Below are 264,517 nucleotides of genomic sequence, written 5' to 3' on the forward strand. Positions count from 1 at the left end.
TAATGGGACAGTTTTATAGGGCGGGACTCGGCGATACTAAATATATGTACTTTTATTGTTTTTCTTTTATTTCCAAAAAATGAATTTATTAGGGAATATTTTTTTTTTTTTAATTTGTTTAGCGATTTTTTATAAATCATTTTTACACTTTTTTTTAACTTTATTACATTGTCCCAGGGGGGACATCACTGAAGCATGTCATATCGCTGATCTGACACATCACATAGCGCTGTGACAGATCAGCGCTCTGCAGGCAGTGAGGAAGCCGCCTCCCTGCAGGCTCCCGAAGGTCCCCACCGCCATATTGGATCCAGGGACCTGCAGGGAAGGAGGCCCCCGCAGCAGCGCTGCACATCGCGCTGCTGCGGGGTCTCAGGGAAGCACGGAGGGAGCGCCCTCCCTGCCGATGCTTCTCTATACCCCCGGTACACTGCGATCGTGTTTGATCGCAGTATGCCAGTGGTTAACGTGCCGGGGGCGGTCCGTCACACCCCTGACACATAGTGCTGGGTGTCAGCTGTGATAATCAGCTGACACCCGCCTGCGATCAGCGGCGCTCCCCCTGTGAGCGCCGCTGATCATTATGATGTACTCTCCTGTCCATGGGCATAGGGGCCCGGGTCCCATGGACGGGATAGTATGTCAGATGTCAGGAAGGGGTTAACATACACAGAAAGAAGCCTGTTTGTTCAGTTCATCTCTTATGAATATTTCCTTCAAGGATTTAAGATCCACAAGAGGTGCAAGCACAATGGAATTCTGGGCAGACACTGGATTCTCAAAAAAATAATATAACAATTGAGGGGCAAAGGGCATTCATCATTCAGATTTCCAAAATATAGTGAAAAACAGAGGTGTTTTATTAGGTCTATTAAAAAATACACACAATTAAAAACAGGACATCATGGCAAAACAGAATAGAAATGGCAATTTCTATACACTTTTGCCAGGATATCCTGTTTTAATTGTCTGTATTTCTTAATGGACCTGATAAATTAACACTATTTTTTATAATAATTTAAAAGTCAAAGTGTTGGATGCCCCCTACTTTCTTTATTATGGAACCATTTTTGGGAGAAGTTAATAACATGTACATGACAAAATTGTATAACTTTATGCTTTACAAACAAATAATCAAAAAGAAAAATTAGAATTCCCCTTAAAAGAATTCAAAATAACGTGTAATGAACATTAAAGTAAATGGTTCTTATTAGATTACGAAGGAAATAAAAATCTGACTCCCAGGGAATTGTAAAATTGAGAAACGTGTTCAATTCTGAACTTCATTTTACCATTTTCATCTTATAGTGTTTCAAAATTACTTAATATTTTTATTTCACTCACGTGGATTAAATACGCACAGATTTCTGTATATTTTGGCCCACTTAGTAGCAGAAATATCATGTGTTTGGCCCTATAGTTAATCCACATTCTTTCTATCGTCTATCACATAAAAAAAATATTGGCTGAGGGAATGTTAATGATTTTATTCCAAGAATAGTACTGTGCAATTAATTTTTTTCCACAGTAAATCAAAAGTGATCATTATGTAGTGTGTTTATTTACATTTAGAAAGTCTTTTTCCACGGCCAAATGAATTTAGCACACCCAAGTCTACAATTCATTTGACATATATTAAGCATGCTCTCCTTTTTTTCTGTCAGCAAATACTGGGCCGAGAAACCTGTCATGTGAGACATTTGCGAATTAGTAAATATATTCTCAAAGTTGTAGTTCTCCAAATCCTATAACTGAGGTTATAAAACAGAATTACTGAAAAACCCCGTAATATTCAAATGCACTTGTGGACTGTAAATCACAGCATTGAAGGGTTACCACTTTTTACATTTATGGTACCTCCTTCTAACAGTAAAGATGAGCAGATTAACCCATTGTGAATTGACTTCAAATCGAATAACCTGAAATTCACACCTGGCGGCAAATTTGAACAATTTGCGATTCAGTTTGACAGGATAGTAAAAAATAATGTCTGAAACCATTTCACACAGTCCTGAAGACCCCATCGGCTTTAGAGAGCGGGTTCATGACGTCAGTCGTGACCACTCAGGCTTCTTCACAAAAGCATATCACCTATCACATGATACGGTCTAGTGCAGCTAATCAAGTGAACTATCACAGGGACAATAAAAAGAGAGGGCAGGGAAAGCAAATGGCCATTATAGGATTTTACAGCCTAGGGATAGTAGGCCATAGCGCACAACTCATTATTACCGATAGGGAATATAAAGGCCAAAATCTGATTGTGGTGTAGGAAGTAAAAAAACATTAAAAATGGGACTAACAGTCTCAGTCTGTAAATAATAATACATAGATTTCACTGACAGGGAGGTGCAGGACCTGCAGAGTTGGTGTATATGTGAATTGATTAATCTCTGATATACTTCAGTACAGCACCTTAATAGCACAATTTCTTATCGTTGATGCACTGCAAACAAGGAGGGCAGTTTAATACCAATGTGTTTTAATTTTGTGTTTGTGTAAAAGAGCTCAAAAAGGGTTTATTTCAGTACTGGGGAGACCTCAGAGTGTTACACACGTCACTTCCGGGGCAATTAGATGCCACAAATCTGATTTTTAGGGAAAATTCAGTAAAGGTGGCAATTTGGAATTTCAGAAGATTTGCTCATCTCTATCAGACTTGGGTGCTACCTCTTGGGGCCTCATCTATTTGTAGAATAAGAAATCTAATTACTCCTATTTACTGATCCAAAATATAATTAGTTTTGAGGGAGCAAGCCTTGCTCATGCCTATCACCACTGAAGTCTGAAAAAGAAAGAGACAAGCAATAGGATGGATTTCTATTCTCCCAATAGTGAAGTGTCCCAGAAGTCAGGCCAAATTAGGCATTTCTGGCATAAGATGTGAAAAATTCTTTAATTCCTAGGGTGAAGATATGCCTTTAAATAAAACACAGAATAGTTTGAACTGTATGCTTCAAATTGTAATAAGCATGTTAAATTTTCGTGAGCTTGCAAAACTTCAGTTCAAATCAAGAGCTAGGTGAATTCATAACTGGCTCAGATAGGTGGATTCATAGATGCGCAGTGGCCATGCTCAAGGAGTGGTGATAAATGATTGTGTAATGCTCGCACCCTGACTGGTTGATGCAAGCGAGGGGAGTGTGGCCCTACTGGACCACAAACCAGACTACCCTGGAAGAGGCGTAGCTAAGCAGCTACCTTGGTGTTCACTGGAGCCTCTGATGGTGAGGTCTGGCTTGTGCAGCAGGTAGCTGCCAAGTGCCACTCCAGGGTGGTGTCTGGCTGTGGCTGCTAATCCCACTGATTGACTGGAAACTGTGAGCAGGTGCAGGCTAGTATAAACTGACACAATGGGTACTCTAGTGGGCACGGTTTGAGACACTAGTAGGCAGGCGAGCACGGCTGAGACACTGGCAGGCAGGTGGGCACAGCTGAGGCACTGGCAAGCAGGAACTGACTCGGTAGTGACAGGATAGAGACACAGACGATGCAGGAACTGGTTCAGGAACCAGTACAGACAGGTAGGACAAGGATCCACAGGATAAGGAATGGAAACGGAGCAGAACTGCAGGATTGTGGTGCTGAGAAGAACTACAAGGATTGGAGCAGGATAGAACCACAAGACTGTGGAGAGGAGCTGCAGTTTGCAGCAAGAGGTTCTGCAGCAGCAGGTGCCACAGAGAAGGAGAGCAAAGCAGAACTACAGGTATGTGGAGAGAAGCTGCAGCAAGAGGTTCTGCAGCAGTAAGAGCGAAGCAAGGTGGAACCGCAAGGTACGTGGAGAGAAGCTGCAACAAGACGTTCTGCAGCAGCAAGAGCGGAGCGCAGGCAGAGCAAGGAACCAGAGCAGGCAGACTGAGAGGACTTAAGGATAGACACAGCAGGGAAAGGAGCCACAGACAAGGAGACAAACAGACAGAGGTTTAGGACAGAGTTCAAACTAGGCAACGTACAGGGCAAGGCACAGAGACAGGGATAAGATGGACACAGGTATAGGACAGAGTTCAGACAAGGCAAGGTACGAGTCAGTGGACGGAACAAGGACACAGACCAGGATATTCTGCCTCCTGGTGGGCTGAACAAGAAATGCACAAGGCACAGAGACAGGGGTACAGAAACCAGGATATTCTGCCTCCTGGTAGGCGGAAAACATGACACAAAGCACATGGAAACAGATCTGGGTATGATGCCCCCAGAGCAGGCAGAGACAGGACAGGACCTGGCAACTTAGCAGCAAGACACTGACTGAGTAAAGGCGTTGCTCAGGCAGCTTCCACCGGGTGGAGCTGCCCTAAATACTAGAGGCCTCTTGGTAATTGGCTGGGAACACCATAGGCAGGTGCACACTGATTACATAAGAACCAGAGAGTGCCGGTGCTGCCCCCTATACAAACAGCCAGGAAGTATGCAGAGAGCAGGCATGAGGCAAGAGGCATATAGCATAGAGCCGGCAGCAGACAGAACTCACAGCTTGGCCTGGAGTAGTGAGTAAGGTAGGTGGGGGATGGGAGGCCATGCAGTGATGCTGGCAGGGTTGTTACAGGTTGCACATACAAATGGATGAGTATTTACAGTGGGGTACCACAAGGCTCTGTCCTGGCCCTAGTGTTGTTCAACATTTTTAGAAATGATCTAGAAAAGGGAAATGAAAGTAAATTATTCTAATTTGCAAATGATGCAAAGCTATGAGGGATATCTAACACTAGAGAAAGCAGAGAAAGAATTCAGAATGATCTAGATAAGTTGAACAATGGACAGCTACTAATAGAATGGTATTTAACTGGGAGAAATTCAAGATTCTATATCTGGGCAAAAAAATACATCTACAGAATGAGAGGAACAGAACTAAGCAACCACCCGAGTGAAAAAGACTTGGGTATACTAATAGATCACAGACTGCACATGAGTCAACAGTGACAGCAAAAAGGGCAAACACAGTTCTTGAATGTATTAAGAGTAGCATAGAGTCTAGATCACATGAAGTAATTATCCCCCCTCTACTCTTCCTTAGTCAGGTCTCATCTGGATTACTGTGTTTAGTTCTGGGCATCACATTTTAAAAAAGACATTGAAAAACTGGAAGTTCAGAGAAGAGCTGCCAGGATGGTGAGCAGAGTGCAAAGCCTGTCCTACGAGGAACGGTTAAAGGATCTGGAAATATTTAGCTTGCAAAAAAGAAGGCTAAGAGGAGACTTAATAGCTGTCTACAAATATCTGAACAAATAAAGCACAATACATACAATATAAAAAAAACTGACCGTCACATCAAAACATAGATTGAGTCTGTACAGGTGCTTACCTAGAGTCGCCAACTCATATTTAATACTCTACTCAAATATAATCTATTCTAATATATTCTAGGTAAGAACCTGTTCAGACCCAATCTATGTTTGGATGTGATGGTCAGTTTTTCGATATTGTATGTATTGGCCTTCTGACTGAGCACTATGCCTCTTACCCTTAGGCATTTTTAATTGCAACAGGATCCTACCCCTCCACAGAGATAAAGACTTTAGTCTAAGTGAGGATTCACATTAGGTTCCCTGAGAGATGTAGACTGTCTAAGAGAGAATTGGCATTAGGTACTGGCAACGAGAATCGCCTTAACGTGGCTGCCAGATACACATGAATTGGCCAATTTATGCGCTAAGGGTTTTCAATTTTTCATATTTCTAGTGGAGAAATGCAATTCAATTTTTGTATTTCATGTTTGCATGCTATAGTGCTACAGAGTGCTGCTTTATTTGTTTGATTGTATATAAGCTGACGACTCTAGGTAAGCACCTGTTCAGACCCAATCTATGTTTGAATGTGATGGTCAGTTTTTTGATATTGTACAAATATCTGAAGGGATGTCGCCTTGTAGAGGTATCATCATTATTCTCATTTGCACATAGAAGCATGACAAGCAAAGAAATTAAACTGAAAGAGAGAAGATACAGATTCGATGTTAGAAAAAACTTTTTGACAGTGAGTGCGATCAATAAGTGAATCAGGCTGCCATGAGAGAAGATGAGTTCTCCTTCAATGGAAGTTTTCAAACAGAGGCTGGACAGATATCTGTCTGAGATGGTTTAGTGAATCCTGTATTGAGCAGGGTGTTGAACATGATGACTCTGGAAGTCCCTTCCAACTCTGACATTCTATTATTCTCTGCTGTGTGGTCTTTGCTACAGCTTATAAAGAGAGAAATCTCCATTGAGAGACCCCATAAATTATTCATATTCTGACAGGGAATATGAATGTGGGTTTATCCACTCAGACAACCCCTTAACCCCTTACCTACAATGGACGTAATATTCCATCCATGTGACCCTGGACCTAATTACCATGGACGGAATATTACGTCCCAGCGATCAGCGGCGCCCACGTGGTGAGCGCCGCTGATCGCGGCCGGGTGTCAGCTGATTATCACAGCTGACACCCGGCACAATGTGTCAGGGGCGGTCACGGACCGCCCCCGACACATTAACCCCTTGTACACCGCAATCAAACGTGATCGCGGTGTACCGGGGGTTAAAGGGAAGCATCGGCAGGGAGGGGGCTCCCTCCTTGCTTCCCTGAGCCCCCCACAGCAGCGCAATGTGCAGCGCTGCTGCGGGGGTCTCTTTCCCTACAGGCCCCCGGATCCAAGATGGCGACGGGGGCCTTCGGGGGCCTGTAGGGAGCTGACTTCCTCACTGCCTGCAAAGCGCAGGCATGAGGAAGTCTGCAGAACTGCCTGTGACAGATTGCTGATCTGTCACAGTGATCTGTGATGTGACAGATCAGCGATCTGTCACAGGACAGTGATGTCCCACCTGGGACAAGGTAATAAAGTAAAAAAAAAGTGTTAAAAATAATTTTAAAAAAATCGCTAAATAAATTAGTAAAAAAAAAAAAAAAATATTCCCCAATAAATCCATTTTTTCAAAATAAAAAAAACAATAAAAGTACACATATTTGGTATTGCCGTGTCCGTAGCGACCCGCCCTATAAAACTGTCCCATTAGTTAACCCCTTTAGCGAACCCCTTAAAAAATAAAAATAAAAAACAAAGCAAAAAATAATGATTTATTATCATACCACCGAACAAAAAGTGCAATAACACGCAATCAAAAAGATGCATATAAATATCCATGGTACCGCTTAAAACATCATCTTGTCCCGCAAAAAACGAGCCACCATACAGCATCATCCGCAAAAAAATAAAAAAGTTATAGCTCGCAGAATAAAGCGATGCAAAAATAATTATTTTTTATATAAAATTGTTTTCATTGCAAAAAACCGACAAAACATAAAAAAACAACCTAAATGAGGTATTGCTGTAACCGTACTGACCCGAAGAATAAAAACGCTTTATCAATTTTACCGCACGCGGAACGGTGTAAACGCACCCCCCAAAAGAAATTCATGAAACGCTGGGTTTTGTTCATTCTGCGTCCCAAATATCGGAATAAAAAGCGATCAAAAAATGTCAAGTGCCCGAAAATGGTACCAATGAAAACGTCAACTCGTCCCGCAAAAAATAAGACCTCACATGACTCGGTGGGTCAAAATACGGAAAAATTATAGCTCACAATATGTGGTGATGCAAAAACTATTTTTACAATAAAAAGCGTCTTTTAGCGTCTGACAGCCGCCAAACATAAAAACCGCCATAAATAGTAAATCAAACCCCCCGTTATCACCCCCTTAGTTAGGGAAAAATAATAAAACTAAAAGAAAATGTATTTATTTCCTTTTTTCCATTAGGGTTAGGGTTAGGGCTAGGGTTAGGGTTAGGGCTAGGGCTAGGGTTAGGGCTAGGGTTAGGGCTAGGGCTCAGATTAGGGTTAGGGGGTGTGTTGGGGTTAGGGTTGGAGTTATAATTGGGGGGTTTCCACTGTTTGGGCACATCAGGTGCTCTCCAAAGGCAACATGGCGTCTGATCTCAATTCCAGCCAATTCTGCGTTGAAAAAGTCAAATGGTGCTCCTCCCCTTCCAAGCTCTGCCATGCGCCCAAACAGTGTTTTACCCCCACATATGGGGTATCAGCCTACTCAGGACAAATTACAAAACAACTTTTGGGGTCCAATTTCTCCTGTTACCCTTAGGAAAATAAAAAATTGGGGGTAAAAATATCATTTTTGCGGAAAAAAATGATTTTTTTATTTTCACACCCAGGCGTTATAAACTTCTGTGAAGCACTTGGGGGTTCAAAGTGCTCACCACACATCTAGATAAGTTCCGTGGGGGGTCTAGTTTCCAAAATGGGGTCACTTGTGGGGAGTTTCAATAGTTTAGGTACATCAGGGGCTCTCCAAACGCACATGACACCCGCAGACCAATCCATCAAAGTCTGCATTCCAAAACGTCACTACTTCCCTTCCGAGCCCCGACGTGTGCCCATACAGTAGTTTTCTCCCACATATGAGGTATCATCGTACTCAGGACAAATTGGACAACAACTTTTGGGGTCCAATTTCTCCTGTTACCCTTGGGAAAATAAAAAAATGGGGACTACAATTTGATGTTTGTTGAAAAAATACGATATTTTTATTTTCACGCCCGGTCGTTATAAACTTCTGTGAAGCACTGGGGGGTTCAAAGTGCTCACCACACATCTAGATAAGTTCATTAGGGGGTCTAGTTTCCAAAATGGGGTCACTTGTGGGGGCTTTCCACTGTTTAGGTACATCAGGGGCTCTCCAAAAGCAACATGACACCTGCAGACCATGCCATCAAAGTCTGCATTCTAAAACGTCACTACTTCCCTTCCGAGCCCCGACGTGTGCCCATACAGTAGTTTTCTCCCACATATGAGGTATCAGCGTACTCAGGACAAATTGGACAACAACTATTGGCATCCAATTTCTCCTGTTACCCTTGGGAAAATAAAAAAATTGGAGACTAATTGATCATGTTTGTGGAAAAAATATGATTTTTTTATTTTCATGCCTGGGCATTATAAACTTGTGTGAAGCCCTTGGGGGTTCAAAGTGCTCACCACACATCTAGATAAGTTCCTCAGGGGGTCTAGTTTCCAAAATGGGGTCATTTGTGGGGGTTTCCACTGTTTAGGTACATTAGGGGCTCTTCAAAGGCAACATGACACCCGCAGACCAATCCATCAAAGTCTGCATTCCAAAACGTCACTACTTCCCTTCCGAGCCCCGACGTGTGCCCATACAGTAGTTTTCTCCCACATATGAGGTATCATCGTACTCAGGACAAATTGGACAACAACTTTTGGGGTCCAATTTCTCCTGTTACCCTTGGGAAAATAAAAAAAATGGGGACTACATTTTGATGTTTGTTGAAAAAATACGATATTTTTATTTTCACGCCCGGTCGTTATAAACTTCTGTGAAGCACTGGGGGTTCAAAGTGCTCACCACACATCTAGATAAGTTCATTAGGGGGTCTAGTTTCCAAAATGGGGTCACTTGTGGGGGCTTTCCACTGTTTAGGTACATCAGGGGCTCTCCAAAAGCAACATGACACCCGCAGACCATGCCATCAAAGTCTGCATTCTAAAACGTCACTACTTCCCTTCCGAGCCCCGACGTGTGCCCATACAGTAGTTTTCTCCCATATATGAGGCATCAGTGTACTCAGGACAAATTGGACAACAACTATTGGCATCCAATTTCTCCTGTTACCCTTGGGAAAATAAAAAAATTGGAGACTAATTGATCATGTTTGTGGAAAAAATATGATTTTTTTATTTTCATGCCTGGGCATTATAAACTTGTGTGAAGCCCTTGGGGGTTCAAAGTGCTCACCACACATCTAGATAAGTTCCTCAGGGGGTCTAGTTTCCAAAATGGGGTCATTTGTGGGGGGTTTCCACTGTTTAGGTACATTAGGGGCTCTCCAAAGGCAACATGACACCCGCAGACCATTCCATCAAAGTCTGCATTCCAAAACATCACTGCTTCCCTTCCGAGCCCCGACGTGTCCCCATACAGTAGTTTTCTCCCACATATGGGGTGGCAGCGTACTCAGGACAAATTGGACAACAACTTTTGGGGTCCAATTTCACCTGTTACCCTTGGGAAAATAAAAAAATGGGGACTAAAAGATGATGTTTGTGGAAAAAATACGATTTTTTTATTTTCACGCCCAGGCGTTATAAACTTCTGTGAAGCACTGGGGGGTTAAAAGTGCTCACCACACATCTAGATAAGTTCCTTGGGGGGTCTAGTTTCCAAAATGGTGTCATTTGTGGGGGGTTTCTACTGTTTTGGTACATCAGGGGCTTTCCAAACGCGACATGGTGTCCGATCTCAGTTTCAGCCAAAAACGTCAAATGGCGCTGCTTCCCTTCCGAGCTCTGCCATGCGCCCAAATAGTGGTTTACCCCCACATGTGGGGTATCAGCGCACTCAGGATAAATTGCACAATATCTTTTAGGGTCCTGTTACTCTTGGAAAAATAAGAATTGAGGGTGAAAAGATCATTTTTGTGGAAAAAATATGATTTTTTAATTGTACCGCTGTACGTTATAAACTTCTGTGAAGCCCTTGTGGGTTCAAAGTTCTCACCACATATCTAGATAAGTTCCTTGGGGGGTCTAGATTCCAAAATGGTGTTATTTGTGGGGGATTTCCACTGTTTTGGTACATCAGGGGTTTTCCAATCGCGACATGGTGTCCGATCTCAATTCTAGCCAAAAAGTCAAATGGAGCTGCTTCCCTTCCAAGCTCTGCTATGCGCCCAAATAGTTATTTACATCCACATATGGGGTATCAGCGTACTCAGGACAAATTGCACAATAACTTTTAGGGTCCTGTTACCCTTGGAAAATAAAAATTGGGGGTGAAAAGATCATTTTTGTGGAAAAAATATGATTTTTTAATTGTACTGCTGTACGTTATAAACTTCTGTGAAGCCCTTGTGGGTTCAAAGTTCTCACCACATATCTAGATAAGTTCCTTGGGGGGTCTAGTTTCAAAAATGGGGTCACTTGGGGGGGTTTCCACTGTTTAGGTACATCAGGGGCTCTCCAAACGCGACATGGCGTCCGATCTGAATTCCAGCCAATTTTGCATTGAAAAAGTCAAACGGCGCTCCTTCCCTACTGAGGTCTGCCATGCGCCGAAACAGTGGTTCCCCCCCACATATCAGGTATCAGCGTACTCAGGACAAATTGCAAAATAACTTTTGCAGTCCAATATCTCCTGTTACCCTTGGTAAAATAAAGAAAATTGAACCTGAAGTATTTTTTTTGTGAAAAAAAGTTAAATGTTCATTTTTTTTTTAAATATTCAAAAAATTCCTGTGACGCACCTAAAGGGTTAATAAACTTCTTGAATGTGGTTTTAAGCACCTTAAGGGGTGCAGTTTTTAGAATGTTGTCACTTTTGGGTATTTTCTATCATATAGACCCCTCAAAGTGGCTTCAAATGTGATGTGGTCCCTAAAAATAAAATGGTGCTGCAAAAATGAGAAATCGCTGGTCAACTTTTAACCCTTATAACTTCCTAAGAAAAAAAAATTTTGGTTCCAAAATTGTGCTGATGTAAAGTAAACATGTGGGAAATGTTATTTATTAAGTTTTTTGTGTGCCGTATCGCTGTGATTTAAGGGCATAAAAATTCAAAGTTGGAAAATTGCGAAATTTTCAAAATTTTCGCCAAATTTCTGTTTTTTTTCACCAATAAACGCAAGTTATTTGAATGCAATTTTACCACTAACATGAAGTACAATATGTCATGAGAAAACAGTGTCAGAATCACCGGGATCCATGGAAACATTTCAGAGTTATGACCTCATAAAGGGACAGTGGTCAGAATTGTAAAAATTGGCCCGGGAGTTAACGTGCAAACCACCCTTGGTAGTGAAGGGGTTAATGCAGTTGCCAACATGTGTAGTGTATGCATTCACATAGATGATATATTGAGAGAGGTGTTTTGAGGCAAGTTGAGGCAAGACATGTGAGCTTCAAAATGCTGTGTCTTCCATTGGCAGATTGTGATAAAGCAGAAGGCACTGGACAGATTGATTTAAAGAGAAACTGTCAGGTGATAATCCACTTGTGTGTATTTAAGGCAGCCAGGGTGGAAGTTGTGGCAATGAACTATAGTGTTCCCACCCCCTGGCACCCCACAGATGATTGTGTGTTGTGTGTGCGATGTGTGCAGCAGAGTACTCACTTCAGTTGCTGGAGTCCCCTCTGTCTCTGTCACTCCATCTTCAGGTTTCCAGGTTCCATAAAACATTGCAGAGTCACAGTCCTTTCCAAACATTTCAACTTTACTGATAATGTTGGCACTCATCACTTTGGCAGCACAATTCACACAGAGCCGAATATCCTGCACTTTCCCTGCCTTCTGGGCAGACTCCATTACTTCTATATTCTCTCCTTCTGTTCTCCCGGTAATCCTGGCCATCTCAGTGGACAATCCGTGTCCCATCTGCACTTCCAATTGGGAAAGGTGCCAGAAGTGCCATCCTAATGACTCCTTCCCTGGTCATAGACCCCGGATCCTTCCTGGGGATGGGCCTACTTAGCTGGTGCCCATCTGCACTATTGTCCAGCCTGGGGCCCCTTACTGCCATCTGTAGACTTATCCCCACAGCTTGCATCTGTCTCCTATACAGCATGCGTCCTGCCCTTGGGCAGGCTGCCCGGGCTTCTGCCTCTAATCAGGAAGTATCCAGACTATACTTCTCTGCTCTGTGCTATTCCTCCCATTTAATTAACCCCTGTGCTGCCTGTATTCTACTCTATGCTATTCTATCCCTTAACTCTATAATGCCCCCCTCTACTCTATCCCCTATGGCTCTATGCTATCTAAGATCCTATCTTAACCCTAATTCTATGCAGTACACATTACAGCATCATATAGTACATTTGCATTACAGTACATGTCATGACAATATATAACATTAATAAATCAGGAGGTGCTGCATGCGATCATGCTCACAGCGACCAAGACAGAGAAGGCACGTGAGGTTCCCCGCCACCTCCTTACATGTACATCGGGAAAGACCTGTCAATCACCTGGAATAGTGCAAGGAGAAGCTATCTGGGGGCAGAGTCAGTATAGTCTTGTCTCTGCCTGTGGTCTGCAGCTGGATCTTTAAACTATATTTTTTTCTGAAATTCCAGAGTGTTTCAGAGAAAAAAATGTATCTGGCTCCAATTGTGCAGACAGGCTGTTATTCATTTTGCCTGTTGTTTGGGCAGCATATATCAGCCGACAGGTTCTATTGAAAGATATGTGGGGAAATATTCAAATATTCAATATCACTTATTGTATTCATTGAAATTCCTGCTCATTCTGGGCTTAACACGAGACTATAATCAGTGATTGACAGCAATGTTTGCATCTACACCTATACAAAAAAAGGTTGTCATAAAAAGGGCATAATATTTATAAATATTTTGTACACTCAGAGCACTTTGTCCATCAGAAATACTAAAGTTATTTATTCATTAGTTTGGAATATAAGAAGCAAAACTTTAGACAACTTTACACTTTTTGTTTTACATGCATCAGATGTGCTGCACTGTCTTTGTTAATTTCATACTTGCTTTCTAACATGTCTGACTCTTCCACAGCCTATTTCACTATGTTACATTTTCACAATAATTTATTAGTCTAGACACAGCGGACACATGTGATATCGTATCCTGTCTGGTATAATTTTAAGAGCTTTGATACAATTATTTACATATTGGACTGGTGCTCATCCACTTATACTCTGGACAGCACATTCGTTCTCCATAACACTGTATCTGAGCACAATTTTGTGCCAAGTCCTTTCCTCCGATTCAGTTTCTAACACCATTAGCAGGTGTTTGGATACTTGCCTAGATTTTACAATCTACTGAGCACAGATACCTTGTTATTCCTACAAAAGGGTTTTTTTTGTTCCTTAAATGAAAGCCCATTGAAACTAAGTCATTACTTGTGTTAGTCCCAATGTGCTCTAGAGTTTTAGTAATTAAGTATTCCAACGGCAGGAAAATTGATTCGTTTTTTGGGGGGGAATTTTAGAAGTATTGGCAACAAACCTCCAGATCTTGTTTCTGCATCTTGAAACACTTTCTGGTAAAATAATGAAATATTGAAATATTGCTATTTAGCAGTGAATTACCATCATTTCCTAAAAAAAGTTAGAAAAAATTAGACCCTATGTATAATGAAAAGCAAAACTGATCATTGGATATTTTTTTTTGTAAATTCTTTATTTTGGAATATTTAAACTTCACCATTAAACACAACCCAATTCTCAGGTACAGTTGGCGAAATGTTAAGTAATGGTTGGTTTAGGGCGAGAAGGAAGGAAAAAATGAGGGAAAAATAGGTAGGGGAGAAAAGGGAAAAAGAAAGGGAAGGGGAAAAAGGGTACATATTCCTATACAGTATCAACAACATTAACATTAACATCATGTGGTTGACAACATGAGCACAATCATTGAATGGGTGCACTTCGGAAAATAACACATCACACTACATTACATTTGGGCTATCTAGTTTGGGGCAGTGAGGCTAGGAGCCCCAGAGCAGAAGCCATCTGATTCAGTTAAACTTAAGAAACTCTAAAATGCCCTTAAAGAGGATTTTCTTCTAAATACCTATTCCAAGGGGCCCATGTCAACACGTAAGCTCTATGATTATAAATTTCCCAGCTAGACAGCTCCTCTAAGCGATAGATCTGATTTATTTTAGCATACCATTCTCCCAACGTGGGAGGAGCTACATCCTTCCAATGGGCAGCTATCAACTGTCTCGCCGCACTCAACATCAGTGGAAGAAGCCCATGTTTTTTTGGTAAAAAATCTTTTGACGGGCATGAAAGGAGAGCTTCCGTGGCTCTGAGATCAACCTTTATTAGTCGTAATTTCTTGAGAACTAGTTCAACTCCCTCCCAAAAAACTCGCAATCTAGGGCAGTCCCAGAATATATGTGAATGATGTCCTCTAGAATTGAGGCATCGCCAACAATCGTCATTATCCGCGAGGCCCAACTGGAATAATTTAGCTGGAGTTAAATGCCACCTAGTTAATATTTTATAAGAATTCTCCTGCAGAAGTACACATCTGGAAAAACCCCGAGCATTTGACAGCATTTTAGATATTTGGTCCTCTGTAAACGTGGTATTAAGTTCCATTTCCCAAGAGTGTATAAACGAGGGTTTAGAATGTACAGTCGGAGAGATGAGATGTGAGTAAATGCGAGATATAATTTTTAGCCGTGGGGATGGAAGTTTAATCATAATATCTAACCAGGACCAATTAAATTTAAACCGGAATCTCCGTCCAAACTGTAAAAGCGTACGTCTGATGTGTTGTTTTTGGAGAAAATTTGTTGGTTGAGTCGACGCACCCTGTGGCCAAGACCCCTCCCGCAAGATGCTATTATCATAAAAACTATTCAACGTTTCTCTAGGGAGGTTGGACCATAAATTGTATGGGTCTTGAAAATCTAACTCTAACAAATAGGGAATTGAGCCGATCGGTGTCAATGTTGAGGGGAAGGTATCTTCCGGGAACTCTCCCATTACCAATCTTTTAATACGCAACGTAGTTGTAGTTACGTCATCCAACCTAAGAGAGGCCGGCGGCTTAGCCTTAGTCCAAAGATACGGCAAACCTCTCGGACCCAATAAAGCCCAGTCAACACTATCCCCCTCCTCCCTTCCAGCACAGGACACCACCTTTAACCATCTACTGAGATGAATAGCCTTATAGTATAAAAGAAGGTCGGGGACCCCCAATCCTCCAGAAGAGATAGGGCGAGAAAGAAACTTATATGGCAACCTAGCCCTTTTACATTTCCAAATAAATTTTCCAATAAGGGATTTTAACGTTCCAAAAAATGTCAGGGGAATCCGAATCAGAACCATGTTCATGGTATATAGTATAATAGGCATTATATATGCCTTAAACACATTAATACGACCCATCCAGGGTAAAGTAGGTAGGCTATACTTCTGCATCAGGCTTTTGACCTTTTTAATTAAAGGAATGTAGTTTGTATGGAATAGGTTGGCGGGATCTCTAGTTATCATTATTCCCAAATATCTAATAGAATTAGTGGCCCAAGAGAATGGAATCTGCGTACGAATAGTGGAGGTCTGAGAGTGAGGGAGACCAACGCTTAGCACTTCAGATTTTGACAAATTAATTTTGAAATTAGAAAGGAGACCAAAGTAATGAAAGGCCTGGAGGATAATTGGGAATGCTTGGGATGGATTGGAGATAAGGAAAAGCAGATCATCTGCGAAAGCTAGAGTTTTAAGTGACCTTCGACCCACCGACAACCCCTCTATACGTTGGTCTTGTCTGATGCTTTGTATCAAAGTTTCTATAACTAAAATGAACAAAGATGGCGACAAGGGACAACCCTGTCTAGTCCCGTTATTAATCCCAAAACTATCTGACAGGGTGCCGTTGACTCTGACTTTGGCCGTCGTTTGAGAATAAAGCGAGAGGACTGCTGTTATATATTGAGGAGGGAAGCCAAACCTAATCATTACTTGTTCCATGAACCTCCAGCTCACTCTGTCGAAAGCCTTCTCAGCATCCGTCGACAGGAGCATCAAGGGTATACCCCGAGTCTTAGCAAACATTATAGACTGAATGACTTTAGTAGAATTATCCTTCCCTTCCCTGCCTCTTACAAAGCCTACTTGATCTGCATGAATTAGCTTAGGTAAGAAATTGCTTAATCTGCCCGCTAATATTTTAGCCCACATCTTAATATCTGCATTAAGCAGTGATATTGGTCTGTAGCTAGCGCACAGGTTGGGGTCTTTACCTTCCTTAGGGAGGACTGTGATGTATGCCTCTAAGGATTGTCTAGGGGGGAGCTGGCCTTCTAAATAGGAATTAAGCAAAGACACTAGGTGAGGTAAGGCTAGTTTCACACTTGCTTTTTTTTGCAGCGCGTTTTTCCCGCAAAAAAACGCATTGAAAAAACGCATACAAAAGCATACAACTGCTGCGATTTTTTCAAGCATTTTTATGAGCATGCATGAAAAAAACGCAGCGTTTTTAAGCGTTTGTATGCGTTTTTAGTGCGTTTTTACCGCGTTTGCGTTTTTTTCCAACATTTTTAGGTGGCCCCTCACACTACCCAAACCATGACTTTACTAACCCTAACCCTGACCCTAACCCTAACCCTAACCCTGACCCTAACCCTAACCCTAACCCTGACCCTAACCCTTAACCAAATCATACTTAACCCTAACCCAAACCCTAAACCCTAACTAACCCTAACCCTAACCCTGACCCTAACCCTAACCCTGACCCTAACCCTAACCCTAACCCTAACCCTGACCCTAACCCTAACCCTGACCCTAACCCTTAACAAAACCATACTTAACCCTAACCCTGACCCTAACCCTAACCCTAACCCTGACCCTAACCCTTAACCAAACCATACTTAACCCTAATCCTGACCCTAACCCTGACCCTAACCCTAACCCTAACCCTAACCCTGACCCTAACCCTTAACAAAACCATACTTAACCCTAATCCTGACCCTAACCCTGACCCTAACCCTTAACAAAACCATACTTAACCCTAACCCTGACCCTAACCCTAACCCTGACCCTAACCCTAACCCTAACCCTGACCCTAACCCTAACCCTAACCCTAACCCTTAACCAAACCATACTTAACCCTAATCCTGACCCTAACCCTGACCCTAATCCTTAACAAAACCATACTTAACCCTAACCCTGACCCTAACCCTAACCCTGACCCTAACCCTAACCCTAACCCTGACCCTAACCCTAACCCTAACCCTAACCCTGACCCTAACCCTTAACAAAACCATACTTAACCCTAATCCTGACCCTAACCCTGACCCTAACCCTTAACCAAACCATACTTAACCCTAACCCTGACCCAAAACCCAACCCTAACCCTGACCCTGACCCTAACCCTAACCCTAAACCCCCTTAACTAACCCTAACTCTAACCCAAACCCCTAAATTCCATGGTTAAAAAAAAAAAACGCATATGCAAAAAAACGCTTACATGAGCATGCCAGTGCGCACATATGCGCATCCATAGGCTATAATGGCCATTTTTAGCGCAAAACGTGCGCATATGTGCGCATGCGCTTTTTTGCAGGGCCAAAAAATGCAACATGATGCGTCTGGAAAATCCAATCGCACACCCCAAAAAAACGCAGCGCATGAAAATCGCATACATGCGCTTACAAGCGCGCAGGTATGCGCACCCATGTTAAATATAGGGGAAAAAACGCATGCGCAGGTTAGCGTTTTTTTCCAGCGCTAAAAAACGCAAATGTGAAACCAGCCTAACAGTGGTTTTATACATTTTTTATAATAGATAATGGGAAGACCATCTGGACCCGGTGCCTTTCCGTTCGGAATAGTAGAAAGAGTGTCTAAAATTTCTTTGGGGGTAACTGGGGCAGTTAACAAGGACTGGCCTTCAAGAGTTATTTTAGGGAGATGTAGTGAGGTCAAGAATTCTTTTATTTTTGCCAAGGCTGTGACTGGCTCCTGCATGCTATCCGGTGTATTTAAATTGTATAAATTTTCATAGAAGGTTTTAAACTCCCTGGCAATATCTGCAGTCCCGAGAATTGAAGAGCCATCTAAAGCTCTGAGTTGTCTAATAAACGTCTTTTCTTTTTGTTTCTTAAGTAGGGATGTCATAAGCTTACTACTTTTATTACCATGAAGATAGAACTTCTGCTTACTTCTCATGTAAATTTTTGCTGATTGAATGTTTAAAAGGTTTTTTAATGAGGTTCTCAGATCTGTCAGTTCAGATAATGTTTTATTTACTTGAGATCTCTTATGTAGTCTCTCGAAGGAACTAATTTGATGTAGAATAGACACAACCTTTTTTGTTCGCTCTTTTTTCAAATAGGAGCCTAGGGCTATAAATTCCCCTCTCATTACTGCTTTATGTGATTCCCATACCATAGGCAAGGGTGGGCCTGAGTGCAAATTATTTTGAAAAAAGAAGTCAAGAGTGTTTGTCAGTTTTTCAATGTGGGAATCCGAGTCCAATAGTGTCTCATTCAGTGACCATGACCCAGCCGGCCGTGGTAGAGTTTTTATCTCTATGTCAAGAAAAATGGGAGCGTGGTCTGAGAGAGAGATGATATCTATATTAGCTTTTTTAACTAATTGGAGATTAGCTGTTTGTATCAATAGGTAATCAATTCTGTGATAGCTATTATTCGGATGGGAATAAAAAGTGTAATCTCTGCCCGAAGGAAAAAGTGTTCTCGAAGGGTCTATCAGATGCAATTTTTGTAATGAAAGGTGTAATCTTCTCAGCGCCCTTTGAGAAAGAGCCGACCGGCCCGTCGAAGTATCTAAGGCTGGGTTCAAAGATACATTAAAATCTCCTCCCACCAACAACAGACCCTCAGTAAAAAGTTCTAGAACATTCATTGTTTTACACAGCCAACCTATCTGGTTCCTGTTTGGGGCATATAAGTTACACAGGGTAATCTTAGTGTTGGCCAAAAAGCCCTTAATTATAATGTACCTGCCTTCTGAATCTGATAAGCAATCACTCAAAATAAAGGGAACATTTTTCTTTATAGCAATACTCACTCCACTTGATGCTGAACCGCCCGCACTGTGATACCAGGTCGGGTAGCGAGATCTAGACATATATGGGACTCTCCCTTTTTTAAAATGTGTCTCCTGCAGGAAAACTATACTAGACTTCTTTGAATGCAAAAGATTCATTACTTGGCTTCTCTTACTCGGGGAGCGTAAGCCCTTTACATTATACGAAGCCACTGTCATAGTGGCGAAGTTCACCTTATCACCCATAGTTTGGTAAAGGAAGTAACAATAAAGATTCCTCTGTCATCAAACCACCGAAATTAAAAAAATACGAAGAAATGAAAAAAAGAACAAAAAACCTAAAAATTACTAAGATAAAACAAGAGAAATATAACAAGAACCAACTACCTGTCTGTAGCAGAGGTAGGGGGTCAAACATACCTCCCATAACAGAGCAGGAAATAACATTTTTGACACACGAGTGGCACATGTTAACTTATACGGCAATTGAATGATATCAACATCTGAGTAAATGTCAAACTTAGCAAGCTAAAATAAGATAGAACATGTCCAAGTGGACCGAGGGGTCCGGCTCCAGTATTGGAAAAATGCAACCGAGAGAAGCACACGAAAGCTCAGGGGGGTATCTCCTTTTCCATTCCAGATTTCCCTCTTTTAGGAGTCGAGCGTTTCTTTCCTAAGACCCAGTCACCCTGTCCTCCAGTAAAAGCATGGACAGGGGGAGGTGTGCGATGATCCATGTCCAGAGGTAGCCAGGAAGGAATATCCAAAGGGGCAATGCCAAAAGCGTCCCATATTTTGGTTAAATCTTCAGGGGTCCGAACCATTATTTGTCTACCATCTCCTTGTATAGATATACCAAACGGAAACAGCCATTTATATAAGATTTTACGTGAGCGTAACACCTCCAGGAGGGGCCTTAGGACTCTTCTTTTTGCAAGGGTTGACGGCGCAACGTCCTGATAAAGATGAATAGCAGATCCCTCATAAGAAAGATTTTTAATGTCTCTTGAGGCAGACAAAATAGCATTGGTATCCAAATAGCTCAATAGGCCGCAAATCACATCCCTCGGAGGTTCCGCTGGCTTCGGCTTTGGTCTAAGTGATCTATGCACCCTTTCTATTACAATTCGATCACATGTTTCTTGTGGGATTAAGAGGGCGAAGATCTCCTTCGTAGATTTTTCTAATATTTCTGTGGAAACACTTTCAGGCAAGCCTTTTATCCGAATGTTCTTCCTACGACTCTGATTTTCCTGATCCTCGAGAGCCAGAAGAGAGTTGTTAAGCTGTGCTCTGTGGTAGTCCAGATGCTCTCTCATGGCATTGGAGTGGCTAATGATAGAGGACTGAGAGGACTCCAAAGACTCCACTCTATTACCAATGTGTAGCTAGTCCGCTCTCATACCAGATATCTCATTAACTAATGGTTTTATATCTTGTGCTAATAATTTTTTAAAAAATGATCTAGAAAGTTTCCCAGAGTCTGATTGAGTGACATCGCTGCCTGAAGCATCATCACTGGAGTCTGAGTCCTCGACATGCTCCTCCTCCACAACCTCTGCAGGGAGCCTTTTAGCATTAGGCTTAGACGAAGCAGATTTATTTTTCAAAAATTTATCCATTTCACCCTGTTTGCTTCGATACGCCTCTGCAGCCAACGGTTTTGCACGCTCTTTGTTAGTTTTGACCATTTTGCTTGATTAAAGCGTGCCTTTAATTTACCACCCGTGCATCAAGAAAAGTCTAGTAGAGCATTTTTCTATATGAAAATAACCCCATGTAACTTGGAAGGTGAGGGGTTAATATATGGAAACATCCGTGGGGATCTGCTTGGAGTCGGTAGGGACAGGGTGACGCCAACTCCCCACCACGGCGCTTCAGAAAAGAGACAATGTCCTCCTCACCAATATCGCATAAATCTGCAGACAACAGCACCTCTATGTGGGGAGAGCGATATCCCCCGTTCCAAAAACAACTCAGTCCCTGGGAAATGTCTCAGCAAAAAAACAGGGGGCCGTCAACAACCTGTCTGGCCCAGAGCCAGCACCTTCCTCCACCGCACGTAGCGATAGTAATCCCCGCAGGCCCCACAGACAGCTCACCGGGGGCTCTCTCTCACCGCCTTTTGCTCCACCTGGCGAGACCGCTCCTTATTCCGCGGTCTCACGCCTCTATCGAGGGCCTCCTGCGGTCCGGTTTCCAGGCCTTATGCTCAGGGGGATGTAAAGATGGCGCCCGTCTCCCTCCAGCGCCGCAGCACCCTCCACGAGGCCGCTCTGCGCTCCGGTATCACGGCGGAGAGCAGCAGCCCCTCTCTTCTCCCCACCGCCCCTCACCTTCTTCTCCAAGCCCGGGGCACTCTAAAATTCATTTTTGCCACTTTTGTCCTGGCCAAATAAGGCAATTTTGTGGCTGGAAGCGGGAGCTGCCATAAGACACATCCTCCCTGTGTGAGATCCAGGCCACGCCCCGATCATTGGATATTTTAGTTTGCGTGTGTCTACATAATAATCAGTAATGAGCGAGCGTGAATCTGGGTCACCGTATTGGGGTGTGATACTGGTTGATTTGCCAGCATAGTTCACCAATATGATTTAAAAAGAGGTTTTGTTTTTTTTTTAATTTTAAAAATGATGATCTTTTAGGATCTGACTTCTGTAATAATGAGCTCTGCTTTCCATTACCAAGTGTAGAACTATACATTTTGTAATGAATGTTCCTGGTATTGCAGCTGTTTGCGGCTTAAGTTCATGCAAGTAAATGGGACTAGAGATGATGAAATTGATTTGATGAGAATCAAATATGAGTCAAAGTGTAATAAATTTGCAGGACGTGGCAAATTTCAGTAGTTTGCGATATGATTTGCACAGATTGCCAAAAAATGCCCACCACCTTTTTACACATTGTAGAAGATTGTATCAGTCAAGGAAGGTTGACATGACATCAGTTATGAACACATGGGCTTGCCTATATATTGCCTCAAAGCTATCACATCACATGGTTTAATGCAGCCAATCAGGAGGGACTATAATAGCCTGTATAAAAGCCTAGGCAGGGAAACCATAAGTAATTTTAGAATGAATTTAGAATTGTGAGAGTACATCAGCGCTCACAACTGAGCAATAGAGATAGGAAGAGAAAGCCCTAAAATAATGAGAAAAATACTCCAGTTGGTAGGTAGCACTGAGGAAGATGAGAGTATTAGGCCCCCGTCACACATAGCGACGCACCAGCGATCCCGACAATGATATGACCTTGTCAGGATCGCTGGTGTGTCGCTAAATGATCGCTGGTGAGCTGCCAAACAGGCAGATCTCACCAGTGATCAGGACCAGCGACAACACGGGTAACAAGCGCTCACGTCGCTTAGTTACCCGCTGTGTACCTTAGATACCAGCGTGCTGGTGCTGGGAGCTGGTATCCAAGGTAAACAGCGGGTTTCTAAGTGCCGTGCAGCGCTCAGAAACCCGCTGTTTACCTTGGATACCTGCTCCCAGCGCCAGCACGCTGGTATCTAAGGTACACAGCAGGTAACAAAGTGATGCGCGCACTTAGATACCCGCGGTTTACCTTGGATATCAACTCCAGCTCGCTGATCGTTGGTCTCCCGCCTGCCTCACGCAGCGATGTGTACTGGCCAGCGGGAGACTAACAATCAAAAAAATGTCCAGGGCTTTCGAGCACGATCAGCGATAACCGGCGGGGGGGCCGGTCGCTGATAAGTGTCACACACAGCGAGATCACTGCTGAGATCGCTGTTGCGTCACAAAATTTGTGACTCAGCAGCGTTCTCTCTAGTGATCTCGCTGTGTGTAATGGGGGCTTAAGTCTGGGAATACAATAGAGATTCAACTGATAATGAGGAGAGAAAGATAGAAGAGGCATCAACAACAGTGCCAGACTCAGTGTCATTGATCAATGATATTGTATAACTGGCATCTCCTGCATTTGATTTACAATTATGCATTTTTTTCATTATTTGTAAAAGGAATATGTCAGCAGGTTTTTGATACCCCATCTGCTAGGCAGGGACAAAGACTACTGCAATGTATCACTTACTGGGCTGCTTTACACAAGTTTTTTAAGTACTTGCAAATTATTTTGCTGCAAGTCTATTTTTTGGGAAAAATTCACTAAATTTGAATTTTCAAAAGATTTGATCTCTTAACAAGTCTTCATCAGGTATTTGAGTCTCTGCAACAAAGATTCTCTTGCTAATCATCCCTTTACTGCTGTGAGACAGATATTGTCCTGCTGTATCTTAAACATTTTCCTTTTTTTACCCCATTGTGCTGTACATTTTTATATTCTTCTTATTGTTTTGAATTTTACGCTCACTGTAACTTCTAAGCAGATTTTTCCCATTGTACATCTGAAAAGTTCTCGGAACACAAATAAGACTATTTACAGTTCAAATAAACTTCTGCCAAGATTACATTGATTTTTGGAATTGGGAACAGAAAGAATACATCTATTAGCCTATTTCTGTTCCAGTGTTTCCAGTATCCTCAGAACTATTTAAGCAAATCAATTTTTGGGGGATTTTTGAACATATTATAATGTTCTTTGTTGTTAGAAACATATTTCTTATCCATGTGTCAGGAAAAATGCAAAAGATGTCCAATTTTATCAAGATATAAAAATGTATTCAATCACAAAGTGTTCAGCTTCCCAGAAAACACAATATGACATATTTCATGGATATGACTGGATTTCAACAATCTGCTAAGAGAGTTGACATCCTGGCAAAATATCGGAGTAAACAAGTCGCCTCATCCCAAGTTCTATCAGTTCTGGCACGACAAACACGACAATGGATGTAGCTTGTATGCTTCACAATAGTGAGATCACAGACGTTGATGCAAGCACCGTGCAACACACATTACACAAGTCTGGAATAGTGTCCTGAAAAATGGTGAAAAAGTCTCAATTTCAAAATTGTCATAAGAAGTGGCGGTTCCAGTTTACAAAAAAAATGTGAAAAGTGGACATTAAAATGGTTGGAAATGGGTGACTTGGAGCGATGAGATGAAAGTCAATAAACTTAGCTCTGATGGGTGCAAATAGGTTTGAAACAAACAAGAGAAAAGGGGGCTAATGGATCCAGAAATTAAAGGAGCTGTCAAGTTTGGTAGAGGAAGCCTGATGATATGGGGTTGTTTCACCGTCAAAGGCATTGTATACTTGACCAGGATTGATCATGAAGATCTCAATGCTGAGTTATATGTGAAGATCCTACAAGATGAGTTACTTCGTACACTTGAGTACTATGGGTATGAAAAGGACGACATTGTGTTCCAACAGGACAACAACACGAAGCATAAGTCAAAATTGGTGAAGAAATGGCTCAGCGACAATTAAGTAGAGGAGCTGAATTAGTCCATACACTCCTCAGACCTCAACCCAAACACTTGGGAATCTATACTGCTTAATTTTCAATTCTACCCACAAGTGAGTCGACCTGTATGCATCACCTTTGGGAGCGTGTAAAAGAGCCCTAGGGTCAAAACACATGTTTGAATCTGATCAAGAGCATGCTCAGAAGGATTCACATAGTGTTGAAAGCCAAAGGTGGATTTACTAAATAATAAAAATTAAAATGTAGATCTTTAGGAGCAAAACAGTAACAATGCAGTGAAATGACAAGAATCTGCATAACTAATCATATGCTAAATAGTTACAAGTCAAATTTATGTATGAGATAGCCAAGAAGATTGTACATAAAATTGCAGAAGAGTGTAGGAGCTTCTACGGGATCCAGAATTAAACCACATAGGTTTGAGCCAAATCAGCAGAGCAGATGGGTGCACACAAAGGCTGGAAAGCACAGCATTGCATAAGAGCAAAAAGGAGGATGTGGCACACCAAAATGAAGATAAAAAAAAACTTCAATCGGCACTCAAGCCATAATTAAAAACCATGCAAAACCTGACGCGTTTCCGGTGCAAAAAACGCAACCCTTAGCCATAGGATACACAGATAACACAATGGTCACATTAAATAGAGAGAAGCAACCAATCACAGCCACTTAACAATTACTAGGGTATGCATGAACATGTGAGAAACACAACACTTAGAGAAACAGCTTCAATAGATGTAAAGCAAATCGTTTCTTGAGTTCATTCCTTTTGGAAAACGTGTGTCCAATTTCAGGATCCAATATGTCTCTCTTGTAGTTATCATTTTCTGTTTATTACCTCCCCGTAGAGGATTGCGGATCTTTTCAAAAGCATAAAAAGAAAAATTAGTGAGATCTCCATGGTGCACATTGACAAAATGCTTTGATGCGCCAAAATAAGACGCATTTTTATTATGAATGTTGGTAATGTGCTCAGCAATACGGTTCTTGATTTTTCTTGTAGTGCATCCAATGTATTGCCTCTGAAATGGCACACAGCAGATGCAATATATCACATATTTTGTATCACAATTCAAAAAAGAAGTGATGGTAGAAGAAAAACCTGAAAAAGAATTAACAAATTTAGTTCTATCAATGGCAAAAGCGCAAATATTGCATCGATTATTAGCGCACTTAAAAAAAACCTTTCCCAATAACCACATTTCAGAAGAAGACTGGCGTTTTAGGAGACTCGGTGACAACGCATTTCCCAAACTGTATCCTCTCCTAGCAGCAAAATTACAGCCGACAGATACAATTTTACGCAATTTTTCGTAAAATTGGATGACAATAGTAAAGAGTTGTCAGCCACATCCTTTCTGTTAACTGAAGTATGAATTTTATGTGTAATCGTATCACCAGTCAACAGAATATCCAAAAAGGAGATTTCAGAACCAAAACTACTAATTGTAAAGGATAGATTTAAATCATTACAATTCAAAAAATTATAAAAATCCTGCATCTTAGATGGAGGACCTTGCCAAATGAAGATCAGGTCGTCCACGTATCTACCAAACCAAAAAATGTCACATGAAAAAGGATTTTTATCTAAAAAAATAAATAAGTCTTCCCTCCATGCATGTAAAGGATGGTGAGAGACGGAGAAAAATTAGCACCCTCTGGCGCACCAAGCACCTGCAAAAAATAGCAATTATCAAACATAAAAAAATTATGTTTCAGTAGATACGTGAGCGACCTGACAATCAACCATTTCAGTTCTTCAGAATAATTACTATAGCAATTAAGGTGATGATGATTAATGGGATTAATGGCTTTGATAGCCAAAGAATGTGCTATAGAGGAGGATAGGTTAACTAGGTCACATGTAAAAAAAAATTGAAATTATTATCCCAGTAAACACTTTCCAAAGACGTCAAACAGAAGAAGAATCCTTTAAATATCTGGGAATCCTAGAAATTAAAGGATGTAGATGTCATTGACCCAGGAGCTAAGGTTCCCATTTAGCGATTCTATACTAGAAATTATGGACTGTAGGGGAGGGGGAAAAACATTTTTGTGGGTCTTAGGCCTCTTTCACACATCAGGTTTTCGCCGTCAGGCGCGATCCGGCGCTTTTGACAGAAACCGGATCCGACGAAATGCAATGCCGGATCCGGTTTCCCCCCCATTGACTTGCATTTGCGCCGGATCGCGCCGGATGGCCATGCGTTTCATCCGGTTTTCGCCGGATCCGGCAATGTGTCGCGATCCGGCGTCTGGAAAAAACGGTGACTGTAACGTTTTTTGTCTCCGGCGAAAAAGCCGGACACGCCGGATCCGGCGCGTCCGGCTTTTTCACACAATGAAAGCCTATGAGCGCCGCAATGCGCCGTATCCGGCGAAAGCCGGATCCGGCGGCCGGATCCGGTTTTTTGGTCTGAGCATGCTCAGTAGCTCTGCCCACAAGACATATATAAAAGCAAGACAGTGGGACCCACAGCCACACCCAACATGCCACCCAAGACAGCAACCAGGCGCAGGAGAAGGCAGGAGACCACTGCAGCACCATCCGCACCACCACCACCCCAAATGGAGCAGCAAATAGAACATGCTGAGGAGGGGAGGCCAGCAGCAGATGAGAGACGGTAATTATCAAATAACCCATTCCTCCAAACTAGGGCTATTGAATATCAAGATATTCATTGGCCCTTTGTTTCTCTTTATTCAACAGCCGCCCAATAGATGCAGCAGCAGCAGCAATGGCAGCAGCTGGAACACCACCCACAGGCATGGAGTGTGGCCACCAGGAAGACAGCACATCATCTTCTGGGAGCCCTCCCTCGCATCGTCAGCGTTTGACGGTAAGTTTTTATTTCCAAAATCCATCTTCTCTGTAATATATGTCTATTCATTGCCTTTTATTTCAAAACAGGAATCACAAGATGAAGAGGAGCTCCCAGAAGAAGAAGGAAGGGGTGGACAGACACCTGGAGTGGGCTCACAATTGGTAAGTTTTTTGCATCAAACGCAGAAACACAACATCACACTACACACAACACATAGAAAACAATGTTCTGCAGACCACACACAGCAAACAAATGCCTACATCCAAAGACATAACATTTTTTGTTTTCTTCTCTAGTCTTCCCAATCTGGTGCTTGGCCAAGAGGTCCTCGCAGTGCCTCCCAGGGTCGTCGGCGACAGCAACGCGGCGGTCACCAGCGTGTAAGTATAAATATTTTTGCTTTGTTTTTTTGCACTTTTTATTTCATTTCTTTTGTGGAGGCTAATTATGTTATTTTTGTCTTTTTCTTTAACAGCCTTCACAGCGTGCTCCCGACTCTGACGGTGAGGATGGAGGGATTGATGTGGACCGCGTCATCGATCTCGTCAGAGAAAGGGAGCCGCTCTGGAATATGGCTGACCGCCGCCACGCTGACCTGATCGTTACCCGACGACTCTGGGAGGAAATCTGTTCGCTCCTTGTGGGCCGCTGGGAGGACCTCGAAGCTCGGGCCCAGATTAAAGAGCGTAAGTATATACAGTACCGGTTGCTTGATGTAAACCAGTGTTTCCCGAACTCCAGTCCTCGTGGTCCCCACGGATCATGTGTTCAGGATTTCTATTTACTATGGAAATCCTGAAAACATGACCCCTGGGGACCATGAGGACTGGAGTTTGGGAAACACTGATGTTGTATACTAACCACTCCTTTCTCATTTCAGGGAACAGAATTGTGAATCGGTGGCGGTCTGTGAGAGATCGTTTCAAGAAGGAGTTCAATAAAGAGATGCGGGCCCCGAGTGGATCTGGAGGACGCAGGAGCAAGTACAAGTACGCAGAAGCCCTGTCGTTCCTCCGGGAAACAATGGTCACCAGAAGGTAAATATTACACACCACATGTGAAAAAAAATGTTATATGTAAATTTTTTTTTCAGCCAGGGCCATACCATGTCAGTATTTTAATTGTTTTTTTTTTCTCTTTATTCCACAGCACGGTGAGCAGCACTCGGGAGCCGGCACGATTGGACCCTTCTGAGGCGATCCCTGAGGAGACCGGCACCGAGGGACACTTCGACCGCCCCGGTACATCTGCACCTTCCCAGCCTTCCCACACATTCGACCCATCTGTCCCATCCACCAGCACAGGAGCATCGTGGCCGCCTACATTACATGAAGCTGCTGGTGAGGAGATTGCATTCCCTTTACCCCACCCTTCTGCCCCTGCCACTTCTAGTACACCTGCGGGTACTGGGCGGCAGCGGCAGAGGGGTCAGGAAAAGACTTATGCGCCAGAGTTCTTGCATCTGAATGCATCTTTCCAGAACTGTCTAAAAGTCTTGTCAGAGCAAATCTCCGCAGGCTGTCAGCAGATCAACTCCAGCATTCTGGAGGTGAAGACACTTCTGCAAACCATGCATTCAGAAGCAAGATCTTCGCCAAACCACACCTTTTTCAGGTCTGTTGTGGAGCACATGGAAACGCTCTCTCCTGCCCAGCAGATGCATGTAATGCATTCATGCCACGCTGCTCTCCAGCAAGTTACCTCCCAACCTCCTCCTCCTCCCACCACAGTAGTTCCTCCACCTGCACCCCCTCCAGCCACTTTCCATCCTCCCCCTCCTATTACATCTACACCCCCTCCAGCCACTTTCCATCCTCCCCCTCCTATTACATCTACACCCCCTCCAGCCACTTTCCATCCTCCCCCTCCTATTACATACCATCCACCTCCAGCCACTTTCCATCCTCCCCCTCCTATTACATACCATCCACCTCCCCAGCACCATCCACCTCCCCAGCACCATCCACCTCCCCAGCACCATCCACCTCCCCAGCACCAGCAACCTCCCCAGCACCAGCAACCTCACCAGTACCAGCAACCTCCACAGTACCTGCAAACTCCCCAGTACCAGCAACCTCCCCAGTACCAGACATCTCCCCACTTCCAGCAACCTGCCCCGTACCAGACATCTCCCCACTTCCAGCAACCTGCCCCGTACCAGACATCTCCCCACTTCCAGCAACCTGCCCCGTACCAGACATCTCCCCACTTCCAGCAACCTGCCCCGTACCAAACTCCTTCCCCATACAACTTGCCATCAACATCATCTGCTCCTACAGTCCCTGCCCAACCCTCCACTCCACCACCCACCACCTCTTCTGCTTCCCACATGTCCACCCATTCTGTAGTTTTTTCCACACCTTCACCTCTAACTGTTCCTTCCCCACCACGATCCCAGTCCTCTCTCCACACTCCCAGTGTCGAAGTGTCCCGCAGCCCCTACAGCAGTATTTCCACCACACACTACACAGAATTATAATGTGTGTATTTAAATAAAAATGACCAGTTTTATGGTTTCAGTTTTATAGTTTCAAAGTTTTATTAAACAAGTTTATTAAAATTTTAAAAAAGTTTACTAAAAAAAACATTTTTCAATAAAAGTTAAATTATTTTACACTGGTTGTCTGTCATTTCTTTCTGCGGCGAAAAAGGTTAAATACAGGGTATTTAAAAGGTGAAATGGTATTCAAAACTAGGTATATAACTGTGGGTAAATTTTAGCTTTTTGCCACAGTTGTGTTCCTGGTTGTGTTTGAAGCAAAGTATTTCACCTAAAAAGTTGTGTTTATTGTTGGTGATTTCCTAACAATGTACACAACTTTTGTTAAAAGGTGAAATACTTTGCATAAAACACAACCAGGTACACACCTGTGGCCTAAAGCTAAAAATAGAGACCATGACAAGATAGCCAACTTTGGTTGGCAAAGGTATATACTGTTGGTACAGAAGGTACACAAGTTTGGTTAGGGCACAAATCTTTCACACTCTGTCATCCTGCCAGTGTACTCTGCCTTGAGGTGACATAAAGTATAGTGCAAAATTGTCCCTCATTACTGAAACCGTCACAGAACTTCTAGTGGTAATGTCATGGTAATCTTGCAAGGTGGTTTCTTCAGAGGTGTCCTCAATGGAAATGGGTTCCTTGCAGATAACAAAATTGTGGAGTACCACGCACGCTTTGATCACCTCGTCCACAGTTTCTGTCTTGAGGTTGATCGCAGTCAATAGGACCCGCCATTTGGCTGTCAGAATACCAAAGGTACATTCAACCATTCTTCTTGCTCTTGTGAGGCGGTAATTAAAAATGCGTTTTGGTCTTGTCAATCCTCTGCTAGAGTACGGTTTCAAAAGGTGTTCTGACAGCTGGAAGGCTTCATCCCCTACACAGACAAATGGCATAGGTGGACCAGATGTTTGCGGCAGCGGTCTAGGTGGTGGGAACTGGAAGGTGTTTCCATACAGTTTACGCCCCATGGCAGACAGTTTGAAAACTTGAGAGTCATTGGAGCGGCCATAGGCCCCAATATCAACCGCAATAAATTTGTATTCCGCGTCAGCGATGGCCATGAGGACAATTGAAAAATATTTCTTGTAATTGAAATATTCCGATCCCGATCCAGCTGGCTTTACAATGCGGATATGTTTCCCGTCCACAGCGCCCAAGCAGTTTGGAAACTGACATATCTGTTGAAACTTGTCAGCAATTTCAATCCACCTCTCTGTTGTGGGCTCTGGTAAAAACTCTTCAGCTAAGGAGTCCCACAGTGCACGGCATGTGTACTTCACAATTCCAGATATGGTGGAAATCCCGAGTCTGTACTGGAAATGCAGTGACGAAAGGGATTCTCCAGTTGCAAGAAATCTGTGGGGAATTAAAAAACAATAAATTAGTTTTAAATCACAGCATTACATACCAAAACTGACCTATAACACTTGGAGATACAAATTACCACCAACAAGATTGCAGTGAAAGTGTGCTCTGATGCGATCATATCCAATAAATGTGGCTTACCTTAAAGTCACCATCAGACGCTCTGCGGGTGAAACAGAGAAGCGGCAATAGGTGTCCGCTTTTCTTATGAGGTGTGCAATGCGCTCCACCAAGTAATCAAAATTCTCCATTTTCATCCTAACATATCCAAAAAATTTATCCGGGTTTCGTCGAAGGTCCATGCATAGTGTAGAATAGACCCCACGCGTCATTCTCTTGGCTGTGATGGGGTGGATCCACAAACGTCGTCTACAATGCCTGATGCGCTGCTGTCTCGCTCTCTCCTTCTCCAGAACAATCACCCTCAAACGATTTGCCTCCGCTGTAAAATCCGCCAAATTCTTCAAAATATTTCCAATGACAACATCCATCTTCGCCAGTAACTTGCTCTTCTCTCCAACCTGCACTTTCTCCTCTACAACCTGTCGAAGAAGGGCTGTAGGAACATGCTATATATAGTTTTCCAGTAGCCAATCCCGTTCGGAAGGCCACAAGGGTCAATTTTAAAAACCGGATCCGGCGTAATCCGTCGAAAAACGGATAGAAAAACGGATGAACCGGATGAGACGGATCCGGTTTTGTCTGTCCAGAAAAAGACGGATCCGCCAGAAAACCGGATCCGTCACATCCGGTTTTACGAAACATTTGCCGGATCCGGCGTTCCGGCACGACGCCGGATCGCGCCTGACGCCGAATACCTGATGTGTGAAAGTAGCCTTAGGGAGACCATGAAGAATAGAGACTATAGGATTAGAGTTGAGCGAAACGGGTCAGCCAAATTCAGAATCCGCTGACTTTTGCTAAAGTCGGGTTTCGCCGATCGAAACCCGACCATAGCGTGAGGTCGGTCATGAGGTCGCCGACTTGAGTGCCAAAGTCGCGTTTCAAATAATGCTTCCAGCGCCTTTTCTCTGCCAATCATCAAGGACGCACACTGTGAGCAACGCGATTACATCGGCAGCGGCCCCCACCATGTTAGAGAAGAGCATGCAAGTGATTGGCTGGCTTTGTGTGGCGTCACAGTGCCTATAAAAGGCCGTGACCGCCGACCGCCATCTTACTTCTGCCGATCTTAGAATAGGGAGAGGTGCTTCTGCTGATTGTGAATAGGGAGAGCGTTAGACAGGGAATAAGAAAAAAATAGCTTCTGCTGATAGCGCTTTTCACTGTACAGTTAGTGTGCAATGAAAGGGGAGGATTTTTCTTGTGTGCAACAGCGCTGGTGGTGATTAGGCTGCCTTTTAGGGCTACCTGATAGCTGCATTGCTGTGTGCACACTGCTGTTCAAACTGATTTTTTCAAAGCACTCCAACTTTTATTATTTTGCTCTGCTCAGTTACCGAGCGTTCATTTTTTCACACACCGTATAGCGGTGTACGCTCCTCACACACTACCGTGTACCGGCTGGTATCACGAACAAATACAAGCTATCTGTGTGTGACTCTGGAAAAAAAGAGGAGATTTTCCATTTTTCCAGACCTACGCCGTGAGCTGTCCGCTTTCAAACAGTATCGTATATCTGCTGTTTGATTACAGTCAAATCTATACAGAGACAGCATGTGTGTGACTCTGGAAAAAAAAAGAGGAGATTTTCCATTTTTCCAGACCTACACCATATAGAGCTGTCCGCTTTTCAAACAGTATCGTATATCTGCTGTTTGATTACGGTCAAATCTATACAGAGACAGCGCGTGTCACTTCGTATAAAAATAGACAGAGATTTACAATTTTCCATACAGACACCGTATAGAGCTGTCCGATTCTCTAAAAGTATTGTATATCTGCCGTTGGCATTACGGTCACATCTATACAGTGTCAGCGTGTGTGTGTACTCCGTAAATACATATACGGACATTTCAATTTCTCCATACACCGTATTGAGCTGTCCGATTCTCAAACAGTATTGTATATCTGCTGTTCGCATTACAGTCACATCTATACAGAGTCAGCGTGTGTGTGTGACACTCTGTAAATACATATATGGACATTTTCATTTCTCCATACACCGTATTGAGCTGTCTGATTCTCAAACAGTATTGTATATCTGCTGTTCGCATTACAGTCACATCTATACAGAGTCAGCGTGTGTGTGTGATACTCCGTAAATACATATACAGAGATTGTTAGTTTAGCCAAAAACATATACAGCTGTACACTTCTGATACAGTACCGTATATCTGCTTGTTGGATTAAGGTCAAATACATACTGGGAGAATGTCTGTGACTAACAAAATATATACGGAAATTTAATTTTTTTAATACACCTTACACAGCTGTGCGCTCCTCATACAATACCATCTCTCTTCTGGTATTTTTGGTACATTTTCCCAAACATGAGAAAGTATGGTGAAAGAGGCCGCGGACGTGGGCCGGGGGGCGCAGCTGGTACTGATGGTGGTGGTGCATCAGTTGGTTCTGGCAAAAGCACAATAGCAGCTAAGGCAGGAGGTGTTGAGCCTGCATCATCGTCTGGCACATGAAGGCCTTTAAGGTTCCCTTTTCTGGGAGTAGGTAAACAGCTTTTAAAGCCGGAGCATCAGGAACAGGTTTTGGCTTGCATTGCCAAAACAGCCTCCAGCTCTATTGCCTCCTCTTCTGAAGTTACAAAAACTGCAAGCACAGAGTCATCAGTGCAGGCTTCTGGTCAGGAAGAACACCTTTCCTTGTGTCCTTCACCCACACCAAAAGTGAAGGATGTGGCACCTCACACTTCAGATTACTCCATGGAGCTCTTTTCACATACCATGCCTGGGTTATCCAGTCAAATCCTGAATTCCCCAGTCCAAGATGAATCTGACATGGAGTGCACTGATGCACAGCCACTGCTAGATGATTCTGCCGGTACATTGACCCAGAGCACTTCATTGCCCTTGCAGTCTACTGAGCCAGAATCTGACCCTGATGAAACTCAGGTGCCCCTTCCCGCATACTATACCACCTTACACGGTGACACAGAGGAAGGTACAGGGGAAGGTGCAGATGACATTGAAGAGGAGGTGATGGATGACCAGTTCTTGACCCAGATTGGCATCCATTGGGGAAAGAGGGTGTCGCTGGCATTAGTTCATATAAGGAGAAGGATCCGCAGCAGGCATTGACATCGCAGCAGCGGTTATCTGGCAGGCCCGTAGCTGTCCAAAATGTGGACCAAAAACCAAAAGAGTTGCAGGACAGCTTGGCCAGACGGTCAACTTAGCACAGCGTGCAAGCCCAGAAAATGTATACCATAGTAGGAAGAGTGAAGTGTGGCACTTTTTTGTCCAAAATCCTACTGATGAGGCAAAGGTTACCTGTAAGAAGTGCGGAAGGACCTTTAGCCGAGGTAAATAACTCAGAAATTTGAATACCAGTTGCATGCTTAGACATTTAACCAACATGCACTTGCAAGCGTGGACGGACTACAAAACCTCAGGTAGCACATGTGCACCTGCTCCGACTGAACATAGCCAGCAACGCTCCATCGTTTCCATCACAGTAAGATCAGCGCTAACGTTAAGCACACCACCAGCACTAAATGTTGAGGTGTCATCGCAAGGCCAAAGCACTCAGGGAATCACAATAGTTTTGCAACGAAACACAGAATCTAGGCCATCACCACCAATACCATCACCAACCCCCCTCAATCCGTCCAGTCCACCGCTAGTTCCCCCATATGCAGCTCTCCACTCCAGCTCACCCTACCAGATACTCTGAGTATGACAAGAAAGTACTCATCCTCTCATCCGCAAACACTGTGTTTGAACGCCTACATTGCCCAACTGATCTCATTAGAGATGATGCCCTACCGTTTGGTTGAAAGCGAAGCTTTCCGCGAGCTCATGTTCTACGCAGTCCCACGCTATGACCTACGCAGTCGGCACTTCTTTTCTCGAACAGCCATCCCAGCCCTCCATGTTGTGAGCTCATTTTCTCGTTCACCTTTGATGTCCGATGAACTCCTTCTGCTGGTGAAAGGAGGTGGTGAAACTGATTTGGATGGGAGAAACCTGTCACCTGAACAGGTGGATTGCGATTGGACATCTGGAATCTCTGCGTGGATATAAGGCAGCTGACGCCCTGTAGGGTTGCTGGTGATTTCTCTGCTCTGAGCTCTGGCCTCCAGTTCAGTTCCTGTCTTCTAAAGCTAAGTTTTGCTCTGTTATTGTTCCATGAGATTTTGTCTGATTTGCTTAGTTTTGTGTTCTGCCAGCCCCGGCTGGGGCTCTGCTGAATTTCCATTTTTGTCCCTGACCGGTTAAATCTCTTTTGCTCTGTCTTCAGAAAATATTGGAGTGCTGATATAGGGATTTTGAAGTCTAGTGACTTCAGGGCCGTTTTTCCTATCAGACGTGTTGGGACATTTTTGGTAGGGTTTTTGCGGATTGCAGCCAGCATATTTTCTGTCCTTTCCTATCTAGTTAGTTGGGCCCCATCATTTGCTCTGCCTGTCTTTCTGTCTGTGTTTGTGTTTTCATCTGTTTTCACAGACAACACATGTTGGGGGCTGTCTATTGCTTTGGGGTCTGCTCTGGGGCAGTTTAGATTTCCCCTTTCTTTCTTTAGGCTTATTTAGTTCTCCAGCTGTGAAGAGGCATCTAGGACCACCGTAGGAACGCTCCACGGCTACTGTTAGTTGTTGTGAATAGGATCAGGGGTCTGCAATCCGCTCGCTACCAACCTCTCCGGTTTTCTGGACTTAGCTTGCATTTTTGCTTTTTCCTCCTCCGGTGACTCATTCATAACAGAATCACCAGCCATACCGCAGATTCTAGGGTACTCAATAGCAGGAAGGAATTGTTAAAAAAAAAAAAAAAAGTGTCAGAATATTTTTTTTTTTTTAGTGTATATTTTTTCCTCTTTTTCTCTGGGGCCGTAGGAGGAATTTTTTCTTAATGGAGATTAAGCAATTGTCTTATCGTGTGGAGTTGCTGAAGTGCGGGGAATTTCTGCCTATCTTGCTCATTCACATGCTGCTGAACCAAAGATCCCTACTCCTGATGTGTTTTTTGGGGATCGGTCTAAATTTTTGAATTTTAAGAATAATTGTAAATTATTTCTTGCATTGAAGCCTAGCTCATTGGGGAGCTCTGCACAGCAGGTTAAAATTGTCATATCTTTGCTGCACGGCGATCCCCAGGATTGGGCGTTTTCTTTGACACCTGATTATCCTATTCTAACTAATGTGGACGCATTTTTTCAAGCCTTGGGGTTGTTATATGATGAACCTAATGCTATTGATCAAGCTGAAAAAGCCCTGTTGGCATTGAGCCAGGGTCAGGATTCTGCAGAGTTGTACTGTCAAAAATTCCAAAATTGTCGGTCCTTACTACCTGGAATGATGGTGCCTTGGCAGCTCTCTTTCGGAAAGGTTTGTCAGAAACCGTAAAAGATACTATGGTGGGATTTCCTGTTCCCTCTGGTCTTGATGATTCTATGTCATTAGCCATTCAGGTTGATCGGCGTTTACGTGAATGTAAAATTACACGAGAAATGTTGCCACTTGTTGAACAAATGTCTGAACCTATGCAATGTGATAGAGTTTTGTCTAGGGCGCAACGTCAGGAGTTCATAAGGCGTAATAAGCTGTGTTTTTTCTGTGGAGATGCCTCTCATAATATTTCTGTCTGCCCTAAACGAGAGAAACGTTTTGCACACACATTTGCTGTGGGTGGTGTACAACCTAAGTTTCTTTTGGCAATTACACTGATCTGTTACTTATCCACATTTTCCATCAAGAAAATTACAGATTTTTGGTGTTGCATAATTTGCATGATACCATTGTTCTGGAGTTTCCCTGGTTGCAAATCCATAATCCAGTTTTGGATTGGAAATCTGTGTCTGTGGTGAGTTGGGGTTGTCAGTGTGCTCTTAGTGACACTCCTGTTTTCTCCACCTCTCCCCAGTCGCATGATGTTCCTGACTATTTGGCTGATTTTTATGATGTATTTAGTGAGAATAAGTCTCCTCATAGGAGTTATGACTGTGCAATTGAGCTGAGCCCTGGGTGTAAATTTCCCAAGGGTCGACTTTTCAATTTATCTGTACCCGAGCATGAGGCTATGCGATCGTATATTAAGGAGTCATTGGAGAAGGGTCATATTAGACCATCCTCTTCACCCTTGGGTGCTGGGTTTTTTTTCGTGGCCAAGAAAGATGGTTCATTAAAGCCTTGTATTGACTTTCGCTCCCTCAACAAAATTACTGTTAAATATCAGTATCCGTTACCCCTGATTTCTGATCTATTCTCCAGAGTTAAAGGTGCTTGCTGGTTTACCAAGCTTGACCTCAGGGTGGGGTATAATCTTATTCGCATTAAGCATGGGGATGAATGGAAGACGGCATTTAATACTCCGGAGGGACATTTTGAGTACCTGGTGATGCCTTTTGGGCTTACTAATGCCCCTTCTGTCTTCCAGTGCTTCATGAATGATATTTTCCGGGACTTTGTGGATACATTTTTGATCATCTATCTGGATGATATTTTGATCTTTTCCAGGGATTGGGACTCTCATGTGGAACATGTTCGGACTGTGTTCCGGATTTTGAGGAAGAATTCCCTGTATCTTAAGGGGTCGAAATGCCTTTTTGGTGTACAGAGGATTTCATTTTTGGGATTTATTTTGTCTCCGTCAACTACTGAAATGGACCCGACCAAGGTACAGGCCATTTGTGATTGGGTTCAGCCCACTTCTTTGAAGGCCCTCCAGAAGTTTTTGGGTTTTGCTAATTTTTATCATAAATTTATAGCTAATTTTTCTGGTATTGCCAAACCATTGACTGATTTGACTAAGAAGAGTGCTGATGTGCTGAATTGGTCTCCAGAGGCTGTTTCTTCCTTTCAGGAGCTGAAGCAGAGGTTCACTTCTGCTCCGGTTTTGCGGCAACCTGATGTCTCACTCCCGTTTCAGGTAGAGGTGGACGCTTCTGAGATTGGTGCAGGAGCTGTTTTGTCCCAAAAAGATCCGGTAACATCTAAAATGAATCCCTGTGCTTTCTTTTCCCGAAATTTCTCCTCATCTGAACGCAACTATGATGTGGGGAATCGGGAACTGTTAGCCATGAAATGGGCATTTGAGGAGTGGAGACATTGGCTGGAGGGAGCTAGACATCAAGTCGTGGTTCTCACTGACCACAAGAATTTGATTTACCTTGAGTCGGCCAAACGCTTGAATCCTAGACAGGCTAGGTGGGCCTTGTTTTTCATACGTTTTGATTTTGTGGTCTCTTTTCTTCCGGGCACTAAGAATGTCAAGGCAGACGCCCTCTATAGGAGTTTCTTTGCTGATTCTCCTATTGTGACCAAGCCTGCTACCATCTTAGGTGAGGGGGTAGTTCTTTCTGCTATCTCGCCCGATTTGAGACGTGCTCTGGAAGAATTTCAGGAGGACAAACCTGAGCGTTGTCCCATTGGAAAATTGTATGTTCCTGACCAGTGGAGGAAGAGAGTAATGTCTGAAGTTCATTGCTCCGCATTGGCTGGTCATCCAGGTATTTTTGGTACTAGAGATTTGGTGAGTTGGTCTTTTTGGTGGACCGCCTTATCTCGTGATGTCAGGAATTTTGTGCAGTCCTGTGGGACTTGCTCCCGGTCTAAACCTTGTTCTCGCTCTAGTGGGTTGTTGATGCCTTTGCCGGTGCCCAGGAGGCCATGGACCCATATTTCAATGGATTTTATTTCTGATCTGCCTGTCTCTCAGAGAATGATTGTTAGCTGGGTGATTTGTGATTCTCTAAGATGGTCCATCTTGTACCACTCCCTAAGTTGCCATCTTCCTCAGAGTTGGTGCCCTTGTTTTTGCAACAGGTGGTTCGCTTGCATGGGATTCCTGAGAACATTGTATCTGACAGAAGAGTTCAGTTTGTCTCTAGATTTTGGAGGACTTCTTTTTCCAAGCTGGGAATTCAGTTGTCCTTCTCCTCTGCGTTTCACCCTCAGACCAATGAGCAGACGGAGAGAACAAACCAGACTTTGGACTCTTATTTGAGATGTTTTATCTCTGCTGATCAGGATGATTGGGTCTCATTTTTGCCCTTGGCTGAATTTGCTTTAAATAATAGAGCTAGTTCTGACACTTTGATGTCACCTTTTTTTTGTAACTTTGGGTTTCATCCTCGATTCTCTTCAGGGCAGGTGGAGTCTTCTGCCTGCCCAGGTGTTGACACTGTGGTGGAGAGAATGCACCAGATTTGGGACCAAGTGGTGGATAAGTTGTCTCTCTCCCAGGAAAAGGCCCAGCGGTTTTCCAACCGGCATAGGACCATTGGTCCCCGGTTTAAGGTGGGTGATATGGTTTGGTTGTCATCAAAGAATATCTCTATGAAGGTGGCTTCTCCAAAGTTTAAACCTAGATTTATTGGACCTTACAAGATTTTGGAGATTCTTAATCCGGTCTCTTTTCGATTGGCTCTTCCTGTTACATTTAAGATCCATAACGTGTTTCATAAGTCTCTGTCGAAGAGGTTTGTTGAGCCAGTAGTTCCTGTTGTGGCACCTCCTGACCTTGTATTGGTTGAAGGTAATGTGGAATATGAGATTGAGAAGATACTGGATTCTCGTCTGGCTAGACGGAGACTCCAGTATTTGTTTAAGTGGAAGGGTTATGGCCAGGAGGATAATTCTTGGGTCTCTGCATCTGATAATCATGCCTAAGATTGGCTTGTGCTTTTCATCGGGCCCATCCTGATCGGCCTGGTGGTGTGGATGAGGGTTCGGTGACCCCTCCTCAAGGGGGAGGTACTGTTGTGAGCTCTTTTTCTCGTTCACCTTTGATGTCCGATGAACTCCCTCTGCTGGTGAAAGGAGGTGGTGAAACTGATTTGGATGGGAGAAAACTGTCACCTGAACAGTTGGATTGCGATTGGACATCCGGAATCTCTGAGTGGATATAAGGCAGCCGATGCCCTGTAGGGTTGCTGGTGATTTCTCTGCTCTGAGCTCTGGCCTCCAGTTCAGTTCCTGTCTTCTAAAGCTAAGTTTTGCTCTGCTATTGTTCCATGAGATTTTGTCTGATTTGCTTAGTTTTGTGTTCTGCCAGCCCCGGCTGGGGCTCTGCTGAATTTCCATTTTTGTCCCTGATCAGTTAAATCTCTTTTGCTCTGTCTTCAGAATATATCGGAGTGCTGATATAGGGATTTTGAAGTCTAGTGACTTCAGGGCCGTTTTTCCTATCAGACGTGTTGGGACATTTTTGGTAGGGTTTTTGCGGATTGCAGCCAGCATCTTTTCTGTCCTTTCCTATCTAGTTAATTGGGCCCCATCGTTTGCTCTGCCTGTCTTTCTGTCTGTGTTTGTGTTTTCATCTGTTTTCACCGACAATATATGTTGGGGGCTGTCTATTGCTTTGGGGTCTGCTCTGGGGCAGTTTAGATTTCCCCTTTCTTTCTATAGGCTTATTTAGTTCTCAGGCTGTGAAGAGGCGTCTAGGACCACCGTAGGAATGCTCCAAGGCTACTGTTAGTTGTTGTGAATAGGATCAGGGGTCTGCAATCCGCTAGCTACCAACCTCTCCAGTTTTCTGGACTTAGCTTGCATTTTTGTTTTTTCCTCCTCCGGTAACTCATTCATAACACCTCCACCTGCATGTGAAAGACCGCATTGTCCATGCACTCAAGCAATCAGTGAGTGGAAAGGTGCACCTCACAACAGATGCATGGTCCAGTAGGCATGGCCAGGGCCATTACGTGTCCATCACTGCGCACTGGGTTAATGTGGTGGATGCAGGCTCCACAGGGGACAGCGGCGGTGGAACAGTGCTGCCTAGCCCACGGTATAGGAAACAGTTGGTTGTAGGCATTCGACCCTCCTCCTCCTCCATAAGCGAAAGCTCATCCGCAGAGCGCAGTCGCATGAGCACTCCATCCGCAGCTGCCAGTGTTGCACACGAAGTGTCCCACTATTGATCAGCTAGTGGTAAGCATTATCAGGCTGTGTTAAAGATGATGTCTTTGGGTGACAACAGACACACTGCGGAGGTACTGGCAGACTACTTGCAGCGATAAACTGAGTCATGGCTGGGCAGTTTACATCTTGAGGCAGGCAAGGTAGCCAGTGATAACGGTTGTAATTTTGTGGCAGCCATAGGCCTTGCTAAACTCACACACATACCTTGCCTGGCTCACACTTTGAACCTGGTGGTGCAGTGCTTCCTAAATAATTATCCAGAGTTAACAGCCCTGATCCATAAGGTGCGAGGACTGTGCTCGCACATCCGTCGCTCGCCTGTACACTCCAGTCGTATGCAGAAGCTGCAGCGATTGCTCCACCTCCCCAAGCACCGCCTAATCATAGACGTTGCAACAAGGTGGAACTCCACCCTGCACATGGTTGAGAGGCTGTGCGAACAGAGGCAGGCTGTGATGCATTTGTGGGAGGATACACGGGCGGGCAGTTTGAGGGAAGACATGGAATTGTCGGGTGTGCAGTGGTCAAAGCTAAAAGACCTCTGTAAAGTTCTTCAGTGTTTTGAGGAATGCACATGGCTGGTAAGCGCAAACGACGCAATCATAAGCATGAGCATCCCACTTATGCATCTGCTCATGCAAAGTTTGATGCACATTAAGGATCAGGCGTCTGCAGTGGAGGAGGAACAGGAGGAGGAGGAGGGAAGCCTTCATGACAGTCAGCCATTGTCTGGTCACGGAACTGTCCTGGACGAGGTGGAGGAAGAAGAGGAAGAGGAGGAGGAGGATGAGGGGGATGATTATTTTGGGGAGGAGGATGCTTCTCATTGGCCAAGAGAAAATGTTGGCGTTCCTAGGTCAGGTACAGGGTTTGTGCATGACTGTATGGATGTGGATTTGCCAGAAAGTGCTCCTCCACCCAGCAGTGGCAGTGCATTATTGACACCTGGAACATTGGTCCACATGTGTGATTATGCATTGAGGATCCTAAAAAGGGACCCCCATATTGCTAAAATGATGAAGGATGACGACTACTGGTTGACCAGCATCCTCGATCCACGCTACAAAGGCAAATTACACAACATCATGCCACAGGAGAACCTAGAGATAATATTGGCTAACAAACAAGCAACTCTGGTAAACCATTTGTTTGAGGCTTTCCCAGCACACAGCAGCAGTGCTGTTTCTCCCACGAACCATAGTGGGCACAATGGAAGAGGTGTTCATGGTGCACACAGCCGATGCAGCGTTGGAGACAGGGGTTTCATGACCATGTTGTGGACTGATTTCTCAAGTACCGCTTACATGACTGGTAATAGTGCATCGATTGCAAGTGACAGGAGACAGCAGTTGTCAACTATGGTTACAAACTACTTCTCTTCCCATATCGATCTTCTCCCTCACAGGTCATTCCCTTTTGAGTATTGGGCCTGTAAACTGGACACCTGGCCTGAATTGGCACAATATGCCTTACAGGAGCTCTCTTGCCCTGCTGCTAGTGTGTTATCTGAAAGAGTCTTCAGTGCTGCTGGATCAATCCTGACAGAAAAAAAGGACCCATCTGTTGACCCAAAATGTTGATGATCTAGCCTTCATTAAAATGAACCGTGCATGGGTTTCAATGGATTTTGTCCCACCTTCCCCTGATGACACATAGGTTGCCAGAAAAATGCCTCGCTTTTGCCCTCCTCTTCCTCGGACTTGCCCAATTCCGCCATTTGCAGCTGCTGAATGTCCAGCCTACACATCAATATATGCCAATTTTTAAACCTCCCTAACTGGGCTGCCCAAACCCCCAAGGGCTGGTGTCAACACCTGGCGCACCCGGGCAAGTGCCGTTGCTCTGAACAGGTGGATGGGCCCACTGATGGCCGACGGCACTGGCACAGGGCCCCTCATAGTACAATACAGTGTCTCTGATGGTGGGGGGCCCACTCGCTGTCAGACTCACCAGCGAACTATGAGGGGCCATGTGCCAGTACCATCGTCCACAAGTGTGCCCCCCCACTTGGTCATGGCCACAGCACTTGCAAGTTGCAATACTTACCTCTCCGTGCTCCACCGCTGTGTAGTCTGGGCAGTTAAATCCTTCACAGGGACGGCCACTCCAAATTTGGTGTACTGATCGATGATGGTTAAGATGTAGCTATGGACTGTCCTGCTGGCCTCTACCTTCAGATGATCAATGGCTACCATTTGTAATGGACGTCAACTCACAAGCAGATGCAGTGGTGCTTTATGATCACCTTTCACAGTTTTGATAGTCACAGATGTGTGACATTCCTGCCACCATTTTTCAATGTCTCCTCTCATGCCAATCCAATAGAATCACCTACGGCCTGTGGCTTCTGTCTTTTGCACTCCAAAATTACCAGACACATCATGATAGGCAGTGAGGACCATGTCTACATCTCTCCCTGTGATCACAATTTGATGGAGACGAGTAACAGTGATGGGATCCACGCTACTGTGATACAGCAATCTTCTCTTCACAAAGAACCATTTTGGCTGTCTCCACAGACACAGTTACTGAGGGTCTGCATTGCCTCTGCAACATCTACTAGGAGGTTTTCCCGCGATGAGTAATTCCCAAATTTCTGCAAACACTCGACTTTCCATCTGTACTTGTTTCCAGTAGCAGAGAGTCGGGACTGGCTTACTGAGATTGAAATATATATGTGAAGATTTAAAAGTACCACAACACTGTATACTGGTGTACGCTTTGAATAAATTTCACTTTTTCTTCTTTTTAAATTCTGGTGCAATACATACTGAGCCTGTGAGTGTCTGACTCCGTAAGTATAGACGGAAATTTGCAATTACCCCTAGACTGAATACACCTGGTATCTGCTGATACAGTACCTTTGTTCAAAATTTTTCATTACGGTATCATCCATACTGAGTGAGCGTGTGTGGTTTACTCATTTTATATATACAGAGAATCGGAGATACCAATTTTTACCCTATACTAGATACAGCTTGTATCTTGTTATACAGTACCTTTGTTCGACATTTAGTATTACAGTCAAATCCATACTGAGTTAGCGTCTGAGAGTGACTATGGGACTATCTATACAGAGATTTAAATTGTACCCTTTAATATATATACTTGCTACCCTGTTTCCCCAAAAATAAGACACCTTCTAATATTAATTTTTGCACCGAAAGTTGCACCATGTCTTATTTTCGGGGGGTGTCTTATTTTCTCAAGAAAAAGTATTGGCAATTTTTTTTTTTAACAAAAAATTAACATTTATTAACATACCAGCATATGCTGAACAGTAGCCATCACAAAACAGTAGAATCAAATAAACTGAATCGTATCAAGAATTTCTTGTTACTACCGTATAATTATGGTATTTCCATATACAACATGTAAAACAACGAACAATGGTTCATTTACTGATCTCAATATTTAATAACACAAAACAAGATTTATTCAATGACAACCATGTCATCATCTTCTGGAACATCATCATAACAATCCAAACTCTGAAGTTCCTGTGGAATTTCTTGTGACTCCATTTCTTTCAGAATCATTGGCCCATATCTCTCATGTCTAGCAATCGCATTGTCCTTAAATGAGCACTTCTTGTCAAGGTAGCCTGCTCGTAGTGCATTTGCAATGCAAGTGTCAGTGATTTTCTCCCATGAATTCTTCACCCAAGTCACAATCTCTGGCAGTTTAGGTTTCACAAAGTTTCCACGTTGATTTCTCTCCATTCTATTTTCAATGTAGTCATTGATTTCCACACGCAAATTGTCCTTGAATGGCTTGTTAATGGCGATATCAAGAGACTGGAGATAAGCCGTCATTCCTGCAGGAATCATTATTTGATCTATTTTTCTCTCATGAAGGAAGTTCTTCATGTCTTTGGCGCGGCGTGTGCTGGCTGCATCCCAGATCAGCATTCCTCTTTGGCTCCCTCGCATAACAAGCGGCAGCATTAAATCGACCCACTTCCTTATAACTGCTTGTGTGGCCCAGGCTTTTTCAATTTCAAGAATATAAATGCCTGAAACACGTTCAATCTTGTCTTTCTTGCCCTTTGAAATGAGTAAAGGTGGGACTTTAGTGCCATCCAGACGCATCGCCAAAATACAGGTAACACGTGCACTTTCATAAGCAGTGGAGGGAACGCACACTGAGGAGGCACCTCATTGTTCAACTGTTGTTTGAGATGCTTGGCCCATAAACACTGCAGTTTCATCCATGGCAATCATGTTGGAAAGATTGTAATTAGAGAAGTCAGCGTCATCAACAAAGGTCTTGAATGCAAATGCGCGTTTAATAATTTCAGCATCTTCCAGCCTAAAGAGTGTTGTGGATCTTCTCAAAGACAGTTCACTTCGTTGAAGGAAGTTATCCAGCCAGTGTTGTGATGCCTTGAATTCTTCAGGGGCAATTTCAAACTGTGGTGCCATTGCAAGGGCACATTCTTGAATCTGAGCCCTAGTCACAACCAATGTCTTTGCTCTCCTGTCAGCATCCCACTCACAGATCAGGTCTTCCAGCTCGGAATTCAATGGTTGCTGACCTGATCCAACCTTGCGCTTTTTAGCATTTCCACTGACCACTTGTTGATTGAGGTTACCGTAATCTGCTCGCCATTTTTGGACCAATCGGACACTCAACATTTTTTCTTTGCAGAATTCAGTAAGATTTTTGCCCCAAGATTCTTCCACGATTCCTTTTTTGTACTCAACGGAATAGCTCTTTCTTTTAGCGCTCATGTCTAGGGGTAAAAATATACCATATCACCATTGTTTACAGTATTTCTTTTACAGTACGGAACTTTACGGTAGACCGTTCAGCAGAAAAGCAGACAACAAATCAAAGTAACACACTACGGTATGGTACTGTAATTGCCTGACTCCCACACAGGACCACAAAACATAAGGGCTCTAAAACGGCTCCCACACACTTTCTGGACACTGTACCGCTACCGTAACAATCACCCACAGCAGTTCCTTTACTGTAGCAGCCCCATCATCATTTTGCAGCCCCAAATATTCCCATCATCCCATTGCAGCCCTCATCATCCCTTTACAGTCCCCAATACAGCACCCCCATCATTCCATTACAGCCCCCATCATTCTATAGTACAGTATTGCAGTTTCCCATTATCCCACATCATCCCACTGCAGCCTCCCATCATCCCGGTATCCCACTGCAGCCTCCCATTATCACAGTATCCCACTGCAGCCTCCCATGTGTCTACCGTACACACACCCTTACACAGACAGACACACACACACACACCCTTACACAGACACACACACACACCTATACACAGACACACACACACTTTCACTTTCTTACTGGTTTCCTCCGCGGTGCTGCTTTCAGTGCTTTGGTGGTGCAGGAGCCCTGGGCCAATCAGAGCGCAGGAGCCCTGGGCCAATCAGAGCGCAGGAGCCCTGGGCCAACCAGAGCACAGGAGCCCTGGGCCAATCAGAGCGCAGGAGCCCTGGGCCAATCACAGCCCAGGAACAATCAGAGGCTATGGATGACATCAGCTGGCCCATGGTTCCTGTGCTGTGATTGGCGCAGGGCTCATAGGCAGAGATCGGCACACAGCTCCGAGGCTGTGATTAACTCCTGCGAACAGCGCAGCTGCAGTGGCAGGCACTGGAGGGCACCGGACAGCAGGGACAGCGGGAGCGAGACACAACTGCATGCCCCATGCACAGAACAAGGTATGCCTTATTTTCAGGGGGTGCCTTATATTAGCAGGCACAGTGCTCCCCCTAGCATGCCTTACTTTCGGAGGGTGCCCTATTTTCGGGGAAACAGGGTATCTTGTTACCAGTACCTTTTTTACAATATATTTTATTATGGTCAAACCCAGACTGAGTGAGCGTCTGCGGGTGACTTCGGAAATATATACCGAGATTTCATATTTTGCTAACACTGTATACAGCTGTACGCTTCTGATACAGTACCCTTTTTTGCTATTTAGATTCTGGTAAAATCCTTAATGAGCCTGTGAACATCTGTCTGTTACTCCGTAAATATATTTGGAGATTTAAGATTACCCCAACACTGTATACAGCTGTACGCTTGTGTTACCCATTTACAGCTTTTCATATTCTTGTGTAATCCATACTGGGCCAGAGAGCATTTGTGTCTGCCTCCTGAAATATATATGGAGATTCAGAATGTTTACACTATACTATATATACAGTGGGGAAAAAAAGTATTTAGTCAGTCAGCAATAGTGCAAGTTCCACCACTTAAAAAGATGAGAGGCGTCTGTAATTTACATCATAGGTAGACCTCAACTATGGGAGACAAACTGAGAAAAAAAAATCCAGAAAATCACATTGTCTGTTTTTTTTTTCATTTTATTTGCATATTATGGTGGAAAATAAGTATTTGGTCAGAAACAAAATTTCATCTCAATACTTTGTGATATATCCTTTGTTGGCAAGGACAGAGGTCAAACGTTTTCTGTAAGTCTTCACAAGGTTGCCACACAATGTTGTTGGTATGTTGGCCCATTCCTCCATGCAGATCTCCTCTAGAGCAGTGATGTTTTTGGCTTTTCGCTTGGCAACACGGACTTTCAACTCCCTCCAAAGGTTTTCTATAGGGTTGAGATCTGGAGACTGGCTAGGCCACTCCAGGACCTTGAAATGCTTCTTACGAAGCCACTCCTTCGTTGCCCTGGCGGTGTGCTTTGGATCATTGTCATGTTGAAAGACCCAGCCACGTTTCATCTTCAATGCCCTTGCTGATGGAAGGAGGTTTGCACTCAAAATCTCACGATACATGGCCCCATTCATTCTTTCATGTACCCGGATCAGTCGTCCTGGCCCCTTTGCAGAGAAACAGCCCCAAAGCATGATGTTTCCACCACCATGCTTTACAGTAGGTATAATAATAATAATAATAATAATAATCTTTATTTTTACATAGCGCTAACATATTCCGCAACGCTTTACAATTTGCACACATTTTTCATCACTGTCCCCGATGGGGCGCACAATCTAAATTCCCTATCAGTATGTCTTTGGAGTGTGGGAGGAAACCGGAGTGCCCGGAGGAAACCCACGCAAACACGGGGAGAAGATACAAACTCCTTGCAGATGTTGTCCTTGGTGGGATTCGAACCCAGGACCCCAGCGCTGCAGCGCTAACCACTGAGCCACCGTGCTGCCCCCTAGGTATGGTGTTTGATGGATGCAACTCAGTATTCTTTTTCCTCCAAACACGACAAGTTGTGTTTCTACCAAACAGTTCCAGTTTGGTTTCATCAGACCATAGGACATTCTCCCAAAACTCCTCTGGATCATCCAAATGCTCTCTAGCAAACTTCAGACGGGCCCGGACATGTACAGGCTTAAGCAGTGGGACACGTCTGGCACTGCAGGATCTGAGTCCATGGTGGTGTAGTGTGTTACTTATGGTAGGCCTTGTTACATTGGTCCCAGCTCTCTGCAGTTCATTCACTAGGTCCCCCCGCGTGGTTCTGGGATTTTTGCTCACCGTTCTTGTGATCATTCTGACCCCACGGGGTGGGATTTTGCGTGGAGCACCAGATCGAGGGAGATTATCAGTGGTCTTGTATGTCTTCCATTTTCTAATTATTGCTCCCACAGTTGATTTCTTCACTCCAAGCTGGTTGGCTATTGCAGATTCAGTCTTCCCAGCCTGGTGCAGGGCTACAATTTTGTTTCTGGTGTCCTTTGACAGCTCTTTGGTCTTCACCATAGTGGAGTTTGGAGTCAGACTGTTTGAGGGTGTGCACAGGTGTCTTTTTATACTGATAACAAGTTTAAACAGGTGCCATTACTACAGGTAATGAGTGGAGGAAAGAGGAGACTCTTAAAGAAGAAGTTACAGGTCTGTGAGAGCCAGAAATCTTGATTGCTTGTTTCTGACCAAATACTTATTTTCCACCATAATATGCAAATAAAATGAAAAAAATACAGACAATGTGATTTTCTGGATTTTTTTTTCTCAGTTTGTCTCCCATAGTTGAGGTCTACCTATGATGTAAATTACAGACGCCTCTCATCTTTTTAAGTGGTGGAACTTGCACTATTGCTGACTGACTAAATACTTTTTTTCCCCACTGTACCTTGTATCTGGTGATACTGTACCCATTTTCAACTTTTTATTTTATTGTGTAATCCATACTGAACCTGTGAGCGTCTGTATATGACTCATGAAATATATACGGAGATTTACTATTATTCCTAGACTGTCTAGAGCTGTACGCTTCTGATACAGTACCATATATCTGCTGGTATTTTGGGTCCATTTTCCAAAACATGAGGAAGTATGGTGGAAGAGGCCGTGGACATGGGCGTGGGGGGCCACCTAGTACTGATGGTGGTGGTGCATCTGCTGGTAGTGCCAAAAGCACAATAGCAGCTAAGGCAGGAGGTGTTGAGCCTGCATCATGATCTAGCTCTGGAAGGCCTGTAAGGCTCCCTTTTCTGGGAGTAGGTAGACTGATTTTAAAGCCAGAGCATCAGGAACTGTTTTTGGCTTACATTGCTGAAACAGCCTCCAGCTCTATCGCCTCCTCTTCTGAAGTTTAAAAAAAGCAAGCACTGAGTCATCAGTGCAGGCTTCTGGTCAGGAGCAACCCCTTTCCTTGGGTCCTACACCCACACCAAAAGTGAAGTATGCAGCAGCACACACTTCAGATTACTCCATGGAGCTCTTTTCACATACCATGCCTGGGTTCATTCAAAATGGGGCCCATTATATACTGGAGCATTCTAAATGGGGCAGATCAGACACTGGAGCAGCAACTATGGGGCACATTATGCACTGGAGCATTAGAAAAGGGGCCCATCATATATGGAGCATTATTTTGGCCCATAAGACACTGGAGCATCATCCATGGTGCCCATCATATACTGGAGCATTCTAAATGGGGCAGATCAGACACTGGAGCAGCATCTATGGGGCACATTATACACTGGAGCATTAGAAATGGGGCCCATTATATATGGAGCATTATTTTGGCCCATAACACACTAGAGCATCGTCCATGGGGACCATCATATACTGTAGCATTATGTGGAGCTCATCATATACTGTATGGAACATTATATGTGACCAATTATTCTGTATGGAAAAATATATGGGTCTCATTATTCTGTATGGCGCACAATGTGGTGGCCATAATACTGTATGGAGTAATATACTGTCCTTTTTTTGAGCTATTGTAGAATTTAAAATAGATATCAGTCATGTCATGTAAGCAGTGAAGTATTTTTCATTGTACTATACCTATATTTCTGTGTCGTATCGGAGCATCATGAATTGTGGTATGTGTTAAAGGGGCGCGCTGACACTCTTTGACCCAGGGCACACGAAAACCTGGAGCCAGCCCTACCCCCCCACAACTTTAGCCAAATAACCCCCAGTTTTCAATGCGTAAATATTATTATGAAGTAAATTAAGGTTGACAAGCTGCAGTAATAAGAATTGATGTTGTTGGCATTGAAATGGGCACTGTTGGTGTGTTTACTGTCCTCCACTCCCTGTCGACTTTGCTTCCCCATTGACTTGCATTGGGTTTCGTGCTTCAGTCGGACCCTGACTTTTCCCTATAGTCGGCAGATTTCGTTCAACCCGACTTTTGAGAAAGTCGGGTTTCATGAAACCCGACTCGACCCTAAAAAAGGCAAAGTCGCTCATCTCTATATAGGATGGTCAGGAATTAGCCACTTGCCAATTTTTGAATCTAAAACACTCGATGATATGCCCTCCTGAATAACTGAAAAAAGCTCCAATATATAAGACAGAGTGGGGTCAGACTTCAATCACAGATAGATGGTTGAATCATGCAAAATGGTATGAACAAGACTGACATATAACTGAGTATCCATTACTATGGTGCAACCACCTTTGTCTGACTGCCTAATTACAATGTTTGAGGTTTTTTTTGCAGCTGAAAAGAATCAACAGGTTGTGTTCCAATCATGATTCTTTTATGAGGGAGAGCAAAATTGCTTGTCAGCGTCTTTTGGATAGAGGGTATAACCAACATGATGTTAATTCTGCCTTTATCAAAGTTTTGAATTAACCTCGTTAATAAATTGTCTTTGTCTAACAGGCATCCTCCGTTAGTTTTTTCAACTCCTTACAGCCCTCAATTTAATAGCATTAAAAACATTGTTAAAAATATTTACCTATTGTCAACCAGGACGAAAAATTGCGTATAATTGTATCTGTCGGCTGTAATTTTGTTGCTAGGAAAGGATACAGTTTGGGCAATGCGTTGTCACCGAGTCTCCTAAAACGCCAGTCTTCTTCTGAAATGTGGTTGTCGGCAAAGGGTTTTTTTAAGTGAGTTAATAAACGATGCAATGTTTGTGCTTTTGCCATTGATAGAACTAAATCTGTTAATTCTTTTTCAGGTTTTTCTTCTACCATTACTTCTTTTTTGAATTGTGATACAAAATATGTGATATATTGCATCTGCTGTGTGCCATGTCAGATGCAATACATTGTATGTACTACGAGAAAAATCACAAACGCATTGCTGATCACATTACCAACATTCATAATAAAAATGCGACTTATTCTGGCGCATCAAAGCATTTTGTCAATGTGCACCATGGAGATCTCACTAATTTTTCTTTTTGTGCTTTTGAAAAGATCCGCAATCCTCTACGGGGAGGTAATAAACAGAAAATATTAACTACAAGAGAGGCATATTGGATCCTGAAATTGGACACACGTTTTCCAAAAGGAATGAACTCAAGAAACGATTTGTTTTACATCTATTGAAGCTTTTTCTCTAAGTGTTGTGTTTCTCACATGTTCATGCATACCCTAGTAATTGTTAAGTGGTTGTGATTGGTTGCTTCTCTCTATTTAATGTGACCATTGTGTTATCTGTGTATCTTATGGCTAAGGGTTGCGTTTTTGCACTGGAAACCCATCAGGTTTTGCATGGTTTTTAATTATGGCTTGAGTGCCGAATGAAGTTTTTTTTATCTTCATTTTGGTGTGCCACATCCTCCTTTTTGCTCCTATGCAATGCTGTGCTTTCCAGCCTTTGTGTGCACCCACCTGCTCTGCTGATTTGGCTCAAACCTATGTGGTTTCATTCTGGATCCCGTGGAAGCTCCTACACTCTTCTCTCCTGCACTCCTTGTGAAAGCGGTGAGCTCCATGATCAATGGATGATATTTATTTATTTAATTTGGATTTGCTATTTTGGATGCTGTATATCTGGCGCAAGTGTTTAAAGATCCTGTGAATGATGTCTCTGATTAATTTTCTAATGCCAAAGATTTATTTAAGAAACTTGATAAAGTTTTGGGACAAGAATTACGCACATGGTGGGATCATAATTCGTTGAAAAAATATTTGTAAAAAGAAATGATTCCACGTGGCTTACGTCTAAAAAAGGTGCCAACATATATTTTTTCTGACAAATTTTTTACCAAATGGAATTTCATTCTATCCCAATGTTCCTTCAAATTTAATGAAACTTATTATTTCATAAGAAGAAACCCGCCTTGGTGAATTAAAAAATGAAATAGATGGCATTAATCCTGAGCTGAATGGTTTTAAGTCCTGGTCTGAATTTGATCAGAATATGAAAAAAATCCAGGAAAATGTCAAAACCTTGGAAGAATTTATAATTAAGACAAAAAAAAATCTAAAAATGGGAGAGAGACTCTTGATTATAAAAACAACAAAATATAAAATTGGAATAAGGCACCTTTGTATAAATCTATTTTGAAAGAAAAATCTTTTGACCGTCAAAATGCACAAAGACACAATAAATCTGTGTCATTTTCCTCTTCTGACTTCCACCGTTCGGGAATAGATTCTGATAATTCAGTAGGTGGACAAGGAAATCGCCCTAATAAATCCAGACATTTGTCTTCAACACCGGCAAAAAATGCAAGAGATGCAGGAGAGGAGGTAGAAGGAAGAAATCAGTTCACATGGAAACGTTATCCTGTCAGGAACAGACGCATGAGGAACTAGACTCTCCTTCCAGTGTGATTATTTTGTCCCCTGTTATCCTGTCTCAAGACCAGCTGACAGTTTTACAAAAAGGCTTAAATTTTGTGCCCACCAGAAGATTTGACCATTTTCAAACAATAAAAGATGTGAACAAATTTATCCGGTTATTGACTGTAAAAAGACATTTTATTTTCTGAGGATCTTGTTTCACCATCTGTGAATCCGCTTTATTTAGATGTCTCGAATGACTCAATGTCATCATTTTTTTCTTTCAGTGAACAAAAAGCTATATCGATATTATCATCCTTAGAAGATCATAGGAATGATGCACTTGCTATTTCTGATAAAGATATATCTGTTACCCTAAAAAATTCATCTTATTATCCTCTCCAATCCAGAGTTACATCTTTGGATTTGTTTCAATCTTTGGTTGAGAAGGATTTGAAATTGTTAGATCAGGAAACAAAACATGCTAATTTTTCTTGTAACTTGTCTGCCAGTCAATCTTTGGCTGTCAGCCAGCAGCAAAAAAACTCAAACATTGTAATTAGGTAGTCAGACAAAGGTGGTTGCACCATAGTAATGAATACTCAGTTATATGTCAGTCTTGCTCATACCATTTTGCATGATTCAACCACCTATCTGTCATTGAAGTCTGACCCCACTCTGTCTTATAAATTGGAGCTTTTCTCAGTTATTCAGGAGGACATATCATCGGATGTTTTAGATTCAAAAATTGGCAAGTGGCTAATTCCTGACCATCCTATAGTCTCTATTTTTCATGGTCTCCCTAAGACCCACAAAAATGTTTTCCCCCTCTCCCCTACAGCCCATAATTTCTTGTATAGGATCGCTAAATGGGAACCTTAGCTCCTGGGTCAATGTCCATCTACATCCTTTAATTTCTAGGATTCCCGGATATTTAAAGGATTCTTCTTCTGTTTTGACGTCTTTGGAAAGTGTTTATTGAGATAATTTCAATTTTTTTCACATGTGACATAGTTAACCTATATTCCTCTATACCACATTCTTTGGCTATCAAAGCCATTAATCATCACCTTAATTGCTATAGTAATTATTCTGAAGAACTGAAACGGCTCATTATCAGGTCGCTCACGTATCTACTGAAACATAATTTTTTTATGTTTGATAATTGTTATTTTTTGCAGGTGCTTGGTGCGCCAGTGGGTGCTAATTTTTCTCCGTCTCTCGCCATCCTTTACGTGGCATGGTGGGAAGAGTTATTTATTTTTTCGGATAAAAATCCTTTTTCATGTGACATTTTTTGGTTTGGTAGATACGTGGACGACCTGATATTCATTTGACTAGGTCCTCCATCTAAGGTGCAGGATTTTTATAATTTTTTGAAATGTAATGATTTAAATCTATCCTTTACAATTAGTGGTTTTGGTTCTGAAATCTCCTTTTTGGATATTCTGTTGACTGGTGAAACGATTACACATAAAATTCATACTTCAGTTTACCGAAAGGATGTTGCTGGCAACTCTTTACTATTGTCATCCTCCTCTCATGTCAAACACACTATTAACCCTTTCGCGCCAGAGCCTGTTTTTGCCTTCGTGACCGGGCCAATTTTTTCAATTCTGACCAGTGTCACTTTGTGAGGTCATAACTCTAGAACGCTTCAATGGATCCTGCTGATTCTGACAATGTTTTCTCATGACATATTGTACTTCATGATAGTGGTAAAATTTCTTAGATATGACTGGCACTTATTTGTTAAAAAAATCAAAACTTGGAGAAAAATTAGAAAATGTAGCAATTTTCAAACTTTTAATTTTTATGCCCTTAAATCAGAGAGTCATATCTCACAAAATAGTTAATAAATAACATTTCCCACATGTCTACTTTACATCTGCACAATTTTGGAACCATAATTTTTTTTGTTAGGAAGTTATAAGGGCTAAAAGTTGACCAGCGATCTCTCATTTTTACAACAAAATATACAAAACCATTTTTTTTAGGGACCACCTCACATTTGAAGTGAGTTTGGGGGGTCATTATGACAGAAAATACCCAAAAGTGACACCATTATAAAAATTGCACCCCTCAATATACTCAAAACCACATTCAAGAAGTTTATTAACCCTTCAGGTGCTTCACATGAATGATGGAATGTGGAAGGAAAAAATAAACATTTAACTTTTTTTCACAAACATTTTACTTCAGAACCAATTTTTTTTTATTTTCACAAGTGTAAAAAGAGAACATGAACCACAAAATTTTTTGCACAATTTCGTCCCAATACGCCGATACCCCGTATGTGAGGCTAAACCACTGTTTGGGCACACGGCAGATCTCAGAAAGGAAGGAGTGCCTTTTGACTTTTTCAATGCAGAATTGGCTGGAATTGACATCGGACGCCATGTCGCATTTGGAGAGCCCCTGATGTGCCTAAACAGTGAAAAAACCCCACAAGTTACCCCATTTTGGAAACTAGACCCCCCAAGGAACTTATCTAGATGTGTGGTGAGCACTTTGAACCCCCCAGTGCTTCACAGAAGTTTATAATGCCTGGGTGTGAAAATAAAAAAATTGTATTTTTTCCAAAACATTATTTTTTAGTCCCCAATTTTTTTATTTTCCCAAGGGTACCAGGAGAATTTGGACCCCAAAAGTTGTTGTCCAATTTGTCCTGAGTATGCTGGTACCCCATATGTGGGAGAAAACTACTGTTTGGGCACACGGTGGGGTTCAGAAGGGAAGTAGTGACATTCTGGAATGCAGACTTTCATGGAATGGTCTGCGAGCATCATGTTGTGTTTGCAGAGCCCCTGATGTGCCTAAACAGAAGAAACCCCCCACAAGTGACCCCATTTTGGAAAATAGACCCCCCCAAGGAACTTATCTAGATGTGTGGTGAGCACTTTGAACCCCCAAGTGTTTCACTATAGTTTATATTGTAGAGCCGTGAAAATAAAAAAATCATTTTTTTTCCACAAGAATGATCTTTCAGCCCCCAACTTTTTATTTTCACAAGGGTAATAGGAGAAATTGCACCTCAACAGTTGTTGTCCAATTTGTCCTGAGTATGCTGGTACCCCATTTGTGGGAGAAAACTACTGTTTGGGCGCACGGTGGGGCTCGGAAGGGAAGTAGTGACGTTCTGGAATGCAGACTTTGATGGAATGGTCTGAGGCCATCATGTTGCGTTTGCAGAGCTCCTAATATGCCTAAACAGTGGAAACCCCCCATTCTAATTGCAACCCTAACATCAACACACCCCTAACCAACCCTAACCATAACAATAACCACAAACCTAGCACCAACACACTCCTAACCCTAATCCGAACCATAACCCTAACCCCAACCCTAACCCCAACACACCCCTAACCCTAATTCCCAACCCTAACCCTAACCCTAGCCCTAACCCTAGCCCTAAGCCTAGCCCTAACCCTAGCCATAACCCGAACCCTAGCCCTAACCCTAGCCCTAGCCCTAACCCTAGCCCTAACCCTAGCCCTAACCTGCGTACCTGTTTTTTTTCTTTACTTTTTTTGTGACAAGATCGCTGCCTGGCACAGCTGTTGCCAGCAGCACTTGTCACACTGTTTCTCCTCTGAACCCTGCGATCTGACTCATAGTAATGCCACTTCTCCTCTGATCTCGCACTGACAGGAGATCAGAGGAGAAGCAGCGTTACTGTGTGACAAGATCGCTGCCTGGCACATAGTAACGCCACTTCTACTCTGATCTCGCACTGACGGGAGATCAGAGGAGAAGCAGCGTTACTGTGTGACAAGATCGCTGCCTGGCAGTTCTTGTTCTGTAAAGTTCACCTTTTATTAGTCATCTCTTTATCATCACGGGCAGATTAATGCTAAAAGTAAAACCTACAGTATAGCTAACACAAAATACACAACTTACAATAAATGATGATCATAGCTTGCCTCTTGTCCCTCTCTGCTTGGTGACTTCTGCGCAGGTCACAGAGCAGGTCATATAGCATGCATAAAACACTTTCCCATAGAAGTCAATAAAAAATTTCAGTCTATTGTTTGGGGGAGGTTACTTCATGACCTGTGGAGGCATTTTTCAGCTTATCACATTGGAGGTTACATTTGAGAAGGGAGTATAAGGTGTATAACATTTTTGCAAAAATCAGTGACATGTGACCTTTTCACTTATGTAACTAGCATAAATTCTTGTATTCCTAAAGCTAACCATACAACATCCTATAATTTTCTTCTCTTTGCCTGAAGGCTGTCTGCAATGGCTCCAAACTTCAGTCATCAGTTTGATGTAAAACAATTAAAAGTAGATATGAAGGAGCGGAAAGGAGGGAAGAGATACCACTATAGTCAGTGTGTAGGTAAGAGACTATTTTGAGATGGGACAAAGAGCAGCAGGGGAACACATTTGATTGGCTGATGGCACACAAAAACCATGAAGAACAAAAAATTTACCGAATTGGCAATAGGGAGAAAGTGAAAAAATTTCACAAAGTATGAAAATTAGCAGGTAGACACAATATGTAAAGAGGGATTGAGTTTGTTGGGAAAAAAGTGATATTTTGTAGTGTGTTTAAAAATAATGATAATATCATACATGACAATGTGGCAATATTCTTATTGAGAAGTGTGCTACTCTCCATGGTCCTGAAATGGCTGGCATTCCTGGGTGAAGAACAGATAAGCAGTGCTACACTCATTTTGACAGCAATTTTTTTCTTTAGGACCAGGGCTGGCATTAGGGGCAGGCAGACCAGGCAGCTGCAGGGGGGCTCGCCTGCCCCCAGCGCCGACTCCCGCCGCCGCTGCATTGAAAGAGGCAATGATGGAGGAGAGAGCGTCAGCTGACGCTCCCTCTTCCATCATTCCCCTCTGCCTCTGACACAGTGGGTGCGCGATGACGTCAATGCACTCTCACTGTTTGCCAGGCAGAGCAGGAGACAGGAGCAGCCAGCAGCGTGGGTACGAGGAGAAGGTGAGGAGTGTTTTTTTATAAATCAGTGTGAGTGCTGGACTGTGGAGCCACTCTGGGGGGGCTATATACCATGATGGGCTATATTATACCATGCTGGGGAGGCTATATACCATGCTGGGCTGTATTATACCTTGCTGGGCTGTATTATACCATTCTGGGGGGGGCTATATACCATGATGGGCTATATTATACCATGCTGGGGAGGCTATATACCATGCTGGGCCGTATTACACCATTCTGGGGGGCTATATACCATGCTGGGCTGTATTATACCTTGCTGGGCTGTATTATACCATTCTGGGGGGGCTATATACCATGCTGGGCTGTATTATACCATGCAGGGCTGTATTATACTATTCTGGGGGGGGCTATATACCATGCTGGGCTGTAGTATACCATGCTGGGCTGTATTTTGTATTCTAGGGGGGCTATATACCATGCTGGGCTGTATTATACCATGCTGGGCTTTATTATACCATTCTGAAGGGGCTATATTCCATGCTGGGCTGTATTATACCATTCTGGGGGGCTATATACCATTCTGGGCTGTATTATACCATTCTGAGGGGCTATATACCATGCTGGGCTGTATTATATCATTCTAGGGGGCTATATACCATGCTGGGCTTTATTATACCATGCTGGGCTGTATTATACCATTCTGGGGGGGCTATATATCATGCTGGGCTGTATTATATCATTCTGGGGGGCTATATACCATGCTGGGCTGTATTATACCATGCTGGGCTGTATTATACCATTCTGGGGGCTATATACCATGCTAGGCTGTATTATGCCATGCTGGGTTGTATTATACCATGGTGGGCTGTATACCATGCTGGGCTGTATTATACCATGCTGGGCTGTATTATACCATGGTGGGCTATATACCATGCTGTGCTGTACACCATGGTGGGCTGGGCTATATACCATGTGGTGCTGGGCTATATGCAGCTGTGTTATATACCATGGGGGGTACATTTTACATTATATGCTATAGGGGAGGCTGTGTTATATAATATGGGGGGCTACATTATATTCTATGGGAAGGTTGGCTGTGTTATATTCTATTTGAGGCTACATTATATTCTATGGGTAGGCATTATACTATATGAGGGTGGGGCTGCATTATATTCTATGGGGGGTTACATTATATTCTGTGGAGTGGCTGCATTATACTCTGGGGTAGCTGCATTATTCTCTAAGGGGTGGCTGCATTATACTATAAGAGGGGGGATGCATTATATTCTATGGGGGTTAAAATATATTGTATGGCGGGTGCTGCATTATACTCTGGGGTGGCTGCATTATGCTCTATGAGGTGGCTGCATTATACTATATGTGGGCTGCATTATACTGTATCAAGGACTATGGGGAATACATTATATGAAGAACTATGGGGTGCATTATGCTATGGGAAGTGAATTGTACTACATGGGTGACTATGGCAGAGCATTATACTATATGGAGAACTATGAGGAGTGCATTATACTATATGGAGGACTGAGCACTGTATTTTAATATATGGAGGGCTATGAGGAGTGTATTATACTATATGGAGGTCTGAGGAGTGTATTATACTATATGGAGGACTATGGGGCAGATTATATTATATGGAGGACTATGGGGTGTAAACTGTAGGTGTGCTGCTGATAACATGATACTGTATGGTGATCTGTTAGTGATTCATTAGTGATCGTTCTGTTCCCATCATTCTTTCTCAGATGGTGGAAAGAGGCCGGGAAACAAGTGTTGAACGACTTCTTCAATTTTGTCGATCACACTCATTTAGCGACCTGAACTCAGCGCATGTAAATACAACCGAAATACTTCTGTGATGTGCAATATGTTAGCATTTGGAGCCCCATTTTAAATTTTGCCTAGGGCCCCACTTTGCCTAAAACCGGCCCTGTTTGGGACAAAGATCTTTTGACAAATCTCCCACAATATAGTTCTTAAATATCAATGTACACTTATGTGCCCACCTGGATTCATAGCTGAGAAGCTCAACCATCAATCTGCTCTGACCCAGCACTTCCTATGCTGTGTGATTGCCATGCTCTATTTTACTATGCGAAGCAAAAACAGCATGTACATCTGTAAGGGGTGGACACAGACTGCAGAAGGCCCCTGTGCAAGAAATCTCCCCCCGCCCCCATACCACAACAAAGCTTTGTAAATGTGTTGATTGTACTATTTATTATTAGTTTAGAGCACAACTATCAAATCTAGACAATAAATGCAACATCCACATTTGACAACTGAATATAAGACAAAACAGTTATGCAGCTGAGATGTCATATTCAGATGTGCTTACCGTGGCCTCGTTGTCAAGCAGTACAGAATGCCATTACTTTATATATTGGTGCTGAGCTGAAGTTTTTATTGATACCATTCTGAGTTTTATATGATGTCTTGCAAATTGACCCAGTGATAGCCAGTGTACCAGGGTACATGAGTGATTTTTCATATGGACTTATGTTCTATGTGAAAGAGATTGCAGCCTGTACTTGCTGGGCACATACCAGGCTAGTACATGTCACTTTCAGGCTGCTGTGAACACAATTTGTTGATATGTGTCAGACACTTTCTTCTGGTGACCCCTATTGCCAACATATAAATTCATTTTTAGTTTTGAAAACAATATTTCTATAAAATTTCTGCAAGTAAGGATGCACTTCTCCCCATCCTGTCACTCTGGTCCAGTCCTTTCTGCTGCAGCTTCCTGCTACAGTCTGCGAATCCAGGGCACAAAAGACACTTGTATATTGAGACACCCAAGTGATGGGTGTCTCAATATGGAGATTGTTGGCGGTACCACTAGCAGAACATCGTCGCACCACACACACACACACACACACTGTATACGCTGTACGCACCACACACACACAAACACACACTGTATATGACGTATACACCACACACACACACACTGTATACATCGTACGCACCACACACAGACACATACACACTCTGTATATGCCGTACGCACCACAGACACACCCACACTGTATGCCGTACGCAGCCTCATGCGAAGTATCACCAGCGGAAGAACGTCGCGGACACGCCGCCAGCGGGATCAGCAGAATGATTCACTGACCGCTGCCATCTTTGTACAGGAGAAGCACATGCACAGTTTTAATGTGACCACTGCTATCTGTTTGCACAAAGATGGTGGCGGTCTGATTTACTGCACCTGCGCAAATTTTGCTCAGGCGCAGTGAATCATTCGGATGATCCCGGTGGCAGATGTGCAACGTGTCTACAGGCAGAGGAAGCCGGTCACATTAAAGAGGTTTTCCCACGAACGAAAGTTCATTTTAAAAATTGACTGTGTCTGACTGTGTACGGAGCATACCACATCTCCTGGGCAGGGGAGGAAGCAAAAGACAATACTGACATTGCAGCAGGGGATCACAGGGGGAGAGATCCTCAACGCTGCAAAGCCTGCCCTCATCATGACACTACTCGAGCCTCCATCTAGTAACTTTATAAGACTGTACAAGGGGGTATGCTGGGCACACCCCTCTTCCCTTATAGTGGTTATGACATGGTTAATGTCCTACTTCAGAAATTTCCATCTCCCTACCAGAATCCCCATCTTCTCATACTCTCCTACAGATTAAGAGCAGTAGGCAGTAATCAGCAGCACACCGAGCAGGGGGAATCACACGCTGTGATGCTCAGAATGAGTGACTCACCCGTTCCCCACAGTGTCTCCACATACATACGACCAGCGGCAGCATCAACATTAACAGATGAAGAAAGTAGAGTGCAGCAGAGCGGGCCTTGCTTCATCTTTTAGTGCTGATGCAACCAATGGCTCTGTGATGGATTATGCTTTCCCATTAGTTCTTCAGGCCTCCTCCCTCTGCTCTGGCCGGTGGTATGTCCACCCCTGACACCTGTCATTATTAAAACATTTTTATTATCTTTTGTTGTTTTACAGCATCCAGCAAACATGTCCTACCCAATCTCCTATTTGTCACAGCTACATATCAGTAAATTTGTACAAAAAAATCCAGAAAACTCATACAAAAAAATTATTTTTTTCTGTCTTAACTCTGTGATCGTTTTAACTTGCAGTATTACTCTTTTCCATGTTTGTGGTGTTCTTTGTATTCCACATTTTTTTTGCACTGACAACTGTTTTTTTCTCTCATTTCAACAGATATTCAATATTCGCTAGAATCGGAGGGACAGGACTGACACTAATTTTGGCAGTGCTGTGGTAAAAGTTCAAGGTAAAGACAAGAGGAGCCTGAGGAGAATCTTCTGGGCTCATTGATCAAGCAGAAGGTATGTGTTCCTACTTCCCGGTGATTTCTCTAAATATCTGAAAGACCATCACAAGCAGCATTCACATAATTACCGTGTATACTTGTGAATAAGTGGAGATTTTCAGCCCATTTTTTGGGGCTGAAAGTCACCCTCTCGGCTTATAGACGAGTCATATACCTGGGGGTCAGCGGGGGAGGGGGAGCGAAGGTGTTAGAGATCACACTTACCCCCCCTGGCACGGTTTCTGCAGTCCCCCCGCTTCTCCCATGGTCTCCCTTCCTGCCTTCAGTGGTCACTTGGTACCGCTCATTAAACTCATGAATATGTGCATATTCATGAGTGTAATGAGCGGTGTCATGTGACCGCTGAAGGCAGGAAGGGAGACCGTGGAGAAGCGGGGCTGCAGAGACCGTGCCAGGAGGGTGTAAGTATAGCAATATTCACCTGTTCTGGGTCCATCGCTCCTCACGGCTGTCTGCTGTGTCCTGTGTCGGTGATGTTTAGGCAGCAAAGGGTGTGGTGATGTGGTTAGTGCGCGATGTGCCCTCTACTGGCTGAACAGTCACTGACACAGGAAGCAGCAGACAGCGGTGAGCAGCGTGGACCCTGGACAGGTGAATATCTCAGGTGCAGGGTCCTGAGCAGAAGTGAGTATGGCATTTTTTTGCAGCAGCAGCATATGAGGGCATAATATATGAAGCATCTTATGGGGGCAGCATATGGGGGCATATTCTACAGAGCAGCATATAGGAGCATATTCTATGGGTCAGCATATGGGGCATATTCTATGGGTCAGCATATGGGGGCATAGTCTATGGAGCAGCATATGGGGCATATTCTATGGGGCAGCATATGGGGGCATATTCAATGGAGCAGCATATGGGGGCATATTCTATAGGCCAGCATATGGGGGCATAGTCTATGGGGCAGCATATGGGGGCATAGCCTATGGAGCAGCATATGGGGGCATAGTCTATGGAGCAGCATATGGGGGCATGTTCTATGGAGCAGTATATGGGGCATATTCTATGGGGCAGCATATGGGGGCATAATCTATGGAACAGCATATGAGGGCATAATCTATGGAGCATTTTATGGGGGCATAATCTATGGAGCATCTTATTGGGACATAATCTAGGGAGCATTTTATGGGGGCATAATCTATGGAGCGCCTTATTGGGGCATAATCTATGGAGCATCTTATGGGGGCATAATCTATGGAGCATTTTATGGGGCATCTCATGGGGCATAATCTATGGAGCATCTTATGGGGGAATAATCTATGGAGCATCTTATGAGGGCATAATCTATGGAGCATCTTATGGGGCCATAACCTTTATTAAGCATTGTATGGGGCATACTATTCTATGGAGCATCTTATGGGGGCATTATTAACCTTTGTGCAGCATTATACGGGGTGTATTTTGTATGGAGCATCTTATGGGGCCCATCATGAACTGTATGGAGCATTATATGGGGCTCCTGATTCAATATGGATATCAAAAACATTTAGCCTACTGATGTCTCAATTAATTTTATGTTTATTGGTATCTATTTTTATTTTTGAAATTTACCGGTAGCTGCTGCATTTTCTACCCTAGGCTTATACACGAGTCAATAAGTTTTCCCAGTTTTTTGTGGCAAAGTTAGGGGGGGTCTGCTTATACACGGGTCGGCTTATACACGAGTATATACGGTAACTTATACATTTTTTTCATAAATCAACAGCTTTCATGGTTTTGTTCACAATTATACTGTATATTTTTATGTTTCCAAATTTTATAGTTTTATGGTAGAGAACAGATACAAGTCTATTGAGTCCAGCCTATAACCAAAGGAAGGCAAAAACCCTATGAAGCAGACCCTGATTGCCCCATATAGGAGAAAAATTCCTTCCTGACTCTACATACGGCAATCAAACTAGTACCCTGGAGCAAAGTCCCATCACAGAATCTAGTGCCCATAACCTGTAATCTTATATTTTTCAAGGAAGGCTAGTCAATCTTTCCAGTATTTTGATGGCAAGAATAACATATTTACAAAGAAAAGATCCATCATGGTTGACACAGCTCAGTACTCAATGGAATCCTTGATGCTAGTGTGAACAAAGACTAATACTACATAGTATGAAATAATAACATCTGGGAATTTTATTTGGTTACTTATTTAAGTACAATGTTTCTCACTTTCTCCTTAAATGTGCACATTCTTCTATTGCAGAATCCAAAAATCACTATTTGAAGCAATGTTTTCATAAATCAGACTTCAAGCTCTTGGATCAGAGATAGTCACTGACCTATATTCTTGTATGTATAACAACTTCTTTTTCACTCATGCTATGGGAACCAAAATAGTTCTTAATTCTTGCCAAAATATTTCCACTGCAATAATCACTTCTCTCCCTCCATTACTTTTAGCAATTAAAAATAATAACCAAGTAACAATGCTTTTATTGTTGTCAGAACTTTGTTTTTTATAATACAAACCAAGCCCCCATAGCGAAAGGATTAAAAGGTAACATTCTGGTTTATACAGCTTCCAATAAAGTGGGCTTGCTGTACAATTTTGCTATACAAGCTACTGTTTACATTTATTTGTCTTTTTTTTTATTAATTTTTATGTGTTATGTTAAGCTGACATTTCTCTTGCTTACTACACATTTTTATCTTTAGAGATGTTCAATAGCTACATTGTGGTGCTTTGAAAATGAGATTTGTGTTCGGATTACTTTTGCTGGTTATCCAGCTGGACCCGTCATCTACTCAGGTTACCGGTAAGCTTAATAATGCAGAATACTTGTTCCTAAACTTTGCCCTTGATCTATTTTTTTTTTGTAATTTGTTCTTTGTGATTACAGTCCCGGAATACGCAGATCTTGTATTTCTGGTGGACAATTCAAATAATATGGGAAAAACGATCTTCAACCAAGTGAAATCCTTTTTATCAAGGACAGTCTCTCAAATGCAAATAGGCGCTAACCAGTATCGAATTGGTTTAGCACGTTACAATGATGATCTACAGGTTGATTTTTCTTTATCTACATTCAAAGCGAAAAACCCAATAGTAAATTATATAAAAAATAAGTTTGATTTTCAAGGTGGGTCTTTGAAGATGGGTAATGCCCTTGACAAAGTAAAGGAATCATTATTTAATGAAATAAATATAAGAGACAAATCAAAGTACCCGCCGGTTCTTGTTGTGATCACCTCTGGGCCTTCACTCGATGATGTCCAATTATCAGCCGATGCTCTAAAACAGGAGAATGTCAGGATTATTGCAATGGGCCTAAAGAATGCCTCTAAAAGCCAGCTGGAAGCAATGGCAACATCACCCAGGCTTGCTTTTATGATAAATAATGTCCGAGACCTAAATACATTTTCAAAGGATTTGGTCTCTGCTATCCAAGATGTGGTTAAAAACAGTTATTATTTGCCAAGCACACAAGGTGAGAGCATGTCAGCTATTCTCCTTTATTTGTCCCTTCCTCTTTGCTGGATTGGCATCCTACTGGAAAGGACACCAACAGGAATGTAATTAAAGCAAACTGTGATAGTTGCCAAGACTATTAACAAATGCGTTTAAACTAGAGCATGTACTTTCAAGGTACAACATGCTAACCATAACTTAATAACTATAACTTAACATTAGTAATCTCACAAATAGAATTCAAATTATTAACCCTTCTTTAATTAGTGTGGTCATCAATATAACTAAACCCAAAAAGATCCTTTCCGTTTTTCACTGCATGTAAGTAGCAACAAAGTAATAAAATAATATCTCAAGAAATAATAAAGTAATATCCAAAAAAGTAACTAACATTTACTGATTGGCACTAATAGATTGTAATAATGATGTCAAATGATTTTTATACTTTATATCATAATCATATTTAAAGCAAATACTATTATTACTATTATTATTATTATTATTATTATTATTATTATTATTATTAATAATAAAAGTTGTCAACTTGTAGAGCTTTTTAGGCTGGGTTTATATGTAGTAAAAATTTTGATTCAGAATTAACTGTAAACTGGACTGTGAACTATGGACCATTGTTTTATCCACCAGTTAGGCCTTGTATCAATATTACAATGGCTAGTTTCACATAGGAAAAGTTTTTTTTAAAACCTTAACTGCAACAGTTTTGACTTTGAGCTATTTAATATTTCATTTTAATATTTCCATAGGAACTTTAATATTTCCTACTGCACCTTCTCCAACAGTTTACAGCATGGTAACTAACCAAACTGCAGGTAATGTTCTCTGGTGGCCTAAATATTGTATAATTCCTGAGTCATTTTCAGCATAACTGTTCTTAAAATTGTTAATGTTTCTAAAGTCAGTCTGCATTTTTTTTAATTAATTAAGATTTCCTTCAAAAACACAATTTTTTTCAGTGTTTTTATATAAACTTGTAAAAATCAGCATGTTATTTTTTTCTGCCATTTTAAAGTCTAATAGAGAAACTTATGGGGAAAAAACAGATGAAACATTACATTTATATAATACTGCATTTCAATAATTTGCTATAAAGTTCATAGGAACATCTGGCTATAGCATTTATGACAGAAAAAACATTTTTCTTGATAGCAATTAAACTACCATGAAAAACACTGAAAAACAATAACTGTGTTTTCAGCCTTAGGCTGAATTCAGGCGTTCGTTCAGACCATGATGTACAGATTCACCCTGAGACTCTCAACCCAAATTCGCATATATGAGGCCGCAGAGGTCAAGTCAGGATACTCGTGACCAATCTTTACATCATGGTCTAAAATCAGCCATAGAGAATTTGTACCAAGATAGAAATTTAGCACAGATTCATAAGATAAATGATGACTTGTTGATTACTGGGGTTCCCCTAGTCCAATACAGAGGGACTTACCACTGAAGCCCAGTTGTATTGTTCTGCCGAACATAGCCAATAACCGCGGTGCTTCATTCAGATAAGGCACTGCAGAGTCTGGGAGTCCCAACAGAATGAATCCCTCCAATCAGCATATTATCCTCTGAGAGTTGATAACTTGCTATCCTGGTACAAACCCTTTAATGTATGTGATAAGTAGGGAAAAGCAGTACTCACCAGACCGTTAAAAACATAGTCCTTTATTCCAAAATCCAGGACATAGACAAGGTATGAAGGGAGTGTGGGGAGTGAGGACAATGGACGTTGCGTGGTGTTACAATGCTTCTACAGGTCAGGTCTCATGAAAACGCATGCCTATATGATAGATGTCATACAGGTGATCCTGTCCTTGTGACTCCCTTTTATAAATTAGAATAGAGAAGTGCACAATCTCAGGTTGCTTATTTAAACATTTAGGTGCTTCTAAATTTCCAGCGCAGCAGCCATTACAGAGGATATGTCTGGATGGCCTCAACTTTTCCTCACAAAATCAGCTGGTTTTTGGTATAACTGGTATAACTCGTGCCAGCATCACATTGCAATGCATGGACTCTGCTCTCATGGAGTCTGCTCTCCTGACCTGAGCGTGACAGCATGGATTTCTATGCAGCTGTCATGCTCAGGTCATTAGAGCAGACGGCTAGTCAGAGGATTGCAACGCGAACCTCGGGTGTGTAATATGGCAGTCTGTCAAGCTCAGGTCGGGAGACCAGATGTTCAGTTTGAGGCTTGCGATGAGATCCTTGCATGAGTCACAACACCATCTGTCTGTGCCCTTAGAAAAGGGTCTACTGTGAAAGAACACCTAAAATGCGAATCAATTAGGTATCCCTCTAATAAAAAGTTTACCTTTTGAAAGAAATAAATAGCAAATTAGAAAGCTACAAATTAAAAGTACCCATGAGCTTTTTCTGCACCCAGAAAGACGTTGTTTATGTTTTATGTTTGGAAATATTGTAACCAGAGGACACAATCTCGAAGTTCTTTAACAATAGTAATAATCTAAAAACTTACAAAATAGTGATGAGCAAATCGATCAGTGGAGGACTGAGTTGGAGTCAAATTTACTAAAATTTGCATTTCCATTTCTTTTTCTCTCTCTTCTCTTTTCTCTCAATCCGTTCCTCTCTCTCCTCTGTCTGTCATGATTCGCTCCTCCTCTCTCTCATGATGCGTTCATCTCTCTCCTCTGTCTTATAATCTGCTCGCCTCTCTTCTTCCACTCTCATAAACTGCTCATCTCTACTATTACATGTACATATTTCATTTTATTTGAAAAGTTTTAAATTCTAAATGTCCTGGTCCAATGAGAGCTTTGTGATGTTGTATGTGTGTACACAAAGGATGGTGCATCCTCAAAGATAAAATTCCCAAGATTTCCTTGAATAGTTATAAGGTCTGAGTCTTGAAAGCAAGATATTTAAAAGATTTCAGTGTTTTTAACCTATGTTATAATTTAAAATATGATTCTCCAAAAAAGCAATCCTTCAAATAACTCTGTTGGCAAAAAACAAAAAAGTTATAGTTCTCAAAAAGAAAACAAAATATATATGATACTCAATGGAGGATCTAAAAATTTCTACTATGCAAATATCCAGTGTTCATATTTTGGTGTTTTATGTTTGAAATGGCTAAATTGACATAAAAGTTGACTTTTTATAATAAAAAAAAAAAATATATTCACAAATTTTTTATTACTTTAGTTTGTGACAAAGGAATAGCGACAGATCTAGTGTTAATTGTGGACACTTCAAAACACACAAGCAAAGAAAGTGAAGACTTGAAGAATTTTTTAACTAACGTCTTAAGCAATTTGGAGATAAATGATTATTGCGTTCATGTGGGCCTGGTGTCATTCAACAGCCAAGCAAAAGTTATCGCTTCCCTCAATACCGGAATCAGTGACTCTGTTGTTAAAGAATTTATAGGAAAACTGTCTGCATCAAGTGAAAAGATTGCAAATATTGGAGGCGCAATTAATTATACAAGAAGTGAAGTGTTTGGTGATACTGTGGCAAGCAGAAAGAGCCAGGGAATAAAACAGATAGCCATCCTGGTCTCTCATAAGTCCTCTTCAGACAGTGTATCTGAGGCTGCTAATCTACTTCAGCAAGAAAATGTCAGAATTTTTACTGTGGGCATTTCTCAAGTGAATGAAACCCAAATGAACCAAATTGCTTCATATTCAACTTTCAACAATTATCAAGTTAAGGTGAAGACGTTTTCTGATCTTTCAATAAATGCAGACATTTTACTGAAGAAAATCTGGAATATCATTGATCAAGATGTCGTTGCCTTATCAGAACAAACTGATCTGATCAAACAAGGTAAGATTGTTTTTGAAATGCTGTATAGTAGTACATTAAAGTTTAATAGTACTATACATGGTGCACTTGCTTATGCTTCGGCTTTAATATGGAGACTAGATACTCCAATACTCCGTCGCTTGCTGCTTTTTTTCCTTAGGAACATTGCTTATAGGAAATAACACCTTCATAGAACAGTGCCATATTGAAACACTGTTAATCATATGGACTGTGAACAATAATTTTAGCTGACCAATGACACTTTTATATAAAAGGTAACCACATATGAAATAGTCAGACAAAAAGATGGTTCATTCTTATGATCTTTCCTGTAAAAAATCCCATTCCCAGAAAGATTGTTCATCCTGATTGAATATGTACAAATGTAGCAGAAGCCATTTTGGCAAATTACAACCTACTCTTTATAAAAATGATACAGTGGTGCCTACACTATATGCATTGACTGGTCAATCATCATGCAACGTAAATGAATGCCAGATATGCAAATTGCAAAGGTTACTTTATTGGCGTAGTGGAGCGCCCCGCGGGGCCTGGGGGTACTCGGTACTGGGCCCGTCGACTTCCATGGGGGATGGTGTCACGGCGGTGGCGACCCGGTCCGTGGCCCAGAGACGTCCAGTAATAAAATAGGGGAAAGTTGTGTGGTATTTATGTGGTAAAAATGAAAATAAAGTTATTAGATGGTGAAATATGTGACGCCACCTGTGGTATTCTAGTCAGAGGTGACCAGAGCTTCGGTGTTGCTTCTCTGGGATGGATGTTAGGCGCAGCTATGATGTTGTAGCCCTCCACAGGTAGGGCTGTAGTCCCAGGGCAAAGATGTTAAATAAATAGTAAAAATGGCTGTAAACGTTGGGGTGCGGATAAATGAGAGAAAGACACAGAGAGGTGCAGTTTCTTTACCTTTTACTGGTAATAGGTTGCAGTCTGGAGTACCATATACAGGTGATGGAATGAGCCCGGCTCGCCTGGAGGCATTCAGGGGATCCACCTTGCCAGGTGGGGATTTAGGACCTTCCTTTCTGAGCTTTGTGTGTGGGTCTCCGCTGTATATAACTATGCTGCAACCCTCTATTCGTGATGGTTTTACTAACCTGTACGGCTGTCAGCGTGAGCCTATTCCACGGGGACCGTTCTCTTCACCGTCGGCCCCTGGCTCCTTATCCGCTGCCGTGCCCTCAGGTGTTCAATGTGCACAGGAATTTACAATCCCCTGTACTTTCAGATTCGGCTATCAGGACCTACAGCTCCTGTCAGCCTAGGACTCTGATGTCCCTTTTCTCTTTATTAGCGCTTTATTCAGGGGTCTGCTATATGCAGTATTTCAGCTTCCCTGGAGTCTCTTAGTCTCTGCTCTTGTCCTTTCCCTCTTCACAGATGCTCCTGGCATCTAACAAACCCAGATTTGTTCATCAGAGTACTCTATAGATAAGCATGATTTCATCCCCCACAAAATACTCTGCAAAAGCCATTTAGAGTTCTCCAAAGTCCAGTGGCTGTGTGCTTTACACATCTACATCTGGTGATTGACATTGTATTGGTGATGTAAAGCTTGCCTGTAGCTTTTCTGCGCTGAGAACAAAAGCACCAAAGTTAAAGAGAACCTGTCGGCACAATTTTGCAGTGTAAAGTAAAAACATAGCTTTAATGATGCTGTAATACAGATTACATTGATACCTCTGGAGAAGAAATCCACTTTGTTGTTCATCTTTAATCGCCATTTGAAGTTTTCCGCCAATTAGGTTTCGGTGCTCAGTGGCCAGTCTGAGCATGGGGTCTTGTCCTCCCTGTCTGTGATTCTCCGGCCCCTCCGCCTTCTTTCAGCCTGAGAATGACCTACCTCCTCGCTTTGAAATCTCAACACTGACCACATTCAAAGATTGGAGGCATCCGAGGGGACGGGGAATCACAGACAGGGAGGAGAAGATCCTGTGCACAGTCCGGCCCCTGTGCACCGAAATCTAATTAGCAGAAAACTACAAATGGTAATTAACGAAGAACAACAAAGCATATTTCTTCTCCAAAAGTATTTATCACCTCAGCTCTTTGCGACCTCACACAGTAAATTTACGTGGTCTCTACTTCATGGCTGTGTTGCTGTATTTTGTAAGCGCTTCCATTTTTCAACAGTATCGCTCAGAGTTGATCATGAAATATTTAGGAGGGATAGATTTTCAAGTACTGATCAGGTGGGATATCCAGTACTAGATCAGAACACCCCACAGGTACAAACATCCTAGTTTCCATCACCATTACAGGGCCTGGTTGCATCCCACACAAATGAAAAAAATTAAGATATTCGTCAATATTTTTGCAAAAATACACAACTCGCTCATTGTCTCGTGAGTCCCTACAATTTCTTGAAAAGGACATAAAATGTAAAAAAAATTACAGAAAAAGAGGCCATACTTACCCATACCTGCCTTCAATACCATTGTAATAAATGCCAGTACCACTATGGCCTGTCTGCACCATGCAGAAAGGCACATACTTTCACAAATGTTAGTAAAGGCAGATGTCATGGTCAGGGGCTGGATTTCATATACCTGTGGCAATGGGATAAAATGAAAAACCTGAAGTCAATGATTAAGAGGTGTGTCTCAATACCTTTGTCCATGGATGTGTTTTGTGTGTCAATGTTTTTTAAAGTATATTCATTTTCTTGTATTTTTCATTATAAATGTGTTTTTCCATAGGTTGTCTTAACACAGAGCTTGCTGATATTCATCTGCTCATAGATGGTTCTGGAAGTATTCAACGTACGGATTTTCTAGCCATGCAGGAATTTCTGGTGGAGCTGGTAGAAATGTATGACATAGGGCCTCAGAAGGTTCGAGTAGGGGCTGTGCAGTACTCAGAAGGCAGTCAACTGGAGTTTGGTATAGGTACTGATTACAGAAAAACAGACTTAAAACTGGCCATTCAGAATATCAGACAGCGAGGCGGAGGGACCCAAACCGGAGCTGCAATAAATTACACACATGACTTAATAGTAAATCCCAACAATATCAGGCCTGGGAATGTGCCTGTGTATTTTATTGTTCTTACAGATGGAGAATCTCAAGATAGTGTGAAAGAAGCTGCAATGATTCTGAGAAAAAGCAAAGTTAATGTGTATGCAATTGGAGTTAAAGAAGCCAACCAGACACAATTGCTGGAAATCACTGACGATCCCAAAAGGGTCTACTTTGTGCACAACTTTGATTCTTTGAAAGACATAAAAAATCTGATAGCTCAGCAAATTTGTACTTCCAAAGGTAAAATCAAATTTTATAAATTGGATGTTTTTTTTTTAGAAAAAAAAAATAACATAAATGCATATGAAAATATGTAAAGTTGTTTTCTGAATGCTTAGTCCAGTAGCTCGATAATTTAGATCAGGAGGGAAAGATTAGCTCTTATAGGGCAAACTGGGTCGTGCAATATGGATGTGAATATACCCTATTTCCTTATCGTTTCTCATCTGTTGCATGTACTTGATGGACATGTGTCTTGTCTTTTTTGAACCATATTAACTGTGTAAATATATACTATACATATATATATATTTATATATATATATATACAGTATATATATATATACTGATACTGAAAACTGAACATACCAAGAATTTAAAAAAGAGTATGACACCAGTTTTTTGCTACTCCAAGAGCAGCATAATGTGGGGCAGAGACACTGATTCCAATGATGTGTCACTGGGCTGCTTGCTGTTATTTTTTTTTTTTTTAAATCCCTGTTATATCTGATGAAGATCTAGCAGTTCTCTGAATGATAAGCTCTGTGTAACCCCACCCACATCACAGATTGGCAGCTTTCTAACCATGTAAAGTGAGAAAGCTGCCAATCAGTAAAGGGGGTGGGGTTATACAGAGTTCATGAATATACGTGACTATCTGGCAGAAGGTTTACCAGTCCTCTTGTGATAATCTCTCCAAACAAACACACTACACTAAACAGCCCAGTAAGTGACACATTGCTGTAAACAGGATCTCTGTCTCTACGTTATGCTGCTCTCAGATTAGGTGTCAAAAACCTGGTGATATATATAAGTAGGTATATATACACACATTCACACACTTTGCCCAATATTGTTTAATTTAAACATATGTCATTTTCTAGCATACTAAAAAATATCAAGATTGATTGACATGTTCTCAAATTACTATATATGATCAGTCCAATAGGGTCAAGTCTGAACCATGTGAGGGGATACTTGTATATCTGTAATTTTGAGTGCTGTCTTTTGGGTGTTGTTCTACTTTCAGGTGAAAGGGCAAAACTTTTTTCTCCTCCACAAAAGCTGATTCCCAAACACAGAGTGGCAGTGTATCTGGTATTGCCACGGAGGATCATGGCCCCTTCTTTTTGCTGATCACAGTGCAACCAGATATCAGTACTGTCACGGCACCGCCAGACTCAGGGCCTGCTGTCCCGGCCTCGGCCAGTAGGAGGCGCCGGACTGTCACATCACCGTCAGACTCAGGGCCTGCTGTTCCGGCCTCGGCCAGTAGGAGGCGCCGGACTATCACATCACCGTCAGACTCAGGGCCTGCTGTTCCGGCCTCGACCACTAGGAGGCGCCGGACTGTCCTATCACCGTCTGACCCGTGGCCTGCAGTCTCGGCCTTGGTCTCTGGGAGGCGTTGTGCTTCAACCCCGAGTGGTGGCGGCGATAGTCATGAGGCTCCTGCGCAGGCGTCCGCTGGACGCAGGCTTTGCTCCTCGGTCAGTCATGAAGGGGCTGGTGCATTACCATCCAGCCTGGTCCTGGGGGCGGTCCGGATGACATCATCAGGCCACGGGCCTGTAAGGGATGACCTGATCCCTCAAATACCTTGGGACTGCTCTTGCAGGCCGCCGGATATATTCTTGGTTCCCCTGCGTGTTACTGTGTGAATTACTGTTGACTGACTCTGACTTTTGCCTGGACTTCTGACCCTTCTTCTGCCTAACGATTCTGTACCTCTGCGACTCTCCTGGTTTATGACACTGACTTCGGCCTGGATTCTGACTCTTCTTCTGCCTAACGATTCTGTACCTCTGCGACTCTCCTGGTTTATGACTCTGGCTTCGACCTGGTATCTGTCTTTGCTTCTGTCTACCGTGCTTATACCATTTCTGCCTGACTGGTTTAGTCTCAGATATCATTACCTTTGTGTCCTGTGTTGGAACACCTTTCTGGCGACCGTCCTGCTCTGGTCTTTGCTCCTATTCAGACAGCACCTCCTGGGTTCTGCTATAAATCCAGATCCCTGTATAGGGGTAAAGGGTATCAGTGTTTCTCGGGGTGTTGTCCGGCTGCAGCCCAGACCGCAGGCAGACGTCACATTATATCCGGCCCAAAAAATAAAACGGCTTTTTGTGTCTATACTTAACACAGATAAAAGCAGTTTTCCTCACCTTTTTTTTTCCTTCCTCCTGACTGAGCTGATTCTTGGCCCAAACACCTGTTACATTGCACAGCCTGGGAAGTCACTCTCAGGCTCAAGCATGCTGCAGCCTGGAAGCTTCAAGGAAAATGCTGGCTGTTGGAAATCCACATTCCTGGACCATCACCCCCTGAACAGCGCTGGGGGTCAGGTATTGCCCACAAATGCGGCCAACCTGGTGTTGATTCAACCAAACTTGGACCACCCGTTTATTGTGGAAGTAGATGCCTCCGAAGTCGGAGTGGGAGCAGTGCTCTCACAAGGCTCTGCATCCCTCACTCAGCTTCGTCCATATGCCTTTTTCTCCCGCAAATTCTCTGCCACAGAGAGAAACTATGACATCGGCAACCGAGAATTATTGGCAATTAAGTGGGCCTTCGAGGAATGGCGCCACTTCCTCGAAGGCGCCAAACACAAAGTTACTGTTATTACCGATCACAAAAACCTAACCTACCTAGAGTCGGCTAAAAGACTAAACCCTAGGCAGGCCAGGTGGGCCTTGTTTTTCTCCAGGATCGATTTTTTAATCACCTTTCGCCCCGGAACCAAAAATGTGAGGGCAGATGCCCTCTCCCGCAGCTTTTGTCACACACACACACCGAGGACTATGAACCAGCTCCCATATTGGCTAATGGCATTTTCGTGTCGGCAGTATCTCTGGACCTTCTGGAGGAGATCCGTAGGTCATCAGAACAAGTTCCTGACACTACGCCCCCCAAAAAATTATTTGTCCCAGCTACCTTTCGCTTACGAGTGTTAAAAGAATCTCACGACTCCGTCCTGGCAGGCCACCCTGGTCTCAATAATACCACTAGGCTGGTAACCAGGAACTTTTGGTGGCCAACGGTGGCCAAGGACTGTAAGGAGTACGTCTCAGCGTGTGAAGTCTGTGCCCGCGCCAAGTCCCCCCATAACCGTCCTGCCGGCTGGCTTCAGCCCTTGCCCACCCCTGAAAGTCCATGGACCCACATCTCCATGGACTTCATTACAGACCTGCCACCCTCCGAGGGGAAAACTTGTATTTGGGTGGTGGTGGACAGGTTCAGTAAACAGTCTCACTTTGTTCCCCTGTCCGGCTTACCCAACTCTGAAACCTTAAGTAAGTTGTTTGTTCTTCACGTTGTACGTTTGCACGGTGTTCCGGCAAATATCGTATCCGACAGGGGTACCCAGTTCGTCTCGAAGTTCTGGAGGGCGTTCTGTAGACGTATTGGTGTTGAGTTGTCTTTTTCCTCGGCATACCATCCCGAGACGAATGGTCAAACTGAGCGTGCCAACCAAACGCTGGAGCAATACCTCCGCTGTTATGTCTCAGCACATCAGTCAGATTGGGTGGAACATTTGCCATTGGCAGAGTTCGCTCTCAATAATAGATACCAAGACTCCATCAAAACCACCCCCTTCTTCTGTAACCTCGGACTACATCCGCGCTTTGGATCATTTTCGGCCAAGATGTCGGAAATCCCAGGGGTTGAGCAAAATATACATCGTCTAAAGACTATTTGGTCCGAAGTAAACTCTAATTTAAAAGGGGCTCAAATTAGACAGACTTCGGCAGCCAATAGACGACGATCCCAGGGGCCGCACCTGGGAGTTGGTGACAAGGTTTGGCTCTCTACAAGAAACATCAAACTTAAGGTACCGTCGGCCAAACTGGGTCCCAGGTTCATCGGCCCATATGAAATATTAGAGGTAATTAACCCAGTAGCGTTTCGGTTAAAGCTCCCGCAGTCTTTTAAAATTCCTAACGTTTTTCATAAGTCCCTCCTCAAGGTATACCGCTCCCCAATTCATCCCATCCGGTCCCCTCCTCCTCCAGTTTTGGTCAAGGGTGCCTTGGAGTACGAGGTCCAGGGCATATTTGATTCCCGTCTAGTGAGAAACTCGGTACAATATTTGGTGCATTGGAAGGGCTACGGCCCAGAGGAGAGGTCCTGGGTCCCCGCTAGTGACATTCGTGCAAAGCGGTTGATTAGCAGGTTTCACCTCCTCCACCCTGACAAACCGGGTTTTGAGGGTCCGGAGGCCCCTCTTAGAGGGGGGGGTACTGTCACGGCACCGCCAGACTCAGGGCCTGCTGTCCCGGCCTCGGCCAGTAGGAGCCGCCGGACTATCACATCACCGTCAGACTCAGGGCCTGCTGTTCTGGCCTCGGCCAGTAGGAGGCGCCGGACTATCACATCACCGTCAGACTCAGGGCCTGCTGTTCCGGCCTCGACCACTAGGAGGCGCCGGACTGTCCTATCACCGTCTGACCCGTGGCCTGCAGTCTCGGCCTTGGTCTCTGGGAGGCGTTGTGCTTCAACCCCGAGTGGTGGCGGCGATAGTCATGAGGCTCCTGCGCAGGCGTCCGCTGGACGCAGGCTTCGCTCCTCGGTCAGTCATGAAGGGGCTGGTGCATTACCATCCAGCCTGGTCCTGGGGGCGGTCCGGATGACATCATCAGGCCACGGGCCTGTAAGGGATGACCTGATCCCTCAAATACCTTGGGACTGCTCTTGCAGGCCGCCGGATATATTCTTGGTTCCCCTGCGTGTTACTGTGTGAATTACTGTTGACTGACTCTGACTTTTGCCTGGACTTCTGACCCTTCTTCTGCCTAACGATTCTGTACCTCTGCGACTCTCCTGGTTTATGACACTGACTTCGGCCTGGATTCTGACTCTTCTTCTGCCTAACGATTCTGTACCTCTGCGACTCTCCTGGTTTATGACTCTGGCTTCGACCTGGTATCTGTCTTTGCTTCTGTCTACCGTGCTTATACCATTTCTGCCTGACTGGTTTAATCTCAGATATCATTGCCTCTGTGACCTGTATTGGAACACCTTTCTGGCGACCGTCCTGCTCTGGTCTTTGCTCCTATTCAGACAGCACCTCCTGGGCTCTGCTATAAATCCAGATCCCTGTATAGGGGTAAAGGGTATCAGTGTTTCTCGGGGTGTTGTCCGGCTGCAGCCCAGACCGCAGGCAGACGTCACAAGTACCTCATACTTTGATACCCTATGCCAAAGAGATATGACAACGATTTAAGTATGATTTTCCTTTTCACAAATGTTTCAAAATTTGGTCCAGGACATGTTTTTACAATAGTTTTTGGCCAGGCTGTCAGTATGAGTAGTGGGATTACATGTTAAGCCATAACAAATTTTGGTATATATCTGAAAGGGTCCAACACAATCTTTTTATTAAGGCATGACTATAATGTAAGCAAAAATCTTTGTGCTAATTTTGACTAAATTATTTGATGTTTTTAGTGACTCTGGAAAATGGCTTTACCATGACAGGTTTAGGGCCATTATAGTCTAAAAATTATATTTTTGTCTTTACAGCTTGTCAAAATGTAGAGGCTGATATCATGTTCCTGGTTGACAGTTCCGGAAGCATTGGCCCAGATAACTTTATTAAAATGAAGGACTTTATGAAAAGCCTGGTTAACAAAACGAAGGTTGGGCCGAATGACTTTCAGTTTGGTGTTGTCCAATTTAGTGGTGACAGCATGGAGGTGCTACGGCTAAACAAGAATGGAACCAAAGCTAGTATCTGGGATGCCATTGAAAATATGGCATACATGGAAAAGGGTACATACACCGGGAAAGCCTTGGACTATGTCTCCCAGTTTTTCACAGAAAAAAAAGGTGCAAGACCTAAGGTGAAAAAGTTCCTGATACTTATAACAGACGGAAAAGCACAAGATGATGTTAAAACTCAGTCGGCCTCCCTGAGGAACAGTAGTGTGAACATTATTTCGGTGGGCATTTTTAATGCAAATAAAACTCAACTACTAGAAATTAGTGGGAAGCTAGAAAGAGTGCATTATCTGGAATCTTTTGAAACATTGAAGACTATAGAAGATGAATTAATTTTTGGAATCTGCAATCCTCCTGAAGGTAAGTAAACAGTAAATCTAAATGTCCCATAGAATTAACATTCACAACAGAAAAGAAATAGTTCAACACGTAGTTCTATATTTTGATATTTCTTTTCTTACATTGAACAGCATTATAACAGTACTTACTACAATAAAAGTGTAGTGTACTAAGTCTACTAAGTCAAAATATTCACATGCATGAGGATCTTCAGCTAATTAAAAATGTATCACAATTAAATGCAATCATGATCTACAACAGAGGTCCCCAGCTTTTCTGACCTTGAGAGCCACATTCATTTATGAATGAGGTCGCAAGCCTCACTTACAATAGTGACACCCAGAGCCCCGATTACCAGTATGATGACAGCCAAAGCTTTCCCACTGAAGTCACACCAAGGCAGTATGCCAAGCGCAAGGGTTTCCTATCTTACCCCCATTCAGATCTGCAGTTCTGTGCAGAGCTACTCACAAAAGCCATCATCAAGAGATCTACTCATAATAGATGTTTGCTACACCTGGTGCTAATGCACCAAGCTGGCAGATAGTCGCGAGCCACACATCACGGGCCGTGAGCCACATGTGGCTCTTGATTTATAGGTTGGGGACCCTTAATCTACAGCATTTACATGATAACATGTCAATAAAGTAAAAATAACCAGCACAAAAGCATTCGTTCTTCAAGGAATGGGGCACAAAACCTCCAAAAGTTCAAATTACAGCTCTAACCAGATGAAGTAAAGAAATACACCACTCTGAAATACAGAGGCGGACACTAGCAGTAAAGTGTCCCTGTGGAGAATATGTGTCTAGATCCTTGCTCCATAATTCCCCACCCACACATTCACACGTAGATTAACATAAACATTCTCATTTGGCATACCTATACACTCGCAGTAAAGCAGTAACAATTGAAATGAGCAAATCGATCAACGGAAGACTGAATTCAAGTCAAATTTCCTGGAATTCGCGGTTCCATTTGAGCAATTTATGATTCAATTCGCAATCGGGAAAAAATGCCTAGAGTCATTTCACACATACTTCACAAAAAGTACCCATCAAGCCAAACCAACTTGTGGGAGGGGTTTCTGGAATCATGGGGTGAAATTTCTCCAGATTACCTCAACAAATTAACTGCTAGAATGCCAAAGGTCTGCAATTCTGTAATTGCTGCAAAGGGAGCATTCTTTGACGAAAGCAAAGTTTGAAGGAGAAAATTATTATTAGAAATAAAAATCTTTTTTTCGAGCCATGTCAATGTCTGGACTAGATTTTAAATTCATTTGGCAACTCATTTGATTAATAATAGTATGAGTTTTCATGAAAAACACAAGATTGTCTGGGTGACCCCAAAATTTTGAACGGTAGTGTATGTATGGATAGGATCACTGAGAGCATCAGAGCACCCAGCATAGGGATAGAAAAAGGCCTAATGTGATTGTGGTATACTACTTCAGTACTGGTATACAAGATGAAAAATGGGAGTCATAGTTTCAGTCTGTGAATAGAAAACCAACATTTAAGTGATATACAGTGAACTGGTGTAAGGGGAGGCCAGGACTGTAGTCATGGCCAGAGTCACTGCAGCATCTGTGTCCCAACCTTCCCTCACAGAAAACTGGATTCTACTTCCCAGTGTACCTGCGCCTCCAGTTTCAGGTCCCCCCGGGCACTTCCCAGGCGGCGACGGCCTTCCAGGCGACCCCCAGTAACAGAGACACAGTCCAGGATAACATTCTCTTTACTTAATACTTCACACGTTACATCCACAATTGGCACATCATGGAATTCACTTGTTTCCTCACCTTTCCCTACTTCTGACGCCTCTGTTTGGCAGACGTCCGGACCATCTTAGACTGATCCCCAGATCCTTCCTGGCCTAATCTCACCATGATGACAATTCCTTCTGCCTGTTTCACCCCAGACACGAAATCATCAGCCACCTGGTTTGGTTGCCTCTGGAAAAGCATCCGGCCCGCCCGTACTGTTCCCGTCGAAGCTCTAACTTCCTTCAACTCCTCACTCCAACAGACTCCTACCCTAAAGGCTTCTGCCCAGGCTATGAGTCGCCACATCTTTCTTCTCCTGTACTGGCCCACTGCAATGATGCCCAGTGGCTGTGGATAACGTTGGCTGCAGCTATTCAACGTTGTGTGGCTGCCAAGCCGTCCGGGCCTATCTGTCTAAACTTCCCTAAGACTTGCAGCTTACCACCTGGCAGCCCCTCCTATATTAATCCCCTAAAACCTTACTAAAAACTACACCAACAGTGCACACTAGTATGCCCCCATCTAGTGGTTCCCGCAAGTACTACAGTTACCCTTAGTTATAAAGAACCGCAAACACTATAATGCCCCCTCATTGTCCGAAGAGTGCAATAGACTTTCCTTACCTAATGAACATGAAAAAAATCCATAACAGGACATACAATGATAACAGGTACAGGAATGCAACATCATTTACAAAGTTATACAAGGAATGGTAACACATATATGAATATGGCAGTACCATAAATGTGGGCGGTAATACATACTGCTATGTAGCAGTACCACCCGATATCAATAAAGGACATAATAACTAATAACTCATTTAAGAACAACGGGAGGGAGGGTGGGGAGGGGACCAAGGCGGTAATTGTGTCTCACCCCCTTACACTGGTGTAACAGTCTCATCATCAGGACTCAGTATGCGACTGGAAATAAATATACGGTATCTTTGATATACAGCTGCAAAAGAGCCTTAATAGCTGTTTTTTCACACTATGCCAGCAAGCCAGTGAAGTATTAAACCACTCATTGTAGATTTTGCAACTAAATCCAAAGTCGGCATTCAAGGCTTGCTTCTATTTGTAAATAAAAGTGTGATCTCTGTGTTTTGAGCCATGCTTTTTTAAGAGAAATCTCCCATATTCAAAAATGTAAATACAAGTGTTTACCTACCAAAATGTGGGTGTAATCTAAAATAATTTTTTTGAACGTGCTTCCTTGCTCCAATAATATAATATTAGACACTTACACACACCATCTAAATACAGCAGCCATTTGCAGGTGCTTCATTGTGGGAACTGAATCTACCTACATATATTTCCTGGTGCCATCCTATTTTGTAAATGCATGTGGGGTTTTTTTTCTTCACCTTTTATACTAAAGGTTTCCTTTTATTTTTGGAATACCTGTTTTAGTTGTCTACACTAGATACCGCACAACTCACGACCATACTACTATTGTTGTCATTTATTTATTACCAGTTGTAAACATGTAGAAACTTTGAAGCCTAGCATTTTAGGTTTCATTAAGTTACTTTTCATTTCAGTTGAACGTTTTGCAACTCTATGACTAGTTGCATTTAACAAACATAGATGCCACAACAATACTGTTGGTTGTTGCTGCAAATTTCTTTCTGAGTGCTAAAGGGCTGAAAATCCACCCAAAGTATTAGGGGTACTCCTACACCTTTATTGAGGTCCGATATTTATTAATGGCAGCTTTGACTAGTAATTAATATACAACTTAGTGATGCCTTTAAGGGAATCTGTCACCTACCCTTTGGCGGGCGATGAAAACGTGGTCGGTCCAGTGCGATGGGCGGTGTTCCCGATGTGTGCCGCCTCCCCATCCTTGCCCGCCGTCCGCAAGTTATTGCTGAATTGAAGTAGGTGTACGCCATTTTTTGCACTTGCGCTAAGCTTTCATAGCTAGCGCAGTATGCTTTGCCCAACTGCAGGCAAAGCCGGACTGCGCATGCGCCGGTTAACTAAGCCCCGGAAGTATTTTGCACCCTATAGTCCATACAGTATAATGCACCACATAGTCCATACAGTATGATGCACCCTTCATAGTCCATACAGCATAATGCACCCTACAGTCCATATAGTATAATTCACTTCATTGTCCAAACAGCATAATGCACCCCATAGTCCATATAGTATAAAGCACCCCATTGTCCTCCATACAGTATAATGCACCCCATAGTCCATACAGTATAATGCATCACATAGTCCTCAATCATGCCTGCTACCAGGAATTTCAGGGCCCCATACTGGCAAAATTTTGGACCCCCTTGACACTCCGCTCAGGCTCTTCCCCATCTCCTCTTCCACCCCTCGAACCTTCCACAGTCTCACTGCCCAATCTTGGAAAAACTTCACTTCTACACCATGTTTTCACCAATCACAACTTAACAGTTTCCAGCAAACACTATATCACATACATAGCCAACAGCTTTTGCTTTGGCCAAAAGATTTTTAAGCCTGCAACCACAACAATGTAGACTCTTTTAGCAGTGCTGTACTCTAACATATCAAAAATACTGCAACACACCATGGCCAAATCACATATTCCCACCACACAGTAACTTAATAATATCACATACAAGGAACAAATAACACCACACACCTTGACCAAACCACTTATTGTCACCACATAGTGCCTGAGAAATACCACATATCAGGAACAAATACAGCCACACCATGACTTACCACATATTACCATCACATAGTGACCAAATAATATCACATACAAGGAAAAAATAAAGCCACACCATGACAAGACTACATATTACTACCACATAGTGACCGAATAATACCACATAGTGACCGAAAACTACAATACCGATCATTAATAAAAAAACACAATAATAATATTACCATAATTGCCATTACACAGAGCAGCTCTGTACATAGTATACAGTGTATAGTCTGAGTGTACATGTAATACAGTTATCACCAGTGACATTATACATGTCACGGGGACCCGTCCTGTGTGACACAACCCGCTATGCCGGTAACTGAAGCAACAAGACATGGCACGTGAAACTGTCCTGTGTGACACAACCCGCATGCCGATAACTAAAACAACAAGACATGGGGAAAGGGGAAACAGTTATAATGGTGGGCCCTGCGATAGGGAACGGGGATGTGAAGGCCTCCTGCACTCCCCTGAGTCAGTGTCCCTCACACTCCTAACATTCCCTAGGCCGGTTCCGCACCGGGCGCCGATCAGGATACCTGTCACCCTAGCACACCGTACACCTATCCCTTGCTAGGGAGTTGGGTGGTGCAGGCACTGGCCCCACCGCTGTACTAATACACACCAGGGAAAATTACAAACAGGGAAACACCACTTAGCTTTGCTCTGTTGCTCTTGCTCCCAGCAACAGAGTCCACCACCAGAATGCAGCTTTCCTCCTGAATAGCTGCCACCAAGCTCTGTCAGAGCTGCAAGGAAATCCCCTCTGACTCCTTCCACACCAGGGCTCTGACTGAGCTGCCAGGACCTCTCTCTAGATCCTTCCTCCACCAAGGATGGTTGAAATGAACACTTTCACCAACAGTGATTGCAACACCTGACACGCTTTTATAGCAGAGCCAGAGCAATCACACCTGCTTTATAATCATGTGCAATAATGCTCACCACCACCGGGGGCAAACTAGAACAAAAGACACCACTGTGTAGTAATCCTAATGGCCACCAGAGGCAAAACCAAACTTAAGCACACAGCTTAAGGAAAAAAAAAAGGTTACCTGTGCTTTTTATCTGTCATGATCCAGCATGGATCATGACAATACACAGGAGCACTGTGCATAGTATACAGTGGCTAGTGTCAGTGTACAGATAACACAATGATCAAAAGTGACATTATACACAGGAGCTCTGTATATAGTATCAGTGTACAGGTAATACAGGGATCACCGGTGACATTATACGCAGGAGTTCTGTATATAGTTTATAGTGTACAGGTAATAAAATTATCACCAGTGCCATTAAATGCAGGAGCTCTGTTTATAGTGTATAGTGTACAGGTAATACAGGTATCACCAGTGTTATTATACATAGGAGTAGAGATGGGCAAACCCGAACAGTAGAGTTCAGCATCCGTACCAAACACCTGCTGTTCAGGCATGGACACCGAACACAGACTTCATCAGGAAGTCCGTGTTGCTGTTCGGGTGCGGCTGCCCAAACACGAGGTGTTTGTCATGCTGTCATGTGCATGACAGTGCAGCAAACACCGTTTCTGATCAGCGGTGAAATCATCCCCACCGGTCAGAGAGCCGCGTTTCCCATGCTGTCAAAAGACAGCGTGAGCTGTCAGCTGTGATCGGAGGTATAAAGTTTACCTCTGGTCCCTGGTGTCAACTGATGGGACTACTGATCCCATCATCTGAAAGCTCTTATGCTGCTAGCAGGGATCTCACCGAGGTCACCTCAGTTCAGTCTGGCTGGGAACGGAGCCGGTCTCTGAAGCTGCGTTTGCAGCCGCTCATTCATCAGTGGTTCTCAGTCTGGACGGTCGCATCTTATTCGGCCGAACAGTTACTTTTTGTAACTGTTCGGCCGAACCCACCGGACCCGAACATCCAGGTGTCCGCCTATCTCTACATAGGAGCTCTGTATAAAGTGTAAAGGTAATACAGTGATCACCAGTACCATTATACACAGAGAAGCTCTGTGCATAGTAGAGTGTATAGTGTCAGTGTCCAGGTAATACACTGACTCACCTGTGATGTGTCTAGTTGAAGTTCTTCATCTTCACTTTTTCTCTTCATCCAGCAGGGACCGCCATCACATCTTCTAGCCAGGACTCATTTCTGCAGAAAATAGCACACAGATATAGTACACCTTCGAGAGCACATTCATAACTTTTTCCACAATTTCTACACTATTCAGTTGAATACAGACGTGCACCCACTAATAATATATAATTAGTTGTGAAACCCACCATTCCAAATATCAATTGTAATCCATCAATGTGCCCTCCAGTAATTATAGTCACTTTCACCACCCAATAAATATATAAATTAATTAGCACCTGTACTCTTTCCCCAACTCCATAGCAGTCACACTCCTGCTTCCTCAACACCCCCCACTGATTCAATATATTTACATGCCCACCTCCGCCCCAATTCATTATGTCCTCTCTCTCCCACCCCCACTCTCAATTCATTATAAACTGCTCTCCCTCACCCTCAATACAGCATCATTTGCTCTCCCCCCACACTCAATACATCATTTACTGCCCCCCACCCTCAATTTATCATCATTTGTCTCCCTTACCCTCAATTTATCATTATTTGCTGCCACACCCTTAAATCATCTTCATTTGTTGTCCCCCATCCCCCAGTCTCAATTAATCATCATTTACTTCCCCACCCTCAATTCATCATTATTTGCTCTCCCATCACCCTAAATATATCATCATTTACTCCTCCCACCTTCAATGCATCATTATTGTTTCCTCTCCCCACCCTCAATTCATTATTATTTGCTGTCCCCCACCCTCAAGTCTCAATACATGATGCATCTTTTACTCCTCCCAATTTGCTCTCCCCACCTCCCATCTTCAATTAATCATTTGCTGTTCCCACCTTCAATTCATGATCATCCACTGTCCCCATCCCTCATTCTCAATTCCCCATCATTCATTGTCCCTCATCATTCATCCTCAATTTATCATCATTTATTGTCCCCTGCCACCCACCCTCAATTCATCATCATTTATTGTCCCCAGTCCCACACTGTGAACTCATCATCACTTGCTCCTCCCCACACCCATTTAATTCATTTTATTAAAAAAGAAAGTTTTTCATACTTACCTCCCGTATGATCTCCTGCAGGTGCAACTACACTTCTGCTACTTTGGCGAGTGTCGCGTGTACATGCCAACGCGTATGAGATTATGTCATCGCATAAGATCCATCATCAGCAAATTACAGGAGCGGTGGAGGGAGCTCGCCTGGAGCTGCGCTGCCGTTCTGTCTTGACAGCTGTGCAGCACCAGGAAAGCTCCCTGTGCCGAGTCATGCGCTATCAATGGCATTGCGCTGACGCACAGTATATTATTATACCCTTGGACCCAGTGAGCAGAAGCAAAAGAGGAGATGACTTGACTGGGTCTGAGGGCCCCATCACTTTGCTTCTGTTCACCGGGCCCCATACACCAGTAAGGGCAGTAGTGGACATTCTGTTGTATAAGATAAATCCTCCCCCAGCAGCAAACGCGCTATGATCATGTCAGATGATGGGGAGGGGGGCTTCTTATATATACTGTATATACTTGCATCTATCTGCATTCATACATATATCCAAAATTATGGGCCCTCCACCCACTGTATGTCGGAGACACCAATGGGGGCTATATATATATATATATATATATATATATATCCCCTTCTCAATCACTATGCTTACCCTTCATAAAAATGGACAACCCCTTTAAGGTTAAGCTTTTTGTCAGGAATGGGAGAGATTTAACTAAAAATTGGATAAATATGATCACAAAGTTTATAAATAAATTAAGAGTTATAATTTTGCTTTTGTCCAAACTAGCTGCTAAACCCTAGCATGGCACAGCCAATGGTCATGGCAGGGGTGGTAGAAAACTGTAATATCATGACCACTAATATATTTGATGATAGCAGCAGCTCTAACACCACCAGTAGTGTTGGCAGCTACTGTCCCGGCAGTAGTAATACAAAACACAAGTCACATTTAGCCTCCTTTGCCTCTGGCAAGCACATTAGCTGGGAGGAAGAGGAAGGCATAATGGATATCCCTCATCTCAATCACAGGAGAATAATGTAGCCTCAGCAACACCATCAATGGGAGTCAACATTTTGTCAAGTATTTCCTTGACTGCCTCATTTTAACTCTTTACCCTGCTTCTGCCACAGCCATTTCACTGTGATGCCAGCACAGATCTCCTGACTTTTCTACTGTGTTTCATAGTGCTAGACTTTCAGAATGAGCTTCCCTCGCAGACTGACCAGCACTTCTGTGCATACAATGGCTGATGGTGAAGGAGCAGTGACCAGTCCTGTCCATCAGCCCCCTGCAATAGAAAAGCAGCTTTCCCATGTGAGTTTTTTTCTATTGGAGGATCCTGATGGACAGTTCAGGTCATTGCTCCTCCACCGGCAGCCATTGTATGCCTCTTTATGTGAAGAATCCATCATTGAGCTCGTTTCAACAGTTTAGTAGTTAGGTTTGCAACTTTTTTCTGTCTTTTTCTAACAGCTGATTTATGACCACCGATCACATTAAAGTTGAATGTGCAGATAAAAAGCACGTAAAAGCCAAATGGTGAAAAATTTGTAATGAAAGAGCAAAAAATATTTGTACACCAAAATTCAAGTAAAATAAAATATTTATTTATTTTTAAAAGTATATTGGAAACACATTTTTTCAGCTCTCTGAGCTCTGCTGTATTGCAACAATATTGCAATAAAGGAAGAGGAACCTGCAGATGCGTCAGTTATAATCACACAGCTCTGCATTGAGATGAGGAGAGCAGAAAGACACCATTACATATCATGCTGGTAATTACACTTATATTTATGATAAGTCCTGGGGGCAGATGCTCCTGCGCATCATTGTCCAGCCCATAGCGCTGAACAGCTCATTTACATAAAAGAAAAATGTAGATTTCTTTGGAAAAAGATATCAGATTGCAAATATCAAAGTATTAAGGTCCTCACTTCTCATGGTATCTGTTGAATTATGTGTAACTTTGTAATGTCTTTATTGTCTGTACAAGTCCCCTCTGACATGTAAAGTGCTGAAAAATATGTTTTAGCTCTATAAATAAAAATTATTATGTAGGAGATAGCACTTTCTGTATGCACTCTATTATATTTTTACATGATATTAAAAAAATGTATATTTACATTGCCTTTCTTTTTATATTTACAGAATGTGCAAAAATACAAGTTGCAGATATTGTTTTTGTTATGGATTCATCCGGGAGCATAAGTATAGATCAATATAATACAATGAAAAAATTTATAACATCATTTGTGGATAAATCAGTTGTGGGGCCAAATAATGTTCAATTTGGAGCTCTTAAATATTCAAATGACCCTCATAAGTTATTTTACCTTAATGACCACCACAGTAAACAAGAAATCATCAAGCATATTCAGGATGATCCACTGATAACAGGAGAAACTTATACCGCTAAGGCCTTGGAATTTTCAAAAGCATTCTTTAGAGAAAAGCAAGGCAGCCGCCAACAGAAAGGAGTCCCTCAGTATCTGATCGTTATAACTGATGGCGAATCTCATGATCGTGATAAACTTAATGAAAGCTCGAAATACCTACAAGATGCTGGGATAATTATATATGCCATTGGAGTAGCTAAGGCCCAAACTGAAGAGCTAAAGACAATGGCAGGAACTAAGGGAAAATGGTTCTTTGTTGAGGACTTTGATGGATTAAGCGATATTTTTAAGAATGTATCAGATGCTGCATGTGAAAGAACAGGTGAGTCATATTCCTAGATACCTCTCACATTGCTATAAATTCTGTAATAAAATAATAGTAATCAAGTTGGTAGAAGCAGGTCACAATCTTTATCACAATTTACGGTAGTCCTAATTTGTGTCGTATCTCCTGTCACTTTAATTATTTTTAACGGTGTATATTCATAATTTGCAAAGCATGTTGGCTCAGTGGTTAGCACTGTTACTTTGCAGAGTTGGGGGTCCTTGGTTCAAAGACATCATCTGCAAGTAGTTTGTATGTTTTCAGGGGTTATTATATCATTGATTGGCTATTTTGAGGATATGCCATCAATATCTGATTGGGGGGAAGGCTTTGTTCTCTGGCACCCCCGACTATTAGCTGAATGAATGGGTTGTGAACTTGTGATGTACTGTTTACCTGGCAAAATGCCATACATTTAGTTGTTGAAGTTCTCCTTAGTGGAGCACACAACAGCTCTGCTCCACTCAATTTATTAGAACCTCAATAAAAGGCAAGTCCTTAACAAAATGTGTGGTGCTGTGCTTGATTGGAGAATGTTTTTTCATTTACAGTGGGGAAAAAAAGTATTTAGTCAGTCAGCAATAGTGCAAGTTCCACCACTTAAAAAGATGAGAGGCGTCTGTAATTTACATCATAGGTAGACCTCAACTATGGGAGACAAACTGAGAAAAAAAAATCCAGAAAATCACATTGTCTGTTTTGTTTTCATTTTATTTGCATATTATGGTGGAAAATAAGTATTTGGTCAGAAACAAAATTTCATCTCAATACTTTGTGATATATCCTTTGTTGGCAATGACAGAGGTCAAATGTTTTCTGTAAGTCTTCACAAGGTTACCACACACTGTTGTTGATATGTTGGCCCATTCCTCCATGCAGATCTCCTCTAGAGCAGTGATGTTTTTGGCTTTTCGCTTGGCAACACGGACTTTCAACTCCCTCCAAAGGTTTTCTATAGGGTTGAGATCTGGAGACTGGCTAGGCCACTCCAGGACCTTGAAATGCTTCTTACGAAGCCACTCCTTCGTTGCCCTGGCGGTGTGCTTTGGATCATTGTCATGTTGAAAGACCCAGCCACGTTTCATCTTCAATGCCCTTGCTGATGGATGGAGGTTTGCACTCAAAATCTCACGATACATGGCCCCATTCATTCTTTCATGTACCCGGATCAGTCGTCCTGGCCCCTTTGCAGAGAAACAGCTCCAAAGCATGATGTTTCCACCACCATGCTTTACAGTAGGTATGGTGTTTGATGGATGCAACTCAGTATTCTTTTTCCTCCAAACACGACAAGTTGTGTTTCTACCAAACAGTTCCAGTTTGGTTTCATCAGACCATAGGACATTCTCCCAAAACTCCTCTGGATCATCCAAATGCTCTCTAGCAAACTTTAGACGGGCCCGGACATGTACAGGCTTAAGCAGTGGGACACGTCTGGCACTGCAGGATCTGAGTCCATGGTGGCGTAGTGTGTTACTTATGGTAGGCCTTGTTACATTGGTCCCAGCTCTCTGCAGTTCATTCACTAGGTCCCCCCGCGTGGTTCTGGGATTTTTGCTCACCGTTCTTGTGATCATTCTGACCCCACGGGGTGGGATTTTGCGTGGAGCACCAGATCGAGGGAGACTATCAGTGGTCTTGTATGTCTTCCATTTTCTAATTATTGCTCCCACACTTGATTTCTTCACTCCAAGCTGGTTGGCTATTGCAGATTCAGTCTTCCCAGCCTGGTGCAGGGCTACAATTTTGTTTCTGGTGTCCTTTGACAGCTCTTTGGTCTTCACCATAGTGGAGTTTGGAGTCAGACTGTTTGAGGGTGTGCACAGGTGTATTTTTATACTGATAACAAGTTTAAACAGGTGCCATTACTACAGGTAATGAGTGGAGGAAAGAGGAGACTCTTAAAGAAGAAGTTACAGGTCTGTGAGAGCCAGAAATCTTGATTGCTTGTTTCTGACCAAATACTTATTTTCCACCATAATATGCAAATAAAATGAAAACAAAACAGACAATGTGATTTTCTGGATTTTTTTTTCTCAGTTTGTCTCCCATAGTTGAGGTCTACCTATGATGTAAATTACAGACGCCTCTCATCTTTTTAAGTGGTGGAACTTGCACTATTGCTGACTGACTAAATACTTTTTTTCCCCACTGTATCTGACGGGCAATGGTGCTGGAAGTCAGACCACCACAATTAAGCTATTGGTGATCTATTTTATGGATTTATCACTAGTATTATAGTTTTTGGAAAGCATCTAGAATGCTAGAAATATATTTACTTTCATCTAAGGCTAATTGAAGAAATGTATCATTTTACTACATAATTATTAGTTTAAATTTTTTTAAAAAAATTCGCTATACTTTTTTTAACAATATTAAATTAATTTTATTTAAAAAATAAAAGAAATTACTCCCTGACTGGTCTCTAAATAATTAGGCCAATCTCAGACAGCCATATTTCACAGCTCATATATGGACCACAAAGCATGGACTGGCAGTGGGTCACCTAAACTGAACTCATATACCACCTGTGCACTTGACCCCATCCTTTCCCACCTGATCCCCAACCTCACTAACATGATCATTCCAGCCCTAACCCATCTCTTCAACCTATCCCTAACTTCTGGTACCTTCCTCTCTGCTCTCAAGCATGCCACCATAACACCCATCCTCAAAAAAATCAAACCTTGACCCAACTGCTATGCCCAGCTATCGCCACATATCACTGCTCCCGTTTGCTTCGAAACTCCTCGAACAGCATGTCCATGCTCAACTTTCCTACCACCTCTCATCTAACTCCCTCCTTGACATCCTGCAATCTGGCTTCCGCCCCCACCACTCCACTGAAACTGCCCTGACCAAAATTACTAATGACTTACTCACAGCCAAAGCTAACAGACAGTTCTCCATCCTCCTCCTTCTTGACCTGTCCTCTGCCTTTGACACAGTGGACCACTGCCTACTGCTACAGATTCTTTCTTCCCTTGGGATAAAAGACCTTGCCCTGTCCTGGATTTCCTCATACCTTTCTGACCGCACATTCAGCATTTCCCACTCCCACACTACCTCCTCATCCCGCCCCCTCTCTGTTGGAGTCCCCCAAGGCTCTGTCCTGGGGCCCCTACTTTTTTCCATCTATACTCTTGGCCTAGGACAACTCATAAAGTCACATGGCTTCCAGTACCACCTGTATGCAGATGACACTCAGATCTACCTCTCTGGCCCAGATGTCACCGCTCTGCTGTCCAGAATCCCGGAGTGTCTATCAGCCATATCCTCCTTTTTCACCACTCTCTTCCTAAAACTCAACGTAGACAAAACTGAACTCATTATCTTTGCTCCATCTCATGTATCTTCCCTACCCGATCTATCTATTATGGTAAATGGCATCATGCTCTCTCCCGCACCTGAAATCCACTGCCTCGGAGTAACTCTCGACTCTGCCCTGTCCTTCAAACCACACGTCCAAACTCTTGCCACCTCCTGTCGCCTCCAACTCAAAAATATTTCCAGAATCCATCCCTTCCTCAGTCCTCAAACTACTAAAACTCTTGTACATGCCCTCATCATCTTCCGCCTTGACTACTGCAACACTCCCCTCTGTGGCCTCCCTGCCAACTCTCTTGCACCATTCCAGTCTGTCCTCAATTCTGCTGCCCGACTTATCCATCTCTCTCCTCGCTACTCCCCTGTCTCTCCTCTCTGCAAATCCCTCCATTGGCTCCCAATTCCCCAATGAATCCAATTCAAACTACTAACACTGACCTAAAAAGCCATACACAACCTTTCCCCTCCCTATATCTTTAAACTAATCTCCCAATATCTTCCCTCACGTAATCTTCGATCCTCCCAAGACCTCCTACTCTCCTCCACACTTATTCGTTCCTCACACAACCGCCTCCAAGATTTCTCATGAATATCCCCTATCCTCTGGAATACCATGCCTCAACGCGTCCGATTATCCACCACCCTTGGATCCTTCAAACGGAACCTGAAAACCCATCTTTTCAGGAAAGCTTATAGCCTGCAATAACCATTCTGCCGCCTCACCACTGCCTGAGCTGCTGCACCCCCGACCTTCTGTCTCTTCCCCATTATCCCGTAGAATGTAAGTCCGCAAGAACAGGGTCCTCACCCCTCTGTACCAGTCCGTCATTGTAAATTTGTTTACTGATAACGATATCTATAACTTTGTATGTAACGATATCTATAACTTTGTATGTAACCCCCCTTCCCATGTACAGCACCACGGAATTAATGGCACTATATAAATAAATAATAATATATGAGTCTACAAGTTTGGATCGGGAAGCAATCTATGTAGTGCGGTCTATATAACAATTAGTATGAAAACATTTCTATAGTTTCACACATTGATGCTAAACCTTTTCATAAATTGAACCTTATCATGAAGATGAAGGGGTAATTAGAAGAAGACAATTAATGGTCAAATAAAAGTCTTTTTAGATATGAAAAGGGTCTTGAAATTTGAAGTCTGAAAAAAAATCCTAATACTCATGGACTCTAACCAAAATGAGGGCCATTTTATATAATTGTTGAACTCGTGTTAAAATAGTAGACCTTTCTATCAATAAAATACTTAAAATGTCTTATATGCTCATTGGAGATTACACTAAAATTGTTCCTTATTTTAGGAGCTAGGCTAGACACAAATATGATCTATGAGAGGAAAGAATAGAAACTTACTACAATGCAAGTGTCACATTAATATTTTTTACAGTAGCAAAAAGTTAAAAAAAAATGCCGTATAAATATTGTGTGTAAATTCTCTCAATGGAAGCATCATGCTAACAATTTTATGTGGTTAAATTGTAGAAACATTCAGCGTCACGCTAAGAAAATGCCCCTTTTTTAAGTAATCGTGAACAGAAATTGTCCAGTAATCTGTGACCAGAGGCCTGAATGTACTTAGTTTATTGCAAAAAAAGCTAAAATATAAAATAGTAACAAAAAATGATTGAGTAGGCAGAAATTTACATTTTAGCAGCCTGCCAATTGTATTCGATATGATTAATGCAAGGCAAGTCAAGTTATGCCTGTTCTACAAAAAGCAGTAGGCTGAAATATGTCAACAGTAAAGCCAAAAACTGATATGAAAATAAAGAGATCATTTGGTTTCAATTATTACTTCTGAAGGTTTTCTAAATAGTCATGACGCCTATAAGGCCAGTTTCTTTATTAAAATGTTTGATATGCGTATTGTATTTACGCCTTAATTGTTTTATTTAGCATTCATTCATTTTTCTATCATAATGACATTTTTGCAGAATGTGAAAGAACAGAAGCAGACATAACTTTTCTAATCGATGGATCCGGTAGTATTTCAGACACAGATTTTATAGAAATGAAAAAATTCATGGTTTCTGTAATCGAGGATTTTGACATCGGTCCTGGCAAAGTTCATGTAGGTGTTGCTCAATACAGTGATTTGTTCAGAACAGAATTTCAACTGAAAACATATTTGGACAAGGAACTTTTGAAAGAAAAAGTTAACGAGATTGACAAACTTGGTGGATCCACCCTCATTGGAGAGGCTCTGACGAAAACAGATTCAGCGTTACTGAGTCAAGCAGCGAATAGTCGTATTAATGAAGGTGTACAGCAGATATTACTAGTGGTAACAGATGGAGTCTCATACGATAAAGTTGCAGGACCTGCAGAAGCTCTCAGAAAGAAAGGTGTTTACACCTATGCTGTGGGAGTGGGACAGGTGTCTGAAACGCAGCTTCTTCAGATTGCTGGATCTGCAAGCGCAAGATTTTCTGTTGACAATTTTGATGAATTAAAAAAAATTAAAAAGAGATTTGTAAGAGATATATGCAAAGAGCGAACATCTAACAGTGAGTACTGTCTAAACTCTTCTATAGCTTTACAGTTTTCCATTTGAAATGATTAGATGCATCATTATATTGTTATTTGATATCTACAATGTACATACTTATCTTGAAATGGACTTGTGTAGAAAAAGAAGCAACATTAATGGTTGTAAGGCCTACAGGGCTTAAACTTGACATCCCAAAAAATGACATTTTGCTATAGATAGACAATCTACTGAAATCCAAATATTCTAGCACATCTTCTTACTTAAAAATAGAAACTTTATTGAGAAATCCTCATTAAAAATCCAAAAGCAGGATACAGGTTGAAAAACCATGGTGAAGACAAGCATTTACGCGTTTCGACTCAACAGAGTCTTACTTTTTATGAGTAAGACTCTGTTGAGTCGAAATGCGTAAATGCTTGTCTTCACCATGGTTTTTTAACCTGTATCCTGCTTTTGGATTTTTAATGAAGATTTCTCAATAAAGTTTCTATTTTTTAGTAAGAAGATGTGCTGGAATATTAGTTAAGCTTATGTTAATGTCAAATTTACATTCCCCTTTCCTCTGTCCATAATCCCCTCCACCCCTTTACATCAGCATCACTGATTGGATGCAGTCAGACTGCCATATTACACACCTGAGGATTACAATGCAATCATAGAATCATAGAATCGTAGAGTTGGAAGGGACCTCCTGGGCCATCTGGTCCAACCCCCTGCTCAAAGCAGGATTCGCTAAATCATCCCAGTCAGATGTCTGTCCAGCCTCTGTTTGAAGACTTCCATTGAAGGAGAACTCACCACTTCTCGTGGCAGCCTGTTCCACTCATTGATCACTCTAACTGTCAAAAAGTTTTTTCTAATATCTAATCTGTGTCTCCTCCCATTCAGTTTCATCCCATTGCTTCTAGTCTTTCCTTGTGCAAATGAGAATAAAGTTGATCCTTCTACAATGTGACAGCCCTTTAGATATTTGTAGACAGCTATTAAGTCTCCTCTCAGTCTTCTCTTTTGCAAACTAAACATTCCCAAATCCTGCAACCTTTCCTCATAAGACAGGGTTTGCAGACCGGTCACCATTCTGGTCGCTCTTTTCTGAACTTGCTCCAGTTTGTTGATGTCTTTTTTAAAATGTGGTGCCCAAAACTGGACACAATATTCCAGATGAGGTCTGACCAAAGAGGAGTAGAGGGAAATAATGACTTCACGTGATCTAGACTGTATGCTTCTGTTAATACATCCTAGAATTGCATTTGCCTTTTTTGCTGCTGCATCACACTGTTGACTCATATTCAGTCTGTGATCTATTAGTATACCCAAGTCTTTTTCACATGTGCTGTCACTTAGCCCTATTCCTCCCATTCTATATATGCTTTTTCCATTTTTATTGCCCAGATGTAGTACTTTGCATTTCTCCCTGTTAAAAACCATTCTGTTAGTTGCTGCCCACTTCTCCAGTTTATTTAAATCTTTTTGAATCCTCTCTCTCTCTTCTCTAGTATTAGCTATCCCTCCTAGCTTTGTGTCATCAGCAAATTTAATCAGTTTACCCTCAATTCCTTCATCTAAATCGTTGATAAAGATGTTGAACAATACAGGGCCCAGGACAGAGCCCTGTGGTACCCCACTTGAGACATTCTTCCAACTGGATGTGCAGCCATTTACGACCACTCTTTGGGTCCGATCACTAAGCCAGTTATGAATCCACCTAACAGTTGCCTTGTCCATTCCATACTTAATCATTTTTTCAATAAGGATTGTATGAGAGACTTTGTCAAATGCTTTGCTGAAGTCAAGATATACTATATCTACAGCATTTCCTTGATCCACCCAATCAGTGATACCGTCATAGAAGGAAATTAAGTTAGTCTGACATGACTTATTAGTTACAAACCCATGCTGACTCTGTTTAATCACTTCATTCTTATCCAGGTATTGACATACATGTTGTTTAATAATTTGTTCAAAGATCTTTCCTGGTATAGAAGTCAGACTCACTGGCCTATAGTTACCTGGGTCCACTTTCTTCCCCTTTTTGAAGATAGGAACAACATTTGCTCTTCTCCAGTCTTCTGGCACTTCTCCTGTTCTCCAAGAATTTTCAAAGATTATAGAGAGGGGTTCAAAAATTTCTTCTGCTATCTCCTTCAGCACTCTGGGGTGTAATTCATCTGGACCTGGAGACTTGAATTCATTTAGGCTAGCTAAGTGTTTCCTCACTATCTTTCTGTTTATAGATATCCTGGATTCTTCTATTCCCTTAATAGGACAGTGAATAACAGTTGATGTTACATTTCCTTTCTGAGAGAAAACAGATGCAAAATAGGAATTTAAAAGTTCAGCCTTCTCAACATCCTGTCTTACCATTTCATCATTTTCATCCTGTAAAAATCCTATAGCATCTTTGACTTTTCTTTTACTTTTGACATATCCCCAAAATCCTTTATTATTGCTTTTGACATCTCTTGCAAGCCTCAATTCATTTTCAGCTTTAGCTAATCTGATTTGTGCCCTGCAGGTTCTGCAGACAGCATTATATTCTTCTTTAGATATGCCTCCCTCTTTCCATTTTATAAACATTTTTTTCTTCCTTTTTAGCATGTGCTTAAGTTCTGTGTTCATCCATCCTGGTTTCCTTAACTGCTTCCTATTCTTCCCTCTTTTCGGAATTGTTAACAACTGTGCTTTGAGAATTTCATTTTTCAAGATTTCCCATCCTTCCTGGACATTTTTGTCTTTAAGGATATCCAGCCATTGGATCCCTCCAATTCTCTTTCTGAATCCCTTAAAATCTGCCTTTCTGAAATCTAACCTTGACGTCTGAGTCTTCACAGGTCTTCCGCCTCTAGTTATCCAAAATTCTAAAATAGCATGGTCGCTACCTCCTAGGGTCCCAGCCACTTTTACCTCCTCAACCATTTCCTCCCTGTTTATAAGGATTAGATCCAAGGTAGCAGTTCCCCTTGTTTTCTCCCTTACCTTTTGGAAGATAAAGTTGTCAGCAAGAGAGGATAAGAATTTCCTTGACCTGTTAGTTTTGCCTGAGAGAGATTCCCAACAAATGTCTGGATAGTTGAAATCTCCCATGACAACTATGTCATATTTTTTGGAGAACTTGGCCATTTGATGCATAAAGAGTTCATCCATAGCTTCAGCTTGCACAGGCGGCCTGTAGTAAATGCCTACAATGGTGTCCTTTCCATTGTTCTGTCCTTGTATTCTTACCCAAACAGTTTCCACAGAACTCCCAGTCTCTGAAGCTTCAATCTCTGTGCAGATATACGCGTTTCTAACATACAATGCGACACCCCCTCCTCGTTTATCAAGTCTGTTTCTTGCAAATAAGTTGTATCCTTCTAGTCTTGTATTCCAATCATGTGTATTGTCCCACCAAGTTTCAGTGATTCCAATGACATCATATTTCTTTTCCTGTGTTAGTAGTTCCAATTCTCCTTGTTTGTTGCCCATGCTTTGTGCATTAGTATAGAAACATTTTAGTTTGTGATTGGTTTCTCTTTCTCCAATATTTTTATTAATTAGATTCTTTCGTCTTTGTTCTTCCTTTCCACTTCTAATAGCAGAGTTCTCAATAGCATTTGTCAGGTGTATGGCTTTTTCTGGTCTTTTGCTTCCCTTCCCATGTTGTTCTAGTTTAAAGCTCTCCTTACAAGTGTAGCAAGGCGACTTCCAAATACATGCTTACCAGTCTTCGTAAGGTGCACCCCATCTCTAGCAAGTAGTCCATCGTATAAGTAGTTCACTCCGTGATCCAGGAATCCAAATCGTTGCTGACGGCACCATCGACGTAGCCAGTTGTTCACCTGCAGAATCTTATTCCACCTCCTTGTTCCATGGCCATCCACTGGGAGGATGGAAGAGAAGACCACCTGCGCTCCCAGTTCTTTCACTTTCTTGCCTAAGTCTTCAAAGTCTCTGCAGATGGTTTCCAGGTCGTTTCTTGCAGTGTCATTTGTCCCCACATGTAGTAGCAGGAATGGGTAGTCATCTGTAGGTCTGAAGAGTCCTGATATCCTGTCAGACACATCTTTAATTTTTGCACCTGGAAGACAACACATTTCTCTTGAAGTTATATCCGGTCTGCAGATAGCGGCCTCAGTTCCTCTCAACAGGGAATCCCCCATGACCACCACTCTCCGTTTCTTCTTCACAACATTTTTCTTTCTCCATCCAGGAGGACTCTGAAGGCGTACAAGGTTGCTGCTTGTTGGCAAAGTCTTATCCTGATGTATTTCTTCATTGTTTTCCTGCGTGAGAGCCTGGTACTGGTTTCTGAGCAGTATGGGTGCTGACTGCCTCCTGATCCTCCTGCTTCTCTGGGTCACATGTCTCCATTCCTCTGTTTCTTCAGGTGCACTTCGAATTTCTTCTCTTTCTGTAACATGAAGAGATAATTCTGCTCTGTCCAAGAACTCTTCACCTTCCTTAATGATCTTCAACGTAGCTAACCTCTCTTCGAGATTTTGCAACTTTTCCTCCAACAGGGACACAAGCTTGCATTTGTGGCATGTGAAGTTTGGCTTTTCCACTGGTAAGTCTGTGAACATGTAGCAAGAAATGCAGCTCACCAAATGGCTCCTGGCCTCTTCCATCTTGAGATTTCTTAAAAACGATGAAAGATGAGCCCACAGAGACTCTTCACTTATCCCAGAAGGCACTGGGAATATGCAAATGATCTCCTCAAGACTCTTCCCCTGGTTTTCCGATTTCCTCTTTTCAGCTGCAACGGCCAAAACCCAGTGATCGTTGAGCTCGCGGAGACTCTTCACTTATCCCAGAAGGCACTGGGAATATGCAAATGATCTCCTCAAGACTCTTCCCCTGGTTTTCCGATTTCCTCTTTTCAGCTGCAACGGCCAAAACCCAGTGATCGTTGAGCTCGCGGAGACTCTTCACTTATCCCAGAAGGCACTGGGAATATGCAAATGATCTCCTCAAGACTCTTCTCCTCAGACTAGCCATCTGCTATAATCACCTGAGCATGATTACTGCATAGAAATACATGCTGTCACGCTCAGGTCAGGAGAGCAGACAGCCAGTCCTAGCATTGCAATATGATCCTTGGGCATACCGCAGTCTGATTGAATCACTGACACCGGCAGAGGAGTGGACGGGGTTAAGGATGGAGGAAGGGGTGAATACTTATTTACCATTAACATACGCTTGATCTGTCAGCATAAGATAATACATTTTCCTGGGCTAACAGCAAGACAACGGGGTAACATATAACAATAAAAGTTACATATCCTGAAAGGGCTGCAAAAGCTCTATTTCAGGATACTCTTAGCAGCATACGCAAAAATGACCTGACACATTCTCTTTAAAAATGAGCAAACTGATTCAGTGTGAATCAAATTTGTGTTGAAGTTTTGGAAATTAGGCAGACCTGACAAATTTGACAATTTGCATTTTGATTTGATTCACTAAAAATTCCAATGCCATTTTATACAATAATTGTAAAGGTGCTTTAACACTGCGCCTTGCTCTATGTTCATTGGTCCCTTCCTTGGCTAATGTCCTAATCCGCCACAAAACAAGATTCGGGCATATGCACCAAGAGGGCCATTGACTTTAATAGTGCAGACTGATTCACCATCTGCTCTGTTGTACATCATTCCTCCAATAGGCGTATACATCCGATAATGTTGCACCACAGAGCACACATTGACTCTGTTAGCACATATATAGTCAAAATCCCCGCTGGTGCATATTGTGCAAATTCCATTTTGCAGGGGGTTTGGACATAAGCCCCAACAGTACCAACAAACGTGGCAAAGAACACAATGTGAAAGGGAATCTTATAGCAAGAGAAGGCTCACGTAACCTCTGGTGCACTTTCCCCCCATTGCCTTGTAGCAATCACATTACATGGTATTGTTACAGATGTCCGGTCCAAATTGATAAGTCTGCAGTCACTCCGTGTGACTGAAAACTTATAAATCCACCCCCCTGTGCAAACACTGTGTGCTGCAGGCATTGGCCAGTTTCTGAGCCAGGATTGGTGGTTATTTATTCGTTATGCATACTCCCAGCCAGTGGGCACAGCCTTGCTCCATATACTTGCATACAGCGAAGCCAAGCGCTCTAGCCTGCCGCATCCACTGGATGGCTGCATCACTAATCATGGTGTATCCTCGCTCAATACAAGTGTATGGAACAAGGCCATGCCCACTTGACGGGCTCTGGCTATTAGTATATATAACCCTTATAAACCCTCTTGTCCTGGCTCAGATACCAGTGAATGCCCACAGCGCACAGTGCATGTGCTGGGAGATTCATAAGTCTGCAGTCACACAGAGTGACTGTAGACGTATCAATTTGTACCAGACAACCCCTTAATACTAGTATGATGGGACTATCGTAGCAGAGGCAGTGAATAAAGCAGCCATTTTTATAATAAATTTGATTAGTAAGAGGACGTTAAAGGTCATAGCTTAGTTGTAGAGATAGGGAGAAAAAGCCCTAAGACACTAAATACACATCACAGATGTACAATATGTTACAACAAAACAGTGAAAAATATTTACCATCTTATTACCTATAGTCATATATATTGAAATCACTTTGATATTACTAAGAATGTGTTTGCCTTCAAGGGATTGGATCTTGGAATAATAATGGTTAGCACATGCCACATCTCTTGGCAGGGGAGGAATCATAAAAGAGTATGAACTGTAGATGACAGCAGGGGGTCACAGCTGCTGCTTTCAGAGATGACACATTTTCCTACCTGTTTTATCACAGGAGTCAGTGTTATTACTGTGTCACCAGCCCTCTGAGCTCATCACAAATCAAGTCAATGACATATGAGCTCAGCTGCCACTGGAACTGCATCACTGACTTGATTTATAATGAGCTCAGAGGGCTGGTAACAAGGTAGAAACACTGACTCCTGTGATAAAACAAGTGAAATGTTTTACCTTAGAAAGCAGCAGCTGTGAGCCCTGTAATGCCATCGGTATGTTTTCTTATCATAAGTGAGTTTTGCTTTCTCCCCCGGTATGTGCCCCCCATAACATGGAGCAGCTCTCCATGGTTGGACACAGCAAATTATTTCAGCACAGGAACATTTTTTTTAATACACCCACTTGTACAACATTTTTCTAAGATCAAATACTTAATATGTACTTTGTTCTTGTGACAACCCCTTTAAAGAGCCTGTAGTTGAGTTGGATGTATGAGACCTCAAAATGTGGTACATGTCTTTTCACAGTAATTGAAGTACGTGTAAATCAAATAATTTGGAAAAAATTATTGAAGCTGGCAAATTTGAATTTCAAAAGATTTGCTCATCTTTAGCTATAATGTATCATTGATCAATATTCTAATTCCTGTAATTTCTCAAACTACTCCTTACTATAAATCAACCAGTAAATCTGAAGGACAGCTAATAAAACTAAAACTATCACTGTTGAGAAGAGAACCATATACCTTTAAAAATTAATTATTTATTCAAACATTAATAAAATCCATAAAATGCTACTTATACATAATCACCGTGATCATACCAAAAAGGGGACACCAACCACTAGAAAGGTCCAAATAACCTATGGGGAACCCAAAAATTCTTGCTGCACATATGGTATATCCAAGAGAAAGGAAAATATTAAACAATCACAAATAGGGAGTACATAATCAATGTGCAGAATGGTAACAATTTCAGTATATAATTATTGCCCAAGGCATATCCAATATACTCCACATATACCCATATATATAGTCTCCCTAAAACAAATATCAATAAAATTCCCACTTAGTAATGTCAAGCGGATAGTTTAAGGCAAGAGATACCCAGTCCCCATTTAAATCCATATATCAAGTACCAGCTGAACTTACTGGAATGAAGAAGGGTGAAGTGTAAGAGCATGGTGGTGATGATCCCCTGTGCCCCGACGCGCGTTTTGCCCCCTTGCTTCTTCCAGGGGCAGAGACTTTTGCCCTTTTTTAAATCATTTTAACCTTGCAATTTGTTTTTATAATTTGGAGTAAACAAAAATACTTTGTTCTATTCAAGTTGTTTAGAATCGCTTCTTATCAAATGGTGCTATCCCCCATTTAACTTAGTTGATACATGGATTTTTAAGTGCCTCATAGCTATTGTTTTTTTGTACATATAAGATAGACTACTCCTTACTATGTAATGTTATGCAACTTTTATTTTCTGTTTCTTTCCTTATAGATTGTTCTGTTGATGTTGTAGTGGGTTTTGACATTTCATCCAATCCCAGTAATTCCAAATTATTCAGTCAACAAAACCATCTAGAAGTCCATATTGCTGATATCTTAAACAACATGATGAACTTGAGAAGTCCAAGCTGCAACCCTGGTGTTAAACCTCAAATTAGCGTTGCTTTTTATTTGCCAAATGCTAATACATCAATTTCTCCTCTATTTCACACCTATAGTCCAGATTTAGCTCAGAGCCTCAAAGAGAGTAATGTCAATGGCACTTCCAATTTAACATCGACTTTTCTTACTTCAATGTGGAAGACATTTCAAAACACAAATACAGGAAAAGCAAAGGCATGTGCAGTCATTGTTATATTATTTTCCATCCATATAACCTGAATTTCTGTTCCTCAAATCATTCATTGTGTTTGTGCTTTGTAGATGATGCTGGTCTTTACAGATGGATTAGATGAAAATGTTAAAGATCTTGAGCAAACAGTAGAGGATCTTCGAAGAGAAGGTACAATTCAATTCATTCATTTTTTTGTTTCAAAGAAGGGTAAAGAGGGCAAGTGTGGGAATTTGTATTTCTGATCTTGGTAAAGAATGGTGCGTACTTTCAGCTCTGCATCATGGGTCACATATTATGATGCAACATTATACATTTTGCAACTTGATGCTGCAAAATATGAAAATGTTTTATTTACCAAACCTCCAAAGCAGCCTTATTTAATGGCAAATCATGGACCCAATTAAAGTTTTTACACCTATGTCAGCTAAAACATTCCTGAAGGCTAAAGGTTCGGTACCATGTACAGGGCCAATTCTAGCTTTTCTAAATTAAATTTAAAAATGTCTTTTTTTTTCATCAACACAGCGATATGGGGGTTTATTTTTTGCAGGACATGTTGTAATTTTGAATGACGTCATTCAGTTTACAAGAAAAGAAACTCTTGGGAGTTTGCTTATACAGTAATGTGCTGTAAAAATGACCTGGTAACATAATTTTCCAGGTTAGTATGATTACTGTGTTATCAAATTTTTTTTTACTTAAGTGATAATAAAATTTGGGAAATTTATAAAAAAAAAATAAAAAATTTGTGTTGCCATTTTCCATGACATGTAACGTTTTGATTTATCTATCGATGCACCTATTTGAGGGTTTGTATTTTGTGTGATGTGCTAATTTTTCTGTTTACATAATTTTGTGGTAAATGTTCTGTTTGCTTCTTATTGCAGTATTCGCAGAATTACAGAAACTGAAAAAATTCAATTTCTGGCATTTCACTTTTTCTTTTCATTTATTGTGTTTATAGATCAGGTTAATTCATTTTATATTTTGATTGTAATGTCTTTTATGAATGCAGCCATGCCAGATATGTTTATTTGTCACATTTTTTTATTTCTTTATTTTTTCATATTTTATTTTTTAAATGTACATTACCTTTTAGTACCATTAGGGAACTTGAACCTATGATCATTTAATCTCTTATACTTTATACGGGTTATACAACAATATTGAAGTATACAATGAAACTTACATTCTCGTATGAAGTCCAGCCAGATGTTGTGCTTCTCGCTTCACAAGAAATCAAAGATGGCAGCTGTGGGGGCTTCAGGAGGCTGTCAGCTGCCATGACAACCCATCGGTTCTCCTCGATCATGTCGCACACGAGCAATGAAAGATGGTGCAAGAACATGTGAATAATTTCCGAAAATGCAACAGCGCCATAAGAGCGACTCAGGCAGATCGATACACAGTCAATAATATACGAAGTATACAGGCAATATTCCAGCGCTCAGCTACTTAGGACACTATTTAAAGGGAATTATCTAACATTTTTTAACCTTGGTCTTTCTGTCAGGGAACAACAGTATTACCCTAACCGGTCATTACTACTTTTCATAGGAACAATTCAATGTACAAGTAGATGATTCCACAAAATCAGCATACAAGGCCTATCGGGCCTATGGCACAGTCCACTTCGGCCCAAGTCAATTCAAGTTAGCACCTTGTCCCAAGTAATACCATACGTTTGCACAGGAAGCAATGGCCCTGTTCACTCAGAACATTTTTCAGGATCGAAGGCATTCCTCTCTGTACAGTGATCAGCTTTGGCTTTTGGGGCTTGACCTGCGAAGTCTTCGGTATTTCACCTATGAAGTTGGGTCTGATCAAGGACCAAATTGCTCTCAGGTACTTCTACTGCAGTCTTAACCACAAGCCCGTTCTGCTGCTCCTTTCACTTCCTGACATCAATTACATTCCTGCTTCATCTTCCTGGCCTTTTATATTTTGCAACTGCGCTACAGCTGTCACCTGATAAAGTGCACTCTTCAAACTCTTTACTCAGGGAACACATTCTCCACCCTTTAGTTCCTGTCTGTCTGTCTAGTCCAACCACCGATAGCAGCATTTACTTGCGAGTGCTGTGTGATGTTGACTACTGTAGATGCATCTACTGCTCACCACCCCTTACAGACACACAGGTGATTGTGCTATTTTAACACTGTGAAAGATTGACAGCTCCATTTAAATAGATAAGCAGTAGTTGGCAGAGTTTGCTTCAATCACTGCTTTTATAGGCAAATTCTGGCTGTGTAACACTGCCGTCATTAGCTGAGTATGGTTACTAACCCTGCTTCATATGCTCACTGCCACCACATGATGTAATTTTATGTTAGTTGGTCGCAAAGTAGTTAAAGCGAGTCATTCAACTTCGAAATGCATATCAAGGTATCATTGATACTTGTAGGGATTGAGAATCTGGCACTGGTAGGAGACATACTTTAGTTTCAAAATCTGATGGATAGTTTTGGAGAAAAGATTGTTTATGTTTATAAACATGGGGAGGGCCACAAGGTTTATGGTGCAGTAAGCACCTTATATGCATATAAACATAAACAATCTTTTTCCAAAACTTACGGTAAATTAAGTCTATTGTCTCGTTATTGCACAAGAACCTCTACAAGGATTTATGATTACTGAAATGTGCATTTTGACGCTAATCATGAGTGGGCCCACCCAATTCCTAGAGGATGATGGGTGTGAAATTCTAAATGCCCATCAGCCCATCCAGGGACAAGATCACAGCACCATAGCACTCAGGGTTCTAATAAAGACCCCTATGACTGTCATGAAGATGCTCTTAAGATAAACAGCCTGTGGTTGCACTTATAGAAGACCATGATTTTTACTATAAACTGCAATACATTTATATTGGGTTAATGTTGTATAAGTCATCATTATTGTATTGCAGACAGGAGCAGCACAAAGCAAATATTGCCTCCGAACAGACACACAGAATACTGGCCTATGAAATGCATTACATTATATAGAGTAATAGCTGAAGAGCCCAGCGCTGCCCGGGCATAGTAACTAACTATGGTTAGTGATAACAAATTATAATGATTATATCTATATATATAAAGATGAGTGCAGAGCCCCACCCACTCCACATAGCCACATTCACTATAATATCCCACATCATTCCGTCAGCCAGAGCTACCGGACTACTACCCCTAATATCCCACATCATCCCGTCAAAGCCATCGGACTACTACCCCAATATCCCACATCATCCCATCAGCCAGAGCCACTGGACAACTACCACTAATATCCCACATCATCCCGTCACAGCTGCTGGACTACTACCCTTAATATCCCATATCATCCCGTCTGTTAGGAATGGCGGAACGCACTAAATAAAAATAATAATAAAGTGTGTTCGCCGCTCGGGGTCCACCGTGCAGTAGGTGATATAACCGCTGCTAAGTGGTGGCAGGAGCAATATGGCAGTAATGCGCACAGAGTTAAACTTCACAGAGGTGCGCAGAGCATTCTCAGTTAACTTACAGAGATGCCAAAAAGTACAAACACAAATGACTGAGCCTGTTGTAGTCACAGTACGTAACAAACACACACGGTATACGGTCACAGGAGTAGCCCAAGATGGCGGCACTACGTCCGTCTAGACCTACCGTGTGTGCGGCGTTGCAACTGCGAACGCAAAGGAGGCTGCTACTGCAGCGTGGTGTGGACACTGCCGCTAAAAGACAAAGGCAAGGCGCAAGCGCAATGTCGGACGTTAGCAGTGTGGATGTTGCAGCAGAGGAGAATAATGCATCCGTCCTCATACACACAGCAGCAAGTAAGTCTATAATAGCGCATGGCGGAACAGCCATGCGCGCCTTTTATAGCAGCCGGGAACTTCTGCACGCTTCCAGATCTCTGAGATGGACCAATGAGAACTGGAGCGGGACCTGAGCACATGACTCCCGATCTCCAATGGGAAATCGTCCCATGTGCATGCCCAGTAAGAGGACAGAAGGACTTAGCCTCAGGAGAGATTTGCTGCAAGGCAATCTCCTCTGCAATCTCCTCTGCAGTGGAAAAATAGGAGGAGATTGCAGAATGTGAGGATCTGGATCCCTGCTGAGTAAACGCAGAAATCCGACTCCTAACATTACCCCCCTCCTAGGGCCCCCCTCCTTGAGCCTTAGAATCCACCAACTTGTTCCCGTAAGAGGTATAGGCCTCAGACTCATCCGCAGGCAAGTCTGATGTCCCAGTAGATGACAGAGAGACCCGGGACATGTGGAAGGCCTCAGGGGTGGCAAGATCGCCAGGTCTGAGAAGGGACCCATGGGAGACAGTGGGAGCGGAAGTTAAAGTGGAACGCCGCCATGTGTCGGCAGGCGTCTCTGCTCTTCGCTTAAGGAGGCTATTCCGAGCACAAAAGGCGCAGGCCCGAATATATTTTTTAACATCCCGAGCCCTGTGCGGCCACCAGTAAGACCCTGCCAGGAGTTTTGTGGTCTGCATATAGCCACAGTGACCACCCCTCCTGGACGTGTGTGCCCAGGCAAGAACCTTCGGCCGAAGGTGGGGGGGAACAAGGGTCTTACCCGGCGGTACAGAATTTGGCCGTTGCGGGGCACTGTTGTTCTGAGACACCGCGTGTTGACAAATAAGACCGCGACTGGAGTCTTGTGCCGGACACGCCTGTAGAACGGTGCGAGACACCTCAATGGGCTCTGGGGGTGGAACCTCTGGCTCGGGTAGTTCCAGAGGCTCAAAAAAATTGGGAGTCGGAGTAACCTTCCGTTTGGATTGAGCACGCTCCCTAACGTGCTCTGAAAAACGGAGGTCAATGCGGGTGGAAATGGCAATCAGCTCTTCCAAACTGGCAGGACCCTCTTTAGTGGAGAGAGCATCCTTAACGTGCTCCGCCAAACCTCTCCAAAACACAGGGATGGGGGCTTTATCGGACCACTCCAACTCGGAAGCCAGTGTCCGAAAACGGACGGAATACTGACTAACCGAGAGAGCACCCTGAGTCAAAGCTAGAAGCTGAAGAGAGGTATCGTGCGTGACCCGTGGACCGAGGAAGACCTGCTTAATAGCTGTTAGAAAGTGAGCAGCGGTCCGGACCTCTGGGTCACCACGCTCCCATAGAGGCGTAGCCCACTCGAACGCTTTGCCCGACAGCAGGGAAACAATAAACCCCACCTTGGCCCGTTCCGTAGGGAATCGCGTAGCCAGTAACTCCATCTGCATGGAGCACTGGCTGATGAAACCCCTACAGGAGGCGCCATCGCCAGAAAATTTATCGGGCAATGGGAGGCTGGTAACTGTCGGCACGGGGGAGGATGTGGACATACGGGAAACCGCGTCTGTGATTGCCTTTACAGCAGCTTCTGTGGATTGTGCAGCTGAGAGAGCCTTCTCAAGAGTGGCCAGCCGGCCATCAAGCTGCCGAATACACTGTAAGAGTTGCTGCTGTTCTGCCATCACTAGCCAGACCCTGGCGCTAGTATAATGTTAGGAACGGCGGAACGCACTAAATAAAAATAATAATAAAGTGCGTTCGCCGCTCGGGGTCCACCGTGCAGTAGTAGTAACCACTGCTAAGCGGTGGCAGGAGCAATATGGCAGTAATGCACACAGGGTTAAACTTCACCCAGGTGCGCAGAGCAATCTCAGTTAACTTACAGAGATGCCAAAAAGTACAAACACAAATGACTGAGCCTGTTGTAGTCACAGTACTCAGTAACAAACGCACACACGGTATACGGTCACAGGAGTAGCCCAAGACGGCGGCACTACGTCCGTCTGGACGGCGTTGCAACTGCGAAAGCAAAGGTGGCTGCTACTGCAACGCGGCGTGGACACTGCCGCTGTCAGGAACACCACACTGCACTTGCTCACTGAGCCAGAGCGTGTGTCCTGAGTACAAAGACTGTGCACAAAGATACCTGCGGAGCGGGCAGCAGTGGTGACAATGCATGCTCCAGGACCTGAATCACGTGACTGCTGGGGGCATGGCCTATGCTCCACGGAGCTAGGGGCTGCAGGGAAACTCCTAGAAAGGTAACTACAGGACAATGTTACCAAGGGGCATAGACAGAGACAAAAAAAGAGATCAAGCCGAGGTCAAAGCACAAGATAGCAATACAGTACCATAGGATTAGACAGAATGGATAGTCAGGACGTAGCAATAGATCAGAAAACCAGAACGGGCGTTAGACGGTACAATAGGGGTAAACTGTAACGGAGCAACGATAGCTAAACCAGGAGGTCAGAACAAGAAAAGACAATGGTACCAAAACGAGAGACAGAGTACAGAGTGAAGGAACAAGCCGGGTCATACATGGGAAGCAAACAAACAACACAGAGTACACACACACACACCAGGGGTCAGACACACCAGAACAGCAATATAACTGACAGAGAATGCTAGTTTGGAGTGAGTATAAATACCCCTCCCAGATCCCAAGAGAGGCCGGCAAAAGTTAACCCTGTGAGAACAGGACATTAACCATGTCATAACCATGACAGTACCCCCCTCTTAATGGGGGGCCACTGGACCCCCAGGTTTCTCAGGGTACCTGGCATGAAAAGCCCGCACCAGTCGATCAGCGTGCACCGAACTGGCCAGAACCCACGATCGATCCTCAACGGAATATCCCTTCCAATGGATAAGGTACTGAAGTCTCCGGCGCACCCACCGCGAATCAACAATGCGCCCTACCTCGTACTCCAGTTGACCCTCTACCAACACTGGTGGAGTCAAAGATGAGGGATCTTCTCTAACTGCCCCCACAGGTTTTAATAGGGAACTGGGGAAGACGTTAGAGATTTTGAAGGAGGTGGGCAACTGTAATCTGTATGCCACAAGGTTGATCACCTCTACAATCTTGTATGGGCCAATAAATTTGGGGTCCAACTTCATATGGGATATTTTAAGTTTGATGTTACGGGTGGACAACCGACTTTTTCCCCCACTGTCAACGCAGGAACCACCCCCCTCCTCCTGTCTGCAAAATGTTTGAACTTCTTCTGGGCTTTGGAGATGTTCCCCTGTACCTCCTTCCAGAGGATCTTTAATTGTTGTTCCATCCCCTCGGCACCAGGGCAATCCGAATCCATACGGGAAAATTCCCCAAACTGCGGAACAAACCCATAATTGACCAGAAAGGGAGACTTTCCGGTAGACTTATTAATCCGACAGTTGAATGCAAATTCTGCCATGGGTAATACCTCACACCAGTCTTCCTGTCTGGAGGAGGCCAGGCATCTCAGAATCTGCTCCAATGACTGGTTGGTACGTTCCGTTTGTCCGATGGATTCCGGATGATAGGCAGAGGAGAATGACAACGTGACCCCCAACTTCATACAAAACGCTCTCCAAAACCTGGCCACAAATTGCACACCCCTGTCTGACACCACGTTCACAGGCACTCCATGCAGTCGAACAATGTGCTGTATAAACAAGCGGGCCAAGGTTTCAGCGGATGGTAATGCAGGTAATGGCACAAAGTGGGCTTGCTTAGAAAATCTATCAACCACTACCCATACCACTGAATTGCCCTTGGAAGGTGGAAGGTTAGTGATAAAGTCCATGGACAGGTGTGTCCATGTTTTATCCGGAATTGGCAAAGGCACCAATTCCCCGTCCGGCCGGACCTGAGAGCTTTTAGAGCATGCGCACACCCCACAAGTATTCACAAACCTTTTTATATCAGTACCCATAGAGGGCCACCAAAAACCCCTAGCTACTGCCCCCCACCGGGTAGCTGCAATACCAGGGTGTGCACTTAACACAGAGTCATGAAATTCTTGAAGGAGTGTGGGACGGGATTGTTCGGGTACAAACAATTTACCTAGGGGTTTATTCCTTGGAGCTTGTGCTTGTGCTTCCAGAATCTCTCTCTGTAACTCAGAGGAGATTTCAGCTGCAACCACTCCCGATTGACGAAAGGAGGAAGGAGGTTCTGGAGGGGACACAGAATCAAAACTTCGGGATAAGGCATCTGCCTTTACATTTTTAGACCCTGGTCGGAACGTGATGGTAAAATGAAATCAAGAAAAAAAAAGTGCCAACCGAGCCTGTCTGGGGGTCAATCTCTTAGCAGACTCGATATAGGCCAGGTTTTTATGATCAGTGATGACCGTAATGGGATGAGCGGCCCCCTCCAAAAAATGCCTCCATTCTACAAAGGCCAATTTAACTGCTAACAATTCCCTGTTACCGACATCATAGTTTCTCTCGGCCGAAGAGAACTTTTTAGAGAAAAAGGCACAGGGTTTGAGGTTAGTCAGGGTAGAGGGGCCCTGTGACAATACTGCCCCCACCCCCACCTCCGAAGCGTCGACCTCGACGATAAAAGGTCTTGACGAATCGGGTTGTACCAACACAGGGGCTGTAGTAAAACACTTCTTTAATGCCAGGAATGAATTTTTTGCGGCCACGGACAAATTTTTTACATCTGCCCCTTTAAGAGTGAGGTCCGTCAAGGGTTTTACCACCTGTGAGAACCCTTTAATGAACTTCCTATAATAATTAGCGAAGCCCAGAAATCACTGCAACCCCCTTCAGGTCATGAGGCTGCACCCAATCTGTAATGGCCTGAACCTTCCCTGGATCCATGCGGAATCCCTCCCCGGATACAATTACACCCAGAAAAGACAGTTCTTGCATAATAAATGAGCACTTCTCCAGCTTAGCATACAAATGGTTCTCCCGGAGTCTCATAAGCACCGTACGCAGATGATGCAAGTGTGACTGACTGTCCTCAGAGTAAATCAAGATGTAATCCAGGTAAATGACTACATAACGTCCAATCAAGTCAGAAAAAACAACATTAACAAAGTTCTGAAAAACTGCAGGAGTGGTAGTGAGTCCAAAGGGCATAACCAGGTTTTCAAACAGCCCATCATTTGTCAGGAACGCTGTTTTCCATTCGTCCCCCTCCCGGATCCTTATAAGGTTATAAGCCCCTCGTAGATCGAGCTTAGAAAACCATTTGGCCCCCGTGAGTTGATTGCATAGATCAGAAATCAACGGGAGAGGGTACGTGTTCTTAACAGTAATTTTGTTCAGTTCTCGAAAGTCAAGGCACGGTCGCAACCCACCATCTTTTTTCTTTACAAAGAAAAACCCCGCTGCCACGGGTGAGACTGAGGGCCAAATATGCCCCTTGCGAAGGCTTTCTTTAACAAATTAAACAAAACGAGCCTTGGGTAATTTGGCTCCAGGTACTAAATCGATAGCACAATCATATGGTCTATGTGGTGGGAGCGCCTCAGCCTCGCTTTCGGAAAACACATCTTTAAAGTCTCTCAGGTACTCCGGAATACCCTCCAGACCGACAGATGACACAGATACGGATTTTATCAGATTGACAAAAGGAACCGGGTTACAACACAGACCATTATCATTACATCCCCATCGGGTGATCTCCCCCTTCACCCAATCAATAAGAGGATTGTGACGTTGCAACCAGGGCATTCCCAATACCAGTCCTGCAGGCAGATTATTCATAATGAAACAATTTAAATTTTCCACATGAGTGGAACCCACTTTCATAGAAAAAACTTCAGACATAAAACAAATTCCATCTCGGGTAAGAGGGGATGAATCCACAGCCACAATTTTAACAGGGTCTTTTAACCTGACTGTCCCTATCTTATTAAGAGTCACAACTTGGGCATCAATCAGATTAATGGAGGAACCACAGTCAACAAAGGCGGTGGTCATAACAGGACCGCCAGCAATTTCCAATTCAACCTGGAGCACCATTTTTGTACATGAGTAAAAATGTACCTGGGAGTCTGGACAACCTCCTCGATTGTTGCCCAGACTCAGTCGTTTCTCTGATGGTTTCTCTGAAGAAGGGCAGTAGGGGCAATTCCTTTTCCAATGTCCAGAGGCTCCACAGTAAAAGCATAGTAGGTTGTCTCTATGGTGCTGTCATGATCCAGTGTTGGATCTGGCGGTATTAAATGCATTAAGTGAACTTTTTTTCCTTTGGTTCCAAAGTGTGTCGTGATTGCCCCCGGTGGCCATTAGAATTATCACGTGGTGTCGTTCATTCTAAGTTGCCCGGTGGTGGGGAATGGTATCGCACTTTAGGTTAATGTTCACTTAATTATGGATCAGGTGTGACACCCTATAAAGGTGTGCTCAGGGTGTTCACTCACTGCCTGTGATATTGTGAGATTGCTTTCACTTTGAAGTGGAGAGCCTGGAGGAAGGATGGAGCTGGTGAGGAGTCCTGCGCAGCTTAGCCAGGGGGGACTTGTTGCAGCTATGGTGTCTGGACGAAGGGCTGACATGGCGTGGTGGGGTCACAGTGATGGAGTCAGCGGGAAGTGTCTGCATGGTCTGGTGGAGTGGCTACTATGGAGAGTGGCACTCACCATGTGGGACTTGGCCGCTGAGCTGGACTCAAGCATGCTTGACTTCGTGGCAGAAGCTGAACACTTCCTTGGGACTCTGGTTCTAAGCAGCTGCAACTGGTGTTGGACTCTGCTCCAAGGCTGCACTAAGGTGAAGGATCCTGTTATGGTGATGGATCCAGGTGGAGGAGAAGATGCACTCAGGTGCAGGGCTCTGTTGCTAGGAGCGCACGCAACAGAGCAAAGCTAAGTGGTGTTTCCCCTGTATTGTCTCTTTCCTCATGTTTGTTATTAGTGCAGTGGTGGGATTAGTCTCCGCACTGACCCATTCCCTAGTGAGGGTTTAGGGTCAGGGTGAGCAAGGGCGTTAAGGTACGCGTGCGGCGACAGGTGCGGAGCCTGTTTAGGGAATGTAAGGAGTGCAGGGACACTGGCTCAGGGGAGCTTAGGAGGTCTCCATGTCCCCATTCCCTATCGCAGGGCCCACCATTGTTAAAGTTTCCCAGGTTCCCCCTTTATTATTTGATTATTGTATGTATAACGTGTAATACCTAAATTCGCCAGGTGGAGGCGGCGTATCCACCTGCACGTTTTATTATTTAAATTCGCCCCACTGGAGGCGGTGTATCCAGGGTCACGTGTGCTATGGGTCCGCCTTGCGGTAACATCTGCGACCCGACACACGTGACCATGACATTATCACAGGCCCTACAGTTTTTTTTTCTGGTGAGCTTTGGCCATGTGGAGACCGCTGAGTAATTGCTGCCGGGCCTCACTGATGTGAGTGGGGAGCGGCAAGGTGTTTAGAGCCGCTGCAGCAGCAGTTATCATGGTCTGGGGCCTCTGCTCAGATAACCAGAGGAAAAAAAAAATGGCGGCTGCGGTCTGGCAAAAGTCCCTAGAGTCGCTGCTGGGGAGCGGGACTTGCTCATGCACGGGGAGGTACCCAGGCAGGTGGGAGGAATGGTGCCCCACGGAGCTGCCTGGTATTCCCCGAGGTGAAGGGGTACATCCCTGTGTTGAGCAGACTAGGTGTGTAGTCGCTGCTGGGGAGCGGGACTTGCTCTTACAGGGGACGCACCCAGGCAGGTGGGAGGAATGGTGCCCCACGGAGCTGCCTGGTATTCCCCGAGGTGAAGGGGTACATCCCTGTAGTGAGCAGATTGGTGAATAGTCCGCGGGGCTCATGCCAAATCTTCGATGCCACCCCTCCTGGTCGTGTGGAGGCGACCAGCGAGTATATATATATTTTCCTCCATATTCCTGCGGCTATGGTACTAACACCCCCTAGAGTCGCTGCTGGGGAGCAGGACTGGTTCATGCAGGCGGGCGCACCCAGGCAGGTGGGAGGAATGGTGCCCCATGGAGCTGCCTGGTATTCCCCGAGGTGAAGGGGTACACCCCTGTGGTGAGCTGACTGGTGTGATAGTCCACGGGGTTTTACGCCAAATCTTCATACCATCGAAGAAGCCGCCCTCCTGGTCGTGTGGAGGCGACCAGCGAGAGTATATTTCCTCCATTTCCCGGTCCCCTTCTCCTCCTGGTGTGTGCAGCAGGTGTGCTGCGGGGGAGTAGGGACAAATCTCTACCCTCGCCATTAACCAACCCTAGGAGGCGCAGTCCTCATGGTGAAAGGGTTGGAGGGTGGTGTCCCTTGGTGAATAGTGGGGGTGTGAGTGTGGTGACACAGGGGGACGCCTCTGTTGAGTCCAGAGTGAGTTCACCAAGTTATGAAAAATGTATGTGTGCAATAAACGTTCAGGTCCGGACCTGTGTGTGAACGAGCATGTATGGGTGCCACCAAAATACATCTTGTGGAATTGTGTTGTGGAGTCTGATCAGCTCTGAGCAAACCTACACATACATAAACTCGTTCCCCAGGTCGGCGCTGTGGAGATGAGTGGTGCCTCCAAAATGAACTTTATTGCCAATACCAGCGGTGCGTTTGTCATAAACCTGAAGTGTCAGGTAATGGTGGGGTGAACTCAGGGTCTGGGTGTCCCTGCTGTGGGTGTTTCCCTAATGAGGGGTGGTCTTGAGGGTCCAGAGGCCCCTCATTAAGGAGGGGGTACTGTCATGATCCAGTGTTGGATCTGGCGGTATTAAATGCATTAAGTGAACTTTTTTTCCTTTGGTTCCAAAGTGTGTCGTGATTGCCCCCGGTGGCCATTAGAATTATCACATGGTGTCATTCATTCTAAGTTGCCCGGTGGTGGGGAATGGTATCGCACTTTAGGTTAATGTTCACTTAATTATGGATCAGGTGTGACACCCTATAAAGGTGTGCTCAGGGTGTTCACTCACTGCCTGTGATATTGTGAGATTGCTTTCACTTTGAAGTGGAGAGCCTGGAGGAAGGATGGAGCTGGTGAGGAGTCCTGCGCAGCTTAGCCAGGGGGGACTTGTTGCAGCTATGGTGTCTGGACGAAGGGCTGGCATGGCGTGGTGGGGTCACAGTGATGGAGTCAGCGGGAAGTGTCTGCATGGTCTGGTGGAGTGGCTACTATGGAGAGTGGCACTCACCATGTGGGACTTGGCCGCTGAGCTGGACTCAAGCATGCTTGACTTCGTGGCAGAAGCTGAACACTTCCTTGGGACTCTGGTTCTAAGCAGCTGCAACTGGTGTTGGACTCTGCTCCAAGGCTGCACTAAGGTGAAGGATCCTGTTATGGTGATGGATCCAGGTGGAGGAGAAGATGCACTCAGGTGCAGGGCTCTGTTGCTAGGAGCGCACGCAACAGAGCAAAGCTAAGTGGTGTTTCCCCTGTATTGTCTCTTTCCTCATGTGTGTTATTAGTGCAGTGGTGGGATTAGTCTCCGCACCGACCCATTCCCTAGTGATGGTTTAGGGTCAGGGTGAGCAAGGGCGTTAAGGTACGCGTGCGGCGACAGGTGCGGAGCCTGTTTAGGGAATGTAAGGAGTGCAGGGACACTGGCTCAGGGGAGCTTAGGAGGTCTCCATGTCCCCATTCCCTATCGCAGGGCCCACCATTGTTAAAGTTTCCCAGGTTCCCCCTTTATTATTTGATTATTGTATGTATAACGTGTAATACCTAAATTCGCCAGGTGGAGGCGGCGTATCCACCTGCACGTTTTATTATTTAAATTCGCCCCACTGGAGGCGGTGTATCCAGGGTCACGTGTGTTATGGGTCCGCCTTGCGGTAACATCTGCGACCCGACACACGTGACCATGACAGGTGCCTTCTCTCTTTCTCCTTAACCGAGACTGACCTAACCTTCATGGGCTCAGATACAGGTGCAGTGTCACACAATCTGGGGTACAAGGGAGACTCTTGTTGCATCATTCCCCTAGCATGGAGTCTCTAGTCCCTACGGACCGCCTGCATCATGGCGTCCTCCAGGGTATCAGGAGGCGGATGTAATGTCAGAGAGTCCTGCAGATGGTCAGAAAGGCTCCTGCGAAACAACCCTCTCAGGGCAGCGTCGTTCCAGGATACTTCGGCGGTCCAACGTCTAAACTCTGAGCAGAACCATTCAGCAGAGTGCCTCCCCTGTGTCACACTCATCACCATATCCTCAGCCAGATGCACTCTATCAGGCTCGTCATAGATGTGCCCCAGAGCCTCAAAGAACAAGTTCACTGACATACGTTAAGGAGCAGAGGAAGACAGAGAGAAAGCCCATGCTTGTGGAGCCCCCCGAAGTAGGGAAATAATGACCCCCAACCTCTGGAACTCATCCCCGGAGGAGCGGGGCCTTAGAGAAAAAAAAAGCTTGCATCCTTCTCTGAAAGACCTGAACTCCTTTTTATCCCCTGAGAAAGGGTCGGGCAATTTGACCAGAGATTAAGGGGACGCTAATGACACATCCCTACCCCCAGAACTAGAAGCCCCTGCATCGACAGCCCCCTTCACAGTAACCACCAACTGTTGCTGGGTATGGGCCATCGTGCGCTGTTCCACATTGAGTTTATGGAACATTTGGGTCAAGTGCTTGACCTGATAAGCCAAGGCTTGTATGAGGTCCATGAATATAACACACACATTTTTTTTTCTCTTCAGAGGAAAAAAACCCTGAAACGGTCAGTTATAATGTCAGGAATGTCAGGCCTGGGGTCAGTACCAATGCGCAGAGTGAATTTGCCCTAACTTCCATACCAATGATCCCTTTAAGAGACTGTGGGGTCAGAACCACAGAGCTGAGTGGAACGGTCCTAACTTCCATACTGAGGATCCCTTTAAGAGAGGCCTGGGATCAAAACCAAAGCGCTGGATGGATTTGCTCTGACTTCCATACCAATGATCCCTTTAAGAGGGAAGATGTGCCTATAGGATGGAGGATGTGTGATGTGTATATGGGCACGGGAGGGGGGATTCATTTCTGTCATGTGATCTCTACTCCTTTCTGGGGGGGCAGACAATGGCTGGGAGCTTATGTTCCCGGGGATGCTAGATTTCTCCCACCATGTCAGTGTCTACTGAAGTGCTGTCAAGTGGCAAAACTTGCTCATAGCAACCAATCATAGCTCAGCTACTTTTAACCAGCTCTGGTGAAATGAGAGATGCTTAGTGATTGGTTGCAAGGAAAACTGTTGCTCATAGCAACCAATCACAGCTCAGGTTCTTTTGAACAGCTCTGGTGAAATGAAAGATGCTTCGTGATTGGTTGGTGATACACACACACACATTCAGTTTTATATATAGAGATATAATAAATAAACAATGCATGATTATTTAAAAGGAACTCTGTCATCTTAAAAACTCTATTTACTTCAATGTTAATCTATAGGTAAACACCATTTTAAATATGTTTGTCAGTCTACTTGAACAAGTAGCTACAGGGATAAAAATAAATTGTATTCTCCCTGCACCCACTTGCTTCCAGAAACTGGATGCGTGTAGGGATTGTGAACAATCACCACTCACTACAGAATAAGTACTTCACCTGCACCAGAACTGTCATCCTGCTCAGCACTGTGTGTGCAGTGTGTGAAGATCTGGCTATCAGTCAAGGTGCAAGGGAGTGATTACAGCTGCAGGGAGTATATAAGTTTATTTTCACTCTGCAACTGCCTGTCCACTTTGACTATTGAGCATGTTTAAAATGGTATTTACATGCAAATTATCACAATGACTGCAAATTTATAGCCTTTTTAGCTGACAGTTTCCCTTGAATAATTATTCACAAATATGACATACTGTAACTTTAACTGTATACATAAAGCAGTCTTTGACTGCTGCAGCCAGTAAGTGGCCTCTGATCAGCTGCAGTATTCACATAGCATCCCAACAGTTTCTTCCTGCTCAGACAAAATGTAAACATTGCATATTGCCATTAACTTACCCTGTAGTCATTGACAATAACTTAAAGGGAATCTGTCAGTAGGATCAATCTTCATTTACATGGGCATGTAAGTTATAGAAAATTGAATAAAATTATACTTTGATATCTATGATCTGATGTAGTATTCCAGATAAATCCACATTTTTTCTATGCAAATATGTAAATTAACTGTTAAGATCTCTGGGCTGGATACTGATCTCCCTGAGAATCAACATCCAGAGCAAATTTTAAATCAAAGGGGGTGATACAAATAAGAGACATGTAATGACTGACAGTTAAAATCATACTCAGCAGAACTGAACTTTGTCTCTTTATAAGCACAGCTAAACCTGTAGTTTTCCTATCATACTGCTGGGAGCCCTGCTGCAGAGCTGTGCTTGACTTCAACTAACACTTCTTCTGCTTCCATCTCAGGCAGCGAGTGTGACGGGAGGAACAGTGCAGCAGATATGAGCTTCATCTTATTAGAAACGCATCTACCATTATAGTTCCCTTTGCATAGCACCGCCAGCTCTGCAATATCACTCTACCCCTACACTGTCTGTGTGAGATGAAAACTGAATTAATTCACTATGCTTGACAATGTGACCAACCTGTCAATCAGTTTTCCAAGCGATGCTACAGATCGCTTGGAAAACGCTAGCATTCTGCAAGCTAATTACGCTTGCAAAACGCTAGTTTTTCATGGGATTCCGCATGCGTATTTCCCGCATTTTTCCTGCGGCAGGGAGTTGCCGAATTGCTGCAGAAATTTCCGTGGCAATTCCGCACGAGTGCACATAGCCTTAAACAGACAAAATGTGAGATAGAAACAAAATGAACAAACACCCTGCTGTAACTAAAAACCAATAGTGCATATAAATAACATGTGGTACTTTGTAAACACTGTTTTTGATCGAAAAAGCGTAAGAGACATCCCAGCAACGCCAAGGTGTACCCAAGATGCAAATGCAGCAGATGTCGCCAAAGTGGGGTATTCATCTTACTTCATGGCAGATGTGGCCCTGACCATGTATTGCTACTATAGAGAAACTGAAACCCTCACTGTCCCATAATTAACCCCTTACTTCCCAATCTTCTATTTTCTTTGTCTTTATTATTTATATTCCTAATCTCATGAGTTGCTTATTTTTCGTTTTGATTCCCAATACGTTATTGAAAAGCTTTGTCCAAGCCTAGTGATAAAGTTACAGTAATGTAAATAAATTGCATTGTTTGCAAATATGTAATATTCCCAACTTTATGTATTTTAGGGCTAACTGCGTTAGTAACTGTCGCTTTGGAAGGAGCAACAGGATATGATATTATCAAATATATAGAATTTGGCAGAGGTTTTGAATACAGCTATCAGATGCATATCGGAATGCCAGATATTGGAATTAGACTAGCTAGACAAACGGTGAGTTTATATCATTGTTCAATGCTGTAATAAGTAGTCAACTTTAACTCTTAGTGTCTTGATTCCACAGCAAAATTGCTAGATATATAGATGATAGATAGATAGATTGTTAGGAACGGCGAAACGCACTAAATAAAAATATAAATAAAGTGCGTTCGCCGCTCGGGGTCCACCATGCAGTAGGTGAAATAACTGCTGCTAAGTGGTGGCAGGAGCAATATGGCGGAATTGCACACAGGGTTAAACTCCACCCAGGTGCGCAGAGCAATCTCAGTTAAACTCATGGAGATGCCAAAAGTACAAACACAAATAACTGAGCCTGTTGTAGTCACAGTACTCAGTAAAAAACGCACACACGGAATACGTCACAGGAGTAGCCCAAGACGGCGGCATTACTTCCGTCTAGACCTACCGTGTGCGCGGCGTTGCAACTGCGAACACAAAGGAGGCTGCTACTGCAGCGCGGCGTGGACACTGCCACTAAACGACAAAGGCAAGGCGCAAGCGCAATGTCGGACGCTAGCAGCTGTGCAAATTGAAGCAGAGGAGCGCTGGCGCTGAAACTAACTCAGTCCCTATTCACATGCGTAATATCAAATGGAAGGGGTTTCAAATGAGTCAGTCACCGGAATCATGCATCCATACTCATACACACAGCAGCAAGTATGACTATACTAACCCATGGCGGAACAGCCATGCGCGCCTTTTATAGCAGCCGGGACCTTCTGCACGCTTCCAGATTTCTGAGATGGACCAATGAGAACTGGAGCGGGACCTGAGTGTTAGGGTCGGCGGAACGCACCAAATATAAATAATAGTAGGTGCGTTCGCCGCCCGGGGTCCACCGTGTGGTAGGTGACAAGACCGCTGCGGAACAATGGCAGATGCACCTAGTAGGTGCGGTACTGCGCTCGGGTTAACGTCACCCGAACGCTAAGGGCGGCTCCGTACAAACACAGAGTCGCTTGGCGAACACTAAAGCAAAGGCGCGGGCCCTGTTAGCGTCACAGAGGCCTGCGTGTGGCGTCGCAGCCGCGAACACCAATAGCTGCTGTTACTACAGCGCAGCGGCAGAGAAAGCCGCAAGCATCAGCGCCGAGGACCGGGCGCCGATGGACGCTAATGTAGGCGTGGAGCAAGTGGCGTGTAGCTTGCCACAACCCTGGAGCTGACTATACACACTCGGTCACCACTCGTAATATCAGAGGGTAGGGGTTTCATAATGAGTCAGACACCAGTCCATGCTTCCATCACCATACACACACAGAATAATATGCTACACTATCGCCTGGCCGAGCCGCCATGCGGGGCTTTTATAGCCATGCGCTTCCGAGACCTTCCAATACTTTGGGAAGGACCAATCAGATCCAACACAGGACCTGCACATGTGACCACTGCTCTCCACTGAGAGGGCACGTTGCGGGCATGCCCAGTAGCACGGCACGAGGACTTAGCCTCTGGAGCGGTTTCCTGCAAAGCAGGTTGCGCTACCATTGCTGCACCAGAGGTGGCAGCAACATCCAGGCTCACAGAACGAGTCTGAGGAGAATGCCTGGCTCGCCGTGATTGCTGAGCAGGAGTCTAAGCTGTCGGAGGAGAATGGGAGACCGCAGGATGTCTGGCTCTGGATTCCCGCTGTGCAGTGCCAGGAATCCGACGCCTAACATGGGCCCCCCCTCTGAGCCTCACTGCGCTCAAAGGCTGTGATCAGGAGCGGTGCATGAATGTTTTCCACCGGCTCCCAGGTCCGAGCCTCGGGACCATGACCCCTCCAGTCCACCAAATAAAATTTTTTGCCACGGACAAACCTGCGCCCCACGATGGTGTTAACCTCAAACTCATCAGACGATAAGTCTGATGACCCAGCAGATGACTCAGAAAACAGGATCATGTGAACTGGTTTGAGGGTGGACACATGGAACACGTCCGAAATGGCCAAATGTTGAGGAAGAGCCAGGCGGTAGACCACCGAGCTAAGTCGCTTGAGGACCTTGAATGGTCCAATGTATCGCGGTGTGAACTTGGGAGACTCGACCCGCAGTTTAATATTTCGGGTAGAGAGCCATACCATGTCGCCAGGGGAGAAGCTTGGCGCTGGCCGCCGATGCGTGTCGGCGGATGCCCTCATCCTTTCTTTAGATGCCCGGATAGCATCCTGAGTGCGATCCCAAATGTCCTGGGCCTCCACTGCCCAGTCTGCCACCCTGGAGTCAGTGGAGGACAGTGGCATCGGGACAGGGACGCGTGGATGTTGACCATAGTTTAGGAGAAAGGGCGTCTGACCAGTGGAATCAGTCACCGCATTGTTTAGGGCAAATTCAGCCCAAGGTAGCAAGGATGCCCAGTCATCCTGCCTGGCAGAGACAAAATGCCGTAAATAGGTGACCAAGGTCTGATTGGCTCTCTCGACCAAACCATTCGTCTCGGGATGATAGGCGGAGGATAGATTTAGATCGATGTTAAGTAAACTGCAGAGCTCCCTCCAAAACCGAGATGCAAACTGAGGACCTCGGTCACTCACGATTTTGTCTGGCATGCCATGTAAACGGAATACGTGCTTAATGAACAAGGTGGCCAGACCTCGAGTGGAAGGCAGGTGTGCGAGTGGCACCAGATGCACCATTTTGGAAAAATGGTCGGTGACCACCCAGATGACCGTACTGCCACCAGACTTGGGCAGGCCAACTATGAAATCCATGCCAACCATCTCCCATGGTCTATCCGCCACTGGCAGGGGAAACAACAACCCCGCCGGCCTCTGTCTAGAGGGTCTGTTCCAAGCACACGAGATGCATCCTTGCACATATTCCTTGACATCTCGAGCCATATGTGGCCACCAATATGACCTTGCCAGGAGTTCGGTGGTCCGTTTATTGCCAAAATGGCCACCCACCCTGGAGGCATGTGCCCAGGTGAGGACCTCCGGCCGTAGCTGAGGAGGCACCAAGGTCTTGCCCGGTGGTACTGACTCGAGAGCGACTGGGGCCACGGTCGTAAAACTCTCCGGCGGGAGAATTAACCGAGGCTCGGCTTCTCCTTCTTCCGCTGAGACCACCGAGCGTGAGAGAGCATCCGCACGGACGTTCTTCTTTCCACAGAGGTAGTGCAGGGTGAAGCAGAATCGGGAAAAGAAGAGCGACCACCTGGCCTGACAGGAATTCAGGCGTTGGGCCGTCTGTAGGTAGACCAGGTTTTTATGGTCTGCATATACCTGAAAGGGGAACCGGGCTCCTTCCAGGAGATGTCTCCACTCGGAAAAAGCCAACTTCATGGCTAGCAGCTCCCTGTCGCCGATGGAGTAATTTTTCTCCACCGGTGAGAAGGTCTTGGAATAGAAGAAGCAGGGATGCTTTCGACCTTGAGCATCCTTTTGATAAAGGACTGCTCCTGCACCGACGGAAGAAGCGTCTACCTCAAGGATAAACGGCTTATCCACATCGGGACGATGTAATATGGGAGCGCCAACAAAATGCAATTTTATAGCCGAGAAGGCTTTGGAGACCTGTTCCGACCAAGCATTGGGGTTAGCTCCTTTCTTGGTGAGAGCAACCAAAGGAGCCACCAGTGTGGAAAAGTGTGGTATGAACTGACGGTAGTAATTCACGAACCCCAAAAAGCGCTGCACTGCTTTGAGGGAATGGGGTTCTTGCCAGTCCATTACCACTTGTAGTTTGGCAGGATCCATGGCCAGCCCCTGGGCCGAGATGATATAGCCCAGGAACTGCAAGGACTCCTGCTCAAACTGGCACTTCTCCAGCTTGGCGAATAGCGAGTTCGCCCGCAGATGGTCGAAGACCCTGAAGACGTCTCTCCGGTGGGTGGTCAAATCTGGCGAAAAGATGAGTATGTCATCCAGATAGACCACCACCGAGGTAGAGAGCATGTCGCGGAAGACGTCGTTGACAAAATCTTGGAAGACAGCTGGCGCATTACAAAGGCCAAAGGGCATAATCAGGTTTTCGTAATGGCCATCCCTGGTATTAAAAGCTGTCTTCCATTCGTCTCCTTCGCGAATGCGGATCAGGTTGTATGCCCCCCGCAGATCTAATTTAGTAAAGATCCGGGCCCCCCGCAACCTGTCAAATAACTCCGCGATCAACGGTAGGGGGTATTTGTTTTTAACCGTGATAGCATTGAGACCTCTGTAGTCAATGCAGGGACGTAACTCTCCATTCTTCTTCTGTACGAAGAAGAACCCTGCACCAGCCGGTGACACAGATTTCCTGATAAAACCCCTAGCCAGGTTCTCCCGGATATATTGAGACATAGCCTCCATTTCAGGGAGTGATAACGGATAAACACAGCCTCGGAGAGGCTTTGTACCTGGCAGGAGATCGATCGGGCAATCATAGGAACGGTGTGGCGGGAGCGTCTCCGCAGACTTCTTTGAGAAGACGTCCGTGTACTGGTGGTAGGGCCTGGGGAGCGCGGAGAGTTCCGCAGGCACTTCAGTGGAAGCCACCTGAACACTGCCCCTCAGACACCTTCCCTCACAGTCCTTGCCCCAGCCCAGTATCCTCCCGGAAACCCAGTCAACGTGAGGGGAGTGGCAACGAAGCCAGGGAACTCCGAGGAGCACCTGATCGATGCCATTGGGCATGATAAGCAGAGTCTCCTGATGTGAGGGTGAAATAGAGAGTCCGAGTGGGACTGTTTGATGGGTCACCTGAGACGATAACGGTGCCCCATTTACCACCCTAATGGACAGAGGTTGCGAGAGTAACACCAGAGGGATAGCGTGACTCTGGGCAAAAGTCGAGGACATAAAGTTCCCCTCGGCCCCAGAATCCAGGGTGACCTCTGCATCCCAGGTGGAGGACCCACTATCTAAAGTACCCCGGAACACCGGTTTGGGTGAAAAGGGTCCCATTTTGGATTGACCACCACCTACGACCACTGGACGTGGTCGTCTTTTCGGTCGCTGAGGACATGAGCCAGCCGAATGGCCAAACTGTCGGCACTGATAACAGCGCACAGAGCTTCGCATCGGAGCGGACGTGGCTTAGTGCCGGTGCGAGATACCTCCATATGCTCAGAGGAAGAGAGCTCTTGTGCGGGTTTCTCCAGTGGCACGGTAAAGGTGGGGGCCAAATTAACCCTACGTCTGGATTGCGCTCGTTCCAACCCGCGCTCCGTGTAGTGGAGATCAATACGGGTGGAAACGGTGATCAATTCCTCCAGACTTGTGGGAATCTCCCTAGTGGCTAGAGCATCCTTGACGTGCTCAGCCAGGCCTCTCCAAAACACCGGGACTAAGACTTTGTCCGGCCACTCTAACTCGGAAGCCAGTGTCCGAAACCGGACAGCATAATGGCTAACCGAGAGTGAGCCCTGTGATAGGGATAACAGTTGGAGAGCCGTATCGTGTGTGACCCGTGGTCCCAAGAAGACTTGCTTCAGAGCCGCGAGGAACTGAGCAGGTCCCTGAACCACGGGATCATCACGTTTCCACAATGGCGTGACCCACTGTAATGCCTGGCCAGACAACAAGGAGACAATAAACCCCACCTTAGCCCGCTCTGTAGGAAACCGTGCAGCCAGCAACTCCAGCTGAATGGAGCACTGGCTAACGAATCCCCTACAGGTGGCGCTGTCACCCGAAAACTTATCGAGGAGCGGGAGGCGAGAAATTGTCAGCAAGGCAAAAGTGTGGGCGCACGTGAGACAGCCTCGGCGACTGTCTGAGCAGCAGCTAGCGCAGCATTCGCAGCTGAGTTGGTGCTCTCAATAGCCGCCAACCTGCTCTCCAGCTGCCGAATGTAGCGCTGCAGCTGCTGCACGTCTGCCATTGCCAGCCAGACCCTGGCGCTAGTGTAATGTTAGGGTCAGCGGAACGCACCAAATATAAATAATAGTAGGTGCGTTCGCCGCCCGGGGTCCACCGTGCGGTAGGTGACAAGACCGCTGCTGAACAATGGCAGATGCACCTAGTAGGTGTGGTACTGCGCTCGGGTTAACGTCACCCGAACGCTAAGGGCGGCTCCGTACAAACACAGAGTCGCTTGGCGAACACTAAAGCAAAGGCGCGGGCCCTGTTAGCGTCACAGAGGCCTGCGTGTGGCGTCGCAGCCGCGAACCCCAATAGCTGCTGTTACTACAGCGCAGCGGCAGAGAAAGCCGCAAGCATCGGCGCCGAGGACCGGGTGCCGACGGACGCTAATGTAGGCGTGGAGCAAGTGGCGTGTAGCTTGCCACCACCCTGGACCTGACTATACACACTCGGTCACCACTCGTAATATCAGAGGGTAGGGGTTTCATGATGAGTCAGACACCAGTCCATGCACCCATCACCATACACACACAGAATAATATGCTACACTATCGCCTGGCCGAGCCGCCATGCAGGGCTTTTATAGCCATGCGCTTCCGGGACCTTCCAATACTTTGGGAAGGACCAATCAGATCCGACACAGGACCTGCACATGTGACCCCTGCTCTCCACTGAGAGGGCACGTTGCGGGCATGCCTAGTAGCACGGCACGAGGACTTAGCCTCTGGAGCGGTTCCCTGCAAAGCTGGTTGCGCTACCATTGCTGCACCGGAGGTGGCAGCAACACCCAGGCTCACAGAACGAGTCTGAGGAGAATGCCTGGCTCACCGTGATTGCTGAGCAGAAGTCCGAGCGGTCGGAGGAGAATGGGAGACCGCAGGATGTCTGGCTTTGGATTCCCGCTGTGCAGTGCCAGGAATCTGACGCCTAACACTGAGCACATGACTCCCTATCTCCAGTGGGAGATCGTCACATGAGCATGCCCAGTCCGAGGACAGAAGGACTTGGCCTCAGGAGAGATTTGCTGCAAGGCAATCTCCTCTGCAGTGGAAAAATAGGAGGAGAGTGCAGAATGTGAGGATCTGGATCCCTGCTGAGTAAACGCAGGAATTCGACTCCTAACGTGGCCCTCCCTCCCTGAGCCTTACGATCCACCAACTTGTGCCCGTAAGAGGTATAGGCCTCAGACTTGTCCGCAGGCAAGTCTGATGTTCTGGTAGATGACCCGGAACACGTGGAAGGCCTCAGGGGTGGCAAGATCACCAGGTCTGAGAAGGGACCTGTGGGAGACAGCGGGAGCAGAAGTTAAAGTGGAATGCCACTGTGTGTCGTCAGGCGTCTCCGCTTAAGGAGGCTATTCCGAGCACAAAAGGCGCAGGCTCGAATATATTTTTTAACATCCCGAGCCCTGTGCGGCCACCAGTAAGACCAGGAGTTTTGTGGTCTGCATATAGCTGCAGTGACCACCCCTCCTGTACGTGTGTGCCCAGGCAAGAACCTTCGGCCGAAGGTGGGGAGGAACAAGAGTCTTACCCGGTGTTACAGAATCTGGCTGTTGCGGGGCACTGTTATTCTGAGACCCCGCGTGTTGACAAATAACAATGTCGGACGCTAGCAGCTGTGCAAGTTGAAGCAGAGGAGCGCTGGCACTGAAACTAGCTCAGTCCCTATTCACATGCATAATATCAAAGGGAAGGGGTTTCAAATGAGTCGGTCAGCAGAATCATGCATCCGTCCTCATACACACAGCAGCAAGTATGACTATACTAGCGCATGGCGGAACAGCCATGCGTGCCTTTTATAGCAGCCGGGACCTTCTGCACGCTTCCAGATCTCTGAGATGGACCAATGAGAACTGGAGCGGGACCTGAGCACATGACTCCCGATCTCCAATGGGAGATCGCCCCATGAGCATGCCCAGTCCGAGGACAGAAGGACTTAGCCTCAGGAGAGATTTGCTGCAAGGCAATCTCCTCTGCAATCTCCTCTGCAGTGGAAAAATAGGAGGAGAGTGCAGAATGTGAGGATTTGGATCACTGCTGAGTAAACGCAGGAATCCGACGCCTAACATAGTTACTATAGATAGATAGAATCAAAGTGGTAAAAATAATTTTAAATATGAATTACTGTATATTAGCTCTTCAACATTGAAATTGCAAAACCTAGAAGGAAAAGTCATGAAATTATGGAAATCACAGGATCAATAGACATGTTAATTACCGTATATGCAAATCATAAAAAAACGGAAACAAAAATTTCAAAATATCTCAATTTTTTCAGTATTCAATATGAGCATTATCCCCAGAAATACATGCACTTACAAGTTTTGGCATGCTATCAATAATATCATTAATGGATGTTTAAGGAATTTTTTGCAACACTGAATGCACTTGGACATGCAAATTATCAAGATCCGCTGCTGGAAGCTCCCTTTGCAATTGCTGACCAATGACATCCCATATGTGGTTGATAGAAGACCGGAAATGCTGTCGGCCATGGTAGTACATTTACTCCAAGCAGGCTGCACGCAGTAGCACAAGTAACATGCTGCCTGGTGTTGTAACGCAAATCGTCTCCTAGAAAATTGTAGAAATAACCATATCACTGGATCCAAGACCAAACCAATGTAATACCGAGCTGTTAGTGTATCTGGTATGAAGACTAATGGGTTCCAGCCAGTAGACATTGTGCCACCACACACTTCCCACACCATAATCACGAGAATAGGACTGGTGCATTTCCTCATGAAGGTCTCTTTATGGCATTGCCCATGTAGTTTCCAGACCAAGATCTGGCTTTCATTGCATCCAAGACAATAGCAGGGCTCTTCACTGAAAAGGATAGACCTGAATTCCAACCACCATTGCTGTTTTGTTCTGCACCATGATATCCTTTCAGAGCGGAGGCATGAGGTAAATGGACACCTGTTGTTTGAGGTCTGGCCCATAGCCGAATGTTGTGCAAACGCCTTATGTTGGTTTGTGTAAACACTATTTGATGTCTTAGGCTCAGTATCTGATGTCCAAGTTTACTTGCAGTACAAAATGGATCACTATGCGCCATTCTTTTAGCCTGATTCGCATTTGTGTGAACAGGAGGCATCCCACATGATGTGATACGATTCCTGCGGTTTCTAAAAGCTAAAATAAATTGCTTTCAATCTGGCTTTTATGTTCCTCTCACATTCTACAGAATGGAACTACGTGCTGGAAAATAATCGTAATCATTTACGGATCTTAGCGGCACCTGCTACTCTCTTTATATGCATAACATTACAGCTTGTCTTTTTTGGTTTTGCAGATTCAATGTTGCGGATTGTATTAATTATACTTAAAGAAGCACGAAGCACTACCACTAAAATTGTTAATGCTTAAATCTATCAAAATGTAGTATAGTGTAAGTGTCATAGTGGATTACGTGACTTTTAATTCAACAAGCTGAATCATCAGGGGTCAATTTTTGTAACCGAAAATTGCTATTACAATGTAACTCTATGGAGCCTTGTTCTCATGCTCCATAGATTTATAGAAAAAGGGGCGTTTGGCTCAAACATAAACCCCACTGTGATCTAGCATCTAGAAGACATGTGATTCAGACAAGTACGGACTGGGGCTGAAATTCTTCCCTGGCCTTTTAAATCACACAGGCCCATGCTGTCCCCACCCCCGAGCCCCAGATAGGGATATATTACTAATATTACCCCACCAGAGGAAATCAAGATTTCCAATATTTCTAATAATATCAATAATACCACTATAAAAGATTGAATAGTAATAACAATGCCACAATAACAATATTGTAATATAACAGACAAATACCAACAAACCATAACTAAATATTAACATCATATACAGCAGTGATAATACTAACATACTGAGCATTAAAGGGGTTGTCCAGGCTTGGGGTTAAAGTCTATGTGACTTTAGACTTCTGAATCCTCACAGCGTGCACTGTCTGGATTCTATGGTGTTGGTGTTGACTGCAAGTATGGGGTTTCCACACCTCAGGCCACATTCAGACTAAGTTTACTCTGCTTTACTAAATTCACTTGTATTAAGCAAGGTCATGCATATCTAGTCAGCAAGCACGTGACTGCATGAATTCAAATTGCATACTTGTGGTCACATAATCACCCACTACTGGCACTGGGGAATCCTGACAGCATGCAATGCACCCACTGTGAGAATTCAGAAGACTGCAGTCACACATAATCAAACAGAGTGACTGCAGACTTTAGCATAAAACCTGGACACCCCCTTTAACAAAAACCACTGTACTAGATAATGGTAATATCAGGTCTATACCAGTATTCTGCAGACTATATATATATATATATATATATATATATATATATATATATACAGGGTGGGCCATTGTGTTGGATTGTCAATGCAACCCTCTTTTCCCACTCTTGACACACTGATAGCAACACTGCAGAAGAAATGCTAGCACAGGTTTCCGTTGTTTCAAATGCTGCACATCTTGTATCTTCACAGCATAGACAATTGCCTTCAGGTGACCTCAAAGATAAAAGTCTAAGGGGGTCAGATCGGGAGACCTTGGTGGCCTTGGTGGCCAATCAACCAGCCCACGACGACCAATCCACTTTCCAGGAAACTGTTCATGTAGGAATGCTCGGACCTGACACCCATAATTGATGGTATGGTGTGGTATATGGGGTACAAAGATAGTGGGGCCATTCTTCATCAATGGAAACCTCAATGCCACTGGATATCTGAAATTGCTACATGATGATGTGTCACTCTCTTTATGCACTGAAGATGGCACGTTCCCTGAGTTTTTCCAGCAAGATGGTGCACCACCACATTATGGGTGTCAGGTCCGAGAATTCCTACAAGGAATCTGACCCCCTTAGACTAGTATTTCTTCTGCGGTGTTGCTATCACTGTGTCAAGAGTGGAAGAAGAGGGTTGCATTGACAATCCAACACAATGAGCAGCACTTTGAACACATTTTATAAGTGGTCATAAACTTGTAAATAACTCATGAAAGAATAAAGTTACATTAAAACCAAGCACACCATTGTTTTTCTTGTGAATTCTCAATAAGTTTGATGTGTCACATGACTCTCTTCCCATTGAAAAAAATAAAGTTAGATTCAAAATGGCTACCATGGTCACTACCCATTTTGAAAAGTTTCCCCCCTCCCATATACTAATGTGTCACAAACAGGCAGTTGATATCACCAACCATTCCCATTTTATTTAGGTGTATCCATATAAATGGCCCACCCTGAATATACTGTATATGTACTGTTATATATATAACAGGTTCTCTCCCGTGACATTCTCGCTGATTGTTGTCGTTCATTTTATTTTTTCCTTCGAATTCAGTCCAGACCACCATGATCTCTTCCATCCATAAATTTGTCGCTGTAAAATATAACACAGAGACATCTTTACTTTACTGTTTTTCCAAGACCCTCCTCATATTCTATAACCACTACACAAACCACAAATTGTGCTGCCCTGTAACATTTCTCCTTTGCATCCTTACAGCTCTACAGCACCATACAGTAATAATGTCCCCTTTTGCTACCTTATAATAGTTCCCCTATGCCTCATTTAATAATACTCCCGTTGACTCCTTATAATAATGACCCTGCGCCTCCTTATAATAATACAACCACCTCCTGTGCTTTCTTACATTACTAATAATACTGCCTCTTGCTTCCCCTATAATGATAACAATCCCCAATATGCCTCCTTATAATAATGACCCTCAGTGCCTCTGTATTGTAATATGGCTCCTAAGTAGGGGCGTAGAAAGAAATAACAGAACCCATGGAAAAAGTCCTAACACGTCACAGTCAAAGAATGGCATATCTCCCAACTTTTTAGGACATGTAGAAGGATATGTATTGCAGCAAATACAGCTATTTTACTCCTACTAATGCTCCTGAGTGGTCTTACCCACTATGATAAGCTTTTCATGACCATTCTAGAATATTATGTCACATTATGGTATGATGACGCACAAACCGTATACAAAGTATGATTCCCCACAGTACCCCACACAGTAAGAAGGTCACTGCAGCCCATACACCCCAGCAACAAAATACAGTATGATGTGCAGTATGATGTGCACCACAGACCCCTATATAAAGTGTGATGTCCCCCATAACCACCCCATTAAGTTTGATGTCACCCATAATCACCCTATACATTATGAATGTCACCACAGTTCCCACATAGTATAATGTACCCCATAGACTTCCACACAGTATAATGTCCACCACAAAACCAAAAACCCTTTGAAAATCCCCAACAGACCCGTATATAGTATGATGATACACGCAACAGCCTCCCATACAGTATGATGGTCCTCCGCATCAGCCTCCATATAATATTACAGTCCACCCAACAACACCCTATATAGTATGGTGGTCCACGCCACAGCCTCCCACATATTATGATGTCCCCCAAATAGCAGCCTATATAATATGGAGGTCCACCACACAGCCCCCTTTATAGTATGATATTCCCCTAAACAGCGTGAACCACCACCCAGCCCCTCCTATATGATATGATGGTCCCTCAAACAGTACCCTACGTAGTATGATGTCCCCCAAACAGCCCCCATATAGTATGATGGATCCACCAAAATAAAAAAAAAATCCTTATATTCATCTAATCGAGACTCCTCGTCCTCTGCAGGGTCCGTATCCTCTTCTGTCTGGTCTCTCAATGGACGGTGGCAGTTTGATGCAGTGATGTCATCACACCGCCAAAGTCATCTGCATATGCTGGGTCCCGACAGGCCCCCGGCAGAAAGGATGCCCGCTACCTGCCTGAGGAAATGACGGCGTCTGCGGCTCTGTGTTCAGTCACAATTGTTAATAGTATCGGCGTCCTAAGGACACCGATACTATTAAAAGCACAGTAGGCAATGCGGCCCACTGCCGGACCGGCCCATCTGGCATTTGCCAGAACTGCCTGATTGTCAGTCTGGCCCTGGACTCAGAAGATGCTGATCAGTGAGTATAATATCACACTTACACTACATTACATATACATTTACACAGGTTTAGGCAATAAAAAGTTTTGCTGAAGTGCTTCTTCAAACAAGTTTTTTACTACTTAGATAGTAATGGGCTGATAAAGCTCTGGTGATGGCCAGATGTAAACATTGTACATAGCCAGAACAGCACAGCTCCATACACTACTGTATGTAATGGCCATTTTTTCAGTATTACTGCTTAGCTTCCATTCACTTCAATAGGAGCAGAGATGCAGCACAGAAGCACAGCCACTATACAGTTCACAAAGCTCTGTGCACTATGCAACTCCAGCTGTGGTCAAAGCTGCAAACAGCTGATAATGGGGGTACTGGGTGCTGGAACCCCACCAATCTATTATTGATGACCTATCTCAAGTATTGTACATCAATATCTAAATAATGGACAGGCACTTTAAAAATAATTGACTATGTTGTATAACAATAATTAATAAATATTTATTTCCCTATTAGTCACATGTTAACGAGAAGACATGTTGTTGTGTATTCTGTAAATGCATTGGACAAAGTGGACCACCTGGACACCATGGAGACAAAGGCCAAAAGGTATGTATATAAATTATAATTTAAAGTCAGCAAGTAAAGACTGCACTGTTGAGATTATCAGTAGCGTGGATATAGTGAATGATATGAATGATACCATAGAGTGTTTATTTCAAGGTTTTTCCTTACTAGGGGACTGGTGATAGTGTCAATGTCATTTAGCAAAACGGCAGCAACGTGTCTGTTTGGTTCTTGCTCGTCTTCCCTCCTCCTGGTCCTTCCCTAGTCATAGACTTTTATGAGCTGCAAGTTTCATCTCAGCGAGCGAAAAATCTGGACTCACTGAATGTAAAATGTCATCAGTGAATTAAGAATGAATGACCACTTCAGGAAGAGAAAGAGGCATTTTTATATGATAAGATATTTTCTAAAGTTTCCTATCTTCATTTGTGGTATTGACCTATGAAATAAATATTGAAAACAGTGAATACTGCTGAAGGATTCAACTGCCAGCTAGGCATCAACGGTAAACTGTATATACTTACAGAATGTTCCATAACACACAATAAAAATATATATAAATTTATCCTCTTAATGAGATTTGATAGATTATTCATCATGGTGTGCGGAACAAGCTTAGGTACTAAGTCCATTCCACGCAGGGCAGATATGGATTGTTACACAGCCGGCGTCTGTGACATGATCATACGGAGCTGCTGGGTTGCAATGGCAGTCAGAGGCCTGCTGAAGGCCCCAATCATTGTTATATTGGTACTCCTGAGAAGCCCAGCCACAAATTGGGCTTCAAATAAGAGTGTAAGAACAATATACTGCAATTCTAAAGCTATAGTGCAGTATGTAGTGCTAGCAATCAATTGACTAAACTTTGAAAACTTTGAAGTTCCCTAAAAAAAAGTAAAGGTTTAAAAAAGTTTTTTTGAAAAAAATAATAAAACAAACATTTCAATTACTCCCAGTTTCCCCAAGCCCTCATACAGCCCCACCGAAAAGTAAAAAAGTTATGGGCCTTGGAAAATGGGAACACAAGCCAAATTTTTTTTAAGCAAAGTTTACAATATTGTTAAGCTAGAAAAACAGAAAATAAATTATACAATAAACTATACTTTAACTATACTTTGGTACAGCAGTAACTGTACTGACCTGGAAGAATAGTTTTGTTTCATGTCATTTGTACAGCACAATGAAGACCATAAGAACTAAATCTAAAACACAATGTTAGAATTTTTTTTCCACGATTTTACGTGTCTTGGACTTGTTTTCAATTTTTCTGTACAGTATATGATAAAGTGTCCTTTAAGAGTATGTCAATTGGGCAATTAATTGTTTTAAAAGTTCATTAAAAAAGAAAATGGAGATCATAATCCTAAATGATCCCAATATTAATCAATATTTCCATATGTTAAAGCAGTTGTCACCATTCATTTTTGGATTTGTGGCAGCTCTCGTTCTGTTATAATTTAAATGTTGCTTTTTTTCTCTTTTGGGCCAGCAAGAGTTAATGTCAGTATCCTTGCTGGTAGCTGCTTTATTGCTTGTCAGCTGATATGGGTCGTAACCACTTCCTCCATCTTTTAACTAGTCACATGATACATCAGCTGACTGTTGGTAATAGAGTTATTCTATAAGGACCAGTCTGGAGTTAAGGAGATCTTTGCGGTCAGTGGACAAGTTTTTCGCAGCATTGATGCTGGTGTGTGGGGATCTTGATGGCGTCTTCCTGGCTGAGTCTAGACTTCATTAGATCAAGCAGGGAGACCAGCCGGCTGTGGAGTACTGCTCAGAGTTTCGGAGATGGGCAACTGACACTCAGTGGAATGACCCTGCTCTTAGGAGTCATTTTTGTCAGGGTCTGTATGCTAGGCTTCAGGATACTCTGGTACAGTATGCTACTCCTGGGTCGCTGGAGGCCGCCATGGCCCTTGCTATACTGGTAGACAGATGCCTCAGTGAGAGACATACACTGAATCTACAACCATTGTTCTTTCTAGGGAGGAGGACTCACAGGTGCAGATGGATGAACCCATGCATGTGGGAGGAGTCTCCTCTAAAACTAGGTTGCCTGTGGTTCACCGTGGGACAGAGGCATGTTTTTTCTATGGTCTAGCTGATCATTATATCAATGTCTGCCCATATCGCTCCAAAGTTGGTACTCCATCACAAAAGTCGTGTTCCCCTGGTCATGTGGAGGGAGGTGACCATGGTGGGCCAGCATGGGTAAATGTCAATATCCATGCTGGAAGCTGCTTTGTTACTGGTCAGCTGATGTGGGTGGTGTCCACTCCCACCATCCTTTAAATAGTTACATGATGCATCAGCTGACTGTCGGTAATAGTTATTCTATGAAGATCAGCCTGGAGTTAAGGAGCTCCTTGTGTCAGTAGTGTATATGCTGTTTCTGTGGAGTTCAGGTTCCTGGTGCCATACCCTCTGCTGTTTGGAGCTTTGCAGTAGTTCAGTATTATTTCCCTTTATCTGTCTGTCTCGTGTTTGTCACTTCACCTGTGGTGTTTACCATTTGCAGTGGTGAGGCTAGCATCTCTGATGGCCCGTGCATTAGCCAGGGAATACTGAGGCGACAATTAGAGACTAGGCACATGACAGTGGCAGGCGAAGGACCCGTTTAGAGCATTAGGGGAGCTTAGGGATAGGCACAGGTTGGAGTCAGGAGGTGTCCCATCACTCACTCCTTACTGTTAGGGCATTCCTCTCCCTATTCCATCCCGTTGTTGGTTTATGCTGTGCCATACACTGGACTTACCCATGTTTGTGCGTGACAGCAGTGCTTCTTAAACTGTGGCGTGCCCTCTAGTTGTTGGTGAGGCAAGGCTGGAGAGGCAATTTACTGATTGTAATTTAATGACGACATTCTGCAAATGGCTGATGCAATCCCCAATTAAGCAACATAGCTCATTTTGGGTTTATTTCAATGTTCTTCTGGGTTCACAAGATATTTAAAAAAAATTGAGATAATTTAAAATTTGTTGGCATGGGCTATGGTCAATGACAACTGAGTACTGTCAATGGCAGTAGGCCAATTGGTCAACATGGGGCCCATAAACTGTGGTGGCCCATGCTGAACAACCCCACCTCATGCCTTTTCTGCCACTTACATCTGACCCACATATACAGCAGAAGTCAGGAGGATTTGCATGGTGCAGCCTTTCATGCTGAACCCACTCTATATTAAGTTGGTGCTGGTTGCTTTACACAGCAGACTTGTGCAAGTAACTGCCATGAATGGAAGTAGTTCTGATTGCTGCAGTCTAATCCCTTGGAGGCCATGGTAAACAGTAATGCTGGCATCAAAAGGATTTATATGAGGGACACCTCTGTCATCCAACTGACCTAATTTTGACCTTCACTGTGGGTTCCTTATATTTCTACATATACCCCTGGTTTGAGATATCTCTTTCTTTTGACATACAGTATCTCTTTCTCTTGTGTGGCAAAATATTTCAGATGTCTTGCAATAAACCTCTTTTGAGATTTTATTGTTAGATAATATACAAATTAGAATAGATACAGTTATTATTTGAAGTCATATTCTACATACTGTTTTTGTCATTTATATAGGGACTGCCTGGACAAAAAGGAGATCCAGGGCATGTTGGAGAAGAAGGAGCAGAAGTGAGTCTTCTATTTCCTTTTCATGTTCGTCTTCTGTCATTTATACACAAAAAGATGCAATGATAACAACACTGAACAATGAATGTATAGTAGACATTTTGGTTCTTCTAGAAGTAAGCTTCTTTAAATGCAAAATCAACAAAAATTGTGCTATTTTCATTCAGCTTTTGCTGTATTATTCTTTTGTAAAACTAATTATATATTCATTAAATAACGAGATGTATCAATAAATGTATAATATAATTTAAACTTTGATCTTAACTAAAGGGGATGAATTCAGTTAGATTATTAAACCTTACATTATGATAATCATTGTGCTTATTATGAGTAGAGATGAGCGAATTTGTTCAGATTCGGTTCCGAATACAATCGGATTTGAATTTTGTTTTTCCAGTATTTGTCGAACACAGCCAAGCGTCATTAGAGTCAATGGGAGTAGAAATTATCGAAAATATTTGGAACCAATCACAAGGCAAACTTTCTGCACGAATAGTGTTCAAATATGGCTCGAATATGTCAAAATCTGATTCGGGGACAAAATCCGAACAAATTCGCTCATCTTATGAGTACAGCTACCTAATGATTGTTACTCCAAACAGTAAAGACAGATTTCTTTGGCTCATGTTTATATTTTGCCATAACGCCATTTGTCCACTGGTGGGTCTTTCTTTTTAGTTATTCTTTTTATCTTTATTACATCTTTTGAAGTCTTCATTTCTAAAGAGTTTGTAAAATACTCTTCAAATGCGACCTTAATTAAGGCGATCTATTATATTAGTCAGACTAGAGACGTATAACTCACTAGAGGACCTAGAAAGTGCATGAATTATAACTCACTAGAGGACCTAGAAAGTGCATGAATTATAACTCACTAGAGGACCTAGAAAGTGCATGAATTATATGTACAGTATATCCCTGTATTTTCAATGGGATCCTTGTAATGTTTCACCTGCGAACACTATAGGAAAATAGAAAAAAAATAAACATAAAAGCTCAAAGTTGAAATTCCTATTAATTTAAACAAAAATAACTGACCGTTTTTATTATATTTAAAGTTTTTCATTTAGGAAAACGAACTATTGAGCAAAAATTGCTAGGCTGAGCATGTTGACAACTGTATAAAGTAATTTTAAATATCTGAGTTTTAGTTCAACTTAGAAAAGCAATCTGGTTTATGTATAGTATGTTATTTTTCTGTTTTTAAGCATACTTTGCCTTTTTTAGGGTGATCGAGGATTGCCTGGTCTAATGGGTGAGAGTGGTGACAAAGGATGTGAAGGAACTAAAGGGCCTAAGGTATTACTGAGACCTAAAGGTATATTTTAAGTGTATTATTGTAGGTAAAATATTAATGTAGTTTTTTTGTTTTTTTAAATTTGGATAAGGGGTGCCACATTTTCTTATTGGCTGTTAACTTTTGTTCTTGGTCATATACAATACACATCAGATTTGCAAGAGTTTCTACAAACTGTCAAGATATGACCATCGTGATGTAACAAAATCATTAGCTGATATAGAAACCATGGCTATGAAAGGTATACTTGAGGGGCTCGGGACAGAGAGATCGAACAAGTTAAAGTTCAAGATACCCAAACCTTCATTTTGACAGGTGATAAGCCATTGCCATTGAGTGCCATAACTAGCAATGGTTATTTCTCTCTCCCTAATAAGAACACATGCACACTCCAAAAGGGCTTGTGCTTTAAGTTGCCACTGGGGATCGCTATCCACAGACAGCTATTTAAGGTGTTTGAATACGTATGACATGGAAAATTGATTTTCACATGTTAGTGGTTACCTTTAGTTAAAACATTGCACTTTCAGTCTGCAATTTTCATTTAAAGACCTTCTGCAATTTCAGATTTATCTCTTGTGGGAGTGTCTCTCCCAGTAATATAGGCTGGGTGTGAGATTTGTGTGTATTCAGGGTGCTGTTGCCTTTACTGACTTACTGACTGATATCAACACAGCTCTAATATTGTACTTATTTCTGTTTGAAGAGGTCCATAGCATCTAGAGCACAGGAGAGGCACATATAAAAGGCTTCAGACTGGATCTCGCCCCAAATATCAGTGTACATGACACAGAAAGTGTGCAAACTACAGCCCACTGTAGAAAGAATCACAGATAAGGAGTTTTATTGAGAATAATCAGGGCTAGAAAGATTTGGATTTGTCACCCTGTACACTTCTGGATTTTTCCAGAAAGCTTTTACATAGTTGTCTAAAAAAAGAATGCAGCAGATAATATAAATTTCCCTTATTATGTTACATTTTTATGGAGAACCAGAAGGTCACTAAGTTAGACAATGAGGGACTAACACTGGTATTTCATTATACACCTGGTTATGATATCAGTTCCTTATATTTTGCGTGTTCTTTTCTTCTTCTTTGACAGGGATCAAGAGGTTTACCAGGAGATCAGGTCAGTATTTTTGTTTCTCCATGTTGGTTTGTGTTGTGTTCAGAAAAATTGATTTACATGTTTTTCCATGTTTGCCTGATTGAAGAGTTAATTTGTTCACCTATTTTCTATCCTCATAAATTCATTAAAAGAAAATGCTATACCAGAAAAAAAACTTCATTAATGCATCCTCATAACGTGTGAACCTCGAGAAATAAGAGAAATTTTTACTAGGTAAAAAAGAAAATGAAACTAAGAATGTTTTCTGATGTTTGAGTCCAGATAACCTTACTATATTTAGAATAAGCTTTTTAACGTAATTTTCCCTTCCTCGCATGGTTTCCTAATGAGAAGCCTGGCACTGGAATATATCTGGATCTGTCACCACTCTCTAGACAAATAATAAACATAATACCCCAAAGACCGTTATCGCGCTCATTTTTATGCAATATGGAATTTGTCTTGAGCGTTTTACACAGATGTTATGTTTTACTTTTTCAAAGTATTTGACTATGGAGACATACGGAAGACTATCTTATTTTTTTTCGATATCACAAAACATGGTGAAAGCTTATATTCTGCAGTGTATCATTTTTTCTAATACTGCACCTTACGTTCCCTTTATAATGAATACACCAATACATGTAAGAAATGCTGAAATATAGACAACTTATATTTTCTGTATTGTGCTTTTTATGAAGAATCAAGATGGAGAAGATGGGCTTGCTGGACTTCATGGAGAAAAGGTATGCTGTTTATTAAATAGAACATGTTTTCCAATTAATTACTCATTACATTAAAACCACCTGCATAATATTGCTGATCACATCACCATGTTCTGAGCCTTCCATGTTTTAACTCCACAAAGCAACTGAAAGAGTCATGTGGTATCTGGCACCAAGATTTTAGCAGCAGATCTTTTAAGTCAAGAAAAACCTGGACATATGGATGACAATAAAAATGGAGAGTCAACCGTTTATTCTGGATGAAAAATAGGACAATTTATTTTTTACCTTCAGGTGTATTTAGCTTTACAGTAACTCTTTTGTGGGATTGTAGCGAACAGACTAGCCGTTGCTCAAATAACTTGTATGGCTGTGTCCCTGTGGTCAGTTCACTGGTTGTCCTTCCTTGCTCCACTTTGGTACAGTAGGTATTAGCCACTGTATACTGGAAACAGCGTTTAAGCAGTGTTCCCTCTAAACTGCACAGGAGATAAGCTGCACCGCTTCTAATCTCATCCTACTCTCGCCAGCATTTTTCATAAATCATCATCTTTGCTATGCACAATTGTATTGCAGTATATGCAACAAGCCATCAGATGGCCACAGGGTCAAATCGCCTAGAGGACTAAAAAAATAATAAAAAGTAAGAACATTTTTGTTCTTAAATTTGAATTAACACATTTTCATTTCTTCTATTGACCCCTTAACGTCCAATGACGGACATAGCCCGTCATTGGACGTCTCCCCAGCTTTGATGTGTGCTCCGGCGGTGAGCCCGCATCAAAGGTTGCACGTGTCAGCTGTCTTGAACAGCTGACATGTGCTCGCAATAGGTGCATTTGACAAATTAAAAAAAAAAATTTATACTGAAATAAAAAAACTGTACAAGTCTGGTATCGCTGTAATCGAACTGACTTGAATAATAATGTTGCCGAGTTAAGTTTAAAGCTGTAAAAGCAAAATATAAAAATATAGAAGCCTAAAAGCTACAATTGTATGTGGCGTGAATGGGTTAATACTGTTTGCTATGTGGCCCTGTATATCTGGCTGCTTTTTAGCCATTTATCTCATCATTATACATACTCAAGTACATTGCCCAGTTTAGAGAGCGCAGCAACCTGGTCCTAAACTTCAGAAGCAACATGGCACACAAGGCCTACCCTTATTCGTGTCAAAAGTTCCAAGATCCTAGTGCTTATATATTCCTCCGACTGTGAATAACAACTTCAAGATCTCACTGCACCCTTGCACCCTACTATATCCCACCTTTAGATGGACGCCATTGTCGCAAACTGTCCATGTTTTTTATGTTATGGCTTATTGTTGTATAAACTTCCATTTATCTCTATATAAATCTCAATTACAATATTTCTTTCATCTTACTTTTTTTAGGGAAAGGATGGAATTCCAGGCATAAAAGGAGAGAAGGGTGAAAAAGGAGAACCGGTAAAATGCTTGTTTGCTACAGTATACCGTCCTGAGGATCAGCCATAAGTGGGGATGCCATCTATACATTTTTGGGTGACCTTTAAAATACATGATTTATACATGGTAGTAATTATAAATGTAGCAAATTAAATTGTCCATGCTCGGCACGCTACTGCAATAATGTTGTGTATCTTTGTGTATCTATGCCATTTGTGTTGCGCCAATGCCATGCTCGTTATTCATTACCCCATAAGAAATAAAACATAGGGCTCTTGCAGACAACCGTTTTATCAGTCTGCATGTGATCCGACAAAACTTCGGATAGCACCTGGACCAATGTTATTCTATATGGCTGCAAACATGTCCAATTTTTTCATCGGAAAGAGACAATCCGAGGAAAAAATCTCAGCATATCTGATTTTGATCTGATATTCGGATTGCACTCGGACTTGCAAGTCAATGAGTATGTCAATGAATTCCACAGACTAACAATGCAGAAGATGGAAAAAAAAATTCTCCATCTTCTCCTCATCCGAATGCATTGAATCACATTATGATAACAGGCTGATTAAACTCTGATCAGATTTTAATCAGAGTGTAATTAGCATAATTGATCCGATTTTCTCGGATGACAAAGACACACTCGTCTGCACCCAGCCATGGGATAAGTAATTGACTTCAAAGTCTGCTCCAAATGGACTGCCTTTTGTTGGAGCTTCTGGTACATTCACACACCCTTGTGACACATCCTAGTACTGTCCATTTTTTTCCCAGACATCACAGTGACCCATATAGTTTCACTGATAAACACACACATCCGTTTTAAAAACAAATCCATATATCCGGTCCGTGAGATCAGAGCTTGTCCTATTGTCATGTGTTTTGCTGGACACACTCAGCCATTAAAGTTTGAAGGGATTCATGTAAAGCGGATGACACACAGAAGACACACTTTGTACTTTAGAGTGCCAGCTAAGTTCCATCCTTCTACTTACATTGTTAAGAGTCCATGGGAACAACAAATCAGACTGTCTACCTGCTAAAGTGAAAAAAATACAAATGAGAAAACAAAGCAACTAGAATGACACCTGAGAAAAAAATTAGCCCGTTAACCTCAGTAAAACTCACATGTATGTGTGAATGTAGCCTTAAGCCAATTATTGCATCAGAGCCTGGGTCCATCCTCTTTGGTGGGCCAGACCCTTAGCAAAGTATAAAATGCTCTGCTAGGACTGTGATATTAAATTACTACTGCAGAACAACCAGGACATGAGATCATGGAATTCTGATTCATTTTCCTAACAGGGCAAATCTGGAATAAGGGGACCTAAAGGACATAAAGGATTTAAAGGCCTGAAGGGTGACCTGGTAAGCATATATATAACATTATATATTTACACACATGCATATACATACATGTACACAAAGTCAATAATATGTACTGATATATTGCATGAGAGACAGAGAGAATGTTTGCTACTGGAGTGATCCAATGTGCTCCATTCTAGTACCGAGCACTTGGTACATAGTTGCTTATTTTCATGTGCACTGTTGATTGATGAATTAAAAATGGCGGTTACTCTTTAAAGGGAATCTGTCACATCATTTTTCGACTATGAGCTGCCGGCACCGACATCAGGGGCTTATCTACAGCATTCTGTAATGCTGTAGATAGGCCGCCATTGTAACCTGAAAGAGAAGAAAATGGAGTTAGGTTATACTCACCCTGGCGTTCGGTCCGGTCCGATGGGTGTCGCCATCCGGTCTGAAGCCTCCCATCTTCTAGCAATGACACCCTCTTCTTTGCTGCCTGTCGTGGCTCCGGCGCAGGCGCACTGCTCTGCCCTGTTGAGGGCAGAGCAGAGTCCTGCAGTGCGCAGGTGCCGGGAGAGGTCCGGCGCCTGCGCACTGCAGTATTCTGCTCTGCCCTCAACAGGGCAGAGCAGTGCACCTGCGCCGGAGCCACGACAGGTAGCAAAAAAGAGGACATCACCGTTAGAAGATGGGAGGCGCCAGACCGCAACACCCATTGGACCAAGACCGGACCACCCCCCGGTGAGTATAATCTAACTCCTTTTTCTTCTCTTTCAGATTACATCAATGGCTTATCTACAGCATTACAGAATGCTGTAGATAAGCCCCTGATTTCGGTTCCGGCAGCTCATAGTCGAAAAATGGTGTGACAGATTCCCTTTAAAGAGTAACAGCCATTTTTAATTCATCAATCAACAGTGCACATGAAAATAAGCAACTATGTAATATAGCTAATTACAGAAATCTGCTTTTTTTCTTCTCCTGGACTGATCATTCATTCACAATCCATTGGTAAAACTGTAAAATCTCTGTTCAGTGAAGACGGATCTTCCCATTACTGAAATAGGAGATGTCAATTGGTGCTTTTAAGATTCAACAGTTATCCATAGAACTATGAGCCCCAACTGTCATCTCCTATCTCCGCAATGAGAAAATCTGTGTTTACTGAAGACATTATTATATCCATGAATTGAACATTTGAGAATGAAAATTAAGTCCAGGAGGAGAAAGGAGAAGATTTCTCTGATAAGAAGATACATTACTTATTGTAATATTGATTTTTGAGGAAACGAAATTGAAATGATGGTTACTCTTTTAAATTATATACATTGCTTAATTCACGTATGTCAATTTGGTTATGAACTCTTTTTTATTTTTCTTTCAGGGAAATCCAGGAAATGAAAACATTATTCCTGGACCACCGGGTCTTAAGGGAGAACAAGGGAGAGAGGTGATTATTCACTTTATTATCAGCACATTTTTGGTTCCATTCAAGCTATCACCATAGTTGAGTTCTACAAAGAGCATAATTTTCAGACTAGATGACATTTTGCAGAATGAGGAGAAACAGAAGATTTCCTACTTCTTCCAGCCTCTTAAATCTTCAGCTTTATCTGTAGGATAATGTGAGTGGAGAATTTACAAAGAACTAGAAAGCAGATTTATTAAAATAGCATGCCCGTTTGACACATGAAAAATATAAATAAGGTAATTATTTGGAGTTCAGATATTGTAGTCTGAAGGGAATAAAAACAACTTTGCCATTAAAGGAAAACCAATTCTATTCCCCTGCACTGTAACATCACTTTGCACATTATCTTTAACTACTTCTGGACTGCCTATAGACTTCCATGTTCCAGCAGCTCGCATATTACCCTACAACGGTGTTCTAAAATGTCATTGCAGACTTCTCACAAAGAAGGCAAAGGTGGTTTATTACCATCTCTGCCTTCCCGATTAATTTATACACACTGCTCAATGAGTGCTGTATATTTAGCATAGAAAGCAGTTATAGCGATTCTTCCTCCAGACCCAGCAATCATGCGATTGCCAGGTACCAACAGGGAGCAGGAGCTTTTGGGACCAAACAGACCCAGATTAGCTCTGCAGTGCAGCCAGGAGACTGAATTTGTTATGTAACTTGGGCTGACATTATTTAATTATTGAAATGCCCCCCAAAGACTTTCATGGGTGAAAGAATGTGTGAAATAAAGGTGAAAAAAATAAATAAAATGATGCCTCTCAAACTGGAGCCCCTCCTCTGTGGTGAGCTTCTCCGTTGATATACTGGGATCAACATCCAACATCCAGTACTAGGATCAACTATCAGACAAAATGTTCATTTGCAGCAGGAGCAGAACAGTAGGAGCGCAGCAATAGAAGCAATAGAATAGGAAGACAGCACCGGTTAAATGTTAGAGTAGGGTCAGGGACCGTACATTAGAAGCACCACTCCAACGCTGCAATAATAAAAAAAATACTGGAGTGTTGTTTTAAAATTCTATGGGAGTGATGCTTTTCCCTATGTAGTTTTCCCCATTAATTTGCATGTACCGTAAAATTATATGTAACCATTAAAAAATGAATCACATAAAAACATGCACCTTCTCCACATATCTTCTCCATAGCTTATAAAGTTATATTTTTACCCCTCTCTAGGGTGAATTGGGAATGGAAGGAGAAGCTGGAGAACCTGGTGCTGATGGACGTGATGTAAGAATTAAATAGTGTTAGCCCCTGAAAACAAATCAAATGTTATAAACTGTTTTTTATATTTATCAGTGTGTTCATTCTGTTGCCAGTGTCTGATATATGCTTTATTAAAATAAAAAATAATACTATTATAATGAAAGTTGTTTTTAAAGTTTGCATTTTTATGCGTTTCAGAATATCCCTGGAAGAAGAGGTGTTGTCGGCCCACAGGTATACATAGAAATGGTTGCACTTCTACAGTGTTTTACAGAAAATCAATAAGGTCCCCATGTCATTGGTGTTTTGTGTATTGTAATTAGGGTATCAACCATAGGCTGGTTTTCATATTTAGAGGGTAGCTTTAGTCCTACGACTTTGTTTACACTGGTCAACCCATGACTGTAAATGATCGTTACATAGAAGCCAATCAGTGGTTATTGAATAGCTTGATTAGACAGGCTGACCGCGCTCACATGCTCAAAGAGCGATTGGTATTAAATCGTTTTGTGTGCATAAACTTAGACTAAGGAAGCTTAAAAATAATTTCCTATGATGAATGAGCATTCTGCTTGTTCAATGGGTCATTGGGAGTGCAGCGCCCCGCAGGTCCATGGGGTACTCGTGACCGAGTCGGGCAGTTACTTCAGGGGATGTCACGGCAGCAGTGACCTGGTCCATGGCCCTGGGCATGCAATGAAATGATGAGGGGGAAAGGTTATAGGTGATTAATTTGTGATGCCACCCGAGGTGTTCGGCAATAAGGAGATGGCCGACGCTGCTTAAGGAGACTGCTGGGGCCCTAGGTGACACAGTAGAGTTGTTACCGCTCTCCATGGGTAAAGCTAGGCCCAGGGCAGTTATAGGGTGAAAGAAGATGGCGGTGATGGTGGTAACAGTTGTAGTGCAGGGTAGGTGATGCAGCAAATATATCTGAGGACACAGCAGGGTTTCAGTCTTCATACTTTTACTCAAGGTGTTAGGGTTACAATCCCCAGCCGGGGTGCTGTGTCCTTGCTGATGCTGCAGCCTCTGGTTTTCTAGCTGAGTCCTCAGTTTCTTGACAAGTCTGGGGCCAGTCTCCTTCTGCGACCTGGTCCCTCCACATGACTATGGTTGACGTGGATTCAGGCGCCACGGGTGGAATCCTCACTACTCGTGCCCCTAGGACCCCTTCTTCCTCTCTCTCTCTGGAGCTTCTCTCTCTGACTCCTCTGTCCTCCTTCTCTCTTTTTCAACTATCCTCTGGTCTCGGGAAGAGCTCCTCACTGCGCCAGTCCCCAACACCAATTCCCTCTAACTTTGTGGCAGCTGGACCCTTAGGGGCGCCATATTAGCATCTTTACACTGCAAGCTGATCAGAAAACAAGCAATCATGGGAACACTCATAGTGCATTTACACTTGCTGATTTTCGTAAATGACACCTAAAACTTGGGAACAGTCAGTCATCAGTTAGAGATCAACAAAGTATAGGATAAATTTCCAGTATTGAAAGAGTAATTTAAAATAAAGAAGGAATAATTCAAAGTGTTTAATGCAACATATTGAAGGTATATCAGAAGTTAGTCATCATTACAATATCAACTGATGGAACAATTGAATGAAAACTTAAAAATAAATGATCTTAGTATTAAATGGGTATTCCCAGATTCTAAAGTTATGTCCTATCTAGCTTATTGATCACTGAGGGTCTAACCACTGGGACACTTAATGATTAGGAGAACTATGTTATGAATCCCGAGAATGGAGGTCCACGGAGCCTGATCTTGACCTTTAATTCTTTCATTATTGATTCATTCTCTATTCATCCTATTAATAAGGCTTAACTGGGAATACCTCTTTATGGGAAGCACATTTTATAAGAACTTTCTGATATTGCATTAAAAGGGTTTTCCACTCTCTACAAAGTTAACCTGAAACGTTTGCAGTCATGTAAAATAAAAAATTCAGATGGTGCTCACCTTCCCCAGATCCAGTGCTGGACCTCCAATGCTGCCCAGATGTCTGACTTTTGGCTGTAGAGGAGATGTCACGACTATAGTGTTCATCACCGCCTCAGCCCATCAGGGAGCTCAGCAGCTATACCTATGTAGACAGCACAAGCCGCTAAGCTCAGTGATTGACTGCAGCTGTGATGTAAAATCACTGCTGCAGTGAAAGCACAGAGACTGGAGCAGCAGCCAACAACAAGACCTGGAGCAGGGGAGGGTGAGCGCTGTCTGATTTTGCTATTTTAAGTGATTGAAACCATTTGGAATCCATATGTTTGAGAGTGGAAAACTCCTTTAATATCTAGCAGAATGAATGTATATAACAGCCCAACATACAAGTTTGTGCTCTCAAAAGAAAGGTGATGAATTCCAATGGAATTTTGTTATCACACAAGACGTCTAACAATTTGTTCTGCTTTAGGACACAGTGCAACATTCTTCAATGTATCTGTTTTGAGATCCCTTTATTTATATTGAAATATTAATGTAGCACATAACAAATGTGAGATATAATTTTGTTAACTGGGGTAATGATATGTAAATGATGTGTCCTACTGCCTTCTTATGAGTAATCTCTGATCTTCACAAAAACTTCTTCTATGCTCTTCTCTTGACTGCTCCTCCTCACTTCATTGCCTCCAAGTTACCTGATGTGCATCCCCCATACTATGGATCTCACTAAAAATCAAAATTTTATCTATTTTTGTCCTTAACCCTTAAAAGCAACTAACCCATCGCTTCAGAAATCCTTTAATAACTATGCTACCCATACACTGCCATATGAGCATCCCTACTGTCTCCTTCTCTCCTTTCCTTGTAGAGTGTGAGCTCTTGTGGTCAGGGTCCTCTATCCCTCTGTGCCAGTCTTTCATCATTTAATTGTGTTTACTGTACTTGATTTCTATCTCACGTTATATACGTATGCTATATATTTGTTAAATTCTGGAAACCCTGCTTACACTTTTTTCACATGTACGATAACCTGTGAGCACTATAAACTAAATAATAATATTAAAGAACATGAATATTTATCTGCAGGGAACAAAAGGTGGTCCTGGTGTGCCAGGCAGTAAAGGAGATCAAGGCTTAAAAGGTCCTCAGGTAAATTACTTAATTCATCCTATTCTATATACAAATGAAATACCCAAAAAGTTTTGAAAACATTTTTGAGAAACAGAGGCGTAATTAGCGGGTTTAGCAACCAAATCTGCTTATGTCTATGGTAGCTCACCCTCATCACAGTAGGTAAAGAGGAACCTCAGGAGATGACCACACTGTTTCTGAAAAGAATTGCTATACTGAGACCAAGACCGATATTGCTGCCATAGAAAGACTATATACTGTAGTAGAAGATACCAGTTCTGCCGAACATATTAAGAGATTATATTAGCTGATACTCAAAGACAGCCACAGCTATAAACATCACAACTAATCTCATAGCTGTATAAAGAACACTTGAAAAAAACTATCAAGAGAAGAAACTCCGCAATATCGAATAAACATAGGAAAAAATGGAGTGCTGACTTCAATAATATATAAAAAGTGAAATTTTTATTAATAAATTGAAAAAATACAACATAGTACAAACAACAAGGAAAGATTCCACGCAAGTAATCAAAGGAGATTTGTCATAGGAAAATTAGTGCCAGAGGCCTGAAGTTATATATATACTAACCCAATCACCCATATAATAGAACCAGGGTATAAGCGGTAGCCCTGGTGGGGCGAACATAAGGTGCATAGTGCAAAAAAATTTTTTTAAAACAAGCCAATTAAGGACACTTACCCATTTAAATAAGCAACAGTGCGCACAAATCCCCTAGGGGTCTTCTTAGGGGACTATAGACAAATCTCCTTTGATTACTTGCGTGGAATCTTTCCTTGTTGTTTGTACTATGTTGTATTTTTTCAATTTATTAATAAAAATTTCACTTTTTATATATTTTTGAAGTCAGCACTCCATATTAAGAGATTACACTACCGTTATTTTAGGTGACGTTCATTCTGATAGAATTGTTCACTTTTCTCTTCTTTTCCATCTGGCCCAGACCAACAAGACAACTTTGTCCAGCCAGGACTCATCTGCAGAATTTACAACATAGACACAATTGACTTCTCGCATTTCTAGCACTGTCCCCATTTATTCCTAACCTACGAAAACTCCCCATCCTGTTGACACCTAATAGTGAGGCTGCTGATGCCGCATTTGTCACTCTTAGGGTGGTTTCACATTAGCGTTTCAGGGCGCAGCGATGGCCTGCGCACGGCCGCCGCTAAGCCCCGCCCCTGCCGCGCCTCCTCCGGTAGCTCCGCCTATGGACGCATGACGCTGCATGCGTCCTGCGTCCCCTATCTTTATCACTGGGGACACAGGCACAGGCCGTGCACAGTATGCATTTGGCGGCGCATGCGTCCTTTTGACGGTGCGCCGACAAGCGCCAAACGCAACCTGTTGCAATTTGGTTGCGCTCGGCGCACCGTCAAAAGGACGCATACGCCGCCAAACGCATACTGCGCACGGCCTGCATCCCCAGTGATAAAGATAGGGGACGCAGGACGCATGCAGCGTCATGCGCCCGTAGGTGGAGCTACCTGAGGAGGCACGGCAGGGGGTGGGACTTAGCGGCAGCCGTGCGCAGGCCGTCGCTATGCCCTGAAATGCTAATGTGAAACCACCCTTAGTGCATCTGCTGTGGTAACAGTATTCCTCTTAGTTTCTCACATATTAATGCCCACAATGGTAGCCCTTACATTTCTCTCTAGAAAATATTAAAGCCCTCTGTGAGTGGCCTAGAAAATAATAGTAGCACTCACATTTCGCCCCTTGGAAAGTAATTATGCCTCTCTGAGGATAACAAAACCCTGACAGTGCCTACAATGTAATAATGTTCTTAAGTGCACAGTTAAAATGTAATATTGTCCCCTGAGTGCACCCAAAAAGTAATAGTCGAAGGAGAAAGTATGAAAGGCAGCACTCACCAGTTTCCTCTGAGATTTAAAAGACCTTTATTTCAATTAATTCGGACATTTATCAAGTGCTAGTGCGGCGTTCATGGGGAGACATGCGGGGGAACAAGTGGACGACAGACATTTTGTGCTCTGGTAGTGCTTCTACGGGTCCAATCCAGGAGACATGGTTTGTCACACTCATAATGCAAGTCATATTTCCTAAGCAAGCCTGATATCCTATGCAATTTATGCTCTGCCGGCTGGTAATTCACAGCTCTCGAGTCAGAACCTCTCTCAATAGTCCTGTCAACAGGAGGTTGTGAAAAGGCAGCCTTTGTCCATTTAAACACTGCTCTCCCTCAGTAGTCATCCTGTATCATAAGTGCCTCCCCAGCCTGACAACAGTATCATACATCACTGACTCAGACTATCAGATATGTAAGCCCAGCAGCTACCCCTACTGTTCACTGTAATCAACCTGGGGAGGCACATGTGATTCAGGAGGACTACCGAGGGATGGAGAGCAGTGTTGGTGATGGGAAACAGACTACATATGGACACAAGCTACCTCTGCACAACCTCCTTATGACAGGACCTTGGAGGGAAGCTCTGACATCACAACTCTGAATGAGCAGCATGCAGATATCATTTCGATTAGCAGGCGGAGGACAGAATCCCAAAGGTCCCCTGATCCCATGCTGTAATATCTGTATACCCTCTTTTGTGTCCTCCACAGCCCAGGAGCTGTGGTGTGATCAGACCATGTTACTGCAAGGTCAGATGTATTACACAGTACACAGCAGGGGCACATTTATAAGATTATCTTAATAAAGGAACAATTTCTTAACAAATCCAATTGCAAAACTTACTTTTATTTCAAGACTAGCTGAAGAGCCCGGCGTTACCATGGCATAGTAACTAAAGGTAGTGTCACACTTAGCGATGTACCAGCGATCCCGACCAGCGATATGACGCAGTCAGGATCGCTGGTACATCGCTAAGTGGTCGCTAGTGAGCTGCCACACAGGCAGATCTCACCAGCGACATCGCTGGAGACGGGGATCGCTACTTTCCTGTCACACCAGGCGATCCTGCGTCCTCCCGCCTGGCTCCACATGTCGCTCGTCGTCACAACAGGAAGCGCCGCAGGAAGCAGATGACGAGAAACGGTCCAGGACGTTCTCGCGCGATCAGCGATAACCAGCGGGGGAGCCGGTCGTAGGTAAGTATCAGACACAGCGATATCGCTAGCAATATCGCTATAACGTCACAAGTTATAGCGATATTGCTAGCGATATCGCTTAGTGTGACATGCCCTTAACTGTGGTTAGTTATAACAAATTATGATGTTTATATTGCACATAAAAACATTTCACATCTTATATTCAACAGATTTGCAACACAAATTAACTAAAGGATTATCTAAGTATTGATAGTATTTTATTTTCAACTCATTCAAGGGCCTTTTGATAAACGACATTTTTGGTTTTTCCTTTCGGTGCAAAGATGAACAGATTTTTGGCAGTTCCAACTGTTGAACAGGCCACGTAAAGTTGACCATGAGAAAAGCATGGAGATTGCAAATCAATCCCTACTACTTTCAAGGACTGTCCCTGAGCTTTGTTAATGGACATTGCAAATGTCAGTCGAACTGGAAACTGGAGGCGTTTAAAATCAAAAGGGAAATCAGATGGAATGAGTGGAATTCTTGGAATGAAAATGTCCTCTCCTTTGGCACATCCTGTTGCTGAGCTGTGTATCTAATCCTATCCTGTGTGATACCATCTGCTGAGCAGTGTATCTAATTCTGTCCTGTGTGATACTGTCTGCTGAGCCGTGTATCTAATCCTATCCTGTGTGATACTGTCTGCTGAGCTGTGTATTTAACCCTATCCTGTGGGATACTGTCTCCTAAGCTGTGTACCTAATCCTATCCTGTGTGATACTGTCTCCTGAGCTGTGTATCTAATCCTATCCTGTGTGATAATGACTGCTGAGCTGTATATCTAATCCTATCCTGTGTGATACTGTCTGCTGAGCTGTGTATCTAGTACTATGCTGTGTGACACTGACTGCTAAACTGTGTATCTGATCCTATCCTGTGTGATACTGTATGCTGAACTGTGTATCTACTCCTATCCTGTGTGATACAGTCTGCTGAGCCATGTATCTAATCCTATCCTGTGTGGTACAGTCTTCTGAGCCATGTATCTAATCCTCTCCTGTGTGATACAGTCTGCTGAGCTGTGTATCTAATCCTATCCTATGTGATACTGTCTGGTGATGTGTGTATCTAATCCTCTCCTGTGTGATACAGTCTGCTGAGCTGTGTATCTAATTCTATCCTGTGTGATACAAGTTTTAAACCTAGCACTCAACTTTAGGATATTCAGAAGAATATTTATTGTAGTATGTAAAAAAAAGTTTTGGTCAAATTTTGACCTTCTTCAGTTACGTACTACACCAAATACGTGGTAATAGGTAATAAACTTATTGTGAAGATTCATGTGCCCTTAATTGGGGTGGTCCGTCCCACTGCCTGTTGTACAGCCATGAGTCTTCTTGGGAATGATGCATCAAGTTTTTCACACCTGGATTTGGGGATCCTCTGTCATTCTTCCTTTCAGATCCTCTCCAGTTCCGTCAGGTTTGATGGTGAACGTTGGTGGACAACCATTTTCAGGTCTCTCCAGAGATGCTCAATTGGGTTTAGGTCAGGGCTCTGGCTGGGCCAGTCAAGAATGGTCACAGAGTTGTTCTGAAGCCTTTGTTATTTAACTGTGTGCTTAGGGTCATTGTCTTGTTGGAAGGTGAACCTTCGGCCACGTCTGAGGTCCAGAGCACTCTCGAAGAGGTTTTCATCCAGGATATCTCTGTACTTGGCCGCATTCATGTTTCCTTTAATTGCAACCAGTCGTCCTGTCCCTGCAGCTTAAAAACACCCCCACAGCATGAAGATGCCACCACCATGTTTCACCTGTTGGGCAGGTGATGAGCAGTGCCTGGTTTTCTCCACACATACCGCTTAGAATTATCAGCAAAGAGTTTTATCTTTGTCTCATCAGACCAGAGAATCTTATTTCTCATAGTCTGGGAGTCCTTCATGTGTTTTTTAGCAAACTCTTTGCAGCCTTTCATGTGTCTGGCACTGAGGAGAGGCTTCCGTCGGGCCACTCTGCCATAAAGGCCCGACTGGTGGAGGGCTGCAGTTGACTTTGTGGAACTTTCTCCCATCTCCCTACTGCATCTGTGGAGCTCAGCAAAAGTGATCTTGGGGTTCTTCTTTACCTCTCTCACCAAGGCTGTTCTCCCACGATTGCTCAGTTTGGCTGAACGGCCAGGTCTAGGAAGACTTCTGGTGGTCCCAAACTTCTATTTAAGGATTATGGAGGCCACTGTGTTCTTAGGAACCTTGAGTACTGCAGAAATTCTTTTGTAACCTTGGCCTGATCTGTACCTTGCCACATTTCTGTCTCTGAGCTCCTTGGCCAGTTCCTTTGAACTCATGATTTTCATTTGGTCTGACATGCACTGTGAGCTGTGAGGTCTTGTATAGACAGGTTTGTGCCTTTACGCATCAATTCCTATCAGTTTAATTAAACACAGCTGAACTCCAGTGAAGGAGTAGAACCATCTCAAGGAGAATCACAAGGAAATTGACAGCATGTCACATAAATATGAGTGTCTGAGCAAAGGGTCTGAACACTTATGACCATGTGATATTTCAGTTTTTCTTTTTTAATAAATTTATTAAAAAAATTCTACATTTCTGTTTTTGTTTAGTCAAGCTGGGGTGCAGAGTGTGCATTAATGAGAAAGGAACTTTTTTGAATTTACCAAATGTCTGCCATGAAACAAAGAGTGAAAAATTTAAAGGGGTCTGAATACTTTCCGTACACTGTATATATATATATATATATATATATATATATATATATATATATATATATATACTGCTCAAAAAAATAAAGGGAACACTAAAATACCACATCCTATGTTATAGTGTTCCCTTTACTTTTTTGAGCAGAATATATATATATATATATATATAGTGTCCCTCGTCCTCCATATAGTATAGTGCACCCCATGGTCCTGCATATAGAGTAGTGCAGCACATAGTCCTCCATATGATATAATGCACAGCCCAAAGTCATCCATATAATAAAATGCACAGTCCATAGTCATCCATGTAGTAGTATCGTCAACGTGTACTCACTGATTTTTAAAAAATAAATATTCACCTTTCCCTCGTTGCCCCGCTGTGTGGCATCCTTTACTGTGGCAGGTAGCACTGCCTTGTGCCGCAGATTGCGTGCATGACAATGTCAGCTGCTGGCCTCTGATTGGTAGGCAGCATGTATTGCTGCGCATGGACCCGATGGGTCTTTGCACTACTATACACTTAATCTGAATGTAGAAAGAACACACAGCATGACAAACGTGCATGAATACTCTGTTGTAAAATATATGTAACAGTTAGCAGCTAGTGCTAGTAAAAGATGTTAACAAAACCAGGATATTTAGTTGATACGTTTTTTTGCAAAAATGTATGCTAAGCCACCCCACCACGTCACGGTAACCCTTTTTGGAGCAGTCCTATCTAATATATTTAAAACCTGACCATGTGAACAGTACCTATATGAGCAGGATTCAGAAAGGCGCTTCATGATGTGGGCACGCTGGGCAAGACGGCTCTTTATGTGCATTAATGATTGTTTAGGATTTTGAATAGTAAACAGATGTGCATACATTTGTATTCCAAATAGATGAACAGGTCTTTGGGTGGTGTGAACAGGGTCTTACTGACCTGTTCATTTTTGTGTGTGTATCATGTGTTCTGAATCTATTGATTTCTTGCTTATGCATGCTTTGGGAGATCCCCGCCTCTCTCTTTTGGGACACGCACATAAAAAGCCATTTTGCCCAGTGTGCCCATACCGGGCAGCACCTTTCTGAACCCTGCTCATGAAGGTATTGTTCACATTGTCAGGTTTTAAATATATTAGATAGGACTGCTCCATAATGGGTTATCATGACGTGGTGGAGTGGCTTAGCGTACATTTTTTGCAAAAAACGTATCAACTAAATACCCTGGTTTTGATAACATCTTTTACTAGCACTTGCTGCTTACTGTTACATATATTTTACAACAGAGTATTCATGCACGTTTGTCATGCTGTGTGTTCTTTCTGTGTCTTAGTCTTTGGGTGGTGTGAACAGGGTCTTACTGACATGTTCATTTTTGTGTTTGTCTCATGTTTTCTGAATTTATTAATTTAAATGTAGGTCTGAGGATGCACATCCAGCTAAAGTATTTGCTGGCTTTGGCAGGCAAATATGTACTTTCTTCGTGGAACAACCTCTTTATGAGCAGAGTTCTTGTCCCATAATATTTGTAATGAAAATACATTAGCTATTTTAATAACCCCAAAACCAGTACCCACAAAAAAGCACACTATAACAATTTTGGACACAAAATGAGACAACAACTATAATGCTTCATGGATTCCCGTATAACCCAATTTCATCACAGAAAAGCAGGTGGGAATTGTGCCGACACACTCTTTGGAGCAAAGTTTGGTAAAGAAGTACACTTTAATCAATAGATCTTGGAATAATAATAAGTTCCACAATTTCATTAGGTAAAAAAAATGTTCCTGTGCTGAGATAATCTTATACATGTGTCCCTGCTGTGTATTGCGTAATGGCCGTGTCTGACAGTACAGAGACATGGTCTGATCATACCACAGCTCCTGGGCAGAGGAGGATGCAATAGAGAGTATACAGAAAGGACAGCGCGGGATCACAACTGATTCTTTCTGTGAGGTAAAGCTTTTGCTGATTGTTTTTAAACATGTAGATCATTGTCTGGCCCATAATTCATAACAGCGCATTTACATATAAGGAAAACGTTTAGATACCTGGATTGAAATGTCAGATTGCAGATATCACTGAATCATTTTATTAAGCTTCCTATGACCTACATGCCCATATATAATGCTTATGAGGGTTGATCCCACTGACACATTCCCTTTAATTAAAGTACTCTTCAGTCATGCCATAAAACATTGGATACATTGATTCAATGCATGAGTCTTTATAGACTGGTTTACGAAAAGGACAGTAAATGTATAAACAGACGTTTACTACATCAGACATTGCTTGCAAACAATATGTAGCCTGGACTGAGAACAAGATAAGGATTACACTGGTCAACAGCATTTTTGGTGCCAAAGATATTTCATCGAATTTAGGGTATTTTTGGGGTGCTGATTCTGAATATGTCATCAGTTTTGCCAGATTGGCTCAAGTTTTTGAGATTTTTGGTATCTTATTTATAGCACTTGTTGGTAAATGCGACGCATCATCTCATTAATTTCTTTGGATTAGTACTTGAACTGAGCAGTTCTCAATATAGTTTTGTGTTAATTAGTGTTCTAAAAGTTTGTTCATAGCTTGATTTTTGCACTAACTTTATGTTGTTGTCTGTTTTCCAGTGAAAAGCATGAACTCATCAAGAAGAAGTTGTCTTAACGATCCAGACTCATTCTGTTACATTTGTGGTGAATACACACTGCCAAAACATAGAAGAAACATAACAGACTTCGTAAAAAAAGTGTATTTTGCCTATTTTGGGGTTATTCTTGGGGACCAAGACAAGTTTTGGGCACCACACATAGTGTGCAAAGCATGTATCGAATTATTACGAAAATGGAGCAAAGGACAAAGAAAAAGCTTCAAATTTGGTGTTCCAATGGTGTGGAGAGAGCCAAAAAATCATCATGATGACTGTTATTTATGGTAAACACAGGTACAGGCACATCTTCACAATGAGGGACAGGCCTTCTTGCAGATTCCATGTTACTCCCATTTTCGTTTCTTATGCTTATTGAATCCTTGCACTTGCACTGCACAGAAATAACAGTCATCATGATGATTTTTTGGCTCTCTCCACACCATTGGAACACCAAATTTGAAGCTTTTTCTTTGTCCTTTGCTCCATTTTCGTAATAATTCGATACATGCTTTGCACACTATGTGTGGTGCCCAAAACTTGTCTTGGTCCCCAAGCATAACCCCAAAATAGGCAAAATACACTTTTTTTACGAAGTGTGTTATGTTTCTTCTATGTTTTGGCAGTGTATATTCACCACAAATGTAACAGAATGAGTCTGGATCGTTAAGACAACTTCTTCATGATGAGTTCATGCTTTTCACTGGAAAACAGACAACAACATAAAGTTAGTGCAAAAATCAAGCTATGAACAAACTTTTAGAACACTAATTAACACAAAACTATATTGAGAACTGCTCAGTTCAAGTACTAATCCAAAGAAATTAATGAGATGATGCGTCGCATTTACCAACAAGTGCTATAAATAAGATACCAAAAATCTCAAAAACTTGAGCCAATCTGGCAAAACTGATGACATATTCAGAATCAGCACCCCAAAAATACCCCAAATTCATTAAAATATTTTGGACACCAGAAAAAAAATTTTTTTTCGTTGACCTGTGTTATCAGCATTCCTTCAATTTTTTAATATGAATCATCTCCACTTGGAGGTTTGACCCTCGCAGCTCTACTCCCCAGTTCATTGCTAATCTTTATTCTGTATTTTGAACATATATGCAGATGATTATGAAAAATTGCATCAGGGCCAAATAATTTATGTGAAGAGGCCACTGACCTCTAACATCTGAATTATTACTACATCTCTGTTTGGCACTTTGCTGAATTACAATGTGGTCAATGTGGTTTGAACATTTCAACTAAGCAGCCCTCCTCCCTAGTGGACGATTTTCTGGCAATGTGTGTAAATTAGTCATATAGGAGATATAACTTTATCTTATATACACATTTGCTGTAAAGATAATTGAGTTTGCTGCATTTCATTCCTTTGTAGTCAAAACTTCAGCCAGGAAAGCTAGGAAAGGAAGCGAATGTGAATCTGTCGACCACATTTCTTAAACATTCCTCATGGGATCACTCACACGCGAATTGTTTTAAAAGAATCTTGCTTGATTCATATGTTGTGATTTGTCAGATTAAATTACATTAGTTGGTTGTAGTGTCACTATTAAATCCAATCACTATAAACCAAATAGAAAAACAATCGCATTGTCAAACTTGTGATTTCTAAAAAATAATAGCATTGAATTATATTATTAAATATTATTACATAGATGCAATTGTGTTTTTGAGTGTTTTATCAACTATATGTTTCACTTTCTGGCATGTATTTACAAGAAGTATTAATTCTTATCAAAACAACTTTATGACTGCTTTGTGTGCCAAAAAGATAATATGCATAATTAATAATTTCACATTCAACTCATGATTCTGCATAAGTTTTCACATTTGAAAGATGCTTATAATATACATGCACAATTCAATTCACATGAGCAAATTGACATCTGAATGACTGTGTTACGGTGTGGGAAAAAATGGAGGAACCTGGAAGTGGACCCTCTGAGTCATGGCTCCAGAGCAACCGAGGGCGAGCTGACCAGGTGAAACCACCCCCTATACAGGGAGCGTTAGGAGCAGGCCCACGAGGGATGGAATCGTAAAAGCCGGAGTCAAAGGGACGACCAGGGCTAGGAATAAGAGAGTCAGTGGCGAGGAGATACAGAGCCCAGATGTACGGAGGGACTGGAGGAACTAAGGAAAATAGAGGCAAGCAGGATCGGGGGCACTAGAGGCAGACGGAGGCTGGTGACTGCGGGCGAGAGAGGAAGGTGAGCATGGTACGGACAACACACAGAGCTGCCTGACAGATAGCAGAGGGTAACGGACCAGAGAGGCACAAAGGACAAGGCAGAGACACCGGGCAAGGCAGGAGGGCACAGAGCAGAGAAGCTACCGGAGGCAGCGCAGACAGGACAGAAGGATAGCACAGAGGATACAGGGACCTGAGGGTGGCGGAAATGCTAGAGCAGGAACAGCTCCACTGCAGAAGATAAACAGGCATCTTACCTGACAAGATGCCTTGCTGAAATAGCCGTTGGGCGCCGCCATGTTGGGGCGGAGTCACTGCATCACTGCTCCCAGAGGTCCGAGCGCCGAGGGGGTAGACAGGCGCAGGCGCGCAGGAACGACGACGGGGAGCCCGGATGTCTGGAGCGGGGACGCGACGTGGAGCAGGAGTGCGCCGGGAGGCGTGCAGAAGAGCAGCGGGACCGCGCTGGTAGGTATGGCAGGCAGAGGGCATGACAGACTGAAGAAGAAAACAAATGTGTTTTGCAATACCCAAGTTCAGTAGTAAAACATTATTAGATTCTGTGTTGGAATTTTAAGAGAGTTGAACATAAAGGAGCGGTTACATTTCTCCAAAACCATGTGGAAGACTTATCAGTTCCTAAAGAAAATCTTAACTTTACGTTACAGCTATTGCTAAATGATAAGGTTTACCTATTACCTATTTTTTTTGTTTCTGAATTCTATTTTACTTTTTGGAAATAAATACTACAAATGGAAATCTGCTGTTTTTATTTAATCTAGATATACATAATACAATGAATCTACTTTTTTTGATAGGGAAATAAAGGAATCCCAGGAGTCAATGGAGAAAAAGGAAAAAGCGGCCCAGTTGGCCTTACGGTATAGTTTATAGTTGGATATACTGCATTTTAGTTACATTTATCTACAATATATAAATAAATATATATAAATATATTTATATATTTATATCTAAGTATATGAATTTATATATATAAATCTGCCCATACTCTTTCTTATGCAGGGCCCTTTTGGCATTCCAGGTGTTAATGGAGACTCTGGCAATTCTGGACAAAAAGGAAAAAAGGTTTGTTGAATATTATATTAGGAAAGCAGTGCAATTTCATAGTAGGTCAATCTTTTCCTTGCATAAAGACAGGCAAACTTGCCATCAAAGGAACTTAAAACTGGCTATAATATCGAAGATTTTTAGCATTCCAAAGAAGTCAAATGATTAATGGAAATATTCAGTGTATTCTAAGGTTAAGTTCCCAGGATGAGTTCTTGCTTGGTTTTTGATATTGCAGGTTTTCTGTACCATTTCTGCACCAATTATCTCAATTAAGTTACTTGCATTTTTTCATTGTGTTTTCGAGTACTTTTTTTTACATGTGTTTTAATCACAATTTTTCTGTTTCGCTTTCTCTCTCCTTTTGGTATGTCATGTTTTAAAGAAAGCTGCTTTTTTGGCAACTTTCTGTTACATGTATTTGCTAAAACTTTGTTAGTACAGTCAAGTGTGGATTAGGGCCTAGTATATTTAATTCAGTGCCCATGTTATTTTAATTATGTGAAGAAGACTACCCACCAATTTAGAGCACATATTCTAAAGCACGTCGGAGATGTCAATAGGAAGGAGGAGAAACCTGTCACGAAACATGTCTGCTTCCACCATTTGGGCGACGCGAGATATATTAAATATCAAGGAATTGAAACCATTCAACCATCGCCGAGAGGGGCAATTGGGTTAGCAGTAACAGTTTTAGTGGGAGAGATTAAATGCTAACATTACTGGTTGTTTAGGATTTTGAAGGAGTCAATGGTAAATAGATATGCATAAATTTGTATTCCCAATAGATGAATGTGTTCTGTGAATAAATCATTTACTCAAGTTTTTAGTTAAAAAACAAAAAACCCAAAGCTAAATGCTAGCATAAATTTGTCTAACAATGACGCTTAAAACCCTCATGTTGTGAAAAAATATAATATAGGGCTATATCAGATAAGAAATTTTGAAACTTTTTGTGTAAATATTAGTGTCTGTTATTTTACATTTTATTATTTTATATTATTATTTCTCAAATGTTCTTGTTTACAACATTATTTTTAGCTTTGCATGTTATGTCCCATTTAATTAGTACGCCATGTAACCTTGGTGAACAAAAAAGAAACCTTATTAACAACTAATATCATCGTGCCAAAGACACAATGTGCATAAAATGTAATTGAGAAAACATATTGTTCGGTCCTTTTGCAGGGGGAGCCTGGAGATCCTGGAATGGAAGGAAACCATGGAGTGGAAGGATTAAGGGGACCTGAGGTAACACTGTTGATTTAGTACATAACTATACACATTAATATAATATTTTATATATACTGTATATATACAGTATGGTAAATGTATATACGGTATCTCCACAATTTTTATTCCCCATCTATTATACAGTTTGCATTTTTAAATGTAGAATAAGTTACCACTAAACAGTTGTTATCATTTTACTACAGAACGAGCATTTTTTGCATAGATTTCCAATAGTGAATGAGCCCTTTAATCTTTTTGTATAAACATTAGGGTGAACAAGGTGTAGATGGCTATGGAACACCTGGTAAAAAAGGAAAGAAGGTGAGTTTCATTATCTTGTATGGCATATAGTAAATACATAAATAAATATCTCTATGACATGTTAGGCTAGGAGTTTGCTAAATACTGTTGTCATGATCCAGGTTGGATATGACAGGTTTTGAATAAGTAACCTTTTTTTTCCTTTGAGCTGGTTGCTTAGAGTTGGTTTTGCCCCTGGTGGCCATTAGGGTTATTACACAGTGGTGTCTTTTGTTCTAGTTTGCCCCGGTGGTGGTGAGCGTTATTGCACGGGAATCTTTAGCAGGTGTGAGACTCTGGCTCTTAACTATAAAGGTGTGTCAGGTGTTCTCACTCACTGTTGGTGATATTGGTCTTTTCCAACCATCCTTGGTGAAGGAAGGAACTTGAGAAGAGTCCCGGGCAGCTCAGTCAGAATCCTGGAGTGGCAGCTATGGTGTCAGCGAGGAGTTCTTGCAAAGCTTGGAGGAGTTCTTTTATTTAAATTCGCCCTGCTGGAGGTGGTGTATCCAGGGTCATGCGTGTCATATAAATTCGCCCTGCTGGAGGCGGTGTGTCCAGTCACACGTGACCATGACAACTGTTTTTTAATTTCATGATTATATGATTTCTAGCTACACAAATGTACAGACAACTGGGCAACCGGGGCCAGACCACAGAGCTGTAACGGCAGACTAGTTTCTAATATTTTCACAGTTTGTTTATTTTTTTACATTTTTTGTGACTTTTGTGTTCTAGTAGCAGCAATTTTCAAGAACACTGAAACCTCGTGACATGATTTCCGATTACACGACGTGTGTCAAGGCCAAAGTCATTTTCTAGTCCTAGCCTTAAATCTTTTAAAATTATTTTTTTCCCTTGTTAATAGGGGCAGCAAGGATGTCGAGGAAACATTGGCCTTAAGGTATTTGCCACACATTTATTGTCTTTCTTTTAAATTTATATCATATGCTTTATTTTCTTTTCCCTGCAACATGTTTTCAAGCTTTATTACAGAATTCAGAAATTGCTGTTGAAATTTTAAACAGTGACATAATTTATGTATATTTTTATATTTATACTAGCTGAAGAGCCCGGCGCTGCCCGGGCATAGTAACTAACTGTGGTTAGTTATAGCAAATTATAATTATCCTCCATCCCATAGTCCCATGCCCATATACCCATCATACATATCCTCCATCCCATAGTGCCATGCCCATATACCCATCATACATATTCGCCATCCCTTAGTCGAGTGCCCATATACCCATCACACATCCTTCATCTCATAGTCCCATGCCAATATACCCATCATACATATCCTACATCCCATAGTCCTGTGCCCATATACCCATCATACATATCCTCCATCCCATAGTCCCGTGCCCATAGACCCATCATACATATTCTCCATCCCATAGTCCAGTGCCCATATACCCATCACACATCATCCATCCCATAGTCAACCATTATGACATCATAATGAGCGGCGGGGCTTGCAACCTATGACATCAGCGTCGCCATGGCAACCATTATGACATCATAATGAGGGGCGGCGCTTCATACCCACACACTGTTTCCCCAGTATGTGGATAGAGGCATTATGACATCATAATGAGGGGCGTGGCTTGACGCGCACACACTTTTTCCCCAGTATGTAGATAAGGGCAAAATTGTTTGGTGAATTGGAATGCGTGGGGTTAAAATTTCACCTCACAACATAGCTTAGGACGCTCTCGGGGTCCAGACGTGTGACTGTGCCAAATTTTGTGGCTGTAGCTGCGACGGTGCGGATGCCTATCCCGGACATACACACACACACATACATACATACATACATACATACACACTTTGAGCTTTATATATTAGATTTACATATTATATACTTGGTAAATGATCAAGTTATTACCATAAGCTTGAATATATGTGTCATAATTGTTTATTGAAAAAATTCAAGTTAACGGATATGAGAAATGGATGCATCTGCAATTCCTTCTAAGGGTACCGTTACACTTAGCGATGCACCAGTGATCCCGACAGCGATATGGATCGCTGGTGCATGGCTAAGTGGTCGCTAGTGAGCTGTCACACAGGCAGATCTCACCAGCGACATAGCAGGGGTCGGGGGTTGCTACTTACCTGTCAGACGCGACGATCCTGACGTCCTCCCGCCTGCGTCCACGCATCGCTCGTCGGCGCCACAGGAAGCCCAGCAGGAAGCGCCCGACGAAAAATGGTCCAGGACGTTCTCGCGTGACCAGCGATGAGCAGCGGGGGAGCCAGTCGGAGGTAAGTATCAGACATAGCGATATCGCTAGCAATATCGCTGCTACGTCACAAAATCGGTGACGTTACAGCGATATTGCTAGCGATATCGCTATGTGTAACGGGCCCCTTACCATCGCTGACGTGTCCATTCTTTCTGGAAAGGTGGTAGATGATCATTTCGGAGAGCAAAAACATATTTAAAAGAAGCATGATTAGGTACTCACTAGATCAGTAATAGCAGGGCGATGTATAGATTTCCATTTGGCAGCAATCAAAATTCAATAATAAATGAGAAACAATAAATCTACATGATATAGGGAAATGACTAATGTTTATTAAGATCACAAATTCAGGTGAGAAGAAACTAAACTAAATAAATCAGACCAAAATATGCACACTGGATTGTTTTAGAAATAGTATGGCCATTTTGATGTGTGCGTGTGTATGTATTGAGCATGTCATCAGTTTTCAAAATAAATATATTTCTAATGATGATCTTGAAATCAAATTCTCACCAGGTATTGGTATCAACCCATCCATCAGGCAAAGAAATCAAACTGTAGATATCGATAAATTAAGTTATGTATAATAATGAGAAATGTCACAGGAAAAACGTGTTGAACACATGAAGCAAGAGAGATGCAAAAAGCCATGGAAAGTCAAGACATCATCTAAAATCTATTTGTAATTGGAAAGCAATCCTGCCACTTAGTGAAAAATAATGTCAGATGGTTCAATTGATGACCTAAAAAAGGTGTCTCATTACCAAGGTGCTACAAGTAAACCATCTCATGATGGATAAAACCAGTGAGCTGCCTCAATACCTTTGCAACCTTATCTTTGCAAAACATACTGATGGCATTGACAGAAGAATTTCTAAACCACTGTAGATTCCAGTGAGGACTGTTGGGACCATAATCCAGAAGTGGAAAAAACACCCTTTCGACGTAAACCGGCCTCAAACAGGTGCTCCCCCAAGATTTCAGACAGAGGAATGTAAAGAATTATCAAAAAAGAATTGTCCAAGAACCAATGGCCACCTGTGGAGAGCTACAGAAAGACCTGTAATCAACTGGTACAGTTAGGTACCCAACCTCCATTTCCTGTATGCAAGCTTACCACACAAGACTCCACTGCTGAGCAAAAAACATGTTCAAGCGCATTTAAAGTTTGCTCAACAACATTTAGGCAAGAGTGTGAAATACTGGGAGAATATAGTCTGGTCAGATGACACCAAAATTGAACTCTTTGGATGCCATAACACACACTATGTTAAAACACCATATTAACAGTGAAGTTTGGAGGTGGAAACATCATAGTGTGGGGCTGTTTTTCAGTGTTCAGCACTGGCAAACTTCATGTAACTAAAGAAAGGATAAGTGGACAAATGTACTGAGAAATTCTTGATAAAAATCTGCTGCTATCTAGCAGGATTATGAAGATGAAACGAGGGTGGACATTTCAGCAAGACAAAGATCCCAAACACACAACCAAGGAAACTCTCAAGTGGTCTCAGAGAAAGAAAATAAAGCTGCTAGAATGGCCCAGCCAATACCTGATCTTAATCAAATAAAAAACTTTGTGGAAGTACAAAAGCTCAAAGTTCATTAAAGCAGCCCATGAAACCTTAAGGATTTGAAGAGTGTTTGTGTGGAAGAATGGGCCAAAATCACACCTGAGCAATGCATGCAACTAGTTTTTCCACAGGAGGCATCTTGAAGCTGTCATCACCAACACAGGCTTTTGTACTAAGTACATTTAAGTAAGTGTGTTCAATAATTTTCTTCTGTGCAATTTCTAATTATTACACATAGCTTAATTTATGGACATCTATGGTTTGATTTCTTTGTCAGTGTGGATTGGATGGGTTGTTACGACATCTGGTGAGAATTTCATGTCATTAGCACCTTTAGAAATATATGTACTTACAAAATTGGTGATGTGTTCAATACTTATTTCACCCACTGTATATATTGTGTGTATAGTGCGATTTACCGCTATAGTTCTAAATATTAAGACAAGTGAAACAAGATGGAATATTAAAAATCTTATTTACAGTTACTCTATTGCTGATATACCAATTTCTCTATTACATGATAAGTCTTGGATATTTTTCTTTTAAATACAGGCATTTATTAGAAGACCTTAACGAGTTAATATGACAGTTGCACAGTTCAGGGTTGCTGACTGCCTGTAACCTGCCCTTTGGAGAAGGACCTGCAGCTGGGGTTTTTCTCTAATTAGTTGTAATGCCAGAAAGATCACGACTTTCCTTCTCGAGGTCCGCCAACAAGTCTTTTTTTCACAAGCACTACGGGTTTTGTCAAACTGTACTCCCATACTTATGTTCCAGGGGCAAAATTATGTTCCTTTGTGCATCATACAGATGCGCATGTTTATTTTGGAATGTTGTCAATATAATAATGCAGAAGATTTTCTTGTGATTTATTCTTTTTAATAAAAAAAGAAAAAAAAAAAAGTGATTTTAGTAACCATTCTTGTAGGGAAATCAAGGAGACTCAGGTGAAGAAGGAGAACATGGACGGAACGGAGAGCAAGGAAATTCTGTAAGTGTCTAGTTCATAGTGATTTACTGATGGCTGAATTAAAAGTAACAGAAGCAATAAAAAATAAAATCTCTCTGCACATAAGGCTGGGTTCAGACAAGCATTTGTAAAAGCACTTGTTTATCCCTAAGAAAAACAATTTTTCATCAAGATTCTCATCAGTATGTCATCTGTTTGTCCATCCTTGGCATCTTTATGGTTTCCATTTTATGCATTAAGAATTAAAAATATAATAGTAGACCAAATATAGTTTTGCTAGTTGATAATTACAATGGATCAATAAGCAAATGGATGCTATTCGAATGGTGTTCTCAAATTATCCATGCTTTTTAACACACTGGGTGAGTCCAGTGTTGGACTGGGATGTCAAGGACCTACCAACAACATTGACTTTATGGGGTCATTGTTCAACTACATGTAAATATTACGTTATCCTCATTCACAAATTTACATATGCTTCTATGTAATATTAAACTGGGTCATTTTTAAAAGAATGATGAGATGTTTCCTTTGCTGGTACATAGTGAATCAAGTGTACTGTACAAAGTACTGCTCATACAGTGAGAGTCCAACTCCTAAACAGGGGCCCACCGGGGGATTCACCTGTTCTCCTGTGGGTCAGTCCGTGCCTGCGTGAGTCTAATCCAAAAAAACAGATTAAGCAGTGCACACTGCACTATTTATAGAGCAAGGCCATGCCCACTACATGACCCCTGCCAAGAGTGATGGAGACTTATCGATTTGGACTGGACAGTCCCTTAAATGTCTGCTTTTTTATCAGAATTGATGCCACTCTCAAACAGGCCTTCTCTGATATTGCAGATGAATTCTATTAAAGTGAATGAGAATTAAATGCAAGAACATTCACATCCCATAGACAATAATAGTGCAGTTCTAATTTATCCAAATAGATGAAGGCATTTAAAACAGCGTAAAAATCCTTTAAGTTTAGACATTCTGTTTCCATTTATCCAGATTATAAAATATGTAACTGTTTTACCCTAGATCTTTGGGGAACAAGGTGGTGTCGGAGATCCAGGTTCACCAGGAGATCATGGCAGAAGGGTAAGCCTTACATTGCACTGTGAGGTCTATGCCTCCATAATTTTTCAATCTTAATTGTGAACATGTTTTGAATTGTAGTTGACAATATCTGAAACACATAGTATTTAACTTAGAGCCAAGCTAGGTAAATGATTACCGTGTAGAGAGGATCTGAGTGGCCAACCGTCCAGAAAGTCCAGGACAGTGGGTAAAAATGGGACACTATTTTCCCTGTTCTTAAAAAACATTTCAAGCATCCGTGATTTTTTGAAGTTTAAGAAACCTATACAGAGTATTTAGTGTCATGAATGAGTCACCGTAGGAGGCAAAAACAGAAATACTAGCTAAGTCCAGAAAACCAGAGAAGTTGGCAGCTATCGGATTGCAGACCCCTGAACCTATCAACAACAACTAGCAGTAGCCGTGGGGGGTTCCTACGGTGCCCTAGACCCCTCGATCACAGCCGGAGAACTAAATAGCCTAAAGACAGAAAGGGAAATCTAAACTGCCCCAGAGCAGACCCCAAAGCAATAGGCAGCCCCCAACATATAATGACGGTGAAGCAAGATGAAAAAACACTCACACAGATAGAAAGATAGGCTGAGCAAATGATGGGGCCAAAGCTAACTAAATAGGACAGGATAGAAAAGCTGCTGTCTGCAATCCGCCAAAACCCTATCAAAACAAGAGCCAACAGACTGATAGGGAAAAAGCCCTGAAGACGCTAGGCTTCAAAAAGACTATATCAGTACTCAGGTATTTTCTGAAGATAGAGCAAAAAGGAATTCAGCTCACCCCAGCAGGGAATGGCAGAAATCCAGAAAAACAAGGCAAAACAAAACCAAAACACAAATGCAAAAAGCAGAGCAGAAAACTTAGCTTTTGAGGAGCAGGAATCAGACTGGTCTCCTAGAATCCCTCAGGGAAATCACCAGCAAGGCAGAAGGGCGTCGGCTGCCTTATATCCAGTCAGCAATTCCAGTCACCCAGTCATCATCATCCTGCTCAGGTGCTTGGTAATCAGCCTCACTACCTTCCTTCACCAGAAGAGGGAGTTCATCAGACCTAAATGGTGAAGGGGAAAATGAACTCACAACAATTTAGACTGTAATTATAATTTTACAGCTTACAGAGAATGCAGCTAATATCTTCATATTAAAATTCTAAGCTGTAGACATGGATCACTTATAATCATAATGATTTATGGTTTTCCAATGTGACCATAAAAATATTGTCTGTCTGTGATTTTTTAATAACCTGTTCAGAAAAAATAGAGTCAAATTGGCAACCCTGGATAGTAGGCAGAGCAGCATGTTTGCTCTAACTGCCACATTAGAGAAGGCCAAAGCTTCTGAATCAATATCCTGTACATATAATTGTTTAACATGGTTTGCAATAAGGAAGGAGCACTCGGTATATGGCATATTTTTCTGCTAATATATATCTTACTATTTTCTTATTTCACATCCAGGGACAAAAAGGAACTCAAGGTCAAAGTGATCAATCTGTACGTACTACTTATGGGAATTTACTGTCTATTGTTAATGTTCTTTGCAGGTTACTTACTCTATATCATTGACATGGGCAGGTTTTTCTGATGTGGTTTTCCATCAGCCGTCACCTGTGAAGTAAATAATGTGTGTGAAGATACAGTTGTGCTCAAAAGTTTACATACCCCAGCAGAATTTTTGCTTTCTTGACCTTTTTTCTCCACTCATGGTTAGTGGTTGGGTGAAGCCACTGCTTTCTATACACAGAGTGGTGACTTACACCATGCCGATGCCACCCCCATAACTGAAACCTGAACGCTGCGAGGAGGAATAAAGTTAATTTCCACCTGGCAGTGGGGCTCTAAGTGTGGATGCCAGGCATGTTCAGAATGCTACTAACCTACAGATTTACCTCATACCTGCAGATTAATAGCGCTTTTTCCCTTTAAATTTGCAGAATTTATGCTATCTTTTGCACTTGTTTGGATGGTTGCAGTTGCTATCAAAAGAGGTAGCTTTTGTTTTTTTGTGACTAAAGCTTCATGTTGCTGAACGCTTTAGGGTATGGATCAAATGAGGAAGTTGTTAGGGATGCATGAGCCTATGTTCACACAGTCTTTTGAGATGTTCATAAATAAAAATAGGATCTCAAACAGAAAATTCCTTAGGATATGTTTCTTTTGAGAGATTTTTGCAAGTGTTTTTCTTTTCCTGAAGCATTTTGTGAATTGGTTTTGCAGAGTTTGTTTCTTTAATGGGAATCTGTCAGCAGGATAAACCCTCCTAACCCGTCTATATGGGCATGTAGTTCATAGAAAGATTAATAAAATTACACCTTGACATCTGCGATTAGTGATGGGCAAACCCGTGGATGTTCGGGTCTGGCGAGTTGGGCCGAACATTTAAAAAAAGTTTAGTTCGGGTACCTTTCAATTCCCAAACTCGAACCCGAACCCCATTCAGATAAATGTGGGGCCCGAACATCCACTGTTTCCCGCGCTGTCATCTGCATGACAGCACGGGAAACACACGCTCTGATCGGTGGTAAGGTTATTACTGCTGGTCAGACAGCTGAGGTTCCCACGCTGTCAGATGACAGCATGTGAGACAGCACCTGTGACCGACAAATAAAAAGTTACCCCTGATCACAGGCATCAGATGATGAGAGTACTCCTCTCTTCATTCTAGACCTGCTGTCACTAGTAGCAGCGAGAGCAGGCATGGCTGATGAGAGTATTCATCAGCCAGCACCTGTGAAGTAAATAAATGAAAACAATGGCATGGGTTCCCCTCTATTTTCAATTACCAGCCAAGGTAAAGCTGGTAGCTGTGGGCTGCAACCCCCAGCTGTCAGCTTTATATTAGCTTGTCATCAAAAATAAAAAGGTCCCCATGTCGTATGTTTTAATTATTTAAATAAATAGTTTAAAAAATGGCATGTGGTCCCCCCATTTTTTGACAACCAGTCAAGCTAAAAAGACAGCTGGGGGCTGGTATACTCAAACTGGGAAGGAGCCATGGATATTGGCCCTCCCCATCCTAAAAAATAGCAGCCCGCAGCCACCCCAGAAACGGTGGATTTATTAGATGTGCCAATTCTGGCACTTTGCCCGGCTCTTCCCACTTGCCCTGTTTTGGTGGCATGTGGGATAATATATGTGTGGGGTTGATGTCAGCTTTTTATTGTCATTTGACATCAAGCTCACAGGTTATTAGTGGGGAGACATCTATAAGATGCCCCTATTGCTAACACCATACTCATATTGTAAAAAATTTACAGCCATAAAAAAGTCTCTTAATTGAAAGAAAGACACACACTACTGATTTTAAATACAAATTCCCCACCCTCTTTTACCCATTTATTTATAAAAATAAAAAAGCAAAGTTATATTCACTTTTCCGCCGATAATCCATTGATGCTCATGGCCAACTGTATAAGACAAAAAATAATAAAATATTATATTCCTCACCTGTCCAACGATAATCCATTAATGCTCATGTCCCATGATGATCCAGATAATTTTGAGAGTGGTCCCATCAGTGATGCAACCACTCTCCACACCAGCCGGAACAAACTGAGACAGGAGCGTGATTACGCTCCTGCAATGTGTAGCGTTGACATGAGAAAGATCACCGGAGTCCATAGCTGATGAACCCCAGTCACCTTCCCCCTCGCATCGTGGCAAAATTTTCACTCTTCTCAATTTATTTACTAGTCCAAGGCTAATCACTGGCTGGCTTTAGTCAACTGGAGCTTAGTTGGGAAAAGCCTGCTGGGGACTAACCTCAGATCAGCTGTTTAAAGTAGTAAAACATACTCAGTTTCTGATTCATAATGCCCATGGTTCAGGCAGCATGAATTTGATGAAGTTTTATTTAATAGTAGGGATGAGAGAACATACTTGGGTAACATGTTAACCAAGCATGCTCGGGTGTTATCCGAGTATCTTGGACTTGCTCGGATAATATGTTCGAGTCCGTGTGGCTGCATATTTTGCAGGTGTTAGACAGCGGCAACACATGCAGGGATTCTCTAAGGCCCCTTTCACACATCAGTTTTTTGGCGTCAGTCACAATCCGTCGGATCCGCCGCAGATTGTGAAAAACTGATGCGACGGATCCGTTTTTTAAAATAGAGATAGAAAGAAGAGATAGAAATAATAGATAGATAGAGAAAGAATAGATAGATAGATAGATAGATAGATAGATGGATAGAATGGATAGAATGGATAGATAGATAGAAAGAATAGATAGATAGAAAGAAAGAATAGAAAGAAAAAATATATAGAAAGAAAGAATAGATGGATAGATACATTACCTGCGGTAACCTCTTGCCTTTTTTTCTTTTTTTTTATATAGCGCTAACATATTCCGCAGCACTTTACAGTTTGCACACATTATCATCACCGATGGGGCTCACAATCTAAATTCCCTATCAGTATGTCTTTAGAATGTGGGAGGAAACCCACGCAAACACGGGGAGAACATACAAACTCCTTGCTGCAAGACTGCAGCACTAACCACTGAGCCATCAGGGAATCAAAAATATCCGAGCATGTCCAAGATACTCGGATAACACCCGAGCATGCTTGGATAACATGGTATCCGAGCACATTCGCTCATCCCCATTTAATAGAGCATGGAATTCTATCTTTTGTATTGTCTGCTTAAGTGTCACCATGAGAAGGGCTCTCTCAGCTTGACATCTCTGTGTTACAACTGATTGTAAGGTTCTTTAGTACTAAAGGCCCCATCACACATAGCGACTCCCCAGTGATCCCGACAACAATATGAACTTGTCATGATCGCTGGTGTGTCGCTACATGATCGCTGGTGAGCTGCCAAACAGGCAGCTTCACCAACGATCAGCACCAGCGAGGACGCTGGTATCTAAGGTAAATATCGGGTTACTAAACGGCATGCGTCACTTAGTTACCCAATGTGTACCTTAGAAACCTGCATGCTTGAGCCGGGAGCTGCCAGCATGCAGGTTTCTAAGGTACACATCGGGTAACTAAGTGACGCGCACCGCTTAGTAACCCAATATTTACCTTAGATACCAGCTCCCAGCATCTGCTTACAGCACTGGGAGCTCGCTGATCGCTGGTCTCTCGCTGCCACACGCAGCGATGCACGCTGGACAGCGGGAGAGCAATGATGAAAAAATGGCCCAGGACAATAGTGCACGATCAGCAATACCCGGCGGGGGCCGGTCGCTGATCCCCATCACATACAGCGATCTTGCTGGCGAGATCGCTGTAGCGTCACAAAATCAGCGATCTCGCTAGCGAGATCGCTGTGTGTGACGGGGCCTTAAGTCTATGAACTAAAAACTTGACAATAAGTAAACACTTCTTTCTTACTTGCGGTATAGCCATGTGAGTTAATTGACTACATCCGGAAGACTTGTCGTAAGTATGACTTTTTTAGATATCACATACCACTCTTATTTTGCAATGCTTCGACAAAATCCATAGGTTTTTGAGGATATTTGAGATGTTCTCCACTTATTGTAAATAGATATTTAAAAATATCTGATTATTATCTGATTTGAAGAATTTTTTGTCTTGATTGATGTTAATGTTAACCTATTTATTGCCTGATGTCAGTATTGCTAATTCACCTAGTCAGTTTAGTCTCATGTCTAAGTCGGTTACAGGATACATTGTCCCAAATAGTCTTTTCAAAGGGTTTTCATCATACTCCTATCAACCTTTCTGTTTCTTCTTTGGCTTAAAGGGAATCTGTCATCGTATGATTGCTGCCCCATCTGAGAGCTGCATGATGTAGAGAATGAGACCCTGATTCCAGCTACAGGTCAATTATTAGACTTATTGCTGTAGTTTTGATAAAACATTGCTTTATCAACTGCAACTATTGTATACCTCTCAATGATAATCTTCTGCTATGTAGTCCTCCATATTACTGAGCTCCAGCTAACACCACCAACACCATTAATTGGCAGCTTGCACAGTGTAGACAAACTGCTGTCAATCAATGGTGTAATCTGGGTTATAATTCAGCTAATCATTGAGAGAACTAGCAGAACAGCAGCAATTGAAACAGTGATATTATCAAAACTACAGCAAGTAGCCCAATAAGTGACACATTGCGGGAATTAGGGTATCTGCCCCTATGTTATGCTGCCTACAGTTTGGGAAGTTTAAGCCCAGTAAAGGTACCCTTTAATGGGTTTAGATTAGAGATGAGCGACTTTGCCTTTTTTCGGGTCGAGTCGGGTTTCATGAAACCCGACTTTCTCAAAAGTCGGGTCGAACGAAATCGGCCGATTATCGTGAAGAGTCGAAGGCTGACTGAAACACGAAACCCAATGCAAATCAATGGAAAACCAAGGTCGGCAGGGAGTGGAGGACAGGAAACACACCTGCAGTGCCCATTTTAATGCCAAAAACATCAATTATTATTACTTAAGCTTGTCAACCTTAATTTACTTTATAATAATAGTTAGGCATTGAAAACTGGGGGGGGGTATGGCTGGCTCCAGATTTTCGTGGGCCCTGGGCCAAAGAGTGTCACTGGGCTCTTTTAACACATGCCACAATTCATGATCCTCTGATACGGCAGAGAAATAGCGGTATAGTACAATGAAAAATACTTCACTTCTTACATCTCATGACTGATATCCATTTTAAATTCTCCAATAGCTCCAAAAACGGACAGTATATTACTCCATACAGTATTATGGCCACCGCATAGTGTGCTATACAGAGTAGTGAGGCCCATATATTTCTCCATATAGAATCATTGGTCCCATATAATGTTTGAAACAGTATATGATGAGCTCCACATAATGCTACAGTATATGTTAGTCCCCATGGATGAAGCTCCACTGTGTTATGGGTCCAAATAATGCTCCATATAAAATGAGCCCCATTTCTAATGCTCCAGTGCATAATGGGCCCTGTAAATGCTGCTCCAGTGTCTGATGTCCACCTTTGGAAGGCTCCAGTGTATGGTGGGCCTCATATATCATTCTCCAGAGTATAGTGCTCCCCAAAAATAGCTGTGACAACATTGAAAACAATTAAATAAGTCTCCTCACTAGGGAATCCCTGTACTAGTCTGGACTCCTCATTGTCCCCATCTTCCATCTCACTGCACTTGGACTGTTTAGGCAGAGGGCGTACAGACGTGATGTCATTGCGCTCTCTGACTAGAATGTCACTGTCAGGAAATGCGGAAGACGTCACGGCGGTGGAGCAGGGAGAGGTAAGTATTTAAACTTTGCAAGTGTTGTGATCCTGAGCAAGCAGGGGGGCCCACTCGTTAGCGATGGCACTGGCAAAAGGCCCCTCATAGTACGGTGGTGTGTCTGACGGCGGGTGGGCCCTCCCACTGGCAGAGACACTTTTGTGTACTATGAGAGGCCCTGTGCCAGTGCTGTCGGCCATGAGTATGCCCCCCCACCTGCTCAAGGAACCTGCACTTTCATCTGCACCTTCCTCTTTGTCACCATGTAAGGTGGTATAGTATGCGGGAAGGGGAACCTGTTGTGAACTCATTTTCTGGTTTACCTCTGGCTTCTTGTGAGGGTTGTGGAGCTGGCTGTGTGGACAGAGGAGTTGTGAGTTCTCCATCCGGGCTCCCTCTAGTGGTGACAGTAGGTAATGAAGCTGATCTAAATGGCAGAGACCTGCCACCTGAGGAGGAGGACTGTGAGTGGACATCAGGAGTCTCTGACTGGATTTAAGACAGCCGACTCCCTAATTTTGTGCTGGTGATTTTTTCCTGCCCTGAGGTTCTGGTTTCCAGTTCTGTTCCTGCCTTCTCAAGCTTAGTGTGCTTTGCTATTTTTTCACATGGGATTTGGTCTGGTTTACTCAGTTTTTGTGGTCAGCCAGTCCCTGCTGGGGCTGTGCTGAATTTCCATTCTTATGTCTCTGTTTATGCCAGTTTGCTTTTTGTCCCTGATCAGATAGGCTCTTTTTGCTCTGTCTTCAGAATATACGAGAGTGCTGATATAGGGAATTGAAGTCTAGTGACTTCAGGGCTTTTGTTATCAGAAAGTGTTGGACATTTTTTGGCAGGGTTTTGTGCGTAATTGCAGACAGCATCTTTCCTTTCCTGTCCTTTCTAGTTAGTGTGGGCCCCATCATTTGCTCAGCCTATTTTTCTATCTGTGTTTGTGTTTTCATCTTGTCTCATCGACAATACATGTTTGGGGGCTGTCTATTGCTTTGGGGTCTGCTCTGGGGCAGAGTAGATTTCCCCTTTTCTTGCTTAAGGCTTATTTAGTTCTCCGGCTGTGATGAGGCGTCTAGGATCATCGTAGGTATGCTCCACAGATACTGCTAGTTGTGTGGATAGGATCAGGGGTCTTCAATCCGCTTAGTTACCAACCTCTCTGGTTTTCTGTGGCTTAGCTTGTTTTTGTTTTTCCTCCTCGGTGACTCATTCATAACAGGAACCTGAGTTTCATCAGGGTCAGATTCTGGCTGCATAGAGTGCAAGGGGAATGTAGTGGTCTGGGTCAATGTACCAGCAGAATCATCTAGCAGTGGCTGGGCATCAGTGCACTTGTGGCGCCCCCAGGAGTACGGTCGCCACAGTGGCATTACCTTCCTCCTAGGGAGTGTGATGTCATGCTTGGGAGCAACGAAGGATCTCTCTAGTAGTTAAACCAACACACAACACAGTTCCCACTCCAGGCCAGCAGGGAGACTACTGAACCTGACTGCTGAGGAGCTGCTCTCTTTGGTCGGGAGGAGGTAAGTTAGGGCAGTCTGTGAAGGGAAGGGGAAGTGTGTGGACGTGAGAAGGTGAGCTGGAGGATGAGCAGAGTTAAGGCTCACTCCTAGCTTGAGTGCATGGTCGGGATTCCGGTCTCTGAGTTTGTAGGGACACTGACAGTCCTGCAGCAGAAACCGGAGGAAGTAGCAGCTGTAAATGCTCTGTTCCTAACTAAGGCTCGCAGGCCCCAGCAGCGACGTGTGTAAGCCAGAAGGAAAAGGCTATGGCTGGCTGCCATATGAGAAAGTTCCAAAAGAGAGTCAACAGGGGGAACTTCAGTGTACTCAGTAGTGCGAGTACCTCAGATAAGCGCTAGAACGGAGGCCACACTACCTATCTGCATAGAGAGAATTCCAAATTTGCTTCCAGGCTGACCAACTCCTTCTCCATCTGTACTCTGGGTCCTGGACGGCATTTACCAAGTACAGGTAAAGGAACTGCACGACTGTGTCTGTCATCTTTCTCCTGCGCCTGGCGCACGGCTCTGCTACATTCTGCACTGCACACCATCTACCAACTCTTTCATCTGCCTTGCGACTACGGGCCTACTTGTGCAGGGCTTCTACATTTTAGCTGCACCACAACATCTGTCCCAGAGAAGCGACACTGCAGCGCGGGTCAATCTGATCAGAAATCACAGGTGGCCTCACGTATCATTCACCTATAAACGTTATTCACCCCTTTGCATGGACGCCCAGGGCCACGGAACGGGTCATCACCACCAATGTGACACATCCCTCTGAGACACTGGCCCGGTACTGATTAATCCCACTGCCCTGGCTGGCCACCCACACTCCATGTCAGATTCATCTTGGACTGGGAAATTCACGATTTGACTTGATAACCCAGGCATGGTATGATAGAAAGAGCTACATGGACTAATGTGAAGTGTGGCCTGCTGCATCATTCACTTTTGGTGGGGGTGAAGGACACAAGGAAAGGGGTTCTTCCTGACCAGAAGCCAGCACTTGACAACTCAGTGCTTGCATTTTTTGAAACTTCAGAAGAGGAGGGCATATTTGCTGGAGTCTGTTTTAGCAATGTAAGCCAAAACCAGTTCCTGATGCTGCAGCTTTAAAAGTGGTTAACCTACTCCCAGAAAAGGTAGCCTTCCAGGCGTTCCAGAGCCAGACCATGACGCAGGCTCAACACCTCCTGCCTTAGCTGCTATTGTGCTTTTGCCACTACCAGCAGATGCACCACCACTATCAGCACCAGCTGGCCCCCCCACGCCCACGTCCGCAGCCTCTTCCACCAAATTACAAAATGTTGCAGAACATGAACCCAAATAACATCAGATATATGGTACTGTATCAGAAGCATACAGCTCTATACAGTTAAAGGATGATTGTCAATCTCCCTATATATACCATCAGTCACACAGAGACGCTCACAGGCTCAGTATGGATTAGACAAGAATATAAAAAGTAGAAAAAGTGTACAGTATCATCAGATAGCAGGTATATATAGTATAGTTTAAACATTCTAAATCTCCGTAGATATTTCAGGAGGCAGACACAGACGCTCTCAGGCTCAGTATGGATTACAACACAATATAAAAAGCCGTAAAACGGTAATGGATCTGAAGAGTACAGCTATACACAGTGTAGGGGTCATTGTTGTCAATCTCAGTATTTATTTCCACAGTCAGAAAATAACTCTCACTTGGTCAGTTTGGATTAGACCAGAATATAAAAAGCAGTAAATGGGTAATGTATCACAAGCGTAGAGCTGTATACACTAGTGTTGGGGTAATTTTTAAATGTACATCTAAATTGCAGGAGTAACCCACAGACTGTCACACACTCAGGATGGATCACACCACAATATAACAAGACATCCGCAAGAAATAATCACACAAGTGGGACAATGTCCAAGTGTCAATGATACACTTAGAGTGGTGGGTGGAGGAGGACTTCCTGGCAGAAAGGGTGCAGTATCAGCAGATACCAGGTATATATAGCATAGTTTAAACATTAAAAATGTACGTCTATATATTCAGGAGTAGTGTTGACCCACCCCGCTAGTGTTCCAGTTTGTTTTGGTTCGTCGAACACCAGGCAAGTTCGTCGAATGTTTGTCGAACGTTCGACGAACAACGTCGAACACCATTGAAAACAATGTATACCAAACAGATCAAGGAAGCATATTTCCATAAAATACACATTGCTTTATTCAAATACGTACAAAAGACACAGACAATTAAAAAGAGATGGATATCCAAATGGATATCACAGGCACATATGTCTTCATAAAGTATTAAAAATACACCAAGGGGTACAAACCATATGTCACAAAGTCATAGTATAGTACATCTAGTATAGGACATAAGGGGCACAAAATGTATATACCCTATGCAAAGTGTGCACTGCAACAAGTATCACCGACATGTATGTCACCAGCATAAAGATATATAAATAAATAAGTCATAGGCAAAGAGAAGATATAATGCACTGCATTGGCAATAATGCTAGGCCAAAGTGCTCTAATGGCATAAAAAAATATAAAGCAGTGTGTTTTGAGAGTCAAATATCGCCAGAGCAATAAACAAAAAGATGGAAAGCCTCTATGCAGTCTATGTGAACATGTCATTAGATTCAATCTGTATAATTAAATAGATTATGAGCAAAGAGCATCTAATACAGTACACTAGCAATTAATGCTAAGACATAATGATCCAATGACACAGAAAGTGTCTGTCAGTGTGTGCTCAAAGTTAAATACTGCCAGAACATTGCACATAGAGATCAACATTGGTGCTCACATGGCAAATCCCCCTGTCCCAAGTGTATAACAACAACCCCTAAGAGGTAAGAAACGAGCATATGACCTGTGATACCGCAGTCCCCGACGCGCGTTTCGCCTTAGCTTTGTCCTGGGAGGTAAGTGAATGAAGCTACAAGGTACATATGGACATATATAGTGGCATAATTGCAAAATTCTTACATGTGTAAGATCGCGCAGCGCCCGGCGTGTGATGTCATCATGGCACGCGCCTCCCGGCTATGCAGCCGCTCCCCCATCAGACACGTCATAACGTGGAGGCGGCAGGTCAGGCCAGGGAGGACGCATTACCAAGGCGACTCACCACGCTGCAGTATGACGTCGCAGACAGGCAAGCCACTCCTCCTTTGTAGTTTCATTTTAGTGTATCGTCTATCATTCTGTCATGGTTACATGGTATGCATGGACAACGGGTTGGGATGCCAGTGATTCAAACTAGTCGATGGAGAAATCGCTATGTACCATCATATACTGGACAACATCCGAAGGGAATTAATCTATATCCATGAGGAATTGAGAGAAAACCCGATTGATCTGCGGCTTTTTTCTTTGGATCCCTATATGTATAAATACAAGAGATCTTTAACTGGAATTCTCTATATATTTGCATGTTTGCTTCTTTTGGTCTTTAAATATGTATACTGTACATCTTTTGGAGGCATCGGCCACTATAATTCTGAAACACTTCAACGGATTCCACTGAGTCTAAAAATGTTTTTTTGTGACATATTGTACTTCATGTCAGTGGTAGCATTTCTTCGATATGACTTGCGTTAATTCATAAAAAAATGGAAATTTGGCAAACATTTTGCGATTTTAAAACTTTTAACTTGTGTGCCCTTAAATAAGAGAGTTATGTCACACAAAATAGTTTATAAATAACATTTCCCATATGTATACTTTATGTCAGCACAATTTTGGATGCATTATATTTCATTTGGACGTTAGAAGGTTTAAAAGATGACCAGTGATTTCTTATTTTTCCAACAAAATGTACAAAGCCATTTTTATTTAGGAACCACATCGCATTTAAAGTAACTTTGGGGGGCCTATATTATAGCAAATACCCAAAAGTTACATCATTATAAAAACTGCACCACTCAAAGTACTCAAAACCACATATCCTTCAGGTGCTTCACAGGAATGTGAAAGGAAAAAAATTAATATTTAAATTTTTTCACAAAAATTTTACTTTAGCTCCAAATTTGTTATTTTCACAAGGGTAACAGGAGAAAATTGACCCCAAAATTTGTTGAGAAATGTCTCCTGACTATGCTGATACCCCATATGTGGGGGAAATCCACTGTTTGGGCACACGGCAGGTCTCAGAAGGGAAATAGCACAGTTTGACTTTTTGAATACAAAAAAGTCTGGAATCCAGTGTGGATGCTATGTCACATTTGGAGAGCCCCTGATGTGCCTAAACAGTGGAAACCCCCCACAAGTGACCCTATCTTGGAAACTATATCACTTAAGGAGTGTATCTAGATGTGTGGTGAACCATCAGATGCTTCACAGAAGTTTATGACATAGAGCTGTGAAAATAAAAAATCACATTTTACCCTCAAATTTGAACTTTTAACTCACAAAAGGGTAAGAGGAGAAAATGTCCCCCCAATTTGATATGCAATTTCTCCTGAGTATGTTGATATCCCAAATGTGGAGGAAAACTACTGTTTGGGTACACGGAAAGGAAGGAGTGAAGTTTTAGAACGCAGACTTTGATGAAATGGTCTGTGGACGTCATGTCAAGTTTGGAAAGTCCCTGATGTGAAAACCCCCCACAAGTTGCCCCATTTTGGAAATTACACCCCTCAAGAATTATATCCTGGGGTATAGTGAGCATTTTAAACCCTCAGATACTACATAGAATTTGATAACATTAGATTGTCATGTTGAAAGTTTAAATTTTTTTCACATAAATGTTGTTTTCGCCCAAAATTTGTAATTTTCACTATGGTCATAGCATAGGAGAAAACAGACCCTATAATTTGTTGTGCAATTTGTCCCAAATGCAACTATACCCATATGTGGTCAAAAACTTCTGCTTGGGCATATAGCAGGGATAGGAAAGGAAAGAGTGCTATTTGCCTGGGATAGATTGTGCATGCCATGTTGCATTTGAAGAGCCCCTGACATGTGGAAACAGCAGAAACCTGACACAAGTGACCCCATTTTGGAAGCGATAAACCGTCAAGGAATTTATCTAGGGGTGTAGTGAGTATATTGAACCCACAGGTGCCTCACAGAATGTTATTAGCCTTAACATTGGAAATATGACACTTTAGTGGGAAAAATGTAATTTTTTTATTTGCCGCAAATTTGTCATGTACACAAGGAATAATAGGTGAAACTAGACATCACAATTTATTGCGCAATTTCTCCCAAACTCAGTGCTTCTCCATATGTTGTCAGAAATTACTGTTAGGCCACACATCAGGGCTGAGAAGTATGGAGCGCTATTTGGCTTTTGGAGCACAGATATTGATAGAATAGTTTGCAGGCAACATTTACGGAGGCACAATGGTGCCAAAACATCAGAAAAAACAAAAGTGACCCCATTTTAGAAAATGCAGTACATAATAATAGCACATATTGGTGCAAAAATAGGACCTACAGTGGGGCAAAAAAGTATTTAGTCAGTCAGCAATAGTGCAAGTTCCACAACTTATGAGAGACCTCTGTAATTTACATCATAGGTAGACCTCAACTATGGGAGACAAACTGAGAAAAAAAAATCCAGAAAATCACATTGTCTGTTTTTTTTCCTTTTATTTGCATATTATGGTGGAAAATAAGTATTTGGTCAGAAACAAGCAATCAAGATTTCTGGCTCTCACAGACCTGTAACTTCTTCTTTAAGAGTCTCCTCTTTCCTCCACTCATTACCTGTAGTAATGACACCTGTTTAAACTTGTTATCAGTATAAAAAGACACCTGTGCACACCCTCAAACAGTCTGACTCCAAACTCCACTATGGTGAAGACCAAAGAGCTGTCAAAGGACACCAGAAACAAAATTGTAGCCCTGCACCAGGCTGGGAAGACTGAATCTGCAATAGCCAACCAGCTTGGAGTGAAGAAATCAACTGTGGGAGCAATAATTAGAAAATGGAAGACATACAAGACCACTGATAATCTCCCTCGATCTGGTGCTCCACGCAAAATCCCACCCCGTGGGGTCAGAATGATCACAAGAACGGTGAGCAAAAATCCCAGAACCACGCGGGGGGACCTAGTGAATGAACTGCAGAGAGCTGGGACCAATGTAACAAGGCCTACCATAAGTAACACACTACGCCACCATGGACTCAGATCCTGCAGTGCCAGACGTGTCCCACTGCTTAAGCCTGTACATGTCCGGGCCCGTCTGAAGTTTGCTAGAGAGCATTTGGATGATCCAGAGGAGTTTTGGGAGAATGTCCTATGGTCTGATGAAACCAAACTGGAACTGTTTGGTAGAAACACAACTTGTCGTGTTTGGAGGAAAAAGAATACTGAGTTGCATCCATCAAACACCATACCTACTGTAAAGCATGGTGGTGGAAACATCATGCTTTGGGGCTGTTTCTCTGCAAAGGGGCCAGGACGACTGATCCGGGTACATGAAAGAATGAATGGGGCCATGTATCGTGAGATTTTGAGTGCAAACCTCCTTCCATCAGCAAGGGCATTGATGATGAAACGTGGCTGGGTCTTTCAACATGACAATGATCCAAAGCACACCGCCAGGGCAATGAAGGAGTGGCTTCGTAAGAAGCATTTCAAGGTCCTGGAGTGGCCTAGCCAGTCTCCAGATCTCAACCCTATAGAAAACCTTTGGAGGGAGTTGAAAGTCCGTGTTGCCAAGCGAAAAGCCAAAAACATCACTGCTCTAGAGGAGATCTGCATGGAGGAATGGGCCAACATACCAACAACAGTGTGTGGCAACCTTGTGAAGACTTACAGAAAACGTTTGACCTCTGTCATTGCCAACAAAGGATATATCACAAAGTATTGAGATGAAATTTTGTTTCTGACCAAATACTTATTTTCCACCATAATATGCAAATAAAAGGAAAAAAAAACAGACAATGTGATTTTCTGGATTTTTTTTCCTCAGTTTGTCTCCCATAGTTGAGGTCTACCTATGATGTAAATTACAGACGCCTCTCATCTTTTTAAGTGGTGGAACTTGCACTATTGCTGACTGACTAAATACTTTTTTGCCCCACTGTATATATAGAGCCGATCGCATATCAAAATTAACAAAAGAAAAACAATCAAAAAGCCCACATTAATTATAAAAATATGAATTTTATTATCACATCAAAGAGAACATGAACATAGGGGAGACAAAGTGCATTTGTGCATCAAGAAAATACCAAATGGGTACAGATAGTACAGGGCATTAAAAAAAAAATACTAGGTATTTAGAGATCCATCTAAATAATTACAGGTCTACCGGATACATCATACAATGGACTGGTCCACATAATAGTAAGTATATAGTGACTAGCTGTTTCCAGCCAGCTAACGCTCGGCACGCTCATTGCTATCTAGTAGAGTTGAGCGACTTTTGGTTTTTTAGGGTCGCGTTTCGTTTCGTGAAACCCGACTTTTCCAAAAGTCGGGTCGAGCAAGATCGTCCGATTATAGGGAAAAGTCGGGGTCGTCCCGAAACACGAAACCCAATGTAAGTCAATGGGGAATAAAAGTCGGCAGTGAGAGGAGGACAGGAAACACACCTACAGTGCCCATTTGAATGCCAAAAGCATCAATTCTTCTTTCTTAAGCTTGTCAACCTTAATTAACTTCATAATACAAGTTACGTACTGAAAAATGGGGGTTATTTGGCTACAAACTGTGGGGGGGGAGGGCTGGCTCCAGGTTTTCATGTGCCCTGGGCGAAAGAGCGCCCCTTTAACACATACCACAACTCATCATGCTCCGATACGGCAGAGAAATAGCGGTATAGTCCAATGAAAAATACCTCACTTTTTACATCTCATGACGAGGCCCATCTATTTCTCCATACAGAAGCATTGGTCCCATATAATGTTTGAAACAGTATATGATGAGCTCCACATAATGCTACAGTATATGTTGGTCCCCATGGATGAAGCTCCACTGTCTTATGGGCCGAAATAATGCTCCAAACATAATGGGCCCCATTTCTAATGCTCTAGTGTATAATGGGCCCTGTAAATGCTGCTCCAGTGTCTGATGTCCACCTTTGGAATGTTCCAGTGTATGGTGGGCCCCATCTATCATTCTCCAGAGTATAGTGCTCCCCAAAAATTGCTGTCCCAACATTGAAAACAATCAAATAAGTCTCCTCGCTAGGGAATCCCTGTACTTGTCTGGACAGGTGCTGTAGCTTGCTTAACAGCTCGCCAGCCATTCTCACGCCCAGTATGGATTACACGTGATTGCACAAAGGTGAGAAAGGGTACCGTATCCCCAGATAACATGTATGGATAGCGTACACATTCAAAATATATGTCTCAGGAGGCAGGCTCAGACCGTGTTAGGCCCAGTATGGATTGCACGTGATTGCACAAAGGTTAGAAAGGGTACCGTATCACCGGATAACATGTATGGATAGCGTACACATTCAAAATATATGTCTATACAGCATGAGGCAGGCTCAGACGGTGTTAGGCCCAGTATGGATTGCACGTGATTGCACAAAGGTTAGAAAGGGTACCGTATCACCGGATAACATGTATGGATAGCGTACACATTCAAAATATATGTCTATACAGCATGAGGCAGGCTCAGACGGTGTTAGGCCCAGTATGGATTGCACGTGATTGCACAAAGGTTAGAAAGGGTACCGTATCCCCAGATAACATGTATGGATAGCGTACACATTCAAAATATATGTCTCAGGAGGCAGGCTCAGACGGTGTTAGGCCCAGTATGGATTGCACGTGATTGCACAAAGGTTAGAAAGGGTACCGTATCCCCGGATAACATGTATGGATAGCGTACACATTCAAAATATATGTCTATACAGCATGAGGCAGGCTCAGATGGTGTTAGGCCCAGTATGGATTGCACATGATTGCACAAAGGTTAGAAAGGGTACCGTATCACCGGATAACGTGTATGGATAGCGTACACATTCAAAATATATGTCTATACAGCATGAGGCAGGCTCAGACGGTGTTAGGCCCAGTATGGATTGCACAAAGGTTAGAAAGGGTATCGTATCACCGGATAACATGTATGGATAGCGTACACATTCAAAATATATGTCTATACATCAGGAGGCAGGCTCAGACGGTGTCAGGCACAGTATGAATTTGACGGCCCAGATTACACAGCGGAGGAGCAGGGAGAGGTAAAGATTGCAAATGCTGGGGCCCTGCCCAAGCAAAGGGGGCCCACTCGTGGGCGTCGGTACTGGCACTGGGCCCCTCATAGTACAGCGGTGTGTCTGACGGCGGGTGTGCACCACCACCGTCAGACACTTGATTGCACTATGAGGGACCCTGTGCCAGTGCCCGCGCCCAAGAGTCGGCCTACCCACCTGTCCAGGGCAACGGCACTCGCACGGTGTCGTGCGGTAGGTGGTGACCCCGGCCATGGGGGGGGAGGCAGCACAGTTAGGGAGTTTTAGAAAGTGGCATATGTTGATGTTGGACATTCAGCTGATGCAAAAGGCGAAATAGGTGAAGTACCAGGAAGAGGTGGACCAAAGCAAGCCATTTTTCTGTCACCCTATGTGTCATCAGGGGAAGGTGGGACAAAATCCTTGGAAACCCATGCGTGGTTCATTTTAATGAAGGTTAGATCATCCACATTTTGGGTTGACAGATGGGTCCTTTTTTCTGTCAGGATTGATCCAGCTGCACTGAAGACTCTTTCCGATAGCACACTTGCAGCTGGGCAAGCGAGCTCCTGTAAGGCATATTGGGCCAATTCAGGCCAGGTGTCCAGTTTAGCGGCCCAATAGTCAAAGGGGAATGACCTGTGTGGGAGAACATCGATATGGGAGGAAAAGTAGTTTGTAACCATAGTTGACAACTGCTGTCTCCTGTCACTTTCCATCGATGCAGTATTACCAGTTGTGTGAGCGGTATTTGAAAAATCAGTCCACAACATTGTCATGAAACCCCTGTCTCCAACGCCACTTCTGCTGTGTGCACCACGAACACCTCTGCCAAGCTGCCCCCGGCCCGTACGGCTCGTGTGAGAACCATCACCGCTGCTGTGTGCTGGGAATGCCTCAAGCAACCGATTTACCAGAGTTGCTTGTTTATTAGCCAATATTAGGTCAAGGTTCTCCTGTGGCATGATGTTTTGTAATTTGCCTTTATAGCGTGGATCCAGGATGCTGGCCAACCAGTAGTCGTCATCGTTCATCATTTTGGCAATGCGGGGGTCCCTTTTTAGGATCCGCAAGGCATAATCTGACATGTGGGCCAATGTTCCCGGTGTCAATGATACACTGCGAGTGCTGGGTGGAGGAGCACTTTCTGGCAAATCCACATCCCTCCAGTCACGCACAAACCCTGTACCAGACCTTGCCACGCCAACATTTTCACTTGCCCCACGAGATGCATCCTCCTCCCCTAAGTAATCATCCCCATCATCATCCTCCTCCTCCTCTTCTTCCTCCACCTCGTCCAGGAGAGGTCCCTGAGCAGACAATGCCTGAATGTCATCAAGGATTCCCTCCTCCTTTTCCTCCTCATCAACATTGGCTGCAGACGCCTGCTCCTTAAGGTGCGTCAAAGTTTGCATGAGCAGACGCATAAGTGGGATGCTCGTGCTTAGGATGGCGTCGTCTGCGCTTACCAGCCGTGTGCATTCCTCAAAACACTGAAGGACTTTACAAAGGTCTTTCAGCTTCGACCACTGCACACCTGTCAACTCCATGTCTGCTCTCAAAGTGCCTGGCCGTGTATCCTCCCACAAATGCATTATGGCCTGCCTCTGCTCGCACAGCCGCTCAACCATGTGCAGGGTGGAGTTCCACCTTGTTGCAATGTCGATAATGAGGCGGTGGTTGGGAAGGTGGAGCAATCGCTGCAGCTTCTGCATACGAATGGAGTGTACAGGCGAACGGCGGATGTGCGCGCACAGTCTTCACACCTTCTGGAGCAGGGCTGTTAACTCCGGATAATTTTTGAGGAAGCACTGCACCACCAGGTTCAAGGTGTGAGCCAAGCAAGGTATGTGGCTGAGTTTTGAAAGGGCTATGGCTGCCACAAAATTACGGCCGTTATCACTAACTACATTGCCTGCCTCAAGATGTACACTGCCCAGCCATGACTCAGTTTGTCGCTTCAAGTACTCGGCCAGCACCTCGGCGGTATGTCTGTCGCCCAAACACATCATCTGCAACACAGCCTGCTGACGCTTTCCACTAGCTGCTCGATAGGGGGACACATCGTGTGCAACAGTGGCAGCTGCAGATGGAGTGCTCGTACGACTGCGCTCTGTGGACGAGCTTTCGCTTCTGGAGGAGGAGGAGGAGGAGGAGGAGGAGGAGGGTGGAACGCCTACAGCCAACTGTTTCCTATACCGTGGGCTAGGCAGCACTGTCCCACCACCGCTGTCCCCTGTGGACCCTGCATCCACCACATTAACCCAGTGCGCAGTGATGGACACGTAATGGCCCTGGCCATGCCGACTGGACCATGCATCAGTTGTGAGGTGCACCTTTCCGCTCACTGACTGCTTGAGTGCATGGACAATGCGGTTTTTCACATGATGGTGGAGGGCTGGGATGGCTTTGCGAGAGAAGTGGCGACTGGGTAGGTCATAGCGTGGTACTGCATAGGCCATGAGTTCGCGGAAAGCTGTGCTTTCCACCAACCGAAAGGGCATCATCTCAAACGAGATTAGTTTGGCAATGTGGGCGTTCAAACCCAGTGTACGTGGATGAGAGACTGAGTACTTTCTTGACCTACACATAGTGTCTGGGAGGGTGAGCTGGACTTGAGAGCTGCATATGGTGGAAGTAGCGGTGGACAGGGCGGACTGAGAGAGGGTTGATGATGGTGATGGAGTTGGTGTTCTTTCTGATGGCCTAGAATCAGTCTTTCGTTGATATAACAGTGGGATTCCCTGACTGCAGTGGCCTTGCAACGACACCTTAACATTTGCTGCTGTGCTAACCGGTGGGCTTACAGTGGGGGAAACAATGTAGCGTTGCTGACTACCTTCGTTGTGATCAGTTGCACATGTGGCACTTGAGGTTTGGTGTTGTGTCCACGCTTGCAAGTGCATGCTGGTTAAATGTCTAAGCATGCAACTGGTATTCAAATTTTTCAGATTTTTCCCTCGGCTAAAGGTCTTTGCGCACTTCTTACAGATAACCTTGGCCTGATCATGAGGATTTTGTTCCAAAAAGTGCCACACTGCACTCTTCCTACTTTGGCAGACATTTTGCGGCCTAGCATGCTGTGATCTTTTGACCCTCTGGACAAGCTGTCCAGCAACTCTTTTGATGTTTGGAACCTGTCTTTGGAGTGCTACGGGCCTGCCGTTGCGATGTCGATGTCTGCTGTGGATGCTCCTCATCTGAGCTATTGGAAGCAGCACCCTCTTCCCCCAATGGATGCCAATCTGGGTCAACAACTGGGTCATCCATCACCTCCTCTTCTATGTCATGTGCACCTTCCTCTGTGTCACCGTGTATGGTGGTATAGTGTGCGGGAAGGGGCACCTGAGTCTCATCAGTGTCAGAATCTGGCTCTGTACACTGCGAGGACAATGTAGTGCTCTGAGTGAATGTACCAGCAGAATCATCCATCAGCGGCTGTGCATCAGTGCACTCCATGTCAGATTCATCTTGGCCTGGGTAATTCACCATTTGACTTGATAATCCAGGCATGGTATGTGAAAACAGCTCCATGGAGTAATCAGTAGTATGGCCTGCATCATCCTTCAATCTTGGTTGGGGTGAAGGACACAAGGAAAGGTGTGGTTCATGAACATGAGCCTCCAATGACGACTCAGTGCTTTTACTTTTTACAACTGAAGAAGAGGAGGCGATAGAGCTGGAGGCTGAGTCAGCAATGTAAGACAAAACTTTTTCCTGATGCTCTGGCTTTAAAAGCGGTTTGCCAACTCCTAGAAAACTAAGCGTTCGAGGCCTTATGTAGCCAGACGATGACGCAGGCTCAACACCTCCTGCATTCGGTCCTATTTTGCTCTTGCCACTACCATCAGATCCACCACCAACACCATCATTACAAGCTGCCAACCCCCGCCCAATTCCACGGCCTCTTCCACCAGCCTTCCTCATTTTTGGTAGAAATGTAGACAAAATCCAACAAACTATATAGTAATGTAAAACAAGGTACAAGGTGTCTATAGGACAGGGGAGATTTTGAATGTCTGCACACACTTTTGGACACTGGACACTTTTGGATTGTGTGAGGCCCAATGAATATCTGAGCGCTATGTGACAGGCTCGATGGCACAGCTGTGACCTAAGTGACTAGAGGATAAGTGAGATTTTGAATGTCTGCACACACTTTTGGACACTGGACACTTTTGGATTGTGTGAGGCCCAATGAATATCTTAGCGCTATGTGACAGGCTCGATGGCACAGCTGTGACCTAAGTGACTAGAGGATAAGTGAGATTTTGAATCTCTGCACACACTTTGACACTGGACACTTTTGGATTGTGTGAGGCCCAATGAATATCTGAGCGCTATGTGACAGGCTCGATGGCACAGCTGTGACCTAAGTGACTAGAGGATAAGTGAGATTTTGAATCTCTGCACACACTTTTGGACACTGGACACTTTTGGATTGTGTGAGGCCCAATGAATATCTGAGCGCTATGTGACAGGCTCGATGGCACAGCTGTGACCTAAGTGACTAGAGGATAAGTGAGATTTTGAATCTCTGCACACACTTTTGGACACTGGACACTTTTGGATTGTGTGAGGCCCAATGAATATCTGAGCGCTATGTGACAGGCTCGATGGCACAGCTGTGACCTAAGTGACTAGAAGATAAGTGAGATTTTGAATCTCTGCACACACTTTTGGACACTGGACACTTTTGGATTGTGTGAGGCCCAATGAATATCTGAGCGCTATGTGACAGGCTCGATGGCACAGCTGTGACCTAAGTGACTAGAGGATAAGTGAGATTTTGAATCTCTGCACACACTTTTGGACACTGGACACTTTTGGATTGTGTGAGGCCCAATGAATATCTGAGCGCTATGTGACAGGCTCGATGGCACAGCTGTGACCTAAGTGACTAGAGGATAAGTGAGATTTTGAATCTCTGCACACACTTTTGGACACTGGACACTTTTGGATTGTGTGAGGCCCAATGAATATCTGAGCGCTATGTGACAGGCTCGATGGCACAGCTGTGACCTAAGTGACTAGAGGATAAGTGAGATTTTGAATCTCTGCACACACTTTTGGACACTGGACACTTTTGGATTGTGTGGCCCAATGAATATCTGAGCGCTATGTGACAGGCTCGATGGCACAGCTGTGACCTAAGTGACTAGAGGATAAGTGAGATTTTCAATGTCTGCACACACTTTTGGACACTGGACACTTTTGGATTGTGTGAGGCCCAATGAATATCTGAGCGCTATGTGACAGGCTCGATGGCACAGCTGTGACCTAAGTGACTAGAGGATAAGTGAGATTTTGAATGTCTGCACACACTTTTGGACACTGGACACTTTTGGATTGTGTGAGGCCCAATGAATATCTGAGCGCTATGTGACAGGCTCGATGGCACAGCTGTGACCTAAGTGACTAGAGGATAAGTGAGATTTTGAATGTCTGCACACACTTTTGGACACTGGACACTTTTGGATTGTGTGAGGCCCAATGAATATCTGAGCGCTATGTGACAGGCTCGATGGCACAGCTGTGACCAAAGTGACTAGAGGATAAGGGAGATTGGATTGCTTTTAAAAAAGCAGTTTGCGGAGCAGTGGGTAAACAGCAATGCCAGCCTGTCAGGAAGCCTAAGAAGGCAGCCCAACAACCAACACCACTGATACACCACTATATAGCCTCCCCTTGCACTGCACACACAGTGACTGGTGTGTTGTGCAGGCCAAATTGCTAGCAGCAGAAGCAGTTTTTTTGTCTTCTTCCCTGCCTAACGCTCTCCCTACAGAATCAGCAGCAACCTCTCCCTATGCTAAGATCGGCAGAAGTAAGATGGCGGTCGGCATGCACGCCCTTTTATACCCCCTGTGACGCCCACCAAAGCAAGCCAATCACTTGCATGCCCTTCTGAAAGATGGTGGTGACCCGTGCCTATGTCATCACGTTGCCCACAGTGTCCGTGGATCCTGATTGGCTGAAAAAGAGCGCAAAACAAACTTTTGAAACGCGACTTTGGCGCGTAAGTCGCCGACCTCGTGGCTGACCTCATCCTAGGGTCGGGTTTCGTTTCATGAAACCCGACTTTGCCAAAAGTCGGCGACTTTTGAATTTTTTCGACCCGTTTCGCTCAACTCTATCTAGTTAACGCTGCTGGTGATTAAACTAAGGTAAATAATGACAACATTCAATAGCGCTTACGCAGGTGGTAAATTAAATTAAAATGAAGTTAATAAGAATAATAATCATTAAAAATCTGAATAATACTAATGATACATTTTATTCACAGTGTAAAATAAAAACAAACTGGATTCAGTAAGATGTGCGTTTTTTATTCATTCCAGCATCTAAACAAATTTCATAACGAAACATAAATTAACTTAAAGTTTCTCTGTAAACACAATTAAATGTATAGTCATTTTTGTCATTTTCAAAGATCTTTCCTTGACTTCTACCAGGTACAATTTGAACTGAAAGACCTTTACAACTTGTTACTCTAGAGAATGCAGTGTATAATTGACCATGTGTGAATACAGGATCAGGTAGGAGAACGCCAATCTTATCGAATGTGGTGATGTGGTGGAGGGGCGGGATTATGTGTGGTGATGTGGTGGGGGGCCGGGATTATGTGTGGTGATGTGGTGGGGGGCCGGGATTATGTGTGGTGATGTGGTGGGAGGCTGGGATTATGTGTGGTGATGTGGTTGGGGGGCGGGACTATGTGTGGTAATGTGGTTGGGGGGCGGGACTATGTGTGGTAATGTGGTGGGGGACAGGATTATGTGTGGTGATGTGGTGGGGGGCGGGATTATGTGTGGTAATGTGGTGGGGGGGCAGGATTATGTGTGGTGATGTGGTGGGGGCAGGATTATGTGGGGTGATGTGGTGGGGGGCGGGATTATGTGTGGTAATGTGGTGGGGGGCGGGATTTTGTGTGGTGATGTGGTGGGGGGCGGGATTATGTGTGGTAATGTAGTGGGGGGCGGGATTATGTGTGGTGATGTGGTGGGGGCGGGATTGTGTGTGGTGATGTGGTGGGGGGGCGGGATTGTGTGTGGTGATGTGGCGGGGGGCGGGATTGTGTGTGGTGATGTGGTGTGGGCCAGATTGTGTGTGATAATGTGGTGGGGGGCGGGATTGTGTGTGGTAATGTGGTGGGGGGTGGGATTGTGTGTGGTAATGTGGTGGGGGTGGGATTGTGTGTGGTAATGGGGTGGGGGGCAGGATTATGTGTGGTGATGTGGTGGGGCAGAGCTACTGTGCAGGGGGCAGGATTAGCGAGTGATCACGATGCCGCTTATATATATATAGATAATCATAGAGCCACCACCGCACAAATAATCTTACCCAAAGAATGGTAGCGATGCAGGCCCCAGGGCATCGCTACCATTCTTTGGGTAAGATTATTTGTGTGGTGGTGGCTCTATGATTATCACTATATACTTGCTATTATGTGGGCCAGTCCATTGTATGATGTATCCGGTAGACCTGTAATTATTTAGATGGATCTCTAAATACCTAGTATTTTTTTTTTATGCCCTGTACTATCTGTACTCTTTTGGTATTTTTTCTTGATGCACAAATGCACTTTGTCTCCCCTATGTTCATGTTCTCTTTGATGTGATAATAAAATTCATATCTTTATAATTAAAGTGGGCTTTTTGATTGTTTTTCTTTTGTTAATTTTGATATGCGATCGGCTCTATATATAGGTCCTATTTTTGCACCAATATGTGCTATTATTATATACTGACTATTGATTTATTATAATGGTGCGTGATTTATTGCTGTGTGTTTATCTTTGTAACATCCATGCCAGGCTTTTTTTCTGGAGAATTGCAAATCTGCCAGTCTAGTGCCCATACATTGTGTTCTCATGCAGTGTCGAGCCCCCATATGTCGTGACCAGCTTGTGCTTCTGGAGATATGCACCCATAAATTATGTGCCTTCTCTCCATTACAATAATGCCAAACATGTGGCTACTTACTATTGTTTAGGCACAGTGAGGCTCAGAAGGAGGGGGCTATTTGAATTTAGGAGCTCAGAGTTCACTGAACTTTATTTATGGGTGTGGGAGCCATGTTGCTTTTCCAGAGTCTTTGTTCTACCATTAATGTGGGAACCCCCTATAATTCCAGTCAGGGCCGGCTCCAGGTTTTTATGGGCCACGGGTGAAAGAGTCTCAGTGGGCCCCTTTAACACACACCCCAATTCATGTTGCACAGATGTGGCAGAGAAATATAGGTATAGTACAATGCCAAAGATTTCACTTCTTACATTACATCAGTGATATTTATTTTAAATTCTACAATAACTCAGAAACCGGACAGTATAGTTCTCCATAGAGTGTTATAGGCACCACATAGGGCTCCATACAAAATAATGAGCCCCATATATTGCACCATACAGTATTATGGGCACCACATAGTACTCTATACAGAATAATAAGCCCCATATATTGCTTCATACAGTATTATGGACCCCATATAATGCTCCACACAGTACAATGGACCTGAATACATAGCGCTACAGTATTATGGGCATGACATAGAGAATAATGAGCCCATATATTGCTCCATACATAATAATGGACCTATTATATTGCTCCATACAGTACTATGAGCCCCATATATTGCTCCATACAGAATAATGGACTGCATATAATGCTCCACACAGTATAGTGGACCCATTATACTGCTCCATACAGTATAATGAGCCAAATATATTGCTTCAAACAGTATAATGAACCATATAGTGCTCCTTACATAATGGGTCCCATATTATGCTCCATACAGTACATGATGGGCCCCATACAGTATAATGAGCCCCATGTATTGCTCAATATAGTATAATGAGCCCCATATAATGCTCCATACTATATATTATGCCCCCCTTATAATGCTCCAGTATATGATGGGCCCCATATATTGCTCCAAACAGAATAACAGAATGGGCACCATATAATGCTTGGCACTCGGATGATAGACATGGACACACAGACACGTACAGATGTGCTTATGTATGTCACACGGATAGTGTCACATTGAATTACGGATGGCACACAGGTATGGACCATGGGCTTCATCTCTATTGTTTTTTCCAGTACTGGTATCAGCAAGTCATGGGAAGGGGCCTTCCAAGAAGAAACAGAAGGATTTGAGCTACATCTCTGCAAGTGTACATAGAACAATTTATGCTGTCTTGAAGGCAAAGTTGGTCACCCCTAATATTGATTTTATTTAGATATCTCTTTTGCTCATTCACTTAGTTTATCTTTTATCAATTAACAAAATATAATTAGTTCTATTTTTTAATGCATTCTTTATCTGCAGCATTTTTTCACACCAGCCTAAAGCCATGCACACATATTGAGTTTTTTGCATCAGTATTTGTAAGCCAAAACCAGGAGGGTAACAATCAAAGGAGAAGTATAATAGAAACATGTGCACCACTTCTGCATTGTTTACCCACTCCTGGTTTTGTCTTAGAAATACTGAGGTATAAACCCTACCAAATATTTTACGAGTGATCGTGGCCTTAGAGTGATTTGAATTATGCCCTGATCCAACTTTAATAAAAACATTCTGCATTCTAATTTAAAACCCTAGGTTGATCCTGTGTATGTTATGATTATTCATGATATATGATTTTGCAGACTCTAATACTTGGTCCAGTTGGTCCATTAGCTGTACCATAAAAGAATAAATTTAACCTACATAAAACATACTTCTATTTTTTCTGAAACACTGATGCTGTTTATTACTTTCCTTTCAGCTTGTTGTCAAGGTAAGCAGATTTTTATGCCTGCACACATAAACTGATGAGTGATATATGCAGAATCAAATCTCATCTCCAGAGAAATAACTTGCAATGCTCTGCTGTTGGTTGAGTAAAAATTACATATGTATTAAGATATATCCATTGTGTTATTAGCTGCAGATTGAATAAATTACAAATCACTTATTTTATCCTAAGTTAGGAATATGTTGTCATAAAAACATATATATTTTGCATGTAAAATTTTGGACACCCCTGGTCAAAATTACTGTTATTGTTAACAGTTAAGCAAGTTGAAGATGAAATTATCTCTAAAAGGACTAAAGTTAAAGATGACACCTTTGTATTTTAGGCAATATATAACCTGTATTTTTCAGACTATAAGACGCACCGGACCATAAAAACACACCCCAAATTTTGTGGTGTAAAATAGTAAAAAAAAAGATTTTTATAAGATGGGTGCCCGTCTTATTGTCCAAATGTAAGGTATCTTACCTGAGGGCCAACGGCGGTAGAGCGGGGTCACAGGAGGCATGGTCTCTTCCTCAGGACGCCGATGGCGGCAGAAGTGGGGCGATGCTGCAGTCTCGGGTATCCCAGCGGTGCAATGCTGCGTGTCCGGTGTCGGCAGTGAGGCAGAGCAGAGTGTGTTGCATGGAGCAGGGTCCCTTCTTCAGAATGCCGGTGGCAGAAATGTGGCGCTGCTGCGGCCTGGTGTCCATGGTGTGAAGAGCTGAGTGCATCATTGGTTTCTCAGCGGCCATTTTCCTGAGGTCGCGTGTGTGCAGATTGAGTTCTCAGTGGCCCTCGATTCAGGAAGTTGGCCACCGAGATCTCAATCTGTGCACAGGCTGCCTCCGGTGGCCATTTTCCTGAAGCCCACAGACTCAGGAAAATGGAGCACGAGAGCACAGCCAAGATCTCAATCCGCGCACGCACTGCCTCCGGTGACCCACGGCTTCAGGTAGATGACCGCAGGGAAATCAATGATGCACTCCACACTGCTCATCTCCGACACAGAGTGTCAGCATCGCCACACTTCTGCCACGGCCAGTTCCCTGAGGAAAGGACGCTGCTACACCACTGCCGCAACCTCCCAGTAAGCTTGCGTTCGGTCTAAAAGATGCACCCCCCATTTGTCTTCCAAATTTTGGGGGGAATAAGTGCGTCTTACAGTCCAAAAAATACGGTATATATTTTTTTCATCTTATATATTTTAAAAATTAAAAAAGCAAAATGGGCTGATACAAAAGTTTATGTATATAAACTTGGCACACACCAAAGGTTTCTGATGCAGAAAGGTGATTTTTAATTATACAACAGTACATACATACACAGACATTTCGGTCTAGGACCTTCATCAATGTACGATATATTGTACTGTGAGATTCTTAGTGACTGGGCTTTGTGAGATAGACCAATCCTGTGAGTGTGACTCTCACACTTTGCAGCGCTTGGGATTCGCGGCGGATACCGCGTCCACACTCCACAAACCACCACGCAGTGGGACGGCTTCATGTGCCTCCTCACAGGATTGGTCTATCTCACAAAGCCCAGTCACTAAGAATCTCACAGTACAATATATCGTACATTGATGAAGGTCCTAGACCGAAACGTCTGTGTATGTATGTACTGTTGTATAATTAAAAATCACTTTTCTGCATCAGAAACCTTTGGTGTGTGCCAAGTTTATATACATTTAGTTCACGGATTGGGATCCTACTTGGGCACCACCTACAATTCTCAGGGTTGTGCCAACGGTTTTGTTCTTAGATACAAAAGTTTAGGCATCCTTGGAGATTTTGTGTGTGCAGATTACTTTGACCAAGGTTTCAGTCCTTAATTAGCCTGTTAGGGTTATGGCTTGTTCACTCTCATTGTTAGGAAAGGCCAGGTGATGCAATTTCCCAGCTTTATAAAAACTCAGCCTCCTCTAACCTTGTGCCAAAAAACAGCAGCCATGGGTTCTTCTAAGCCGCTGCCTAGTACTCTGAAAATGAAAATGGTAGAGGCCCACAAAGCAGCAGAAGGCTATAAGAAGATAGAAAAGCATTTTCAAGTTGCCTTGTCCTCAATTCGAAATGTAATTAAAAAATGGCAGTTAACAAGAACAGTGGAAATCAAGATAATGTCTCGAAGACCTAGCAAAATTTCAGTGAAAGCTGCTCATAGGATTACTAGAGAGGCAAATCAGAACCCCGGTTGACTGCAAAACACCTTCAGAAATGTTTAGCAGACTCTGTAGTTGTGGTACATCGTTCTTCTGTTTTGAGATACCTGCACAAATATGGCATTCATCGAAGAGTCATCAGATGAAAACCTTTCCTGCATCCTCACCATAAAATTCAGAATCATAAGTATGCAAAAGAACATGTAAACAAGCCTGATACATTTTGTAAACAAGTCCTGTAGACCGATGAGGTTAACGTAGAACTTTGGCCACAATGATCAAAGGTATGTATGGAAAAAAAGGCACAGAATTTCATGAAAAGAACCTGTTGCCAACCATTAAGCATGGTGGTGGATCAATCATACTTTGGGGTTGTTTTGCAGCAATGGCACGAGAAACATTTCACAGGTAGAGGGAAAAATGGATTCAATGCAATTTCAACAAATTCTTGATGTAAACATAACACCATCTTTAAAAATTCTGAAGTTGAAAAGAGGATGACTTCTACAAATGGATAATAATCCTAAACACATGTCAAAATCCACAATAAGCTACCTCAAAAGGAACAAGCTGAAGGTTTTACAATGGCCCTCACAGTTCCCTGATCTGAACATCATTGAAAATCGATGATCAGACCTCAAAATAGCAGAGCATGCAAGACAACCCAGGAAGAAGAATGGAGAAGAATCCCTCAAACAAGAACTGAAAGACTCTTGTCTAGCTATAAAAAGTGTTCACCAACTGTGATACTTTCAAAAGGGGGTGTTACTAGGTATTAACAGGGTGCAGAGTGCACTATGCAGGGTGCCCAAACGTTTGCATTGGTCCATCTTCCTTTTTCTAATTTTTAAAATGTAAAAGATGAAAATACATTTTTTTTGCCTAAAATACAAAGGAAATGAGCAATCTAACTTTTGGCCTTTCAGAAATCATTTCATCTTTAACTTGCTTAAATGTTCACAATAACAGCAATTTTAACCAAGGGTGCCCAAACTTTGACATGCCACTGTATGTATGCATGTATATACAATTATGTCTCAAACTTTGTGAGCCCTTCAAAAGTTTCCATATTTTTGAATATTTCATCAGATTTTCACACTAGTCCTAAAATAGATAGAGACAAATAAAACAAATGAATTTAAAATATTAGAAATTGTCATTTTTTATTGAGGAAAATGATCCAATTTCCATGTCTGCGAATGACAAAAGTGTATGAACAGTGAGGATTATCAGGTAATTTGAAGGTGAAATTTAAGTCTGGTGATTTCGGTCAGTTGAATGACAATCAGGTGTAAGTGGGTAATCTTTTTCATTTAAAGAACAGTGCTCTATCAAAGTCTGACCTTTAAAACAGATGTTTGCAACATTGTATCATGGCATAAACAAAGGACATTTCTCAGGACTATCACGATTCCAGCACTCACACTGTCCTGAGGATGCTGTGAGTGATACCTCAGCCACCCTATAGAATTAGGTGCATGCTGAGCTGTCAAGATAGTGAATGACAGTTAAGTTGTCCAATCTGGCCAGGCTTGTGGGGTTTCCTCCAGGTGTCGCTCGTTCTGGGTGATTACCTGGCTATTTAGCAGACTGACAATGATTAGAACATTGCCAGTTGTAGCTTAGCTCAAGTCAAGTGGTGTGTGTTGGTTCTGTTTGTTATTCTCATCTTTGTTGACTGACCTTGGTTTTGCCTTTAACCACCTGTTTACCTAGCCTCTTTATCTTGATCTGCTACCGTCTTAGAATTCTGAGCCTGGACTGTGACCTGACTATGTTTTTGTCTCAACCCCCTGGGTTTATGACAAACCCTCCCTGCTTATGACCTCGGACTCCTTGACTTCCCTGAATCACGACTTGTCCATTAGAAGTGACTCACCATCACAAGAACCTCAGAAGAAAACTTGTTGATGCTGATCATCCTGGAAAGGATAAAAAAACACCTTTAAAAGAGTTTCAATTTCACTAATCCACAGTAAGGAAGTTTGTGTACAAGTAAAGGAAATTCAAGTCCATTATTATCCTTCCCAGGAATGACCAGTGACCAAAATCAAGGCATATAATAATCCATGACTTTACAAAGGAACCCACGATAACCTTGAAGCAACTAAAGGCCTCTCTCACATTAGCTAATGGTAATATTCATGAGTCTACTATCAGGAGGACACTGAATAACAATGGTGTGCATGGCAGGATTGCAAGAAGAAAGCCACTGCTCCTCAAAAAGAACATTGCTGCCCTTCTGCAGTTTGCTAAATATCATTTGGACAAACTAGAAGGAAATTGGAACAATTTTTGTGGATGGGTGATACCACAGTAGAGTGTTTTGGTTTAAATGAGACGCGTTATGTTTGCAAAAAGAAAAAACTCTATTACAGAACAAAAACTTCATACCATCTGTGAAACACATCGGCGCCAGTTTCAGGGTTTGGCCTTGTTTTGATGCATCTGGGTCAGGATGGCTTGTTATTTTTGATGAAAAAATGAATTATAAATTGTACCATCAAATTCTAAAGGTACATGTCAGGACCTCTGTATAAGAGCTGAATCTGAAGAGAAGAGTTTATCATGCAGCAAAAAAAACCCAAAATAACACAATTTGCTCTACAAGAGATTGTTTAAAGAAGTAAGAAGTTAATGCTTTGGAATGGGTTAAGGTCCCGTTACATTTAGCGATGCACCAGCGATTCCGACAACGATACGACCCAGTCAGGATCGCTGGTGCATCGCTTAAATGGTCGCTAGTGAGCTGCCAAACAGGCAGATCTCACCAGCGACGCAGCGATGCTCGATGGTCGTTACTTACCTGTCACACGCAGTGATGATGACGACTTCCGCCTGCGTCCATGCGTCGCTCGTTGGCGCCAGCGGGACTCCAGCGAGAAGAAAACTCCCCAAGACGTTCTCGCGCGATCAGCGATATCCAGCGGGGGGGCCAGTGGAGGTAAGTGTCACATGTAGCGAGATCGCTAGCGTTTTCGCTGTTGCGTCACAAAATCGGTGACGCTTTAGCGATATTGCTAGCGATATCGCTATGTGTAAAATGCCCTTAAGTCAAACTCCTGACCTGAAGAAAACCCATCTGTGTAATAGAGTTGAAGCGGTTTTGTAAGGAGCATGTACAGGGCAAACCAGCAATTACCATAAACATTTAGATGCAATTATTGATGCACAAGGAAATCACACCAAAAAACAAAAGCAAAGGTTCACATACTTTTGCCACACACAGGCATGTGATATTGGATCACTGTCCTGAATAAAAAATGACAAAGTCTAATTTTTGTGACTCATTTGTTTGATTTGGCTTTTTTTTTTATCTACCTTTAGGCTTGTGTGAAAATTTGATGCGGTTTTAGGTCAAATTTATGCAGATAATATGGAAAATTGTGAAGTGTTCAAAAAAAACACTTTTAAGCACCGCTGTATATTCTGTATATGTACAAACTTGTGACCATAAATAGAAATAATGGTTCTAAATCGCAAAAATGATGACACGTGCACAGTATGCTGTCAAAAGGCATATTATTCATACATATATAATTGTAAGTATTCAGTAGTATTCAATATTCCCATAGTGCCAGGACAGAGAGCAATGGGGAACACCATGCATATCGCTGCAAGACAGAGCAGCTTCCTCAGGAACAAAATATTACCATATCGCTAAATCTTTAGCTCTAGTTTTTAAAATAGGAGATGTGTGGCAATGAAATAGGCCAAAGTACATAATAAATAGCTATATTTATTGCAATTTCAAGTTGGGCACTTTCTCTTGGCCTGCCGTTTGTCGTGTAGCTCTGGAGTGTCTTTATTGATTGTCCAGCAGTAGTCTCCTAACATTGCCAGGCTCCATTTCTCTTCATACCTTTTCTCAATGGCAGCAATGTCCTGAAGGAATCTCTCTCCGTGTTATTCACTGACGATTTCACAGTTCTCTGGGAAGAAGTCGAGGTGAGAGTGGAGAAAGTGAATCTTCAGAGACATGTGCATCTCAAGCTTGTTATAGCACATGAGCATCTTATCCACCAGCTCTTTGTAATTTAGCTACATCTAAAGTTGTGTCACTGCCTAGATCTTTCCCCACTCATGACAGCTGATCTGATCAGCTGCCATGTGCCTCTGACAGCTGCTGGTGGATCCAAGATAAAATGCAAAAACAGGAGGTCACAACATGGTATCTACCCCAAAAGGGTATCAATAAAAACGTCAGCTTGGCATGCAAAAAATAACATCATCCAACCCCAGGTCCTGAAAAATGGAATTTTTTTCTTACAAATTTCTGATTTTTTTCACCACCTAAATGAAAAAAAGAGCCTATACAAGTTTGGTATCTCAGTACTTGATACCGTGGAGTCATATTGGCAAGTAATTTTTAGCATTTAGTGAACATGGTAAATAAAAAATCCAAAAAAACAATTCTGGAATTGCACTTTTTTTTGCAATTTCACCGCATTTGGAATTGTTTTCCCATTTTCCAGTACACTATATGGCAAAACCAATAGTGTCATTCAAAAAAAGTACAACTCGTCCAGCAAAAAACAAGCTGTCATACGGCTGCAAATGTAGAGTAGTGTTCACAGGCTAAATAACAAGTCTATTGTTCCGTGCACCACTCCCACCACAAAGTGGTATATGGACCAATAGATTTAATATTGAACCCATACACTGCTCAGCAGTCAGGACTGGTTTAATAGCTCTGTGCTACATTAGAAATGATTGATGAATCATTTTGGTCAAAGATTGCCCACATTTGATTATCAGCATCTCTTTTTAATACAATATCTATATTGTATTATCTATATTTAGATGTGTCTTTGTGAATCCAAAGAGTATATTGTATAGTATATGGTATGTTAGTGATAATCAGATTATTGAAATTTTACTGCATTGATTATAAAGAAATGAAGGCAAACTACTGTTATATTTCACTAACCGGTTATCATTTTTTGCCATTCTAGGAAAAAATGCCTGCCCTGTGTATCCCACAGAATTGGTCTTTGCATTGGACATGTCAAATGGAGTGAAACCAGAAATCCACAATAAAATTATAGAAATTGTCACATATATAATAAAGAACATTACTATTAGAGGAAATAACTGTCCTGTTGGGGCAAGAATAGCTATAATGTCCTATAACCAATATGCCAAGTATCTGGTAAGGTTTTCTGACTTCCAAAGCCAAGAAACACTGTTAAATGCAGTGAAGAACATCACTCTGGAAATATCAAATGAAAGTCGCAATATTGGAAAAAGCATGAGATTTGTAGCCAGAAATGTCTTCAAGAGATCTTTCCAAGGAGCTACTGCAAGAAGAATTGCAGTGTTCTTCAGCAATGGTCGATCTGATGACCCTTCTGCAATCAGCACAGCTATAATGGAATACAACGCTCTTGGGATTTTACCTGCTGTTATTACATTCACTCCAGCACCTGCATTAAAACGGGCATTTTCGGTAAGAATTTTACATTATGTGTAAACAGAGTTTATCGTGATTTTTTTAAAAGAAAAACTGCTCAAAAAACCCACAAAAATTGTTTGCTACTTATTTCAATATTAATCCCCTTTGGTAATCATTAGAGATGAGCGACTTTGCCTTTTTTCGGGTCGAGTCGGGTTTCATGAAACCCGACTTTCTCAAAAGTCGGGTCGAATGAAATTGGCCGATTATCGTGAAAAGTCGAAGGCCGTCTGAAACACGAAACCCAATGGGGAACCAAGGTCGGCAGGGAGTGGAGGACAGGAAACACACCTACAGTGCCCATTTTAATGCCAAAAACATCAATTCTTATTACTTAAGCTTGTCAACCTTAATTTACTTTATAATAATAGTTAGGCACTGAAAACTGGGGGTTACTTAGCTAAAGTTGTGGGGGGGTAGGGCTGGCTCCAGATTTTCGTGGGCCCAGGGCCAAAGAGTGTCAATGGGCTCCTTTAACACATGCCACAATTCATGATCCTATATATATAGCGGTATAGTACAATGAAAAATACTTCACTTCTTACATCACATGACTGATATCCATTTTAAATTCTCCAATAGCTCCAAAAACGGACAGTATATTACTCCATACAGTATTATGGCCACCGCACAGTGCGCCATACAGAGTAATGAGGCCCATATATTTCTCCATACAGAATCATTGGTCCCATATAATGTTTGAAACAGTATATGATGAGCTCCACATAATGCTACAGTATATGTTGGTCCCCATGGATGAAGCTCCACTGTGTTGTGGGCCCAAATAATGCTCCATATATAATGGGCCCCATTTCTAATGCTCCAGTGCATAATGGGCCCTGTAAATGCTGCTCCAGTGTCTGATGTCCACCTTTGGAATGCTCCAGTGTATGGTGGGCCTCATATATCATTCTCCAGAGTATAGTGCTCCCCAAAAATAGCTGTCCCAACATTGAAAACAATTAAATAAGTCTCCTCTCTAGGGAATCCCTGTACTAGTCTGGACTCCTCGTTGTCCCCACCTTCCATCTCACTGCACTTGGACTGTTTAGGCAGAGGGCATACAGACGTGATGTCATCGCGCTCTCTGACCAGAATGTCACTGTCAAGAAACACGGAAGACGTCACGGCGGTGGAGCAGGGAGAGGTAAGTATTTCAACTTTGCAAGTGCTGTGATCCTGAGCAAGCAGGGGGGGCCCAGTCGTTGGCGACGGCACTGGCACAGGGCCCCTCATAGTACGGTGGTGTGTCTGACGGCGGGTTTTGCGTACTATGAGGGGCCCTGTGCGAGTGCCATCGCCCATGAGTATGCCCCCCCACCTGCTCAAGGAACCTGCACTTTCATCTGCACCTTCCTCTTTGTCACCATGTAAGGTGGCATAGTATGCGGGAACAGGAACCTGAGTTTCATCAGGGTCAGATTCTGGCTGTGTAGAGTGCGAGGGGAATGTAGTGGTCTGGGTCAATGTACCAGCAGAATCATCTAGCAGTGGCTGGGCATCAGTGCACTTGTGGCGCCCCCAGGAGTACGGTCGCCACAGTGGCATTACCTTCCTCCTAGGGAGTGTGATGTCATGCTTGGAAGCAATGAAGGATCTCTCTAGCAGTTAAACCAACGCACAACACAGTTCCCACTCCAGGCCAGCAGGAAGACCTCTGAACCTGACTGCTGAGGAGCTGCTCTCTGTGGTCGGGAGGAGGTAAGTTAGGGCAGTCTGTGAAGGGAAGGGGAAGTGTGTGGATGTGAGAAGGGGAGCTGGAGGATGAGCAGAGTTAAGGCTCACTCCTAGCTGAAGCGCATGATCCGGATTCCGGTCTCTGAGTTTGTAGGGACACTGACGTTCCTGCAGCAGAAACCGGAGGAAGTAGCAGCTGTAAATGCTCTGTTCCCAACTAAGGCTCGGAGGCCCCTGCAGCGACGTGTGTGAGCCAGAAGGAAAAGGCTATGGCTGGCTGCCATACGAGAAAGTTCCAAAAGAGAGTCAACAGGGGGAACTTCAGTGAACTCAGTAGTGCGAGTACCTCAGATAAGCGCTAGAACGGAGGTCACACTACCTATCTGCATAGAGAGAATTCCAAACTTGCTTCCAGGCTGACCAACTCCTTCTCCATCTGTACTCTGGGTCCTGGACGGCACTTACCAAGTACAGGTAAAGGAACTGCAAGACTGTGTCTGTCATCTTTCTCCTGCGCCTGGCGTACAGCTCTGCTACATTCTGCACTGCACACCATCTACCAACTCTTTCATCTGCCTTGCGACTACGGCCCTACTTGTGCAGGGCTTCTACATCTTAGCTGCACCACAACATCTGTCCTAGAGAAGTGACACTGCAGCGCGGGTCAATCTGATCAGAAATCACAGGTGGCATCACGTATCATTCACCTATAAACATTATTCACCTCTTTACATGGACGCCCAGGGCCATGGAACGGGTCATCACCACCAACGTGACACATCCCTCTGAGACACTGGCCCGGTACTGATTAACCCCACTGCCCTGGCTGGCCACCCACACTGCATGTCAGATTCATCTTGGACAGGGGAATTCACGATTTGACTTGCTAACCCAGGCATGGTATGTGAAAAGAGCTCCATGGAGTAATCGGTACTATGGCCTGCCACATCCTTCACTTTTGGTAGGGGTGAAGGACACAAGGAAAGGTGTTGTTCCTGACCAGGAGCCTCCACTGACGACTCAGTGCTTTTATTTTTTGAACCTTCAGAAGAGGAGGCGAAAGAGCTGGAGGCTGTGTCAGCAATATAAGCCAAAACTTGTTTCTGAAGCTCCGGCTTTAAAAGTGGTTTACCTACTCCCAGAAAAGAGAGCCTTCGAGGCCTTGTGGAGCCAGACGATGATGCAGGCTCAACACCTCCTACCTTAGGTGCTATTGTGCTTTTGCCACTACCAACAGATGCCCACCATCAGGACCAGCTGGCAACCCCCGCCCACTTCCATGGCACCTTCCACCATACTTCCTCATTTTTGTGAAAATGTACCCAAAATACCACCAGCTATATGGTACTGTAAAACAAGGAAGAAGCTGTATCTACTATTGGTAGGAATTTGAATCACACTATAGATTTGAGGACGCTGAACTATTGTCTCAGGCGAGATTATACTTCAATGTAACAGGCTGAAATTTGATGGTGTATGACAAGGTGGAGGTTGTCTATAGGATTGATAAGAATTTGAATCTCACTATAGATTTGAGGACGCTGAACTATTGTCTCAGGCCGAGGAGAGATTACACCTCAATGTAACAGGCTGAAATTGGATGGTGTATGACAAGGTGAAGGGTGTCAATAGGATTGGTGAGAATTTGAATCTCACTATAGATATGAGGACGCTGAACTATTGTCTCAGGCCCAGTAGAGATTACACCTCAATGTAACAGGCTGAAATTGGATGGTGTATGACAAGGTGGAGGGTGTATATAGGATTGGTGAGAATTTGAATCTCACTATAGATTTGAGGACGCAGAACTATTGTCTCAGGCCCAGGAGCGATTACACCTCAATGTAACAGGCTGAAATTGGATGGTGTATGACAAGGTGGAGGGTGTCTATGGGATTGGTGAGATTTTGAATTTCACTATAGATTTGTGGACGCAGAACTATTGTCTCAGGCCCAGTAGAGATTACACCTCAATGTAACAGGCTGAAATTGGATGGTGTATGACAAGGTGGAGGGTGTCTATAGGATTGGTGAGATTTTGAATCTCACTATAGATTTGAGGACGCAGAACTATTGCCTCAGGCCCAGGAGAGATAACACCTCAATGTAACAGGCTGAAATTGGATGGTGTATGACAAGGTGGAGGGTGTCTATAGGATTGGTGAGAATTTGAATCTCACTATAGATTTGAGGATGCTGAACTATTGTCTCAGGCCAAGGAGAGATTACACCTCAATGTAACAGGCTGAAATTGGATTGTGTATGACAAGGTGGAGGGTGTCTATAGGATTGTTGAGAATTTGAATCTCACTAGAGATTTGAGGACGCTGACAATGATGCTCTCAGTCCAAGAATGGACGCAGGCAGCCTAATAAGCAGGACTGCTGCACACACAAAAGGGTGGAAAAATGAATGCTTGGTAACTGTGCAGAAAAGAGGAAGAAAAGTATTTTTGCTTTTAAAAAAGCAGTTTGCACAGCAGTGTGCAAACAGCAATGCAGCTATCAGGGAGCCTTATAAGGCAGCCTAATAACCAACAAAGCTGATGCTCAAAAATAGAGCTTCCCCTTTCACTGCACACAAAATGTTGTGTTGTAAGTGGAAATCGCTAACAGCAGAAGCAGTTTTTTGGTTCTTCTTCCCTGCCTAACGCTCTCCCTTATTCTGAATCAGAAGAAGCCAGCAACCTCTCCCTAATGCTAAGATCGGCAGAAGTAAGATGGAGGTCAGCGTTCACGCCCTTTTATAGCCCCTGTGACGCCACACAAAGCCAGCCAATCACTTGCATGCCCTTCTCAAAGATGGTGGTGACCGATGCCTATGTCATCGCGTTGCCCACAGTGTGCGTCCTCCATCATTGGCTGAAAAAGGGCGCTGGAAGCATCTTTTGAAACGCGACTTTGGCGCTCTGGTCGCCGACCTCGTGGCTGACCTCACGCTATGGTCGGGTTTCGTTTCATGAAACCCGACTTCAGCGAAAGTCGCCGACTTTTGAATATGACCGACCCGTTTTGCTCAACTCTAGTAATCATACATCGAGTTTTCCGAATTTTTTTCCTCTTGAGGTTTTGAAAAACACCTGATGAGAAGAAAGAAATTGCATGCCAGTTCTTTGAGGCAGATTGTTATAGAATTAACACCAAATTAAAAATATGTCAAAGTAAAAGGCTGTGAAAAAAAACTTAAGGAAATTAGGAAGTAGGAAAAGCTTTAGTAAAAGAAAAACTCCCCAATATAACAGAGCAATTCTGTAGCAGTTTCGACTTGAAAAACTTATTTCTGAATGCAAAAAAACTCCATCTACACATAGTATTAGAGTTTTCTTACCAGTTTGTTATATATAGGGATGAGCGAACCAGAATCAGACACGTAGTACTGAATCTCGAACATTGACTTTTTGTTGTATGTACATTTTCTCGTTCAGATTCGTCAGTCTAATAAAGCTTATGGAAAGGCTACAACACAGCCAATCAACATGCTTTTAGACTGTGGGCACTTACGGAGTCTGGGCACCATGTGATCTGGCCTGTATAAAGGCCAAATCACATTGCCAATCTGCCCTTATCAGTGTAGGGATAGGAAGCAGCTGGGGTGAGGGACAGATAGTGAGAAAGCACTCGACAAAACAAAAGCTGTGTGTACTCTGCAACCCCTATCTGTAGTAGTACTATGCTAGCACTGTGCTAAAAGCCGATGTGTGTACTCTGCATACCCGTCTGTGAGAGTACTGTGCTAAAAGTATCTGGAACCCCCGCCTTTGGGAGTACTGGTCCTTAAGTTGCTTTGTGCACTCCGCACCCCCTACCTGTAGGAGTACTGTTCGTTCAAGTCACTGTGTTTTTTCTAGTAGTCTGAGAAATACATGTGCTTCTCATAAAATTAGAATATCATCAAAAAGTTAATTTATTTCAGTTCTTCAATACAAAAAGCATATATTATATAGATTCATTACAGACAGAGTGATCTATTTCAAGTGTTTATTTCTTACACATGCAAAGGCTTCTTAAGGTCCCTCAGTCTGTTTCAGTAGACTCCACAATCATTGGGAAGTCTGCTGACTTGACAGTTGTCCAGAAGGCAGTCATTGACACACTCCACAAGGAGGGTAAGTCACAAAAGATCACTGCTAAAGAAGTTAGCTAATCACAGAGTTCTGTATCCAAGCATATTAATGGAAAATTGAGTGGAAGGAAAAGAAGAATTGAAATAAATTAACTTTTTAATGATATTCTAATTTTGTGAGAAGCAAAAGGGCTGCAACCCTCAGCTGTCAGCTTTAGCAAGGCTGGTTATCAAAAATAGAGGGGTCCCACACCATTTATTCTTAATTATTTAAAAAAAATAATAAAGAAATGGCATTGGGTCCCCCCAATTTTCAACAACCATCCAAGCTAAAGCAGACAGCTGGGGCCTGGTATACTCAGGCTGGTAAGGGGCCATGGATAAAGCCCCCCCATCCTAAAAACAGCAACCCACACCCACCCAGAAAAGATGTATCTACTGGATATGCCAATTCTAGTGCTTTGCCTGGCTCTTCCCACTTGCCCTGTGGTGGTGGCAAGTGGAGTTCATAATTGTGGGGTTGATGTCACCTTTGTATTGTCTAGTGATGTCAAGCCCATGGCTTAATAATGTAGAGGCATCTATAAGACACCTATCCATTACTAATCCTAATATTTTTTTGTTGACATTTGGTTCTTCATGTCAGTGGTAAATTTTGGGCAATATGAGTTGTCTATAAAAATATTGACAATTTGACCAAAAATGTGTAAATTTTGCAATTATCAATCTTTGAATTTGTATGCACTTAAACCAGATAGTTATAGCACAAAAATAGTTAATAAATGTCTATTTTACATCAGCATCATTTTTTAAACATAATTTTTATGTTAGGAAATCAGAATGGTTAATTTTTATCTGCACCACAGTACACCAACCCGACAAACAAGACAACATGAACAAGGGTAATTGAAGGGTAACTGAAAATGGCAAGCATACAAATATTCACTCACATATAACAGAGGAAGCACCAGGGAGTGGAGGATGGGGAAAAAACAAAGTAAGAAGAGGTAAGGGAATTATCACACTTACAAACCCCCGCACCAGTCACAGATAACTCCTCCAAACTCCTTCTCATATAAACACCTCTCATCCAAGCCATGAAGCATAAGCTAGCTCTGACATGGGTTTCAATCAGGACCCAGATTCTAAAGGGGATGGGAGTGGCTAACTGAGCACAGCTGAGAGCTCAGACTCCCAGAGCTCCCAACATGGCCGATTAACCCCTGTTTTGCAAAAAAAAAAAATTAACAACATTTAAAAAGAAGTTAAAGTGCTTCTTTTCAGCACAGGAGTAGGAGCAATCAGATGCCACATTCTTCTGTCTCTTCTCTGATGCGATAACCCCGTGACAGTACCCACCTTCTACGAGGGACCTCCAGAACCTCAGGACCAGGTTTATCAGGGTGTACCACGTAAAAAGATTGGATCAGTCTAGCCGCATGGATGTCAGATGCTGGTGTCCACATCCTCTCCTCAGCACCATACCCCTCCAATGTTCCAGATACTGAAGCAACCAATGAAATAAACGAGAAGCCATGATTTTCGCAATCTGAAACTCGAAGTTTCCATCGACAATGACAGGAGATGTGGTAGTGGTGATGGTACCGAAGATGTAACTTATTTTTTGAGGAGAGATCAATTAAATACATTATGGATCCTAAAGGTGGGCAGCAAAGCAAGGCGGAATGCTACAGGATTGACAATGACTACAATTTTGTAAGGACAGATAAACCTGGGACCCAGTTTCAAATATTGAACCTTCAGCTTTATGTTCCTAGAGGACAACCACACCAAATAACCAACACACAGGTTCAGACCCACCAAATATCTCCGATCAGACACACTCTTATATTCTTATATTTGGATCCCATCTTCCTCAAATTAATAGTAACACCCTGTCACACGGATGTAATATATAAAGTAAACCATTCCTCTTTAGGTAATCTAGAACAGGGTTCCCCAACTCCAGTCCTCAAGGCCCACCAACTGATCATGTTTTCAGGATTTCCTTAGTATTGCTCAGGTGATAATTGCTTCACTTGTACAATACAAGGGAAATCCTGAAAACATGATCTGTTGGTGGGCCTTGAGGACTGGAGTTGGGGAACCCTGATCTAGAAGAACAATTTTTTATTAAATGAGCTGAACTGAAGATGAAACCAATACGCCCCAAAAACAGGGACTTACAAGTAGATACATGACAATGATTATTTACCACGAATTCGGCTAACTGTAAGTAGGTAACCCAATCTTTCTGATTCTCAGACTCAAAACACCTAAGATTGGTCTCCAGATTCTGGTTAACCCGTTCAGTCTACCCATTAGGCTGCTGGTGAAATGCAGAAGAAAATGACAGATGGACCCCCAGATGGGTGCAAAATGTTCTCCAAAACTTGGAAACAAACTGTACCCCATGGTCAGAAACAATATCGGTCAGGATTCCATGTAATTTTATAATTTCCCTGCTGAAAATTTGCGCCATGGACTTGGTGTTCAGTAAAGCTGGTAATCCAATAAAATGAGACATCTTACTGTATCTATCCACGACCACCAAAATTACTGTATTCCTCCTCCAACATGGGTAGAACCATGATAAAATCGATCGACAAGTGAGTCCAAGGTCTATTGGGAATCTCCAATGGTTGAAGAGCAAACGAGTATGAGAGGTCTGAGAATGCGCACAGACACTGCAGGTGGTTACATACTCCCATACATCCTGATGTACCCCTGGCCACCAAAAACATTGAGTAAGGCTATGTTCACAAGTGGCGTTTTTTTGCGGTGGTTTTAATCGCGTGATTTTGCCGCGAAAACGTGAAAAATAAGTATCCCATGCATTCCTATGGGATTCCGCAATGCTGTGCTAATGCTGCGGTTTTTACCACGGCGGAATTGCTTCACGGTAAAAAACGCAGCATGCTCATTAATTTAGCGGAATCGCGGTGATCCCGCACCCATAGGAATGCATTGTTCTGCTAACTTTCCGCATGTGGCTGTGCACACCATGCGAAAAGTAAGCAGAACATTTGTGGATGGTACCCATGGTCCAGAGGAGAGGAGACTGTCCTCCGGGCTTTGGGTACTATATCCCTGTAAAAAATAGAATTTAAAATAAAAAATATTGTTATTCTCACCTTCCGACGTCCCGCGCAGCCTTCCCGCCTCTCTCCACGCTTCTGGTCCCAGTAATCCTTTGCGAGCGATGACGTCCGTTCTCGCGGGATCGCGAAGTCTCTCGGCCATCGCAAATGACCGCGAGACGTCGCGATCCCGCGAGAACGAACGTCATCGCGGTAATTCTCGCAAAGGATTACTGGGACCGGGAGCGTGGAGAGAGGCGGGAAGGCTGTGCTGGATGCCGGAAGGTAAGAATAACAATATATTTTTTTTTATTATTATTTTTTACATCCTATCTTTTTCTATTGATGCCGCATAGGCAGCCTCAATAATAAAAAGTTGGTCACACTCGTCAAACACTATGTTTGACGAGTGTGACCAACCAGTCAATCAGTTCTCCAAGCGATGTTCTGTCCCCACATGAGGCGAATGGAGGTGTAGTTGCTTGGGGCTGGGAGAGATTATTACCTTCCGTTTCCTCGATGCAGAGCAGACAGGACCATTGTTGCTGTTTTGCTGTTCATGCGTCCGGAGAGATGCTACACACCAGATATTGTGAAGTCCAGACATGTTTATTGGAAATCTGGACATACAGCATATCATTGATAATGCAGTACTTCTCCAGAAATGCAGGTGTAACAACCCAGGTGGTACAGCAAGATGTGTGCAGCAAGGTATGCAGCATGATGATTCAGCAAATTTAGCAAATTGTGGTAAAAAAACTGATGCCTTCCACAGCCTGGTAAGCGTGTCTCTCCCTGGTGAAAATGAAACTAGTGATGGCCACCGGCAGGAAGAGAAGGAGTCACCTGACCTGGAAGTGGGAGGCATGTACTAGAATTAATTAGCTGCCGTCTGCTATACAGAAAAGGACAGCAGGTGGCAGCAGACCAAATGCAAAACTGAATACAAAGAAAGGTAACATAACACAATTATATAAGCATACAATCATAACCTTAGATGGAACAGCACAAGCGATGCTACAGATCGCTTGGAAAATGCTAGCAATTCTGCAAGCTAATAAAGCTTGCAAAATGCTAGTTTTTCCGCGGGAATTCAAAATGCGATTTTCCCACGGAATGGAATTCGGAATTCTCACGGTAATTTCCGCGAGAGTTCCGCTACGTGTGAACGTAGCCTAAGAAGATCATTGGTGGCTTTATTGTCAGGATGTCTGGCCAAGACTGAATTGTGATGTTATCTAAGGATTCTTAGACAAAGATTAACAGGAACAAACAGAAGCGCTTGAGCAGCGCGAAACGGCCGTTGTCAGCCTTTTTTCACTCTGGATGTCACCCTCCCGACCCTGACATGTAATATATTTGTCAATAAATTTTGAAAATTTATCCCGCTGAGTGCGACCCCCTTTTTTCTACAAAGATTTCACAACCATAAGTAAGATGCTGGGTGAGAAGGAGACCACTCTTGGTACAATAGTAAGAAAATGGAAGAAATACAAAATGACTGTCAATCGACATCGATCTGGGGCACCATGCAAAATCTCACTTCGTGGGTTATCCTTGATCATGAGCAAAGAGAAAGATCAGCCTAAAACTGAACTTGTTAATGATCTCAAGGCAGCTGGGACCACAGTCACCAAGAAAACCATTGGTAACACTTCATGCTGTAAAGGTTTAAAATCCTGCAGTGCATGCAAGGTCCCCCTGTTCAAGAAGGCACATGTGCAGGCCCGTCTGAAGTTTGCCAATAAAGACCTGGATGATTCTGCTTATGACCCAAAGAACACCGTCCCCACTGTCAAGCATGGTGGTGGAAACATTATGTTTTGGGGGTGTTTTTCTGCTAATGGCACAGGACTACTTCACCACATCAATGGGAGAATGGATGGAACCATGTACTGTAAATTTCTGAGTGACAACCTCCTTCCCTCCGCCAGAATATTAAAAATGGGTCATGACTGACTATGACCCAAAACATACAGCCAAGGCAACAAAGGAGTGGCTCAAAAAGAAGCACATTAAGGTCATAGAGTGGCCTAGCCAGTCTCCAGACCTTAATCCCATAGAAAACTTATAGAGGGAGTTGAAGCTCCGAGTTGCTAAGTGACAGCCTAAAATCTTAATGATTTAGAGATAATCTGCAAAGAGGAGTGGACAAAAATTCCTCCTGACATGTGTGCAAACCTCATCATCAACTACAAACAATGTGTGACTGCTGTGCTTGCCAAGAAGGGTTTTGCCACCACGTATTAGGTCTTGTTTGCCAGAGGAATCAAATACTTATTTCCCACTGCAAAATGCAAATAAATTTATATAATTTAAACAATGTGATTTTCTGGATTTTATTTTTGACATTCTATCTCTTAATGTTAAAATTAATCTAGCCTTAAAATTATAGAATGTTCATGTCTTTGTCATTGCACAAACTTACAATATCAGCAAGGGGTCAAATACTTATTTCTGTTGGCATATGTAACAGCTGTGGACTTCTTCTTTTGTGTAAAGGTGGACTTTATGCTGATCTGACAGTAGATGGCGATGTTGTGTAAAGTGTGCTTGCTTAATGTGTTGTAAGAGAAAAGGTCTCTTTTGTTAGTTTCAGTTTTGATTTCCTACTTCCTCATGCAGCATTGTATGACTGTGCATTTTTCCTTTACCTCATGTCCTGACAAGTAAAAGCTTGTTATCCCATGTAATCTGCTCTGTGAAGTTTGCTACTGCAACTGTGGGTATCCAGTGTCAAAGACACCGCACTACACTTGCTCATAGAGCCAGTGCACGTGTCCTGAGTACAGAAGCAGTGCTAAGAGTTACCTGGGGAGCAGGGCAGCAGAGGTGACAAAGCTTGCTTCAAGCTAATAGTGTCAGGGTCCAGAGAACTCAGATTATGGCAAAGTAGAAGTCATGCACAGTACAGACCAGCGAGGTACAGGAGAGATAAACAGATGGGAGGTCAGACAAAGCAAAAGGTCATACACAAGATATCAGTACAGTACCAGAGAGGAGACAGAGCGGATAATCAGGGCCAAGCAGAGATCAAAACCAAACAGACATATAAGGTACCAGGCAGAATCCAAACCGATATCCAGGGAACAGACCGAGTCATACACAGAGAATCAAGTAACCAGAACACAGCACTAACACACTCAGGGGTCACCACACAATGCCCAGGGCAAAAGTATAACTGACAGGGATGGGAGCGTCCTGAGGCTATAAGAAGCCTCCCCCAGAACCAGGGAGAGGCCACAATCATAGCCCCAGGTGTGCAGGTAAGCCTGCACCAGGATCACAACCTTTAACCCCAGAAATGCCAGTCATCAGCACTGGTTCCAAACATTAACCCCACGTGTGCGAGTCAAACCCGCACTGAGATCATGACAGTACCCCCCTCTCAACGGGGGGGCTCTGGACCCCCAGGCTTGCCCGGGTACTTAGCATGGAAAGCCCGCACCAGGCGATCAGCATGCATCAACCGGGCTGGTACCCAGTACCTGTCCTCTGGTCCATACCCCTTCCAATGAACCAGGTACTGTACCGACCGCCGTACCAACCTGGAATCTACGATATGACCAACCTCGTACTCCACCTGCCCCTCGACCAAAACCGGAGGAGCAGCAGACTCGGAGTCTCCCCGTACTGCTTCAAAAGGTTTCAGTAGAGATTTGTGGAAGACGTTAGGGATCTTGAAAGAGGGTGGAAGGCACAGCCTATACGCCACTGGATTGATTTTTTCCACAATCTTGTACGGGCCAATGAATTTGGGTCCCAACTTGGCTGACGGAATCTTTAACTTAATGTTTCGCGTGGAGAGCCAAACTTTCTCTCCCACCCGAAACATGGGACCAGGTGTTCGTTTCATGTCCGCAAAAAACTTATACCTGCCTTGAGACCTAGATATACGCCGCTGGACTTCTGCCCATGTATCTTTTAACTGCTGAACAGAATCCTCAGCCCCGGGACACCCCGAATCCAGATGAGAAAACGCACCAAAATGAGGACTGAACCCATAGTTAATCAAGAAAGGGGACCTACCAGTGGATTGACTCACCCGACTATTGAAGGCAAATTCAGCCAACGGCAGTGCATCGCACCAGTCATTCTGTCTAGCAGAGGTTAGACACCTGAGGATCTGTTCCAGGGACTGGTTAGTGCGCTCCGTCTGCCCATTGCTCTCAGGATGGTATGCAGACGAAAAGGACAGAGACATACCTAATTTTTTGCAGAAAGCACGCCAAAACTTAGCCACAAACTGCACACCACGATCAGACACCACATTCAGGGGTACCCCATGCAACCGGATCACATGCTGCACAAACAACCTGGACAACGTCTCAGCTAACGGTAGTGCGGACAGGGGTACGAAATGAGCCTGCTTAGAAAACCTGTCCACCACTACCCATACCACTGTATTACCCTTAGATGGAGGGAGATTGGTAACAAAATCCATGGATAAATGAGTCCATGGCCTTTTGGGCACTGCCAAGGGTATCAGCTCCCCTGCCGGCCGGCTATGAGAGCTTTTAGAACGAGCGCAGACCCCACAACCAGCAATGAATTTTTTTATGTCCGAACCAAGGGTAGGCCACCAAAAGATCCTAGCCACCACCAGACGTGTGGCTGAAATACCAGGGTGAGCACTCAGCTTGGATTCATGGAACTCCTGCAAGAGTTTCAGGCGAAGTTGCTCTGGGACAAACAACTTCCCCTCCGGCTTGGCCGCCGAGGCCTGCGACTGGGCCCCCAGAATCTCCCGTTCCAATTCAGATGAGACCTCTGCTATCACAACCCCAGGGTGAAGAATGGAGGACGGTGGCTCAGGGGGCGACACCGGCTGAAAACTGCGTGATAAGGCGTCAGCCTTGACATTCTTAGACCCTGGACGAAATGTAATCGTAAACTGAAAACGGGAAAAATAAAGTGACCAACGGGCCTGTCTGGGCGTTAGTCTTTTAGCAGAATCAATGTACGACAGATTTTTGTGATCCGTGATCACCGTAACCGGGTGACTGGCCCCCTCCAAAAAGTGCCTCCATTCTTCAAACGCCAATTTGACCGCAAGAAGCTCTCTATTGCCTACGTTGTAATTTCTTTCCGTAGCAGAGAACTTCTTGGAAAAGAAAGCACATGGCCTGAGGTTGGTTAGAGTGGCAGGCCCTTGGGACAACACCGCCCCCACCCCCACCTCAGAGGCGTCCACTTCCACGACGAATGGTTTGGACGGATCTGGCTGCACTAACACAGGAGCAGACATAAAACATTTTTTCAGCGTAGCAAAGGCCTCTTTTGCGAGCGAGGACCAATTTCTCACATCCGCACCTTTGCATGTTAGATCCGTGAGAGGTTTGACCACTTGCAAAAACCCCCGGATAAATTTGCGGTAATAATTGGCGAACCCCAAGAAGCGCTGAAGACCCTTAAGATCTCGGGGTTGCACCCAATCCGCAATGGCCTGCACCTTCTTGGGGTCCATGCGAAAACCCTCACCGGATACAATTAACCCCAAAAAGGACAACTCTTGTACACAGAATACACATTTCTCCAATTTGGCATACAAATGATTTTCTCTAAGCCTTTGGAGCACAGTTCGTACATGTTCCAAATGAGAATACTTGTCGGGGGAATATATCAAAATATCATCTAAGTAGATAACGACAAAACGACCAATGAGATCCGAGAATACCACGTTGATGAAATTCTGAAATATGGCAGGGGCGTTGGTAAGACCAAACGGCATGACTAAATTTTCAAATAGTCGTTCGGTCGTGAGGAACGCGGTTTTCCATTCATCCCCCTCCCGGACCCTTATCAAATTATATGCCCCCCGAAGGTCCAGTTTAGAAAACCACTTTGCCCCTGATAGTTGGTTACATAAATCGGAAATCAACGGAAGGGGGTACGTATTCCGTACAGTAATTTGATTAAGCTCCCGGAAGTCGAGACAGGGACGTAACCCGCCATCTTTTTTCTTTACAAAAAAGTAACCTGCCGCTACAGGTGAGACTGAAGGACGTATGTGTCCTTTGCGCAGACTTTCAGTAATGTACTCCTTCATAGCCAAGCACTCAGGACCAGACAAATTAAACAGATGGGCTTTGGGTAATGTAGCCCCCGGGACCAGCTCAATGGCGCAGTCAAAGGGTCTATGTGGCGGTAACGTCTCGGCCTCGCTTTCGGAGAATACATCTTCGAAGTCCTTCAGGCATTCCGGAATACCTTCCAGCTCGACAGATGATACAGACACAGATTTAACTGGTTCAACCAGCAGTGTGGATTTATCACATATCTCAAAATCATTAAACCCCCATTGAACAATCTCCCCCGTTTTCCAGTTAATAACTGGGTTATGGTGTTGTAACCAGGGCATGCCCAACACCAACCCTGCAGGTAGATTGTCCAGCACAAAACAACTTATGTTTTCCACATGAATAACGCCCACTCTGAGCGAAAACACATCAGACATAAAGCGAATTCCCTCCTTAGTGAGGGGAGATGAGTCAATGGCCATCACCTTGATCGGAACCTTGAGCCTAACTGTCCCTATCTTGCAGTGTGTGACCAATTGGGAGTCAATGAGGTTAATAGATGATCCGCAGTCGACGAAGGCTGTAGAGGAAAAAGAACTACCGTCCACAAATAGTTCCACAGGCAGTAATACTTTAGAAAACGAGGAAAATGGTACCTGAGGGTCTGAGCAGCCTCCCCGTTGACTACCCAGACCTAGTCGTTTCCCGCCAACCGGGTTTGAAGACGGGCAATTCGGGCACTCCCTTTTCCAATGTCCCGTTTTACCGCAGTAAAAGCATAACTGCTTGTCCTTCCGGCGTTTCCTCTCTGTATCCTTCAGGGAGAGGGCGCCTACATCCATGGGCTCAGGGGCAGTCTCTTTTCCACTGGGGAATAATGGAGTATCCACCTGCATCACCCCTCTGGCCCGCAGCCTGCGGTCCATCCGGACGGCCTGGGTCATGGCGTCCTCGAGAGAGTTAGGTGGGGGATGTAACGCCAAGGCATCCTGCAGCCGCTCGGACAAGCCTCTGCGAAAGAGTCCGCGGAGTGCGGTGTCGCTCCAAGAGACCTCTGCCGCCCAGCGGCGGAACTCAGAACAAAACCACTCAGCTGAATGCTTCCCCTGACAGACACTCATCAACATATCCTCTGCCAATCGCACTCGGTCAGGTTCATCATAAATGTGCCCGAGGGCCTCAAAGAATGCGTTCACTGACATACGTTCAGGGGCAGAGGAAGACAGAGAGAAAGCCCATGCTTGCGGAGCCCCCCGAAGTAGGGAAATAATGACCCCCACCCTCTGGAACTCATCCCCGGAGGAGCGGGGCCTTAGAGAAAAAAAAAGCTTGCATCCTTCTCTGAAAGACCTGAACTCCTTTTTGTCCCCTGAGAAAAAGTCTGGCAATTTGACCGGAGATTCGGGGGACGCTAATGACACATCCCTACCCCCAGAACTAGAAGCCCCTGCATCGACAGCCTCCTGCACAGTAACCACCAACTGTTGCTGGGTCTGGGCCATCGTGCGTTGTTCCACATTGAGCTTATGGAACATTTGGGTCAGGTGCTTGACCTGATCAGACAAGTCTTGTATGGGATCCATGAGGATAACACACACCTTTTTTTTTTTTCTTCAGAAAAAAAAAAAAAAACTGAAATGGTCAGTTATAATGTCAAAGACACCGCACTACACTTGCTCATAGAGCCAGTGCACGTGTCCTGAGTACAGAAGCAGTGCTAAGAGTTACCTGGGGAGCAGGGCAGCAGAGGTGACAAAGCTTGCTTCAAGCTAATAGTGTCAGGGTCCAGAGAACTCAGATTATGGCAAAGTAGAAGTCATGCACAGTACAGACCAGCGAGGTACAGGAGAGATAAACAGATGGGAGGTCAGACAAAGCAAAAGGTCATACACAAGGTATCAGTACAGTACCAGGGAGGAGACAGAGCGGATAATCAGGGCCAAGCAGAGATCAAAACCAAACAGACATATAAGGTACCAGGCAGAATCCAAACCGATATCCAGGGAACAGACCGAGTCATACACAGAGAATCAAGTAACCAGAACACAGCACTAACACACTCAGGGGTCACCACACAATGCCAAGGGCGAAAGTATAACTGACAGGGATGGGAGCGTTCTGAGGCTATAAGAAGCCTCCCCCAGAACCAGGGAGAGGCCACAATCATAGCCCCAGGTGTGCAGGTAAGCCTGCACCAGGATCACAACCTTTAACCCCAGAAATGCCAGTCATCAGCAATGGTTCCAAACATTAACCCCACGTGTGCGAGTCAAACCCGCACTGAGATCATGACATCCAGGAGCTATACAACAAGCTGTGCAACAATTTCCCCCACTGTACCTGATGTGACTCAAGGTCAGGTGAATAAATTAATGTCATCCACATAGATAACCACAAATCTGCCTACCAGATGAGTAAAGATGTAATTTGCATAGTGCTGAAAGACGGCGGGAGCGTTTGTCAACCCAAAAAGCATCACCAAGTTCTCATAGTGTCCCTCAAGCGTATTGAATGCTGTTTTCCTCTCATCACTCTCTTTAATGCAGATGAGATTATATGCCCCCCCCCCCCCGAGGTCCAGTTTTGAAAACCATGTTGCTCCTAAAATCTGATTGAAGAGGTCAAGGATGAGAGGGAGCTGATATGGATCCCAGAGTGTGATCATATTGAGTTAGCGCAAATCTAGGCATGGGCGTAACCCCCATCTTTTTCCTTTACAAAAAAGTACCCCGTGGCAATGGGGATGAGGATGGTCTGATATGACCCTTTGCCTGACTTTCCGCGATATAGCTCTTCATAGCTTGCCTTTCTGGACCAGAGACATTATACAGTCTGCTTTTTTGCAGCTTGGCACCAGGAACAAGATTAAAGGCACAGTCTTAAGGACGACGGGGAGGAAGTTCTTGGCACCCCTGCTCTGAGAACTCATCAGACAGGTATTTTGACACAGACTGGGTATCCACCCTAGCAAGCCGAGTACCCAAGCAGTGTCCTTGACAATACTCACTCCACTTTACTACTTCCTGAGTCTGCCAATCTTCCAGAGAATTGTGCAGAGCAAGCCAAGGAAGTCCAAGAACCACAGGTGAGGACACACCCTCTAGCACATAACAGTCTATTACCTCAGAGTGCAAAGCCCCTACCTGAAGATGTAAACCTCGGACCACTTGTCTCAAAGGAGCAGAGTTGATGGCAATTATGGGTATAGGTCTGGACAGAGTATGTGGATTGAGGCCTTGGTCCTGGACAAAGCAAGTGTCAATCAAGTTAAACCTCGCCCCAATGAAATGTCCAGAAATGCAAACACGTCTACCTTAATTTCACCCAGATAAATTTCAGCAGGCAGAAAAAATTGTGTTGTACGAACGGAGGTGATGAGTACACCAGGGTTGCTAACACATCCCAGACCACTAGATTTTCCAGTGGCTGTTTACTGTGAAGTCGGGAAGGACAAGTGCCCATGAAATGGCCCTTTTTACCATAGTAAAAAACACATTCCCCTTTTTCACTGAACAACAGACAGTTTTTCAGTCCCAATCTCCCTTGGACCCGGACCTCCCGCATACAAGGGTGTCTCCCTATGTCTCTGGCAAAGATGGTGATTAACCCGGATCACCAGAGACACAGCTGCCTCAAGGGATACTGGAGTCTCATACAGAGCTAAAGCATCCTTCACCCTTACTGTTAGCCCCTCACAGAACAGGCTATGGAGTGCGGGGTCATTCCACTTAGTGTCTGTGGCCCACCTGTAGGGAGATGGACCAGGCTAGTGGTACCTCTCTCGTATCAGGGCCAGAACTAATGGGGCTGTCACCATTGTTGCTGGGGGAAGGACTTTGTGAGAGGGACAGACCTTTGCACCACACTACAGGGGGCGGGTCCGTTACAAAAGGGACAGAGCGCGCAAAACACTCTTTGGCAGGAAGACAGCACACACAGTAGGAGAAGGTTGACTCAGGAGAAGGCCGCTTTGCCGACGGACGACACATGTGCAGCCAGGCTGTGAGCAGCACATGACTGGAGTCTCTCTCACCTCTGACACTGAGGAGACGTCCCGTACTGTACCTTTGCCTGACAACAGTACACGCTGTTAGCCTGACCGGGGTAAACACGCAGAAACTGTCAGGATATTCCCAGTCCCCACTGCTGAGCTCCATCCTTCTGCACTGGTGCCATAGATGCCCCCTCCATGGACACCTCAGGTGACAGTGCCTTACATTCCTCCAGGACAAGGCCAGAGATTTCACGTGTCTCCTATGATGACACCTGCTGATCTCCAAGCCTCCATCCTCTGGAAACATCAGACTGATAAGTTTACCTGTTATTTGAACACTTGTTCTCTTCCTGAATTTTAACCTCCCACAACTCTCCTAGTCTCTCCCTGCGTGGAGTATTCCCTGTATTAAATACCCTTTAACTTTTGATCTGCCTCCTGCTCCTCACTGCATCCCACGTTCCTGCTGTACCTTAACACCTCCAAAACTCAAAGCAATACTCCTCCGCTGGCCGGTCTCCTCACTGAAGTTGTCATAGTGTGGACTCAGCCAAAGAGACGTGGTCAGGGTCAACGTATGTAAGGCCCAGCACAACAAAAAAAAGTTCTTCCACCCTCTGAAGCAACTGGGAGTCAGACAGGAGAGAAAACGCCAATGATTGGGGGTCCCACTGAAGGAGCAAGATTATTATCACCACACGTTGCTCTTCTGTACCTGAGGAAGCAGGACATAACTTAAAATACAGTTTACAGGCCTCCCTGAACACAACAAACTTGCCACGTCCCTCAGAGAACCTGTCAGGAAAAGCGATCTTGAGCTCCACTATAGATTGCCTGGGAAACGTGATTCTTACACCGGATATATTAGGGTGCTGCAAAACAACCGAGCATAAATCTGCCACCTCCAGACTGAGCTGCTGCAGTTGCCCTGTCAGAGCAGTAATAGGATCCATAATGGATCAGAAAAAATTGTTACTGTCAGAGATAATGTCATTACTCAGATGTTAGGTGACCTAGGACCAAGGGGTCCTTCCCTGTCCCTAACACTAGTGGGCACCCTAGCTCGCTCTATTCCCCAGGATACTTCTGAAGGTGAAGATGTTGGGACCGCCACCCTTGCCTTATCTCCTGAAACAGCTTTCTGTCTGGTTTCTTCCCCCTCCCAGGCAAGAGGGGTGCTACCGTGCACTGCAGTACACAAACCCGACATAAAAGGCAACACGAACAAGGGTAATTGAAAATTGCAAGCATACAAAATATTCACTTACATATTACAGAGGAATGCACCAGGGAGTGGAGGACGTGGAAAAGTAAGATAAGGTAAGGGAGTTATTACACTTACTAACCCATGCAACAGTCACAGATAACTCCTCCAAACTCCTTCTCATATAAACACCTCTTCCCCAAGCCATGCAGCATAAGCTAGCTCTGACATGGGTTTCAATCAGGACCCATATTATAAAGGGAATGGGAGTGACTAACCAAGCACAGCTGAGAGCTTAGACTCCCAGAGATCCCAACATGGCCGATAAACCCCTGTTCTGCCAAAAGAAATTAACACCAATTTAAAAAGAAGTTGAAATGCTTCTTTACAGCTCAAGAGTAGGAGCTGCGGTCTCCTGGCTAATCTTTGTTGTGGTAACCCCATGACACATACTATGCTAACACTCTTATCAGAGTCTGATCAGACTTTGATGAGAGTGCAATTTTCTTGGATGGGAAAACATGTGGTCATCTGTACCTAGCCTTACACTGTGCATTTGCTGCTCACACTTAAGGGGGTTTTACACATAGCGATATCGCTAGCAATATCGCTAAAACGTCACTGGTTTTGTGACGTTATAGCGATATTGCTAGCGATATCACTATGTGTGATACTTACCTCCGACCGGCTCCCCCGCTGTCCATCGCTGATCGCGCGAGATCGGGCGGCTCCATTTCTGGAGGCGGGCAGGAGGACGTCAGGATCGCTGTGTGTGAAAGGTGAGTATCGTGCGCTGCATCGCTGCTGCATCGCTGTGAGATCTTTCTGTGTGAAAGCTCACTAGCGATCATTTAGCGATGCACCAGCGATCCTGACCGGGTCGGATCGCTGGTCGGATCGCTGGTGCATCGCTAAATGTAAAAGGGCCTTTAGAGAGTTAACTAGCTGAAGAGCCCGGCATTGCCTGGGCATAGTTACCAACTGTGGTTAGTTATAACAAATTATAATGATTATATTCCACATAAAAACCGTGCATCTAATCCTATCCTGTGTGATACTGACTGCTGAGCCTTGTATCTAATCCTATTCTGTGTGATACTGTCTGATGAGCCGTGTATGTATTCCTATCCTGTGTGATACTGACTGCTGAGCTGTGTATCTAATCCTATCCTGTGTGATACTGACTGCTGAGCTGTGTATCTAATCCTATCCTGTGTGATACTGACTGCTGAGCCATGTATCTAATCCTATCCTGTGTGATACTGGGCTCCCCCTGCAGTCTGTGTCAGAGGATGGTCTGTGTTGGCACGGTAATAAATTGTGCTATTTCCAGCTTTACAGAAGGACGATAACACCATAGAAATGATAAGAATAATAGGACTCAGTTACCACAACTGTCTACAAAGAAAACTGTTGCTGATAGCAACCAATCACAGCTAATTTTTCATCTTTTAAACAGCTCTGGGAGTTTTGAGTGGCGACTTTTGTGTTTCGACTTTTATGTGGCGAGGTTGGTCTATGTGTGGTGAAATGTGTGCTGAGGGTGGTATATGTGTTGAAGCACTTGGTAGTGTGTGGCGCATTTTGTGTGTGTGTTCATATCCCCGTGTGTGGTGAGTATCCCATGTCAGGTCCCCACCTTAGCAACTGTACGGTATATAATCTTTGGCGCCATCGCTCTCATTCTATAAGTCCTCCTTGTTCACATCTGGCAGCTGTCAATTTGCCTCCAACACTTTTCCTTTCACTTTTTCCCCCATTATGTAGATAGGGGCAAAAAATTTTGGTGAATTGGAACGCGCGTGGTTAAAATTTTGCCTCACAACATAGCCTATGATGCTCTCGGGATCCAGACGTGTGACTGTGCAAAATTTTGTGGCTGTAGCTACAACGGTGCAGATACCAATACATACATACACTTTTTCCCCATTATGTAGATAGTGGCAAAATTGTTTGGTGAATTGGAATGCACGGGGTTAAAATTTCACCTCACAACATAGCCTGTGACGCTCTCGGGGTCCAGACGTGTGACTGTGCTAAATTTTGTGGCTGTAGCTGCGACGGTGCGGATGCCAATCCCAGACATACATACATACATACACACATACACACCCACATTGAGCTTTATATATTAGATAGGCTGCTATTAAATGACCCCTGATATGATTTATTGTATTCAGCTTGAATTAAAACCTGAGATCTGTTTTTTATATATTTATTTTGCCTTAACTTTTTTTAACCCCTTAACGACCGCTGATACTCTTTTTAACGGCGGCAGCAAAGGGTACTTATTCCTCAACTACGCTTTTTAACGGCTCTAAGAAATAAGGTTATAGCGCCCCCAGCATCTGAAATTCTCCAGGGTCTTGGCTACTCGGAGAACACGATTCAGGTCAATTTTTACCAACTCCAGTTTTGTGATCAACGTTATTCACGGAATAAAGGCGACCAGAAGAAAAAGTCTGATTTCCCATTTAATTTCTCTCTCCTCTGATATGATCTAGCACATCAGAGGAGAGAGAAATGGGGTCCCTTGAACCCCCAAAGCCTCCCCCGAACCCCAAAACCCGGTACCTCCGGTATTCCTACACCCTCCTGCATCCTGTCCCCTGGCCACTGGCGTTTTCTTCTGGGAAGAAAATTGCGGCCGCAAGCGCAGTGCACCTGCCGAGATCTGTCGGCTGGCACCTTGCAAAAATAGGAGATTTCCCCTCCCCGGATCAGGTTGAGTAACCACAATGATTAAAAAAAAGGAATGTAATATATATATTACAGTGCATGTACGGAATGCAAAATTCAATGCACGGGATATGCTACTTGCCCATTAAAAGTTCACATCAGACGCCATCTTTCTGATGTGATCAATTCCACTGCATTATTGGCATCTGCTGCATCAAAACATTGACAATTTCCAATTTCCAAGGGCAATCTATCACATTTTAAATTCTGTGGAATTGAGAAAGTCTACAAGCCACATAGGGGTGGGATCACAGATGCAATCTGCTTAACAGGGAATCCTATTGGATCTTTATGCTAGATACACGCATATGGTCTTAATTCTAGACATGATTTAATAAAACAATTGCAAAAAACTGTAAAAAGAAAAAGAATGGCATTAAGGCACAGCTACTCACATATGGAGATGAGACCCACTGAGTCCACGACACATAGGCGGTCTAAATCCGATATCACGGTACTTGCATGAAAACACATGTATAGAAGCCAAAATCCCGAAGGAGAAAGATGCAGCACTCACCGGATGAATTAAAAAACCACAGTCCCTTATTGAAACATCAGCAGTATGAACAAGGTTTACACGGGCTAGGTCCGTGCAGGCATGCAGTGAAATAGAACAGGATGACGGCCGTTTCGCGTTACATACTGTGAATTGAATATCCATCTACCTTCTCCTTCATGGTTGGGACCTATTATTTTTTGATTCTTTGATTACAATTTATGTTACAATTTCATTTGTATGTATTTTTTCAGTCTGTCACGTCTGTGTTTTAATTAATGTTGAATACCTTGTTCTAATTAACATATGTTAATTATTTTAATCAATTGACCAATTGGTGTTGTTGGACGCACTATATAGTTGTACCTTCTCTGCTATTAGGTCAGATCATGACGAAGAAGCAAGTTGAAATGCATTGATCTTTCATAACAGTGTTAGTGCCTGACATTATGTTTTTCATTTTAATAACATTACAATAAAAGTTATGTTTTAGCTACCTCTGCCCATCACTGGATCTGCCTTCCTTTTTTAATCATTGTGATTTCTCCTATTGGTTCATTTTTATCACTGTGATAAATCACATCACAGTGATCACAATAACAAAAACAGTAAAGCAAACCCCCTTTATCAACCCTTAGTTAGGTAAAAATAATAAAATAAGAAGTTTTATTTGGGGTTATAGCTAGGGTTAGGATTGGGGGCCAGGGTTAGGGTTCTGTATGGGGTTATAATTTCGGTTGTAGCTAGGGTTAGGGTTGGGCTGCGGTTATAGTTGGGGTTATAGCTAGGGTTAGGATTGGGGCTAGGATTAAAGTTGGGGCTAGGGTTAGAGTTGGGGCTAGGGTTAGAGTTGGGGCTAGGGTTAGAGTTGGGGCTAGGGTTGTGGTGTTGGGGTTACAGTTGCGGTTAGGGTTATGGTTACTGTTGGAATTAGGGTTAGGTGTGTGTTGGGGTGAAGGTTGGGGTTAGGACTGTGTTAGGGTTGGAGTTAGAATTGGGGGGTTTCCACTGTTTAGGTACATCAGGCGCCCACCATTGATTCCAGAAAAATTTGCATTCAAAAAGTCAAACTGTGCTCCCTCCTTTCTGAGCCCTGCCATGTGCTCAATAAGTGGCTTTCCCCCACATACGGGGTATCGGCGCACTGAGGAGAAATTACACAACAAATTTTGTGGTCCATTATCTCCTGATACCCTTGTGAAAATAAAAAAAGTTTGGTTCCAAATTAAATTTTTTGTGAAAAAAGTAAAATGTTCATTTTTTCCTTCCACATTACTTTAGTTCTCGTGAAGCAATTGAAGGGTTAATAAACTTCTTGAATGTTTTTTTGCATACCTTGAGGGGTGCAGTTTTTAGAATGGGTGTTTTCTTTCATATTGATCCCCCAAATGTGAGGTGGTCCCTAGTCCCTAAAAAAATTGTTTTGTGAATTATGTAGGAAAAATGATAAATCGCTGGTCAACTTTTAACATTTATAATGTCCTAACAAAAAAAAATTTGTTTCCAATATTGTGCTGATGTAAATAAGACATAATAGTAATGTTATTTATTAACTACTAGATGAAGTGCCCGGCGTTGCCCTGAGCATTGTTAATGGACATTGTAAATGCGTGTTGAACTGTAAACTTGAGGCATTTAAAATCAAAAGGCAAATCAGATGGAATGAGTGGAATTCTTGGTATGAAAATGTCCCCTCCTTTGGCACATCCTGTTGCTGAACTGTGTATCTAATCTTATCCTGTGTGATACCGTCTGCTGAGCTCTGTATCTAATCCTATCCTGTGTTACTGTCTGCTGAACAGAGTATCTAATCCTATCCTGTGTGATATAGTTTGCTGACCTGTGTATCTATTTCTATTCTTGTGATACTGACTGCTGAACCGTGTATCTAATCCTATCCTGTGTGATACAGTCTGTTGAGCTGTGCATCTAATCCTATCCTGTGTGATACTGTGTGCTGAGCCATGTATATAATCCTACCCTGTGTGATACTGACTGCTGAGCCGTGTATCTAATCCTCTCCTGTGTGATACTGTCTGCTGAGCTGTGTATCTAATCTTATCTTGTGTGATACTGTCTGCTGAGCTGTATATCTAATCTGATCCTGCGTGATGCAGCCTGCTGAGCCATGTGTCTAATCCTATCCTGTGTAATACAGTCTGCTGACCTGTGTATCTAATCCTATCCTGTGTGATACAGTCCGCTGAGCCGTGTATCTAATCCTATCCTTTGTTAAACTTGGCTCCCCCTGCAGTCTGTGTCAGAGGGTGGTCTGTGTCTGCACAGTAATAAATTGTGTTATTTCCAGCTTTACAGAAGGACGATAACACCATATAAATGATAAGAATAATAGGCTTCAGTTACAACAACTGTCTACAATAGCATGCTCATAGCATCCAATCACAGCTCAGCTTTCATCTTTTAAACAGCTCTGGTGAAATGAAAGATGCTTAGTGATTGGTTGCAAGGAAAACTGTTGCTCATAGCAACCAGTCACAGCTCACCTTTCATCTTTTAAATAGCTCTGGTGAAATGAAAGATGCTTAATGATTGGTTTCTATATGGAGTGGGCATGGCTTGATAAACACACATACATACACTCAGTTTTATATAGATAGATTTTGTGCGATATGACTCTCTGATTTAAGGGCACAAAAATTAAGTTTGAAATTTGCTACATTTTCAAAATTTTTGCCAATTTGCCATTTCTTTCATAAATAAACGAGTCATATCGAAGAAATTGTACCACTCTCATGAAGTACAATATGTCACGAAAAAACATTCTCAGAATCAGTGGGATCCATTGAAGCATTCCAGAGTTATTACTTCATAAAGGGACAGTGGTCAGAATTGTAAAAATTGGCTTGGTCATTAAGTACCAAATTGACTCTGTCACTAAGGGGTTAAAGGAACTTGTGATGTTGACAATTACCTTTGGACTCTTTTGTATAAAGAACATAGAGAAATATTGCTATGTTTGCTATTAAATGGAAACTAATTAAAAGGTTTTTGTAACAATGTTTTGTTGTATCAATAGATTGATGATTCTGGGACATTTCGATTGGTTGAGATTTCTGGAAATCTGGAATATAAATCACAAGTACAAACCTTAATGAAGTGTACCCTTTGTTATGGTAAGTTATGAGAATGCATGCTTTAATAAGTAAAAGTGAGATTAATGTTAATAAAAACTATAAAATAGTGAAATACAAACAACAGAAATAATGAAAGATGTACAGTATAGAAGTCATAGATGTGAATATACGGTAATAGTTTAATTATAAATATTAAAGAACATTTAATTAACTTTCATATAAAAGGTGTTATATAGGACTCATGACACCTAGTTTAGCCACAGACTATACTATACAGGAGTGGACAAAGTAAAAGTGAGATTAATAAGAAAGAAAAAATAAAAATAATGAAATATACAGTAGCAATAAAAATCATTAGAGTATATTAAGTGAAAATTAAAGGTGAGACACACAAACCCTGTGCTCCCTATTCAATCTCGTTCCAACATATGAACAACTCCCAGTGCAATCTATCATTTAATAAAACCATAATAGCTAGTGGATAATAATCACAAAAAGATGAAAACAGATAAATAGTTCTAGAATTATTTGCTCAATGGTGAGTAATATGGGAAATATAGAAGCATATAATATTACCCAGATAGTATTATGTGAACGAAGTATAACAAAATGATATCAAATAGGTTGCCAACAACTGATTGTTACAGAGGCAACAATAAGTAATAAAGTATAATTTATTATTGATAGTAAAGTAAAGTTCTGTGTTTTAGAATCTTGTAACATGTGTAAAACATCAGTCGTGACCCAAGAGCGACCAATCTTCATGTGGGCAATAACTATAATATGACAAGATGGCCTAAAAGAAAAATAGGTACTGAAAAAAGAAAAGCATATCTACATAAAGGAGACATCGGAGACATTAAAAACCAAATAGAAAAATTTTGGAAATGAAAATCTTTTCAAAACTGGAAAATAATTATTATGTATATAGAAATCTACAAGAGATAATAGAAAAAGAGGACTAACAGTGTGTATTAACCGCATCATAAAAATCAGAAGCCTAGGTTTTCATTGAGGCCTTTGAGAAGCATAGTTTTTAATGTTACAATCTACTTTGTTTAAATGGTGGATAATTTTCTAATAATGTCATCCACCGTATGCCTAAATGCACACTATCAAACCCACGGGTTCGAAAAGCAGAAGGATTAGACCTGTGATGCAGGTACCAATGATGAGGAATATATTTCAACTTATCAATTGTAGTCGTGTCCTAAAAAGTCATGCATCCAGCCATACGGATGTCCCAAACATCCATCTTCCTTCTTCTAATGTATATGTTAGATTTTCTATTTAAAACTATACCTTATGGAAGAACTAAAGGCATCAATGGTTAGCGTTTTGCCTCCTTTCATGTTCCAAATTCATGTATGTACATGAAGCCTTCCAATTGGTTCATCAATAGTTAATGCTGTGACAAGCCTTTATAACGCACAAATTAGCCAAAGTTCCACCAAATAAGCTTAAAGGACTCTACCTGGACAGGCTCTATAAACAGTCCTTAAAAAGGACTTGTGAGCAAATTTTTCGTAGAACACTTAAGGCCCCGTCACACATAGCGATCTCGCTAGCGAGATCGCTGCTGAGTCACAAGTTTTGTGACACAACAGCGATCTCACCAGCGAGATCGCTGTGTGTGACAGCGATCAGCGAGTGGCCCCCCTGCCGGTATCGCTGATCGCTCTGGGAAATCTCTGGACATTTCTTTCGTCGCTGATCTCCCGCTGGCCAGCACGCATCGCTGCGTGTGACAGGCGGGAGACCAGCGATCAGCGATAAAATAATAAAAAAATAAATAAAAAATATTACTATTCTCACCTTCCGGCGTCCCGGCCAGCATTCCCGCCTCTCTCCACGCTCCAGTCCCAGTAATCCTTTGCAAGAATGACCGTGAGACTTCGCGATCCCGTGAGAACGGGCGTCATCGCGGTAATTCTCGCAAAGGATTACTGGGACCGGACCGTGGAAAGGAGGGAATGCTGCGTGGGACATCGGAAGGTGAGAATAACAATATTTTTTATTTTAATTCTACTTTTGACAAGAATCAGCGCTGAACACAGCAATGCCGCACGCGCGGCGTCGCTGTGCTAATCGCTGGTGAAGCTGTCTGTTTGACAGCTCACCAGCAATCACACAACGATTCACCAGCGATCCTGACACATTGATATCGTTGTCGGGATCGCTGGTAAGTCGCTCTGTGTGACGGGGCCTTTAGGGTAGAGAGTTTCTTGCTTGTTGTGGCTTGTGTGTGTGTTCACCTGATAGTGTGACAGACAGACCGATTTGGAGAATCCGGTGAGACTGTGTAGGATGACCAGCTTCTATTAAGGGAAGAGAATGTATCTGGGGGAGTCTGCAGACATGTACTTTGGCTAGAACAGCCAACCACTGCTACAAGAGAAGGGTATTATGAGAGTAGGATTCATTTATCTATCCTAACTCTACTGTGGATATTCTACACGTATTTTTTCCTGCTTTCCAAGATGGCGTTTGAGTCAGTATGTGTGTTTTGTGATAAGGGGTTCCTTAGAAATGTCTTTGTCTAATGGACTTAAAGAAGATACAGCGAAGAAACAAAACAAACTTTTCAGCTGGGTGTAGAATTGACTTTAGCCAGTGAGATATATGTATGCTAATGCTAGCATATATTTAGAGTCAAGCTGAGACAATTATATTGTTACCATGTATGACTATTAAATACCTATAAAACCCTTACCAAGGGATGTAATAAAGAAAGATCTGCTTTGATGCTCAATGTATCAGCGTAGCTCTTCCGTGCATGTATTTGAATTTTACAATTTAATTTGAAACAGTCACAATGTCTTAGAATGTCCCAGAACGTATTTGTTATTTATTTGGCTGAATATACTCTTGCTGATTTTTATTGCCTTCTACACTAAGTGTTCTATGTTGATGAGCTTTTGCCCTGATAACTATGAAAGTGCATCGGTAATGGGAATTAGTTGTAACAAAGTTTTCATGTTGAGCTGGACACAGGATGTAATTGTTGCAAAGAAGAAAAAATGTTTTGCTTTATAATTTCACCTCTCCATTGCAGAGATATTGGCAATGAAAGTATTTGGCACCTAATGAGTTAACTTTTTCTAAATCCAAGCCGGTGTTATCAGAAGTTTTCACAGAGGGTGTGTACTTATTCTCCTTAAATGACACGGACTAATCAGGCAGTCAGTAACAGTAACACTCAAAGAGAACATGCCCCCAACAAGGGAAGAACACCCCCCCACAATAGCATAGAGCACATTGCTCCACAAGTGAGATCTAAAGGTACTGTCACACTTAGCGATGTACCAGCGATCCCAACCAGCGATATGACGCGGTCAGGATCGCTGGTGCATCGCTAAGTGGTCGCTAGTGAGCTGCCACACAGGCAGATCTCACCAGCGACATCGCAGGGGTCGGGGGTCGCTACTTACCTGTCACACTAGGCGATCCTGACATCCTCCCGCCCGCGTCCACGCTCGTCGCTCATCTCTCCACAGGAAGCCCAGCAGGAAGCTGACGACAAGAAAGTCCAGGACGTTTTCGCGCGATCAGCGATAACCAGCGGGGGAGCGGTCGGAGGTAAGTATCAGACATAGTGATATCGCTAGCAATATCGCTATAACGTCACAAAAACAGTGACGTTATAGCGATATTGTTAGCGATATCGCTTAGTGTGACAGGCCCTTAAGAAAGACAGGTTTATCTCCTGGTCTAAATTCCTACAGGATTAGAGAGTGCTGAACTAGAGCACAGATGACTAAAGCCCCCGTCACACACAGCGATCTCGCTAGCGAGATTGCTGCTGAGTCACAAGTTTTGTGATGCAACAGCGATCTCACCAGCGAGATCGCTGTGTGTGACACTTATCAGTGACTGGCCCCCCTGTCTGGTATCGCTGATCATGCTCGAATGGCCTGGACATTTTTTTGATCGGTGATCTCCCACTGGCCAGCACGCATCACTGCGTGTGACAGATGGGAGATCAGCGATCAGCGAGCTGGTAACCAAGGTAAACATCGGGTTTCTAAGCGCCGCGCGGCGCTTATAAACCCGATGTTTACCTTGGTTACCAGCTCCCTGCATCAGCGCGCTGGTATCTAACGTGCACTGCAGGTAACTAAGCGATGTGCGTCGCTTGATACCTGCATGTCGCTGTCTGGATCGCTGCAGAGATCTGCCTGTTTGCCACCTCACCAGCGATCATGTAGCGACACACCAGCGATCCTGACAAGTTCATGTCGTTGTCGGGAGTGAGTCGCTATGTGTGACGGGCCCTAATACCTTTCAGATAAGGCATTTGTGGAGGGAAGGGCAGCTGAGTTTAGCTGTGTCACATTACAAACTCTTATATCAGCTCTCCTCCTCTCATATCACTGCCATCTCAGCTGTACTGCCTCTCCCCCACTTCCCGCCTGGAGCTGTGTCAATATCAAACTTATATCTGTTGTGCTCAACTTTTCTTGCTCTACAGTGTGATCAGAGCAGTGTCTTATTACATCTCATCACAGAACAGACTACTTTCTGCTTGAGATGTAATGACACAAAGATCTGATAACCGAGCAGAGTGTGTACAAGTTGCTTAAACACATCAGACATAAGTATGATTAGATCTTCTACACTGAGAAATCTGCCATAAGCTATAGTGAAGATGTGTTCTTCTTTCCTTTGGGTCATGCTATCTGCTTATAATTGGGCAACAACATACAGTAGGAGAAGAAAATACTGCCAGTTTAAACTAGCTGACAACACCCACTTGGACTTAAAGGGAACCTGTCAGCAGGACTGTGCACAGTAACCTACGGACATTGTCAGGTCAGCGCCATTATGCTGATTAAAATGATACCTTGGTTGATGAAATCCATCTTGTGGTTGTTGTTTAATGTTTATTTTCAGTTTTTAGTTAATGATATGCTCGTTCCCTGGGGTGGACCGCTATTTATGTGGTACTCTGCTGAGGTATCCATAATGCAGACTGCTGACAAGTCACTGATCTCCGAGAGCTGCCTCTGCGCAGGCGCGGTGCCAATTTTTTTTCTTCTCCAGCAAGATGGTGCCGCCTGCGCAATAGCAGCTATCAGATCTCTATACACACCGATAGCTACTGCGCAGGCTCGGCAGGCACCATTTTCAAATTCATTTTTGTTGTTTGCACTTGCTCAATTACATCAAGAACAGTTATTACTAGAACACTAAACATGTGATTATGCTGCAGCAGGGGTGCCACAGCTGGCACCTGCCTGCAGAAGGTTTTTTTTTGTTCTTCATTTTAATCAGTATAACGGAGCCGACCTGACACTGTCTGTAGGTTACTGTGCACAATTCTGCTGACAGGTTTCCTTTACCATGGGTAGCATGATGGATCAGTGGTTAGCACTGCAGACTTACAGCACTGGAGTCCTGGGTTCAAATCCTACCAAGGACAATGCCTGTGAGGAGTGTGTATGTTCCTCCTGTGTTTGTGTGGATTTCCTCCAAGTACTCAATTTTTATCTCACATTTCAAACACATATTAATAGGTAATCTAGATTATGAGCATCAATGGGGACAGTGCCGGTAAAGTCTGGAAAGCACCATGGAATTAATGGCGATATGTGAGTAAAATAAACAAATAACAAAATTTATCTTTTTAGATGCCAAATACTTTAATTGTTAATATTTCCTCACAGGCAAAAAAAAGTCAAGGTAATTTTTTCCTTTTTTTTTTTTTTCATAAAGGTCAGAAAGGTACAACACATTGTTTCAAAAGTGACCAATTACACATTTATAAATGTGTTGACACATCATAGAAACATTATACAAATTTTGATGGGTAGGCTGGAGTGTTGAAATGAAACACTCATCAATCACTAAGACAAAGGGATAAAAACATTCAGCAGAACACTGCTTTCCTCTGAGGCTGAAGATGGACCTGTACACATTTTATCAAAGCACCATACCAGCGTTTTGTTTTTTTTATTTCACTGCTGGAGTAGTGCTTAAAATCCAAGCCCCCTGCCTGCTGTCTGATAGTCAACTTCGGGCATTTTCATCTATTTTCCCCACCACTCCAGTCCGTCTCCTGCAGTTTGTGATCTGCCGGCTGCTTCAATGTTTCATGAAGTGAGCCAGAGGTTACTAATCGATGTAAGCCTCGTTTTGTCTCATAGACTTGCATTGAGCGCTTGTGATGTAACTTTTGAGTTCCAGCCACTCAGAAGCTGTGCTCACAAGATGGCGCCGTGGCACTGGAGTGGCACTGAAAAACGGTGAAGAAGTTATAGGGTGAGTATATGACTGGGGCAGACGAGTTAGGTTTAAAGCACCAGTCCAGAAGTGAAAAAAAGCTCTGGAATGGTGCTTAAAATCCATCCTCAATTTCTGAGGCGAGCACTACTTAGCTGAGTACTTTTGCTACTCTGTTGTAGCAATCAATGGGGGTCTCAGCACACTGAACTCCACTAATCAACAGTTCTGAATGGATTTCCATCATGTGTACAGAAATAATTATTTTTATACCCTACAAATATCTGAAATATATTAGGAGCAGACAAAAAAAATTAAGTTCATACACAGCTCAACAGCATGTCTTTTTATTTTTTCTTCTTTTCTTACTAAATTGTTATGTATCTTGCTTTCCTTCTGCCTTTAGATACATGTAAACCAGATGTATTCTGTACAGAAAGTAGTTCTGCACTGAAAAAGGCACCTATGGATGTAGGATTTCTCCTGGATAGTTCTTATCATATGAAAGTTGATGAATATGAAGCATCGAGAAACTTCATCAGTACAGTGATTGATGGTCTTGATATTCCAAATACTGGTGCTCGAGTAGCCGTGGTTAGTAGTGCACCCCCTGGCTCAAGTCCGAACTATGAAGGGAAACCATACCTTGAGTTTGAATTCTCAACATATAGTGACACAGAGTCTATGAAGAAACACCTCCGGGAAAACACCCATCACCTGCAAAATCTACCTGTCTTTGGAGTTTCCTTAAAATGGATGCTCGAAAACATCATGGGTAAAACATCAGACCTAAAGAAAAATAAGGCAATTATCATGATATTATCTGGAGAGACAAGCGAGTGGGATAAACAATCACTGAAGGAAGCTTCTTTAGAAGCCAAATGTCAAGGTTTTGCTCTGTTTGTCGTTTACATTGGTAAAACATATAATTATACTGAACTGATGGATCTTCCAAGCTCTCCCACAGAAAATCATCTGCTCCAGCTTGGTCAAGTTCATAAACCAAATTTTGGATATGCCACCAGATTTACCCGGGCATTTCTGAATTCTGTTAAGTGTAAGTACTCAAAATGCACTTGTGGGAATAGCCAATTACAAAGTTTGCTGTTATGAGATATTGGTGGGCAATGATTTGCATTTCTCAACCGATTCGTTCCAGCCAAAAAGTTTTAGACAACTGTGATTTGGAGTTATTAATTTTAATATTAATTTACTATAAATTTTAAGCTATATTTTAAAATGGAAAATAGAAGTAGAAATCAGTCAAGATGGAGAGCAGCTATAAAAAAAAATCCAGAACATCAGTGCGTTACATAGACAGGGTAATTATTTGTAGGGGTCTATGGGGCAAAATTGTGAGAGAAACTGTGTGCTGCTTATCGTTAAGGGGCTTTTCCAACAAAGGGGAAGCATGTAAACAGCCTTTTTTATGAAAAAATATAAAAGCTCTACACATGGAACTTCAGAAGTTTGATGGAAGAATCAGTATGATATTAGGTTCTTTGGTGATCAAAGTTTGATTCACTGGAAAGAGGTGAGGTTTCAGTATTGTGGTCCTAAAATGTGACCACCTTCTGAAACAAACTGAAAAGAGGGACGTGTGGAAAGGAAAATTCTTCCTTTACACTTTTCAATTATTTTTGCATTCTCTCATGGATTGTGCCCAAAAAACTGTACCAAAAGCTGCACTAAATCTGGTTTAGGTTAGCAACTTCACTTTCCTATCTGTGACACTTTAACTTTTTGGCTTGCTTTAAAGGATATTAAGAAATTAAATATGTCAGTGCTGTGCTTATTTTCAGCTGTAGAGGGGCATTCCCAAGTTTAAATGTTATCCCCTGTCCATCAATCCCAAGAACCAGGGCTCTAAAGAACTCCTGCTGAATGGAGCTGATGTCAAACATGCGCAATACTGGTCCATTCATTCTGAAAGGGGACTTGACAACTGACAAATAGTTTCTTTGCTTCCAAGGACCGAGCCATATGGGAGACAAGTCAGTTCACCGCTGTTTGGTGGAACGGGTATCTTGTATCAGCTATCAGATTCCCTTTAATGGGAGTGATAAAGATTGCCAAGCGCAATGCTCAGCTGATCTACGGTGCTGCTATAAAATGGTAGATGGGGCTCTTGTACTTGAGATCGGTGGGGGCCACTGTTGTAGGACAATCAGTTATCGGAGAGTTATCCCATGGATAAGGGATAACTATTACACCCCTTTAATATGTACTTCAATGAATTCAGTTCTTGCAATTATATATATTGTCTTTTTACAGTGTCAATAAATAAATATCCTCCGCCAGAGCTGAAAGCAAGCTGTTCCAATGGAAGTGGCAACAGAAAGAAAAGGCTGACGTGAGTATTTATTATAAAATCTAGCTAATGAACATGAACATTTAAGATATGATTTGATGCACTTGACTAGCCTTGACTAAGAACCAGGAAATAGGTTCACCTTCTGTCAGTCTCACGGATGTTGAGAGGAGTCAAGTGTGTTGAAGCTGGTGAGTGATCTGCCAAAATGTTAGCTGCAGCTGGGAGAGGGGTACGCCAGGATCTCTCACTAAATGGAGACTGCACACGTCAGCTGGGAAAGCTGAGCAGTCTGTGTGTTGGAGATGCAGAGTAATGTGAGAAAGTTATAGCCTGTTCAATGTGATTCTGATTAGCGGTGTAAGCTGCTGCAGCTCAGACTGAAGGGGATACTGAGACTTGTAGGACAGTGCCTCTTCTGTGTATAAAGTTAGCTCCTGGAGAAATGACTGTAATCTGTTTGGGTGACACCACACTGACATATATATGCATGCTAAATGAACTGTTTATTTGCTGTTATCCATTTGTGTCCAGAAGAGGCTCTTTTGATTTTTTATCTCTTGAATCTTTATGAAAGCAATAAAACTGCATGTTTGGGCCAAACCACATTGGCTTTGTGAATCCTACCAAAAGCCTACCTAAAATCAACTAAGTGGGAGTGGTCAAGGGCTTGTTGCATGCTACTGTTATCGGTCGAGATGTTATTGGACTTATGGCATAAAAAATATAGCACCCAGTTGTCCAGTATGCCACCAGGAGTCCGCTATGGTAGAAAGATCACATGAAGTAAATGGAAAATTTCCTTTCTCTGTACTTACTAGAGAGGAAAATGTAGTGTACTGATCACAGACCAGGGTCAGTTCATGTGTAGCAGGTTGTCTGTGAGTCTATGTGTCTCCAAAACAATATGGCACTTGTGCAAGAGTTGTGGGTGTGTGCAATGTGGAGGCAGCAGAGCCTGTGTGCACGATGTGCAGGCAGCAGAACCTGGTTGAATAATGTGTAGGCAGTGAGTATCTTTGTAATATGCATATAGCAGAGCTGTGCATTTAATCTGTAGGTAGCAGAGTTCTGTTTGAAATGTATAAATGGCTTTCCCCATTAGTCAGGAGCCAATAATTATTTTCTGCAAGTGGCCAGGCATGAGCCTCCCGCTTGGGTCAATTTAAGCCCTGTAGGCATTGGGGGGATGGCAGATGGCGTCTAGCCCTTGGCTTTGGGTGGAGGGTGAGGGTATGTGTCACAGCCAGGTAGGCTAGGGTTAAATCATGTATCTGAGTAGTATTGTGGATCACTTTTGCACTGCTGATATATCTAGATGATGAAAATTCTCCAATCATACATTTTGGTAGTTATGCATATATATGCATTTAAAACCCAACGATGGATATAGTAGTGACTCTTCTAATTATACATATAAGGAGGAACCTGAGTCCATGCTATGTGTAAAAACACGTAATTTTATTGAATAGACAAAAAACAACAAGCTATAGCCTGTTCAGTATGAACTGTAGAATTCTGATTTTTTTGTTGGAAGCTCAGGCTGAAGGTGTTAACGAGACTGGTAGGACCGTATCTCTTTTTTTGTATAAAGTTTGTTCCTGGAGAAATGACTGTAATCTGTTCAGGAGAACCCGCACAGACATATATGTGCTTGCTAAATGACTAGGTTATTGGCTGTTAAAGCTTTCTGCGCATAAGAGGCTGTTTTGGCTTTTGATCCCTTGGAGTTTTATGAAAGCAACAAAATTGCAGATGTTTGGATCAAACCGAATTGACTATGTGAACGCTACCTCATGCCTACCTGAGAGCGTGAATAACTACAGACTGTATATTTGGGCTTGTTGGACTCCAACTAAAACAGCCTAGAAGTTGTAACTTCACATGATGAATGTTGTAAAATTGAGGTTTAATTGGAGTCTCATGTATAAGGTTAAAGTATATTCATAGATAGATAGATATAGAATAAAAATCAAATGTTCATTTCATTCACTCTTTTTACCTACTTATGTACAGTATTTCTATGGTATAGGTATAGGTAATACTATTTAATTACTTGTTTTCTTTTTATGACCTCACAATTTAGAGTGACGAAAGATAAGATGAGAATCAAGTCACTTTCTTTGAAGAAGTCAAATGGTAACCTCATAAATAATTGATTTTAGAAAAACTTATTTTTAGAAAAAGAGTATTTAAAAATGAAGCACAAGGGTGAAATAAAACAGCAAGAGTGAGTGTCCTCAGGGCGCAATTAAATATGGCCGTTTCTCTGCCTATCGACACACTGGTTGCATGGGGCTATGGAAGACAGTTCGGGCTGGCAGCATGATAATTCTCCAATCCTGCTAACATTTGAAGCCTTGCGTTTGCAGTATCAGATAATCGCTGGGGCTCTGAAGATGCAGCTACTGAGGCACTTTCAGAGAAGCAGCTACAAGCTGTAAAAAATAAACTTATTGCCAAGGAAATGGGCCCCTCGAGTGGCGTCTGGTAACATTTACCTTTGGCAATGAGCTGTAAACTACAGACTTAAAATCCCTCCATTCTTAAGAACGGAGATGATGTTTAACCCCTTCATGACCAGAGATTTTTTCGGTTTTCGTTTTTTGCTCCCCTTCTTCTCAGAGCCATAACTTTTTTATTTTTCCATCAATATGGCCATGTGAGGGCTTGTTTTTTGCGGGACGAGTTGTACTTTTGAACGACACCATTGTCATGCACTAAAAAATGGGAAAAAATTTCCAAGTGTGGTGAAATTGCAAAAAAAAGTGCAATCCCACAAATGTTTTTTGTTTGGCTTTTTTCTGCTAGGTTCACTAAATGCTAAAACTGACCTGCCATTATGATTCTCCAGGCCATTACGAGTTCATAGATACAAAAAAGTCTAGGTTCTTTTTTATCTAAGTGGTGAAAAAAAACTCCAAACTTTGTTAAAAAAAAAAAATTGTGCCATTTTCCGATACCCGTAGCTTCTCCATTTTTTGTGATCTCGGGTAGGGTGAAGGCCTATATTTTGCGTGCCGAGCTGATATTTCTAATTATACCACTTTGTTGCAGATACGATCTTTTGAACAACCGTTATTGCATTTTAATGCAATGTCGTGACGACCAAAAAAAACGTAATTCTTGGGTTTTGACTTTTTTCCTCGCTATGCCATTTAGCGATCACGCTAATCCTTTTTTATTTATAGATCTGGCGATTCTGAACGTGGCGAGACCAAATATGTGTATGTTTGATTTTTTTTTATTATTGTTTTATTTTGAATGGGGCGAAAGGGGGGTGATTTGAACTTTTAAATTTTTTTTATTTTTTTAATGTTTTTAAAACATTCAAAACAGTTGACATATCTCGGGAAAGATGTGGGCTCAGTGCCGGATCCCACATCAAAGGAAGGGAGTCCGACGTCGGCATACTATTACGCCTGACTTCGGAAAGGGGTTAATAAGAAGAAAATTGCAAAGTTGTTGTCTTTAAAAGTACTTTGCGATTTTAACCATTTAAAAACATGAGACTACCTCTTTAAATATGTTAAAGGGAACCTATCATGTCCCTCATGCCTTCCAACCCAGCAACATTCACTTATGTATCAGTAAATTCCCTGGTTAACCAGTAACCTGTATAACGTTTTTAGGTAAAAAGTAGATTTAAAAACGAAATTTATACTGCCGCCGTTTTCTATGCTATTTAGGGATTTGACTGGTCAGTGGATCGTTAATAGCCCCAGACTAGTCAGCCCTGTGGACGTGATAATATAAATTGAAGGTGCTGTTATCATCACCAGCCCCTACAAATCTCGCACACGAGCGCCGCACATATCGGCAGCGTCACTGCATCTCTGCAGCTAGGTGCACGCTTCCCAACTTCAGAGCTGCCCTTTAATAGTTTAAATTAGGTTTAAGGGGGTGTATTTAACTCACCTGTCCCTGCTGCAGTGCCAGTCTTCCATTCTCAGGGGGATCGTTGCCACTAACAATCATTACATATGTAAAAAGGGGATGAAAACCAAAAGTGCATAAATGGAAAATCATCCCGTTATAAGGGGGTATACATGTCTGTGATAAACCTATATGTTTGGTAAGACAAAAAGAAAAAAATGACAGATTACTTTCATTAAGATTATTACAGTGATGAATACTGTGAAACTTTAAAATAAAGTGTTTGCTTACGCTTGCTGGTGTAGGGAACATGTTTAAATGATCCATATTCCTTGTAAATTTATAGCAAATACAGTAACACTAAGAAAACATTTTTTTTTACTATTTTCATTTAAAAATGTGATTTGATTTACAGGTAACAGAGGATAAGGCTGAATAACAAGAATTGTCACCTGACAGCTCAGTGACTCTGACTTCAAGGAGGTCTTCTCCACATCCAGTGTTGACTAATTACCACGTTGGGCAAAACATCACAGAGACTACACAGCAACCATGAGACTGTAAAATGCTTAGTAATTCCTAAATTCCAAAATGTTCTTTAATGGTCCAAATGAAAAATATTTATATTGAAAAATGGCTCAGTAAGCCATGAATTCAATTGTACCTGAGTGGGTCAAAAATACATTGCCCCTCGCAGATTTAGGTCTTCACATCAGTTTCCAATTGCTATCATTTGTTTAATTAGATTTCTTGGGGGATAAAAATGTTTTCAGTTTCTATCCATCTTGTCAATAGGTGTCATTTATAATAAATAGGAGACTTTTGTATATACGCCACCTTTCATTCTGTTGTTTTTGCCAATCTGTCCTGCTATCTACTGAAGATTCATTAATGCATATAAAAAATTTCACCTAAATTTTTAAAAACGATGAATGGTAAAATTAATTTTCTGAGCAAAGAAAAAAAAAACTTTGAATGGTAACTAAACATTTTTAGTCATTGAAAAATGAAATATTTTTGTAATATATTTCACAATCGCATTTTGTTTCCTTCTCTCTAAAATACTAGGCTGCAGTGCTACTTCGGTTCAGTTGCTGTTCATCAAAGATCAGTACACTATGTTGAGTCTGTGTATGGGACCTCCCCTGTCTGTGCCTCTCTGCTACTCACCCTTGTACTTAAATAAGGGAATTCCCATGCATGGATGGTTGAATACAGTCTGAGGAAATTACAGAAAACTCTGGCAATAGGTGATAGGAGCTTCTAATGGAGCATGAAGCAGTACATTAGCATGGTGTTTTTTGGAGCAAAAGGAGCAAAGTAAGGGAGCAAAATAAAATAACAAGACACCAGCGGCTTCCACTAAAAACAGATGAGTGTACTATAGGATTCCACCCACGTTCTCTCTGGTAGTAGCGAGCAATAAGAATTTATCTGCTCACACAAAAAGCAGTATCAATAGTATAAACATTTACACTGACTCAATGTATTCTCTGTGCTCTACACAATGTATCAGGAATAACTCACGTATGGACTCAAAACTATAAAATGAGACACACTGGAATCCTTCGATAACTCTACCGAAGGAAAGCACTTTTTTCCATAACAGATAGGACATTTTTTGGTATCTCCTGGCTTCCATAGTGTGCAGTGACATCACTGAGGTTGCACAAACATTTGTTTTTGAGCAATGACACGAACCGGGGTGCTCTCACTGCTAGACCTCACCACAAATCCACCCTCTACCACTTCCAGATTCCTTTGCCACAGCTGATGGGTCTATCATCCTTTCTTTCGCAGATAAGTCTATTAGTATATCATTAAGCTCTATTTGCTTGTATTCCTAAATATTTTTCTTGGCATATCACCACTAGAGTCGTTATATAGAAGTGGATTACCTGATACATTGTGTAGATCATGAGGCACACTTTATACTATTGGAGCAAAATAAAGTATTTACAAAAATTCATAATTTTCAGGGCCAAGAGGATAATTAAATTAAAAAAAATGTAGTTACTCTTTGAAATTATTTAACATTCATTGAAGTTTGTTAAGCAACAGATGGAGAAACTGATATCTCTCCATTTTTCACAAAGATGACAAAGGAAAAGATTTTAGTCATTTATCATCTGTGACAAATATATGTAATACCCTTTCAGACAACAGTTGCTCATAATGTGATAATAGGTTTCCAAGTAGTTGTAAAACTAGCGGTTTCATACTTGTTTCTGGCCCATTGTACTACTAGGTAAGATAAAGGGACTATATTAGAAATAGTATAATTGAGGTAATAAAGCTAAATGACCCAAAGTTTCATTAGCCCACAATCACTTTATTTTCTGAAGCATTATATAACTCATTTAAAAAAATCCAAATTTGATCCATTTTACATTAAAATGTAGCATCAGTTCTAAACACCAAATTTTAGCAAAAAAGACAGTCTGAATGCAAATTAACATAATTCAATGAAGATGTAGCAAAAGTGAACTTGTCCCAGAATTAATAATTCACTATGTGAAGAAATATCAGGACCAGGACATATTGTATAAAATAAACAGAATTACAAACTTAGCACCGTTACATCTGTACATGGTTTTTTTTTCAGTAAACTGTGTTGAATTTCTGTATAAACACTTGATAATAAATTGTGTGATCTTTGCTTCAGAAACACAGCCAGTGCAAACATATTGGTTTATGTTTACAGAATTTGCACTAATGCTAAAATTGGATTAGTTATTTCTGGGTAAAGCTTATGTTAGCTACAATTGTTAGGTTTATGTGCTTTAAGCATTTTATTGTGTTAACATTAGAGTTACTAATCTATTAAAATGTAAGAATGCAATATTGCCATTGTTAACTGAAAAAAGAAAAATTAAGTTTAATTATCAGAGCTTATTTCATGACTGACTAATTGAAGTGACAGAGACATTGTAGTGACAAATAATGGCTACCATTTTCAGAAGTGTAGTGGTTAAAGGTATTGATGGATTCAGATTTTAACCACTACATAAAAGCATTAAAACAGGTAACATTTCCAGCATAAATTGAGATCTAAACAATAGATAGTTAAAAGAAAAACATAACTAAATTCTTTTAGAAAAACTTGAAAAATTGAAACAGATTGTATGTTTTGCAAACTATATGTACATTTGGCAAAATGACCTGGATAATGCAGCACAACATCAAAACACTTCATGTGTGCTTCAAAACAAAACCCATGAACCAATCCACCTGCTCCGTGTGACGTGCATGTTGATTAGTCCATTCTTGAATGCTACGAAGCATGTCAAGAGTGATAAAACAGAGGAAGCTCTGAAGGCGACTCCGGACACTTTGTCTGGCCTTAGCACTTGGCTCTCCATCTGTAGGGTACGGGTCTATTGGGGTGAAATGGAGACGTTTCCCCACTTGTACTTCACGCCACACTGTGCCATCTTTTGCGGTCTCTGTCGGCTCACTCGCCAACCGAGCTCTCTTTTTTGGTAGAGGAGGAGTCTCCTCATCTGCAAGATAAATAATTTCAAATTAACATTTTGTTTTGGTTCTAAAGGCTAGGTTCACATTTGAGAGAATTTCAGTTCCCTGCGAATCCAGCAGGGAACATAGAAATTTTCTCAGCCTCCGCATGCTCCCCGCATGCGGGAAAGCGGGGAACGCGGTCCCTAGCAACCCGCTGTGTTTACTGGATACCAGCTACACAGCGGGCTGCGTGGAGTGCAATTCGCACCCCCTCTTTCAGGACTTCATGGGGGGAGCTCGAAATTTCTGGGACTTCTATTGTTAAAGGGGTACTCCCGTTGCTTTAGCTGGTTGGACAGCATGAAAATAAGCAAATTTGCAATTGACTGGCTTTTTTATCTGCTGTCAGTCTCTAGCTGTGAGACCTGTTATCTTACAAAGAACACAGCTCGTTTTTTAAGGAACTTGGCAAACAAAGTCTGATCAAGTGTGCATAGTAGTAGTAGTAGTAGTAGTAGGAAAGGAGTATTTTTTATAGCAGTTAACTGCTCAGTTCTCTTCCCCTCCCTCTCAGCTCCTAATAGGGCTATTTTTACTCCTGCATAATCACAGTCGCTCAGCCCTGAGCATCAGCAGCTTCATGAACATTTCTCCTAATCACTACTCTCACTTTCCTTAGCTGTGTGCTTGTTCAAATACAATCTTGTCTGCATCTGTAAATTTAGTAATAACAATGCAGATTCTGAACAAGCATTGACAGATCATTAATGTGTAACAGGACAAAGTTCCAATCCAAAACTGTCGCTCAAGGAGTGACCTCCCCCATGCAGTATGTAAGAAGAGAACTTGAGAATACCCATTTTAAGGTGACTTTATAAGAATGAGAGTCAGAACTCTGAAAAAAACAGTGATAGTTATAGTACAGTACCTGTTTAGCATGAACAAATAAAGTGATTCATAAGAGTGAGAATCACAGTGGCCGATACCAGTGACAGGCATAACAGCCATAACACTCCCATAACCACCATAGCCATGACAAGTGCCACATAATAGTGCTGACAGTGCCCACATATTGATAACAGCTATGAGTGACATAATGTAGGTATAACCATAACTGACGTTTCGGCCAATACTAGGCCTTCATCAGAACTACACTACATAGAAAACAAAAACAAAACAAAGAGAAGAGCTTTATCAATGTACAGTAGAAATTCAGTACAGGGATAATAACCATGTTATACAATCTACATTACATGTGATATATTAATATAAGAGGTCCAGTGACTAAGCTCTATTAGAGATATATGCACAATATGGACAGGTATAGAAAAACATTGTGTGAAATACTAGAGCCAAATTCTCTCAAATACAATGAGAATTAACATATAAGCGACAAAGTCTCAACAATACGAATAGAAAAATGATTCATGGAAGCACATACATTATTGTACTTAAACAACATTTAAGTCAATACCTGGATAAGAATGAAGTGATCAAACAGAGTCAGCATGGGTTTGTAACTAATAAGTCATGTCAGACTAACTTAATTTCCTTCTATGACGGTATCACTGATTGGGTGGATCAAGGAAATGCTGTAGATATAGTATATCTTGACTTCAGCAAAGCATTTGACAAAGTCTCTCATACAATCCTTATTGAAAAAATGACTAAGTATGGAATGGACAAGGCAACTGTTAGGTGGATTCATAGCTGGCTTAGTGATCGGACCCAAAGAGTGGTCGTAAATGGCTGCACATCCAGTTGGAAGAATGTCTCAAGTGGGGTACCACAGGGCTCTGTCCTGGGCCCTGTATTGTTCAACATCTTTATCAACGATTTAGATGAAGGAATTGAGGGTAAACTGATTAAATTTGCTGATGACACAAAGCTAGGAGGGATAGCTAATACTAGAGAAGAGAGAGAGAGGATTCAAAAAGATTTAAATAAACTGGAGAAGTGGGCAGTAACTAACAGAATGGTTTTTAACAGGGAGAAATGCAAAGTACTACATCTGGGCAATAAAAATGAAAAAAGCATATATAGAATGGGAGGAATAGGGCTAAGTGACAGCACATGTGAAAAAGACTTGGGTATACTAATAGATCACAGACTGAATAGGAGTCAACAGTGTGATGCAGCAGCAAAAAAGGCAAATGCAATTCTAGGATGTATTAACAGAAGCATACAGTCTAGATCACGTGAAGTGATTATTTCCCTCTACTCCTCTTTGGTCAGACCTCATCTGGAATATTGTGTCCAGTTTTGGGCACCACATTTTAAAAAAGACATCAACAAACTGGAGCAAGTTCAGAAAAGAGCGACCAGAATGGTGACCGGTCTGCAAACCCTGTCTTATGAGGAAAGGTTGCAGGATTTGGGAATGTTTAGTTTGCAAAAGAGAAGACTGAGAGGAGACTTAATTGCTGTCTACAAATATCTAAAGGGCTGTCACATTGTAGAAGGATCAACTTTATTCTCATTTGCACAAGGAAAGACTAGAAGCAATGGGATGAAACTGAATGGGAGGAGACACAGATTAGATATTAGAAAAAACTTTTTGACAGTTAGAGTGATCAATGAGTGGAACAGGCTGCCACGAGAAGTGGTGAGTTCTCCTTCAATGGAAGTCTTCAAACAGAGGCTGGACAGACATCTGACTGGGATGATTTAGTGAATCCTGCTTTGAGCAGGGGGTTGGACCAGATGGCCCAGGAGGTCCCTTCCAACTCTACGATTCTATGATTCTATGATTCTATGATTGTCAGTTCTTGAGGATGAGAAGGTCAGGCACGCCTAGGTTACAGCATGCAGTCACTTAGGTATAAAAGATTCACCAGTAAACACTCACCCAAATGGACCTGAAGAAACCTGAACAAGTGCTGGGGATATGCACAATCATGCCTGGAGCAAAGTGCTTTACTCCAGGCACGTTAGTGCATATCCCCAGCGCTTGTTTATTGGAGTGGTATCCTATTTGTGCACCCCTTCCCTTGGAGTGCCGTGCAGCTCTTCTACAAGTGTTTCCTATATCAATGTCAACCACAGGGACCTATAACAGCACTTTTATTCCACTCACAGAGCCTAAAGACTTTTCTAACCATGACTCCCCAATAATCGTGCCTTCCACGGCTTCCCAATAATTGTGCCTGCTGCAGAATACCTAAACATCAGAATTTATACTGAAATCTAGTGTAATTCATAAATATAGCTGCATATACAGTATTTTGCCAAAGTTTAAGCAAGTGTAGAAAAACTACTGCAAAGCAAGTATGGTTTCAAAACTAGAAGTGTTGATTGTATTATTTTAATTGATAAAAATAAACTAATTGAATGACCAAAAGAGATATCTAAATCAAATCAATGTTTGCCATTACTACCCTTTGCCTTCAAAACAGCATTAAAAGACTAATCTACATACACTACGTACACAGTTTTTGAAGTAATTTGGCAGGAAAATTGCTCCAAAAATCTTGGACAACTAACTACAGATCTTTTGTGGGTGTAGACTAAAGCCCCCGTTACACACTGCGATATCGCTAGCAATATCGCTGTAAAGACACCGATTTTGTGACGTTGCAGCGATATTGCTAGCGATATCTCTGCATGTGATACTTACCTCCGACCGGCTCCCCCGCTGCTCATCGTTGGTCACGCGAGAACTCCCTGTACCATTTCTCGTCGGACGCTTCCTGCTGGGCTTCCTGTGGCGCCGACGAGCGAGGTGTGGAGGCGGGCGGAGGACGCCAGGATCACCGCGTCTGACAGGTAAGTAGCGACCCCCGCTATGTCGCTGGTGAGATCTGCCTGTGTGGCAGCTCACTAGCGACCACTTAGTGATGTACCAGCGATCCATATCATTGTCGGGATCGCTGGTGCATCGCTAAGTGTAACGGTACCCTTATGCAAATCCTTCTGTCCCTTTTTGTAATCCCAGGCAGACTCGATGATGGAGAGATCACAGCTCTGTGGTGGCCATACCACCACTTCCAGGACTCCTTTTTCTTCTTAATGCAGAAGATAGTTTTTTTATGACATTGGGTGTATGGCTGGTGTCAAAATTTGGCTGCAAAACACATTTGGAGGGAATCGGATGCTTCCCTGATGGGATTGTATGATGGATAATTATCTGCCTGTATTTCTCAGCATTGAGGACACCTTTAATCCTGACCAAATCCCCATCTTCATTTGTTGAAATGAAGTCCCACAATTTCAAAGAACCACCATGGCACTTTGCTGTTGCCTGCAAATACTTAATATTATGTACAGTTGTGGCCAAAAGTATTTACACCCCTGCAATTCTGTCAGATAATACTCAGTTTCTTCCTGAAAACGATTGCAAACACAAATTCTTTGGTATTATTATCTATTTAATTTGTCTTAAATGAAAAAACACAAAAAGAATTGTCCTAAAGCCAAATTGGATATAATTCCACACAAAACATAAAAAAGAAGGTGGACAAAAGTATTGGCACTGTTTGAAAAATGATGTGATGCTTCTCTAATTTGTGTAGTTAACAGCACCTGTAACTTAACTGTGGCACCTAACAGGTGTTGGCAATAACTAAATCACACTTGCAGCCAGTTGACATGGATTAAAGTTGACTCAACCTCTGTCCTGTGTCCTTGTGTGTACCACATTGAGCATGGAGAAAAGAAAGAAGACCAAAGAACTGTCTGAGGACTTGAGAAACCAAATTGTGAGGAAGCATGAGCAATCTCAAGGCTACAAGTCCATCTCCAAAAGCTGAATGTTCCTGTGTCTACCATGCGCAGTGTCATCAAGAAGTTTAAAGCCCATGGCACTGTGGCTAACCTCCCTAGATGTGGATGGAAAAGAAAAATTGACAAGAGATTTCAGCGCAAGATTGTGCGGATGTTGGATAAAGAACCTCGACTAACATTCAAACAAGTTCAAGTGGCCCTGCAGTCCGAGGGTACAACAGTGTCAACCCGTACTATCCGTCGGCGTCTGAATGAAAAGGGACTGTATGGTATGAGACCCAGGAAAACCCCACTTCTTACCCCGAGACATAAAAAAGCCAGGCTGGAGTTTGCCAAAACTTACCTGAAAAAGCCTAAAACGTTTTGGAAGAATGTTCTCTGGTCAGATGAGAAAAAAGTAGAGCTTTTTGGGAAAAGGCATCAACATAGAGTTTACAGGAGAAAAAGAGAGGCATTCAAAGAAAAGAACACGGTCCCTACAGTCAAACATGGTGGAGGTTCCCTGATGTTTTGGGGTTGCTTTGCTGCCTCTGGCACTGGACTGCTTGACCGTGTGCATGGCATTATGAAGTCTGAAGACTACCAACAAATTTTGCAGCATAATGTAGGGCCCAGTGTGAGAAAGCTGGGTCTCCCTCAGAGATCATGGGTCTTCCAGCAGGACAATTACCCAAAACACACTTCAAAAAGCACTAGAAAATGGTTTGAGAGAAAGAACTGGAGACTTCTAAGGTGGCCAGCAATGAGTCCAGACCTGAATCCCATAGAACACCTGTGGAGAGATCTAAAAATGGCAGTTTGGAGAAGGCACCCTTCAAATATCAGGGACCTGGAGCAGTTTGCCAAAGAAGAATGGTCTAAAATTCCAGCAGAGCATTGTAAGAAAGTTATTGATGGTTACGGGAAGCGGTTGGTCGCAGTTATTTTGGCTAAAGGTTGTGCAACCAAGTATTAGGCTGAGGGTGCCAATACTTTTGTCTGGCCCATTTTTGGAGTTTTGTGTGAAATGATCAATGTTTTGCTTTTTGCTTCATTCTCTTTTGTGTTTTTTCATTTAAGACAAATTAAATGAAGATAATAATACCAAAGAATTTGTGTTTGCAATCATTTTCAGGAAGAAACAGTATTATCTGACAGAATTGCAGGGGTGTCAATACTTTTGGCCACAACTGTAGGTCTCCAGTCATTTTGCAAACAAAATAGCTTTCATTACAACCAAATAAAACTATTTTTTGACTCATCAGTTCCTTCACCCCAGTTTCTTTTTGTGCATAGTTAAATCATTTGGCTTTGTTTCCAATTTGAATGTATGATTTTTGGCTGCAATTCTTCCTCAAAAATCACTTCTGGCCAGACTTCTCCAAACAGTAGATGGGCTGCGCTGGTTCACCCGGTTTGTTCTGAGCTGATGGAACTGCTGGATTGTGAAGGGAAATAAGCACGATCTGACTTTCGTCTGCTGCACTGTTTCCTTTGTTGACTACTGTGCCTGCAGTCCTCAATATTGCCCATTTCTTGGTGTCCTCAATGCAGAGAAATACAGGCAGATACTTCTACATCATGCAATACCATAAGGGTGGTGTCTGATTTACTCCAAACTTTGTTCTACATCAAGCCAATGGTCCCAAACATGAAGCAAAATTCATTAAGACACCATCTTCAGCGTAAAGATGAGCAAGGAGTCTTGAAAGTTATTGTATGGCTCCCATAGAGCCTTATACACACATCATTGAATCTGTCTGGGACTACAAGAAGAGACAGAAGGAGTTGCACAAACCTATATCAACTCATGAAAAAGAACATATAATTAAATAAAAATCACAGAAAGAAAGGCCGTCGTATTTATCCATACCAGGTCACGATACCAATGCACTACAGGAAGCAACATGCCCCATGATAAAGGCGTAAACTACCAATCAAACGAACGCTCATTCACCTACCATTCATAAGGTTTGCATACAAAGTTACATGCCTTATCTTTGTGCATTTACTGTATAATACTAGTCAACCACCCCATCCATGAATTGGTAGGCGTGCGAGTGGTTGCTACATCAGTATTTTGCACCTGTGCTGCCTCTGCTTTTGACATGGGGCTGCTGAATCCTATAGTTTGTTAGTATTGTGACCTGGGGTTTGATAAATACGGCTGCCTTTTTTATAAGCCGACATCCACAGAAATTCTGTGGTTAGCGCTCCAAGATGGTTGGAACAACCTCCCTGTGAATTTGCTTCAAAAACTGAGCAAGTACAAGTGCACCTAGAAGAATTGATGCTTTAATGCTGTTTTGAAGGCACAGGGTGGTGATAATTTATATTGATTAGACTTAGATTTCTTATTTGTTCATTCACTCTGCATTTTTGAATTAATTAAAAATAAACTGTTAACACTTTTATTTTAGAAAGCATTCATTCTTGTAGCATTTTTCTAAACTAAGTAACATTTTTGACAAAACCTATTATAGAAACACAATGATCATATACCCTGCTGCAAGTAAAAAAGTAAATGTAATAGTGCATGTAAAACAAATAAGTTACTTAGTAAACACCATTTTTGATTTAAAAAAAGCATAAAAGCCTTGATGTTGGTGGGATGGTTTTTACACTTTTTTTTAATTAAAAACAGTGTTTACCAAGTCCCCTAGTTGTTTTATATGCACTATTACATTTACTTATCTACTTGCAGGGTTTTCATTGGCTGAAAGTCATAATCATCAACATTAACAAATAAATACTTGAAATAGATCACTCTGTTTGTAATAACTCTATATAATATGTGAGTTTCACCTTTTGTATTGAAGAACTGAAATAAATTAACTTTTTGATGATATTCTAATTTTGTGAGAAGCACCTGTATGTGTACAGAGGTGGACTTTTTTAACCATTCACTGGAGCTGATGGACTTGTAATCTTCTAATTTTAATTATTACAATTGACAATGAATGTTTTCACAAACCTTTGCAATACTTCATAATGTGAACTTGCTTCTAAATAAAAATCATGATGTAATTGAGTTTAGTTACTTATTCACTCGGCTATTTAAATCAGTTCCATAGGGAATGGAGCATAGGTAACTAGACATGCAAGGATGACTGCTGCTTCACTCAAGTCTTCTGTCCCCACAATCTAGTAAATGTTTCCTATCCTATGAAAAGGTGATAACTTGCATCTTCTTGAATATTCAGTCTAGTATTTAATTTGCTTGAAAATGGGCCCTCTATGAATCAAACTTGTTTTTCCAGCACATCCCATATATGTCTGATTGGAATAAGCTTTGGGGAATGTAAAGACTAAGTTAACACAATGAACTATTGGTCAAGTTTCTCAAACCATTCCTGAGGAATTTTTGCAATGTGACATCTGCATTAAGGCTAGGGCTACAAGTTGACTTTGACACAAAGATACAGGTATCGCTGATACATTGCAGCACAATACAAGTGAATGGGGCTGCCTTGCAACACTGAGAGTACTACAACCGCGACAAGCAAGTCGCAAAAATAGTACCCAGTTGAATTTTTTGCAAGTTGCTTGTCGCAGTATCCTTGAGGCAGCAATGTGATCCTATTGATTCATATTGCACTGCGATGTAGCCGAGACACCTAACAATTAAAAATCAATTCACGGGATCTAATTTGAGTTGAATTTCCTAAAATCCGCAGTTCCTTGCAAATTTGAACAATCTTCAGTCTCATCATCAATCATCATCACTCAATGTGAGTCAGTGAATTAAAACATATTGGATGTACAGCGGCAACAGCACCTTAACCCCTTAAGAACCATGGGGTATTTCTGATCAGATCAGCTGTCATGTGCTGGAAAAGGAGCTGGCTCATCGCTGGAGCCCGCACCAAAGAGGGGGAGATGACCTATGATGGACATAGCACGTCATAGGTCATTAAGGTGTTAATAGCTGCTTTTTATTATTTTATTTTCACCCAATGACTGAAAGAAATGATAGTATTTAACAAATCATTTCAGATGTTGTAGCTAAATCCATTTTCTGAATTCAGTGCTTGTTTCTGTTTATAAATGAAAGTGCAATCATTCTGTTTTGAGCAAAAATCAAGGATGTGGCCAACAGGATACCAACTATCCTCAAATCCAAGGACGACTACCCTTTCCTACTGATACATATAGGCACAAATGACACGGCAAGAAATGACCTACCAACTATCTACGAAAACTTTGAAATTCTGAGGAAGAAAATAAAGGAATGGAACGTACAGGTTGTTTTCTCATCAATCCTCCCAGTCGATGGTCATGGCATCAGAAGATGGAATAGGATACTAGAGGTGAACAACTGGCTACGACGGTGGTGCAGGCAGCAAGGATTTGGATTCTTGGACCATGGCATGAATTACCTCTATGATGGACTTCTCGCAAGAGATGGGATACACCTCACAAAACCTGGGAAACACACATTCGCCAGAAGACTTGCCACACTCATCAGAAGGGCTTTAAACTAGAAGAAGAGGGGATGGGAGGAAAACCAGCAGACAAGAACATGCAGCAGAAGGACAAACTAATCAAGGATACTAGATGTGGTAAAGAGGACCCAAGACAGGGTACTCAGAAGGAAGCTAAGAAAAAGGAAGCAAAACTTCTTTCCTGCATGCTGACCAATGCAAGAAGCCTGACCAATAAGTCTGAAGATCTGGAGTTGGTAATGTATGAGGAAAAATACGACATAGTAGGAATAACTGAGACATGGTTAGATGACAGCTATGACTGGGTGGCTAACTTGCAAGGATATGATTTGTTTAGGAGGGATCGTAAAAAAAAAGGAAAGGGGGTGGAGTCTGTCTATATATAAAGTCCACTTTAAAGCCCACACTAAGAGAAGATATACAAGAGGGAAATGAAGAGGTGGAGTCTCTATGGGTGGAGATGCAAGGAGGGAAAAGTAATAAAATCCTCATAGAGGTTTGTTATAAGCTACCAAATATAACAGAAACCACTGAAAATGTATTATTGAAACAAATAGACAAAGCAGCAAATCACAATGAGGTGATTATTAAGGGGGACTTCAACTACCCCGACATAGACTGGGAAACTGAAACCTGCGTATCTCAGAAAGGAAACCAATTTCTGTCAGTGACCAAGGATAATTATCTGTCACAACTTGTGCAGGGCCCAACTAGAGGGACAGCCCTTCTGGACTTATTTTAAGCAACAGGCCAAATAGACTAACGGAAGTACGAGTCGATGGGCACCTAGGGAACAGTGACCACAATATAATACAATTCCACTTGTCCTTCAGTAAGGTGCCCTGGAAGGGGGTTACAAAAACGCTGAATTTCAGGAAAGCAAAGTTTGATCAGCTTAGAGAGGACCTTCGCCTAATTGATTGGGACAATGTCCTCAAAAATAGGAGCACAGAAAATAAATAGGAAATATTTTAATCAGTTTTACACACCCACTGCGAGCTAGCCATACCGTACAGAAATAAGGGCTAGGAACAGGAGAACACCAATGTGGCTAAATAAGGATGTTAAAAGGGCAATAAATAACAAGAACAAGTCATTTAAGAAGCTAAAACAAGAAGGCAATGAAGAAGCATTAAAAAGTTATAGAGAAAAAAAATAAAATGTGTAAAAAAACAAATACATTTAGCAAAAGTGGAAACTGAGAGACTCATTGCTAAGGAAAGTAAAACAAACTCCAAACTATTCTTTAATTATATAAACAGTAAAATGATTAAAATTGATGGTGTCGGCCCTTTAAAGAACAATGAGGGTGAAATCACAGAGAGCGATGTGGGAAAAGCAAATGTTTTGAATAGAGTTGAGCGAAACGGGTCGAAAACTTTCAAAAGTCGCCGACTTTTGGCAAAGTCGGGTTTCATGAAACGAAACCCGACCCTAGGATGAGGTCGGCCCCGAGGTCGGCGACTTAAGCGCCAAAGTCGCATTTCAAAAGTTTGTTTTGCGCTCTTTTTCAGCCAATCAGGATCCACGGACACTGTGGGCAATGTGATGACATAGGCAGGGGTCACCACCAGCTTTCAGAAGGGCATGCAAGTGATTGGCTTGCTTTGGTGGGCGTCACACGGGGTATAAAAGGGCGTGCACGCCGACCGCCGTGTTACTCATGCTGATCTCAGAATAGGGAGAGCTGCTGCTGCTGCTGATTCTGTAGGGAAAGCGTTAGGCAGGGAAGAAGACACCAAAAACTGCTTCTGCTGCTAGCGATTTTGCCTGTACAACACACCAGTCACTGTGTGTGCAGTGCAAGGGGAGGCTATATTTTGCTGGATCAGCGGTGTTGGTTGTTAGGCTGCCTTCTAAGGCTTCCTGACGGCTGCATTGCTGTTTACCCACTGCTCTGCAAACTGCTTTTTTAAAAGCAATCCCAATTTTTTTTTGTCCTGGTGAGGTACTGAGCGTGCATTTTTTCACACCATACAGCAGTGCACACTCCTCACACAGTACCGTGTAACGGCTGTTATCACAGCCACAGTGAAGCTATCTGTGTGTCACTCTGTAAGGATAAGTCGAGGACATGTTCCGTTCTTACAGACCTGCACCTTCTAGTTTTGTCTAGCTTTCAAACAGTTAAATATATTTGCTGTTTGATCACATTCAAAACTATAGAGAGACAGCGTGTGTCAGTCCGTATACTTAAAAAACATGGAGCTTGACAATTTTACGTACACCGGACAGCCGTGTACGTGCACGCTCCTCTCAGTACCGTGTAACGGCTGTTATCACGGCCACAGTGAAGTTATCTGTGTGTCACTCTGTAAGGATAAGTCGAGGACATGTTCCGTTCTTACAGACCTGCACCTTCTAGTTTTGTCTAGCTTTCAAACAGTTAAATATATTTGCTGTTTGATCACATTCAAAACTATAGAGAGACAGCGTGTCAGTTCGTATACTTAAAAAACACGGAGCTTGACAATTTTACGTACACCGGACAGCCGTGTACGTGCACGCTCCTCTCTCAGTACCGTGTAACGGCTGTTATCACGGCCACAGTGAAGCTGTGTGTCACTCTGTAAGGATAAGTGGAGGACTTGTTCCGTTCTTACAGACCTACACTCTAGGGAGATTCCTATTCTGCCCAATTCTATATACACCTTGTAGTTTGTCATACACTAGCCAATTTCTGCCTGTGACATAGCGCTGTGATATTCAGTGGGCCTCACACAATCCAAAAGTGTCCAGTGTCCACAAGTGTGTGCAGAAATTCAAAATCTCCGTTATCCTCTAGTGACATTTTTCACACCTGCGACATCGAGCCTGTGACATAGCGCTGTGATATTCAGTGGGCCTCACACAATCCAAAAGTGTCCAGTGTCCACAAGTGTGTGCAGAAATTCAAAATCTCCGTTATCCTCTAGTGACATTTTTCACACCTGCGACATCGAGCCTGTGACATAGCGCTGTGATATTCAGTGGGCCTCACACAATCCAAAAGTGTCCAGTGTCCACAAGTGTGTGCAGAAATTCAAAATCTCCGTTATCCTCTAGTGACATTTTTCACACCTGCGACATCGAGCCTGTGACATAGCACTGTGATATTCAGTGGGCCTCACACAATCCAAAAGTGTCCAGTGTCCACAAGTGTGTGCAGAAATTCAAAATCTCCGTTATCCTCTAGTGACATTTTTCACACCTGCGACATCGAGCCTGTGACATAGCGCTGTGATATTCAGTGGGCCTCACACAATCCAAAAGTGTCCAGTGTCCACAAGTGTGTGCAGAAATTCAAAATCTCCCCTGTCCTCCTGACACCTTGTATCTTGTTTTACATTACTATATAGTTTGTTGGATTTTGTCTACATTTCTACCAAAAATGAGGAAGGCTGGTGGAAGAGGCCGGGGAATTGGGCGGGGGTTGGCAGCTGGTAATGATGGTGTTGGTGGTGGATCTGATGGTAGTGGCAAAAGCAAAATAGGACCGAATGCAGGAGGTGTTGAGCCTGGGTCATCATCTGGCTCCACAAGGCCTCGAAGGCTTAGTTTTCTAGGAGTTGGCAAACCACTTTTAAAGCCAGACCTTCAGAAAAAAGTTTTGGCTTACATTGCTGACTCAGCCTCCAGTTCTATCGCCTCCTCTTCTGAAGTTGTAAAAAATAAAAGCACTGAGTCGTCATTGGAGGCTCAAGTTCATGAACCACACCTTTCCTTGTGTCCTTCACCCCAACCAAGATTGAAGGATGATGCATGCCATACTACTGATTACTCCATGGAGCTGTTTTCACATACCATGCCTGGATTATCAAGTGAAATGGTGAAATACCCAGGCCAAGATGAATCTGACATGGAGTGCACTGATGCACAGCCACTGATAGATGATTCTGCTGGTACATTCACTCAGAGCACTACATTGTCCTCACAGTGTACAGAGCCAGATTCTGACCCTGATGAGACTCAGGTGCCCCTTCCCGCACACTATACCACCATACACGGTGACACAGAGGAAGGTGCACATGACATTGAAGAGGAGGTGATGGATGACCCAGTTGTTGACCCAGATTGGCATCCATTGGGGGAAGAGGGTGCTGCTTCCAATAGCTCAGATGAGGAGCATCCACAGCAGACATCGACATCGCAACAGCTGTTATCTGGCAGGCACGGAGCACTCCAAAGACAGGTTCCAAAAATCAAAAGAGTTGCTGGACAGCTTGTCCAGAGGGTCAAAATATCACAGCGTGCTAGGCCGCAAAATGTCTTCCAAAGTAGGAAGAGTGCAGTGTGGCACTTTTTTGAACAAAATCCTCATGATCAGGCCAAGGTTATCTGTAAGAAGTGCGCAAAGACCTTTAGCCGAGGGAAAAATCTGAAAAATTTGAATACCAGTTGCATGCTTAGACATTTAACCACCATGCACTTGCAAGCGTGGACACAACACCAAACCTCAAGTACCACATGTGCAACTGATCACAAAGAAGGTAGTCAGCAATGCTACATTGTTTCCCCCACTGTAAGACCACCGGTTAGCACAGCAGCAAATGTTGAGGTGTCGTTGCAAGGCCACAGCAGTCAGGGAATCCCACTGTTATATCAACGAAAGACTGAATCTAGGCCATCAGAAAGAACACCAACTCCATCACCATCATCAACCCTCTCTCAGTCCGCCCTGTCCACCGCTACTTCCACCATATGCAGCTCTCAAGTCCAGCTCACCCTCCCAGACACTATGAGTAGGTCAAGAAAGTACTCAGTCTCTCATCCGCGTACCCTGGGTTTGAACGCCCACATTGCCAAACTAATCTCGTTAGAGATGATGCCCTATCGGTTGGTGGAAAGCGCAGCTTTCCGCGAACTCATGGCCTATGCAGTACCACGCTATGACCTACCCAGTCGCCACTTCTTCTCTCGCAAAGCCATCCCAGCCCTCCACCATCATGTGAAAGACCGCATTGTTCATGCACTCAAGCAGTCAGTGAGTGGAAAGGTGCACCTCACAACTGATGCATGGTCCAGTCGGCATGGCCAGGGCCGTTACGTGTCCATCACTGCGCACTGGGTTAATGTAGTGGATGCAGGGTCCACAGGGGACAGCGGTGCTGGGACAGTGCTGCCTAGCCCACGGTATAGGAAGCAGTTGGCTGTAGGCGTTCGACCCTCCTCCTCCTCCTCCTCCAGAAGCGAAAGCTCGTCCACAGAGCGCAGTCGTACGAGCACTCCATCTGCAGCTGCCACTGTTGCACACGAAGTGTCCCCCTATCGAGCAGCTAGTGGAAAGCGTCAGCAGGCTGTGTTGCAGATGATGTGTTTGGGCGACAGACACACCGCCGAGGTACTGGCCGAGTACTTGAAGCGACAAACTGAGTCATGGCTGGGCAGTGTACATCTTGAGGCAGGCAAGGTAGTTAGTGATAACGGCCGTAATTTTGTGGCAGCCATAGCCCTTTCAAAACTCAGCCACATACCTTGCTTGGCTCACACCTTGAACCTGGTGGTGCAGTGCTTCCTCAATAATTATCCGGAGTTAACAGCCCTGCTCCAGAAGGTGCGAAGACTGTGCGAGCACATCCGCCGGTCGCCTGTACACTCCATTCGTATGCAGAAGCTGCAGCGATTGCTCCACCTTCCCAACCACCGCCTCATTATCGACATTGCAACAAGGTGGAACTCCACCCTGCACATGGTTGAGCGGCTGTGCGAGCAGAGGCAGGCCATAATGCATTTGTGGGAGGATACACCGCCAGGCACTTTGAGAGCAGACATGGAGTTGACAGGTGTGCAGTGGTCGAAGCTGAAAGACCTCTGTAAAGTCCTTCAGTGTTTTGAGGAATGCACACGGCTGGTAAGCGCAGACGACGCCATCCTAAGCATGAGCATCCCACTTATGCGTCTGTTCATGCAAACTTTGACGCACCTTAAGGAGCAGGCGTCTGCAGCCAATGTTGACGAGGAGGGAATCCTTGATGACATTCAGCCATTGTCTGCTCAGGGACCTCTCCTGGACGAGGTGGAGGAAGAAGAGGAGGAGGAGGATGATGATGGGGATGATTACTTAGGGGAGGAGGATGCATCTCGTGGGGCAAGTGAAAATGTTGGCGTGGCAAGGTCTGGTACAGGGTTTGTGCGTGACTGGAGGGATGTGGATTTGCCAGAAAGTGCTCCTCCAACCAGCACTCGCAGTGCATCATTGACACCGGGAACATTGGCCCACATGTCTGATTATGCCTTGCAGATCCTAAAAAGGGACCCCTGCATTGCCAAAATGATGAACGATGACGACTACTGGTTGGCCAGCATCCTGGATCCACGCTATAAAGGCAAATTACAAAACATCATGCCACAGGAGAACCTTGACCTAATATTGGCTAATAAACTAGCAACTCTGGTAAATCGGTTGGTTGAGGCATTCCCAGCACACAGTGATGGTTCTCACACGAGCCGTACGGGCCAGGGGCAGCTTGGCAGAGGTGTTCGTGGTGCACACAGCAGAAGTGGCGTTGGAGACAGGGGTTTCATGACAATGTTGTGGACTGATTTTTCAAATACCGCTCACACAACTGGTAATACTGCATCGAAGGAAAGTGACAGGAGACAGCAGTTGTCAACTATGGTTACAAACTACTTTTCCTCCCATATCGATGTTCTCCCACACAGGTCATTCCCCTTTGACTATTGGGCCGCTAAACTGGACACCTGGCCTGAATTGGCACAATATGCCTTACAGGAGCTCGTTTGCCCCAGCTGCAAGTGTGCTATCGGAAAGAGTCTTCAGTGCAGCTGGATCAATCCTGACAGAAAAAAGGACCCGTCTGTCAACCCAAAATGTGGATGTTCTAACCTTCATTAAAATGAACCATGCATGGGTTTCCAAGGATTTTGTCCCTCCTTACCTTGATGACACATAGGTTGCCAGAAAAATGGCTTGCTTTGGTTATCCTCCTATTCCGCGAACTTGATCTATTTTGCCTTTTGCAGCAGCTGAATGTCCCACATCAACATATGCCACTTTGTAAACCTCCCTAACTGGGCTGCCCCCCCCAATGGCCGGGGTCACCACCTAGCGCCTGAAACCGTGCGAGTGCCATTGCCCTGGACAGGTGGGTGGGCCGACTCTTGGGCGCGGGCACTGGCACAGGGTCCCTCATAGTGCAATCAAGTGTCTCTGACGGTGGTGGTGCACACCCGCCGTCAGACACACCGCCGTACTATGAGGGGCCCAGTGCCAGTACCGACGCCCACGAGTGTGCCCCCTTGCTTGGGCAGGGCCCCAGCATTTGCAATGTTTACCTCTCCCTGCTCCTCCGCTGTGTAGTCTGGGCTGTCAAATCCTTCACTGGGACTGCCACTACAAATTGATTGAACTGAAAGATGATGGTTAAGATGTAGCTATGCCCTGTCCTGCTGTCCGGGCTCTAGCTCCAGATGATCAATGGCTTCCATTTCTTATGGACGTCGACTCACAATGACATGCAGTGGTGGTTTATCATCAGCTTTCACATTTTTCCTACTCACAAATGTGTGACATTCTGGCGCACATTTTAAAATGTGCCCTCTCATGCCAATCAAATAGAATCGCCTACGGCCTGTGGCTTCTGTCTTTTGCACTCCAAAGTTACGTGACAGATCATGATAGCCAGTGAGCACCATGTTTACATCGCTCCCTGTGATAAAAATTTGATTGAGATGAGTAACAGTGATGGAATCAACGGAAGTGCGATACAGCAAGACTTTATTCACAAAAAAATGTTTTCACTGTCTCAACACACAAATTAATTGAGGGTCAGCATCGCCTATGAGAATTGTGACGGAGGTTTTTCCCGTGAATAATAATTCCTAGATTTCTGCAATCAATAGCCTTTATGCCACTAATTGTATGCATCTAATTTCCTATTGCGGAGAGGCTGGACTGTATTACTGAGACAGAAATATCTATGAAGATTTAAAAATAACACCAAAAATATATATTTGTGTACGCCTCCAATGCATTTCCTTTTCCCACTTTTTAGATTGCTGTGTAATCCATACTGAGAACACGGAGATTTTACATGTTTAAACTATGCTATATATACCTGCTATCCAGTGATAAAGTACCCTTTCTCAACTTTGTACAATCTGGTTAAATCCATACTGGGCCTGAGAACATCTGAGTCTGCCTCCTGATCTATAGACATATATTTTTAATGTGTAAACTAGGCTACATATATACGTGTTATCCGGTGAAACTGTACCCTTTATCAACTTTCTACAATGTTGTTGAATCCATACTGGGCCTGAGAACGGCTGCCGAGCTGTTAAGCAAGCTAGAGCACCTGTGGTTTGGACACGTAATTTTTTCAGGAATGACGGTTAGGCCTAACTCCGGAATTGCGGTTGACCTGAACTTACTGGGAAATCATCGTTCGCGGGGAATAATCTGAAGCCCAGATCCCCATCACTAACGGAGTTCAGCAGGTTATCTGCACCTGTAAGCAACAAAAGCTTGTCCTTTCAGTGTAGCGTGCATGCAGCCCCGGACATGTACGGGAATGCTAGACCTGTTATTGCTCGATCTAACGTGCCACAGCCTCGCGTATCCCTCTAGTAAGCTTGACGCGTACCGCGGGGCCATGCCGGAGTCTCGGTCGTTAGCGGAATAAAGCTGAGAAATCGCTAGCACAACTACAAACGGACATACAACACCACACACAGAATCGATAAAGCTTGCAATCTGTCCATCTTCTCTGTAGCTTGTATGGTAGTGGTTTCCCGGGTGCAATCCAATTAAGCCACAGGCTCCACTCCTGGTGGTGCCCTTTTGTACATTCCTTTAAGGTTCAGCTTTGCAATCATACTGCCCCCGGAAACCAAAAACTTTGCCTTCATGGACGCTGTTTGGAGGTTCGTGGGAATAACGCCGCCCGATCAGCAGTCAGCATATGGGTCGCCCTCTCTGTGGGGTACTCGGTACCGGGCCGGTGTCAGTGGGATGTGTCACAGCAGCGGTGACCCGGACGGTGGCCCTGGGCCCACGAAAACCTGGAGCCAGCCCTCCCCCCACAACTGTAGCCAAATAACCCCCATTTTTCAGTGCGTAACTAGTATTATGAAGTAAATTAAGGTTGACAAGCTTAAGTAATAAGAATTGATGCTTTTGGCATTCAAATGGGCACTGTAGGTGTGTTTCCTGTCCTCCTCTCACTGCCGACTTTTATTCCCCATTGACTTACATTGGGTTTCGTGTTTCGGGACGACCCCGACTTTTCCCTATAGTCGGCCGATCTTGCTCGACCCGACTTTTGAAAAGTCGGGTTTCATGAAACGAAACTCGACCCTAAAAAACCAAAAGT

The 264,517-nt window shown here is 43.0% G+C and overlaps 2 protein-coding genes across 2 annotated transcripts; one reads left to right on the plus strand and one right to left on the minus strand.

Annotated features, from left to right (window-relative positions):
• Positions 1 to 65,454: 65,454 nt before the first annotated feature.
• LOC141084736 (collagen alpha-6(VI) chain-like) lies at positions 65,455 to 243,429 on the plus strand. Its single transcript, XM_073569619.1, has 38 exons — positions 65,455 to 65,521; positions 65,606 to 66,193; positions 66,939 to 67,004; positions 69,361 to 69,984; positions 72,681 to 73,241; positions 78,744 to 79,301; positions 88,969 to 89,538; positions 94,830 to 95,402; positions 103,581 to 103,924; positions 104,012 to 104,090; positions 120,814 to 120,959; positions 134,221 to 134,313; positions 137,845 to 137,898; positions 139,123 to 139,194; positions 140,296 to 140,322; positions 141,003 to 141,047; positions 142,419 to 142,472; positions 143,760 to 143,822; positions 145,153 to 145,218; positions 146,427 to 146,480; positions 146,655 to 146,690; positions 149,487 to 149,549; positions 160,939 to 161,001; positions 161,144 to 161,206; positions 162,377 to 162,439; positions 162,692 to 162,742; positions 163,590 to 163,625; positions 167,473 to 167,535; positions 168,541 to 168,600; positions 170,051 to 170,086; positions 173,944 to 173,980; positions 196,195 to 196,206; positions 203,323 to 203,816; positions 230,132 to 230,228; positions 236,818 to 237,468; positions 238,686 to 238,764; positions 240,809 to 240,861; positions 243,014 to 243,429. Exons 1-38 carry the CDS (start codon positions 65,455 to 65,457, stop codon positions 243,025 to 243,027), a joined length of 6,675 nt encoding a protein of 2,224 aa, XP_073425720.1. The 3' UTR covers positions 243,028 to 243,429.
• On the minus strand, positions 95,153 to 109,446 carry LOC141084516 (uncharacterized). The gene is made up of 2 exons (XM_073569276.1): positions 105,112 to 109,446; positions 95,153 to 95,324 (listed from the first exon to the last, which is right to left on the minus strand). Exon 1 carries the CDS (start codon positions 109,362 to 109,364, stop codon positions 108,048 to 108,050), a length of 1,317 nt encoding a protein of 438 aa, XP_073425377.1. The 5' UTR covers positions 109,365 to 109,446; the 3' UTR covers positions 95,153 to 95,324; positions 105,112 to 108,047.
• Positions 243,430 to 264,517: the final 21,088 nt, after the last annotated feature.

The sequence above is a fragment of the Dendrobates tinctorius genome, unplaced genomic scaffold (assembly GCF_039654945.1).
Source record: "Dendrobates tinctorius isolate UK_male_01 unplaced genomic scaffold, ASM3965494v1 ptg000005l, whole genome shotgun sequence".
Classification (NCBI taxonomy): domain Eukaryota; kingdom Metazoa; phylum Chordata; class Amphibia; order Anura; family Dendrobatidae; genus Dendrobates; species Dendrobates tinctorius.

Coding starts and splice junctions, on each gene's coding strand:
- LOC141084736 (XM_073569619.1), top strand. CDS start 65,455: ATGAGATTTGTGTTCGGATTACTTTTGCTGGTTATCCAGCTGGACCCG. Junction 69,985..72,680: donor AACTGATCTGATCAAACAAG/GTAAGATTGTTT, acceptor GTTTTTCCATAG/GTTGTCTTAACACAGAGCTT. Junction 146,691..149,486: donor GAGGTGTTGTCGGCCCACAG/GTATACATAGAA, acceptor ATTTATCTGCAG/GGAACAAAAGGTGGTCCTGG.
- LOC141084516 (XM_073569276.1), bottom strand. CDS start 109,364: ATGGCAGAACAGCAGCAACTCTTACAGTGTATTCGGCAGCTTGATGGC.